Below are 288,358 nucleotides of genomic sequence, written 5' to 3' on the forward strand. Positions count from 1 at the left end.
TGTAAAACTAATCTTTATTGCGGGAACGAGTTTGCTTATGTGGCATTAGTAATCAAAACTATTCGGGTTTACAGTGTAGGAGAAACCTAGCTTGAAGATTTTTTTTGTTTGTTTTATTAACATTGTAAACATTCTATGGCTTATATTTCACCTGCCTATGGTCCGGTGTTCATCTCCTCAATGCCACTTGTCAAAGTCATGCATATTTTAGACGTGGAGTGCACCGAGGAGCTATATCAGATGAACCAGACTGACTGAAGGGGAGGTGCCGGCCCGCTGATGTTGTGGGAAGGTAGGGGCTGGGTTAAAACGCTGCTCCTCCAGCCTCCTCCTTAACAGCTGACTTGGATGGAGACCACATCTTCCCTTTTTTTTGTTACACCTGCAGAACATCTCCACAAAATTCATAGCTGGATTACAACCTTCCAATTTTATTTCTTGGACATGACGCGCCATAGTTGATTATTTGTCTAAGATTGTGCATTGGGGGTCAGTGGAAAAGCCGACCCTGCACCTCTTAAGGAGCAGCTGCGAGGTGGAGTCCAGGAAATGAAGAAGGATGAAGACTAGCTCGTTGTAGTGCGGCGTATTTCCATTCCAAGTGTCGGGGGAAACTTTTTGCAAGTTAGAGCGAGCAGACTGAGCCACAATGCCCTTTGGAGGATTGGCAAGTTTCAAGGAACAGGTGCTGAAGCCTGGGAAAGAAGAAGTGAAGAACTCTGTGGGGGATTCACTTGGGAAGATACAAAGGTGAGGGACCTTCAGATGCTTGTCCAGTTTATTTGATGTAATCCCTCTTTTATGTAATGAGCTTCTTAATTAAAAAATGTCTTGTCAGTGTGATACAGCGCGGCACCAGTGTTCTCCCAGATGCTGCTCATAAATCAATATTTGATTCTTGTGCTTTCAAGGCGATACGAGTTACACAACATGTTATTTTAAGATGTAAATGCATTTTTAATATAGGCGCAGATCTGAATTTGGGGCACTACACTTAAGAGAATGCCGGCTAAACATGCAAAGTAACACATTTCCCGAGAGAGATGTCACAATGTCAAAGCAAATTAGCAATTTTATCATTGTCAAGAGTGAAATATTTGTACTCTGGCAACAGTACACTATCAGCTGTTTGTAAAGCATCAACAAATACTTATTATGAAACATTTACAAAGCATTCCTGTGTGATTTATGTCAGCCAGACCATGAATATGCGTTTACCCTTTAAGATAAGACTTGCCCAAGCCTTTTTCCTAACCTTCACTATATTCTGACTTGTGGCATTAACCAAGCACAACGGCAGCACACAGTATAAAGGTCCTTATACATTATTAAGAAGTAATTAGGGAAGATTTTATGGATAAGGATATGAATTAAGTATTTACAAATCCTGTCAAATGCTTAATAGGGTGTATCTCTTATAGAAAGTACGCAATTCTCTGTCCATATCCTTATAAAAACACGGTAACGCTTTATAATAAGGGTACATGAATTCATGCATGAATTCATCATGACTTCATGACTTAATTCATTATGAATTCATTAGAGGTAATTATGATTCATGAAGTACTCACAAATTCACACCCTTAATTCAGGCAATGAACTCATTAATGATAATGATTAATTCATCATGATCATGATGATTTTTTTGTTTGCGAAACGAACCACGCCAAGGACCAAACTTACAACTAAAAATGATCTCATGGTTAGTTCATCATGAGTTCACTATGAATGTGCCCCTTAAAATGAAGCGTTGCAGCTTTGATAACTTAAAAGATGCAGAACCTGTTCTAGGAGAGCAATTACACACAGAAGAGCTTAAATCAACATTTTTTTATTCATTTATGATTACACAATACAAAAATATAACAATGCTTTAGTAAGTATTATGGCAGTATGTTTGCAGGGGCTCTCAGTCGCCCAGGAAGTATTCATTTAGTGTACACAGCTCAGCTCATATTTCACACTTGTTTTTGGGTCCAGGAAGTGCTCTGAACGTCCAAACTCAAAATCAATTTACAAACATCCCAAAATACATCGCAATGTTGGTCATTAAAGTAATAACCATAACCAAGCATTTCATGAGTTACAGATTCTACTCCACGTTTACATCAACAATATGAAAGAGAACAGTTAAACAGTGTGTACTGCTTGGTATCCTTAAAGGGGCAAGATGCAAGTTAGCCATTTTATACTCACTACTGCCACCTCAGGTCATACGTTTAACTGCAGCTTCGGACCCGAATTAACACCTTTTTGAGTGACAGTGCAGGATTTTAGAGGCAGTTGTGGTGAATATGTCTGGGCTCATTCTACACCTTAGGACATTGTTGAAACATGTAGGGGAAGGAAAATACTTAATTTTAAAATTTTTAAACTCTGTGTAGTCCCTTTAAAAAAACATCTCTGTGTTTACGCCCTAATCCATTGGTTCCCAATATAAAGGGCTTACAGCTTTGTCTGGTCTGAAGGTAAGGTCATGAGCAACATTATTTGAGCAAATGAAATGGTTAAAAATCATAAAATAGGACCCTAAAAGAAGTATGCAGAAAACACCAATTTCTTTTTTGGATTAGGGTGTGTGACTACAGCACAGGTGGGGCTTCAAGGTGTAGAACCACTGCTGCGCTGTCCTCACAACACGTGTCAGTGTCGCTGACTCGCTGCCAGACAGCGAACCATTAAGAAAACACCGGACACAAGGCTTGCTTTTCTTGTTTTAGTGAAGCTTTCAGTGTGTGTGATGTGGTAACTGTAACATGCAGAAAAAATGGGGCAATTACGACCAATATATTTTACATGTAACATGCTAAACACAATTAGCTAGTCAATGCACATGTAACACAGCAGCAACTCCAAAACTCTATGACAAACGTATCAAATGTAACATTACAGAGACATTGGTAACTTCTAAACAGGTGCTTTGGACTCACTAATACATGTGTAATTGCTCTCCTAAAACAGGTTCTGTATCTCTTATGTTATCAAGGCTGCAACGCTTCATTTTAAGGGGCATATTCATAGTGAACTCATGATGAACTAACCATGAGATCATTTTTAGTTGTAAGTTTATACAAAGTTTGGTCCTTGGCGTGGTTGGTTTCTTCGCAAACAAAAAAATCATCATGATTAAGATGAACTCATAATTAAGTCATGAAGTCATAAATTAAGTCATGAATTCATGTACCCTTATTATAAAGCGTGACCAAAAACACTTTTTATTCCATGATTGATACCGCTGCCCCTAATGCCCAGTAAAAAACTATTTATGTGATTGAATGTCCAATGGGTGCCTTTTTTGAATCGCAGTCTCGGAACATTTTCGGACCTGGACGGAGATATTTTATTGGTTGGACATTTTTACGAGTTTGTGCTGAAATATTTACCGTAAAGAAGTTCTATTGGACCTTGAATAATTTAAACCGTATGTCACCCCTTATTGTTTGCTGCTTCTATTCACATTGTAAGAGGAGATGGCTTCAGGGTTTTTCAAATAGCGTTGCACCATTATTCGTTTAAATGCTCGCAATTATCTGGGCAGTACAGTATCGTTATAGCAAACAACAAAATACCCTTTGCTATGGGGTCTTATAATGTATAAAGCCTCCAAATCCTGTACAAGAGTTCTAAAATGTATGAGGAATTGCAATAGTTGTCCAGGGATTTTTTTTTTACCCTAGTGTAGCCAAAGCTGTGTGGAAGTACCTCTATAATGCCACCTGATAGCACCAGTTCTTTGACCTTTTAGTCAAGTGTCACCCCACGTCCACTGCCAAAAAGATCCTGTCCATTTGTTGCATCATTCTGGCTTATTTATGTGTCTGCATGCAGGACAGCTCATGAAGAATTCAAGAGGAAGTGGAAAAAACAATAGGTTTGGGTTTACAGATGTCATAAATTGAGGTGGTGGCCTCGTGTAACACTATATGACTATAAACTATACTATCTGTTTATGATTGTTATTACGATCGGGGAGAATGGTGGACCAGGGCGGCAACATGAATTATATGAGTCATCTGATTGTAGCAACTAGAAATTAGGGCTGCCAAATTCACGTAAATGTATTAAGATTGTAATTTGAGATGGAATATTTTATGTAGCGCTATATCCTTCAAAGCAACAAGTCGGTCTCTGAAGCTGCTGTAGTTTAAACGTGCATATGACAGGTTTTAATTACTTATTTAGATGGATAACATCTGTTGTAAGTAATAATTATCATTTTATTTCAGTGAAGCAGCAATTTTGTGAAGAGAAGTAATTTTTATTTGAATTTTTAAGCTGACAGGAAGTGACATAGATAGAGGTAAAGCTCCACAGCAGTTTGACTCATTCATTTCCCAATGACCTAACATGGTCAGCACGGCAACAGTTTAAAATGGTTTGCCTCTATATATGTCACTTCCTGTCAGTGTCCAATAAGGAAGTGAAACTATAAACATCACAAAATAGGTCAAAGTAAAGAATAGTGGGGGAAAAATTGTGTCTAAGATGTCACTTTAAACCTCTACAAATATGTCCTGAAATGCATGTGATTCTAGTAATAGTTTAGCAGTTTATATTTCAGTCTTCCCTCATACGTTAAAGCCCTTAGATGTGTCAAATATGTGCACAGTGACCTTGTTTTAGAAACATAAATTGCAACTCTAATCGCAAACACACAGACCCACTAAACATCTACAGATACAGCAAATAAAAAATGAAAAAAATTTGGACTTTTCTTTTTGTCATCTCTTTTTTTATGCTTCCCAAAATGAGTGCCAATGCAGCAAGTCACCTCTGTCATTTAATCCCTTAGAAAAATTGATGGAAGCAACATAGACGAAGAGGAGGACATAGAGCTGACAGAAGATGGGCGTCCCGTGGCGTCGACCCCTCGCGAGCCCCCCCTGGTGGACTGCAGCTGCTTCGGACTCCCCAAGCGCTACATCATCGCCATGCTCAGCGGCCTGGGCTTCTGCATCTCCTTCGGGATCCGCTGCAACCTCGGCGTGGCCATCGTGGAGATGGTGAACAACAACACAGTCTACATCAACGGGACGCCGGTCATGCAGGTAGGAAAGGGTGTATTTCCTTTGCCTCCAATGATCATCTTTCAAGATGTTCCTATGAACACACTCTGCCTCCCCTCCTTTGCATCCATATAACATGATCTCAACTTTCCTCACCACATCTCTGTCGTAGCAGCAGAACAATCAGCCTCATCAGTGTTCGAGAAGGCTTGTTCTATTTAGCAGTGTTTTTTAAACTTTTCACCCCAAGTGCCGTCTCGTGATCGGAAGGTCTTGGGTTCGAATCCCAGCTTTTGCAAATGCACACTGTCGTTGTGTCTTTGGGCAAGACTCCTCACCCTACTTGCCTCCAGTGTCAGCGTACACTAGTGTATGAATGAGAGAGTGAATGGGTGACTGGTTCCTTACTGTAAAGCGCTTTGGGCCTGATAAAGGTAGAAAAGCGCTTTATAAGTTGAGTCCATTTACCATTTAACTAAATGTAAATGTCACAAAAAGCAATAAATCGTATTCCAATTGGCATCAAATGTAAATATAAAAAATTATGCCATTACTCGACTAATTATGACGATGCATGCCATTTGTCAAATACTCAAGCTATGGTCTGAAATCATTTCAGCTACAATTTTGACTAACATAGTACTCAAACTTTGCTCAAAAGTTGCCTGTATTAAATTATTAAATAGTGTAATATCAAATATTTATGGCATTTGCTCTGCCCGATCCCGTCAGATCTCAGAAGCTGAGCAGGGAAGGGCCTGGCTGGTATTTGGATGGGAGACTGTTTGGCAACACCAGGAAGCCTGGGTGAATGTAGTGAGTGAGTGAGTGAGTGAGTGAGTGAGTGAGTGGTGGTGGTCGGAGAGGCTGATGACACAGACTGGAAGCCTCGCTTCCGTCAGCACCACCGAGTATAAAGTGGATGAATAATACAACATAAAGCGTCTTTTGTGTTTGAGTGTCCAGAAAAGCACTACATAAAACCAGATGTATTATTAAATTTGCATTGAAGAAACTTTTTTCATTTACGGTAATAAAAAACATAGTATTTAGGTATAAAAAATGGCTTTAAAAGGCATTCATTTTGAATTGCTTGGTCTCTGCAGAAACCCTGAAGTTAAATAAGTGACTAAAATTTCACAGTGTTCAATTAAAAACTGTTCTTTTATGCTATCGGATTTGTAAATAATCTACAGCTGTCTCCCCTTCTACTGAACAAAAACAGCTTTACTGGTGGCTGCTGTGGCTGCCATTCTGCGCCTATAGCCCAGTAATTACACAGTAATTACACATTCACACAGGCAAGATGGATGATATGTCTCGCCCAAGGACACAAAAACAGCATACATTATTGATAAGATAAGAAAATCATGCTCTATAGACACAGTTAAAGATCCTATGAAAGAGGGTGAAGGTGAAAGAGTTTTAGCTTGATCTCCTGTGGTTAAATAGATGCTCCGGTTTAAACCAATGTATTTTTCTTGCCTTTTCAGAAAGCTCAGTTCAATTGGGATCCAGAAACTGTCGGCCTGATCCATGGCTCTTTTTTCTGGGGTTACATTGTGACTCAAATACCTGGAGGGTTCATCTCTAACAAGCTCTCCGCCAACAGGTAACTTGCACGTGATGACAAACTTTATGCACGATATCTATTGTTGTCTCGCTCTGAGGTGGGAGGCTTTTGATTCTGTAGAAACGCTGCTGTTTTCAAAATGTCTTCGTGTTGGCTGCACTGAAATGAAGGATCATGGTCAATATCAGTCACTTATTAAATGTAACATCTTAAAATATTTAACCTTCCGAGAACAACCAGGCCTAGATCAAGATCGGGTAATGACCGGGAGTTTACAATAAGACAATGATATAACAGGAGTTACACGACATTTACTACTCCTGTTAATGACATATGTACAAAGCAAAGTGGAGCTACACTCATGAAAAGTAGAAGAGGGTACGTTACATGTCTAAACACGTCACCAAAACATTCCTGATCTGATTTAGAAAGAAGAGCAGGAGCTGAAATAGTCCCTCCAGGAGCTTACATCGAAAAGTTCTGATACTATACTGGTAGGCAACGTCAGGCCCAGGGGCTAAATCCGGCCATCCAGCTTAAAACCTCTGGCCCTCAGGATGATTTTGAGAAATATTCTCACACAAATCAGAGAGTGTTTTAACATTTCTAGAGTTAAACTGCTCTATGATATTAAGCTTTTGTGCAAATTCAACCTGGAAGACCAACCTGCAGCGCTCATTCATTGCCTCATCGCCGGCAGCTCCTCACCAAACACTCAATCATAGCCTCATTTCAAGCCGCACCTTCGCGTCAGCCGATCACTGCAACTGCGCATTCCTGCTTCAGCCACCCAGGATCCCTTGCTTAAGCTTCCTCGTCCATCGCTCGGCCGTTTCCTAGCTGTGCTGCGACCCTCCTCCGCTCCTCCCCCGCCTGACCTCTCCTCGACTCTGCTCGTCGTTGTCAACTGGCCGCCCCGGGTCTCATCCTCTACCACCACCCGTGTCCAGACTCCGGGGACAAGACTCACATCAATCATTCATCATGACCGTGTACTTCATTTTGTTAATTCAGTCTGAGCCCCAATCATGATTCATGTCCAGTAAAACTGTTTCTGTGAGTCTTTTCAGGTTGAAATACAGTCTATTACTTCAAAATGTCCAAACAGAACACCCAATTAGGTCATGTATGATGTACAACACTGGCATTTGTAGAAAGTAGTGCTTTACTTTGGGCTAAAATGGGAAGGTTTGGGCTTTAGTGTTTATACAATGAAGAAAATCATCCCTCCTCCATATTGTTTAAACATGTCATTAAAAATCATTAAACGGGCATCTACATTTCTTTAAAAATAGTGCCATTGCTCGACTTTCTTTTTACACCAAAATCGGAAATGTTTGCTGAAAATGTCAGTTAATCTCTTACACCAATTTGCTGATATGATAAATGCCTCTATTGTTGCATTTGTGTCTTTAAAAAGCATTGAATTTGCTGTTCCCTATAAAGCTTGCTGTATGTCACAGTAATGTTACATCCTTGATAGCAAATACAACAATATGTTTTAAAAGAAAGGGGGGAAAAAATGACATAGATTTTGTAGATCCCTTTTGCTCCACGATTGCGAAGGGGTTAAGGCACGGTGTGCGGAGCGGTGCTGATGAAGGAGATAGCCGCGCTGTAATAAAAGCTTCACGGGAAAAGAGGACACGCCACTGACGGAGTTAATAATGAAAGATCCTGCCTCTGATTTCTGCCTGAAACACCAGCCACTGGAATATTACAAGTGTCACTTACACACGGCTGTGGAAAGAGACGACGAGCGAGGGCCGGCCCGGTGGAGAGTGGAGTTGGGAGTTTGGCAGTTTTTGGTGGAGATGAAGCAGAATGTAATGTTATCACGGTGTGTGGACTGACAGCGAGGTTAGACCGTGAGATGGAGGAAGATAAGGGCAGACAATATTGGGTTTTCCAATGTTGGTTTACACACTGCAGCCCTAACCCCCCAAAAAATGATGGCTTGTCTCAATGGAGCTTTTCTTGAAAATACATGAATAACCGTGAGAGGAAATTACTTCCTTAGAGATTTGGAAGGTACTGCCACTTTAAGGTTTGGGGGCTGCTTTAACTGGAATAAGCTGTAGCAACATTTTTGTGTGTAGGATCTTATTCCTAAGCCTGATTCATTAACCTCTTAACCCCCACATGAACCAAGCACATTTCTGTAGTTTTGCATTACCCAAATCTAAAAGCAAGTGGCAAAAGAGCGTCAAAAACATGCCGGAAAAGCAACACAATAAAAAAAAGCGACAAAAGACACATGACTAGACAGTGATGAAAAAGTGACAAAAATTAGTTGGAAAAGTAATTTAAAAAAAGCGATTAAAAAAGGCGAGAACACAATAAAAGCACTTCCAAAATGTGACAAAAAAGAGAGACAAAAACGTGCCGGAAAAGCAACAATAACACAATAAAAAACGCGACAAAAACACATGAATAGACAGTGATGAAAAAGTGACAAAAAGTGGATGGAAAAGTGATTTTAAAAAAGCGATTAAAAAAGACGAGAACATAATAAAAGCACTTCCAAAATGTGACAAAAAAGAGAGACAAAAACATGCCGGAAAAGCAACAATAACACAATAAAAAAGCGACAAAAACACGACTAAAGAGTGATGAAAAAGCAACAAAAAGTCAACGAGAAAGCCACGGAAGAGCGACAAAAAACGGACAAAAATGTGATGAAAGAGTGACCAAAACACAACAAAAAATGACAGCTTTTATATTTGGGTAGAGCCGGTGACACATGACAGTGCACAGGTGTATGAAATTCCACAAAGCAATATCGCAATCTGGCAATAAAAAAAAAAAAAACAGTCTTACCTCCTACTTTTGGAGCAGAATTTGCTGCTGAAAGGATCAAGCTCTTCTCAAAACCCATTAAATATTCAGCTTGGAAAAATGTTATGTGTCTTTGTAAATATTTAGCAGCATGACTCATACCACAGCAATTCAGCTTGCAGGAAAACATCCAGGCGGAGTAATGATAATGGATTAAGTTTTATCTCTGTGTTGTTTACATTTATTTATGAATTGCATTGATGGAACTGTATCTTTTATTCCTCAGAGTGTTTGGAGCGGCCATCTTTCTCACATCGATGCTCAACATGTTTATCCCGTCTGCAGCCAGAGTGCACTATGGATGTGTCATGTTTGTACGAATCCTGCAGGGCTTGGTGGAGGTAAGAAAGTCAAAGATGTTCAAATGTGTCAAAAGATATTACATTGTCAGCCTTATGTCATAATTGCCCTAGTCATTTTTTTAATCATTCACAATTATTATTATCATTTTATTTTTTTCCCCCATCTTTACAAAAACCTACATTATGATCGGGGTCTAACACCGTGTTTGAAAATGTTCATACTTGACCGTTGACTCCGCAGGGTGTCACCTACCCAGCATGCCATGGGTTGTGGTCCAAGTGGGCTCCGCCTCTTGAGAGGAGTCGACTTGCCACCACCTCCTTCTGTGGTGAGTGACACCCAAGTTCAAATGCACAAAATGAGATTGTGTTGATTTAGATTCAGGAATATCTCAAATCTGTACACAGAGAATGAATCTCACTGGAGTAATTATGACAACCAAAGCAAGACTGTTTTCTTTAGGCTTTATGTACATTTTGAGCATTGCACTTGAAGAAACTCTTTCTCTAAACAGGAGCCTCTCTTTACTACACAGCAGTTCTTCTCATTCAGTTGCATTTAAAACGTATTTAAATACATTCTAGTTTATAGATAAATCGTTTTTGGGATTGTAAAACTGTTCCGCTGTTGTGCCCATTCTGCAGGATCATACGCTGGAGCTGTGATTGCGATGCCTTTGGCCGGGGTGCTCGTTCAGTACGTCGGCTGGCCCTCGGTCTTCTATGTCTATGGTAAGACTTTACATTTCTTATGTGCAATAAAATAATCATACTTAAGCTCAATGAGTTGAAACCGAAACCTTCTACTTTATGGGCGAATATGTAGATATATATTAATCTCATTAGACACAAAGTCCTTGATTGGACCCTGGATCTGTTAAAATTGTGCAGTCACCAGTGTAAAAACTGGAGACTGAAACAGTAAACTTCCTCTTTTACACAATAAACACGTTTTTGTAATTTGCTTTTTTTTAAATGAAATAAGTCAAAATTGATACATTAAAGAGTTTGCTTCAGGTAGACCATCCAACACCATTCTTTTGTCCAAAAAAATATTTCATTGGACCACCTTTAGCTTTGATTTTACGGCAGACATTCACTGTGGCATTGTTTTAAAAAGCTTCTGCGATGTCAAAAGATCCAGTGTTACATACAGTCAATTTTTCCACCAACATCTTGCATTGATGATGAGAGAGTGTGACCACCACGCAAAGCCTTCTCCAGCACATCCACAATGGAGTTAAGATCTGCACTCTGTGGAAGCCAGTCCATGTGTGAAACTGATGTCTCATGCTCCCTGGTCCACTCTTCCACAACATAAGCCCATTGAATCCATTGTTATCTTGGAGTATGCCCGGGCCATCAGGGAAGAAGAAATCCATTGTCGGCTGATCTCATTCTCTTGGGCACATAGTGTAGCTGAACCTAGGCCAACTGCATCTTTTAGTTAAGGTCAAACTCTTTCTATAAAGGCATACATGCTTTAATCAGACTATTATCGACTACAGTAACACACTCTATTTTGCTATCAAGCCGTCCTCCATAAACCTCCTTCAGTTGGTGTAAAACGCAGGAGCCCACCTTTTGACAAACCCATCCAGACGTTCTCACATCACCCAGATCCTCACATCCCTCCTCTGGTGCCCTGTCCGTTTTCAAAGTAAATTTAAAATCTTGTCATTAGTTTTTAAAGCTCTTCATGGACATGCCCTCCCATATCTGTCCAAGCTTCTTCCCCCCCTCACCCATGCAGACTCTAGAGCTCTGCTGTGCTTTCCTCCTCTCAGATGGTTTTGAATATGCTAAGGTGTGGGTCCAGGCAGTGGGACGATCGTGCTTTTGCCGAGGCAGAGCTAACACTGTGGAACTCGCTCCCTGTGGAGCTGCGAGTCATCACTGATCTGCCATTATTTAAGTCTCACTTATTAAGATGGGCCTTACATAACGCCTAATGCTGTATTTTGTCTTGTTTGGCCTCTGCTTTTACATTTTACGTCATTTAATGAATATGTTTTTCTATTTTGTTTTCATGGACAGCATTTGGTCTGCCAAGTGTAGTTGTAAAGTGCGATAGACCAACTGCAGCAGCCCCAGATCCTAAGTTTGTTAAATCCAGATGGCGACATGTTTTTTTTTTGGTCAGGCATTGTATAAAGATTCCGTGATTGGATCATCTGTCACTTCACACCCCATTATTATGATTTTATATGCAATTTTTCATTAATATATACTCTGGAAAGCAAATTTCTGAGCTGTCAGTTCTCAGTAGATGTAGATGCTGTGCTCTCTGACACTCTCTGACTCTATAAATCCATGTGGCTTGTGTCTTATCTGAGCAGCTTATGTCTCTGATTAATAAAACTAAAAACCTCACTTTGCCAAATGCGTTTTAATAAAAGCCACTCTGCTTCTGCCGCGATATTATCTCGTGATTTATTGATGTAAATTACCATTTTCCTGTCTGGGCCCAGTGACTCATGTCTCATTCACTCGTGTTTAATAATGAAAAGTCTGCAGACCTGCTCTTTGAATGTTTCTGAATGTGCTTAAAGATAAAAAACGTCTTTATCTCAAACGCTGCGAATGTTGCGCTGAACAGGTGTCCTCGGGCTCTTGTGGTACATCATGTGGCTGTTGCTGGCGTATGGAAGCCCGGCCGCGCACCCCACCATCACGGACGAGGAGAGGCTATACATCGAGGCCGCCATCGGAGAGAGCATGAAACAGAGCGCAACACAGGTACACAACACTTTAGACGTTTACCGCCGTTATATAAACTACACTGACTCTTCTTACTTTATGTCTGCAGAAATTCAAAACTCCATGGCGCCGGTTCTTTACCTCTATGCCCGTCTACGCCATCATCGTGGCCAACTTCTGCCGTAGCTGGACGTTCTACCTGCTTCTAATCAGCCAGCCAGCTTATTTTGAAGAGGTCTTTGGATTTCCCATCAGTAAGGTCAGATTTTTACATGAATTCAAAAATGCATCAAAATCAGAAGAACCAAACAATTAATATAGAAACACAGTACAAAACAACCAGCAATAATAAAAGCCCTCATTCTGATTCTGAGTCCATGTGTGAATAGTTCAGGGTATCAGAGGAGTTGTACAGTCTAATAGAGCTCCTGTAAGACTGTTTTATAATTGTTCAAATCTTCTTTAGTGCATTTGGACAGGAGCACTCTGTCACTGAACGTGCTCTTCACACCGTCAGACCGGGTGAAGGGAGTTCCCCAGGATGGACCTGATCCTCCTGTCCATTACTGTTTTCAGGAAGTCCATCTCGTCCCCCTCCAGGCTCAATACGTTTACAGTCAGCTACCTTCAGCCTGCTCCTCCAGCATGTGACAGCATTCAGGAGGGCGCTGGCAACCACTGACTCATAAAACATTCAGAGCATGGTCCTGCAGATGCTAAAGGAAGACCGGCTTTGACCCTTTTTATACAGTTTGTCAGTATTTTTTGTCCAGTCCAGTTCATTGTCAATGTGCACCCCCAGATAGTTGAACAGTCCTCAACATAAAAACAATGTAAAACTGTCCAGATTCTTTCAAAAGGGTTTGACTGCAACTGATGAGCGAAAGCAGGGGTTCAACCTCCTAATATTGCCATTGGCTGTCGTTTTACAGTAGAAAGTACCATTACATTGGATTTAAGGTGTTCAACATTGACTGAAAATGCAACATTTGAACAATTGTGAAATCTTACTTCTACCCCTCAAAAAGATGATTTACTTTTACTGCAGAAATTTGGAGTAAATGGATTTAAATGACTCAATATTTGGCCCAAAATGCAGGTTTGCTAGTTATTTTACTGCAGTCATGGCCTCAGTGCAGACATGCAAAACAATCGTTACTTTTTATTGGAGCACTGGAGCACTAACATGGTTATTTAACTTAATACAAAAACATTTAGAATCGTGAAAACAATTAAATATTCATGGTTTGGCTTGATCTTGGTTATTGGAGCTCCGCTCTCCCCTTGAGCTGCAGCCTGTCCCTTCTCGATTGTTTTGCAAAGCATTTCTGCAAATGGTTTGTGCGTGATCTCATTACAGGTGGGCCTCCTGTCGGCTGTGCCTCACATGGTGATGACCATCGTTGTTCCGATTGGAGGACAACTGGCCGACTACCTCCGCACCAACAAGATTATGTCCACTACAAATGTGAGGAAACTCATGAACTGTGGAGGTATGTCTGTACATTATACACATTTTGTTTTAGCTTTTACCCATGTTATAATGTTGGTCCTTCATTTGAAACATACCTTTAGTAGTACCGTACTGTGCTTCATTCAGGAAGGTCTGAGTGATCTTTTTTACTGCGGTTGTTCCAGAAATGCTAAATTTCCTGTATTTTGTTGCATAATTGATATAATCTGGAAGTGTCCTTTGGATTTTTAAAGTCCAAAAACCATCCCCAGACCTGTCCAGAGCAGGCTTTTATCACAACTTCCTTGATTTGTTAGCTGGCCATTGTCTAAAATTGAGTGTTTATGATGGTTAATTTCAATGTAAGGCTCCTAAAGTGACACACAAGATGCTTAAAAGTGCAGTTCTTACTCAGTTCTTACACAGTTCTTTCCATACATTATTTAAACTATAAAACATGAAATATCAATGTGCAGGTGCCAAAAATTTGATTTATAAGCCTCATGCTTAATACAGTATGTTCGTATTTCGCAGGGTTCGGAATGGAGGCCACTCTGCTGCTGGTCGTGGGCTTCTCTCACACTCGGGCTGTTGCCATCTCCTTTCTGGTGCTCGCCGTGGGGTTCAGTGGATTTGCCATCTCAGGTGTGGACAGTAAACCTTTAATACAATACGGTTAACCTGATAAGTACCTCTTGCCTCTGGGGCCAGATTCCATTGAGACATAGAATAAAATTACTGCTGCACCCAACTATTTGCTAACAGGAATAATGTTTATTTTTGTGGTGTTTTTAGGTTTCAATGTCAACCACTTGGATATCGCTCCTCGCTATGCCAGCATCCTGATGGGGATTTCCAACGGCGTGGGCACACTCTCTGGGATGGTGTGTCCTCTCATTGTGGGAGCCCTGACTATACACAAGGTAAAAGTCCTGCCATTTTAGAGCATCTGTTACAAACAGTAGTATCTTAATTGGTTATTAGGCAGCAGTGATACATTCAGGTCGACCATCTGACATTACTCCTTTTTCATATTCTTTTCGCTGTTGCATTTTTGATGTGGGGCTGTGCACTGCATTAGCAATAGCTGAGTTATACTATTTCTCTCAATCTAATTTGAGTATCTTGGGTCGCTGAAGATCTAAAACAATGATTCTCAACTGGTGGTCGGGATCCAAAAGTGGGTCGAAGAACCCACATTTCAGGGAACTTTTTTTCCAATATTTTTCATAAAAAACTGCATGGAAACATTACCGGGGTCTGTTACATTTATGTTAATGGGTTGTTCTGATCATAGTTTCAGTCTTAAAGACTTGTGAACCTCTGATCTTAGATACTGTATACAATATATATTGGGCATTGGCCAAGGAAAAAATACTTAACTTGATGATGATGATGATTCATGACCCATAAATCATTACATTATATTTATGATTTTATTTTTTTCCTTTATTTTCTAGGTTTTAAATAGTTTTTCAGTCGTTTTGTTGGCCTGTGACTGCCTCACACCGAACCTGGTGTTCTAGCCTCTAGGTAAAAAAGTAAAAGAGATTTCCAAGGCCACACGTGTTACTAAACTATGCAGTACACAGGGTGACAGTGGCTCAGAAGGTAGAGTGGGCTATATTGATGGTTCAAATGCTGCTACCTGCAGGTACACACTGTTGTTGTTGTTGTTGTTGTTGTTGTTGTTGTTGTTGTTGTTGTTGTTGTTGTTGTTGTTGTTGTTGTTGTTGTTGTTGTTGTTGTTGTTGTTGTTGTGTTGTTGGACTGGACACTTCATCCACTGACATCTACTGACTTCTGTTGCATCCACAGACGCGCCTGGAGTGGCAGAACGTGTTCGTCATCGCGTCCATGGTGCATTACTCCGGAGTCATCTTCTATGCCCTCTTTGCGTCGGGAGAGCAGCAGGAATGGGCCAACCCTGAGGACACCAGCGAGGACAAGTTGGGCTTTATCGATGAAGACGAGCTGGCGGAGGAGGCGGAGCTCACCGGCGACCACACCATTGCTGCCAGTAAGAGCTACGGCACTGCAGACAACTCCTCCGGGCGCAGGCAGGGCTGGAAAAAGAAGAAGGGGGCCAACATGCAAGAGGAGGAGGAGCACTATGGCAACGGGGACTACCAGGAAGGATACCAGTGAGAACATTTGCCTCATGGGACTACAAACTGTCGACAAATGGGTTTAAAAACTGGCTCAACTTGCCATTATGGATTTATAAAAACAACAGGAGCATCCACAAGTACTGTGCATCATGAAGGCCTTTGTCATTTTGAGGAAATGTTTTAATCAGTTAGTACTAGGGATGTACAATATTGGTAATACTGGAATTATTTGGATATTGCAAGACAGAGATTGCAATATCTGACAACACTGTATTATTGTGGTCCTTGACAATGTTTAGTATACTGTAAGATCCTGGGAATATAGTGGAATGTTTTGTTCAAGCAGCTTAAAAACAACAAAAGATCTTTTCACCATTTCTGTGCAGCCACTATGAAGATGCTCTTGTAATTACAATTTATCAAACGCAGGTTCGGGGGACAAAAAGAAAAGAATTTCACATCTTCAGCTATTTTTTGGCTTATTTTTAATATGTGTTTATACAGTCTATGTAGGAATTGTACTGGGAGGCAAATTTCCCTCCGGGGATTAAAGCAGCACTAAGTAACTTGTTAACCTTAATAAATCCTAGTCCCTCTGGGGGTAGGTTAATGGGATAATTGGGTGGTCTTTCATCTTCTCCCCTGGTGTCTCTGACCAGAAAACCATGCTTGCAACTCCTCTGCCTCCGTGTTAAAGCCACCAATACACACTAATGGAATCACGAAGAAGAAGCTAGCAGGCTAACGGGCAAAGCTAACTGTGGGCTAGCGCCACTTTAGCAGTATTTACATCCAAATTTGAGCAGACAAAAAATATCTTCATTGTGTAATTGAGTTGTGGCACAATGTACAATATCCCTCTCTCTCTTTGTCTTTTCTGTCAGCGTAGTATTTACTCTCACGGACAATTAACGAGCAAGTAAAAAATGCAACATGCAGTGATGCTTATGGCCTGTAGGGGCATGAGTTACTCAGTTCTACTTCAAAGGAAAACGTACTCACAAATCTGCTTTTTTTTTGCTGATAAAATATATAAAGTGTCCAATAGTGTTGTCTACATATCCTGGTCATATTTTTTGCAATTTAGTGCAAATAAGTAAATAGATCAACTTTCTGCCTAAAAACATCAGTGTGGCGCCTCTACAGGGGAAATGTGTGTACTGCGTTTGATTTTTGAATGTGGTGCCACTGTTGGAGGAGGCGTAAAATCTGATGTCAGAGGTAAAATCTGATGTCACTTGTCCTGCAGCACAAACACTGCAATGAAACGCTCCCACACATGGCCCTGGCCTTGCCTCCTGCTGTGTGGGGGGAGCGGGGGAGGGAGGGGGCTGTTTACCTGTAAGGTGACTCAGGCCTGCCGATCACAGGTCGTTGTTGTTGTTTTTTTCTTCTTTACTTGGGTCATTATTTCGAACACTGCTTTGTACTTCTCTACATTTTTAAAGTGATTAGTCGGTTAGTCTTACTTGGACAACTATTCTGTCTTACTCTCCTCACCTCTGTCCAAAGCAGTGAGGTGAGGATATTGTTACATCCCTCGTACTAACTAAAGAGCGTGGTGGGCCCGGCAGCTCACCAGTGAAAATACAAGCTGCTGTCTGTGAAAGTGCTGTCATAAAGGAATCTATAACATATCAACCACTGAGCCTGACTCCACATGTTCATGACCGTGGACTGCGTGGCTTTCGTTGTCTTCTTTAGAGCGGTTCTGCAGACGTGTGTGGCAGCTATGCAACGTGAAAAAGGGAATGTAGCAGTCGGCGTGGACCACAGTGTTAACAAGAAGAGCCTTTATTTGGTCTATGCCTGAACTGTATTGTATATAAGTACTTGATGTTGCTGAACGGTTGCACTTTGATGCTGTTTTTTTTTTTGCCTCTAGCATTTTATGATCAGCGTTATGTATTTATTGTGCTTTGAGCTTTTGGTGACGCAAAACGAATGGGTGACATAACTCAGTGAAACAAATGTGTGCGACTTCATCTTCTGTGCTGTTTGTCTTTGCAGTTCTGTGATGTATCGTCATAAATGAGAGGCACTTTTGCTCTTGCTGTTTGTCATAGGCTACAACTTAAACACTGGAGTTTTACGGACAATTATCCTTTGCATTTATTCTATTTGGACTTCAAGTCTATACATTTTGGTTGTTATTCTGCTGTACAGAGACCGCTGAAGCTGGTTCAAGACTGTCATATATCTACGGTAAAATCATTAAACATTTGCAAACATGGAAAGCTCTTTTTCTTCTTTTTGAAGCTTTTGCAAAAGCTTTTATATATTGAGCCAATGTGATATGAAGGAATTATGATATTTTATTTTTCTCTATACCATACAAAAATGTACCGTAAGCCTCGGAATTGGCTTACATATGGGTTTAATAAGGCAATGTATTACTACACTATCAGACTGTCTGGACAAAATTGTCATTCAAAAGAAAATATGATACCTTATATGTATTTCAACTGTGAGGAATTTAATTCTATAATAATCCTATAACAGCGCATGGCCCCCCCAACTAACTTATACACTGCCAGACCAAATAAAAAAGTTGCACGCTCTGGACCATCTTTAGCCTTTAGAGACTCGAGGTGACTGATAACACTTTGTCTTTGTGCCTGTGGGCCAAGAACAATGATCTCAGTTTTGTCTGAGTTTAGTTGGAGAAAGTTGTTTTGCATCCACAAACTGATCTGTTCGATGCAGTGACAGAGAGTATCTACAGGCCCATGTTCACCAGCCGTCAGTGACACATAGATGTGAGTGTCATCTGCATAGTTGTGGTACTACACATTGTTGCCGTTTATTATCTGACCCAATGGAAGCATGTACAAGTTGAATAAGAGGGGTCCCAAGATTGACCCCTGGGGGACTCCACAGGTCATGGCAATTTTGTCCGAGACAAAGTGGCCAATTTCGACAAAGTACGTCCTGTCCTCGAGATAGGACTTGAACCAGTTTAGAGCAGTAGCAGAGATTCCCACCCAGTTTTCTAACCTGTGAAGTAAGATCTCGTGGTCCAGTGTGTTAAAGGCAGCGCTCAGGTCCAGCAGAACTAAAACTGAGACCTTACCTGTGTTAGTGTTCATGCAGATATCATTTGTCAATGTCAAAAGATTTATATCCATCCAGTGTTGCAAAACCTTTTCACCAAGATCTTGTATTGATGATGGGAGAGTGTGACCACTGTGCAAAGCCTTCTCCAGAGCATCCCAAAGATTCTCAATGCGGTTCAGATCTGGACTCTGTGGTGGCCTCACACTCCCTGAACCACTCTTTCACAATGAGAGCTGATAGATCCTGGCATTGTCAACGTGGAATACGACTGTGCCATCAGGGAAGAAGAAATCCATTAATGGAATAACCTGATCATTACGGATGTTCAGTCATTTGATCTCATTCTTTTGGCACACAGTGTTAAACCTGAACCTAGACCCGACCAACTAGTAACCTAATTAGTTAAATCCAGGCACCGACTCTTTTGTTTTTTATTTTAATCTGGCAGTGTAGGCTCTGGTGTTTGTAAGGGGTTCTTGAAACTGTAATCCCTATAACACTGTTAATTGCAGAAGAAATAGCTGCACACCTTCATGGGTGCAGTAATTTGTTCTCGGCTGACTTTTAAATCATTCATGCTAAGCCTTTACACACCATCTGCCAAGCACTTGGACATGTCAGGGCTCTCAAATGAGGCGTTTTTTTGTGTAAATCCTTGGCTCTGTTTCCCATCACTGTGCAGTAAACATCCTTTCCCTTATCATGGTCCTACTAACCCCGGCTTCTTCTTCAGGGCTGTGAAAACCTAATTACTGCCTCCTCTTTGCAGTAGCGCTCAAAACACGCACGTAACTTTTCCTCTGTCCGCTTTGATGTTAGATACCGCCGCATGCTTTTGTTGACATGTGCATTACAAAGAATGGGCAGCACAGTCGTCACATGCCGCACAACACACACAGTCCACCAGCAGCTAATGGCAAAGGTCCTGTTTATTCCAGAGAGACTTGTCTGTTGACTCAGAAGGGCCTCTGCGGATGGAGCAACACCCCATCAATGATTAAACTATTGTTTTTTGGCACTCATTTTGACACACAATCTAATTTAATTGCAGCTTTCTGACGCTGAAAGCCACGGAAAGCTTGGAGCGGAGGCAGTGCACATGGTTCGCTCATTTGCCTTGGCATCGCAGCGGTATGACAAAGCGGCCTTCAGAAAGTCCAAGGACGAATGTTGTCATTGCCAGACTGTTTACGCAAATCTGTTTAGGATGACAAAATCGATGCAGGGAGTGTGTTTTAGAAAACTTATGACCAGTTCCATTCAAATCACGATAGAAAGATAAAATGGTGGCAAGTAACAAAGTACAAGAACAAGCGAGAAAACTTTAGGTACTTTTGCAGACTTTATGAGAAGTACTTGTTGCTTCACTGTAATATAGAGAAGGCTTTTGTACTTGCTGGCTTACTACGTTCTTAAAATAGGTTAACAATTTGTCATTTTTTCAGACACAGTGGATCTAAAGCTGCAGAAAAGTTGCTCCAATCAGAAACATCATAATAATAAAGTCTGAAAACAGTAAACAAATGAGTCTCTTTTGTTTAACAAGAGCACACAATTCTTCATAGACCTTCAAATCTGTGTTAAATGTTAGTCTAATACTCTGGCTTATTTTACAATGTGAGTAATGAAATGCCTGGAAATCGCAGTAGAAAGTACCACAATTTCCACAAAAGTCTATAAAAGGTGTGTGTGGTGGTCTCATCTGTGGGTGGGTGGGAATTCTGGCCCACGGATTCATGTTCATGTTTCCCACTAATACATAGATAAGATTTTTTTTCTTTTTTTTTTGCAGGGGGTTGCATATGGACAGGAACAGACAGTTTAATTAATAACCACTGACCATCTCTCCCTGAACTCCACTCACACAGCAAAGGCAGCGGATACCAATCGAGCCGTGTCCGTGGAGACAGAAAAAAAAGGAAAAAACGTGTCTGTCAAACTTTTATCTGAGTTGGGATTCTAACAGAGGATATAAAACCAAGGCGTAAGGTAAGAACATCTGCGTTTTAAGTTACAAATTATCATTTTCGTTTTCAGCCACGACAGTGCCAGTGCTTTGTAGAAGTTGTGTAGGTTGGAATTAGAGTTAAGGATGGTGGGTTGGTCAGCGTGTCCCTTGGGAAATTACATTATAGAGTTAATTATATGGCAGTATAGTGATGTACAGGCAGTATTAGTAACTGAATACATGTGTTTAGTGTACTCGTTTTGTGTAACTGTATTCAGGTATAGTTACTCTTTCATTTGAGGGTATTTAGAACACATTTACTTTCCTAAAATGAAAGGAATAATTGCAGTAATCAATCATTAAGTTTCAGTTTCATTAATAAGAAAGAAAAAGTCAAAACAGCTGGGGGAAAGTTTCCCTCTGTTCTTCTGGGCTTTGGGCATTTGTAAAGTGTTTTTGTGTGACAAATTAGTGATAAAAAGGTTTATAACAGGCGTGTAATAAGTGAAGCCTAAACATTTTCTTAATCATCCGCTTTTATGCATCAATACTATGCGAATCAATGTGAAAGTATTTTAAGCAGTGTTGAGAGAGATGTATTACAAAAGTAACGAGTCACAAAATATATTACTTCTATCTGTAACTCAGGAATATAACAAATTACTTTAACAAAATACGGTAGTATATTAGTCATTACAATTCAAGTAACTCGAGTTACATGTGCATTTCAATGTATGAACAAAAAGCCAAATCATGTTGAATACTAGTGCACTGGTGCACTGTAGTTAAAATCGTCAAAACGAAACACAAGAGAATGGGGATCCCAAGGGAAAAGGAAACCTTTGACTGCACTTTTGCTCCGTGGCTTTATTACTAGTTTCAGTTGCCAAAAGTAAATCTAAAGTAACTCAAAGTAGTGTAACTCAGCTACATTTTTGAAACAGTAATGTGTTGTAATGTGATACAAACATATATTTAAAATTGTAATCACTTATATAGAACTAGGATCATAAAGTAACTTACCCAATGATTTTTATTATTCAGAATACAGTACTAGGTGATTAGTGATTAGGCAAAGTAACGTAAATAAATACATTTTCAGGCAAGTTGTTAGAATTCTGTTACTACAATTAAATACAATTTCAGTATTCTCCCTAACACTGTGTACAAACTCACATGCTGCTATGGCCGTACAGATAAAAGACATGTCCTCAGTAATAATTTTGCACAACGAAAATTGTAGGCCTGCATGTGCACAATGTGAGAAAAGTTTGAGAAAATTACAGAAGTTACAGTTTTCCATCTTTGGAGGAAAATTGTGAAAAATATAAAGCACCCATAAACGGATTTACTTGTCTCCCGTTAAAGCCACAATGAAGAGGAATTATTTTCAGGGAAACTGTCAGCCTTTTGTTGACTTTGTCCTTATGGTTATACAAGAGCAATGCTAAGAATATGGCTTTTTAATAAATATGAAGTTGCTTTTGACTTGATGCTCGAGGTGAGCATTATGAACCCTTGTATTTTTCACATACTTTTAAGTTTACACTGTATACTTTCCTTCAAACTTGAGTGACATTATTTGAAAAAATAAAATGCTTCACCCATTGACCCAAATATTTTTTTCACTACCTAGAAGTCTGGAATTGTAAACGTCTACATGACATGAGTGCATTCGGCTACTGTCCACATAATTAACATAAGTCTAAATATGAATGGATCTATTAACAGATGGCAATTTGACAGTTATCTGGATTTATAGAAAACAAGTGACAATGATTACTTCATGAAACATTTTTTTGAAGGATGGCAACTGCACGACTCACAAATAAGTTTTTGATGTTTGGAGCATGTGTTATACTTAAATCTTACTTTGAATCACTGTAAAAGCATGATATTTAGATGGAACTGACACTGAACTGTAAGAACACAGTAATAAGGGAGTTGTGGTCATTTTTGAATTGTCTTTTTATCTGTGAAGCGCTTTGGTCTACTTTGTGATGTTGTAAAGTGCAATACAAACAAACCTTGATTGATTATGAACATTACAAGGACAGGGCACATATTTCACGGTAGTATGAAGAATCGCAACCACTTTAAACCCAAACTGGAATTAAGACAACTGGTTTCATTAAGACACTTTATTTCACACTACCTTGATACACTATACCTAGCATAATAGTAATATCTAATCTACTTTGTGACAGTCTGTAATACTTATGTAGTACGTACAAAATGGAATAAGAAATAATAAACTAAGTAAACAAACAGCTAGCTTATGAGTTAAAGATATTTGAGCCCTACAAATGTCTTCTTCTGAAACACGCTACAGGAAACAAGGAAGGGACAAACGAGGAGGTATCCGGGCGAGACTTACAGCTAAGCCACACAAGCCTTCTAACCCTATTACAACGAATGGACGTTCACGGGAGAATAAGACAGATTATATTCGTCTGCTACGCTCTTCCAAGAAGATGGTGAAAGACTATAGTGGAGCAGAGGGAGCAATACGGAGGAAGGAGGAGATGGAGGAGCTGACCAGTGCAGGACACCACGCTCTGAAACAAGGAAAAACCCAGGAGGCTGTGCACTATTTCACTGGAGCCCTGAAGGCAGTTCTCCGATTTCCCTGACCTCCATAAACATGCCGGTCAGAGGTCAGGTTGGCCCACAATGGCTGCGCGCTCAGGACTAACCCAAAACCTGGACGCAATTTCGTTGTACAACTGCACAATGACAAATAAAACACTTACTTACTTAAGTCTTCAACCTTCAACAGCAGCCACTTTGGTCAGTCTTAAATTCATTTGTCACAGCCTTCGTTCTAGCACAGATTTATTGTCATATTGCAGATTGTTATTGATTGGCTCATTTTTCTAAAGCTCACCAGAACAGCACCACATTCTTTAAAGAGCCACACTCTTGAGATAGTGGTTGCCTACCCCTGGGTCTTTTGTTACATTATGTACCTCCAAAATGCATTTTATTCCATTCTATATGTAACCCATAGGTACAAGTTATACATAGCACATTACATGGTACTAAATTTGGCTGGTGCGATGTATCAAGGATAGCGTAAAATAAAGTGTTACCAGAAAATTCATTAAATCCATTAAATTACCAGGACACATCATTAGCGTAGTACAAAAAATTATTATTGTGCTGGAAGTATGACCAAAATGATCATCTATTGTGAAAATCGCTGTGAAGAAGTTACTTTAATTGTATTTTGTTTAGGCAAAAGAACTAAAAATAGCAGGGGAAAGGTTTGAATTTTGTTGTGCCAAATGTTTCACAAATGTTTGTCTTTCCTCCTCTGATTCCTCGTGCAAGGCGCAGAAGCGAGGTCCCACCTGTCCTTGCACTGTACTGAGGACCCCATAAGAGCATCTGAATGAATGAGTGGGTGGGCCCCGACATCAATGTGGTGGGAGCTTTCCAGATCCCGACCAACGATGACTTCTCCGTGTCCGAGAGCTCCCACCTGTTCGGTAAGTCTCAAGACACACAAGGACAGTGCATGTACAGCGACTTCAGAACATTTTCATTCCTCAGTCCTGTAGCAATCTGATAAATAACATGGATTTCTTTTCTATTGAAACATACCCCTATTACCCAGTGGCTCTCAAACTGTGGTTTTCCTTCACTGCACATTTAGACTTTATTCATTGGGATTCGAGATACAGTAGTTTCATTTATCTTTTTTTCAAGGCACTATACCAATACAAACACAAGACATTATCAGGACCAGACTTGAAATGACGAGAGAGGGAATGTTTCCTGAACTCACTGTACAAAGGATATGAACATGTTGTTATCTATACAATGTTCAATTCACATGTATCAGCAGTCTGAACTTTGCCGTATTTATTACACTGTTAGTTAGTCATCATCAACCTTTATTGCAGACTCGAGGTCCAGTTAGAAAACTAGCAACAGTTAGTGATTAGCTTTGAGTGAAGACAGAGAAATTCTACAACCTGAAACCACACAGATGTCCTAAACTGAACTGACTTTTATCTAACTTTTCAATTTATGATGTTCTCTGATGAAAAAACGTACACAGGGTTGTGTTGCATTTGTAATGTCTGCGTCATACCATATTCTGTCTCATTCTTGCCTCCCACCTGAAGATCATCAGGTTGTGCTCCATCGCTTAAAGCTGCTTTACCCATTTTCTCCCATTTTCAAGCCATGAAAATCAGAGTGCAGCTTAAATCGTAGCTTCTGCCCCCAAATCGTTTAAACGTGAATCCCCATAGGCATTTTTTTAAAAGAAAAATGCAGTTGATGTAGGATTATATCTTCACATTTTACCATATGAAAACTGATTTCTGTTATTGGTGCCATTTTGAGGACTTTCACTCAAAAACTAGAATTTTCATTATATTCCAGTATTTTAAGTCCTATCAGAGCTCTCACAGTGACAGTGTTTAGCCCTCTTGGCGTCTTAAGGCCTTTCCAACTCTACTGTATTACTGTGTTTTGAAGGTCTGACGCTAAGCACAGAACAGCAGCACATGGCTACTTAATGGGGGTCATTTACCAAGCATTTGCTTAAGCGAGTAGCATGTGCTGAAGTGGATCAGCTGCAGACACATTTATGTATGTTTTACTCACGCAGCATTGTCTTATTTACATATCAGATTTAGGAGCCTGTTACTGTAATATGGCAACATCAGATGTTAAAATAAGCCCAACATGCCCACAAAATATTTTTCATTTGATTTTGCACCTACTATTTTTGCACTTGCCTTGATAAATGACCCCCAATTATGCGTAAACATAAGGACGTACTTTAGCTCTCGATCACAGCTGTTGCTACCAGTGTTTTGACTCTACTTTAAAGCCTAAACAGAGTCTCCAGGTAACAGGAATTCTCTGATGATTATTTTTTTAGGCGGGGCAGAGCCTCCTCAGTGGGAGTATATGCTGCTCTGGATGCTAGCATTTGCCGTTAGTATTTGCGGGTGTGTCGCATTGCTGGATTGACTTTAGAAGGAAAAAAATAAATAATAATACGTTGGTTTTCCTGACACTCAAATACATTGCATTATTCATTCACTCCATACTTGGTCGGGGTAAGACACTATTGCAGACTGACGGAAGCGAGGTTGCCAGTCTGCGCCATCGGGCTGCTCCGACCACCACCAACCACTCACTCACACCACAAAACGGTCTCCCATCCAAATATTGACCAGGCCCTTCCCTATTTAGCTTCCCAGGTCTGACGGGATCGGGCAGAGCAAAGCAGTTTGGCCTTGAATTATATCAAGAGTTTAAATAAACAATAGCTGATCAGGCAAGGCAAGGCATGTTTATTTATACCGCACACTTCGTACACAAGTTGACATCAAACTATACAAACCGAAAAATTATAAAAGCATTTCACCAAATTATCAAGTACTGTAGTATTCTCCTTCTTATAAAATATCTTCTGCACGATGGTCGGTAGTTAGCACACAACTGATATCTACAGGCCTATTTTTATTCAATTATTGTGGAAAATTGGCAGTGGGCCGAACCAGACTGTTTGGTGGGCCGGATCTGGCCCCCGGGCCGTCAGTTGAATAGACCGGCTCTACACTCAATGCAGTGTCTTGTATAACCATTAGCTAATTTGCAAATGGAATAGTAGCAGTAGCCGTAATCTCATCTACAACAGACATGGGGCGGCTACTTGTAATAAAACACAAAAGTGATTGTTTGGTTAATGGTTAGCCCTGGCAACCTTTGCTCTCTCTGAGATTTCTTACACGAGCTGAGCCAAGCTGTACATTTCTTCAAACACGGAGTCTCCATATTTACAGAGATGGTACGGCTAAACTCCAGGGATTAGTACAAGAATGGAACTGTGGGGAAGTTTTTGGCAAAGGACTAGATCATAGACGACAGTGGATTTTGTCTGAGCAGAATCTGCTGAAATGGCCATGGTTCAGACCAAGTCTCCCAGAGGTCAGTATGAACAACATGAAGGTCTATCTTACAGGCTGTGTCAAGAAGTTTCCTCAGGCGTCTCCAAAACCCTGTGAGCTTCTACTTTTCAAAACAAAAATGGCACGGGGCGAGTTATGCTTGGAAGACACTTATGTAACGATGCGACTGAGTTCACCCTGAAGAGTTAGTAGTTAAGATAATTCAACAAGAATGGCCCGAGTTTTCTCTTTATGTTTTATGTGCAAAGTGTGAGCCATCAAGCGTATGTAGAAATGTAGAGGGGTCTTTGGGGAGCGTCTTGGAAAGAACTGAGGAGCAGCTGGATGGTGATTCTTACTACCTTAAATGCACTATACCTTTTTAGTCTAAAAAAAAGAAAAGTGCTCCTTTACTCTATTGCTAACCTATACATTTGCGGGAAATTATTCTATACATTTAATGAACTTGCCGGCAACTCATCCCTGTGAAGACTTGGGCTGCTACAAAGTTTGGACCACAACTAACATTTTAATTTTGTGGCTTCCTCTTTGATTGTTTGTATTTTTTTTTTTATTATCTACTATAGGGCCTTTAAGTAGAATTTCAATGTATTGTTTTCGGAAACATTCAAATTGGAGGTTGCCGGTTTACGTCAGTCAAGTTGAAGTTGAAGTTTCCAGCTTTCCAGCTTGTCTTACATACAGATAATTTAGAGATGTCCCACTCCAGAAAAGTTAGGGGTAAGGTTTTTTCTTCTTCTTTTTTTAAGGTATTTTTCACCAACAGAACCCCCTTTTGAAAATAAAGTCTGTATTTTATTGTATTTTGGGGGAAATCTTAAGATAAGATAAGATAAGATAAGATCAGATAATCCTTTATTGTGGTTGGAAATTATATAATATTTAAAACAAATATTCCAAAAATGTTAAAGCAGTACAAAGTACCTCATGCCCCTAGAGGCCATAAGTACCACTGCAGGTGTCGTAGCATGTTGCGTTTTTTTTTTACTCATTAATTGTCCGTGAGAGTAAATACTACACTGACAGAAAAACAAATTGAGAGAGGGATTTTGTACTTCCAGTTACCTGATTTTTTTTCACTCAAACTTCGCTGTAAATACTGTTTAAGTGGCGCTAGCCCGCAGTTAGCTTTGCCCGTTAGCCTGTTAGCTTCTTCTTCGTGATTCCATTAGTGTGTATTGTTCCTCCGACCCGTAGGCAGGAAAGTTGCAATTGTGTTTTTCTGGCCAGAGACACCAGGGGGAGATGAAATACCCTCCAATCTTCCCATTAACACATGTATTACCCCCTGAGGGACTACAGAAAGGATTTATTATGGTAAACAAGTTACTTAGTACTGCTTTAAGCCTTTTATTCCTTTGCACTTCAGACATCCTGGTGGACCAAGCCAGTCCTCTCCTGTCCGACTCCGACATGTTGCCGTTCAGCAGCTGTTCGAGCATGCAGTACCCCTCCATGGAGCCGCACATGTCCTCTGCACCCTCACCGTACTACTCCAGCCACAACTACTACCCTCAGTACGCCGGAGACGAGTGGTACGCGCACTCGGGCATTTACGAACTGAGGAAAGGCCCTCTGGAGGTCAGTTATGACGCGGAGATGGAGGCGGTGTCCACTGTGGTGCCCGTGGTGTGTAAGAGGACCAGGCACATGTCCCAAGTGGGCCGCATCAAGGGGGAGGAGCTGTGTGTGGTGTGTGGAGACAAGGCGTCTGGATACCACTACAACGCGCTGACCTGCGAGGGCTGCAAAGGTGAGAGGAGAGCCAGAGTAAACATGAAACATCAGCTTTATGCAGTACCATCAAAGGTTTAGAAACACTTATTGGCATTTCTTTCATTTCAGCACTATTTACATTGTGAGATTGTCATTGAAGACATTACACTATGAATGAACACGTGGGATAATAGGAAACAATAAAGGGTGAAATAACTAAAGATATGTTTTATGTTTCAAATTTTTCTAAATTGCCACCCTTTATTCTTGCCATTTTCTCAATGAGCTTCAAAAGGTTGTCATCTGAAATGGTTAGAATAAGATAAAATGGGACTTTATTGATCTCACAATGGAGAACGTCACTTGTTACATCAGCTCTTAAAGGAACAGGCCACCGTTTTTCCACACTGAGATATGTTCTTACCTGAGCTTAGATGAGTTCATGCATAACTGTCTGATCTTTGTGCGTATGCTCAGTCACACAAAAAGACCAAAGATGTTGTTAGGATTTAGCCTCTCCTCCTCTCCTCTATGAGGCCAAACGGGGGTGAAGTTAGAAGCGACCAAGCTCTTCCACGTTACACGACCCAAATATAGTTACACAAAATTATGTTGATTTGGGATTTGAGTGGATAAAAAGGGGAACTATGCTGTATGGCGTAAGTACCACCTTAGGAGCACTTTGACTAACTAACTACTCATGTATTAAAATGGGGAAAACATGGGAGAGCTTGGTCGCTAACAACATCTTTGGTCTTTTTGCGTGACTGGGCACACGCGTAAAGACCAGACAGGTACGCATCAACTCGTCTAAGCTCAGGTAAGAACATATCTCCGTATGGAACAACGGTGGTCTGTTCCTTTAAAATGGCAAACACTACTGTATGTGTATATAAAAAAGATACTTTTCAACAGTGAAGTGTGAAGTGCAAACTCTTTCAGTTGACTACACTGTGAAGCCCACTGAGGAAAATGTCAAAGTGTACAATATAGTCTAGAAAAACCAATACACAAAACAAAAGCATTTCCAAGCTTTTGACGGGTACTGTAAGACAATGTACAATTCTACTGCAAAACATATACTTGTGAGCCAAAATTTGCAATCGTAGCGTCTGCTGAGATTTATAAGGGAATAACTTTAATTCAGCACTGAATAGATTGTAAGGGGTTAAAATAGTATTACAATAATTTAAAGGCATTGTACCCAATTTCTTCCTGTTTTCAAGTCAGTCTATCACAACAGTTTTGCCTCTTCGCAGTGTGAGGTGTATTTCTAGAGATTGTAAACCTGGAGGTACAACACATGGCTGGTTTAAAAAAGAGCAAAGGATAATGGTCTGTGTTATATTCTCAGATTTTTTGCTGCAGCAGCAAAACTATACACTTCTGTCCCAGGAGCGTTCCAAATTATAATATTCTGACACTGATATTGATAGTGTCGATATTGTCATTAGTTTCCCCACTCACACACAACAAATCCATTTTATTAAATTTGGAGGGTCAGCCAAATTCAAGATCTTCGTACAGTATTGACTCTGACAGAACAGGCCAGAGCGACAGTGGCCCTGGGCATGACGTTTCACCCATATTTAGTCCACTCCAACCACAACATGTGCAGCCAGTGGAGAAGGACAAGGCTAGAGCCGCAATCTGTAATAACACCATCGACATGGAGCACATTTTTCTCTCATTGTGAAACACATCCCTTATTAATGAGGTATAATTTATAGCAACACTTGATAATTAAATATTTATAACCTCCCTGTAAATACTTTATGACCTCATACTTCATCATTTTCTAAAAGATTTACAAAGCTTCCCTAACCATTTGTTAATCATTTATAAGCGTATAGATAGTAATTACCTTTATCTAAACCATTCCTGAATTGTGCCTAATTCTATCCAGAGTGTTTACAGGGTTTCCGCGGGGAATTAAAATCAAGGCCTCAAATGTCATTAAAAAGTGTTAACAAGTGTTAAAGTGTTAAAAATTATTGGAAAATCAGGAGATCGCTCAACCATTTTTACTGTTTAAGTTTCCAAAATGATTCCTGAAATATTTTTGGCTGAAATTGACCAAATTTTTTGTTAAAGATTTGCCTGTTTTCTCCAATTATCTTTCCTCTGATTGATGAAAAGTTTGCAAATCCGAAGAAACAAAATACGCATGGATTTTCTTCTGCGTTTTGTCATCAAAATATAGTATTTAGGCATTAAAGGGGCTAGAAGCAAGGTGGCCATTTTATACTCACTACTGCCACCTCAGGTCAAAGGTGTAACTGCACCTTCTATATTAAGCTCGTGCATGGCGGCAATCCGGACCCGAAGTAACAACTTTTTGAGTGACAGTGCAGGATTTTAGAGGCAGGTGTGGTGAACAGGCTCATTCTACACACTAGGACATGGCTGGAACATGTAGGGGGAGGGGGAAAAAAGCACTGAATTTGACTTGCTTTTGTCTGTATAAACCGTGATCTCTAGCAATGGTCAGTAAAATGCGATACAGATTTTGTAGTGGATGAATTTAGTTACAATGCATTACAAGCTGCATATCACAAAACTTTATCACAAAATGCATTGAGAGAGTTTACACAATGTGGCATATCATTACGAGTCTGTTACACAATAAAGTGATAATTAAATTACACTTTTAACTGTTGAAAAGATTTGTTGAAGTGGATGAAAGACTAAAAAGGATACATGTGTAATGAGAGGGAGGAGATTCTTCAAAAATGTTGTGTGTAATTTCCTTGTGCAGCACGTTGTAAACCACACTCGTGCAATTAAGGTTTAAACAGCCAGTTAACCTTGAGAATATGACCACTGTGGTGCATTGTTATAAATGTGACTGGCCTCGCACATGGGTTTTTTTATGACGTGCATATGCTGCGATTCCCACAGAGAACACGGCGTACGCTTGTGTGTAATTCCACTCTGACTGTGCAGACAATGGCTGCAGTGCCCTGTCCTGCCGTTTGACTCAGAAAGGGTCGACGTCCGCCTGAACTCTACCTGATGCTGCTGCTGTCAGGTTTCGTCTCAGATTTCCGCCGTACACAATGCAGAGGCAACGTGAGCTCGGTTACGCTCATGCATGTCTTTGTGCCTAATTTTCTCTGTTGGAATGTCTAGAGATATAGAACGATATAAGGGTTTTGCAGGTACTGTAAACTTAGCAAACCAGGGTGTTTCCTGAGTCAGGGTCGGGATCAACCTGGGGGGGGGGTACAGGACATAGAAGTGGGGGATACAAGATGATTTTCAGAAGTTTTTCTTTTCTAGCATTTATCCAGCTTCGATACAGCATCCGTTGTTTAGCATATTGTCTTCTCCATTTTGTCCAATCAGAGCATCTTCTGCAGCCTGGATTTCTTCAGAATCTTTAATTCTGTCCTTCCACCTTCTTTGGTCATCCTCTTGGTCACTGTCGATGTGGACTACTGTATGTAGGGCAGCGAATTGAATGTGACCACGATAAATAGTATTGCAATAATGTATGTTTTGTATTTAAATATTGTATACTTTCGTGTGATTAGGGCAAATAACAAAATAAAGTATTCAAATGACCTTTGAAAAACTAGATTTTTAAATATTTGTACCAATGATTATCATAAGTGCTAGTTATATTAACCGTCCTGAGTATTTACTGCTTTACTCTGATTTACTAATTACAAATGTTTTTAATTAATTATGTCCAGACAAAGACCTCAATATGAGACCTCAAAAAGGCTCATTTTAGCCACTCGGGGGCATAAACAACACATTGTATAGCCTCGTGGTAAATGGACAGTCTGCCCCAGGACGGTTGTGGCTTCAATAACAGCTTACCACCAACGAGTGTGGAGTGAATGAATAATGACTATGTAGTACTTTGAGGAACTTGTGACACAGGCTTGTAAAGTGCAATACAAGTGTAAGCCAGTGTGATTAATGAAGCTACAGTCAAGTTGGAGCTCTGACCAAATCACAGCTTATTATTATTATTCATTTATTGGGAACATTTTCTCTATTATATGCGGCCCGCGACCCACTGTGGGAGCTTAATTTCGGCCCGTGACCCAAAATGAGTTTGACACCCCTGATGTAGACCAAACACTGTAGAATAGCAAAGGACTGCGAGGGCAAACTGAAGCTCGTTCATGCTAGCAATTTGGTGAGTTTTTGGAGCCAGCTCCTATATTTAGAATAAGGTAAATAAAATAGTGAAAGGGAAAAAAAAATAGGATGATGCAGCACATTTTAAGACCAACACATGAAGGTAAGAATGACATGCATTTGTTTTGACTTAAAGATGGGCCGAACAGTTCTAATGGAAAGTCTAATAAAGCAAGGAACTTCTGGAACCTGCCCCCATTTCCTATTAGGCTCCTGCAGCTAATGGAGATGCTCCGTCCATGTGTTTCACAGTCTATCGTTGACTTATGCATGCTGTAATAAAGGATCTTCACTGTCATTAGAATAGCTTGGACGAACTTCACAGGTTTAATCTGGGTGTTTTTATGAAATGTGTGCAGTCCTCGGGGAGCACCTGCTTTCTCTTCCCATTGCTCTATCATTGTTGTATGGGAACTCCTATCAATTACACTGGAGAGTATAAACATACAACTATGTCAAGGGTCCTGTCCTTGAATTATGTTTACAATTTAGCTGCCAAGAACTGCTGCTGGGAAATATATTGTGTTGCACTGCCTTGATCTAAACAGCATTGTTTTACAAACCGAAATAATTCAATCTGATGCTTCTTTTCAGACAATAGAACTACCGATATATTCATTTCCAAATGTTCCTACATGCATAACTTGACCTTGACCTTATATTGATATTGTCTTGTGCTGTTCCCGTAGGTTTTTTCCGGCGAAGCATAACAAAGAATGCCGTGTACAAATGCAAAAGTGGAGGCAACTGTGAGATGGACATGTACATGCGACGGAAATGCCAAGAATGTCGACTACGGAAGTGCAAAGAGATGGGCATGCTGGCTGAATGTAAGTCACAGGAATAGAAATAACAACTGAAATGGACATTTTAACGGTCACAGTCCCATCGGTTGTTGGCCAATCTTTTCGGATAATGGGAACAAGCCTCATAATGGTGGCCCTCATTTTTGACCAATACTACACCCACAACTACTACTACCACAAGATTTTTCTTTAAAACGATCCACTATATTTTCAGTATAGGAGTTCTTTTAGAGAGTATTACGATTCTGATGATGTGAGGCCAGTGTAGCTCTTTACTCTGTTACTCACTTTGAATACATTCTTCTGCCACAGTCCTGCGGTGTCATCTTCCGCCCTGTCATGCTTCATGGGGCTGTCACGGAGATCTGGGTGTGCCTTATTAAAGTTTATAAGGGCCAAGCTTTTGTTGCGAAAATAGAAACAGAACATACAACACCACATGCTGGATTTAGTAACCAATTAAGAGCACATGAATATTAACGGCGTGACGGGAACGGCGGCAACATCAGCAAAAAAAAAAAGAAGGAAGCTAATATAATTACTTGAAATTGCTGATGTGATTACTTTTGGCATTGTTTGGCTTGTTGTTACATGATATAAATGACAGGTTTCTATATTTTCTTTTTCTATATTGAGCAAAACATTATGTCATTGTTGTAAATGTGTATAGAAATATGAGAAAGCGGGCAACCTTGGCGACTGCAGTGTAAAACCTGGGGAATTATCTCCAGATTATGACCGGGTTTACTACCTACTACGTTATACTATGCTGTACTATATTGTATGAAAAAGGAAAACAGATAACATCAGCTTACAGAGTGTGTACAGGCAGTGTAGTGCCTCATTTGAAAGCTAAGACCTAGGAAACTCATCGTAACTTTTGTTGCTGTGTTGAGGCATTTTTAAGCGTTTCTATAGTTTTTCCTTTTTGTCCTCTTTAATCGTGTTTTGGTCACTTCCGTTGTCGCGTTATTGTTGCTTCTCCTTTGGCCGCGGTTTTGTCACGCTTAGGAAGTGTTTTTGTCGGTTTTTTTGGGTTTGATTATTTTTTCTTTTCATTTTTTTATCGCTTTTTTCGACACTTCTGTGTCATGTTTTTAATCCATTTTTTTTTAACTTTTCTGTTGCGTTTTTGTCAGGTTTTTGTCATCCTTTTGTTGCTTTTTCTTTGTCTTTAGTCGTGTGTTTTTGACGTTTTTTTAATAGTGTTATTGTTGCTTTTCCGGCATATTTTTGTCGCTCTTTTGTCAGTTTTTTTTGCTTTTAGATTTGGGTAAAGCCAAACTGGAGAAAATGTGCTCGGTTCATGTTCATAAGAGGTTAAAATACTTACGGTCAAGACAGTTATTCATCTGTTTGACCTTCTTGTGTGGAAATACTTAGTGAATTAGTCCTGTTTTGGATCTAGTTTGGTCCTGTTGGTCCTTGTTGTGACAAGTTTGAGAACTATGGCTTTTTCACGGCGATGTTATTACATGTAATGCCCATGAAGACCACAGCAGCAGGACTTACTGCCTCTTGTTGCTCGTGAATAATGGAGTGTACCGTAACTAATAGTCCAGGCTGGTTTTCATAGCTCTATTTGCCAGTGTCACAGTTAATGGCAGTGTATGTTGCATGGTTTATAAAAGGGTTAGGGTTAGGCGCAATCACAACTCAAACTGGCTTGGGTTGAATAAAGATGCATGAGGACACTAGGCTATATGTGGACGCGCTGTTCTCAATTTTAAAGCTACAAAACATCAATTCAATGAGCTTTTACTACTGGAGTCCTGGTTACTGGTTAGGCCTTGATTTAAGTGAATATCCCACAGCCTTTGACCACAATCACTCACTAACTTTTCCATTTCTCCTGTCAGGCCTCCTCACCGAAATCCAGTGTAAATCCAAAAGGCTACGCAAAAACACAAAGTCCTCCCCGGGCTCGGGATCGATGGGAGACGAAGCGGAGGGGGCAGAGCAAACAGACAGCAAACAGGTCACCTCCACCACCAAACTGCTCAAGGTCTGTGCCCGACATGGAGCAGGGGATTACAAAGATATCACCACTCTAAACCCAGACATGCTTCTCTTATCTAGGACAAAGTTGAGATCACCAAAGAGCAGCGGGCGCTCATACAAGCCATTTTAAAGGCCTACGAAAGACATCAAATTCCCCATGATGTCGCCAAGAAGCTGGTATTTTTTCCCTTCATTTTCTATTCAAATAATGTTTTGTTTGAAATCTGAATTGGTGAGCTTTATATTGTGCTTTAGAAAGTTGACGGGCTTCTCTGATGTTGCCACAGCTGTCCTAAGCCTGATTAACAATATCGTGCAATACTTTATACACTGAAGGCCTCTCTGACCACCTTTAATCCCTCACTGAGATGTCACGTTCACACAGACATTAGGGTCAGGTCAGCCTATGGTGGCGCCATGGCTCTGGATTTAAACTCATCCTCTTGATTTAGTCCACAACTTGTATGTATAATGAAAAATAAATAACGTTACTTACTGTACCTTGAGATGGGTTTTGCCCAAGAATCCAACAACAGCACAAAAGGCTCATTGCCTGACTTTATATAGAAGTGGAAAACAAGTTTTGCTTCTCAGTATCTTGTACATTTGTGAAAGAAATATCTTTGTGTGCTGTGAATCTAATTATAAAGCCTTTATAAATCGTGAACTATAGTAGGTTAGTTGTTGTTATTTGCATCATGACAGTATTAATCCCAGAGAGTTGTGAAATGTGCTCATAAACCCATCTCTATGAAGAATTGGGATGCTGAAATATATTACAGCTCGACATTAGTTTTGACCACAAGTAGTTATTTAAAATGTACACTCTCCCTCCTTCATTTTTTAGATTTAAAAAAAACACACAAATCGTGTGTAGGGCCTTGAACCAACCTTGGTATTTGATTAGCTATTGCTATATGTGTGTCTGTGGGCAGGACACCACAGCACCAACCTTGCCTCTATGAATGTGGCGGCTGGAGTAGAAACAAAATGGTCAAATGAAATGTGTGGATTTAAAAATGTCACTTCTTATTTCACTGATTCTAGCTTCATGACCAGTACAGTGCGGAGGAAAACTTCCTTCTGCTGACAGAGATGGCGACAAATCAGGTCCAAGTTCTGGTTGAGTTTACAAAAAACATACCAGGTATGTTCTCTTCATTGGTCAGACTTATGCTTATGTTTTTATACTTGGACCAATAACACTTTTTGATTTGGCAGGTTTTCTGTCTCTGGATCATGAGGATCAGATCGCGCTGTTGAAAGGCTCGGCGGTGGAGGCCATGTTTCTGCGCTCGGCCCAAGTCTTCAGCCGCAAGACGCCTGCGGGCCACACAGAAGTGCTGGAGGAGCGCATTCGAAAGAGCGGTATGTTGGAGACATAGGTTTCTCAGGTACTTCTGTTAAAAGTACCTAAGAACACATTAGGAACTGTATTTTGTAATTCATTGTTCCTCAATATGCTGTTAAAGGGACTATACGAAGTTTAAAAATGTTAAAATTAAGTATTTTCCTCCCCCTACATGTTACAGCAATGTCCTAATGTTTAGAATGAGCCCAGACCTGTTCGACTGCCTCTAAAATCCTGCACTGTCACTCAAAAAGTTGTTCATTCGGATCTGAATTGCCGTCATGCACGAACTTAATATAGAAGCAGCAGTTACGTGCAAGACCTGAGGCAGTAGTGAGTATAAAATGGCTAACTTCCATCTAGCCCCTTTAAGTTCACGGTATCGCAAATGAGATGACTGATACTTCTTTTGCTATACAGCCTAAAACGCAAGTTAAATAAAAGATCTTTTTTTGGGCACATTTGGTCTTCCGTACATTTTGTACATTAATATTTTATAACAATTTTCCTGCAATTATTGTGTTGCTCCCATAGACATGTGAGAACCTGCTTGAAAGGCTAAAATGGTTTCCAGTTGCCCTAGTTACACAAAACAACACTTTTCTGTCCAAAGATATGAGCAAAAGTTTGAACGTCAAATTAAACGTTGAGTAACAATAATCCAGACCCCAGGGATGGAACACACCGGGCTGTCAAACATGTTTCTTTGTAAAATATCATATTATCGCAAAATTCAAGACAGTTTTCAAACAGATCAAGCATTTCTCATACTGTGCAGTCCTATTTTCTCTTACTTATGGCTTCTTGTCACATTATATCTCATCAAAAACCTTTTGTCATAGACACTGCTGTGGTTCTCCCGGCAGCAAGTCAGAGCCTAAACAAATAATTAATGTGGGTGATTTCTGTGACGCAGTGAGGAGCTGTGTGAAGCGAGCTGCTGATCTCTGGCAAGGTTTAAGTTACCGTGTCTTCTGTTTCAACTCGCTGCTTGCCCATTTGCAAGAAAATACCCTTAGACTAAACTGTCTACACACATTTCATTACCAACGCAATGTAGATAGTGTGCATGTGGCAATTTTGGAGGTCAAAAACACCTGCATGTGCCGGTGTCTCACTTCAGGGCAAGTAAGTTCGATTTCATGTAAGCAGGACATCACCAGCTTATCTTCATGAGGTGTGGATGTTTTGCCTTGACAAGAAGTTTAAATCTTAAATATTCCCTTTGTTTTCCTCTATAAGTTGCCCGTCCAAATGTGTCCATACTTTCCGCACAGGGCATGCTGTGGGTTTGAGGTCATGTTTATGTATGTGGCTTGTCACGATGTCACTCAGGCTGGACAGTGATGGTGGAGGTGCGTGAGTGGGTGGCTGAGTTTAGCCGGTCCCTGGGCGCTGCTCTGTTTTGAATGGGGCTGGGAGAAAAAGATATTCTCACCAAAGGCCAGTCTGGGAGAATAGGAGAGCGCGGCTGTCTGAGAGGCCATTGTTTCTTATCACAACATCATGAGAGCTTTTATCCACCGCTCTCCCCCTGAGCCGCACTGGCATTTTTGAAGGCACAATGACGCGCTCCCCTGCAGACAGTTAGAAGAATGTAAACAGTTTTGCGATTATTAAGAAAAAAATGTTTTAAAGAAGGTATTAGAATGATTTTAATTCCACTCAGCATTTGCTATAGACTGATTGGAAGTTGTGGCTCAAAGTACAAGCTTATGTAAGACCTACACTATTTATGTTGGCAGAAATACCACACACTAATGGTGTCTGAGACTCTCACCTCACAGAAAGAAGGTCCTGGGTTTGATTCCTGGACCTGTTCTCCTCATGTCTGCAAAGATTCCTCCATTCTAGCTTCCCCTCAGAGTCATAGCAGCTCTACATCATTTTGTTGTACAATCTGTATATACTTTTTTTTGTCATTCTCCACTGATGCCTGAGGCCAGTCTATTCCATAACTATTGCCTTTGACACCCTTTTTGCCTTACGCTCCTTCTCTCCTTCATGAATAGAGTCAGAAATATGTCACTTTACTTGTTCCTTGCAGGTATATCAGAAGAGTTCATCAAACCAATGTTCAACTTTTACAAAAGTATAGGAGGGCTGCACATGAGTCCAGAGGAACAGGCACTCCTCACCGCAATAACTATCCTAACACCAGGTGAGTGGTTGATATTGTGCCTATTGCAAAAGCTGTTTGAAAAGTCGTCTAAATTTAACTATAGTACTCAAGCAAATTGAAATTCATACACCATTACTCCGACACTGAGGGGAGTAACTCACTGGTAGCAATTCTCAAACTAGATACAGTATTGTGCATGTTTTATTCATTACAGCTTTAAAAGGCTTCAAAACAGCTTTGCAATGGGGGCTGGTTTAAATCTGGTTTATCAAAGTTTTGTCAAGATTTAGGCCATTTTAATTCATTTCAGACCTGGTTCAGTTCAGATTTATTGTTTGGAGGCTGGTTGCATAATAGATTGTTAACGCGAGACACTGCAGATGAATAGAGATATCAATTTGAAACTTGTGCTGTAGCTTACTGGCATAAATAAGAGGAAAAACGAAATCGGAATAGTGAATCGAGCCAGGTTTAAATATACATATTACTTACAGAGACTTTTTTAGAGGGGATTTTTGATATGGTTTCAAATAAGCTGTTTATTAGTGGAAAAATCTGTAAAAAAAAAAAAAAAAAAAATATATATATATATATATATATATATATATATATATATATATTTAAACTCAATAAATCAGGCCAGGAATTAGATATTAAAAAATCAATTGTGAAAAAAGGAGTGGAAAATTCGAAGTCTGTAGGGGCTACTTGGAGATTTTGTCGCACCAATGTGAGAAAAATGCATTTTGAGAGAATGGCCCTTGAAAATACAATTTCCCATATGAATCTATCACATTGAATCAGTGCAATAATTAAACATGATATTGTGAAGATGTGAAAGTGTATATGTTATGGGCGACAGGGGCGCTGTTGGCAGCCTGCCTCCCGCAGGTGGACACTGTCATTGTGTCCTTGGGCAAGACACTTCACCCTCCTTGCCTCCGGTGTCTGCACATTGGTATATAAATGAGAGTGTGAATGGGGGACTGGTTCCTTGCTGTAAAGCGCTTTGGGCCTTATGAAGGTAGAAAAGTGCTATATAAGTTGAGACCATTTACCATGTTACAGGACCAATTGCTTGTAATGTCTCTGCCTGAATAAAGTCTCAAAGAGAACCCTGATGTGGATTGTCCCTTTGCAGACCGGCCGTACGTGAAGGACCAGTCGTCGGTGGAGAGGCTGCAGGAGCCCATGCTGGACGTGCTGAGGAAGCTGTGCACCCTGCACCACCATCACGAGCCCCAGTACTTCGCCCGCCTGCTGGGCCGCCTCACCGAGCTCCGCAGCCTCAACCACTACCACGCCGAAATCATCACCTCCTGGAGAGTGAGCGACCACAAGTTTACACCCCTGCTCTGTGAGATCTGGGACGTACAGTGACTTTTCAAAATCTATATTTATATGCTGGATGGACGATGCAGGAGCAGGTTCTGTCTATCTATGTCAAATATTACAAACCATGCAGTTGACAGAATGACATTCCAGTGAGCTAGCTCTGCTCTAATAGACTTTGTCAGACTCTGGTGTTTGCTCTGAACCTGTCTTAGCACAAAGTCAACACTATCTCCTCACTGCATGTCCACCCAACAAGTACAAAACACTGGACCTTATTTTAAGCTAAATAAAATAATTTCATAATGTGTTTTATTGTATGTTTTATCTGTTAACCTTGTCATGCACTTGCAAATTATGTTTACGGAAATATTTGTACGCTGTGTACTTGTATCTTGTAATTGGCCCCCAGTGTTTTCTAATCTAATAAATGTGAAAATGACATGTGCTCCGTGATCTAGGGCAATATGGAGAAGAAAGAAAGTTCTAAACATTACATTCAGCAAATAAATCTGTAAGATTTACTGTATACTGGGCATTAACATTGGTAGGCCTATGTCAGTGGTTCCCGACCTTTTTTGTCTTGCGTACCCCTTTGAGTCGTTCATTTCTACTCAAATTCCCCAGTATCTCAAGAGTGCCGCCAAATTATATAGAAAATGATCAACTAAACTCAGATTTATCAGTATTTAGTGGTATGTTGGGTTCAAAATAAGTTCTGAAACACTCTTAAATGCAAACCTTTCACAGGAAAATATGACTAATATTGACTTTTCATGAAATGCAATTCAGTTTCATCTTTTTGATCTGAAAGGATTCCAAGGACCCCCTGCCAAACGCTCACGTATGCCCTGGGGTTCCCGTACCCCTGGTTTGGACACACTGGCCTATGTTACTACACAAAAAACTAAACAACACGACAGTATACATATGATTAATAAAATAATGAATAGGCTTTATTAAAATATTGCATGCCAAGCTTCACCAACGGTATAAACATTATTTCTCTCGTCAACATAGTTTAAAACAAACAATTCAATATTATTTTCAAGTGTACAATATTCAACTAAAAAAAGATCTCTCTACATAGGCCTAAAGCTAGTTGTACCTGTTACACATTTCAATGTTATGTCATAGCACCATCTTGTGGACTAAAAGGGCATCAAGTGTCTCTGTACCACAGTGTCACTCACAAAACATTAAAGCTGCTAAGAGATCCTTAAACTGTGTGAACGTTCAGAGGTGAGTTCTGTCCAGTTTGTCCATAGCACTGCTGCTCTCTGCCTCGGGGTACACCAGGAAGCCTGAGAAGGTGGTATACCGCCCCTGGTTACTGTACACTGCGTAGCGCTCATCCTGCTGACTGTATAACCACACAGTGTCCCCGCGGCGCAGGGACAACAGCAGGCTCTGACTCTGCATCTCCCTCCTCTTGGACGTGTCCTCGTCAAACACCATGGCCTGGACGTCTCCCTTCCCTGTCATCAGCTTGACAGAAACTGCCTTTCTTGGGTGTTTCCCTACAGTGAAAGCAAAGTAGTATGCCCCTGGAAAGCGACAGGTGAACATGCCCGAGGACTTGTTGAAGTCCCCTCCAATATTTACATACTCCACATCAAAGGTGAGAGGGGGCTTGTGCTGCTCCAAGCGACTCTGGCCCAGGAGTGTGGAGGTACGTGCCACAGAGAAAGCAGAACGTGGCCATCCCTGCAGACTAGTGCTCCAGTGGTCAGTCTGAGGGGGGCAGTGTGGATAGGACAGCCCAGAGGAGGAAGGGGTCAGATGGTTGCTGATGTAGGTGGTCTCAGGATAGACCAGGTATCCAGAGAACGTGATGTATGGGCCTGAATTGCTGTATAATGCATATTGGGGACTCTGCTGTATTAGTAACCACACTGTGTCCATCTCCTTCAAGGAGACCATGATACTTTGGCTTTGTACTTTCCTTCCTTTTTTGCGGTAATCATCGTAGGCTATAGCTTGTACTTCCTCTCCATTCTTCACCAAGATAACAGAAAGCATTTTCTTTGGGAATTTCCCCACAGAAAATGAGAAGTAGTAAGCCCCTGGGATTCGGCAGCGGAAGAAGCCAGTGTCTGGATTAAAATCCCCACCGATATTGACCATGAGGCGGTCGAAGGTCACTGCCCTCTGCTTGCCTCCCATCACACTGCTGGTCCGGGTGGCAGAGAAAGCAGACTGCAGTCCTGTTGCCACAGGAGGGGGATTTAAAAGTAACACCGGTTCAAGGCAGGCACTCACAATGAGAAACGTAATCAGAAAGCATCCTGCACCCCACACACCTAACAAAGAAAACACAGGTGAGGAAAGTGTTAGTCATACAAGAGGCAGCATTCATACATAGGCAGTCTGCAGTGATGCTGTCAGATCAGATGAAAGGCCCTGATGTTGCTGATATTGTCTGTTCACTCTGTGCACTGAGAGAAGGCTACATTAGCAGCTGGTTCATCTGTTCCACTGTGTGTGGAACAATGGGAAATTTAGGATTGCTGATGGGATGGAGCAGGACAGAAATGTTAAATATAAGCTGCCAAGTTTAGTTAAACGGAACCTTTTATGCTGCCTACTTAGTGACTATAGGTCTTAATTAAAAAGAATGAAAACAACAATGTATGCAGAATCGTAAAACAAACAGGCTTTACCTATTCTATAATCTAAAGTGTTGCCTAAATAAATAGCAGCTCAAGTTCAAAGTGGACTTTTTGAAATAACAAAAAGCCTATTCTGGACACAGTTTGGTAACTTTTGATCCTACCTATGATATGATTCTCTGTCAATTGTGCAGACTGACAATACCTACCTACCCACACACACACACCTAACTCTTCTTACCTTTTGGTCTGAATTGGGCAAGTTGCATCGTTGACTTCTTTTTAAATTCTTCCATAAAGTTTCTTCAGATTTTCACACGCCGACCCTCTTCTATCCACATAACAGAAGCTCTGACATGCAGGGGAATGAAGATGGTGTGCACACAGACCATGGATCTATTGACACAAACCCATCTGTTGGAGGCGGAGCCCACATGGCCCTCCAGCCTGCTATGTCTGCAGCACACTTTACACTACAGTTGAGTAGATACACTGGGATAGCAAGTTTTACATCCGATTTTATTTTAGATCAATAAAGTAGGCTACAGTTTCGTCTCGTTTTCCAACTTTGGTAGCATAAACATGTGTTTAATAATTTAAGGCAATGGGGGATGTAAAAAGATCTGGGCATTTTAGACGCCTGATATATGTATGACTTTATATATGATATGATGTAGGGGGAAAAAAACAAAAACAAAACACAGCAGGCCCAGTTCCTCTTTATGATTCCAACGTGACGTGAGAGAACCCGGAAGTGCCGTTACTGCTGTCAGTCGAGATCGAGCTGCTGAGCCTGGGAGCTGAAGAGCACATTTACAACAAGATGACAGAACTGCCTCGCAGGATCACAAAGGTATAGACATTACCCAGCCTTTCATACATTTATATGTTTCTACTGCAAATAAAAGTACATACATTTGTGTTGAAGTCAGTCCAGCTGAGTGTGCCTGCCCGCCCGGTTTTCTGAAGGCTAACATTAGCAACCTGCTTTCAAACATTAGTTTGCGCCACAAACGCCCGTTTATTTTGTGCTTAGATACACCGTAGATTATGGGTCAATTCTATATATTGTATAATTAGTTTGAAAGTATTTGACAAATGTCTCTTGGTGATGTACTCGGCATTCGTTACGACTGGGCACTGAGCTTAGCCAACTACGCTAAACATGCTAAACCAGCTAGTTAGCTTGCTTTCTCTTTGAAATACTGAACGATCCTTGGGCACTCAAAAAAACTGTAGCAAATGTTAGTTTCCCACTCTCCTCAGACGAAGTATTTGTAATCATTGGGTATGTCCCTATTCCAGTAAAATATCCACTTTTCTACCACGATCTCAGTTTTCAGAAAATCAAAGGTGTGGCGTAGTTGCAATACAGGAAGTCATTTTACTATATCGATGACTAGAATGCTTCTTTTTTTTTTTTTTTTTTACGCATTTTTAAGTTTTAAGACTTGACACAAAACATTGCAGGTGAATGGGGGGAAGTTAAACATAGGAATATCAATTTGAATGAGAAATGTTAACTGTATCTTCTTGCATTATTAATGGTAATGTTGTGAAAGGTGTGCGAGTCTTGAGTGAAGTGCCTGTTCTGCTGGGAAAGGTGGAGGGCAGGCAGCTCTGTTTGGTGCATCAGGCGCTCAGAGCGTGTGACTGAAACTGGGAGTCCCCCTTCTGTCTGTGTTATTACTGCATGGTTTTGACTGGGTTATCTGAAAAATTTCAGGAATTTATCCTACATATTTAGTCACTTGTTCTTATTGGTGTTCACCTGCATATGAAATTGGCTATTTCAAAGATCTCTATGTTTTTATGGCCTACAAGCTTGCATAATAATGTTTGTTAATGTGATGCATAACTTCTTCTTGAATGAAAGAAACTTGCTTGACCGGCTGAGTCAGACTTTTACATGCGTCACAGTAGTTTTAACAAAGTAAGCTTGACAACAACCCTAAATGAATCAAGGCGATGAAAGTGGGTTAACCAAACAGAAATAGCTAATCTCTCTACACATAATTCTGTCTTCTCAAGGAAACAAGGCGCTTGGCGGAGGAGCCTGTTCCTGGCATTCAAGCAGAAGCTGATGAGAGCAATGCCCGCTACTTTCATGTGGTCATCGCTGGACCTCAGGACTCTCCTTTTGAGGGGGGAACCTTTAAACTCGAACTCTTTTTGCCAGAGGAATATCCCATGGCAGCTCCTAAAGTGCGCTTTATGACCAAAATATATCATCCTAATGTAGACAAACTGGGAAGAATATGCCTTGACATTTTAAAAGGTAAGTAATCTCAAATGTCTTACATGGCTTTGCATTTTGCTTGAGCACATAACATCTTTGTTTTTCATTTATTTAGATAAATGGTCACCTGCTCTTCAGATTCGAACAGTCCTCCTGTCAATCCAAGCATTACTAAGTGCACCAAACCCTGACGACCCTCTAGCAAATGATGTCGCAGAGCAATGGAAGGCCAATGAAGCGATTGCCATTGAGACAGGTGAGTCTGGTTTTACCAATACTTTACTTTACCATCGCATAATGCCTCATAAGTAATAAGGGGAAGTTGTGAGATTTCCATGGTATACAGTGCCTCTCGAAAGTATTCATACACCTTGGACTTTTGCACATTTTGTCATGTTTACAACCCTAAACATAAAGATTTTATTTTGATTTTTTTTACTGAACGTTCACACACAAGTAACAGACAACTGTGAAGTGAAAGCAAAATGATACATGATTCCGTTATTTTTCAAAAAATAGAAAAGTGGGGCGTGCATAAGTATTCATACAGCATTTTCTGAGTGCATTAAATTGCCTTTATAACATAATGTAACCTAATGACTCCAGAATGTTCACCATTAAATAGAGGCCACCTGTGTGTAATCTACTCTCAGTATAATTTCAGCTGTTCTTTTAGGCCCTCAGAGCTGTGGTCGGAGTGTATTGGTCACTAAACAACATCATGAAGGCCAAGGAGCTCACCAGAGAGGTCAGGGATAAAGTTCTGGAGAAGTTTAAAGCAGCATTAAGTTATACAAAGATTTCCCAAGATTCAAACAGCTCACAGAGCACTGTTCAATCCATCATTCAGAAATGGAAAGAGTATAGCACCACTGCAAACTTACCAAGACGTGGTCGTCCACCTAAACTAACAGACCGAACAAGGAGAGCACTGGTGAGAAATGCAACCAAGTGCCCCAAGATAACTCTGGAGGAACTGTGAAGTCCTGCCACTGAGCTGGGGGAATCTGTACATAGGACAACTATAAGTCGTACTCTACACAAATCTGGTCTTCATGGACGAGTGGCAAGAAGAAAGTCATTATTGAAAGGAGGCCATAAGAAATCCCATTTGACGTTTGCTAGAAGTCATATGTACTGGACACCGCTCCATGTGGAAGAAGGAGCTTTGGTCAGATGAGACAAAAATTTAACTTTTTGGCCCAAATGCAAAACGTTATATATGGAGCAAACCTAACACTGCTGATCATCCTGAGTGCACCGTCCCCAGTGTCAAATATACGGGGGGGGCATCGTGCTGTGGGGCTGATTTTCCTCAGCGGGGACTGGGGAGATTGTAAGAATAGTTGTGAAGATGGATGGAACCAAATACAGGGACATTTTGGAGGAAAACCTGCTGGAATCAGCTAGAGAACTGAGGCTGGGGCGGATATTCACCTCCAGCAGGACAATGACCCTCAACACAAAGATAAATCTACAAAAACATATTAATGTGTTAGAATGGCCCAGTCAAAGTCCTGACCTAAATCCTATTGAAAATCTGTGGAAAGATCTGAAAACTGCTGTTCACGAATGCTCTCCTTCTAATGTGACAGAGCTTGAGTTGTTTTATAAAGAGGAATGGGCTAAAATATCAGTCTCTACATGTGCAAATCTTGTAGAGTCATATCCCAAAAGACTTGCTGCTGTTATTGCAGCAAAAGGAGGTTCCACAAAATATTCATTCATGCTGTATGAATACTTATGCACGCCCCACTTTTCGGTGTTCCATTTTTAAAAAATAACTGAATCATGTATCATTTTGCTTTCACTTCACAGTTGTCTGTTCCTTGTGTGTGAACGCTCAGTAAAAAAATAAAAATAATGGCAATGGCAACTTTATTTATAATGCACTTTAAAACAACTGAGTTGACCAAAGTGCTACAAAGGTCAAACATAACATAAAATACAATACAAAACAAAAGGTGCATCGAATACAAATGAATAAAATCTGGTAAAATGTCAAAAACTCAAGCTGTGTTAAAAGCCAAAGTGAACAAGTGCGTTTTAAGAACAGCTTTAAAAACGGGCACAGAAGAAGCCTGTCTTCTGTGCAAGGGCAACTCGTTCCATAATTTTGGTGCAGCCACAGCAAAAGCCCGATCCCCTCTGAGCTTTCGTTCGGTCTTTGGGACGCTGAGGAGGAGCTGATCATCCGACCTGAGAGACCGCGAAGGCTTGTACGGGTGTAAGAGCTCAGAGAGGTACAGTGGGGCGACACCGTTAAGACATTTAAAAACAAACAGAAGCAGTTTAAAATGGATCCTAAAGTGCACCGGCAGCCAGTGAAGTGAGGATAAAATGGGGGTGATGTGGTCAAATTTTCGTGTGCCAGTTAAAAGACGCGCCACTGCATTTTGCACGAGCTGCAGTCGAGAGACACAGGACTGACTTACCCCAAAATAAAGTGAGTTACAGTAATCCAGCCGAGTGGTCACAAAGGCGTGGATTACCGTCTCAAAGTGCTGTCGTGCCAAAAGGTGCTTGACTTTAGCGAGCTGCCTCAAATGAAAGAAACTCGACCTCACAACTGAGCGGATCTGACTCTCCAGTTTAAAACATGGATCCATTTTAAAACCCAGGTTGACCATTTCCCCTTTACAATAAACATTCAGGTTTTCCAAGTCAACAGGATTAAAATTGGAACTTGGTCCAAACACCATGACTTCCGTTTTAGAGTCATTAAAGTGCAAAAAGTTCAGGGCCATCCAGGCTTTGACATCATTTAGACAGGTTTGAAGCAAACTTAAAGAGAAGCCATCTTTTTTCTTGAGCGGTACATAAATTTGGCAGTCATCTGCATAACAGTGAAAGGACATATCATCTTTACTGAGGATTGAGCCCAGGGGCAACAGGTACAATGAAAAAAGAACAGGGCCTAAAATAGACCCTTGTGGCACACCGTGATGCAGAGGGGCATGTGTTGACTCGTGATCCGCTTGACGGACACTGAAAGTTCTGTCCTTGAGGTAGGACCTGAACCAGTTTAGCGCAACACCCTTTAAGCCAACCCAGTTTTCCAGACGTGAACATAAAATGTCATGGTCCACAGAATTAAAGGTCGCCGTGAGATCAAGTAATACAAGGACCACACAGTCACCAGAATCACACGTTAAAAGAATATCATTAAAAACCCTTAGAAGCGCAGATTCTGTGCTGTGCATTGACTTGAAGCCGGATTGGAAAACCTCAAGAAGATTGTTTTCATTTAGCTATGCAGAGATCTGCCTATATACAATTTTTTCTAAGACCTTTGATAAAAAGGGTAGCTTGGAAATAGGTCTGAAATTGGAAAGAACATTTGTGTCTAGTCCAGACTTTTTAAGTAGTGGCTGCACAACTGCATGTTTCAAATTTGTAGGAACCACTCCAGATGCCAAGCTGCCATTTATGATGGACAGAACAGTTGACCCAATAGTAGAGAAAACCTCTTTAAAAAGGCGAGGAGGAATAGCATCATGGGGTGAACCTGAGGGCTTAAGCTGACCAACCAGCTCCTGTAGATGAGAGAGGGAGACAGGCTCAAACTGGTGGAAGACAGCAGAGCAGGTGGGAGGGCCTGAAGGGTTCAAGGTGGGCAGAGAAATCTGGGCCCTGGCTAGAGAGACCTTATCAATAAAAAAGTGTAAAAAACGTTCACAAACTTCAGTGGAGGCCTCAAAACAGGGAGCCTGCGGAGCATTAAGAATTGTTTCAATTGACTTGAATAACACACGGGGTTTGTGACAATTTGAGAGAATAATATCAGCAAAATGCTTACATTTGGATTCTTTAACTGTGGACTGATAAAGACTCCAACAATCTCTCAAAATTTGAAGAGACACATGCAGATTGTCCTTTTTCCATTTTCGCTCAGCCTTTCGGCACTCTCGGCGCACAGCTCGAGTGTCATCATTTAACCATGGCTCAGGCTTAAAGGGGGGGTATTATGCAAAATCGACTTTTTCAAGCTTTACATCATGTTATTAAGTCATTCCCTCATTAAAAACATGCCTGAAGTGTTGCCTTTGCACATTCACGTATTTTCGAGTAATCTGTAAAAACTCCAATGGCAGCCATTTTAGGGATAAAACGCCTGATTCCTTCAGGAAACGCCTCCGACCTCCAGGATACGCCTCCAACCTTTCGTCACCAGCCGAGTAACCAACCACTGCTCCTCAGCAGAACCCCCTCCCCGCAGTGTCTAGCCCTAAGACATAAACAGAGTCATCATGGAGGATTAGCTTCATGTGTTGTGAACCGGAGCCACAGCAGACTTTTACAAAGACACACATCAGTGTTTCTGTTACCGAAACACCCAGGATTAAAACCGGTGACAAGAACACTTATTTCAGTGTCTGGTTCTGCGCTGGGCCTTGATGATGCACAGAGCCTCCGGAGAAAGCTAATGCTAAGCTAAACCTCGAGTCATCACGTGAAAACGAGAAATATGCACACATAAAGTCAATAAAACCACCACACACATAAAGAACCGTTTAACAATGATCACACACGGAGCCTGGCTTGTTGATTTGGAAGTTTATTGCTCACATTTCATCTACAATGGGTCATAGCCGAGTGGTTTTCTTCCGGAGCTAACAAGCTAGCCGCGACAAGCTAACGGAAAAATTCACTGAATACAAGCAGCATATTATGCATTGAAAACGTCACTAAAACAGGCAACTGCTTGAAGCAGCCTTTATGATGATCACACACGGAGCCTGGCTTGTTGATTTTGTAGTTTATTGCTCACATTTCATCTACAGTGAGTCGTAGCCGAGTGGTTTTCTCCCGGAGCTAACAAGCTAGCCGCGATAAGCTAACGGGAAAATTCACTGAATACAAGCAGCATATTATGCATTGAAAACGTCACTAAAACAGGCAACTGCTTGAAGCAGCCTTTATGATGATCACACACGGAGCCTGGCTTGTTGATTTTGTAGTTTATTGCTCACATTTCATCTACAGTGAGTCGTAGCCGAGTGGTTTCTCCCGGAGCTAAGGCACTATTAGCCGCGACAAGCTAACAACCTTCACCTTCACAACATTCATTGAAAACAGGCAGCATATTATGCACAAATAACGTCAATAAAGCAGCAACTACTCGAAGCAGCCTTTACGATGATCACACAATGAGCCTGGCTTTACACATTTGTGGTTTATTGCAGACTTTTCATCAACAATGAGCTGTAGTCGATTATAACAAGCTAACGGGTAACCTCGAAAAACCACTGTCCACCTGCACAGATAATGTCCGTCTTTGAATCGTATGGGCTCCTGCAGATCCTGGTGTCGTCCATGGGGGTATAGTTAGAGATCCATAGGGCATGGCAGATGCAAAGAGATAGCCTCCAAACAGCAGTTATTTTTCAGGCAAGAGCCCCTTCCAAGCGACCGGTGTGGAAGGTTTGTCTCCAAATAATATCCTGTGTGGCCATTGTTCACAAAGTGATAAACAGTAGCTCCTTTCCAACAATAAAAATTAAAATGCACCGATCGTAGTTTCAATACAGTTGAGACAACGAGCGCAGTGTTGTTGTGATGCCACAGACAGCGTGTGGAGGGGGCGTGTCGGAAAGGGTCAGAGGTTCTTAAAGAGACAGGAGCCTATTTCAAGTCATTTGCTACCGCCATTTTGAAAGAGCAATTTTATACAAGGCAGTAATTCTAATTTACTGCATTTACAGACCAACAGAAGGTTTCGTCATCATTGTAGTGTGCTATAGACTGGTGCTATGTGGCTGAAAAAAGCATAATACCCCCTCTTTAAGTTTGGGATGCCTGGCCTTAAGTGAGGCGACAGTATCCAGTATAGTCTGGCAGGTATCATGAAAACAAGAACTAAGCACATCTGGGTTACTATCCAGGGGTGCAATGAAGGAGCAATCATGACTAAAACAGGCAGAGAACTGTATGGCAGTGGAGGGGTTAATGACCCGTGAGCGCTGGACAGGAGCGCAAGCTCTGACATTACTACAAGGCAAAACAATGTCAAAATGCACCGGCCTATGGTCAGAGAATGCAGCGTCACAAACCTTCAAATTAACAACAGACAAAGAATATGATAAAACCAAGTCAAGTGTATGTCCACGCTCCTGTGTCGGTGTAGAAACGGACTGAACTAGGCCAAACGAGTCGAGTAGGCTCAAGAATTCCTTAGTCATGGGTTTGTCCAGACAGCACACGTGAATATTAAAATCCCCAACGATGAGAATAGAGTCGTATTTAGGCAGGATATCAGCCAGAAAAGCAGCAAAGACATTTGCAAAATCCTTATTGTATTTCGGCGGTCTGTAGATCACTGTGCACAACACCGGTTGTGGGCAGACTAGCTCAAATAAAGACAACTCAAAGCTGGAGAAAGCAGTGGACAGGCACACCTGTTTACACCGATATGCGTTCCTGTAAGGCGCTAGACTCACCAGCAGAAGCCCACGTCTCCGTCACGCACAGAAAATCCAGAGCATTCGACACGAAGTAATCCTTTAGGATGAATGTCTTATTCATCACCGATCTGGCATTCACCATGCTGAACCGAACAGGGTCCGGGTTGTTAGCCGTCCGAGGAGCCCGAGCAACAGATTGGAGGTTTCGCAGATCGAGGAGAGGAGGAGAGGACGAGGAGATGCAGGTCGGCGAGGCAAGAGAGGTCCAGGGCCAATGATCTTCACCAGCTAAGGGGCAACCGTTTCCAATGAACGCCGGGAAAGCAACAAGCAATCAGTAGCTCTGGACGCGTTCCAAGAAGCTGAAAATCCAAGCGCCAGGCATGCTTTCAGTTTCACCAGCCTCCCACCGCGTTTGCTGCGGCGGCGGCAGCGGCAGCGCTTTCGCGCAGGCGGCACAGGTACGCGGAAAAGGTGAGGAGGAATCTCTGATAGCAGTGGGGGCAAAGTTTGATGTCCATCCTGCGCATTGTAGGCCAGATTGTTGGCAGGGGGCCGTAGATCCAACAATCTTTGGCGATTATACACGAGTAGAGACTTGACATTTTGACAGATTGTTGTCAGAAACAGTATAAATACAATAAAATAAATACAATAAAAATAAAATCTTTATGTTTAGGGTGGTAAACATGACAAAATGTGCAAAAGTTCAAGGTGTATGAATACTTTCGAGAGGCACTGTAACTGACAAAAAGACCACTGTAGGTTGCTCTACTGTAAAAAATATATTATAAAGCTTCAAAAAGCATTGTTGTTTTGAAATTATTAACTCAAACTTTTTGCTTTGACTTTCAGCCAAGTCTTGGACCAGGCTTTATGCTGGAAACAAAACTGATGTTTAAAGCGGCTGGAGATTGATTGAACACGACTTCTCATGTTCTGCCAAGACCTCTTCCTACTCCATTTGCATATAAAGGACTCAGTCTTAATAATAAGATATACAACTATACTATAATATAAACATAAATATATTGAAAGTGAAAAAGATCTGCAGACAGTTGATTTATATGCACACACGCAATGAAATAATTGTCTTTGTCCTCCTTCACACTGTGCAGATGCATGGGCAGAGGCTTGGAATCTCCTCACTCGACTTTTCTTTGCCCATTGACTATCAAGGCATTGCCAACAGCTGCTTCAAACAGAAATGCTAAATATAAGGGTGCGTAAAAGTGTGTTTGTGGTCTCTTTGGGTCAAATGGGGACAGCATGGTGAAAGGTGTGGTGGAAAGACCGACTAGAAATGGTCAACCTTTTATGTTTCTTTTAACGCTGTTCTTTGTGTTTGTGAGTGCTTCTAGACACTACTAGCCGTTTTGAAGTAGACAGTCTAGAGATGGATAGAAGTGTGGCTAACGGCATCCCAGCACTAAAGACAATAATCCAACAACGTCAGACAAACAATGATGTGGAAGAGCAGTGTAGAGGATAGAGTGGACCTTTCTTTAGTTTTAGCACATGTTTTTATTACTTGTCTTATCTATGTGACAAATTGTTGCTTTACTCACACTAACTATGCCTTGTTCCCACGTTTCACCTCAAGCATTGCTTAGTTTGCTTCTGATGGCGTTTCTTTCACCACATGATTGTTACTTTGAGCTGTCAGTACAATGAGGATTGTGAAGGGTTGGGGTTTTGAGTCCATTAGTCTAATCTAAAGGCTGTATTTTATGTCTTTTTTTTTTTTTCTCTCTGAATCTTGGGGGAAATCGGAATTGTTTTCTGGTTTCTGATTGCTATGAATGGTCCACTTGCATCTGTTCATGTTCTGTAAATAAAATATGTTAATTGATAAGTGAATCTGTCGTTTTTAGCGCATTGCACCTCGTCTCCACTAGAGGGACGTTATGAGCTGACCAAAAAGCGAGCAGAGCTAAGTTCTCACTTCTCAGTTGAAATGAGAGCATTTTATGGTTGAATATGGCCAGGGCTTGACATTACGACAAACTGATTTCTATTTTGACTTACCTTTCACTAGCCACATTAAAAAGTTGCGTATCATCTAGATCTGAATTTGTTATAAGAAAATAAAACATGTTAGTTACATATATTTTAGGCCTGGTTCTATAGGTGGCCCTCCATTCTTTATTTTTTGCATCATAGCTTTAACTAAACGTGTAAGTAAAACAATTATAAATGCATACTAAATGCATCATTTAGTATGCATAAATGATGCATACTAAGTTATTGTTGTATAAATTATTTAGTATGCATCATTTATATAGACAATCATAAATGATGCATACTAAAAAATAAATGTCTGACTCATTATGTATTGAATAAAAATCACTTTGTTTTATGGTGGACAACTGGCTCCTCTACTGATACTGCATTGCAAAGCCATTTAAGCCTTAGTCCCCCATACCACGTATTTTCACCTTTTTTCAACATTTGTCAAATTTAAAAAACATCAGAATGACATATCCATATTCTTTGTATAACACTAGCCAAGGCTACATTTATAATTTTCAGAATTTTGATGAGTAGGCCTATGTTTTGTCAGAGGCGGATGTAGATGCGTGGCAGCTGCCACTCCGAAGGTCTTGCCACCCAGCTGCCACCCCATTGATGTGATTTGATGTCTCACAACTGCTCTAGAAGCTACTGCTTACAGAGCTCACTCTCAGTTAGACTATATTGACTATATCTCAGACAGACTATATTGGGAGCCAGGTGCAATTCCTGTGGCTCCCAATGATGATTTTTATGTTTTATTTTTTATTTTTTTTTACAAAAGTTAAAAGTTTTACTGAGTTTGGAACCCCCTACTTATAGGCTATTATGGACAATGCTACTATTTCTGTATAGTTTTGAGAGGCACAGCAGGCATTTAGATAAAAAATTGCCTTGCAAGCAATGAATGGTATGAACATTCGACATTGTAAAATGTGTTGCCACCCCAGAAATGATCCCTGACCCGCTTGCCACCCCGTTTTTTTTTTCTAGATCCGCCCCTGTGTTTGTGTTGGTCTGTTGGTCAACGAATGCAAATTAGCCAATGGCGTGTTTACATGCATGAGTCCCTGCACTGTCCAAACATACATATAAACATACTTAAAAACAGCAAATTAAAATGGTTATGTTGTGGCTCTTATCTAATGTAGCGTTTGTTCCCTATATGACAGAAAGTCATATCATAATCGTAAACTCTGTGCGTTTGGTTAAAAAAAGTATTTGGATCAAATTCATAAACTTGCAGTCGAGTTTTGTAGAATTTCAGTGAAAGCAACAAGTTGGGAAATGTGCTCTAAAACTTGCGGAGTAGGAAAGTTAGAAATGAGTTTGGACACTACAGATTAATATAACTATGACTTCCTCTCTCATTGTAAAAAAAAATAAAAAATCAGGTATAGGGCCTTTAAGTCAGCCCCACCTTGTCCCATATCATCCACTTGTATTTGTGGCGTTGGATAGGTGTTTGTCTGACGCTCACATAACTGTATGTTGGCTTGTCTGCTGCTCATTGGTCAGCAGGAGCGCTCTGAGCACAAGTTGTCGAAGCGCGTTGACAGCAGCAGCAGCGACACTAAAACTCCGCGGGAGGAACATAACATGCGCTGCAGGATCACGCACTGGCTGCATGTCGTGTTATGGCACGGGCACGTTTGAACCAGGTGCGCCCCTGACTTTGAAGACGCGCAGTTGGGATTTATACAAGACACTCACTGCACCGAAGTCTCGTTTTCTTCTGAAGTAGTCCGCAGGTCTTTGGAGTGGAAACATATGATGAAGTTTAAACCTAACCAGACCAGGACCTACGACGGCGAAGGCTTTAAGAGACGAGCGGCGTGTCTGTGCTTTAAAAATGAGAAGGAGGAAGAGGTAAGATTTGCAGGTTGTTAATCTAGTTCTTTTGGTATTTTAAAAAGTTCAGTCGGTGTTGTTCAAACAGGTTTGGTTAAAGTACTCTACAATACCTGATAGAAGGAACTATGTTGTAGTCGAGGTGAACTTAACTGCATTTACACAGTAGGTGTCCTGCATGCAGGCAGTCACCCAGCAGCACCCAGCAGCACCCAGCAGGAGTCAGGGCAGCATTCTCTCCTCCGGTCCAGTGGGATAACCGTGGATCGCAAGACTAATCACCACTGTCATTAAATAAAGTTATGTCATCGTCTTGTTTCCCTAGTATTGGCTGATGGATGTTGTCTATTGATTGATAATCGCCCTCAGGGGGTAATTACAGTTGTAAAGTTTTCTGAGACTGACTATAGCTGAAGCAATTACAATCTGCTTAATGATTTTGCCACAAGTCAAATATAAGTTGTAGGCTTTTAATTGCACTTTAACAAATGGTTTGCATACAGATCGTATAACAGACTGGGTATGACCTTATCAAAATGTTCCACCACTACTTTCTCACTAAGTGGTGTGCCTTACTTTGTCTGGTAAGGCTGTTTAAGTCCTGTAAGTCAAGGGTGAAGGAGTGCCTACATGAGGGGGGGAGTGGGCTCAGAATTACACTAGTCAAGTGCAACACTCCAACAGCTGCAATTTATAGAAACAAGGTGCAGGCACTTGGTGTCCCCACTGACAGATTTGCTTTCCCGCTCTGTGCCTGTGCATATCAGTGTCCTCCAGCCTGGTCCTCCCCGTCCTCTTCGTAACACTGTACTGACAGAGGAGAAAAACTGTCACTGCTCTGTGGTCTCTGTGGTGCCACAGGGACCATGATCTGACTGATTATAAATACATTCCTCTCATTAAGTTGCTTCATGGTGAAAACTATCTTCACACCTACACTCTTGGTTTACACTTCCTTCTCTCATCAACAACTGATGGCTTTATCTGGACTCAAATATCTCCTGAGCTTAATATCAAAATGATCCCAGTCTAACGATACAGTATCTATTAATGCTGTACTAGTTTAAGGGATTATGATGAATAAATTAACAGCTTGATGACATGATTTGCACCTCATATACTGTAGTTGATGTGACATTGATAGAGCTGTATTAAAACAGGTCATTTCCAGGCTGCTGTTTGGCTCTCACTTGGGACAGAGGTGTGATGTAAGGTCAGTGACCTCCTCCACTAAGCTCTGTTATTTTCATGTCGAAAGGCAACTGCTGATGTGGGAGTTTTCACAAAGCTGCCCAGTACCCAGCGAGTGTGTATGAGCGCCGTGCGTCTGGGTCTGTGTACGTGACTTTGTGTTTGTGGGGAAATGTTTGCAGGTAGGTCTAGACTAATCGTAATTCTTAACTATGATAAGGTAAGATAGAATTTTATTGATGTCACAGTAGAAATTCACTCGTTACATCAGCTCTCAAGAAACACTCAGAGGGTGCAAACAGGCAGGAAAATGCACAATCAAACAGGAACAGGATAATGTGCAAACTATTCAACTAGTACAATGATGAATAATAAAAACTCACATAATATACGAAAATGCAATACTCTATAACTTTGTTTTGAATATTAAAACAACAAAAAATGTTTTTTCTCCATCAAATTGTCATAAAAAACAAATCAAGACCAAACAAGACTAAATTGGAGGTAGTCTTGTTGTGCATTTTTGTTTAAGGCTGTATTTGCCTTAAACAAAAGGGAAATGGAAACCTCAGTGATTGTGCCATACGTTGCAGCTTTTTTTTAATATTACATCAGCTTATATTGCAATAAGTTGGTGATATATTTTGCACTCTTTTCTGAGCTATATAAATACAGCAGTCTGTCTTTATTAGCTGCTGTCAGTTTCATATTTGATGCTAAATGTAATGAATCTTTATGCTTCCTTTTAGCTGTGGGTTTTACCTTACTGAACCTTTGGCTAATTACAGCCCGCACACTGCCATCAGTTTGAAGCCTCTGTCATCGCGCTGATCTGTGACGGTGACCTGCTGTGTACAGTAGTAACAAGTTGCATTTAACTTCCTCATTCACTTTTTGGACAAACTTTGGTGCCAGCGAAGAGGTAATGTCGCCACACATGAGCTACGCTATTCTATTTGACAGCTTCTCATGGGAGAATCCAGCCGATGTATGTCTGTGACAGCTTGAAGGGGTGTTTACATGTGACCTTTATGTGGGTCAGCGTGGTGCCAGATGGAGTTTAAGGTCAGGTGACTGTAACACCAGAGGGGCTCCCTTCTCAAAAAAGACCAAACTGAATTCGTTTCAGGGCACTTAAATATAGTAAAGTAGTCTTAGGCTTGTGTGTGTGCGTGTTTTCTTTTTACATTCACAACTTCTACAATCGTGAAGCCTCTCGATTTTTGAAAGACGGGGTTTTATACAGTCTACAGTTCGAGTTGCCCTTTATTTAATCAGGAATCTGTTATTTCTGGCTTCCGAGGGGAGACCCTATTGTCCATGTTTCACTGGTAAAAATCCAGAACATCTGCAGAAACCCCATGCACTGGGAGAACATGTAAACGCCACACAGTAAAGCCTGCACCACTATTTTTACATCAGGTCAGGTCAGGTCAGGTCAGTTTATCAAGTTATTATACATTAAAATCAAAGTCAGCCCTTTTCAACAACTTGGCCGCCTTAATGAGGGAAAAAGATATTGATATTTACCTGTTAGTGAACATAATTGTACCCCCTAAATAAATGCAGCCCTTGTGATGTTTTCATTGCAATAAGTCAATCATTTTATTGCACAGCCCCTTGTATTAAACCACAGTGTTACGTCTTGGCTCTATATTAAAATGACCTTGCCTGATTATTTTGGCATGGTCCACTCCACTTCCCTCTCGTATTACCATGAATAAATGTGCAGAATGAGAGGCATGACTTGTAAAAGTGCCCTTTATACGTGCTGCTAAATGACCAGCTCCGCGCCCGGCTGCTACCAGACACTTCAGCCGCGGTGCGAGTCTCTAAACAGTTATTTTGTCGCTGTGTTTTTGGCCCCCTCAGACCACAGCTTGGCCCTGGGAACTGACTGAGGCCCCCCCACTTTTCCTTTTTGGCAGGTGTTACTGGTGAGCAGCAGTCGTCACCCGGACCAGTGGATAGTTCCAGGAGGAGGCATGGAACCAGAGGAGGAGCCGTGTGGGGCAGCTGTCCGGGAGGTCTTTGAGGAGGTCAGCTTCTTGAGAACTCCTTAAACCCACTTAAAAACTTATCCAGACTCTTGTGGTTTCATACCGTGTTAGTTTGGTGGACTAATGAAGGCTATTTTGTCATAGTTTTCATCAGCGTTTTACAGTATTTGACTAAAACTGAATAAAAACAACATCAAAGTTGGTAACACTTTATTTTACAGTACCTTGATACATTGTACCCAATTAAATTTAGTACAATGTAATGTGCTATGTAGCAATCTGTATTAACTTGTAACTATGTATTACATACACAATGGAATAATGTGTATTTGTACTTTGGAGGTCCATAATGTAATAAGACAGAAGGGTTGGGGCTTAAGGTTATGGTCTTATTACATTATGTACCTGCAAAATACAAATACACATTATTCCATTGTGTATGTAACCTGTACACGTTATTACACAGTGTTACATAGCACATTACATTGTACTTAATATGGTAGTGTAAAATAAAGTGTTACCTAAAAGTCATTGCCCTTCACTCTAAACTGTCCTGTCTAATAAAGCCTTCAGACCAAACACCTTTTAAATAAAAGGGCTTAAAGTTGCTTAAAGGCACTATAGCAGATTTTTTTTTCTCCCATTTCTCGTAGTGGAACAAATTTGTTTTGTCCTCCTCAGACATTTGTGGGAAAAAACACTGTCCATCTAATTACAAAGCATCTGTATCAATTTCATGAACTCTCAGGCTAGTTTTCTTGCATTTCTGTGACAATGACCCTGAAAAGTGACCCTGCAAGTTGTGAAATGTGCCGATAAACTTGTCCCTGTGGAGAATTGGGATTATGTTAGAAAAGTGAGGAATGAGATTGAAACTAACATTTTAATTTAGTGGCTTCCTCTTTCATTCTTTGCAATCAAGAATCAGGTAAAGGGATTTTATTTATAAAGCAAAAACTAGGACAACATATCTGGAGATTTTCGTCAACTAACACAGTAAAATGAAACGAGGGGAATGCGTGAATTCAATGTATTTCAAATAACAGCTTTGATATGATGAATGAATATTAAAAAGCTTACATCTGGATTAATAGAACAAATCCTCGCAGAGTTAACTTCCTTTCTTACACATGAGGCCACGCTTTAACAACATTAGGGTCACACGCTTTAAAGAAACCTCATTAGATGTAAAGTAGATGTTGATTTATCATTGTCTATTATTTCTGCTCAGTCTCATTATCCTGTCATCGCAGTGCTATGTCTTGGCCTCGCATTGTAGCGGTGCCCTCCTCTCAGGCATGTGGTCTCCTGCTGAGCGTGCCACTGTTTTGGGATACCAGTTTGTTGTGCAATCTCTGGAGAGCTTAGATATGCAGTTCAAAATGCCACAGCTTCCTGGCAGTGAGAGAAATGTTTTTTACTAGGGTGCTTAAGAGCTTTTGCTCCATTTTTATGCAACAAACTGAGTGACTGACTAATTGTTTTACTTTTTAATGCAGGCTGGTGTCAAAGGAAAATTGGGTAGACTTCTGGGGATTTTTGAGGTAAACACTTGACTCAATGAGATGCAATGTATACAAATATTTTAATAAATGTTCTTACAGCACAATCAAGACAGAAAGCATCGGACATATGTGTATGTCCTCATTGTGACAGAGACACTGGAGGACTGGGAGGACTCAGTCAATATAGGCAAGTATATTACAGCGTTGCTTAACTGGGGGGTTGGGACTCAAATCTACAAAACTGTGTGAGAAAATACAGTTTTTACCAAGTCAAACTGCAAGATGTTGAAATCTGTACTTTTTTTTGGTCACCCTTCACCATGATATGTTGAAATTCAGTGCCACATCTAATCAGGCCTATTCATACTCCACAAGACGCAAGAACCTCTTGTTCTTGCACCCTGAGCTGCAGAACAAAATGAAGTCACTTTTGCCTTGTAGCCATGGAAACATTTTGTAGCTTACGACAGTTCAATGGCGACAAGGCAAAAGTGACTTCATTTTGTTCTGCAGCTTAGGGTGCAAGAACAAGACGTTCTTGTGTCTTGTGGAGTATGAATAGGTCATGGTGGAGTTAAAAAAGATATTGAAGGTCTACAAAAGATTGAATTTCATAATTCTGGCTATCGCTACGAGATTTATTGCAACCGAATCAAACTCGTAATTTGAATGGTTGCATAAAGCAAAACCACAAAAGCTCCATGGTCAGTGAGATCTGGAAGGGCTTACTGTGGAGTTTAGAGTACATAAAAATAAATTGGGTTTGAAAATAACTTGGCTGTACAGTTAACCATTTTATTTTGTCCACAATCATTTTTTCTGTTATAATTCAAATGTAAATGTTGTAAAGTTAAAGTCAGTAGAATGGATTGTTTTTTTTTTTAATCAATAAGAGGGCTGCACATTAGCCTAAGGGTCAAATAAGCTGCTCAGCCAAAATATAATGTCCCATTGGAATCTTATTGTGTATAAAACTTACCTCAATGCAAACATGCTCAAATGCATTTCTGTATTTCTTTTTCAGTTCATATGTCTTCTCTTACATTATTGATTGGCCATGTGTTACTACCAATAGTAATTTGGTTAAATAATACAGTGTGATCTTAAATGTCTGAGATACAAAAGGTTATTTATAAATGTGTGGGGAAAACATGTTGTTTTTTTCTGTGTCCAAAATAATGCTTGCCTGTAGAGGGGAGTTTTTGCAGTGGCCAGTTACATTCTAGTTATCCCACTCTCCACACCCCCTTCTTGTAATGCCCCATGTCTGGGGGGAAAAGACTCAGCCTGTTCCTAGTCTTACTTATGTGGCAATCCACTAAGGTGTTTACAAATCTAACAGTGGAAAAATGAGTGACCGCTGAAGGCTTCCATAAATATTGTTGCTAAAATTGCAATGAGACCTTAAGTTTATACAGTAGAGAAAGAGGAGGAAAGTGCAAATTTATGTCTTGATAAAGCCTATCAGAAATGCCTGAAACTTGTTATTTTCTCTTCATTTTTAGAGCTGAATGTTTACGCTGCTTTATTTTATTGCTCAGTACAGCGGTTTAGCAATTCTATTTCACAAGATCAACTATGATAAGTGCTCTATAAATAAAGTTTGATTTATTGATTGATTGAACTGTACATATCTTTACTTTCATTACAGCAGTCCAATTTCACAACAAGAATCTGGGTGAGTAATGTATCCCATTGGTTTCACAACATTTTTCTACTTACAGGAAGAAAACGAGAATGGTTCAAAGTTGATGAAGCTCTTAGAGTGCTGCAGCGCCACAGGCCCGACCACGCAGAATACCTCCGGACTCTCTTAAGCCACTGCAATCCCACACACAGCTCTGTCCGTGGCCCAGCAAATGGAAACAGCCCAAACTCCCAAGTGACTGACAACAGCACACCACACTACATGGCTTGTTCCACACATGGGTCACAGCTAGTCAACAGATAATACCAAGAAGAACCAGGAAGTCAAATAAGTCAGTAAATGAGATGGACGTCACTGAAGTGAGCTTTGAATTGGAAGAGGGCATAAACTAGTAATGTAATATATATAATGTTCTTTTGGAAAACTGCAATGGTCACAAAAGGAAGCATGTTTTTACGGGTGTTACCTTTGGTGTTTACCATCCAAAGTAAGACCTTGAGAGAGGGGTGGTCTTTGAGAAACTGCCTGTGTGCAATATATTACAGTTATATGTTTTATGAAGTTATTTTAGACATTGTGTGAGAATTTGTTGACAAGTATGATACCAATACGAAAGGTGTATCATATAAGCAGCTACTAGGATCCGTACATCTACTAGTATTCACCACTCACTGTAATATTGTTCGTTAGTTTAACTGTATCAGTTACATTGGTAGAGATTTTTACATTGATCTTACAATGTGTCATGTTATTATTTATAAGTGCCTTAGACAGTAATCTTGTAAAATGATTTCACTTGATATGTAAAGTGCTCCATGTGTAAAAAAAAAAAAAAAAAAAAGAAAAGAAAAAAATCTAATGCAGTTTGCATACTAATTACATTTTATTGAACCATTTAATTAGGCCTATATAAATCTATTTTTCAGCATGTCTGTGTGCTGGAAAGATAACCTGAACTGAATAAAGGACATATGTCTGTGTGATGTCTCTGACACCAGTTATTGAGATCATAATGATTTAATATGTAACTAGAGGCTGTGTTGCTCAGCCATCCTCCTCTGACCTGCCCATCTGCTGCTACTGGAGTCTGATCAGGTGCCGGACAGCGACTCAACTTTGGATCGGCCAAACCACCGGATTTAGGAAATAAACCAACACAAACGGAACAATGCTAAGACGAATACTTCAAATGGTAAGCCTCGGCGCCATAAATAGCTGCTATAACGCAACTGTTATTAAAACAATCTGGTTTCTTATGAGGAACACAGGCCTGTTTATATAGCGGCGCTCTCTGATTTACTGCACGGCTTGTCGCGGATGGGCGGTGACATGTTTTATGTTATGACAATGACCAAACGTCCCCTGTCGTTGTACACAAATCGAGTGCACCCTACGTGGGGTAGCTAGTTAGCAGTCCACAGCTAAATTAAACGTTTTTGTATTCCTGCTCGCCATTATAGTGTTTGCAGCTGCTGTGTTTTTGTCAACATTTGCCAATATAAACATGAACATGACTGCCGCAGTTAAAAGCCCAGCAAATGCATATTTCTGCTAGCTATCCATGTTAGCGGTAGCTTTATTTAATTCATCGTCCACCCTAACATGCTAATCTAATGTTGACGCTTCGCCACCATAGCTCTAGGACTAATAAATGGGCCATTCAAGGAGAAGGATAACACTATTTACATTTTTGTCACACTGTGGGCAAGGTTGTCCTCAATTGTTTAGCTAAAATGACATGTCACATGGGCAAAGTGGTGGGAGGGTGAATTGACCAGCCAAGCTAATCTAGCATTGCACACCAAATAACATGTACCCGTTTACCATAAAGCTCTGTAATTCCGTAACATTTTATTGGTGCAAGGTTAATACTACCGTCTGACTTCATCACTGAAATGGCCACTCTTGTTTTTGTGAATAACACTGTAAATCATCCATTAAGTGCGTTCTGCAATGATTGTTATGACCTTTGGAATCACTCACTGGGTGTGTTGGATAAACTGGCCAATTGATCTGTAATATAGTGTACCCATTATGAATTGGAAGCTGGATATGAATTCAAAATGTGTTCTAGTCATCATCAAACCTTTCTTTTTTCCAGACTCCTGGGAAAGGAGGCTCCCAGAATGCAGAGTCAGAGCAGCCCAGCACAGATCAGAACCATGACCAGACCTCTGAGGTATTATGTCCAATGCATGATATTACAACTTGATGTGTAACAATACAGATACTGTCCTGACACTACACAAGTTGAATAAACTCTGAATTAGATGAACAGTAAATATTATGGCGCAAATGTATAACGTTCCTAAGGACAACATATCTAATGCATTTTGCCCAGGGGTTCATCTGTCCTCAGTGCATGAAGTCCCATAACACTGCAGAGGATCTCTTTAAGCACTATGAGCTTTTCCATGACACCGGGGACCTCCCTGCGCACATGGCCCCCACTCGGTAAGATGATGTGAAAAAAACACAAAAAATCTCATTTGTTTGAACTCCATGATAATGTTATTTATAATATATTTCTTCTGCTTTTAGAGAAGACCTAACAATGTTACGGCAAGAAGTTCAAGATTTGCATGCATCACTGAAGGTATTGTTGCAAAGTGTTTATCCTTTTCCAAAACGTAAAATAAAATTCACCTTTCATTAGGAGGAGAAATGGTTCTCTGGAGAGCTCAAGAAGGAGTTAGACAAAGTCCAAGGGCATCTGAAGCAAGTAATTCATTCGGAATTGTTTTCTAACTAAAGAATGACTATTATATAAATACAGAAAAAAATGGCTAAATATAATGCTGACTCATGATCACTTTTCTCCACAGACCGATGGGCCTGAGGATTCTGGTAGAGGAGATGACATTTATATTGATTTACATATTTTAGAAGATATGCTGCATCATTGACTAATAAGTGATGTGCTTTTATAGCCCTAGAAAAGAAGCTAAATGAAGCAGAGACAGAAAAGTTCAACATCAAACAGATGAAAGACTTGTTTGAGCAGAAGGCTGCCCAGCTGGCCACAGAGATAGTGGGTAAGTTTGAAAATGAATGGTCGCCCAGGAAAATCTATGAGTTCCTTAACCTTGCATTTTGCCTGCAAATGAAAACATTTTTGCACAAATTTGCAGACCTAAAGTCCCGGTATGATGAGGAAAACAGCCTGCGACAGGCTGCTGACCAGAGGTTAACTAAGATCTCGGAACAGTTGCAGAAGGAGAAGGAGGAGAATGAGAGACTTCAAACTGAACTGGTACTTGAAACACAACACACTCATGATGAAGACAAAAGAAGAATTGCTTAGTCTTTATTGTGAAATAAATATACAGTAACCATAATTTGAAATGCAGACGTTTAAATACATCTTTCTTGCATTTGCAAAGATATTAAACTGTAATTGTACCCACCAACCACCCACAAGTCAATTTTTGACTTGAATGAACATTGACAAGAAAAGTAAATTTTCACCCATTTTGGCAAAAAAAAGTATAAACTAATACTATTTACCATATTCATAGTAGAGCCCGAGTGATATAGATGTATATAGGAAAGAACCCAGTCAGAGCTTTAAAATGAGCCCTTCCACAACTTCCTTCGAGAAACATCGCATTGACAATCAGTCACAAGTTTGTACACCTCTTCTATATATTTTATGTTTGAGACGTATCATTTCAGAACCATAAGAGATAGAGGGCCAGTTCTTGTGGTGGCGCACGGAGGGGTGCAGGCTCTTGGCGAATGATTTTCCGAGTGGTGGAGCTATTTGAGCTATTCGCCTCCGCCACTTGTGAAGGGGCGTCATTCATTTCCTCGTTTACACTGCACTGCCTTGCGTTCTTTCTTAAGCCTTAGGCTCTCACAGGTCAAACTAAAAACTTTATTTACCCCATCGTGAGCTAAACAATGTTCATATCTAGAGAGAAAGAGCTACAGCGTCCACCCACTGAAATGCACCAAGTCTGGAGTGGCAAGATCACAGTGCGCTTCTACTGAGCACAAAATGTCACACTATCGTCTGTGTTTTGAGACACAAGATCCTGCCCAGAGACTTACCATTTTTAGTTTTGGAATCTGCTGATTTTTGTCTTTCAAACAAGCTCCCTCTGAGGCACCTACTAAACCAGAATGTCCTGAATAAATCAGCCCCTTATACAGCATTCCCTGCTCTCACAGTACAACAGTGACAGATTTTACTGTTTATACACAAGATTGTAGACGAGACATTTAAAAAAAATCAGCCATATAAAAACCCATATCGGTTGACCTCTATTATATATTTCTATGACTGGAACCTTTTACTAATAAATGTTTAACTATAGGCTATTTGAGAGATAAGAAAATACTGAAAATTAAATTACTGAAAATGTAGGCCTATCTATCGGCTATCTGCCATCGGACTTCATATCAGTATCGTATCGGACCCCAAAAATCCTTATCGGTCGGGCTCTAATTCGTAGTTTGACACCAAAGGTGAGTACTTCTATGTTCTCCTGTGTTAAACATCACGGCCTCTTTTCTCCTTAAAGCTGCAGCGTCCGGGAGTGGAGGACGTGGAGGTGCTGCAGAAGGAGCTGGTGCAGGTGCAGACGTTAATGGACCATACGACACGTGAGAAAGAGGAGGAGTCAGAGCGTCTCCGAAACCACTACGAGCAGCTGCAGGCCAACCACACAACCGCCGAGGTATGTTGCGTCCTGGATCATTCTGGATTGGTTTGGAAACATTTTTAACCTACAGTCTTTAGGCCTGTCATTTGTAAAAAGACTAATGTGCAAACTGCAATCAAAAGAAGTGAATAACTGCCGTCTTTGGAAGTTACTAATTGCGATTCCGATTTGATGTTGATTGTTTAACCCTCCCATCAACTGCCTCTGTGCATTTATCTAATGCGCTGTAGGTATTATACTGCCCATGCCTATTAATTATTATATGAATTATGCAGCCACCTTCCCTTTCGCCCCAGAACCTGTGCATATATATTGGACCCATTAAGGAGCCCGCGGACATATCCATGATAAAATGCAGTTTAATACGTTATTTAGATCATTTGTATCCTTGTACTGTGATGCTTTGTGTCAGCAAACCTGCCCTCCAGTGACATCAGATCTGACTACTCTAGAATGAACCTATTGTGACTTACCTTTGTCTGTGTCTCTCTTTCCTTACCCTCCTCCCTGTGTTGTCACGTACTGTAAACTTTCCCAAGATCCGTAAATTGGAGGTAAAATATGTTCTAACCTGCTTCGATTGTGGTTGTATCAGTGTTGGGTTCATTTAAAGTAGTTCATTATTTTCTTCTGTTACTTCAGCCTTTCTTTTTGTCTCATATAGTCATTTAACAATCATGCACTACACAACACAATACAGAAATAACATAGCAAATGGCATGGAAATAACAATCCTCTCTCATCAAACAAACTTTCCATCAGTATTCACCTCCCGTTCATGAGTCTCCATTGTCACAAGTGGTACTTTCGCTTCCTGATTATGACTCATCATGATTGGGACATAGCATTCTGTTTTTATATTTAGTGACTTTACCCTGCACAAAACAAAATGTATTATGTTTCTTGGGAAGTGAGGCATGGCACAACTAAAATTTGTATTTTTCTTCTTTCCCTACGATGTTTCTATTGTGTTTCTATTCTTATTGTGAAGAACACTGAAGTTTTGAGGGAGGAGCCTGAGTAGTTAAAAGGGGCCCACCCTTTATTCCTTAGTCAGTGTGTGCCAGGGTTGGAAAAGCACACATTTTTGGGTACGTTGTGTATAATAAATCACATAACTCGGACTAAGAACCCCCGTCACTTACGGTAAAGGGATAATGAGGGATAGTGGTGCAGATTGGCAATGCATCTTGTGTGACTACAATAGTAACTTACCATTAAAATGTATGGAGTGAATGAGTAATCCAACATAAAGCGTGTTTCAGTGTAGAGAAATGTGCTATGCAAAAAGGGTGCAATATTATAATGCATTTTAAGCCATATGATAATAAATGAACACAGGTGAGTGTCCGGTTTCCATGCACTTGTCATTACACTTTTAGAGACCACTTTTTCTATCGTATTGCCATGCTAGTACTGTGCTGTAAAGTAAAGTGCTGCCCATATAAACTTTAAGTATTGTGGTAATAGATTGTACTTAAAATCACCCCTTTACTTGTCTTTGCAGATGACAATATCACAGCTAAAGGCAGAGCTGGAGAAAGGCCCCCAAGAAGCCGCTGTTTACACACAACAGATCCACGAGCTCCAAAGCAACCTGAATAATTTACAGCAACAAAACCAGGTGATTTACACTTAAACCAAGGCTTTCCGACTATCATGATTTCGTGCTATGATTACAATTTCGAATAAAAAGGCGTCATATATCCCCTCCAACAAATGACTAAGATTTATGGGTAATGTTAACAAGCCTCTCCACCTGTTAACCATCCGCTGTTGTCCGGTATTATGTCTTTTAACAATGCTATTCTGTCATCGGCCTTCTTTAGTGACTTAAACACGTGGACGAAATCCCACGCAGCTTTATTATGAAGCCAGCAGGGGGGGCCGTCACGCCGTGCCAGATAACCGCATTGTTACAATCGGAAAGGGATAGTGACAGTCGCCTAGGGTTCCTGCCAAGGTTTAAGTCATTCTTCAACAGACTTAAGAGGAGCTTTCTCATTCGGCCATGCCCTTGTTTCACCTCAGGCAGTTCAAGTTAATCCAACTTTGTAGCACTACAGAAAACTGACCTGATCCTATACTTGTCCTATGAGACCATGCTCAACAAAAGCAATGGGAGAGAGGATATAGACTAAGAACAGACAGGTGAGCGACCAATGCGGGTTTATAGTTTTGTAAACCAAGGATTACAGTAGGGTAATGTGTCCTGACTCTTCTTTAAAAGTGAGATAAATAAAAGACTTGGGACAGGGAGACTCCTAGCACTTGTTGTTGTCCAGCAGCTGTGTTGGACCAGGAGGCTGTAGTGGTTTATGGGACAAGCCCAGATGCCCTGTCATAGTCCCCAGTTAGCACGCGGCTCTGTTTTTAACAACAGTTGTACTCTACAGCACTCGTCTCTTTCACGACATGGTTTATGCCGGGACATGCACTTTACATAACACTGAGCAGCCCAGTACGGTAATCCCTCCTGTGGGAATGCCATACCACTCTCCAGTCTCCACTCTTGAGTGCTCTTTTGAAGGTGATCGTTCTTTCCATAGCTTTAATCACATGACTTCTATTATTAAGTTAAAGGTTCAGTTTAGACACGTGTTCCTGTTGTAATATATTAGTAGTATAGCACTGGTATCGAAAACATTTTAATGGTACCCAGCCCTTGTTATGTGTCATTGCTTTGAAAAATACCTCATGCATGAAAATACAGTGATTCCATATTTTTTCCAGTGCAATATGTGTGTTACAATGAAATGATGCGCTGTGTCGCTTTTTCATGTCGTATGCAATTTATTCCCTACAGCTCATGTCTGAAAAGTTGTCACGCAAAGAGAGTGAGCAGCAGGAGCTGGAGAAGCATCTCTCCGCTGAGAAAGCGGTTAAGAAAGGCCTGGAGGAGCGTCTGAGGGAGCGCGAGCTGGACCTCAATGAGCTGCAGTCTCGGGCCACAGGCACCGAGGCCACGCTGCATAAAGCCCAGGCTGAGCTTCGAGAGCGGGCAGAAGAGGTCACCAAATTAAAGAGCGAGGTCACTGAGCTGGAGGTCAAGCACGCCGAGGTGAAGGCCGAGAGGAAACAGTTGGAACATCAGAGAGAGGAGAAGGAGAGCCAGGGCGCCCAGCAGCAAACCGAAATCAGCCAGGTAATGATAATGACTTATAGGGCTGCATCACATTCACACATTCCTGGTTAATCAAATAAAACTAAGCTACTATAAACAATATGGCTCGATATGAATATTTTTGGATTGTGAGACAAATGACGTATAACACTCATTTGAATTTTCTGTTTTAGCTGCATGCCAAACTGCTGGAGACTGAAAGACAACTGGGCGAGGTGCAGGGACGTCTTAAAGAACAGAGGCAACTTTCCGGAGAAAAACTCAAAGACCGTGAACAGCAGGCAGCTGATCTGCAACTCAAGCTGTCCCGGGCTGAGGAACAGGTAATAAAGAGATAAATAGATAAAAATACAACTCATTCACAACACAAAAAGAGTTTAAGAAAAAAAAGATGAAGTCAAAGAAATACCTTTTGTTTTTTACCTTAGCTAAAGGAAAGTGGTAGCAAGAACACAGACCTGCAGCACCAGGTGGAGAAGGCCAAACAGCAGCACCAGGAGCTCCAAGGCCTTCAGCAGGCCACCAACGGCAAACTCCGAGAGGCACAGGTACTTAACTCTGCATATGACTGACTGTTCACTTGTTGCATAGTTTGTTAGTTTTAAGCAGCAATCTTAGTTTTTCACTAAGGATGGGGCAATATCATGAAGGTTTTCATTCACCTTATTCAGCCCCGAACACTTTTGTCGTTAAAGCATTTCCTCTTTGTGTCAGTACTTCCTGTGAGCGGGGATTTTTGTCAGTGGAAGAGAGTGAAGAAAATAAAATGGAAATAGACAGAAGCTCACAAAAAGCTCAAAGGAAATAACCCATCTTGATTCTAAAAATGTGACTTTTTAGGAGTCAAACCCTGCCATATGCTCATGTAAAACGCATTCTCTGTTGTTTTGACGCTCAGAACGACCTGGAGCAAGTTTTGCGTCAGATTGGGGACAAAGACCAGAAAATCCAAAACTTCGAGGCTCTGCTGCAGAAGAGCAAAGAGATCGTGAGTCAACTGGAAGCTGAGAGAGAGGACCTGTGCGCGAAGATCCAGGCCGGAGAGGGGGAGACGGCTGTGCTCAGTCAGCTCAAAGAGAAGAACCACACGCTGCAGGAACAGGTACAAGAAAAACTTCATTTGAGCTCAGATACAGTCATGTTTTATTTGAGACTCCAATATAGAGGGAATGCAGATTTATTTTGACACTTAAAGGGACTAGATGCACTACTGCAGCTGCCACCTCAGGTCTTATGCGTAACTGCACCTTCTATATGAAGCTCGGACCCGAATTAACACCTTTTTGAGTGACAGTGCAGGATTTTAGAGGCAGTTGTGATGAACAGGTCTGGGCTCATTCTACACATCATGACATGGCTGGAATATGTAGGGGGAGGAAAATGCAAAATTTTAACATTTTTAAACTCCGTATAGTCTCTTTAAGAATGCTAGTGCATTACTAGATAAACAGCATAATAGATAAAAGTAGGACTGTTCAGTTGGGGAGGGTAGCAATAAGCCACTGCTATAGCCGTAAATACAGTGTAGTGTAATGATTTGGATGAAGTTAATAGATTCAGATTCAGAAAACTTTATTGATCCCTCAAGGGCAATTAATTTGCTGCAACCTCAGACAGATATTGCACAAACACATCACAACTCTCACCGTGTGTCACTTCCAACAATACAGAAAATGGATGATAAAAAAAGGACACATTTCAAAAAGGTCAGGGTCACTTGATAGACACACTCCCTTCAGCATTCAACAGTTCAGTGACAGAGGGGACAAAAGAGTTGGATAAACGATTTGTTTTCCAATAAGGTACATGGCAAGGTGCATGATTCTGCACTCAAATAGAGTACTGTACATGTAAATCTAAGGAAGTGAAACTACAGGATTTTTTGTTTTAGTTGTTGTAGATCAATATGACATTTTCTAATCAACAAAGTGTTACATAGTGATAAAGATGTGTTAGAGACTATTACCAAGCTCTTTAATTATCATCTGTCTCTCTCAGGTAACACAGCTGACAGACAAGCTGAAGAATCAGTCCGAGAGCAACAAGCAGGCGCAGGATAACCTCCACAAACAGATGCAGGAGCAAAAGACCCAGCTGCGGACGGCACAGGACCGCGCCCAAACTTTGGAAACATCCGTGAGTGAGCTGACCACTCAGCTCACAGACAGCCGAGAGAAAGTGTCCCAGCTTGACTCCCAGGTACACTTAGGTTTAATATACTGCTCCTGTCAAGTGTCCACACATTTTTCTATTATTAAGTATATTGTTTGTATTTCCTCAGCTCAAGACAAAGACAGAGTTGCTGCTGTCCACGGAGGCGGCCAAAGCTTCACAAAAAGCCAATCTGGAAAACAGCCTGGAGACGGCTCAACATGCGCTGCAGGATAAGCAGCAGGTAATACAGAAGCGCTCAGTGTACACGCTTCAAAACTTCAAATTATACACTGCGTACACTTTATTCCCTCTGTAGGAGCTAATCAAACTCCAGAAAAAGGCTGAGGAGCAAAACCAAAAGCTCAAAGAACGAAAGGAGCAATGCGTCCAGCTGGAAGCCAGTGTGAAGGAATATAAAGACAAGCTGTTGGCCTCAGAACAAAGCGTAGAGCAACTGGAGGGGCACAAAAAGGTCAGTGGAACAACTTAGGCCAAATATCTGGAAAAAAGATCTTCGTTAAACTAATTTATTTGTTTATTATGTGACAGAAATTGGAGACCCAGGTCAGTGAGGTGGAGGCAGCTCGAGACAAAGCGCACCAAGAAGTACAAAAGCTCCAGAAGGAAGGCTCCGACGTGAAGAAGAAAGCCAAGGAGTTACAAAAGCTACTGGAGAAAGAAAAAGCAGGGTAGGACTGTGTTTTCCGATAAGTATTACAATTAATGACATAATGAAATAAATCTGTATGTGTTTGTGTTGGTAAAAAGGGCTGTGACGCTACAGGAGGAGTTGCAGAAGAAGACTGCAGCTCTAACCGAAGTGCAGGAGCTGTTTGACCGCTGTGAGAAGGAAAGGAGCGCTCTGAAGCAGAGTCTGGACAAAGTGACGCTGGAGGGGAAGAGTCAGCAGGCTCAGCAGGAGAAGAGGGCACAGGGTCTGGCTGCGGAGCTCCTGCAGACCCAGCAAGAGAGGGACGCGGCGAAGAAGGAGCTCCAGACACTGCAGGACAAGCTCGGGAAAGCGAACAAGAGTTTGAAAGAAACCCAGGGTCATTTGGAAGCAGAGAAGAAGAGCCACAAAGCTGCCGTGGATGAGAAGGCAAGTTTAAATGTTACTTGAAGGTCCAGCCTTGTATCGTTTTATCTCGAGTTCAGAGGATTGTGATTGACTGGCAGGTTAACCAATCAGAGAAGAGCACGGCCTCACTGTCTTGAATGTTTTAAAGCTAACATGGTGGTTTATGCAAGTAAAAAAAGAACTGAAAACAGTGCCATCTGCCAAATCAACAGGAACAACACTAAAGCTGTCAAAGAAAATGGCCGAAGGATGTATTCTTAGTGTTTTCCTCATATTCCTCAGATATTTACAAAAAGTCATACATATCCTGCCTTTAACAAAACAAAAAAGGCTCCAAGAATGTTTTTCATATTCCTCAGATATTTACAAAAAAATCGTACATATCCTGCCTTTAACAAAACAAAAAAGGCTCCAAGAATGTTTTTCATAAGGGAACAACAGTCAAAAAAGAGATTTCGACATGATCTGGGCCGCTTTAAGATGAAATTACGTCACCGAACAACAATAATTACAGTGTTATACCTTTCGACAGGACAAAGCCAGTGAGAAAGTCAAACAGGAACTTTCTAAAGCTAATGAGGCCCTCACCAAAACTCTAAAGGAAACAAAAGAACAACTGGAGAGGACGCAAGAGGTAATGGTTACAAATAGGCCTTAGCAGGTAGTGAACGTATCAGTGTTTGAATGTCTTTTGCTATTCTGAAACTCAGGAAGAGAAGAAGTTGAAAGAGCAGCTGAGCTCATTACAACAACAGTGCTCCAAGACGGTGGAGGGATTAAAGGAGAAGGAGAAAGAGATGCACAAACTGCAGGCACAGTTTAAGGCGGCGCAGGGGATTTTTGATGAAGAGCTCAAGAAGATGAAAGGGCAAGTGGCCAAATTGCAGGAAGTTAATGTTGAAAAGGTAAGCACAAAGTTCACTGGGCCTCTTTGTTACTGTACGATTAATTAACGCTTGTTTTTATTGGGTGAAATGTTACGCAATATAGCTTAAAAAACAAAACATTGGATCATTGTGTAAAATATAGGCATCTCAGCATAACAAACAGGCATCTACAGCAATATCCATTTCTGTAATGTTCATCTGTGACGCTTTAGGGAGAAGAAGAGAAGAAACTGAAGACGCAGATGTCAGGCCTTGAGCAGAGTTTGTCCTCAGAGAAGAGCCGGTCCCTGGAGCTGCAGAAGGCTTTAGAACAGAACCAGGAAACTCTGAAGACGCTTCAGTCGGATTTCTTTGGGAAGGAGTCTGAGGCGTCTGCTCTGCGACAAGACCTCAAGGTAAAGCACAAAGTCATGATTTTGATAGATGGTTTGATCCACACTATGAGGAAAATCATTGTGTGTGAGAATGTTGGTGTGGCCGGTAATGGGAAGGGAATTTTATTTGAAAGCATTTACAGATTTACGCTTTTACAGACCTCACAAACAACTTCCCAAGGGCCAGTGTGTGCATCCACTCAATAGTCTGTGGTGGCAAACTACACTTGTAGCTGCTCTTAGGTGGACTCGAAAACAGCACCATTAAAGGGATATTTCAGGATTTTTGACATAGGGCCTCATTTCCTAGTTATCCAGAGTGTTGCTGATTTCTGGAGATATTTTTTTTTTGTAATTCATGGATTCCTTATATTTGAAGAGTTACGTGGCGCTAGGCTTGTGCTAGGCTAGCGCATTTCTATGGTATCAGCTAGCCTGCATTAAAAACAGTCTGACACACTCCACAGTGCACCTGAGGCAAATCACTTATAACGCCAGACAAACGATATAAATGTTTGTGTCGATAGAATAATTTTGGGATTTTACTACTGGTATTGAAAAAATAAAAGCAAGTTTTTAAAAGTTTTGATGCTGTTGGTCATCAAAATTTAAAAGAAAAAAAGTGAAACGCAAGTTAAAGAAAAAAAAAATAGGGGAAAAACAGGTGAGAAAAATGGGCAAATTTGGACAAAAATTCGTTAAAAAAAAATGTAACAAAAATTGGAAGAAAATGAAAAAATTGGGACATTTTTGGGATTTTTTTTTTATATGGAAAAATTTGAGTGTTTTTTTCCACCATTATACATATGCAAAAGAAATTAAATGGAAGGAAAAGGAATAAATTAACATTAATCTGTTTTATGGTTCTATATGACATGATGCTTATGAAAAAAGTATCATTAAAGGTACCGGTATTGAAAAAAAATGAACAATACCCAGCCCTACACAACACACATCTTAATATTTTGCTGAGCTCTGATTAAGGCATTGTTTTGTTGTGCTTCTGCCATGTCACAGGATTTCTTTCCATCCAGTATTGGAAGAAATCCCCAAACAGAAATGAGCAAATTTACCAGAGTAATCGTGTGGTTAAAAGTGCCCTTGGGTGATTGAACAATGTCACACAGGCGCATACATTTACAATTTGTTTTGCTTGAAAAGGTGTCAAACGACAAGCTAAAGCTGGCACAAGAGGAACTGGCTTCAAACCGCACTCGTCAGACCAGTTTAGAGGCTCAAATTCAGGAATTGACATCGGGCAGCAAGTCTCTGGAGCAGGACCTGGCCAAACGGGACCAGAAGATCCACCAACAAGAGGAAGCGCTGAAGGAGCAACAAAAGCAAACGGTTTGTTATTAACACAGAAACAAAAAAAGTCCTTCCTTCCTTGCTTAGTATTAGTCTGATACATTCGATGAATTTTCAGACTCAGATGAAGGCAGAGCTGGAGAAAGAGAAGAGCCAAGTGGATGAACTGAGCAAAACGAAAGGCGCATTGGAAAAGAGCAACGGCAAACTCACGGCAGATTTAAAGACGCTGAAGGAGAAGATGGAGAAGGTAAGATCTGGGAGGCAGGGCAAATTCTGACAAGCAATTAAGTTTTAGTCAGATAATAAAAAAGTGTCATGTTAAGTCACTTAATCTATCACCTTTAAGAACACAAATATGTTGCAAATTTGGAGTGGGGGTCTTAAAAGCCTTGATAGAAATGTAGTGTAGTATAAAGTATCATTTTCATTTATATTTCCAATGTAGTGCATACACGTTACAAGGTCTCAACAATATACTTCTCAAGCAAAGTACAGATCATCAAAAAACATAGTACCTTTTTGTGAATGTACTTAGTTACTGACCACTTTTGTGCACAACAATGTCATTTTGGTTTTCCTCGCTTTGCTTCCAGGAGCTGGTGCAGTTGCAGGAGGCTAAACAGCTTCTGATCCAGCAGAAACTAGAGCTCCAGGGCAAAGTGGAGGCAGCTCAGGGGGCACTGCAGCAGGAGCAGAAGGAACACCAAGCCACCAAGGACGGCAAGAGCCAGAAAGAGGAGACACTGCTCGCCCAAACCAAGGCTCTGCAAGATCAACTGGTACGCTAAGAAATAAAGGAAATAGTTGTGTGCGGTGGTGGGGATTGGCGGCCTCAAAATCCTAATGTGTTGAATGTATATATACTGTTGCAGGCAGCGGAGAAACGAGGCAGAGAGGAGCAGGTGAAGCGCGTGGAGGAGGCAGAGGCCAAGATGAGCATCCAGGTGACGGCCCTGAACGAGAACGTGGCCACCCTGAAGAGAGAGTGGCAGGGCAGTCAGCGGCGCGTCACGGAGCTGGAGAAGCAGACGGACGAGCTGAGGGGGGAGATCGCCGTGCTGGAGGCCACTGTTCAGAACAACCAGGACGAAAGGAGGGCGCTGTTGGAAAGGTCAGTCACGATGTTGATACGTAGGGCTGGACAAATGATTAAACATTTTTTTCCCCTCTCACAATGATCAACCTTGATTTCTGATTTTCTTAGTTTTATTGTGAAAAAACTAAAATCTAAATCTAAATAAGTATAGCATTTCTCATTAGATAGATTACAATATCTTCATATTACGCATATATTAAATACAGGGTTTCCGCAGGGCATTAAAAGTCACTAAATGAATAGTTCCAAAGTTAAGATCTGTTAAATTGCATATGACCGGTTTTAATGCTTTTGAGAATATGACTAATTTAGTCATAATTATCTTTTTTTTATTATTAATTTTATTTTTAATCATCTGACAGAAATTGACTTTGACTTAACATGGTTGGCATGGCAACAGTTTAAAATTGTTTGCCTCTAACTATGTCACTTCCTGTCAGTGTCCATTAAGGAAGTGACACTATAAACATCACAAAAATGGTCAAACTAAAAAGCAAGCTGGGTAAATTTTTCTTAAATATTGTGTCAAATGTGTCTTACGCACTTGAAATGTCATTAAAAAGCTCAATTGGATTCAAACCGGCATTAAATCTAAACTTCTGGGAAAATAATTACTTTGACTGGACTATTTTTCCTGCATGCGTTTATAACATTTCCCCTCGTTCCTCTGATGGAATTTTACAAATCTTTGGAGGATTAAATATACACCAATTTGTTATTGTTTGTGGCATTAAAAATGTAGTATTTGGGCATTAAAAAGCATTAAATGTGGCTTCCTGTATAACCCTGATGATATATTTCTCCTCATTTACAGCTGCACTACTTAGTAGTATATGCCTTTAAAAGATAACTGTAAATTTTAGCCAATTAAGCGCTAGTGCCGTGCATCCGCTCAGAGCGGCCCATGGCTCGGATGAGGAGGAAGAGACACCTCATCCTGGAGAAAGGTCCAGTTGCGGACTGAGGGAGGGCAGCAGGGACGGCAGTGATAAACACGTAAAAAAGGCACGCAGTGTAGGCCAGTGTAGTCTACCTCAATGCGGAAGTGTAGGGATGTGACGTGTAACCCATCTCCAGCTCAGACCGCTCCCCAGGCGAGCAAAGCCCTTCCACATTTAGGCTAAAGTGAGCCTTCATCATTTTAAAAGTTGCTCATGATTGATTAGAATTTCAGCCATAATCTATCACCAAGCCCGTCTCACTTTTGTGTTTACTGCTAGAGACGCCTCTAGTGCCTGTTGGCGGCTATATTTTGGCTGGCCGTCATATTGGCCACAGGGTTCAAAGTGTGGGAAAAAAGTAGCGGCTTATAGGCCGGAAATTACGGTAATATAATTGAGTGAAGCAGCCAGTCGACGGGGAATTCCCTTGAGTCCCTATTTATACAACACGTGCCGTGTGGCTGTGTCTCAGATGTGTTAAAGGAGAGGGAGAGATCGAGAAGCTGCAGTCCAAAGTGGTGGAACTACGACGCAAAGTGGACGACACCACGGCCGCCATGCAGGAGCTGGGCCGCGAAAACCAGTCCCTCCAGGTCTGTGCAGGCTGAGAGTTTGCATTAAAAAATAAAAAACATTACACTTGAATAACGATGTTCTTTTGGGATTTCAGATCAAGCAGTCGCAGTCTTTAACCAGGAAGTGGGCGGATGACAGTGAGGTGCAGAACTGTATGGCCTGTGGGAGAGGTTTCTCTCTTTCTATCAGGAAGGTAAGGCTGAAAGATTTACACATTGTATTCAAAATATTGTAATATCAACAACTATGATATCTATTGGACAACATTACACCAGGGACGGGCTGATTTTAATTGTGACTTCTTTTCAGGTACAAACCATCAATATAACGCACAGGCTTTTGATGATTTAATGATTTCTATTCAAAATTAAGGCCTTAAATGTCATTAAAAGCATTTGGTTTGATTCTAACTGGCATATATCTATATTTCTTAAAATATTGCCATGTCTTGCAAAGTTTTGTCAAAAAATTACTAAAATTAATTTCTAAAGCACACATTTTTTGCTCAAAACGTACCTTTCAAAAAAAAAATCATAATTTCCTGTTTGATGTAATGTTTGCAGATTGCAGAAGAAAATAAATGCGTCTTTACCGTTAAGAGAAATAAAATAGCATTTAAAAGCATTTGATTTCAGTAGGAAACAAAAAACGGTAGAATAACTCAGAATATGTGTTTTATATTTAAAATTCTTCAAATTTGCCACCCTTTACTCCTGGTATTTTCTCAATGGGCTGAAATGTTTTTTAACAGTCTGTGAAGTCAATACTGTTTCTATGACTTCAATGAGAAGCTCACTGATTACCGCTTTTCACACATTTTTTCAAAGCAAAAGGTGGCTATTTTGAAGAATTTATGTCAACTGTTTCACATAAGTCCATAATGTGGTGTTCATTCCTAAATGAATGTCTTCTGTGAGAATCTATAATATAAATAGTCTTGATGAAAATCAATAGTGTTTTTTTGACCGACTGTGTGCTGTGGCTTAACCCCTAGGTCACAATGCAGCCCATGGCAGCGTTTTTGGTTAAAGATCCTTTATCATACAAGATCAGCTATTTTTTTTTAGCTTTAATCATGTTATAATTTTATATTCTCATATAAAACAGACCTGGAGTGGTGTTTTGGTCATTTATCCTAAATATTCAGTCCGTCTCCCTCTTTCTCCAGCCCAGACTCTGATATGAGTCATACGGAGCAATCTGTTATCTTGTTCTGACCCTGTCCCTGTTTAAACTCTGTTCCCTTACCAGATGTTTGCTGGTTGTAGTTGTTAATAGTATTAATCTGCCCCCTGTTGGCGCTAAGTGTAACTGCATTTGATAACATATTCAATACTATTGGTATTTTTCTGGACAAAGACATTTTGTAGTAGACATTTTGTATACTGCAGAAACATCAAGGCTAAGATACCCTTAAGCAGTTTAAAAAGCTTGAATGAAGCATAATATAACCAATGTTGACATTAATCTCAATATTGTGAGGTACCAGTTATACTAACATGTTTCTCACTAATATCCTTTTCTCCTCCAGCATCACTGCAGACACTGTGGGAACATATTTTGTGGCGAGTGCTCGGCAAAGAACGCCCTGACGCCGTCTTCGAAAAAGCCAGTTCGAGTTTGCGAGACGTGCTTCGAGGAGCTACAAGGCTAACAGTCCCTGACCCCCCCCCCCCCCAACACTACTTTGCCCTTTTTGTACTCCGGCGGGCTGAGGATAACGTGTCTTTGTAAAAGAAAAAATATGATTATTAATGTGCACTATCAAAGGTCAGACCCAGTACTGATCTCCCACGTTACTCATAAACAAAAGAAATGAACGGAGTGGGATTGTCTAACTGTTTTTGTGCCTTTGCTGCTCCTGTGGACTGCCAGAGGGTGGCGACAGTGAGACATTAACGCCATCTGCCCTTTTGCGTTTTCATTTTTGATCATCTGTGACTGCTGTACGTGGTGGGGCGTGCCGTCTACCATACATTTTGTTGGTAAAACTGCATAAAATCATTGTTAACCTACAAAGGCAAATTTAGTAACTACCAGTTCCTCTTCATTTGGATCCAGTGACATTCAGGGCTGCACAATATGACGATAAATGTTTTGGAATGTTGCGATGCAGAATTTTATTTAACCATTTCAGCACAGTTTGTTCCATTAAAGCTTAAAGCTGCATTATGGAACTTTTTATGTGAAAAAACAAACTTTTTATTTGTGCATATCTGACCTTTTTAGTGACCTTGTGGTAAGTATTGCACCTTTACTTTCCATCCCAGTGGTCTCTATGATGCTCAAGGATCAATTGTTTTTAGAGTTTCTGGAAGGTTTTTTGACCCTCTCACCCTCTCACCTACAAAACAATTGGTACTGGAACGTTGTAGAGGCCACTGTGTAAAGTAAAGGCGCCATGTTGACCGCTCATACAGCCATTCGGTCACAAAAAGGTAAATTATGGACAAATATGAAGTTTGTTTTTCACATGAAAAGTTCCATAGTTTTTTTTCTTCAAATTGAGTCAAAACAGTAATAGGATCTTAATAAAAAGCCCATGTAATTTTGTTTTTGGCTGTGTTGGCAAAAACAATTTTAAATCTCAGTCAGATGGAAGGCCGATATGCATAACGATTATTTGGAGATATATTGTGCAGCCCTAGTTTATAAGAAAAGAGACAGATTTAAGAAAGTTTGGGACACTAAATAATAATCAAATGTAAATTATTGTTATGGATTAGCAGTATTTCAAATGGGCAGTATCGCGAGAACGTTAATACCTTTAAAGTATTGTGCTGGTTACTAGATATTGCCTTTGTGCGAGAGAATTTGTCTATTTAATGACCAAAGAATGTGTGCAGCAGAAAAAACTATTATCATTTGCTTTTCATGTTTTCTGTACTATTCTACTGTTGTCTTTTAAAAATATTTTTATTCCCGATGTCCCAGGTTTTCAGAGGTGGGTTGTGTAGCCAAAACATTTACTCAAGCAAGACTAAAAGTTAACATTAAAATCATTTTAGTGGAGTAGAAGTCAAAAGCTATGGCCCAAATAAGTACTCTAATAAACGAGTACATGGTGAAAATATGACTTTAAAGCTGAAAAATCCAATTCATTTTTAAGCATTGATGTAATAGTACTAAGAAAACACACACACAATTACATGAATGAAGAAATTATTATTGATACTCCAAAAAAAATGAATTAAAGCTTAAATGAATTACACTTTTTTTTTTGTCAGTATGAAGCTTTTACTCACTTTGGAAAGAGTAACCCAAGTTGCTACTTCAAAATAATCCTCAAGTAGAAGTAAAAAGTACTGCTTTAAAACTACTCAAAGAAGTAGTTCTGCAACTCGAGTACAACCCGCCTCTGCAGATTTTATTTCAACCATTCTTTTTTGTATCATTTTTGGGCTGCGTTTTCTTCATATGGTGCTTTCTCGACATGCAGCTTCTAAAAAAAGGCCTGCACCATCTGTTTCGTCTTGATTTTATTATGTTTTTTGTTGTTGTTGCTGCTGCTCATTTCCACTCGACGCACTAAAGATTCATGTTTGCGTGCATGTGTGTGGAAGTGCTCCTCTTTGAAGCAATAACTGTGCGTGCCGTCAAGTGTGAGACATTGTGTGATGTGTTTTGCCGTGCACTGAAGGCCTGCAATGTGTGCGACTGTTGGCGTTTAGAACCTCGGGCGCGTTTTGGAGATGTCCGTGTCATGTCTCCGTGGGTGAGAACACTGTAGGAAAGCGTTCCTAATAATTTATAAAAAGCTGTTAAAAGACTTGGTGTAATTGTCCAGAAGAGAGGAGCAGGCCAGGGCACTGCAGCGCGGGCCGCTCTGGTATTTGGCAGTGGACAGCTTGTTTGAGGCTCCACAATTAGTTCTTTGTGCTTGTTGCTCATTATTGAAGAATGTCCATCTCAACTGCAGGCAAAGAACATGTGTCTGTTTTTGTTTTCTACCTCAGATTGGCACAGGAAAGCACCATTTCTAAATCCACATCTTCATATTAATACTAAGCATATAAATAGAGGAAATGATTATCCATTATTAAATTGTACAGTCCCTAAAATCAGCACCTTATTACTCCTGGGTATCTAAACCCAGTCACAGATGTCCAACCTTCTACAGGCTTCTGCATTTTCCACTCACAGTACTCACCTGCTCACAAGGCTGTTAATAATCTTTGTGTTTGTAATGACACAGTAACATTGTGTTGAACATGACTACAGTGGAAAAAGTTTTATCTTGTGTTGTGGTGCTGCAGCGGTGTGGCACTAGTCTGTTTTTGTGCATGATCGTCATGTGTTTGGTTTGAAGGTGTGCCTTAGGCCAATGTGTTCAGCATCTTTGTCAGACCATGGTGACCTCAGGGTTCACCTGAATGAATGAGTTCATGAGAAAAATAATGGTTACTGTTTCAGTGTGTGTTGCACCATGTTGATTTTCTAATTCTTCTCCATGACTAACTTAAATAAAATACACCATATGTTTGTACCTTGTGTTTTGTTTGTCAGAGAACATTGATGAAAAAAATCTAAATAGCCGCTAGGGGTACATGGAGTTAATTGAAATTAAAAAGGTGAAACTAAGAAAAGAAAGCTACCCTTCCTGATCAAGAAAAGGTCATCATCCGTCCATCCATCCATTTTCTTCAGCTTTATCCGGGGCCGGGTCGCGGAAGCAGCAGTGTAACAGAGATGCCCAGACTTCCCGATCCACTCACACTTCTTCCAGCTGTTCTGGGGGGACCCCGAGGCGACACCAGGTCAGCTGGGTCACACCTGTAGCATTGATTAGAACTGTGGCATTGTTTTAATAAGCGTCCGCAAAGTCAAAAGATCCTGTGTTGCATAACATTGTCACCAAGATCTTGATCACGGAGAGTGTGACCACAGCGCAAAGCCTTCTCCAGCACATCCCAAAGATTCTCAATGGGGTTAAGATCTGGCCAATCTATGTGTGAAACTGATGTTTCATCCTCCTTGAACTCACAATGTGAGCCCCATGAATCCTGGTGTTGTCATCTTGGAATACGCTCATGCCATCAGGGAAGAAGAAATTTCAAGATGTTCAGCTTGTCAGCTGATCTCATTCCGACTGCAGCAGCCCCAGATCATAACAGTTAATAGTTTTTTTGTTCTGGCAGTGTTTTAAAATATTAATTGGACAGGTATGAATATTTTAGCTTCATTTTAAATTTGAACACTGTCTTTAAACAAATAAATAGTGTAAGGTGACCACTTTAAAATGAAATGGCAGCATACTCATAACTGGGAGTGAATGACCCAAGGCGTGGATGAGACAAATAAGTTTGGAAACCACGGTTCTAAATAATCTGACATTTATTCCACTCTCCTGCAGTAGCTGCCCTGCAAGGCACATAACAAAATTACAAAACTCTCCTAGTGCTAATACAGTCTTTAAAGATGTCGAGAGACATTGAAGTGCACGTCATCAGTAAATGGCTTTAGTGCTTTGAGGGTCATATCTGTGAGGACTCCAGCCACAGGGAGGCGCTCTTGTGTCGCAGCTGCAGAGAGTCATGCTTCAGCAGAGCAGACACTGCATCCTCGATCTTTGTCATCCAAGCTCTCTGAAAGAAGAGGGAGGGAAATCATGATATATGAGAAAACTGGACAAACAACAACAATAACTTCACATAATCATAGAAGAGACTTACTTTGGCAGTTTCTGAAGGAGCCTGCAGAATAAAAGCCCCGATACACTGCTGGTAGCGATTCTGGTGCATAATAATAAAAGAATGAGGCAGACCCGACGCTGCAAAAGAAGCAGATTCACCTTTACAAACATCGCAATATAACACACCTCCACTCAAAGGGGCTTGACTGCATAAAAGATGCTACAATATAGACTTTATTACTTGATGCGTTTAGCTGGTCGATGTTCTTGAGCTGTAGTCGGTCCAGAGAGACGGGCTGGTCCACCACGGTGAAGGTGCAGCCCTCCTTCAGCAGCTGGTCCAGCTCCTGGTTCTGAGCGAGTCTGAGGGGATTCTGCTCTGGACCAATGGAGCGCTGCTGGGTCAAACAAAGACAACAATGAACCTGAATTCAGTTTGGAAAAGAGCTGAGTGAGTGATTTGGGAAAACATTGTCTATTTAACAAGTATTGACATTGCACAATTAAATACTTAAAATCTGAATTGTTGACATGAACAAAGACTGCAATTATTTAGGCAGTACAATTTTCTTTACAAACACAAAGTATTTCGTCTGTAGGAAGTGGTCCTAACCCGTTATCTGCCATCGCAGGGTTAGAGTCAGGGTTAGTAATTATGCATATTCACATCTCAAAGCTTATTGACAGAAAAGCTTACAGCCTACGTGCCAGTGTGAATCCTCATTTGAAAGCCAAGACCGTCTAGTTTCTAAAACTATTTGAGATCAGTGCGAGTGAAACACAATTTGCATCTCATTTGTCGTCCCCAACCCTAATCATAACCCTAACCCCCTGATCCAGGGAGGGGGGTGCCAATTAAAAGGTTAATTTGCTTAAAACCGGCAAACCCTGTAGTTTAGACCTCTACAACATGTTCTGCAATACATGGTTCTTGTATTATTTTAATTGTACATTTCTCAGTCTTCTCTCAAACGTTAATGCTCCTGGACAGGTTCAAACAGCAGATTTAATCACAACTGCACAAGAATTGTAATTAGATATATCCAGGAACTTTATATGCGTGAGGACTGGCACATACTGCTGAACTAGTACAAGAATCACACGCATTTTTAAACATATTTGAAGTATTCATAATAACACCACATAAAGACAGGATATTTAGGACATACGATTACTGTACATGGATAAGTCCAGCTTTTGCCAACTTCTAACATTGACCTTGCAGCCCAAGTTCCTTCCAGACTGAGAATACTGTACCTTTTTGTTTCTTTTGATTTTTGTGATGAGAAGAAATTCGTCAAACAGGAACAGATAAACATCGATGAGCTTGGTGTTCTCTGGAGGTAAAAAACAACGCGTTACTTCGGGCCGTGCGTCACATACGTCAAACATGACGAGCGGGAGCAAAAGGTCCTCACCCGTGAGCACAAGTTTGCCCTCGTGGAGAAGGCTGCGGTGAGAAATGAGATTCTCCAGCGTGACCGCCTTCAGCAGATGTTTCAGATTCTGGAAGACAGATACTGGCTCAACTTTGAACTTTCTCTAAGGCGGTGGTTCTCAAACTGTGGTGCGCAGGCTGCTACAAGTGTAGGCTATTATTATTGCTAATGATTATAATTATCATTGTCTATGTTATTACACTGCACTGACCTCGGGGATGAAGGCGCGCTTGTCTCTCTCCCAAACAGGCAGCCACACCAGGGCGTCCCTCAGCAGCTTCACCTTCTGATAGTTGTCCAGCCATTTGACTTTCCCTTCCAGATCACCTGAAGTCACACAGCAGGCAACAAGTTATGAAACAAATGCTATGTAAGGCAGGGTTTAGGTGCAATTATATACACGAGAATACATGTTACTAGGGCTGTGCAATTAATAGAAATTCGATTACGATTTCGATTACAACAGTAAACGATTACAAAATTAGCATAATCGCACAAAATCGATTTTAATTTTTTTTTTCAATTTTTTTTTTTTTTTCCTTTTTCAAAATGTTTTTTTCAATTTTTTTTCTAATTTTTAATTTTGGGATTTTTGTCACTTTTTTGCTTGATTTTTGTCTTTTTTTGCTGGATTTTTTTCACTTTTTTGATGGATTTTTGTCATTTTTTTGCTGGATTTTTGTCTTTTTTTGCTGGATTTTTGTCACTATTTTTGCTGGATTTTTGTCACTTTTTTGCTGGATTGTTTTTTTTTTTGATGGATTTTTGTCACTTTTTTGCTGGATTGTTGTCTTTTTTTTATGGATTTTTGTCACTTTTTTGATGGATTTTTGTCTTTTTTTTGATGGATTTTTGTCACTTTTTTGATGGATTTTTGTCTTTTTTTGACGGATTTTTGTCACTTTTTTGATGGATTTTTGTCACTTTTTTTGATGGATTTTGTCATTTTTTTGATGGATTTTTGTCACTTTTTTGATGGATTTTTGTCACTTTTTTGATGGATTTTTTTAAAGGCAACAAATAATCGTTTGAATAATCGTGATTTCAATTATGACAAAAATAATCGTGATTATTATTTTTTCAATAATCGAGCAGCCCTACATGTTACTGCACAAAATATAACTAAGGTCTCTCTCCATATTGTCATCAGGATTTTTTTGCCTGTAGATTTGACAATTCAGGATGAAAAGCGGAGATGGACAGCTGAAAAGCTAACATACAATATAGAAGGACAATGTTCCACCATACTGTATGTGTAGCAGCACAAAAACACAGCCATTACTATATCATAAGCATACGGACTGTTCTGATTAATTACACAAATAGATTTACAAATATAGATTAGGGGGGGTCCGTATCGTATCGCATATTGTTATCGCAATATCATTTTATTATATCGTTGTTATTTTTTACATTGTTGTGGACACGATATAATCCATGCTCCGCTCAGCTCCATCAGAGCAGCATAAACACTGACCGGAGAACACGGTGACAGGTGCTCAAAAAGTAAAAAGAATTGAAGGATGTAAACTGCTTGAGTAGATCATATGAATGAATAAAATATCACTTATTCATCTTCCCAATAGGCGTAAGGCTGGGATTTTGAAGTAAATGTCCATTGTCAATTATATCGTCAAATATATTGTTATCGTGATAATATATCGTGATATATATTTTAGGGCCAGGGGTGTAAAACATACACCGATTTAATCTGCCCCGTAGAGCATAAATTCCAGAGTAGGTTAAAAAAAATAAAAAGTAAGTCTCTAGCCCATTCCTGTGCAGAGTTAGGAATTTTTGAAAGAATAACCAGAATGCTCATTCTAGCCACTAGGGGGCATTAAATAAAACAAAATTGAAAGAGTTCCACACGTGTCCAGCAGAGGGCACTGACATAATAAGAGCTCAGGATATGAACAACACATTTTATAGCCATGTGGTAAATGGATTCAGTAACAGTTTACCACCACCGAGTGTGGAGTGAATGAATAATGACTACTATGTAGTGCTTTGAGGAACTTGTGACACAGGCTTGTAAAGTGCAATACAAGTGTAAGCCGGTGTTATTGATTAGGCTACAGTCAAGTTGGGGCTTTGACCAAATCACAGCTTATTATTGTTCATTCATTAGAAACATTTTCTCTATTATATACGGCCCGCGACCCGCTGTGGGAACAGAGTTTTGGCCCGTGACCCAAAATGAGTTTGACACCCCTGTTTTAGGCCATATCGCCCTGCCCTAATATAGATTGACTTAGATTTCGTCAATAATTTCCCCAAACCATTCATTCAGAGACATTTGTCAGTGTGTCTGTCATCTCCACACACCCTGTGTGGTTTTGTTATAGAGTATCGTTCCATGTAATTTCATTGGGCAGACTGACTAATAAGGAATAATTGCTCCTCAGTCATTGGTATTTGACATCGACAATGCTTGTATGTTGTTACAAATTAAGTGGTGACTAACAGAATGATCTCATGAGGGCAGTGCAGTGACGGGAGCTTCTCAAACAGGGGCGTTGACAGTATTTGAAGTTTGCACACACTGTACCAGTAAATGCTCAAAGGATGAAAGTCCCAAAGCTCTGCCCTGTGCAGCTCCACCACGCCTGTTTATGGTAAACACTGTGGCTACAGCTCAGCTTTGGTAACCTGATCGGGGCGCTTTGGTTAAGATTTATTGATAAAGTACATTGTGCGCAGCTCGTCCATCTGGTTGGAAAGAGATCTGCCACAACAGGTCTACTGCATAAACACGCTGAACAGAGACATCACTCAGGCTGCCGACCAGGCATGAGACAAGCTGCTTTCAAAGACTGGTATCGTTCTGTTTGTCTCGAAGATAACCTCCACCTCCCGCTTTTATACACCGTTTACTCACACAATATTTGTAAAGCACAGTCAAACAGTCAAACACCTTGGACACAATTTGCTGTGGACTTAAGAATTTGAATTTTACATCACAGAAATGAACGGCCAAGACCCAGTCAACCCAGTAGCTCAGTGTGTTGGGTTACACTTACAAATAGCCGTATCCACTTGCTCCGCCACAGACTGCAGGCCTCGAACCTCATCCTCATCCTCGAGCCTCTTCGCGATGTTCCTCAGCAAAAGCGGGTATCGAGTTAGCCTCTGCAACGGCGCCACCAGCAGGTCACGCAGCTGCAGCCTCCGACACTGTTCGTGCCGCTCACACCACTGAAAGAGAAAGTGGACCCAGGGTGAGCGTCGACAGGAGAAAACGGGAGGTAGGAGAGGTATAAGAGCGCGGCTTTGTGATAGTTTTAAAACGACACACAGGAGATGGGGCTAAAATCTATGGCAGCAATACAAAAACGAGCTTTAAAGCAGGGGTAGGTAAGTTTGCGTCGTGGCAGGCCGATCTTCATCAACACCAAGGGCCGAACCTCACCATTAAAGCCTGAAGTAAAGAACTCTTTTTCTGCAAATGCCAAGTGGTTCTCAAGTGGTTTTGGCTGGATTAACCTCAGATGACAAGACACGTAATTTGTCATATAGCGTATTAAACATTGTATTTTCAACCAATTTTTTATTCAACAAGCAGTAGATATGCTTTAAAGAGATCAAAACAACCCAATAATATACATTTTAACAGACTCTGGTGTGTTTTCTTGCAGTTTCAGATGGAAAATATGGAAGAACAAAAAAAGGTTTCCTAGACCCACTGAAAATGGTTCTGCAACCCACTACGTTACATTTGACCAAGTGGGATGTTCTGCCGGGACATTTTAAAAACATTGTATTTTTAGAGTACTTTAACAGGTATTTCATCTCTTATTTGCATAATAATATTTCTCAAAATCATCTTAGGGGCCAGAGGTTCTGTTCTGGAGGGCCGGATTTTGCCCCCGGGCCGGACGTTGCCTACCCCTGCTTTAAAGGCTTACGCAAACACAACAAGAAATGTTTTTTTTCCCCCCTTCATGTTCAACTTTTGGGCCAGATTGGTCTCTAAACATGAAAACTTTAACCAGGAAACAAAGAAATAATCTAATCCACACAATAATCTATTGTATTATTGTAATAAAAATAATTATTCCATTGATTTACATTGGAAATTGCAACTTCAAAAGCAGTTTTCCAAAATGCTTTCCCCCCCCTCACAAGTAGCAACTTTCACTACTTTTTTTTTTTTTTTTAACCCCAAAGGATTTGTTGACATCTTATTTCTAGCCAGAATTATTGAGTTTCTAACCCCATAAAGCAGTAAAAATATATTCCACAAATTAAAACCTGGCTCAATCCCAAAATATAATTTTGTCGCTCAAAATAATTTATGCACAAAATGCCTTTAATAAATGATAGGAAACTTTTTTAAATGCCAGTAATCTACACCAAAAGTTTCAAAGCAATATCTCCCTATTTATCGGCAGTATCTCGCCTTAAAGGGGCTAGATGCAAGTTTGCCATTTTTTACTCACTACTGCCACCTCAGGTCAGACGTGTGACTGCACCTTCCATATTAAGCTCGTGCATGACGGCACTTCGGACCCGAATTAACACCTTTTTGAGTGACAGTGCGGGATTTTAGAGGTAGTTGTGGTGAACAGGTCTGAGCTCATTCTACACATTAGGACATGGCTGGAACATGTAGGGGGATGAAAACATTTTACATTTTTAAACTCTGTATAGTCCCTTTAAAGCTGTGGAAATCCAATTATTTTCTTGAAGTAGAGTAAACTTCATTTGGCACTGTAGGCCTCCACATTGAAATTGGAAATTGGTGATAGAAAAACAGACCCTGTGCAATTTCCTCCAGCGCAAGAGCTGAGATTTTACCCAACTACCTAAGACTTTTCAGATAGTGCAGCTTTAAGAAAACGCAGCTGACAGTGAAGCCTACACAAAGGGACTCCTGGTCACATTCCCCTCGTTGTCGTGCTGCTCTGACACCGAATGCCTGCTTGCCGTTTGCTCACTGACGCCCCAGGGTGCTGTGCGCTGTCACTTGGCACTGCCCGCTCCTCTGCTTGTGTTTGTCAAAGCATACACAGCGCTTCCAGCCTTTGTACACACAGTCTGTACCTTGACGTAGGATCCAAAGTCCTCCCGGTGCTTCAGGCCGTCCAGATAAAGCAGGGCGGCGGAGTAGTTGAGACAGTACTTCTGCAGGCAGTGGCAAACGCTCTCCTTAAAGACCTGCCAAAGAAGACCCGCACCGTTAATCTGTGGACTCGGGGCAAGGGCTGTTCAATGATGTGACCAAACGTCGCGATAATGATATTCAGGGTCAAATGTAAGCCAAATTTAATACTTTTTAATGACAATCAGGCCTTGATTTTGGCTCAGTTCATTTAATGACTTAATGCTTTTTAACCTCTTAACCCCCACCTGAACCAAGTGCATTTTCACCAGTTTGGCTTTATCCAAATCTTAAAGCTTCTGGAACAAAGCATCAAAATAGTGGCAAAAAGGAGACAAAAAAGCCACAAAAAAGGAACAAAAAAACAAAACAAAAGGACAACAATAAAGTGACTAAAGCATGACCAAAAAGCAACAAAAAGCAACAAAAAGTGACGAATACATGATAAAAATGTGACAAAAACGCGATGAAAAACTGCTAAAAATGCGATAGGGAAAAATCGTCAAAAGTGACAACAACAAAGCAACAACGCAAGGAAAAAGTCCTGTGGAAATCGTGATATTTACAAACAAAATTCCAAGAAAATACAGAAAAACTAAATAATTCGAAAGAACAAGGAGCATGAGACGAAGTTTATTTAATGCCCCTCCGAAACCCTGGATATTATTTACATTTTTTACTAAACCATTTCAACAATGTACATTCCATTAAATGTAACCACAAATTGTAAAATTAGTATTTTCATAAATGCGGAAAGACCAACGGCCGCTCTGCTTTGTGAGGACAACACTAGGGGCCGCCATTCGCTGTAGCACCTCCATATAGCCGCTAGTGCCCCATTGGAATGCATTGCGCTTCAGACACGTTAAAAACAACTTTAAAGCCTGGTTTCTAATTTTCTTAAACTTTCTACAGCTAGGTACTAATGAGGGTCGGACTGTTAGCATTGGAGCTGCACGAACTACACGTCAAGCAAGGGCCGAGTCTACAGTGAAGATCCTGCCCTTATGCACTTTTTAGGCACATGTTTCGTCAGAGCTGGGGAGGGGGGAGTCTGTAAATCCGCCATGATTTCCCCCTCGAGCGTAGTCATTGTGGCAAACGGGGAGGAGTGAGGAGGAGTCGTCTATTATTTTTTACGGTCTATGGTCAAGTCTAGCCAATAAACATAAAAAAAAACATAAAATGAGAAAGGTCATGGCTGCAACGAAACCTTTGCACATGTTTAAGTTGCCATGCGGTTTTGTTTTTAGGCTGCGTTTGCAAAATATGTGACCTCAATGCTAATTTGGAGATACTATATTGTGCAGCTGCATTTGTACACTATGGGGGTCAATTACACTGGGCTTGTTGCAACTAATTTAACATGTGAAATTGCATGTATTACAGTTTTAGGACCCCAAATCTGATATGCAAATTAGAGAATTCTGTGAGCGTAAATAATGTGTTAATGAATGTTACAGGCCCACTTTTACACAAGACCAAACGCTTGGTAAATGACCCCCAAGGTGCACTGACAGGGCAAGTGTACCAGTATAATCTGGATAATTTCACACACTTACTGATTACTTAAATATGTAGCTGACAAGTATCAAGATTAAAGAGACACTCTTCAAGCCATAACGTGCCTAAAGTACACATCACTGATCAAATATTACTCCAATTACTTCAAGTTGCTCAGTTTAATTTTTATATTTACTGTAAGTACTGAAGTATTTACAGTAGAAAAACACCATGGGTTCTTATGGTCTAACCCTGTACTTTAGTCGTCTAAACATGCTCTGAAATGTAGTCTTAGTTTAGCAGTTCAATATGATCAAATATTAATGGTCTTGGACATAAAAATGTGTTCAGTAAAAATTTTAATATAGCCTATACTGCTAATCTAATCACAATCGCCATACTTGGCTAGATAAAATATTATTCCACACCATGCATGGACAGTATGTAGCAATCAGTCAGGCTTCTTTCAAAATACTCATTAGTCACCTGTGCTTCATTTTCCTGAGAAAATAAACGGGGCCCGGTTCCAGCTTTCCCTGGAACAAATAAAGGGATTGATTGTTGCCACTTGCCTTGCTCAGCAGCTCCAGCAGGGTGGGCCCGCCACCCTCGCTTATCGCCAGCGTGTCCTTGATGACACGAAAGAGGTTGTTGAGGAAACCAAAGCTCACCTGCAGAAAAGAGCAGTGTCAGGTGTCTGTGCGAGCTGTGTGGCCGACGCTCTGCCCTCACACACTGTTCATACTGTTCACATCAGGGGGAAAAAATCAAGTGTAGACTCTGCCACTGGTCCTTAAACATGTTAACTTTGAGTTTAATACAAGAGGAGTCTTTGCTTTATAATGACTTTTACTCCACCTTTGCAGCGGAAATGCAATACAATATTTTTCAAGAGGAATTTATTGCAATTTATTATGAACAGATGGTGCTAACAAATCCATAACCTCCATTTAGACATTTTTTAATCAGGTCTTAATCCAAACAGTGATGATGTCACTCTCCCATATGCTACACTCTTCCTTTTCATGCAATAACAAATATTCACAAATATTGAAACGAACCACAGTATTTGTATTAGTGCAAAGCAACAGACAAGGTCCACAATTTCTCTAGACCACAGGAAGAAATGTGTTGTCCTAGTATTCGATTTCAGTTGAATGGCAGGTGCCAATTTTGTTAAGTGTGGCATCACACACAAAAATAAGCCACATCTGGGTCCAAATTGTCGAGAGTTCCATAGACAAACAACCATAGCAAAAAACGCAGCTTCATCTGAATCTCCTGCTGAAATAACAATAAATAAAAGGTCAACAACTGTTTTACACCTAACGCGAACAATATTGCTCACCATTTCTCCAGGGAAAATTAAGATATTTATATATATAAATTAGTCTTCATTGTGTAGGGAGAAAATAATTTGATAATTGATGCCAGAAAAGCATTACTAATGGAAATTCAGAGGAAAAGTAATATTTCTTTGTGGTCAGATGTTTAAAAAGTACAGTGTAGTCGGCTCTACAGCAGGTTATAATCAGCCAATTCCCATATGGTGAACAGGGCTAATGTTCTGTTGGACCAGGAAGTGGAGCAATGACATCCTCACTTAACAAACGTAAACAACTCTATGTGAGAGAAACAGTTTTTGAAAAAATGTTCCTAAAAAATAAATGTCCAAATGTTTTCCCTGATCATTATTTAACAAACCTGCCATATTATTGTTATGACTGAAAGCCTTCTACTGACCAACATCACGCACATGTTTTTGAATACGGTCTGGACTCCTTTATGAGGAAATAATTAGACCATAGTTCCTATATGCGCTGGAAGAGAGGGCTTTGATATTTGTGACAGTTTTTCTTTCATGTGAATGGACTCATAAAGTACAAAGAAATTGGCAATAAACTAAGATGAGAAATCTGCATTTTTACAGTCACCATAGTTACTACCATGGAATTTTCAGCTGTACCATCTCAATTTTAAACTATAGGCTATTGCACATTAACCACACATTTGTCCTGACCCCACCACAATTATACAACACGTTATACAAAAGTTATGTAATGCCTCATCTAAAGAAAACACATAACATAAATATCAAATATAACACTGTACTTGTAATCCAATACATTGTCTTTTTGCTTTACCTCTTTAGTTCATTTAGATCTTAAAAAAAATGAAGCAGCAGAAATTGTGTCATTATTGTAAACAAGTTCCTTATGAATTAGCATTTAGGCATTTTAGTTCAGTGAGGCTGAACTAAGTGCATATTTTTTGAGCATCTCATCAATCTTTAAGATTTAATTTCTTAATGACCGTCCCTCCCTCTGCCGCCTGCTATTGTGTGCACACATTACGCACCATGGGTTTGAGAGTTCACAAAGCGGATTCTCCGTCATGTCTTTTAAAGAGTTGTAGAACGGATAATTAAACTGATTTGACTAGTCACACAGATTTCTCACCAGACAAAGCTCATTGAGGTTGGCAAACAGCCTCCAGGTGTCCACATCCAGCAGGCAGTTCCTCGCCCGCAGGTCCGTCAGCGTGGCCAAAAACACCTGAACGCAACAAAGAAGTCAGAGAAAAGCCCCGGTCGTGCTATCTGCAGCATTCAATTTCTAAAGCACTGGGGTAAAGAAAGGAAACCCGGGATTTCATTGAAAGCAGCAGCAGCAGGTTTTGGGTTTCAACAAGTTTGGTCCATTTATTTGCGCTGGTGTAGTTTTTCAGGGCAGTGACCGAGTTTTGTTCCATATTTTGGGGCCCTAGAGGGAAAGGTTTGCGTGTCCAGAGCCTATGTTATTATAAAGCGACAGACAAACGTGTATGTGTGTGTGTTTTTACCTCTTTTAGGACCATGAGCTGATCCAGGAAGTAAACACACTCGCTGGTGAAGAGCTCCCAGATGGCCTCTTGTCTCTTGTAGGCTTGGGGGTCGGTGTCGGGGTCGGCGCTCACCTGGAACGACTGGTCCCGCAGGAACTCCGCCACACAGTAATCCTGGACGCCCGATGGATTTTCAGGAAGAAAAAAATAAAGAGGTCATGGTATAGTATTGTCTCATGGCAGAATTACCAATGTGAACCAATGGCAATTTGAGACATATATGACAATGTGACTGACTAATGTTACCCCACTCAGAGGAGATACAATAATGGAAGTCTATTAAAATCTTGATCTGATTTTACAAATACTAAATCACCAAACTACTATAACAAATATATACATTTCACTAAATAAGCACAAACTTATGCATGAAAAGATTAAAACTTTGTATCTCCAGCTTTGTCCCCCTGGTGCCCCTTTTATGATATAAAAATGACACTGTAGAGAACAATTGTGCTTTCAGGATACTTGAGTAACTTATGGGACAACATGGACGGTCCGTAGCCATTAACCTCTTAACCAAGAACATTTTCTCCAGTTCGACTTTACCCAAATCTAAAAGCTTCTTGCAAAATAGTGACAAAAACGAGACGTAAATGAGGATGAAAACGCAGCAAAGAAAGAATCAAAAGAGCAACAAAACAGATGACGGAAAAGTGATGAAAAAGCAACAAAGCATGCGACAAAAACGTGACCAAAAAATATCTTGGATCAGTTTTATAGGTCTTAGCTTTCAAATGAGGCGTTACTTTGGCCTATAGGCTGTAATCTCCTGCTTTTAGATGATGGGGGTTAAAAGGTTAATGATATTTCAATGCACATTTCCTGTTAAAGGCACTATACCTGATTTTTTTTTAACTTTCTAGTAATGGAATGACATTTGTTTTGTCCTCCTTTAGTGTATCGTAAACTCTGACATTTGTGGAAAAAACACTGTATCTAGTTATAAAGGATTTGTATCAATTTCATGAACTTGCAGACTAGTTTTCTCACATTTCTGTGACAGTGACCCTGAAAAGTGACCCTGCAAGTTGTGAAATGTGCCTGGAAACTTGTTGGGATGCTACAAATATATTAAGAAAGTTAGGAATGAGTTTGGACAGCAACTAACGGTTTCATTTAGTGGCTCATAATTATTTAAAAAATCAGGTGTAGGGCCTTTAATACTTTAGAGTAGGGTAGGAAACCTCAGGCTCAGCGGCCGAATCCAGGCCTCCAGCATAAAGCCTCTGGCCCCTAAGATGATTTTGAGAAATATTTTACACACGTCAGAGGTCAAATACCTGTGAAAGTACTCCAAAAATGCAAAAACTACTGCCAATATTTATTCTACTTTTTTAACCTTTCCTAGCAAAATACAACGCTAGGGTTTATATGATGTACAACAGGGGTAGGCAAGTTTGTGTCATGGGGGGCCGGATTTTCCCCAAGGGGCGAAACTCACAATTTTAGCCCAAAGTAAAGCACCTTTTCTCTACAAATATAAGTTTTGCTCACAATGTATGACCTAATGGGGTGTTTTTCTGTGAAATGTGAACACATTTACAGTATTTTCCACATTTTAGAGTCCTATTCATGTATTTGGCCTCTGATTTATGAATAAATGTTTCTTCAAAATTCTCTTGGGGGCCAAAGGTTTAATGCTGGAGGGCCGAATTTGGCCCCCGGGCCTGACGTTGCCTACCCCTGATGTACAACATAGGCTATTGTCGAAAATGGTGCTACAGTCATGAGGGGACGGCCCTTGGGGTTTTGGCAATCAAAGAAACTCAGCCCTTCACAAAGCAAACTTGCCAACCACTGATTGAGAGTATAGTGAAAAAAAAACATATCTATAAATATGTACGAGTTGAGAGTAAACAGTTCAAATGGATTGTTTCGCAAAGACAATAATCACTCATCACGTTTATGCAGAAATGCAGAAATTGGAGAGCAACTTGAAACACGCTGGAGCTGCAGGTACAGACTCCTGTTTTAGAATATTATGGCAACACATGAACGCCAGAGGTGGGTAGAGCAGCCAAAAATATTTACTTGATGGGAATAACAATCAAGTAGAGACAAAAAGCAGTGACCCAAATAACTACTCATGTAAAAGTACTTGCTGAAAATACAACTTGTGTAACTGTTTGGCATCTGATTTCTGATTTAGTTGTGAGGCAAAGAGAAAACATGGGAATGCCAAGGAATGTCCCATAAAAATGAGAAGAAAGCATTAATAATAGGCTTGTAAAGTTTTAACACACTGCTTATTATACTTTTATCTGTTAATAGGCCATTAATAATATGCTTATTCATAGCCAACCCTTAACCTAACCCTAAAATGATTACTGATACTTAATGAGCACACCTTAATCTAAAGCGATACCAATAATTCATCACATAAGGTATGAGAATATAATCTATACGTTAACATGAAAGATTTTACCACTTACAGATTAACTCAAGGTGGAAAGAGTAGCCACATGTTCAACCTAATCATGAGCGCTTTACTTAAATATGACATTACTCAAGAGTACAGTGTGATAAAACTACAACAGAGAAGTGCAGTGTCTTTAAAAGTTACGCCATGCACCCTGATGAGCGCAACCTATGCAAAACCAGCTTTTACTGCAGTTCCAAACATGCTTGCATTTGTATCATCGAAGGCTCCCACCGCTCTGGCGACACGCTCCGCTGTCTGTTTTTATAAGTGTGAGCAAAACCTTGAATTTCTGGTTCCTGTTGAACACGTTTTTGTCATTGTGAGTCACTTCTTCTCAAGCGCTTCTATTTGGATAAAGAATCTGTCCGTTAGCTCGCCAAGCACAGCGTTTGTTTGACGAGAATATGCTTGGAGGCCTGAGCAAACACGAGCGTGGCGCTTTAAAGAGGGATTCACCGATTCTCACCTTGTACTTTTGGAAATCCGGGTCCCTCCAGTCCTGGATCTGTGCCGTTGACAAATACTTCTCCACATCTGCCGCAGTGCCGATCTGTAACTTCCCTTTAGTCTGCACACATAAAGGTTAATGTTTATGAATGTTTACTGTAAAGGTTGTTATTTACAGACAAAAAGTGGAAGCGGTGTTGATATTGACAACAAATTGAATTTCTTGCTGAAAAAGCGCTATATGAGATAAGACCATTTAATTTCAGTTTTAGTTAAAATGATTCTCTTTAGCTTCATTCAGTTGCAAAACTAATGACATAAACTATAATGAAATTCAGTGTTGTTTGTTAATGATAAACACTAAGGGCCAGATCTTGTGGCGGCGCACGGGGCGGCGCAGGCTCTTGGCGAAATATTTTCCGAGTGGCGGCGCTATATGTGCCATTCGCCTCCGCCACCTGTGAGGGGGCGTCACAAGAGGAGGTGACTGCACTGATGGAAACACGGCTGACATTCACTTCCTCATTTACATTGGGCTGTCTTGCGTTCTTTCTTAAGCCTTAGGCTCTCACAGGTCAAACTAAAAACTTTATTTACCCCATCGTGAGCTAAACGATGTTCACGTCTCGAGAGAAAAAGAGCTACAGCGTCCGCTGTGGAGCGGATCGGCCACGCTCGGCGTGAACGCGAAGCAAAACAAAAGCACATGTTCATCCCCCACAACCACTCTCCTGGACGCGGAGTCGATCTGGTTGGAGGAAAATGTGTGCGTCTCCACCCACGTAAATGCGCTAAGTCTGGAGTGGCAAGATCACAAAGTGCGCTCCTACTGAGCGCAAAATGTCACGCTATCGTCTCCGTTTTGATGCACAAGATCGGGCCCTAAATCGTAAGTTTAAAATACTTTGACTTTCAACAATAAAGAATATTATTGAAGACCTCTAAAAGAAAAATTAAGTAACTCATGCCCCTAAGCGCCAGTGCAGGTGTCGTAGCAAGTTGCGTTTTTTTTACTCATTAATTGTCCGTGAGAGTAAATACTACGTTGACAGAAAAGACAAACGGAGAGAGGGATATTGTACATCCAGTTACACAATGGAGATATTTTTTTTCACTCAAACTTGGCTGTAAATACTGTTTAAGTGGCGCTAGCCCGCAGTTAGCTTTGCCGGTTAGCCTGTTAGCTCCTTCTTTGTGATTCCATTAGTGTGTATTGCACCTCCGACTCTGTGCAGGGAAAGTTGCAAGTGTGGTTTTCTGGCCAGAGACACTAGGGGGAGGTGAAAGACCCCCCCAATTATCCCATTAACACTTGTATTACCGCAGAGGGACAACGGAAAGGATTTATTAAAGGTAAATAAATTACTTAGTTCTTCTTTAACACTAAAGCTTAAAAATGATAGTTAAGTTCTGTACGAAATAGATTTAACCTCTTAACCCCTGCCTTAACCGAGAACATTTTATCCAGTTCAGCTTTACCCAAATCCATAAGATCATATAGATCAGCGTAATGCCTCATTTGAAAGCTAAGACCTACAAAACTCATCTAAACTGATCTTTTTCCTCGTGTTGTCCTAACTTTTGACATTTTTTCCCCATCGCTTTTTTGTTGGGTTTTCATCACATTTTTCATGGCTTTTTTGTTGCCCTTTTGTTGCTTTTTTGACACTTTTTCATCACTTATCTGTCACTTTTCTGCTGTATTTTGGCTTTTTGTCACATTTTTGTCACTTCACTTTTGTTGCATTTTCACTCTTGTTTTCGTCTCCTTTTTATGCTATTTTGATGCTTTTTTAAGAAGCTTTTAGATTTGGGTAAAGCCAAGTTGGAGAAAATGTGCTCGGTTCAGGTGGGGGCCTTGAATAATCCCACAATGAACATGAAATACAATGAGACACAACTTCCTTTGGGTAAGAAATAAAGCATTACATTAGAAAAATGGAAGAACAATGCAAATAAATGTACTAAAGATAATCTGCCTCTGCATGCATCACGTCAAATTTTTTCCTTTAACAAATTACTGCTTTTAACAAATTCTCCAGGAAACAACCGTATATCAATGCCTTGAAAAGCAATTTAAGCATCAAAAAGTTTATATAGACTTTGGTGAAGTTGCGTAGGGGCTTTACAAATAGGCATAGGCATTTCTTTTAAGTCACAACTAAGCAGTTAAAGATGAAGGAATGATGGAAGGATGAAGGAAAACATGGCTACCTAAAAGTGTGGGGAAAAATATTTAGATTTTGCTTTTGAGGTTGAAACAACAAGGTTAAGCTCATACGTAAGTTGACTTTATACAATTGGCCTATAGGTCAATTTCCACAATAGGTAAAAAACAAGCATTGTAATTATGTTCAGCTTTTTGTGTGTGACCAGTTATGAAATCTTAACGGCCGAAGGGATAAGAGGAAGCACATTAATCTGCTTTGGGAAGTGGGTCAGAGAACAATGTCCAGACTAAATGCTCACTGTTAAATTAGGTACATTCATAAACGAGAAACAGCCATATAACAACAACCAGAAACACGGCAAATCACGCCGACGGCACACCCACCGTACTGCGCCTCGAAAAGGGCCACTTGGACTTCTTTGCATCTGTGAGAAACAAGCCAAAAAGGGTTTGTGATTAGTAAAAACGCCAAAGACTGGTAATGTAGGTTCTTATCGTCTTATAGAAATGGCACAAAGTCATCAAAACGGTTGTGTTAGTGATTGCACATTTTCAAAAGCTGGCATTGTAGGAACACTGACTTCAAAATAGGGCAGAATGTACAGAATTAAGGTGATTAAAAACAGAAATGTTGGTGCTAGAGAACAAGTTCATTTGAATTTTGTCAACATGATCTGACAGAAATGTTGGAGACGGTTTTTAATGTGTGTAGAGAGGTCTAATTAAAGTAGCGTCTTGCCCAAAAGAAGAACTCTTTGCCTAGAGCTGGGATTGAGCAACATTTAGTGGAAAAACGTTTAAAGGGATATTTCAGGATTTTTGACACAGGGCTTCATTTCCTAGTTATCCAGAGTGTTGCTAATTTCTGGAGATATTTTTTTGGTAATTCATGCAGTTCTTATATTTGAAGAGTTTTGTGGCGCTAGGCTAATGCAAGGCTAGCGCATTTCTACGATATCAGCTAGCCTGCATTAAAAACAGTCTGACCCGCTCCACAGTGCACCTGAGGCAAATCACTTATAACTCCAGACTAACCATATAAATGTCTGTGTCAATAGAATAATTTTAACCATTTTGCATTTAAAATAACTTATATTTGAGCAGCATCTGCTTCGTGGTTGTATAAGCTACAAGGCGGCGGAGTGATCTGCTAGAAAATAGTCCCTCAAAATGCGATCATTCATGTGATGCAAGGTCAGTTATATTCCAAAAATTATTCTATCGACACAGGCATTTATATCATTAGTCTGGCATAATAAGTGATTTGCCTCAGGTGCACTGCGGAGCGGGTCAGACTGTTTTTAATGCAGGCTAGCTGATACCATAGACTAGTACTAGCCTAGCGCCACGAAACTCTTCAAATACTGTATAAGAACTGCATGAATTACCAAAAAAATATCTCCAGAAATCAGCAACACTCTGGATAACTAGGAAATGAGGCCCTATGTCAAAAATCCTGAAATATCCCTTTTTTTTTGTGATTTATATTTTTATTGATTTTTTCTTTATACCAATATGACCGTGAGGTCAAAATTCAATCAAGGCATCACATAAATCGTACAAGTCACAGATTGAGGTGCAAACCATAAAAAACAAAACAAACCTCCCCCCTCCCCTCCCTCCCCTCCCACCCTATCCACCCATCCCACCCCATCCACCCCATCCACCCATCCCACCCCTCCCTCCCCCCATTCATACAATTGATGCTGCAAAGATAAAAACAGAGATAGATGAAATAAATAAGATGAAACAATACATAAAGGAAAAAAAAAAAAAAAAAAAATAAAAGAATAAGAAAAATATATTTTTTTTTTAAAACAAAAAAAAACAGAACAGTAACCTCTCGACCTCCCCCTTAGGCAGGGACACCATCCCCCCCAAAAAATAAAAAAAAATAAAAAAAAAGGGCCACAAAACGACCGCACGTGTCAAAAAGAATGTGCGACAAAAAAATAAAAAATAAAACAAAAAAATAAAAAATAAAAAAATAATAAAATAATAATAAATAATAAAAAAAATATCCCTTTAAGAGGCTACGATGAGAGTAAATATCTTGCTCCAACAGATTTCTTGAAATCTTTTGTGAATGTTGACTTAATGTAATGCAATGCTGCATCTCATGTAAACATGTAACTAACTTAATGGTTTCCTTACTACAAGCTACGAAGGGCTAACCTAAGTTAGTTTAGCAATCACATTACTTAAATTACTTAGAATATATGAATTGGGGTGGGAGTAAGTAAGTCTTCTTCCCACTCCTTTTCGAGCTTAAATGTCATTTATTTTATTTCTGTTGGCCAATTATGGGGGCAAAGGAAGTGTGTTGTATGTAATGGTAAAGATCTTGGACAGGTAAGGCATGTACCCTTGTCTCTGTATTTGTTCCTGAACACGGTTTGTATAGTTTTGTTTATGGCTCGAAATAAAATGCTCAATTCAATTCAAATGAAGGACTTATTTCAAGATTATTTTTTGCAGTGAGCTGCCCTGGCGTAGACTGACAGAAGCAAATCCGTGGCATCAAACCCTCATGTCATCACTCTCAAATGATCTCTCTCAAACACTGCATTCACACATAGGCGGGCAGGACGGTGAAGTGTCATGCCCAGCGCAAACTACAACAGCCTGCACCAGTCAGAGCTGGCAACCGAGCAGCTGAACTTTGGATCTAAGGACGAAGCCCGTTACTAAGTGAGCCACATGTTGTAATAAAACCCATGACGGCTCAAGTAAAACAAACAAACTAATGCAGTCACCTGAAAGTGTTGAACCGTTGAGTAAATTCGCCGCCCCGTTCGATACAAAAAGGTCACCGGGTGAAACGTCCAGTCCCGGTAAGCTGACCACGACGGAGCTCCGCCTTCTTTCATGAAGCCTAGAACGAGAAAGAAGGAGTTGATGTGATACAGTTTATGTTTAATTGATGAAATCTTGATAGCAAAGATCATGCACTGCTATGTAAACATCTTTAGCCATTTGTCTTTCACTTGCACACAAACCTGAAGAGCCAGCATTATTCTAAACAAGTGTGTGTAGACATACTGCAAGCCACAGGAAATGATAAGAATTCCTCTTTGTCATTTGACGTGGCTGAAATACCAGTGACAATACCATTTGCAGAGAGCTCCAGGTTGACAATAGGTTGCGTTCACGATGTTCTAGTACATAATTACAGACGGAGGGCAGGGGTCTTTCCTATTCTACTGTCCATTCACTTTTTAGAGACAGAAAATGCCCAGATAGAAAGTCCACAAACGCTGAACCTTTAACATTTTTTGTATTTTGTATTAAACTGTACGTCCTTTTTGTTGAGAGAAGAAGACATTGTGCCAGTTTTTGTTTCAATACCAGGGGTGTTCATGATGAATCAGTTAAATCGATTAATCGTCATCATCGGCTTAACGGATTAGAAGAAGTGCCAACCAATTAATCGTAGCGCTGTATACAAGACAGAAGATAGAGAACCATCTGAGAACAGAATTAATAAGGGAAAATCTACTGTTTCCTAAAATGTATACATTTATAACAAGTATTTGTTTAATCATTCCACTTTTTAAAATTATTATTCCATTATTATTTCTGGTAAAAAGCTCTTGTTTATAAAAGATGTTTTGTGAAATGAGACAAAGCCATAATTGTTCTGCAAGACGAGCAATTAATTGATTAAAGTAAATGAACAAAATGTGCCTCCCTAGTGAATACACTCAAAAATTGACACAGCTAAAGTTTGATAAACATTTCACAAACAATACAATGAAATCCAAATAGTAGTTAAGACATTACATTCCAAACCAGGCCGCCCTCCTCTATATGCACGCTATGATATTCTCGCATGTATCATACTGTATGACAGCATGGATTGGGCACAGGCCGCTCCTCAAGCTACTAAAAGTATTGGATCATTATAAAATCAAGCAATATTTCAAGCAATATTTCAATCATTGACAAAAAGCCTAATCAGTCACCAGAGGCTCCATCAGTCACAACTGTATGATTCCACACCGCAAGACTTCATTCGGTCAGTCTGCCATTTCCTACTCAGGTCCGAAGCTGTGGAACTCATTACCCACCGAACTTAAAACCATAAATGGTAAATGGCCTCAACTTATATAGCGCTTTTCTACCTTTAACAGGCCCAAAGCGCTTTACAGTAAGGATCCAGTCACCCATTCCCTCTCTCATTCATACAACAGTGTACGCAGACACTGGAGGCAAGTAGGATGAAGTGTCTTGCCCAAGGATACGACGAGTCTGAATGCAAACTCACGACCTTCCACTCACGTGACCACCCACTCTACCAACTGCACCACTGTCGGCCCTTTGAGTTTAAAATATATCTGAGTTTCAAATGTTCACTTCTCGGGTTAAGTCTTGGCTGAAAACAAACCAAACTGTGCCCATTTGTACATAGCACTGAGTCTGTGTGAAAGTATATGTGATCGTATATATGTACAGTATGTGTGTGATTGAAAAGCTTTTATACAAATGTGGTATAAATGTATTTTATTACTGTAAATTGTGTAGGAAGGCCCAACCAGGGACATGAGCTGCAAATTAGCATTCGCTTAAGGTTCTATATGTCTCGCATCAGCAGCAAACCTTTATTGTAACTATGCAGATTGCATCTTCCCTGACAAATAAATCAATCAATAAAAAAAAAAAAACATTTCTATGCAGACTGGAGACGGCTGATATTTTGAAAATCATCTCATCTGGTTGTAAAGTGGGTGGTGACAGATTCCAGTGCGCAGGTGGTGAAAATGATACAATCACCAAAGCATAATGTGTTTTTGTATTATCCCAGATGTTTGAGAATTTTTGTTATAAGGTAGGGAGTACACGATTTTGTAAATCATAAATGTGAGCTATTGATGTCTCAAGATATGAGGTGAATGTGAAATGTTGGTAATATATCAACCAACATTGATGTTAGTTTACTCACAATTACAACGCGATGGAAAAGCTGTCACCGTTTAAGATAAGATAAGATACTACTATATTGATCTCACAATGGAGAAATTCACTTGTTACATCAGCAAGTAATAACGTTTAAATGTTGTGTCTAGTGTGCAGCCTCCAGTAGTTAAAGCTCAGTGGCTGAACTTTGGAGGTTTTTGGCTTTCAAATGAGGAATGGCATGTTCACATACAGTGGGTTTCACAACAACCTTTAACAACTCGACCTGTGTAATGAGTCCCTCTTCCCTGAATATTGACAGAAACCCATTTGTAAATTGTCAGCTCGCTCTGCAAACAATCCCCCCGGTTACATTTCCCAGTCTGAAACCAAAGCAGGAGGAGCGTCGCTGGAAAAACACCGCGTTTGCCTTTTGGCCCCAAGGCATAGCTCAGACAACTGTTGCTCCTGAGCCGTTTTGACTTAGCCTACTTTCTTATGTAATCTCCCCTCACACTTAAGCATGTGCACAGTAACTTGTGAGAATATGTGAAACTCTGGACATGCCTAACATAGTTAAGACACGGTTGCTTAATAATGCGGACGCAAATGAACAGGTTTAATACAGTAGGACCCCAGAAAAGACCGGATGGAGACAAGATATGCTTTATTCTAAGGATATTGTGACCATATAAATGTATAGAAATCTTGCAGCCCTACCTCTGAGGGTCACCTGACGTTCCATACAGTAATGTGCTTATGTGGCATGCATACTTTTCAATTATCTTGAGTCTGACACAACCTTCTGAGTTTATCCATGTATAATCATGAGCATTTCTTGTGGGAAAACAACTTTAAATAGTCAAAGTACAGTCAGGAAGTGTTAATAGAAAGCAGACAGGTACCCCTCTCTGATAACTCCCTTGTTTTTACTTCTAATTACTCAGATCTCGAATGCAACACATGTTTATCTTAGTATAAAACTCAAAACATACACACAGTAGCCACTTCCACCTGGGTGTACTGACCAAGACCCTGGCTCAAGATGGAACTGGCTCCCCTACAAGGACAATGATCTCTACAAATACAAAAAATAAAAAAGCAAACCTAACACAATACCAGTTAGTGAGGCCTTGGGGCCAAACGTGACCCTGGGACCAAATTTTGGTGGCCTTCAGACTTCTAATCTTGTTGAATTGGCACGCATCACCCTGTTACACGATTAAAAATGTTTTCCAAGCCTAAATACAAGGTGTGGGGCACGGTTTAAACCTCCCTTAAATGCACCCGGGTGAATGTTTCACTGCACTGAGCACCAATCTTTGGCCCGAGACAAGCGGCCCTCGATTTGGACGCTCCTGGGCTACAGCATAGGTGTGCAAACTGAGGCCCGAGGGTGCACATGCAGCACCGTTAATCAGTCCTGAGAATAACTAGAACAGACACTAAAACTGTTAACAGGACTAGAGCTGGGTACATTTTATTTCATTTTTAGATATCTATACTATTTGTTATCTAGAACCATAAAACAGAATAATGTTAATTTATTCCATAACCATTTTCATAATTTATTTGAGCTGAAACAACCAAGTAACATTCTTTAGTGCTGTCCGTGGATCCAACAGGCTTCAACATTTGGTATAAATAAAAATATTAACCAGTGGTACCTGAACGTCTTAGTATCGCTTTATATTAAGGTGTGCTTGTTAAGTATTAATAAGGTATTAATACGCATTAGTAATCGTTTTAAGGTTAGGATTAGGGTAGGCCATGAATAAACATATAATAACAACAATAATAATGGGTTACACTTGTATTTTATTTATTTATTTATTGACCTTCATTTAACCAGGATTGTCGCACTGAGATTAAGAATCTCTTTTTCAGAGGAGTCCTGGCCCCTTAGGGGAACCTACTGTACATGTTTTTAGAGGTAGGGGAAACCGGACTACCTGGAGGAAACCTTCGCAGGCATGGGGAGAACATGCAAACTCCACACAGAGAGGCCCCGTCCTGGTGGGAATCGCACCCAGGAACTTCTAGCTGTGAAACACGAGCACTAACCGCTGTGCCACCGTGCCACCCTTGGTAATACAGGCTAAGTTTCTCAAAGCGCACACTGTATTCATTATTCAGTCTCCATAGTCGGTGGATATTATTTATGGCCTATTAATTATTAATGCTTATTCATATTTAATGAGAACACCTTAATGTAAAGCGTTACCAACATTTAAAAAAAATAATTCAACTTTTAACAGTACCAGCCTGAAACAGGCCCACGTCTACAGTTTTCACTGAGATAAATAACTGCTGCTATTTTGATGTTTTGTCCTGTAGTTTGAAACATGAGTAATTCTCTAGTAAACAACCTACTTTTCGCTGACACAAACTCGTGACTAAATGACCACTTGCCTTATCCACATTCCAAATATGCATCGCTTAATAGAACCTAATCAGGACAGATAAAAATGCACGCCAAATGCAATAAGGAAGTCCAGGCACTGGCAGCCTGCAGATCAGGGCAATAGATAAAAATCATTATGCAGTAAACAGAAGTTCAGTGGATGCAGGGGAAGCGTAACAAAGTGGAGATCATCTTTCAACTTCCTTCTACGTGACATGACAGATGCATTAGTGAAAACAGCAGCCACATTTTTTTTTTTCCAAGAACACTCGGTCAGGCGGCAAACGCAGTACAAGTGAGCACGTGGAATCTACACAGGCTCCCATAGTTTAAGTGTACAGCAGTGACATGAGTTACAGGTGACAGGTGTAACCCGGTAAGTTTTGCCTAAAGACACAAGTGAATGCAGGGCTGAGCGGCAGCTCCTGTAAAGGTAGTGTTTACCGCAGTAAAAGGAAGGATACAGGAGTCACAGCTGAGACGGTCAATGTTCACGGGTGGAATAATAGAGCGGTGCAGTTTATCGCATTACTGTTTAATCAAATTGTGATTAACGTATCTAGCGTGATCTCAATTATCAGCTCGGGGTTTTTAATCGCCACCTCATTTGGAGCAGAGTTTAGATATTCAGGCTATCTTTCCTCGCGTCAATGGATTACAATAATGATGAAACATCCACATGTGAAGTCCAGCAGTTCACAGAGGTTATTCTATTTGACACAATATGGAAACTGCTAGCTGCAAGCTTAAAGGTGATGTTTGGAGGATGCACACTCTGGTTAAAAGGGCATTACGAGTAGGGCAAAAAATCTATATCACAATATAAAAAAGAAATATCACGATAACAATATATTAGACAATGTAATTGACAATGGACAAATTATTCAAACTCATTTTCTCGCAAATACCAATTTACATCCTTCATTTCATTTGACTTTTTAAGCACCTGTCCCCGTGTTCTACAGTCAGTGTTGATGCTGCTCTGATGGAACATAAATTACATCATGTCCACAAAGATCTAAAAAATTACCACGATATCAAAAAATTATATCGCGATAACGATATGCGATACGATATGGCCCACCCCTAATTACAACTACAATTGGGTTGCCTTAACCTCTTACCACCTGCCTTAATGAGTGCATTTTCCAGTTCGGTTTCACCCAAATCTAAAAGCTTCTTGAGCTCACAGCCTATAGGCCTCATTAGAAAGCTAAGACCTAGAACTGATGTTACGGAACCTTTTCTTCTCGTTGTTCATCTCATTCTTGCCACTTTTTTGCTGCACCTTCACAGCTTTTTTTGGTCACATTTTTGTCGCTTTTTTGTCTGTCACTGTTTCTGCACTTTCACTTTTTTTTGTTGTTGCTCTTTTTGTGGTCTTATTTTGTCACTTTTTGGTGCTTGCTTTCTTCTTGTAGCCATTTTGATGCTGTTTTTCCAAACATATATTAGATTTAGGGCAATGCCAATAAATTAATAGGATAAAATGTGCTCGGTTCAGTGTTAATTTCGTCGTCTAAAATATTTAGTCTTAAAACTAAAGAATAAAGACTAAAACTAAATTAAACGTTTTTCATGAGACTAAAACTATGACTAAAATGTCCAGATATTTTAGTCGACTAAAATAAGACTAAATAAAAATGAAAGGGAGAGTCTAAAATCAGCCAAACTTCTATTGACCGTCTGAAAGAGCCTCATATTATGTAAATTCACTGCCAAAGGAACAGCTCTGAGCTTTGTTCATGTGGAGCAGCTCCATGAAGCAGAGGAACAAGATTAAATATGATTATAATTAATATTATCAATGCAAAGTCGACTAAATTTGTCCTAAATTCAGTCGACTAAATTTACTTGCAATTTTAGTCGACTAAAACTAGACTAAAATTGAAGATATTTTTTGGACTAAAACTAGACTAAAATCGAATTACATTTTCGTCAGAAGACTAAGACTAAAACTAAATTAAAATAAGTTGTCAAAATTAACACTGGCTCGGTTCAGGTGGGGGTTAAGAGGTTAAGCGGCATGTGGACAAGGGCACAACTTCTGTCTACGTGCATGCAATTTGTCATTTGAAAGCTAAGAACCAACAGAGCCTTTACTTCTGAGCATGTTTGTAACGGTCTAAACTTCAGGGTTTGCAGTTCCTCCACACGTCATGGAGGGAGGATATTTTGTTGTTCGAAAAGGATATTGTACCTTCTTTGTGATTTCTCATTGAGATCAGTCCAATTGCAATTTCAGTTCAGTTGTGATCAATTGTGCAACCCTGATCAACAGTAAACAAACAGTAAACAGGGTTAGCACCTGAAGGCAACGAGACAGTCCGTGCTCCTCTAACCAGGTCAGTGCATCCTCGCGATTCATCCCGTTGCATCTTGTACACAATGCCGCCCTGTTGCTTTGCTCCAAACGCTGGCTCTGCGTCAAACCACAACTTCTTTGCACACAAAAAAAATAAAATGTCCGCTTTGTTCCCTGCGACAGATAATGATGATCCAAAACAACACCGTCTCTATGAACCAGAGGCGTCCCCGGGCCGGGCCCACTGGAAGAGGCACATTTGGAGCGTAATTACTAAGACAATAGCCTGCCTAATTATCCAGTAAAGAGGGGAACGGGAGGAGGGGTATCCCATTAGAAATAGGTGTGGGTGGCAGAGGGAGAAAACAGCCTTAACGAGTGTTTGTCTAGCCCCTACATAACCATGGGACTCTCCAAACTTAAGCTTATGCCCCATTAACAAAGGCCTCGCACAATCAATGGACAATGAGGGCTCCATGACCTCACGAGCGGGCCAGGCACACACGATCACTAACAAATACGGATGTTGCATAATATCTACATAGCAAATTAGTGTAGCGTTGAATAGTTCATTGGAATACATAACAGCAATGCCAGAAAAATTGGAACTGGAAAAAAATTCAAGCACAAAAGAATGCGGACATCAGGAAAAGCTCTTCCTAGCTGATCAAGTATCAGTATCTCATCCAAAAGCCATCTTTTCCAATGTGTTCTGCAAATTTACTGCCCCTCTGATGATCCAAACACACTCCATTCTCTTTCTCAAACAGAAACAGCAGCACAGATGGCCTTAGACTTGAAGATGTGACACTATAATGAAGATGTGTCATTATAAATCTGGATTTTTATAATGAATTAAGCAACAATTAGCGTAATTTACACCCAAAACCCACAGTCATTCTCATTTTCAAACAGTATATTGAAAATGTTAACCAAAGCTGAAAAAGGTTATTAGCCTCAAATATAATTACGAGATATTGCATTAATATCCGTTCTTACAAAGTGACATTGATAAGAGTTTTGGATGACTACACAGTACAGGTGTCATCTATGTAAATGTACAGATGGACAGTAGAACCTCCCTTTTATTCCACATGTTATATGCAAACACGTGGACTTTTGATATTTGCGCTCACAGCCAACATGCAAAGCAGTCCAAAGTTCACCTACCTGCTATGACTGGGCTCCTTCTCCTGCAAAATGAAAAATGGAAAAATGGGTGTGAGTCAATGGTAAATATGCAAATAGTTAATAACATACAACATTAGATGAATGATGAAAACGTGGTTTGTGGATTTCTGAACTCCAGAGTTTGCAGCTTTTATGCATCATCAAACCCAAAAGAAAAAAGTATTTTTTTCTTTGAAGAGGCCATTTTGTTACCAAAGCAGCCTAAACCATTCAAATTGTATTATCAATACTATTGCAATCAGTTATGAAGCTATGGTATATACAGGTGCTCGTCATATAATTAGACATACAGACATACAAGGAAAGACCTCCGTTTTATGACTTTGGCATTGTTTGTTGTTGTTTTTATTTTAGTTCATATGGCCTTCGGTCTTTTGTTTACCCTCTGATTTGGATTTGAGGCAAAGCCACTGTAGTATACAGGTGCTCGTCATATAATTAGAATATCATAAAAAACTGCATTTACTTCTGTTATTCAACTTAAACTGTGAAACTAATACATGATAGACTCATTACATGCAAAGTGAGATATCTAGCTTTATTTGTTATCATTTTGATTATTATGGCTCAGCTTTTTTCCCCTCATTTTTGTATTGTTACAATGGCAATAACTCCAATGTGTTGCTTAAAAAAGGTATTTTTTCATGTTTTCCAAAAACAGTGGAAAAATGAGTTAGGCAACTATGCTATGTGGCTAATGATATGTCACTTTGCATGTAATGAGTCTACATGCATTAGTTTCACATTTTAAGTTGAATAACAGAAATAAATGCACTTTTTCACAATATTCTCATTATATGACGAGCACCTAAATACTACAGTGGCTTTGACTCAAATCCAAATCAAAGGAGAGCAAACAAAAGACCGATATGAACAAAAATAAAAACAACAACAAACAATGCTGAAGTCATAAAGCGGAGGTCTTTCCCCGTATGTCCACTTAATGACTTTTTAGACCACCCTGACCCTACTGATGACAGTTTGAACAAAAAGTCTTGCCCTGCTGCCTCTCATCTAGGCCTGTAATGAATGATATGTCACGGGCTTTGCCTGTTTAGAAGATGCCATTGTTAAGTTCATACTTCAACTAAAATCATGATTGTCCATAAGATGTAAAAAAAAAATGCTGTATTGCCCAGCCCTACGTTATATTTAAGAGAAATGTAATGTTTGAGAGAAATATCTACATATGCTTTGCTTAGTGCTGTTCACAATCAGAAAGCTACAAAATTTCCCAAGATATTAAACTTTAGTGAGATTTTTTTTTTATTGCTAACTTGCCAATTCGACCGAGAAAAATCACATTGTTCGCGTTATCCCCCAGCTCTAATTACACCATTTACACGCCACATTAGCCGGATCTTCCTTCCATCCAACCCAAACAAAAACAGAAATCCGCAAAAAAAAGGAGACCTCCTATGGCTAACAACAGCACTATATCACTTTCAAAGAGACAGAATTTTGAATCAAGTGTTTTAAGTGGCCGCTCGGGCTCCAAAGCCTGTGATATCTGAGCAGAATTGTCGGGACTCTATTGAGAATGTGCCTGCCTGAATGCCGTGAGCCGCTGAATAGATGTGCCCATTATCTTTGGCCATCGCTCACTGACCCCGCCATTATTGGGTGACTGCTGACTGCGGTGAATGGGGGGCCCCAAAGAAGTGCACTTCCCAGGGCTCTTGAGGCAGTGGGCTTGGTCCGAGCTGTCAGTGCATGTAACTGCTGATTCATTTGCTGTCAAAAGCTCGCATTGTGAGCGGCCGCGGCGGGAGGCAAGGCACACACGGATGGAGCGAAGGTTGGAAGAATGTGGGGCTATTTAATTTATAGGCATCAGATTAAAAAGAGAAATTACAGAGATAGGATACAGTGTGTCGGTGGGAGGGGTTTGCGTGACAATTAGGGGGAAAATTTGAGGTCTTAATTATGGCTAGGGCTGAAAGACTGGATTGTAATGTGGAGAGTTTCAGTTAGCAAAAAGTACTAGGGTGCAATTACGTTTTTGGATATATAATATTATATGTAGGGGATAAATGACCCTGTCTTCATGGTAGGGTTGCACAATATTTTTGTTAATAAAAATCCAATTGTGATTATTCTGGCATTTTTTGCATTCACGATTCGGTCTGCAATTTATGTTTTGAAATCAAAATTTAGTTCATAGTTAAAATTTTTAAAAACACTTATAGGAGCATTCATTTGAGAGAAAACTAAAATTAACAGCTAATCCATTACAAAAAAGCACATGCATGCCCGCTCGGAAGGTCTATACTACATGGCTAGCAGGTTTTGTACATAAGAACCCATGGAGACCCATGTTTTATGCAGGAGAAAACTATAACTGCAGCCTTGGCGATTTGCTTATTGATATTGAGAGTATTCAAACTGCGATTTCAATTTAATTTCATTGTACTGCTCTGCTCCATAGGGTTTCATAATGCATAAAACTTTGTAACCTTGTAGTTTAGACCTCTAAAAACCTGCTACAAATAACATGTGATCCTTCTAATTCTGATGATCAGCTCAAATGTGAGGGCTTCTAACTGTGTTCTGCACTGTTACATGTATGGCATAAATAAACAGATAAACAATAAAAATAGGAATGTACGTTTACAAGTGATTAATCTCTACACCGCAGCTTGAATTGCAGAGTAAAATCCCTTGTTAACTCACCTTTGTTTCACTCCTATCAGGGAACACAAAATCTTTCAGACTCAGGTGATTGCTGTGACACTCTTGTCTGGGGGAAGTGATACCGTTGTCAAAAGTCTTTGATCTGTGTGACTTGGTTCTCTGTCGCCCTGAAGATGAAATGTGCTGCTGAACCTGACAGTGCTCTCCATCAGGGAGTGCCAGAGGAGAGATGACTCTGGCTACAGGGGACAGGGGGCTGATGGGGGCCGGAGTGACAGCAGATGAGGGCTCTTCCTGAGTACTGCCCATCATCGCAGGGTCCCTGCACTCGCTCTGGGGTCTGCGGGTGCTCCTCATCCTCCGCAGGGTGGGCGATGTGGAGATCCGCCCGGGGGCCTGGCGGTCAAACTGAAAGTAAGGTGCAGGTAAGCCGTCACTGTCCACCAGGGTCAAGTTCCTGGGCCTAGAGTTTGTCCTTGTCAGGTCTATGTGCACGATGAGCGGATTGCTGGTCTGAGTCTCCCGGTCAGTGCGGTCAGGAGGTCCCTCAGTCTGAGTCTGTGCATGGCTAACACCTGTCGGCTCAACCTCATTCTCTGCCCATTCGATGTAGCTCCAGTCCAGCTTCTTTTCAACGTCCTCGTCCTTCTCTTGTAGAATCACAGGCGTCATTGTAGACATTTTAAATGCATTGTAGTGCAACACAACTTAGAAAACGTTGTATCTAGTGGTCTGGTTCCCTTAGCCTCTCCTAGGTTATGGTCAGATGGTAATCCTGCTGCATTCCAACTCTGTTCACACCGGTCACCTCTCAGGGTTCTGTCGAAAAAGAAAGAATGAAAAAGTGTCAATAGTGACTGGAAAAAATGAGGCAGACTGTGCACACAGCAGTCCTAATCCGCTGAAAGGGGATTTGACCAGGGCTCAAAACTGTAGTCTGAAATACAACGTGAGCTGGCGCGGTCGCGCACTGACATCTGTGTGCCTGAAGGAGGGAAAAGAAGAAAAAGAGGGAACAATGATTCTACATTACGCATGGTACAGTATGAGACAGGAACAAGCATCCATCCGTAAAGTTTTCAAAAGTCACACACAACTTGAGTTAGGCGCTACAAATATGAACGCACTGTTTTCCTGAAGCTGCAAATATTGTCTCAGCCATCGCCAAATTAGATAAATGTCATTGTTTGTTCTGCGCCACGCGAGCTCTTTAGGTCGACACATGCTACACTATCGTTACAACAACAATAAAATCTCACGTTTGACCAAAGAACAATAAAAGAACAGTTCACGGGGGTTGCTGTGGGAAAGCAGAAACCATGGCACGCGAGTTTGGAAAGAAGCTCGTTAACATTTAACCAGTCTGGTATGGTTTACTTACGCCAATCATCGGAGCGAGGGAACAGGGAGCCGAACAGTCGAAGCTGGACGCGGCCCGTCCGGTGACAAAAGACAAAGTGAGTCAAGTCTCGTCCCAGCGGCGGCGGCAGCAGCAGCAGCAGCAGCAGCAGCGCTGGTGGTGGTGGCTGGGGTGGCTGAGGAACAGGTCTGTGTGCTGCGCAGCCAATGAGGGGAGTGGAGGAGCCGTGCACTGTCCGGAGAGGAAAGGTGCATGCGTGCGCCTATGCGTGGGAACCAAACCTCTGAAGTCACACAGGTGGACAAACCTGGCCAATCGTGGAATAGGTCTGTAGTAAAAGAGGGACAAGCTGTGGTGGGACATGGTTATATATAGACTTCAGAAATATACATATATATTAAAAAATGGTACATGTTTAGAGAGACCCATGTATCTCGCCCCAAACAAACACACATGGAGATAGCATCATGACATTCCAACCCAAAACATCAGGACACCCAATATCGTAGACAAATTTAAGCAAAAAGCAAGGACACTGTATTTAAAAAAAAAAAAATGTAAATCTAACTTTTCACTTGGCAAGAGGAAATCAATCTAAAACAAACAAACAAAAACATCTAATCATGATAGAAGGGAGAAAAGTGGGTACAACAAAGAGAGGAACACATTTCCAACATTTCTCAAAATCCTAACCACTCAATGCAAGCCTTACCCCCTTCACTTTGGCGGATTTTCATGAAACATCCCCACATGGCTCACTGGGAGCGTGTTTAGCCCCATAAGTCTGGATGGATAAACATAACCTTCTACTGCGGCTGTCCAGGAGCCAAGAGTGACCCAATAAACACTGACGACATTCACGACCTTTTCTGATCTCTTTTGTTTTGAGTTGCAACACACAGCTCAGAGCAGGTGGGCTTTTGCGTTCACACAGTGGCCACTAGAGGGCAGGGCGAAACGGTCAGTTGTGATGATGGTGAAGATGGGTTGGGATCTAGCGCCCTCAGGTGTGATAATATAGGAAGTACATACAGTGTTAAAATTCTTGTCTAGATTTAGATTTAACATGTGTTTTTAGAGTTATGTATTTGCCACATGATTCTGACTGATTCCAATTTGAATTCACCAACGTTTTACTGGTCAAATAAAGGTTTTCATACTGTATATCTTGAAATTAAATATTAAATTAGATCACGTTTGACAAATTCCTCTATTGTTTTGCATGTTTGTGGGCTTTTTCTTTCACTTGACGGTGCGTAAAAATAAGCGAACACATCTTGGAGCAAACCGTGCGCCCTGACAGCAGCAGTCTCCTCCCCCTGAAGTGGATGAAGAAGAGCCCTCTGCGCGGTGTCATACAGGAAGGAGTTGAATAGTGCAAAAAACAGTGGGCTTTTTAGAAAATCGACAGCACTCTCTGCACTTTGTTTTGTCTCTATCTACTCATTTAAACACAGAGCTGGAAAAGGAACTACCATGAGGACTGTCGTTAAACTGGAGGCGCTCTAACCAAACGTGGATTACTTTGAACGGGCGAAAAGAGAGAGACTTAAGTTTAAATGGGAAACTAGCTACAACTTTCAGTAACGCTACGAGTGAATATGTCAGAGCACCGCTCCAGTTTTCTTCACATTGGAGACATCGTGTCTCTTTACGCGGAAGGCGCGGTGAATGGCTTCATCAGTACTTTGGGGTAAGTCCGGCGTTTTTTCTTTTCTCTTCTCTTCTCACCGGGGAGTTCCTTTTGATGGGCGCTCTCAAACAGCTAGTTTAGTTACACATTACTTCCACAACATCAGAACAACGTGTTTTGTAGGTTATGCCACAAGTACCATGGCAGTATCAGGGGACTGTTTGGCAGGAATTAGAAGTTGCATGGTGTCGGTCCAGTTGCACAGAGCTGTGACACCGCTCAAGGCGCTGAGGTCAGAGGGGTCCCCTCGGGGTCCAGGTGGAGGAGGTGTCAGGGGCCCCTTTGCAGTGGGATGTGGGGAGATGGCTGTGTTTATGATGGGGGTAAACACAGGGAAATAATGTCTCAGTGGGCAACAATAAAATGTAACGCTTTCATTTAAATGAGGCAATAATTGTTCATGGTGTTGTCATCATGTATCCACAACTAGTCATGATTTATCATAGGCTGCTTTACAATAGCCTCATTCTGATCCTCAACTTTGGGATAGTGCAGCAGTTCCCACTTTTAAGTATTAAAACCACCACAACCACCGCCTAATTAGTGCTTCTAGCTGTTACTATTACTGTGCTGAGTGTGCTCTCACCACTACTACAACAACATTGTATCTCTATAATTGCTTATAGTACTGCAATTAATTAATAAACACTGCAATTATTCAACACTATTCTGCTTCTTTAGCTGTTTAACCTGCTTTTCCATCTGCATTAAAACATCCACTTTTATAATTATCCTGTGTAAACAACATTTTACTTCCAAATGCACTAGTGCTCCACCACATGTTACTTTTATGTGTGTACATTGGCCATAGAGTCTGCATAGTTGTATTGTGTCATTTGGCAAGGAGTGTATGAAGTGGCTGCCGCCTTATCAGAATGACTTTAAAGCCACCAAGAGAACGTGCTTGTGTTTCTTTGCACAGTAAAGGGGTTATTTTTCACACTATTCATAACACAATCCATCATTTCAGACTGATGCGTTTGACCACAGTGTCATGCTTAGCTTTGCTCTTGAAGCATGGGTTTGTTTGCCGCCTCTCTTCCCGCTGTAGGTGCTTGCGTCACTCAAGAAGGTGAAATGCTGGGTAGGCTGGTTCCGGGTGCACTCTGGCCCGGAGGAATGACGCTGCCCCACCCACCCACCCACCCCTCTCTGCCTCTGCCCTCTCTGCTTCCTGCACCACTCTATCACATTATGCAGGCATCACAAGAAAAACACAAGGACTTCTTTTGGATAGAAGTTAGAACAGTATGAATAAAACCGCACTAATGCTTTCAAACATGCTGCCTAGTAATTCTTCTAGTGCCTTTGCTTGTGCGATTAGTGACAATCCAATAAGAACTTAACTAATGTTTGCCAGTACCAATATAAACATTTTAAAAGGCCACTCAAATTAAGTAAAGCTCAAAATTTTCCATTTTCAGAGCTAGACAAATTTCACCATTGCACCACATGCTACTACAACGCTACTTTTATTACTTAGTGCTCCAAGCAGGCTTCTCTGCTCAAGCTATTAGTAAGAGACTCACTGGCCCAGCTTACTGTAATACATTTTCCTATCCATTTGTGTAAATATATGGTTCATTATGTGGTAAAACTACTCTGAGTGCATGTGCTATGTATTTGATCCAATGACAGAAAAGGCGTTTTGCTATTTTCACCCTGGTTTGTCTTATCTGTTGTCATTACTCAGTTTGACGGGCTGGTCCAGTTTATCGGGAGCTGTGTGCTGTGTGTGTTGTGCCAGCGCTTGTCAAGGTCCATAGAGACGGAGCAGCAGTATCTAAAGCAAAGAGCTGCACTCCCCGTGAGCTCACACAACAAGGCCCAAGCCCATGTTTACTCAGGGCAACTTCAAATCTCTGTGTTATTCACAAGTCTTTAGGCTTAGCTGCGTTTAAGTCATATGAGGCCTTTATTTGTCTATAAATCTGTGCTCAAGTTTAATCCTATTTGGTTTATTTTGACGGGCATTGTATACAGTAACCTAACCCGGGCCAGGTGTAGAATTGGAATGTTCTATTATAGCTAATCGTCAGTTTTCTGAGTCATTTTACCTGTCATCCAAAAATCGTTGCAAATTCTGACTTCACATTGGTCAAATAACACTTTTAAAGGAAGGAGACGTGCCACAACCAGACGAGGGAATGTTAGTCTATCCTTTTCTGTCAAGTTGCCCATTGTTATTGCCAATGCCTTGGAAATGCCATGCCTGAAAATGTTCTGTATCAAACGAGGAAGTTTGGGCCGTCTGCAGACAGCAGGTTGTAACACGCCGTGACCCACAAGGTTGTTTTACTCATTCATGTCACTCTTTTTGCATTTGCAACAATGAAATGTCACACATCACAGCTTGCACCGCCGTGTTGCTTTCTCTCTCCACTCTTTTTTTTCTTTATAGTAAAGAGCTAAAATTAGCCTAGTGCAACCTGCCGAGTAATATCTATCATTGGTTCATGTTTAACCCGGTGTTTGAACTGTGGAAGTCACTGCTTGTGAGCTTTTCCAAATAGACTTCCTGTTGCTGCTGTTCAAGACTTAATAATGCTTCCTATGTTCTATTGTCTTTCGTGAGAAAGTGATTGAAATAAGGAGTCAGAGGAAACAATAGATAGACAACAGGCTGATAAGAGTAGCTTTATTAATAGGCAATGTCCCGGTTCAGTTATACGTGGGCTGTACTGCTTTGTGACAACTTGAATCATCTTCCTCCTCTTTCTTCAGTATCGACCTCCTCTTTCTTCAGTGTTGTAGAAAGCTGGTATCAGAAAATAGTTTGAAAAAAGGAGGCTACAAAAGTTATTTGTGAAGTGTGGCTATTGAAGTTTATTATATACAGGACTATGTTACGGATGTACAGAATAAACCTATGGTCTGGAGTTACTCAGAATCAATGTTAAACGTATCACTTGCTTAGACACTGATTTGAGCAGGTTTTGACCCAATAAAATTAACAACATTTTCATACCGTATTTCTCTTTTTTTCTTTGTTCTATTAAATTTCAATTTGTTGTTTTGTTTTTAATCCGCAGAAGTCAGGAACACTCATAGCCGCCCCAGAAAAGCACCACACACTTCATCTGTTTTGAGCCATTCTCTTCATGTATTTGTATTCTGTTGGTTTTTCCCAGTGCTGTGCCTTTGTCAACCTTTGTTTCCTCGGCCCCTTTAAACTTCTCTTTTGTCACTCCTACCAGAGCTGAGGCAGTAACTAGAAACCTACTGAATAAACAAAAATGGGATCTTCACGTCCTTCATCAAAACACCTTAATTCAGGCCCGCGAGGGGGTGGTGAGATTTGCCAAGGGTGTGGACACTAATATTAGGCTCGTATTGTTGCGTGAAGGCGTCAAATGTTCACATTCGAATGGCTCATCTCTCCTCAAACAGCTGAAACCTCTCAAGTGGGTGAGGTATTTAGTTGGTGGGAGAGGAAAGAGAAGCAAACAAGGAAGAGACAATGGCAAAGTTGAAACCACTTCATGTTGCAGTGTTTGCGTCTGGTTGCTGATTACAGATAATTCAGTTTGTCAGTTATAGCACACTTTGTTTTTTCCTACATACACATGTTATTCTCTATTTATCCCGTCCTTTCAAATGAGAAAACCAAAGTTAATCAAACCTATTATAATATTAACCTCAAGTATAAGGCACTATTAAATAAGAGAGTTGCTGATATAGGCAAGTGTCTCGTTTAGTCAGATATGTTACCTGGTCAAATTATTGGCATGTACCCGATGCCTTAAATGGACTATACAGAGTTTAAAAATGTTAAAATTATGTATTTTCCTCCCCCTACATGTTCCAGCAATGTCCTAATGTGTAGAATGAGCCCTGAGACCTATTCAGCACAACTGCCTCTGAAATCCTGCACTGTCACTCAAAAAGTTGTTATTTTGGGTCCGAAGTGGCATCATGCACGAGCTTAATATAGAAGGTGCAGTTACACGTATGACCTGAGGTGGCAGTAGTGAGTATAAAATGGCCAACTTGCATCTAGTCCCTTTAAGGACGATAAACCTATTGAATATGGTGGCCCCTCCTGGACGTTTACAAATCTGGATAATAATTAGTAGAATAATAGTCAAGTGGGAGGTATTATTTTGATATCACTTACAATTTCATTAAAGTTTCATTAAAGACCACTGTGTTGTGCTGAAACGACAGAGTTTAAAAGTTTATTTGGCCAAATGTTTACTTAAAATTATCCTATTTTCTCATCACCAAGTCCACCTTAGTCTCAAAAGAAGCTTGTACAAATGACTGTACTTAGGAATCCATCCCTGTGATTTTTCTTCACTCATCTGCTGAGCTGCACCTCTCTAAAGTGAGCCTTATAACTGCACATGCAAAACAGTGCAGTTTACATACGTAGTGTTTTGATTTGCTTGAAACCACTGTTAACCACTTGTCATGTAAATGTTCCCACCTGACGGGCTGTTCAAACTGCACAGATCAGCTCAAAAGCTCACTGCATATTCTCTTTATTTCAGGCTGGTTGATGACCGCTGTGTGGTCCAGCCTGAAGCCGGGGATCTCGCCAACCCTCCCAAAAAGTTCAGAGGTTTGTGGCATTGTTTTGGTCACTGTTATTTCAACTTGTACAGCTGTGAACAAAATAAAGGTACTCAAAAACAGCAATGAGATATTTCCACAGTTTTTACATACTGAGATGTTCTTGCCTGAGCTTCGACAAGTTGATGCGTAACTGTCTGGTCTTTGTGTGTGCGCTCAGTCACGCATATAGACCAAAGACGTTGTTAGCATTTAGCCTCTCCCAGCATATTCCTATAGCTCCAAACTGGCGTGAAGTTACCAAGCTGTTCCACGTTTTCCCTATTTTAATACAGTTGCGTGAAAAGTTACACAATCCAGGTCTGGTTACAAAAAAGTCAATTTTCTAAGCGGATAAAAAGGCTTTACTGCACGGACACTGAAGTGCTTTTAAGGTGTTATTACGCCTTATAATATAATACACCTTTTATCCGCTTAGGAAATCGACATGTTTAATTTTGTGTAACTACACTTGGATTGTGTAACTTTTCACGTAACTGTATTTAAATAGGGAAAACGTGGAACTGCTTGGTAGCTTCTAACTTCACCCCAGTTTGGAGTTATAGAGGCTAAATGCTAACAACATTAGCACACGTAAAGACCAGGCAGTTACGCATCAACTCGTCTAAGCTCAGGTAAGTACATATCTCAGTATGTAAAAACGGTGACTTAATCCTTTTAACTTTAAAATATAAATGTTTTTATCATCAACATAGAGCTCTCTACTCAATGTATTACTGACTCAATTCAATAAGTTACAGTATATCTCCGTGAAGCTCCAGCTGTTGCATTTTGTTCTTTTTTAAAGTACTGTAGAAGGGAAGCATTTGTACAGCGTATTTCACTGCAAGCACTTCACTCTGGACATTAATGCTAATAATAATGCATTAGGCTTACACAGCGCTTTTCCAGATGTTCAAAGTCGCTTTCCAATACCGCGTACTTTTCATTCACTTCATACTGCGTGGTGGTAGACTGCTTATGTAACCCCAGATGCACTTGGCCTAGAGTAGACCGACAGAAGTGGGGCTGCACACATCTGCACCAATCTCTCCAACCACCCTCTCACAACCACTCAGCCATTTCTCTGTGAATTCACAATATTGGACGTTATATGAGATCTGTGTTGACCCGTGTCTCCTCCCTCAGACTGTCTGTTCAGAGTATGTCCCATGAACAGATATTCTGCACAGAAACAGTTCTGGAAGGCCAAACAAGGCAAACAGGGGAGCAACAACACACAGGCCGACCTCTTCAAAAAGCTACAGGTACAAAGTGTTATCACAGTTTTTTTTTATATGTAACAGATGTAACATTATCCCCTCTTTGCAGATGATTAAAATGCATGTGATTTGTATTTTTTCCTATGTTCGAGCAGCCTTAACTTGCGGCGAGGCTCTCAACATGTTTTTTAGAGGGGTGTGTTATTGTAAAAATCACTATGGCACTGTACAAATAGTACCCCTGTTTCTTGTGTTTGCATTTTTTTCTGTTGCTTTATTGTATGTGATCAGATTACTCTTGTTTACAGCACGCTGCAGAGCTGGAGCAGAAGCAAAATGACTCTGAGAACAACAAACTGCTGGGGGAAATAGTCAAATACAGTAACGTCATCCAGGTACGGCCGCTCATCTATCACAATACAAGTGTCGGCTTCCTCCAGTGTGTGTGTATGTGTGTATGTGTGTGTGTGCTATATGGATGTACAGTACAACTAACCAGAGGCAGTTCACAGGGATATCAGTTGGTTTGTTTGTTCAAGTTAGGGCTGGGTAATAAATCAAATGACATTATAGACCTCTCCAATAATTAATTAAAGTCTTGGGTGTTTAGTTTTACTCTACCAACACCTCTCATTTCGGGTTATAAAGAAGCCTAGCGTTATGGGCTTTCCTTGTGTGGAAGACCTGTATCATTACATCACTTGTAGACAAAGGTTCCTGAGCCGTCATCTGTACTCTGTAGTTCAAGTATTAGATGTTTTGCCTGTTATCCAGCGGCACTAGTGATATTTGGCAGCAGGCAGACTTTTAAAGACCTTGTACTTGTGACAGCTGTGATTGCACTTAAGTGATTAGCTTAATGTGCTAATAATGGTAATTGTTTTTATTTGTTTTATATATATCTTATTAGGCAATACTATATAGGCTATTAGGGCTGGGTACCGTTAAATGATACCAGTATGGTATCAGAAAAAAAAGTTTAGGTGTGGTATCGAAAAAGTGAAAGTATTGAAAGCAGGAACAGAAAAAAAAATATCTTTAGATCTAAGTTTTGATGATGTTGGGCCATGGACATCATTAAAGAAAGTGACTTGGCGGAGTCAGTTGAAATAAATTATTTATTCCCACAATTTTTTCCCCATATTTTTTCCCCAATTTGACACATTTATTTTGCCCAATGATTTCCCAATTTTTTTGTCCCCAATTTTTTGTCCTATTTTTGCCCCAATTTTTTTCTTGTTTTCCCAGTTTTTTCCCCATCATTTTTGCTCATTTTTATTACTATTTTTATTTCCCCCAATTTTTCCCCAATTTATTCTAAAAAATGTTCCCCCTATTTTTTCCAAAATTTCTTTACACAATTTTTCCTTTTCTTGCCACAATTTTTCCCAATTTTTCCCCAAATTATTCCCCATTTTTCACACATTTCTTGACATTAGAGGTGAACCCCATATCGTAAATTTGCATATCTTCCACGCATTATTGTTGTGTTCTGTGGTTCTAGATGACAAATATTTTAGTATAGATATCGGAAAAAGTATTGTTAAAGTACTGGTATCGAAAATAATGTCACAGTGCCCACTCAGCCCTAAAGGCCATACTTTCCAGTGACCTTGTATTGCTATTTGTTATAATTAATGCCACACTCTCCCCCTATAGCTCCTCCACATAAAGAGTAAAAAGTACCTGACCGTGAACAAGCGCCTGCCTGCTCTGCTGGAGAAAAATGCTATGAGAGTCTCCTTAGACCCGGATGGAAACGAAGGCTCCTGGTTCAACATCCAACCCTTCTGGAAGCTCCGGAGCGAAGGAGATAACGTACGCCTCATTATTTACTCTCCATATAATAATAACAACACCTTTTCCATAAATAATTACATTAATACCAAAGCGTCTGTTTGTCCTGTTCGAGTAACATGTCTATTTTGTCCTTCCTTTTGGCTTTAGCATCCTATGGTTAAAGGTATTGCTTTTGATTGTGCATGGTCTTTGTGCATCATTTAGACACAGTAAAGGCTGTGCTGCATGTAAACCATTAGAAGTCAGATGAGTTTTAGCTCTCTGTTTTTTTCCAATAACAACTGCACAATACGGCCGTTCTAAATGGCAGGATTTGCTGTATGACCAGCACCACCACAACATGTTTATTACGATATTTTAAAGCTCCAATAGGTTGCGTTCATGTGACATCACTCCATATAGCAGGGGTGTCCAAACCTTTTTCATGGAGGGCCGCATATTGAAGCATGCATGGGGTGAAGGGGCACAGATCAGTGGTCAGAGCCGTGAAACCTTCGACTGGGTGTATTTACCAGAGGTTTAATCCGTGTCCCACACCTTTATTTATGCTTAAAATCATAACCTCTTAACCCCTACTGAACTGAACACAATTTCTCCAGTTTGGCTTTACCCATATCTAGAAGCGTCTTGAAAAAGGTGCCAAAGTAGCTACAAAAACAAGACAAAAACAAGGATGAATATGCAACAATAGAGTGGCAAAAGCGCAACACGTTAAATGACAAAAAGCCATGAAAATTTGAGCAAAACCCAACAAAAAGGTGTGAGAAGAAATGTCAAAAACGTGACTACAACGTGAGGAAAAAACATCCATTTAGATGAGTATTGTAGGCCTTAGCTTTCAAATGAGGCTGTGACCTTGTGGATTTGGGTAAAGCTGGTGATGTGTGCAGATTCAGCATGAAGCCTGAGGGCTACCGAAAAGTGTTCTGAGGGCCGCATTTGGCCCTTGGGCCGCACTTTGGGCACTCCTGCCATAGAGCCTATAGGTTAAAGTGGACATGTCATCCATAAGTGTGGCCTACTTTTGGAAACCTCTACATTGATATTTAAATTTGTCATATTTAAATAATGTAAGACATTTTGCTACCGAAGTCGTGTTGGTTACTGGGTTTGTATCTCGCTGCTTTGTTGGAGCGCCCTCTGCAGGCAACAGTGGAAATTGTCTGTCTCAGAGATTGTAGATAAGATAAGATAAGATGGTACTTTATTGATCTCACAGATGGAGAAATTGCATTCGATGAGAGAGCATCCGGCAGCAGCACCCATTCAGTGCGCACCACTCTTTTTTAATTAATGCAGTGTGACTGTACAACTGCTTCAGGGTGGTCACCGGGTCCTGACGAACTTCAAAAATGAGAAAAACACTTTGTTGTGTGACAATCCAAAAAATACAAATTGAAGTGATACAGTAGTAGAAGAAGAAGAGAGCAAAGTAAACACAGGGTCATTGAATTAATTGTGCAAAAATCAAGTCATTAAAAACATTCAATTGGATTCAAACTAGCATTAAATCAGAATTTCTTGGAAAATTATGACATTGCTGAACAATTTATACTGGGTAAGTTCATCGAAAATCCCAAAACTCTGGTCTAAAACATATTCAGTTAGTTTTTCTTGAAATTGACCACATTTTATTTGCTTAAAAGTTACCCGTTTTACACAATTCTCTGTCCTCTGCAAATCTTAAGACATGAAATATGCAGCGATTTTTTTTTTTTCTGAGTTTTCGACATTAAGATGCAGTATTTGAGCATTAAAATAGCATCAACGCAATAAACTAAACGTGTATGTAAAGAAGCAAAATACTACTCGTACTTTAGATAGGTTTTTGATGTGGGGACATTATAACATACTTAAAGGCTAAAAAAAAGTTGATTTTGCATGATGTGTCCTCTTTAATATTGAGGTAGATCACAAGTGTGACTGGTTTGTGTAGCCAATTCAAGAACAAAAACAAAGTCATTGATGTATTTCCTGTTGGGATTCTTTCAAAAACAGTGAATTGCTTGTAGAGTTATGTATGTCCGTCCCTCCATCTGTAACTTTGACATCAAATTGTATTATGTGAACGCAATCTATTGGATGTGGTGCCTTTTTCTGTGTGCTTTTCTTTTATCATGGCATGAATGGCATTTAAGATATACATCTGTAGATTTTTGAGACTCTATCACAAGGATGAACCACTGTGTTTTCTACACTGCTGTGTTTCATAATATTATTATTGCTTAAAGCCTCACTGCGGAACATTCCAGGTGTTATGTTGCTTGTACCACAAACATGCCTAAAAAAACCTTTGAGAACAGGTCATCAAAAATGGGTTCCTTATCCAAAGTTAAGTGGCAACATCTCCACTAGAGCTGGGTACCGATAAAAAAAAAGTTGATGCCGGTTCTTTAAAGGGGCTAGATGCAAGTTAAGTAATTTTATTCTCACTACTGCCACTCAGGTCTTATGCGTAACTGCAGCTTATATATTAAGCTTGTGTATGGCGGCACTTCTGACCGAATTAACACCTTTTTGAGTGACAGTGCAGGATTTTAGGGGCAGTTGTGGTGAACAGGTCTGAGCTCATTCTGCATATTGGACATGGCTGGAGCTTGTAGGGGGATGAAAATACTTGGTTTTAACATTTTTAAACTCCGTATAGTCCCTTTAATGATACCTGGTTTACAATACTGATGCCTGAACATACTTTTCAAGTCAAGTTTTGAATTTGAAAATAAGTACAATTTTCCGGCACTCGCTGCGAGCCGTCCCGTCACCACAACCAAGCTCCAAGACGGGGTGAAATACAGTAGTTTCTTGGCCAAAACGGAACTCTTGACAGCTATGTACCTGAACGATACTTTTTTCGATACGTATACTTAAATATTTGTCACCTAGAACCAGAAAACGGAGCAATAATGTTTCATTTATTCCAAAAAAGACAATTTCTTTTGAATTTGTGTCATTTACTTGAGCTAAGACAACCAAGTAACTTCCTTTAATTCTGACCCTGGACCCACCAGGCATCAAAACTTGGTCTAAACTTTGTTTCCGATACTGTATATCGTTTCAGAGACGAGCTGAGGCAAGCCCACTCACACTAGACACAAAGTATTTTTTCACCAATACACCATTGCAACCCCCCCTGTAATTAAAACATTTTCCATCTTTTCTAATTACTGGGGCAAATGTTGCGCAGTACGGCTTGAAAACAATAAATTGACTATGTTTTTGTTAATATAAAGAGATGGTTAATATCGCCTCTCTCCATTTGAAGGTGGTGGTTGGGGACAAGGTGGTCCTGATGCCAGTAAATGCGGGACAGCCTCTTCATGCCAGTAACATCGAGCTGCTGGACAACCCTGGCTGCAAAGAGGTATCAGCCGCTTCACTTTGCTATTTCAGTCATTTTTGTTGTGATTGTCGTAGCTATCCTGCTTTAACACGACTTTCTCTGTTTCCCTTCACAGGTCAATGCAGTCAACTGTAACACTAGCTGGAAGGTGACTTTGTTCATGAAATTCAGCGATTACAGAGAAGACATCTTGAAAGGGGTTTGTGGTTTCTTTCCAATCACTGCTTGTTTTAATGTGTCATTACAAGGGCTTGGGGAAAAGGGTGCACACTGTTAAAGGTAGGGCTGGAAATCATTCAGTTGGATTCAAACTGGCATTTAAAGCAGTACTAAGCAACATGTTTACCATAATACATTATTTTCGTAGTCCCTCTGGGGGTAATACAAGTGTAAATGGGATGATTGGGAGGGTCTTTCATCTCCCCCTGGGGTCTCTGGTAGGAAAACCGCAAGTGCAACTTCGCTGCCACCGGGTCGGAGTCACCATTACACACTAATGGAATCACGAAGAAGAAGCTAACAGGCTAACGGGCAAAGCTAAGTAGCTAGCGCCACTTAAACAGTATTTACAGCCAAGTTTGAGTGAAAAAAATTATCTCCATTGTGTAATTGGATGTACAATATCCCTCTCTGCCTTTGTCTTTTCTGTCAGCGTAGTATTTACTCTCACGGACAATTAATTAGTAAAAAAACGCAACATGCTACAATACCTGCAGTGACGCTTATGGCCTCTAGGGGCATGAATTACTTAGTGCTGCTTTAATGTAAATATCTTGGATTATAATGACATTGCTCGACTCTTTTTATTGCATGTTTATTTAGTTTCTTTATTAAATGTAGCCATCGAAAATTACATTTAAAACTAAATAATTAAACCCGACTTGCTGCTATCTGTAAAAACTTGTGAGAAAATAATATTATATTAAATAACTGTTTTGAATTGCAATAAATGAGAGGTTTTAAAGCTTTTGAAAATATGATTTCTTTAGAAGTATAACATCAGTGACACAGCAATTTTAATGAAGAAATATTAGGCAGAAATTTATTAGAATTTTTAAACCTACTATCAGGAAGTGACATAGATAAAGGTAAAGTTCATAGCAGTTTGACTCATTGACATAATATGGTCGGCACGACAACAGTTTAAAACTGTTAGCCTTAATCTATGTCACTTCCTGTCAGTGTGCAATAAGGAAGTGAAACTATAAACATCACAAAAATGGGTACAATTTTTAGAAAAATCTGAAATATAATTGTGTTAACTATGTTTTAGCAAAAATGTGTCTAATGTGTCATATGCACTTTAACATACAACCTATATATAGATGTTTTATACTTGTTTCGGATCAGGGCGACGTGGTGAGGCTGTTTCATGCGGAGCAGGAGAAGTTCCTCACGTCTGACGACTACAAGAAGCAGCAGCACGTCTTCCTTCGGACAACGCTGCGACAGTCGGCCACCTCCGCCACCAGCTCCAAGGCGCTGTGGGAGGTCGAGGTGAGGACGCATTATGTAGCTTTCCTGTGCACAGTGAATGAAGGGGGGCTTTCAGGTCCAATCAGTGAGGGAGTGAGCTGGATTGTTTGTTTTGAAAAATTCTCTCTCCTCATTTTACAATTTTATGGACTTAAACCTCTTAACCACAGGAATTGATTGAGAAATTTCTCTAATTTGGCATTACACAAATCGAAAAGCTTTGAGTAATGTGTTTGTCACATAAAGATACAATATTTGGACACTAAAATGGCATTAAAAAACATTGTATTAAACTTGTATGTATAAGCCCTTCTTGACAAAAACAAGGATGAAGACACAATAAAAGAGCGACAAATATGTGTCAAAAATGCAACAAAAAAGCCCTAAAAACACCAGGAAAAGTGACCAAAGTGGCAAAAAATGTGATCAACAAATGACAAAAATGGGTCGAAAACGCAATTTAAAATTTCCTAAAAGGAACAAAAGTGACAAAAAAGCGATGAAAAAGTAGCAAATAACCGATGGCAACAGCGCAAGGAAAAAGATCCATTTAGATAATTTTTGTAAGTGTTTCAAATGGAGCGTTAGACTGGCCTTTTAGATTTGGGTAATGCCAAACTGGAGAAGATACACTTGAACTTAAACTTCAAGAAAAGTTGAAAAAAGGTGATTATCTTTCCCACTAAAAAGATGAATAACAGAAAAGGGAAAGTTCCATATTAATGATTGAACTGGCTCTTTCTTGTGGCCCTTATGTACAGTATGGTTGCGCGGTGACAGTTCTTCTTGCCACATCCTGCGACCACTTCCAATTAGGAAGTGAAAAATGGGGGGAAAAGGCGCTATAGCTGACTTTCCATCAATGAAAGGGGGAGTGGAAGTTTATGCTTTGTTAATTGTGTCCAAAGCCATTCCCAATATTCCTCACTCATTTCCAACCCTAATACTACAATCTTTTTTTCACAAGCCAATGCCTCTTCAATGTACTGAAAGATGACAAAACTAATTTCATTTCACTACTATTAAAACTTTAATGTTAACCCACAGCATGTTGTTTTTGTTGTTAGAACCACATTTCTCTTTTTGCTACGAAGTCGGCATCCGTTAACATGACAGAATACAATAGTCCTTTGTATCTGTTGTTCCTTCATGTGAAATGAACTTCTTTTTGTCTGTCTGTTGCCAGAACATCGTCACGTTACCTTCCTCGTTTAGAGATTACATCAGTGCAACAGTTCAACTCCTGCAGTACATAGAAAAGTCATTCACTGAAATCAGTCACAGCCTTTCTGCGTTTATGTCCGATTTTATGGGAAAGAACTATTATCTCGATCAAATTGACAGACAGGTCCTTTGAATAGGTTAAGTGTTTTAGAACCGTGTCAGTGTCATCAAAATTGGTGTATTTCACAGCACTTCTTGTCTTTACAGGTTGTGCACTATGACCCCTGCAGAGGCGGGGCGGGCCAGTGGAACAGCCTATTTCGTTTCAAACACTTGGCTACTGGAAACTACCTGGCAGCTGAAGTAAGTTGTGTACAATTTTAAACCCTAAATTTGATATTAAAATGATGCCTGAATCATTAAGGGGGAAAATAACTGATTAAAGATTTTTAGGATGAATATTAGGATGGGGAGAATAAAAGAACACCAAAGGATACACTACTTAATTAAAGGGGGAGCTTTTTTCCATGTTCCGGTTTTCATCTCTCATCAAAAACAAACCTGAGTTCTAGTTGGAGCTGCTAGTGCATGTTTGAGTAATCTTTGGATCCTCACCGGTGGCTATTTTTAGCAGTGTGGCAGCAGCTCCTAAAAAGCTCCTCCTGTTCCCAAAACCTCCTCCTGAAGTACTAGTTTCCAGGAAAAGCTTTCCCCACCTCTCGATCTCTTGCTAAACTCGATTCACTCATCGCAGACTAGAGTAAAAACACTCATAGTTTCACTGTAGCCACGAGCTGAATTTCAATGTTTTGTTTCTCTTTATTGAAACAGCTGTGCAGTGAAGTGGGAGCAACATGGGGGCAAATCAGGACGTGAAACGACTGGATGTTTTGTTTCATCTGTTTTTGATCAATATACATGTTCTAACCTACAAAGTCAAAGATAGTGATAAAGATGTGTTTGACATTACTATCAAAAACCTGTAAAAAGCATAGTGACTTTAGTACAAGAATCACATTCATTTCAGAACATGTGTTAACAATAATAATTCATTCATTGAAGGCAGAGTTTATTGACCTGTGCTGCCTTGCGGTTTGCTTATTGTGACCTATTGCAGATTTGAAGGCAAGTTGCAATGTATCGGACTTCTGAGTTAGAGCTTAATAGTAAATTGGCCGACGTCGGTGGCTCAGATAGTAGAGCAGGTCGTCTTATGATCGGAAGGTTATTGGTTTGAATCCCGGCTCCAGCAAGTCCAGACTGTCGTGTCCTTGGGAAAAACACTCCGCCCACTTCGCCTTTGTGAATGTAATAATAATAATTATCATGGCTTATAATTGTAAGTGCCACACTGTAGATATTATTCATTTACCTTGGCAGAAGCGAGGCCACCAGTCTGTGCCATCGACCCTTCCAACCACCGCCAACCACTCATTCACACACTACATGCATTCTGGCCTATTGTATATGTTTTTAGAATTTAGTTGGTGGTCAGTATGGAGTGAATGAATAATGAGAATAATGATAATAAGAAACTTGTCAACTCAGGCTTGTTAAGCACAATTCAAGTGTAACCATTATTATTATATTAAATTCAGCTCTAATTCAAAAGTTAGATCAACATTGCAACTTGCTTTTCTATCCATGGGCTTCTTCGGTCACACAATACTTTAGCATTATGGAAGCCATTTTGTAGAGTTTAGGACATATTTTGTTTTGAGCTGTGGATTTCTATGTCTATGATCCTCACTTTGTTGGACTTGCATTTCCCCTGATCCAGGTTTCAATTGCCTTTCATATTATACTCTGTAGGGGGCAGTGTTTCCTCTTGAACAGCTGCTATGATGCATGATCTACAGCTGCCTTTTTTTTTTTTTTTACACCAAGCCCCAGTGTAGAGCATGATAAACTATGAGGCAGACAAAATCATCATCATGCATTCATTGTTGTTGCTTCTGTGGTCACGTTTGACTGCGCTGTTTTGCAGATAAACCCGGAATTTAAAGATGACACAGAGTCCAAAGGAGAGGTGAGTAACAAGCCACAGAAGTGTTGGCGCTATAGAAACCATGATAGACTTCAACATAGAAGGTTTTTTTGGTGTGTTATGTAACGGGTAAAGTTTCCTGATTTCAAAGTTGGGGTTAAAAAAACTTTTCTCCGAGTTTCATTTGCTTATAAAATCTTCTTCCCTAATCTCAAAGAGGCAGTTGTACACGCACGCACAGGGAGCAGAATTCTGCCAAAAGTCTGTATCTATATCCAGGCATAACTTAAAGCTCTTAGCCAGCCAGCCACCTTGCACATTTGTATTCTGCCAATGCGAGGGAACACAGTCAGCCTCGCAGCCTCACACTTCCTTATGCACATGCCGGATTTCAGACACACTGGGGGCTCCTTACATAACGTCTGGGTGTGTGGGGGTGCCCGGAGAGTGGAGTGGAGGGGAGGGGAGGAGAGGAGGGGGTACGTGCTGTCTGCTCGGATCCGCTCGCCTGTGCTTAAGCTGCTGGGGTGACTCACCGAGAAGGGGAGCGGGCGGATGGATGGGTGGGTGGATGGATGGAGAAATTGAGGCGTGTTTGCAACTCCGGGGAGCTTCCCATTGACATGCACATAACAGTGGGAGAAATTAGGCGTAGTTATTCTCTGTCTGCTACATCTGGGCATAGTTTACCACCGACTAACGCTGCTGCAGTGGCTAACAGGGCTTCCTGATTCCTCATTAGTGTAAGAGGCGCTGACAACGTACTTCCCCACAATTATAGGTTTAATCTGTACTTAAGTGTAATATACAGGCAGCTGACATTTGACTGTCAATCTTTTTGTCTGGAAACTTGTTAATGGGGCGAAATGATTGGAAGTAGCTATATATTGAGGCTGGAATTTAAGTGCTATTGTAGCTTTAAATGTTGGACCTCGCTATAGGCAGGAGATGGAAGTATGGTGTGTTTATCGTGTGCTTCCCTGATGGACAGAGTGCACATAAGTGGGCACAATAATGGATGATTCAGAGATATCTACATTGACCGGTGATGACAGGAGACTAGTTTTTAAAGTTATTGTATGTTGGATGCACTCCTATAAGGCGCTACAATTACGCTTGTACTTGGATTGCCTTGGTTTGGATTTGAGGCCACATTGAGAGCTAAGAACCTTCAGAGTTAAGTCGCTTGAACTTCCAAAGGCCTGCACTAGCAGTAATGATTGAGGAAAGGTGCTTTTACAAACATAATATTTTTTTGGGGCTTATGTAGATGGTATTCTCCTGTCAACTGGCAAAGTTCTTCACAGTCGGGGCGATCAAATGCTGATATATTTACTAAACATCCCCGATCTAGCGCAGACCATAACCACACAAAGAAAAGTGAAGCATGAACAAGTGGAGGAGTGCACTGGGTTTTACGAGAAGCTAACTCCTCTCGAAGGAGAAAGGCGCGTCACCAGCTGTGCCACGGACCATCGCTTTTTCTGGGAGAACAGCTGCCCGAGCCACACTCAGCACTAGGGCCAGGGTGGCATCTGGGAGAAGCTGGCGGTACTGTGTACAAATAAGCTGCTCTTATTAAGGGCTTAAGTGTCTTTTTCTGCTTTCTGATCAAATAATTATCTCAAGAACCAATCCAAAAAATGTAAACATAAACCCTTATTAACCTCTTATTATTAAATATTCTGAAAAATCCTACCTTTTAATACAAATTGTCATTGACCAGACTGTGTGTGTCATCTTGTTGTTCGTGTGTGACCACAGCAGCATGAAACGGGGACTGTGTACTCCAAAAGGAAGAACCATGCGGCAGAGAGAATTGCCTACACGCTTGTCTCAGTGCCTCACGGGAACGACATCTCGTCCCTGTTTGAGCTGGATGCCACCACTCTGCAGCGGGCCGACTGTCTGGTGCCCAGGTCAGTCACAAAACTCGGCAACCATCTGTAATAAAGAACATGTTGTACCCTCATTGGACACATTTGTCTACAACGTTGGATCAGCTGTCATGTTTGTATGCTTTTTGGTTTTAAATGACTTCCTCAATGGGCATTTCCAGAAACTCGTATGTGAGACTGAGGCATCTATGCACCAACACATGGGTGACGAGCACGAGCATCCCCATTGATATAGAAGAGGAGCGACCAGTTATGCTCAAGGTAAATATTTGTTGCTTATTATATACAAATAAAGCTTATTTAATTGTCCAATACTTTTGAGAAAATGGTGGGGTTGCTCCCTGGGAAGTCTAGATTTTACATAAAAATCACCCATAATCCAAGAATGGCGCTTTGTGACCATATCTGTGAAAGGCGCAAAACAAATAAAGTCCTTCCGCCTTCCTTAAATGGACTATATGGAGTTTAAAAATGTTAAAACTAAGGATTTTCATCTCCCCTACATGTTCCAGCCATGTCCTAATGTGTAGAATGAGCTCAGACCTGTTCACCACAACTGCCTCTAAAATCCTGCACTGTCACTCAAAAAGTTGTTCCTTTGGATCCGAAGTGCCGTCATCCACGAGCTTAATATAGAAGGTGCAGTTACACTTAAGACCTGAGGTGGCAGTAGTGAGTATAAAATGACCAACTTGCATCTAGTCTCTTTAAGCTTAAATAACATGATCTTTAATTAAAATGAATAAAGTCTGTGATTGTGAACTCTCTGAAGAAGCCCAAGTTCCACCAGTCGCTCCACAGTTTGAGAACCATTTTGATTTTTTTTTTTTTTTTTTAACAGAAAAGTCTTTAAACTTTGTGATTTTTGTTTTGTTTTTTTGTGGATAGGCCGAGTACTGTAGGTGCAGAGATATTTAACCCTGAAGTTGCTGTCATGTCAGTATTTGATCCAAACGTATCTTCTTGAACAGATTGGGACGTGCCCCACCAAAGAAGACAAAGAGGCTTTTGCCATCGTGTCTGTGGCCCGTTCCGAAGTCCGAAATTTAGATTTTGCCAATGACGCTAATAAAGTGTTGGAAGCCACTGTGCGGAAGCTTCGTTACGGCAACATCGCTCAGAATGAACGGAGGTATTCAAAGAGGAATTAGCTCAATTTTGTGATATTTATGACTCATTTAATGCCGTTTTTTCTTCAGGTTTGTCACTAAGCTTTTGGAGGAGCTGATTTTCTTTGTGTGTGTGGTGCCCAACAATGGTCAGGACGTCCTGTCTGTGGTTACTTCAACGCCAAACCGAGAGAGGCAGAAGCTCATGAGAGAACAGAACATCCTCGAGCAGGTCAGTGGAAATGCAAATCTTATTCATACAAGAGAGACTTGGTATGCAAGGTATTACAGTCTGCCTTGTCACTGTTTAGTAATATGTAAATATGTAGGTTTGGTATCGGTGAAATGTGTCAAAAGTCTCTTTAAAATGTGCTTTCAGATCTTTGGCATCCTCAAGGCTCCGTTTGAAGACCAGGGGGACGGGCCCATGCTGAGGCTGGAGGATCTGGGGGACCAGCGCTACGCTCACTTCAAATACATGCTGCGTCTGTGCTACAGGATTCTGCGCCACTCCCAACAGGACTACCGCAAGAATCAGGCACGCCATTTTCCATTACAATGTTGTTCTCCCATCAGAATCATACCTGGGGCAGTGTTGTTTAGTTGTAGCTCTTTAAGATCACTATGGCATTTCTTAACCAAAAAGAAAAGTGTAGGATAGTGATAAATAAGTGAGATAATACTTGCAAAAAGCATTAGACCCTGCCTTTAAGAAGACTTTTTACAAAAAATACTGGTTCAAACTAGGATATAAGTGGGGTTCTGTAGGGCATTAAAAAGCATTATGAGTCACTGCTAAAATGAAGGCCTTCAATGTCATTAAAACAGGCATTAGTAATACATTTATTTGGAAATAGTGACATTGCTTGGCATTTTTACTCCAGGGTGTCCTTTACCAAAGTCATTTGCACTTTTTTAATAATGCAGCATCATTGGTAGAGGTCGACCGATATATCGGCTATTGGCCGATCTATCGGCGTTTAAAGCTGATATCTCTGGGACCAGAAGTGATAGAGACTTACAGTTTTTGCTTTAGAAAGAGCTAAGTCGTGGCTTTAAAATGAGTCCCTCTACAAGAGAAACATCGCAATGAAAATTGGTTAGCTACAAGTTTGTCAAACACAAGTTTCACCAACGAATCCTCAGTCAGTATGGACACACTCTATGTCATTTTGAAGCTCAGAACCTGGAGAACTAAATCACTGAGTTAGATTTAACCTCCGCAATTGTATTTTTGATCACAACAGCGTGCTAAACCTAGTGGCAGCATCCTAATGCTAAATGCTCAACTAATCAAGACTGGGACAGAAACTATGATTGAATCACGTAAAGAAATTTTTTTTTTACGGCCACAGCTGGAAATTCCAAGTGTTTGTATTTTAGTTTATGAAATAACTGTTCGAACATTATACGATCACATCACTTTATGTGAGTTGTTAATATTAATGCAACCTTAAAGCTTGTCATCTAGTTAGTGTTAGTTTATTAATTGATATAACTGATAAATGGTAGCATCTCATTTGCAAGAAAAGTGAAGACTTTATTGACTGACTGAGAAAGAGGATCATTCACTTTTTCACTCAAAGAGAGGCACTTTTAAGAAAAGGTCTTGGTATTGGTTAATATTGAAAGGTAATCAAACCCCCAGGATCGATATCGGAAGTAGAAAGCCTGGATTGGTGCATCTTTAGTACCTACTAAACAGGAATGTTTTTAATAAGTCAGCCCTATGCCCTTAATAAAGCGCCCCCTGCTGTCACAGTTCAACACTTCATACACAGTATTATAGACCAGACATTTGGAAAAAATTGCCAAAAATGTGCAAATCTGCATCGGCCTTAGAAAAAGCCATATCGGTCAACCTCTAATCATTCATAACCTGCCCTTAAAAAGGTTATTTAAAATGGAAAAGTACAGTAGATGCAACATGCCCAAATAAACTTGTTAAATGATCCCCGGGAGTTTATTAGACTACAAATAGTGTGGTCCAAAATATATTCATCTGCAGGTTTTACTGAAATCTTTGCTCAAAACTTTCCCGCTGTGTCCGGTTCCACCTCGTAACTATCACATTTTTCTCGGGCGCAGGAGCACATTGCCAAGAAGTTCTCCATCATGCAGTCCCAGATCGGGTACGAGATCCTGGCTGAGGACACCATCACCGCTCTGCTCCACAACAACCGCAAACTGCTGGAGAAACACATCACGGCCAAAGAGATCGAGACCTTTGTGAACCTGCTACGACGCAACCGTGAGCCCAGGTGAGGTTCACACTTCAGAAGAGCTTCTTATGAAGTCAAAGTTATGGCATTATTATGTGACTTAATATCCATGACAAATAAAGCACCTTAATCTTAATGACAAAGTAAGGAGCTTCAGTATATTGAGGTTTTCCATCTGACATGTGTTTGCATAAGACACACTCAAACAGAAATACATAACTTATAATGTGCAAAAGTCACAATTTTCCTAATTTACTTAAGGGTTTCCACAGGACATTAACCTCTTAACCCCCACCTGAACTGACCACATTACCTCCAGTTTGGCAAAAATGAGAAGAAACTGTGAAAAAAAACGCAACAAAAACAGCAATGAAAAAGTGACAATAAAGCAACAAAGAAGTGACAAAGAAGAAACAAAAGACCAACAAAACATGACAAAAATGTGTTGAAAAATGTGATGAAAACACAACAAAAAAGTGACAAAAAAGCGAGAAAAGACCAACAAAAAAGGCACAAAAAAAGAAACAAAAGGCCAACAAAAAAGTGACAAAATGTGATAAAAATGTGATGATGAACGCAACAAAACATGACAAAAATGTGTTGACAAAAAAGTAACGAAAATGTGTTGAAAACGCAACAAAAAAGTGACAAAAAAGGCGAGAAGAGACAAACAAAAAAGTGACAAAAAAAGAAACAAAAGACCAACAAAAAAGTGACAAAAAAGAAACAAAAGACCAACAAAAAATTGACAAAAAAGCGACGAAAGACCAACAAAAAAAGTGGCAAAATGTGATGAAAACACAACACAAAAGTGAAAAAAACCGACAAAAGACCAACAAAACATGACAAAAATTGTGTTGAAAAATGTGATGAAAATGCAACAAAAAAGTAACGAAAATGTGATGAAAACGCAACAAAAAAGTGACAAAAAGGCGAGAAAAGACCAACAAAAAAGTGACAAAAAAAAGAAACAAAAGACCAACAAAAAAAATGACAAAAAAGCGACAAAAACCAACAAAAAAGTGGCAAAATGTGATAACAATGTGATGAAAACACAACACAAAAGTGACAAAAAAGCGACAAAAGACCAACAAAACATGACAAAAATTTGATGAAAAATGTGATGAAAACGCAACAAAACAGTGACAAAAATTTGGCAAAAGAGTGACGACAAATGTGAAAAGGAAAAGTAACAAAAAAGTTTAAAAAAAAGATTGATAAAAAAGTGACAGAATGAAAATGCGCTTGGTTGAGGCGGTTTAAGAGGTAAAAAAGCTTTACATTTTTTGCTATGGGACTGAATGTCATAAAATGTGTTCAACTTGGTTCAGACTAGCATTAAATCTACGTTTCATTACATTCTTCAACCATTTATACTGCAAGTTCAGCAAATATGCAAAACTTATGGTTTAAAACACTGCTGAAATTGTGAAACAAATTTGCTCAAAACTTGTCTGTTGTGTCCAATTTGAATTTGACTATTAAAATTTCCCCTCAGTTCTGTTGCAATGTTTCCAAATCTTAAACAAAATACACAGAGATTCTCATTTTTGCATTTGTTGCATTAAACATCTTATTCGTTCCTTAAAATGTAATTAAAAGCTTTACAATGGACTTGCTGCCACTTGTACTTACTTCTTGTTTTTGCACAATTTGATCATATATTAATATTTGAATTTTTTGAAATGGTTTCGTAAATTATCACTATAATATCTGTATTGCCACATTCATCAAGTGTGGGAATATCACAATAGCCCTGAACTGAAGCTCACGTTATGGTCATGTGCTTGTTGCAGATTCCTGGATTATCTTTCGGATCTGTGTGTGTCCAATAAGACAGCCATCCCAGTCACACAGGAGCTGATCTGCAAATTTATGCTGAACCCCACCAACGCAGACATCCTGATCCAGACCAAGTGAGTCACAGCCCACGCTATATTTAAGCCGCCATGTGGATCCTGTCACAACCTGATCGGTTCATTTTGAGACGTCCAAATATTCTCCACGATGTGCTGATCCCTCCAGTTTGTATTATAGATGACATGTATTTAGCATTTTAATACTAGCAACAGCTTAAGTATTTTACATTTTATTACTTTTAACATATATATAACATGCCCAACATCCTCCTCATTTTCTAATTTCCATTTCCATTTAGTATTAAGCTTTGTTGGTATTTTTTTTTATATAAAAACACATTGATACATACTTGCCAACATTGGGTTGTGAAAAATAGGGAGATTTTTTCTCATCGGTATATCGTGCCTGGTGTGTGTATAATTGTTGTCATTTTTTACTTTTTATTTACCTGATGAAGGAAACTTGTGCTGGAAATATTGTTTGTTTGATATTTCATAGTTATTATTCTGTTTACCATAGAGGACAAATGAAATAATGAGCAGTTTTAATTGTTGAAAAGAGCACCAGAATTAGGGAGACCAGTTCTATAAGAATGAAAAGTCGGAAACTTGATCTCAAAAGTGAGGACAAAGGGTCAAAAAATCTATGGAAAATGGGCTATATTTAAAACAATCTTTGATTAAATTTAAATGCTTTTTCAAAATAGGAACAGAAAATATTAGGCTATATGCATAAATAAGAATTTACATGTTATCATCTAATGATTGTACACACTACACAGGCCTATAAGCCTTTTTTTTTAATATATATAATTTTGTCAAATAGGTTGTGAGAATGTCTCCATGGTAACGGTGAGGGGAGGAGCTGACCGACCGACTCTCATTCTCTCTATTCCCTTGTGCTAATGAATACAAAAACAAACAGAGTGATGAATGCGTGATACCTGTCTCTTCCCCCCCGAGTGTGAGCGTGAGTGTGAGTGTGAGTGTGAGCGTGAGTGCTTGCGCTGTAGGCCTGTCCTGTCGGACCGCGCACGGTACAGGCACAACATGCGAAGCCAAAGGTGGATGTTTGTCTCCAACAGCGGCTGTGGCAAGTCTAAGTGAAAAACTACGCAATCAGCACTGAGTAGAGCGCTGACAGAGAGGCAAAGGAGTGATTCTTCTAAAGGATAGGGTTGCCAGATCATGCAAATGTATCCTCCACAATCTTACTTGTTTCCTTCACTGTAAAATCGGGAGATTAGCGGGAGGCTATGGCTTTTAGTAATAACACTTTTGAGATAGATGGCTGAAAATATACCTCAGCCACATGAGGCTTTAAACCTGTTGATTAAAAAGCACCATGCTGATAGTTATTTATTTCAGGACGGTGAATATAAAGGAAGTTCACTGTCAATAAGCCAGAAGGGTTATATTTGTCATCTGTCGTATACTCATGATTATACAATTTTTGATAGCTTTCAGACTTGTTGAATCAGCACACATATCCAAAAATAGTACTTTTTACTGTTTCATAATTCTGCTTGATGAAACCTCAAAAACAACTATTTTATTGTGAGACAGAGCTGACATTAACATTCTAAGTGCCTAAATGAAATTGTGGGGCACGGTTTAAACCTCTCTTAAAGGAACAGGCCACTGTTTTTCCATGCTGAGATATGTTCTTACCTGAGCTTAGAGGAGTTAATGTGTACCTGTCTGGTCTTTGTGCGTGCGCTCAGTCACGCAAAAAGACCAATGATGTTGTTAGCATTTAGCCCCTCCTCTATGGGGCCACACGAGGTGAAGTTAGAAGGTTATGTGAGTAGTTACATGATCCAAGTATAGTTACACAAAATTAAACGTGTCGATTTTTGAAGTGGATTAAAAGGGGTACTATATTGTAAGGCGTAATAACACCTTAGGAGCACTTCAACGTCCATGCAGGGAATTCTACAGGAGTGAAGATATTACTGTGTAAAGACCAGGCAGGTACATATCAACTTGTCTAAGCTCAGGTAAGAACATAATAAAAATGGTGGCCTATTCCTTTAAATGCACCCGGGTGAATGTTTCACTGCACTGACCACCAATCTTTGCCCCCCCCCCCCCAACTCTGTATATTTTTTATTTTATTTCATTTATTTATTTGATCGATAGGGGCTTCGTGGTGAACTTAAAAAACAAACAGAAGCACTTCCTGGATTAGAGAGTCCATAGAGAGTTGAAATTGACCATTTAGACTATTCAGAAAAGGGTGCTCTCATGAAATTGGATGACTTAAACATGAGGAAAGCTACACCAGATGTTTTAATATATACATGCACTTCCATCAGCGCTTTTATAACTGTGAAACCCAGACTGACTTTGTAGCTACGATATGTGAGACTCTCTGATGTGTTCTCCCCAGGCTAATCGCGAACACCGAGACCACCCTGGAGTCGTCCATGCTGCAGGAGGAGGTGGAGGAAGAGGAGGTCTGGCTCTACTGGATCGACAGCCACAAAGAGCCTCACGGAAAATCCATCCGCCACTTGGCCCAGGACGCTAAGGGCACCCACAAGATGGATGTGGACATCATCACTTACTACAGGTGACGGCTGCAGGGGTCACTCCATCAGCCTGTGAAAGAGGAAGTTCTTATTGAAGCCTGACTGATGTAGTTTCTGCTATAGGCAGTCAAGACCAAAGTAAAAGTTTAATGTCACATTTTACACAATATAATCATTTTTTTCTTAACCAATTTCACCGTGTGATTACGGTACTTAACTGGTAATGGCAACTTTTTAAATGGCATTTTTAATGTAACAACTAATATAACATGCCAGGCTCTTCTGTGGATGAGGCATAAAGGGTAAACAATGAGAGACACTTGGGAAGTGTTTGAACCAGTTTCCTTCTGATTATCACATCACAGTGGCCTCTATGATACTCCAGGATCAATAGTTTTGAGAGTTTCTGAAAACCTACAAAACATTTGATCCTGGTGCGTTGCAGAGGCCTCTGTGATGGAAAGTAAAGGCGCCATGATGACCACCCATACAGCCATTAGGTCACAAAAAGGTAAATTACACAGATGTCAAGTTTTTTATTTCAGAATAAAAAGTTGCATAATGCACCTTTTAAAGGGACGAGATGCAAGTTGGTCATTTTTATACTCACTACTGCCACCTCAGGTCTTACGCGTAACTGCAGGTTCTACATTAAGCTCGTGCATGATGGAACTTCGGACCCGAAGTAACACCTTTTTGAGTGACAGTGCAGGATTTTGTGATTTTTGTGGTGAATAGGTCTGGGCTAATTTGCATTAGGACATTGCTGGAACATGTAGGGGGAGGAAAATTTAACATTTCTAAACTCCATATAGTCCCTTTAATGTGTAACCTAATATTGCAATAACAATGATTTGACTATATGTTGTGCAGCCATTTCCAACTCATACACATAAATGTATGAAAAATCCTATAAAAAACACCTGTATCTTCTCTTTCTTGCAGGTACCAGCTGAACCTGTTTGCCCGCATGTGCCTGGACCGTCAGTACCTGGCCATAAACCAGATCTCCAGTCAGCTCCCCGTGGACCTGATCCTCCGCTGCATGTTCGACGACTGCCTGCCCTTTAACCTGCGCGCCTCGTTCTGCCGCCTCATGCTGCACATGCACGTGGACCGGGACCCTCAGGAGAGCGTGGTGCCCGTGCGCTACGCTCGCCTCTGGACTGAGATCCCCTCTGAAATCACAGTTCATGAGTAGGTCCTTCTGTCGGCACCTGTCATCCACACTTCTATTTCATATGTTTACTCATAGGCTTAACAGTATTGGGGAAAACTACATGAACTACATCAATGTTGTGATTGAAATTGAACTTGCAATATACTAACAGGCCACAGATCAGTGGTCAGTGCCGTTAAAAAATTCAACTGGATGCATTTAGCAAAGATTTTCCTGTTCCCCACACCTTTAATTAGGCTTGGAACTAAAATGGCAGCTCTTTCTCACATTTTTGTAGGTTATAATCATGGACAATTATGAAACATGCTGTAAAGAGTTCCATCTTTGGCAAAGTGTGGCAATTCATTAAGAAGACGGAATAGGGCCACACTTTGAGCAGCCTTTTAAATTTGACAATAATACAACTATTAATTGCATTTCAAGTAATCATTGAGCGCTAATGCAAATCTTTTACAGTATATTTTCATAGCTTTTCTACCCTCTCTTCACTTTTTTGAGCTGCTGTCGAAGTCTGTCCTTTAGATTGCAGTTATTGAATGAAGTTACGCTCTTTTGTTCAGTTTTGAATACGAGTCGACAGACACCACACGCGAAGAAATGAAGAGAAAGTTCTCTCCGATTATGGACTTTGTGGAAGAGTACCTCAAAGATGTGGTCAGCCAGCCATTTCCATTCGGGGACAAAGACAAGAATGAACTTACACTGGAGGTAAGAAAAGTTTCTGGCTTCTGATTTTGTTTTTTGTAAAAGTTTCCTGGATGTTTTCCTGAATCTTGTGTTTGACCTTTTCCCTGTAGGTGGTTAACTTGGCACGTAACTTGGTTTACTTTGGCTTCTACAGCTTCAGCGAACTGCTCCGTCTCACGCGCACCCTGCTGGCTATATTGGATATTGTTCAGCACCCACTCACCTTCATGAACAAGCTCAACAAAAGCCCTGAGGCCGGTGAGGAGCTGTGCAGTGTAGAATTGGAATTATCTTTAGCCATTCAAACCCCTCCACTGTGTGTAATCTCCCTTGATAAATATAGAATTATGTCTTATGTGTGATTCAGTGTATTTGACATCCAGAGGGTTCGGGAAGTATTCCTCCTTTTCGATTTAGTCCTATTATTAAAGACACTATTCCTGAATTAGATTTTCTTTTCTTTTTCTAGTAGTGGAACAAAATGAGTTTTGTCCTCCTTTGGTCCTCCTTTGGTATATTGTAAACTCAGACATTTGTGGGAGAAACACTGCATGGAACCACAAAGTCTTTGCATCAATTTCATGAAGTTACAGATGAGCATTTCTGTGAAAGTGACCCTTAAAAGTGACCCTGCAAGTTGTGCAACGGTTCTCTTAATTTGTCTCTGTGAAGAATTGGGAGGCTAAAAATGTGTTGGGGAAAAGTTAGGAATGAGTTTTTGGACCACACATTTTTTAATTTAGTGACTTCTTACCCATTGTTTGTAATCAATAAATATAAATAGGTATAGAGCAGACATGTCAAGCTATAGCTCCAAACATGGGGAGGTTAGAAGCTCTTCCACGGGCACGCACAAAGACCAGACAGGTGTGTAGCAACTTGTCTAAGCTCAGGTAAGAACATATCTCAGTATGAAAAAACGGTGGCCTGTTCCTTTTACCCGGCCCCCGACATGTAGAGCATAAATTCCTGAGTATGTCAAAAAAAAAAGTAAGTCTCTTGCCCATTCCTGTACGAAGTTATGAATTTTGAAGGAAATAACCAGAATGCTCATTCCAACCACTAGGGGGCATCTTAAATTTAAAAAAACAGGAGATAATTCCACACGTTTCCAGCAGAGGGCACTGACATAAGAGATCAGGATATAAACAACACATTATAGCCAAGTGGTAAATTGACCGTCTGCCCCAGGGCAGCTGTGGCTACAGTGTACTATGAGAAACTTTTGACACAGGCTTGTAAAGCGTGAACCATTATTATTACAGTCCCGGGCTTTTGACCAAATCAACACTATTTTAAAATCACAGCTCAGTATAATTCATTTATTGGAAAATTGTTCTCTCAATAGTTTTTTCTTGTTTACATTATAATCATGCGGGCGCATATTCATCGCATTATATGCGGCCCACGACACGCCAAGGAGGCTGGATTTTGGCCCACGGCCCTAGACCCCTGGTCTAGAGCCATTAAAGGTGCATAATGCAACTTTTTATGCAGAAAAAGATATTTGTGATCCTGGAGCGTCCTAGAGACCAATTTGATGGAAAGTAAAGGCAACATGCTGACCACTCATACAGCCGCTGGGTCAGTACCCAATGGCCGCTGGCTCTGCTTTATGCCCACGACATTAGAGGCCGCCATTGCTGTAGTACCTCCATATCGCCACTAGTGCCCAATTGAAAAGCATTGGAGTTTAGACACGTTAAAAACAACTTTGACGCCTGGTTTCTATTTTTTCAACACTAGACTAGGCTAGATATTGTTTTCGTAAGAAGAATTTTAGAAATCTCGTACACAATGAGGGTCTGACTGTTAGCATTGGAGCAGCGCGAGCTACACGTCACGCGAGGATCCCAGTCTACAGTGAAGATCCCGCCTGTATGCCCTTTTTAGGAACATGCTTCGTCAGAGCTGGGGAGAGGGAGTCTGTAAATCCGCCATGAATTCCCCCACGATCGTAGTCATTATGGTAAACGGGGAGGAGTGAGCAGAAGCTGTCCATTTATATATACAGTCTATGGTCAGTACAAATGTCAACTTTTTTCAACATAAAAAGTTGCATAGACCTTTAATGTCAAAAATGTATATTAAGGGAAAAAAAAATGCACTCCAACTCCTACAGCAATTTACTACAGGTCTTGATATTGTTGAAAAACAGCACAACTGATTGAGATGAGCTCAGCAACTGTTGTGCTGCGTCTAGGAAATGTTAGTGTTCTCTTTATTTCCTCCCCAGATTTTTAAAAATGTCTTTAATCTGTTGCTTTGCGGTTATAACCTAAGATTTTTTTGCTTTTAGTATCAGACCGTGTGATAATTACAGCATATAAAAATTGTGTAAAAATGCTTGGAAACTCTCAATTTACGGGTCCTGTGGTCATGAGTGTTGGGTCCGCAACCTGGCCTTGACTAAAGCGGAAGAAGCTTGACGGATGCATGGTCTAAATACTTCCTGCCATCTTCTTGGCTGTGGTTGGTCAAATATGGAAGCATGCCTATTTTGTGATTCTTAACAACAACTTTAAAGCGTCAAGTTTGTTGAACAGGATGTAATTTTTTTCTTCCGTAGGTAACAATGTCTTACGCACCATCCATGGAGTGGGCGAGATGATGACTCAGATGGTGATGAGCAGAGGGGTACCGCACAGCCTGCCTGACTCGCCTCCTTTGCTCAGATACGGCAAAGGGCACTTTCTCCCTGACAGTGAAGACGTCATGGTCATGGACACCAAACTCAGGATTATAGAGATCCTTCAAGTAGGTCCAAAGCTATGGAAAAATGGCAGAAATGGTAATGAGTTGCATTTAGAGCATTTTTAGAGGGTTTTCACCATACTTTTCCACTAAGCTCAATAGCTATGAAGGGAAACAACATTTAATTTCTTGGGGGGAAAAAATCTCCCGATGACGCTGGAACTCTGGTGGTTGTGGTGACGAGCAGCAGATGGAGAGGCTGCGTAGGCTTATAGTTCTGCTGCTGTGGTGGATAAAGGGGAAAGAGCGTTGTAGCTTAAAGGGGTATTTCAATATTTTTGACATAAGGCCTCATTTCCTAGTTATCCAGAGTGTTGTTGATTTATGGAGACATATATATATATATATATATATATATATATATATATATATATATATGTTTTTATTCATGCAGTCCTTATATTTGAAGAGTTTAGTGGTGCTAGGCTAGCGCTGGGCTAGTGCATGTCTATTGTAACTTATAGCCTGCATTAAAAACAGTCTGACCCAAGCACAGTGCACCTGAGGCAAATCACTTATAACACCAGACTACCCATATAAATGTCTGTTGACTGAATAATTTTTGAAATATAACAATTTTGCCTTTAAAAGAGCAGCATCTAGTATGTAGATGCTGCAGTAACTAGTATGCTACTAGTTGTAAGCTACGCAGTGGCGGAGTGATCTGCAGGGTTACCGGATCTACAGTAGTTTATTTACCTGCGGCCAGCATTAAAGGCACAAAGGAACTTTCTACAAATCAGATATGGCAACATTTGAAGGACTACCTGATGATTTTGAAGAGGTTTTTAATGCAGGCTACTGGTTACCATAGACATGCGCTAGCCTAGCACTAGCCTAGCACCACTAAACTCTTAAAAAAAAAAAAAAGGAAATATCCAGAAATCAACAACACTCTGAATAACTAGGAAATGAGGCCCTATGTCAAAAATCCTGAAATATCCCTTTAAACTGAGTTCATTTATGCAAGAGGCAAAGTTAACAGGCTGTGATTGGCTGACAGCTGACATGAACTGGGAAAAATAGTCTTGGTTTGGTTTATTCATTAAAGAGCAATGGACTTTACTCTCATGAAGATCACAAGTATAGACGTCGTTTTTGGTTGTAACTTCTATGTGTTTTGGACATGATGCATAAGATTAAAGGTTGACCAATGTATGGGCATTAAAGGGACTATACCTAATTTTCAACCTTTTTAGTCAAAATGTGACAAAATGGGTATTTTTACCTTTCACGGCCGTCCTTTGGAGTCACTAAATGACGAAAAAGGTAAACGCATCAGGCTGATTTTTTTCACAAATGACTACTTTTACAATATATTTTTATGGGGCAAAAATGTTTTTATCCTACAAAAAAAAAATTTCATAGCTCCTTTAACATCAGCTATTGACCGATATCATGCCGATATCCGGAAACGAAAGTGATAGCAACTTTTCCGTTGTTGCATTGGAAAGAGTTGACACCACTTCCTTGGCCTCAGGGGAGCTGAGAAACATTGCGGTGGAAATTGTTTGTATCGTATTCATATGTTTTATGTTGCAGACTTCTCCTTATAATTTCAGAACCATAAGAGATAGAGACTTGCCATTTTTTGTTTTGGGATCTGCTGATTTTTGTCGTTCCAACAAGCTCCTTCGGAAGTACCCACTAAAGATGAATATTCTGAAAAAAGCTGTCCTATGCTCCTAATAAAACACCTGCAGTTCAACACATTTTACTGTTTAGAAGCATCATACATATGATTATAGACCATACATTAAAAAAATAAAATAAATAAAAATAATCGCATTTATGCTTGGAGGCTGACCATTTCTTTTTTCTTGTTTTATTTTTAGTTTATCCTAAGTGTAAGATTGGACTACAGAATAACTTACCTGCTCTCCATCTACAAGAATGAGTTTGGAGAGAAGAATATAACCGACAGCTTTTTCACTCGTAAGATCTTTACATTTTTCGTAACATAGGCTTTATTTACCACATTTGTAACATCATTTTTCTGCAGCAACGGAGCCAGACATAGATGAAATTGCCACTCGCGCCGAGTGCATGTTTGCTGGAAGGTACGAGAAGAACATTGTTCAAAAAAAGGAAACAAAAGTTGTGTAATTTACATGGATTAATTGGTTGTTTGTGATTTTAGCTCGGAGGTGTGCGCGGTGGAGCTGGACGACGAAGGCGGGCGGACATTTTTGCGCGTTTTAATTCATCTGATAATGCAAGACTACCCCCCGCTGGTGTCAGGCTCTCTCCAACTCATCTTCAAACACTTCAGCCAGAGAGCCGAGGTGCTGCAGGCCTTCAAACAGGTACGCGGCCCCGCTCTTACTCACAATAACTATTTCACCTGTGTTGTAATAGAAGGAAAAGCATGAAAGCATGATACCTGAGAGTGTAGCAACGTGGAACACAGGACACACAGCTTTTCATGTCATGGTAATTTGAGTAATCTTAACCATTACACGGTATGAAGAACATATGGCTTTCTTGGTAGTAATAAGGAGAAAGCCCTGCAAAAGGCATAAACCACGGTTACCCCAAGTTACCGAGCTGTTCATGCTGTTTGTGCTGGGAAGTATAGCACAGCCTGATCCTACATGTTTCATTAAAGGTTTGACGAAGCCTAAGCTACAAAGTTGGCAGGTTTTACATTTAATAATGCCACATGCAGACTGTATTTTTAGTTCAGACAATATATTAATAAATAATTAGTGGACTACACGCTAGATTCCAACATGACATCGCTAACAGCTGTCCTAAACTTGCTCTGCACGCTTCCGACAGTGCCAGTTCTTTGCAACGTGATAAATAAAATGTCACACTTCTTCAACACACACACACATTTTAGGTGATGTGTGAAATACCAAAAGCTGTGGTGCTTTTCTCATGAAAAAAGCTATAGTTCGTCCTTCGCCGTCGTCTTTATGTTGAAATGAGATAAAGGTATAGGGGAAAAATACAGCTGGATAAATTCACCGTCACCAAGGTAATGGTTTATTTAAGTTTCCATCCTAAACTCTTTCTCGCTTTTAATTCCGCAACTATTTAAACGGTGGATGTGGGTGTTCTTCCTTTCAAGTTTTGTTGAAATAACCCTGACTTGATGGAGACTCTTCTCTCTTGGAATTAAAGAGAAATTTAATTTGTGCACAGAAGTTGCATTTACACTTGTTACAATATATTTACATCTGGTTCTTATCTGCTCCTCCCAGGTCCAGTTGTTGGTGTCAGAGCAGGACGTGGAGAACTACAAACAGATCAAGACCGACCTGGACCAGCTGCGTCTGACGGTGGAAAAGTCTGAGCTGTGGGTGGAGAAGAACGGGGAGCTGGGCGCTCGGCCGGTCAAGGAGCAGAACATCGAGGTGAGGCCAGATCAGGCACCACTTTTGTTTGGAAGTCTCTGAGTGTCTTTAAAAATAAACTAAATATCTAACCATCGATTGTAATTTTGTATTTCATTACATTTGTGATGTGATTTATGCATGTTTAAATGAAGCATTCATTCCATTTCCAGGAGGTAGTTCTGAGTCCAGTGCAGGATGGAGACCATAAACCGCAGATCGACAGCAACAAAGCGAACAACTACAACATAGTTAAAGAGGTGCAGTTTAGACACATTAGAGTATTTTTTAGCACATCAGAGTAATTTTAGTAGCATGAATCTAATGTGTGTGACATGCAGATCCTCCTGCGTCTGAGTAAGCTGTGTTATCCCAGTAAGAAGAGCCGTGTGCAGCAGCAGAGGCTGCTGAAGAACATGGGCGCCCACACAGTGGTGTTGGACCTGCTGCAAATCCCCTATGAGAAGGTGAGTGTGACTCATCTGAGGCTGGGCGAGCATGACGTCGGTCTGACTTAAGTGCTCTTTGATTTTTCTCCACAGACGGATGAGAAAATGAACGAGATCATGACGCTGGCTCACACATTTCTGCAGAACTTCTGCCGAGGAAACACCCAGAACCAAATTCTCCTACATAAGCATCTGAACCTGTTCCTCACTCCAGGGGTATGCAAGGCTTTGTTTCAAAATATCCACAGTAAATCAATGAAAAGAAGATAAAGAATAACACACACATACTCGCATTACATCCTGAATCAATCTTTATTTCCCCCCCTAGTTGCTGGAAGCGGAGACAATGCGCCACATCTTTATGAACAACTACCAGCTTTGTCATGAGATCAGTGACCGCGTCCTCCACCATTTTGTCCACTCCATTGAAACACATGGCCGGCATGTTCAGTACCTCAGCTTTTTGCAGACCGTTGTCCGAGCTGACGGCAAGTTTGTGAAGAAATGTCAGGATAAGGTCATGACTGAGGTTAGAATACTTACTCATTCAATAGCAACCTTTTATTGAGACACTTGTAGTAAAGTAGTAAAGCTTTTGATGTTCCCTAATGTCTTTTTGCGTCTCTGGAACTCACAGTTGGTGAACGGCGGTGAGGACGTGCTGGTCTTCTATAATGACCGCTCGTCCTTCCCGGTGCTGCTGCAGATGATGGGCTGTGAGAGGGAGCGGGCGGATGAGGACGGGGCGCTGGCCTATCACATCACTCTGGTGGAGCTGCTGGCCGGCTGCACTGAGGGCAAGAACGTCTACACTGAGCTCAAATGCCACTCGCTGCTCCCTCTGGATGATATCGTCAAAGTGGTGACAGAGTTTCAGTGCATTCCCGAGGTAAACGAGGCTTAATTATCAGCTTTTCTTTTCTATTGGTTGATTTCAGATTTCTCTCAGATGGAGAAAAAGACACTCATATATCAACTCATATATTAGTTGAGGTGCAGATCATAAAGTTTAAAGTCTTGTCTGGCAGCACAAACAAATTAAGATGATTTTTGTTTTTTCATAATAGCATAAAAAAAGTAGCGGATTTAAGTTTTGGTAGAGGTTGTCCGCCAATTTTTTGAAGGTTTGTCAAATTATTGTTTAGCTATTGTTACTGTAAACCAAGGGTCACGCATTAAATTTCACCAAGGTCAAGCAAATGTCCGGAACATGCAGGGTTAATTCACGGTTATACGAGGATTTTTAAGCCTTTATCTATTCCTGTGATTTGAAAATAATGCAGTTAATTGAATTCTAATATTGTTTTATTTGCACTAAAAATATTTGTTTGCTCCCAAATAGCAGAATAGCCTCTATTATGCACAATGTGCTATATGACAGTGATGTGTTTTTTCCTCTTTGCTCACTTCAACACACGGAGCCCTTCTTAGTCCAGGTTTAGTCCTGATTTAGTCCAAGTTTAGTCCTGCTCAGACCTGCTCGCTGCCGATCGGGGAAACAGTGGCACTATTTGCACATTACGATTGCACGTGTATATTTAATTAGGGCGTCCCCTGATTTTTCTTTTTAGAGAGACGTATTTCAGTCATTCCGCAGCCGTTTCTAAAAATATAAAAAGCGTTTCGAAAGCTCAGAGGTAGGACTTTCTCTTTCTGTTCATCTGGGCTATAGTTTACCACTCTGCAGTCAGAGAGGGAGAGGGAGGGAGCGAGAGCACATGCAGGCGCTCGTCTGAGGGGATTCACGGTCGGGTCTAAAATCCGGACCAAGGTCTGCCGTTTAGTGACCTCTGCTGTAAACCAAGTACCTTTTATAAAGTGCTAGTGAAAAATTGTAAACCCATTATTTACATTGGCAAAAAGTCGACTGCTTTGTCACATTAATTCAACCCAAGTGTCCTTGTAATTCAAATGAATAACATAATCCTGTGTGTAGAACGTTGTCTTCTGAAAATTTACTACAGACCTGGATTTAAATCTGACAATGTTGTGTATTTTTTATGCCAGGTGAAAACCGCATACGTGAACTTTGTCAATCACTGTTATGTGGACACCGAAGTGGAGATGAAGGAAATCTACACATCCAATCACATCTGGAAACTGTTCGACAACTTCCTGGTGGACATTTCCTCTGTAAGGCCCTGACACACTCCACGTTCACATAATAGGGTGACCTGTCAAAAAACACGAGACGGCATGGCCTGACAAAGTAAATGAAGCTCTATCTGCTGTCAAGCTGAAATAGTCCAGTGTGGAGTGCGTGAATGCCGCTACAGCGAGTGTGCAGAAGAGCCTTCATGGATATTTTTGAGCTACTGTAATATAAAGCACATTATGTATTTATGAGCTACATTAAAAAACATATCCAGTTTTCTTAAAGGGATATTTCGGGATTTTGACATAGGGCCTCATTTCCTAGTTATCCAGTGTTGCTGATTTCTGGAGATTTTTTTTTTGTAATTCATGCAGTTTCATATTTGAAGAGTTACGTGGTGCTAGGCTAGTGCAAGGCTAGCGCATTTCTATGGTATCAGCTAGCCTGCATTAAAAACAGTTTGACCCGCTCCACAGTGCACCTGAGGCAAATCACTTATAACGCCAGACTAACCATATAAATGTCTGTGTCAATAGAATAATTTTAACCATTTTGCATTTAAAATAACTTATATTTGAGCAGCATCAGCTTCGTGGTTGTATAAGCTACGCGGAGGCGGAGTGATCTGCTAGAAAATAGTCCCTCAAAATGCGATCATTCATGTGATGCAAGGTCAGTTATATTCCACAAATGATTCTATCGACACAGGCATTTATATGGTTAGTCTGGCCTTATAAGTGATTTGCCTCCGATGCACTGTGGAGTGTGTCAGACTGTTTTTAATGCAGGCTAGCTGATACCATAGAAATGCGCTAGCCTAGCACTAGCCTAGCGCCACGAAACTCTTCAAATATAAGAACTGCATGAATTACAAAAAAAATATCTCCAGAAATCAGCAACACTCTGGATAACTAGGAAATGAGGCCTTATGTCAATAATCCTGAAATATCCCTTTAACAGTAGTAAAGGCTTGGTTGAAATATTAGTTTTGAAATTGCCTGGAAAATGTTTACTTTGTCTTTTTCCGTCGTATCGCAAATGCACTTATTTTAAAATCAACACATCCACAAGCATGAACATTTGAACGATATGAACAGCTTCACTAATACTAGGTTCACACGCATCTCAGAACACGTATGAATAAATTAGAGACAAGCTGCACTGCCTGTTGTGACTTTTTGTTTCAGTCAGGCAGTGTACGTTGTTGTTTGCAGACAGCACAATTTTAGAAACGTGATTACTTCCAAAAACAATAATTCCTGCCTGCCAGTGATGCGTCAATATAAAGGACAGGTACTGAACGCTGTGACGTGCCCTGACATCTCCCCTTTGTGCCCCTCCAGGTGTGCAACAGCACCACAGACCGTAACCATGCCGATCAGGCCCTGGAGAAGTATGTGACAGAGACAGTGATGGCTATTGTCAAAGGCTTCTTCAGCTCGCCTTTCTCTGTCAACCACTCCAACCTGCAGGTATTGTTTTCTCCGGTGACAGGCAGGCGAAGTGTGCGCTCAGAGCGACACATATTCACAGGCAAGTTCACTGCGACAGTATTTGACAGTAGGAGGCTCTCGTAACTGCTCCATCACAGGGCTGGGAAAAGGTTAGAAAGTATCACTGTAGTACCCAGAAAAGTAGGTACTGGTACAAACTTGAAGCGCTTCCTGGTGCACTTCCTGAGAAAATCTGCTTTGGTGATCACACGCTGATTCTGGAGAACAGAAGCGAGACTACAAATCGTATTGCTAACATCGCAAACAACAATTCTAAACACTAGCAACACAACACAAATTACATATAAAGCACAGGAGAAGAGTGTCAGCCTGTCGCTTCACAATACCTAAAGGCCCCTATACTTGATTTTTTTTTTTGTGTATGTGTTTTGTTTACAACAATAAAAGAAGAAGCAAAAGTTAATCCGAACACCCACAGAGTTTCACAACTTTCAGGGTCACCTTCACAGTAATGTAAACGAAAAACTTTGCAATTGATTAAAAAGAAAGCAGCTTTGTAATTACATGGACTGTATTTTTTCACAAATCACTCCATAATGCTGTCACGGCACCCTGTGAGGCGATATAGACCAATGGACTGCGGATGGAAAATAGCTGCTGAGCTAAATTTGGTACAAACCATCTCCTCTTGTAAAGACTAATGGTTCTGTACATTGTCCCATTTTCTGCAGTTTGGCATGACCAAAATCTAAAAGCTTCTTGGCAAAAGTGTCATAATAGCGACCAAAACGAGAATGAAAATGCAACAAAAAACTGACACAAAGCCACAAAAGAGCAAGTGACAAAAAATATTTAAAAAAAATCTGTGTATATCAGTTTTCTTATAGGTCTTAAAGGCTGTAAACTCTTTTAGATTTCAGTAAAGCTGAACTGGAGAAAATGCAGTCAGTTAAGGCGGGGGTTAAGAGGTTAAAACGGCACTAAAGGTTTCTTGGTTGGCCCATATCAAATATATGATTATAAGCTACTGAATTTATGGAATGGAAGCTTATTTGTTCTTAGCTTTTCACAGGACACAAGTCACCCAAAGTGCTTCACTGTGTAGGGGGTTTGTACTTAATTCCCTCTACCAAAAAAATGATTGTTTAGGTATTGTTACTGTAAACCAAGTGCCCTTTTAAAGTGCAAGTACAGAAAATAGTACATAGTAAGTTCACTGTGACAATATTGAACACTCACTGCTCCTTCACCTGCACTGTCACGCATCAAAGCCGACATCTATACTTAAACCAGATATTTCAGGCAGAAGTCTTATTAAATGCTCATCAGATTTGTTGTTGAACGCTTCCCATCTGGATAGTAAGCACTCTTTGTACTTGTAAGTTTTCACTGACGGCTTCTTTCTCGCAGACAAACCAGTCCGTCTTCATCAAGCTGCTCCAGTCTGCGTTTCGCCTCTACAACTGCACCTGGATCACCTCGGCTCAGAAGACGAACATCGAGAGCTGCATCAAAACACTGGCAGATGTTGGTGAGTGGTATATACATCAAAAGTCCCATGTTATGATGATGATAAACTGAGCTTTGAACCATTTTATTTTTTTCCTCATGAAAAACATCGCTGGAGTCTAATTCAGTAGTTCCCAGTTTTCTGTTATTATAGTGGCATCTGCAACCTCAACATTGCTGTATATTTGGGGAAATTAAGGCCATTTCTATTATTTCAATGAATTATATAATTACTTTACTCTTTTCTTAGAAGCTTTGAGGAGTTCAAGCTTGTGAATCACTGGTCTAATTGTGCGTGTTAAGTCTGTCTAAAAGCTCAAAACTGAAATGGTGCTCCTCTATGTTCTGACACACCATGTTTCAGCATTTTTCCCTCAACAGAAACATACCTTCAGTCCCGTTCTGAGCAGTTCTGAGCTGAAACTGCGTTTATTGTGGCACCATTGATTTGCTATCATGCCCCTGAGATAACACTGGTGGCTTGTATTTTGTTTTTTAACATTGTTGACCTAATTCACTTTATGCTACACGGAAGAATCAAAAGCCGAGCGCATCTCAGGTTCATAAGCCACAGCTATGCGTGATATGTCCGCTTTAAAGTTCAGACAGCTTTACTGGAACTCTCTAACAAAAAAGAGGAATCCCATTACTACATATCATGTTGTAGTTAAAAAGAAATGTATTGCTTATCTTCCATTCTCTGTGTATTCCCTATCTTTAGCCAAGGCGCGGGCAATAGCCATCCCTGTGGACTTGGACAGCCAGGTCAACACCTTGTCTCTGAAGGTCCATACCAATATGGTGCACCGAGCGGCCAAGGACTGGAGGATCTCCGCCCGCAACCGACCTCGAAAGGAGCCCCTGGGCGGCCCTGACTACAGGAACATCATTGAAAAACTTCAGGTACGCTAAATTTGCACATAATAACTTTTTAAGCTTACTTTAAGCTCATTCCCTCCATAAACACATTTCACAGCAATTACACTTGCAGCTCTGCTAACCCGGCTCATCTTCTGCAGGGTGTGGTGTCCTGTCTGGAGGAGCAGTTCAGTCCGAAGGTGCAGGCGGAGTTCTCGGTGCTGGTGGATGTCCTGCACAGCCCCGAGCTGCTGTTCCCAGAGCCGGCCAGGGTTCGATGCGAGAGCGGGGCCTTCATGTCCAAGTAAGGCATGAACACACTGTTTCCAAGTTGACATTGTCTTGTATTTTGTTTTGTTGCACCTTTTTGAGCAGTAGTAGACACTAACTTTGAAATAACCTGGACTCGATGACTGTGTTTGAAGTCTGTTGCATCAAGAAACTGTACCAAGTTGTAGCAGTGGAAAAAACATAGCTACTTTTTTCCTTGTAGCAGAGTAAAACATGTTATTATTTGTTCTTTACTTTAACAGGAAAGTCCCATTGAAATTTCAAGGGCCCCATAGTGTACCGTATTGTAGATGTTTTTAATAGCTTGCAAACGTGCTGTGAGAGAGCTAGCTGCCACAGCACTGTGCCATCCATAGGAGAATATTGTTAATATGTCAAAATAATCTAAAATCAGCTTGCTGTGTGCTGTCCGCATCTCAAATAAAGCATTTTGGAATTTGTTACTGTCGCTTTGACGGCGAACCACTCCATCTGAAAATTGTTCATCTAAATCAGTGCGCATGAGGAATGAGGATGAAGCGTTTGTGAGCGTTAGAAATCCGTCGGTGACTGTTGTTCTCTCCTATGTTTTCATCAGGCTGATCAAACACACCAAGAAGCTGATGGAGAAGGAGGAGAAGCTGTGCATAAAGGTCCTGCAGACGTTGAGGGAGATGCTGGACAAAAGAACAAAAGAACTCTATCAGGAGTCTGTGAGTGAGAAATCTCCTAATGACTAATATGCAATTAAAAAACAAAACACCCATGTTCTGCTGGCAGTCATAAAGAACAATAGTTACCAGACGAAGTAGTTGTTTGTAGTGGAGGAAACTGGAGTGCTAAAACATTCAGAATGAGTCCGGTCAAAGTGCCTGGACTTTTAAGACGTGACATCATCAGGTGGAGGAGCAAATGTATTGAGCTCTTGCGAAGTAAACAGGCCGAAGCTCAAAGATGCATGAATGAAGCGAAGCACAGCTATAGATATGTCTTCCCTCAAGGAACACCATTAAACATGTATTAAAAGCTGTGCCTTAAGCCCGATATTCCAGTGGTGGCATCAGCAATGCTGTAGCCATTGTTTCCTCACAGGTCTGTCGGCCCACAGCCCAGACTGCCTCATCACTATGCTGTGGGCCTTTCGGTGTTACATAAGGCTGTGAGGCACTTGAGGACACACTCACTCAGAGAGGGAGAGAGAGAATGGGAGGAAGTGAGGGGAAGGAGCAGCGGGAGGAGGAGGAGGAGAACTGGGGGAGCGCACTGAACAAACAAATCAATACTGCAGCAAGTGGCGGGGGGGATGCACAGTCTGTCTCTCAGCGCACCCCCTCACAGCCAGCCTGGGGAGTGACTGACATGAAGGGGATAGTGGGTAGTGAGCGCGGTGACTGCAGGTGCACGGAGGCTCAGCTCATGGGGCAGAGAAGTCTTCTGGAAAGTTTTGGAGAGTCGGTCCCGCTGCGTGTCAGAGGAGGAGGCGATATGAATAGACTGCAGTTCACACACTATACGCTGTTGAACAGAGTTTTGTTGTTTGACCTAAGGCGGAAGGGAGTTTGAAAAATACGCACTGTACTCAATTTATTTTTAAAATCAAAATTCTGTTGGTTCAGTGCAGCTTAAATACAACCAGATGCATTAACAGCTGAGATAAGACTTAAATATGAACTGTTAAACTATTACATGAATCGATGTCCGAGATCGATCTTGCTGCCCTGGTTTGGCCATAAGAGACAGTTCCCTCTACAGTCTACACCTTCTCCAATACACAGTGGATTTGGCTTGTTCTTTTTAAGAGTCAGACTCTGCTGCCAAATGTTCCCCCGGTTTATGTTTGCATCACTCAGCTGCAAACGGTTCAACAGATGTGAATCAACATGAGAGGAGTGAAAAGTTGAAAAAACATGGTCTGCTTTAAAAGTGGCTCGGCAGACAGCGCGCTAACGATATGTGGTCTGTGTGTAGGTGTAGGAGCGTCTGAGCGAGCACATATGTGGCCCGTGTCATTTCCGCGCCGCCCTGAGCGTGGAGCTGCTGCCTCACCGCTCAGGCGCCAGAGCCACAGAGCACGCCGCTGATGGAGATAATGAGCGAGAAAGCGTTAGACAGACAAAAAAGCCAGTGACAGCATCGGCAGCAGAGGTTGGTGGCTCCCCAGGGGTGCAGCAAGTGGGCGGAGGGGAGGGAGTGGGAGAGGGGAGGGGGGGCCATGTGAGGAGACATGTGAGCAGCAGCAGCAGCGGGGCGAGGGATTGGAGAGGAGCGAGTCTGCTCAGTCCATGAGACAGGGCAGGGGGTGCGCTTACGTAAGAGGCTGCAGTGGCTGAGCCAGCGGCACGTGGACTATCACGTTCTCTCTCTCTCTCTCTCTCTCTCTGCCTCTCTGCCTCTCGCTCCTCTGCTCTCCTCCTATGCTTTTGTCTCGCTCTACCACACTCTGACTGCTGCCTGACTTTCTCCCTCTCCTCTGAGCCAGCATCAGGCGAGTCAGGGTTTGGCTGGGTCATACCAGGAACTCTCTACTCCTACTGTAAACTAAAAGAATGCCAACTTTGTAGGATAAAAAGTAAAGGCTTTTTTCAGGATATGCTTTTGTAGTGAAGGTGTAATTATGAACCACAGACAAAATATAAAGTTTGTTGATAAGCTGGAACTGATAGGAAAAGGTCATTAAGATTGGTATATTTAAATATTTTAGACACATACCGCAATTGTTCTTAACAACAACAGCTTAAGGTGGTGTCTTATAATATTCCTTACTTCTCTATACAAACATGGTTATGTAATATTCATCGCTGCCTTTTTTTTATTTCTCCTCGGTGTATTTCACACTCCTCTCATGCGCACCGTGTCTGTCCCTCGCTCCTGTCCCTTCCTTCTTTCTTTCTCCCTCGCCAACTTTCACACCACCTGCCTGAGGCAAAGCAGATTTACAGATTAGCACCCTCTCGATACTAAGTTCCTCACATGCGCACATGCAGACTGCCGCGTTGCTCTCACGCATGTCCCGCTGAGAGACCATCCCTAGAGTTTCCCATCGACAGACACAGTTGTACTTAGCAGGTTTATCGCCATGGTGCAGGCCACACAGGCAAAGTGTGAGCGGTCAAGTAAATACATGATACCGGATTTTCTGTGTCCTACAACTAAAAACAGGGTATCCAAGCTTTTTTCTCTTGTCGAAGTAGATTTATTTTCTTCATCCATGTTAAAAAATGTGGAAAAACAATATTCAATGTCAGCTGTACTGTTAGAGATACTGGAGTTGTTAGTTCACTCCTATTACTTGACTAAAGATATCTAAATGTACAGTGGGGAAAAAAAAGTATTTGGCCAAAATCCAATGGAATGTCTATGTGAAACTGACCAAATACTTTTTTCCCCACTGTATATTGGTTGTGTTCAATGTGTGAAGTTTATAATTATGGTGCACAAAGAGACAGTGTGATATAAAGGAAAGGAAACTCGAGTTGTTTTGCCAGAAGTAACAAAGTTTCAGTCATCAGGCTCATGCAGTAAAATTGCTAGCCTTTGGGAGGCTATACTTGGACCCTTTGAGCAACAGGTTAGAGAACACTTGATGCATAAAGAGAAATCAAGCAAAATTAAGGGAGATTCCAAAATTCTGTGCACACAAAACCCCTAGCAGAGAGACCTACTTCTTTTGAAACACTGAAGAGGCACCAAGAACCTCCCACATCAGCAGCACAGTGGAGGCGTCCCTTCTATCCCTCCTATTGTTCTGGCTAATGGACGTTCACTGGAGAATAAACCAGATTAACTGCTAAGCTCTTCCCAGAAGATGGTGAAAGGCTGTTGTAGAGCGGAAGGAGCTGTGTTGGAGGAAGAGGAAGGAGGAGGAGGAGCTGACCAGTGCAGGACACCACGCTCTGAAACCGGGACAAACCCAGGAGGTGGTGCACAGTTTTAGAGGATTACCAAAGGCAGGTCCCACTTTGTGACTTCAGCTGGTGGAGAGAGGTGTTTTTTTTGGACAGTTAAGAATGAATGCTCAAAGATAAAGATACAAAAAAGTCGCTTATCAAATTATATCCCTTGAATTTGACAGAAATCCAATAAATGTTTTATTAATTTAATTAGATACGCCTTTTATTTGACTTGAGTGGCCACTTTCATATGAAATGGGTCTCCTTTCCTCTCTGACTTTCTCTCTCCAGTCAGGTGTCCAAGCATTCGTTTCCATGACGGCGAGCTACTGGCAGATGTTTGTCTGGCCAGCCTCTGACCGACCACATGTGTTTCGTGCTTCTTAAGTTGAAAATACCAAGGACCAACACGTGAACTGGCTTTGATGATCGTATGAGTTCTGCGAAGTTATACATTTAGGTTGTATACATGTAATTTAATATGGTCACTTTCTCAAAAATAGACCTGGATTTATTTTATTTAGCAACCCTGCATAATCTACCAGCTGCCTGCTGATATCATGAGATGGTGTCCTTCTGTATATATAAAGTTTAAACAGACTCACCTGAAGCTTTATGAACATTTGTGCTCCCATATGTCCTGAACTGCTATTGATTTTTGTCCTCTTTAAAGCTCTGTCACCCACTTATGTGTAAGTGAAGTCCAGGCGTTTAACTTGGTACATAGGATTTTGTTTGGGTTCATATTATTCATCTCTGTGACGGAATTCTGGAGGTTCTGAGCTTTCAAATAAGTGTTGCAGGACAGCTCCGTGTATTGTGGTGTCATTGCTCAATACAGAGTGCTTTCTATATTCCCTTCCTTTTGAATTATATAACATGGAATACTAGTGGTAAGATCAAAAGTACTTAAACAAGCCCGATTAATTCATAATGCAGACCCTCTAAGCTATCAAAGTCAAAGTGTTGGCTGTCACACATATCCCATAAGCCGTGATGAATGAGATGAACTGTGGTGGTCAACAGACGTTAGACACAGTTCACAGCATGTTACTTGGTGTGAGTCAGATCATTCATGCTCAGTGGGCACATGACATGCAACAGGACGGATTGCATTTGGAGTGAGACCGATCGCACAGAGCTGCTCCATTCCACTGGTATCCTGGAGAGTAGTAGTAGCATGGTTACTGGCTATCATGGGTTACTATAAATGTTCAATTCAAGGATACAAAGAAACAATTTGTGTGCAAGTTATTGATTTAGACATGTGAGAGGACGTATTGCCGGAAGCTAGCAAGATGACCTGTGTGTGTCCCCTGATGTGGTTACCGTGTGCATGTGCAATACATATGGGTTTTACTGGTTTATTGGGGGGTTTTGTTAGGGCAAAGTGGCTCAGATGCCTATGTGTCATCAGAGGATAAAATGTGCATTATGACTAGTTTGAATTGAAGCATAATTTGTATAATCACATTGTTGCTGCTTGTGAAAAGTCTCCTCGCACTTAGGAACACCTTCCTGTTTTTTTTTTTTTGGTTGAACTCTCTTGGTTGAACATGCATAGGTTACTACTGTCTGGTCCCCCAGCAAGTTGCTTCATGTTACCAAGGCAACTTGACTGTAAAACTGCTTTGAAATCTCCCCTTGTGGCAGGAAATGGATAAATATGGACAAAAATATAAAATTGGTATATATAAAATAGCGTGGATATAATAGAGCAAAGAAAAGCTCCTGCTGCCTCCCAAACTTCTGAAGATCCCTGCAGAAGAAGATCATTTAGATTTTCTGATCATAATCATACGGTCATCATGTGCTGTTTTATGCTTGGCTACAGGTTTAATCACAATCAAGTCAAAGTCACAATTCAAGTGGTTGCACTAAGAAAATCACATATTCTGCCAGTCTTTTAGCAAGTGCTCTGCAGAAAACTAAATATACGCTCTCATTTTTTTCTAGTATGTATAAAACCTGTACTTTAAACCACTACAAACAATGTTCTGCTTGTGATTCTTGATGCACACCCTGATGATAATCCTTTGAAATATTCACTTGAATCCACTGACTATAAAAAAACAAATTGTAGTTGTACTTGAAATTGCAATATATAGCACAGAAAGTGAACTTATTTTTTTTCCAAAACTTGTTTATCAAAGAGTCTGTAACAAACACAGTCCTCGCTTAACAATGTTAGTGAATCACATGTAACACTTCCACTCTGAACGCCCCATAGCTAACCGTTGTCCTTTTGCTCTGGCTTGTTTACCAGTCTTGTTTCTTAGTGAAGCACTCTCAGCAATTGCTCTCACATGCAGCCATAATTTGTTTTGCTGATGTGCTTGTTTGTTGAGTTAAAGCATTTTATTTGCTTCAAAATTGCATCAAAAAGAACTTGAAAATAGCGTCATGTGAAACCTGAAATTTAGATATTTGATAACTGCTTTGAATATTTGGCTAATGACACAATTTCAACACACATTATATTACATACGCTTTTTCCGTGTATGGTGTTGGACAAGACTTAAGCTGTGTGGTGTGTTGCAAATGTTTTGCTAACTTGATAATTTCAAAAGCATTTACTTGGCTACATCGAAGTAGTGTGTGTGTGTTTCTCAAACTTTCTGAGTTAGATTGCTTTCCAGAAACTGTTTACAATCTAATTGGGGGAAATTCCTTAATCAGGTTTCCACAAAGGAGAAACCGGCTCTTTTTTCACCTCTGTTCCCTCTTGACCGTTGGTTTCAGATGGAGAGCAGGGGGCAACATAACTTTGTGGGAAATTCACTGCTTTTGAAAGAAAAATCTAAACCGAAAATTCACAAATATTGAGAGTCCATCCATCCATTTTCTTCCGCCTTATCCAGGGCCAGGTCGTGGAGGCAGCCGTTCGAGATGCCCATACTTTCCTATCTACTGACAACTGACATTGACATTGCATAACTTCAAATCATAACAACGCCGCTCAAGAAGCGACTTCCTGTTTCAATCCAGCACGCCAAAATAAAAGCACACATCTCGTCTCATTGATTAGTTCAGCAGGTACTTGCAACATTACAAGAAAATTATTAAATACACAGATTTTTAAGTGTCTTGTCTGTTAATAGTTAGGCAGAAAGAGAGTTGAACTAATGAACTGCTGAACTAATGAATAAGACGGTGCTTTTATTTTGGTGTGCTGGATCGAAACAGGAAGTAACTTCTTGGGCGGCCTTGTTATGATTTGAAGTTATGCACAGTCAATTAATAAAAGCTCTTCTGGGCGGATCACGAGTCATTCCCAGCCCACCTAGAGAGCATTTCATTTTAACAATGTTTTATATTTGTTCCAACTTCCTTTCCCAGAAACATACCTGAAGTAGTATTTTGATTATTTCTGACAGTTCTCAGTAATCCTATTCACTTTTGCCATTTCTTCTTCTTCTACTGAAGTGTATTTTCTGGATTTTCAGGAATTGTCCTCTGCATTTTTAAGGCGACAAGTTTTTAGCATGATGTTTGCAGAAATGGTGGCTTGAATGTTGTTCTTTTTATGGGTAATTGGCTGCCAAGAAATAAGACTCCAAGTTTTTACTAATCCAGTGTCTTTCTAATTTGTAGAAATTATTGTATGTATCAACGCCGAAGCAGATTATCCAAAATTATCTAATATATAAAATCTTATCACAATCGCAATTTTTTTCAGTGTTCCGTGTTTTACTAAAATCATTCTGCCCAAAAGACTCCTTGAACATATCATGTGTTTGACCATAGCCATCGACCTATTGAATTATTATAGGCTTGTGAAAGCTTCAGAGGATGGTCTGCTCTAGTGGTATTTGGTCTATGGGGGAAAGTGGCTGCGCGCTGTCAGCCAAGTCCTTTCAGGTTTACTGCGGGAGCGACAGGACAGCTAATCGACTCCCCTGACGTGAACTTACTTCGGGCAGATCTCTTCTGCCTCTGTATTCACTGACCTAACGTGACCCAATCGGTGAAAGTTCTCGTGTTACAAAGCATTTTTCATCTCAAAGCATTTCTAACTTTTACGTATGCATTTGACTTAGATTTCATGTTGTTTGGTGCGATGACGCCTGCTTTACCGAGTTAAAGTTTTACCACAGTGAAATGGCCGTTGTATGAAGGTCGATATGTTTCTTAACATTAGTGACCGAGGAAGACGGGGAGTTCCATATTCCAACAATAGAAATGGGACTCACTCATCACATTGGTACAGAATGGTTGCACAGTAACAGTTAGGAGGGGTTTACTTTTTCTTTGTCATGCTCTGTGCCCAATATCAAATAAGAAGGTGAAATAATGAACAGATCACACTCAAATAAGTCAGAGAAAACTAGGTACATTTGAACTATGTTCGTTTGTGCTCTTTGTGTAGACATAAGCACTCACTTGTACTTTCTGTACAAGTAACTAAAGTCAGGATGTGCTTATGTGTGATATAGAATGCCTTTGCACCTTTATTTCAGTTTCTAAATTATGTGTTTATTGGTTTATTTGGTAGGGACAGTGCATGTTAATGAAGAAGCCACACCGGATTGTAGCTCAAGCACAACCTCATTCATCCTGGCCTGTTGTACATGTTTTTAGTGCCCTCACTCAACCATCTTTCTGTTAGCAGCATGTCAACAAAAACAATGCACCTAATAGTTCATTTCAAGGTACTTATATCCCCCCATGGGAAACTGAAGCTACAAACATAGCTTACCACCACTGAGTATGGAGTGAATGTACAATTGTCTCATGTAAAGCGCTTTGTGACTATATGTCTGTGAAAGGCGCTATATAAATAAAGATCTTCTTCTCCTTCTTCTTCTACTTCAATCCCCACATTAGCTGGTTGGTATAGGTCGACCAATATATGATTTTGTAAGGCCGATGCCAATGCCGATTTGGGAGGATTTTGATAGGCCAATGCCAATATAATCCTGTGTATGATGTTGCTAAACTGACAGCTGGGGGCGCTTTATTAGGGCCATAGAGCCGATTTATTCAGGAAATTCATGTTTAGTAGGTACTTCAGAGGGAGCCCGTCATATGCTTATTGAGGTCTTGGGCCGAGAAAGTTGTGGGAGGGCTTTTTTTTTTTTTCAATGAAAAAGACGGGAATTCACTATCATGTTCGGAAGATGTCGGCCTTTAATCGGCACGATATTGAGATATTGTGAAACACCCATGTGACGGCCCGATATATCGACCGGCCGATATATCGGACTCTACTAGTTGGGGACACCTGACTCCAAGTACTTTGTCGGAAAGTGAAAGGCTAGCTGTTTCTCAAGAACATGTTTTTAGACATTGAGTCACTGAGGTCTTCCATTTGACTGAGATTTTTACTTTTTTTTCTCCGCTTAAAGCAAGAAGGCATTGAAATGACACGTTTTTAGCTCTTGTTTTTGACTCAATCCCAACGATTTTTCTATGATTTTGTGTTGAATTGGTTTAGCAAAATAAGCCAATGTTATTGCTCTCGCTATATTCAAGGCAGCTATATTCAATGTTGTTTTCTTGTCCATATTGTGCAGCCCTAATTGTTGAAGCCAGTGTAGTTTGACTAAAATAGATAAAAAAAAGACCTCAATAAGCATATGAATAAGCTCGGGGCAGTTTGTCATTGTCTTGCCTTTTGTTCGGTGGTGCAGACAGCAGGGATCTAAGGTGAATGGGAGACCGGCAGCTCATCCCTGCTTCTGCTTAGACCCTATCTGCAGTGTGGCGTGCCCGTGCACATTTTAAACCTCGTCTGCTTCACACGATCTATTGTTTGTTCCTCTGTGCTCCGGTCTCACCCCCTCCTCCTCCTCCTTTACGAACTACGCTTCTTCCACATCCCTTTCTCGTGGCTCTTGCATCACCTGACCGGAGTTTTTCCCGTCAATGCAGCAGCCATGGGATGACTCAGGCTGGGCACACGCTGGCCGCCCCGTCTTCTTCTCCATCCCGCGGCTGGCTGCTCAATTGGCACGAGCTGATTTTTAAAACGCAAAGTGGCATCCCCATCTCAAATCAGCTTTGCCTTTGATGTCCACTGATCTCTCTGGGGGAACTAGTGAATTGTTGGTTTTCACATCACAGAATTCTATAGATGTAAATGACTTAGTATAATGGTAAATATAGTGAGAAAAAAGCACAAGCAAGCACCTTCACTTCATTAACGTTTTATCAGAAAGAACAGACTTGCAAATACTACCCGTGACCTGATGTGTTGATTAAATGAGTCTTTCATGGTGTAATAAACAGTCAAAGGCTATTAACCAGGGATGCCCAAATTGCAGCCCAAATGTGGACTTTTGGCAGAGTTGGCACACACCACCTGAGATTGTATTTCACTGTCAGTGTAGCAATTCTAAATGATTACATTTAGTGTGAGGAAAAAGTCTGCTGTGTTTTGTTGGATGTCTCATTTCATGGGGTAAACGTATCATTAGTATGTTTTGTTTTCTCATACTGTAGTACCGAGTTTAGATGACGCCTATAGCTCTTGTATGGCTTTGATCTCTGCTCCAAATGGATGAATGTCCATAAAGTGGTAAAAGTAAAACCTCGGGAAAGTTTCTGCTCCTCGTTTCCATAAGTCCATAAGCAGTTTCAAAGATTCCTCAGCGGCGAAGTAGCAAAACAAAACAACAATTGCCCTTTTCTCCATTGTAAACTCGACGTCACGTTGAGACTATTTTTTGGGTTGGGGCGAGTCAGAAAAAAAGCTGACCGGCGTGTCACTAATGTACGGACCCTAGACCCATTCTGAGCTAGCCTGGCCTTAGCCATCCGTAAACTCTGGTCAATTATAATTTCCCTACATGTACGTCTGGGCCGGATCTCAATGGCCGCGTTACATCGATTGAATTTCAACCTACCATTCAGCGATCGGGAGAGGCGGGTGTTGTCGGTGACGTCAAGCATTTGCGCCGCATTTGCTGCTTGTAGTTTGGCAATGGCGGCGGATATGAAAGTAATGGAAGCTCTTCTGTCCGTTCTGGCTCGGCTCCCAAATATCCAGAAATTAAAACTGAAGCCTTGGAATGCGCAAGGAATGCTCCCAAGAGTTATGATTGAGCTGCTTCACTCACTCGGGCGCATCACATACGTCACAACCAAACGCTAGCGAAAATCAGATCCAATCGTTTGAAAGGAGTTCACCCCTCCCACCTGATAGCTCAATTGTGAAGGTCCAGACCCTTGTACGAAATGCAATGAGTACAACGGTATGATAAAACCAGGTTGATTCAGAGCCCTTTGCACTCTACGTTCAACACCTCGCCATTGATTCTTTAGCATGTAGCTAACATAAAATGGTGGCTTTTTTTGTTTTTACTATGGTTTGTTTTTCTCAAGTGTATTTCGATGCTGAGGTAAAGCAGGTTTACAAGCCACAATTGTGCATTATATGTCCAGTTTGATACGTGTCACAGCCGGCTGCCTGGACTCTCACCTGTGCTTAGTAGGCTTTTTGCGTTTGTGCATTCGAGTGTGTGTCCCATGTGTGTGTGGGTGTGTTTTTGTGCGCGTCTGTAGCAGCGGCTCCTGCAGACAGGGGAGGCAGACAGTGTTGGTGCTGACTGCAGATGAGATGGAGTGTTTACTGACACCGGGTGCATCAGCTGCTCATGCTACTCCTGTCTCTCCCAGCACTGCACCGCTCCATTACCGCATCATCTGCACGTGTACGAATGCTCATAAGGGGAATATAGTTTGTTTGCTTTGTTTTACTCTGTGAGGCCTTTTTACACCCCTTGACGTTTAATCTGTCTTATGCAAAACTATGATTAGATAAGAATGAAAAGTAGTAGCTTTAAAATTTGCTCTTAGATAACAGCTACGTCTGAACTAGGGCTAGGTGCCATTTAACGATACCAGTATGGAATAAGTTTAGGTACCACCGGTATTGAAAAAATCTAAATATCAAAAGTATCTTAAGAGACCAAGTTTTGATGCTGTTGAATGAACAGTATTATTCAGTTTTCTGGTTCTAAGAGAGAAATATTTCAGTATAGGTATTGAAAAAGTTATCATTCAGGTATCAGTATCGAAAACCAAGTATCGTTAAAATACTGGTTTCGAAAAAATATTATGGTACCTTGCCCTAATCTGAACATCCTTAAGCTGCAAAGGAGGACACAAGTTCTACTTTTTTTTTTTTTTCCTGAATGTGGATGTTGCCGTTCCTCATTTGAAAGCTAAGAATTTCCAGTCACTGACTTCAAACTCCTGGAGGCCTGCACTAGCTCTAATTAGGATTTGACTGGCGAGAACTGCTGGGATTAGGGGAGAATAGAGGAGTCCCTTTATGTTTATGGCAAAGTGGTTTTAGGATCAGGCTCTTTCTGTAATGTTTCTTTATTTCTAATTGTGAATAGATCAGCATTTCAGCTGCGTCTCTGAAGGTCATGTTCATGAAATATTTACGAAGCCTTTAAATTGAATTAAAAATGGGAGAAATTGGGTACAGCAAACAGTTAGCCTTGGTCACAAATTCGGAACTAATTTCTAGCTCTCACAAACCCCTCCGCATTTGCATGAATTACATGTACTGTATGTACAGGTGATGCAAAGGATATGGAGATGGAAACTCTGACAAATTCTGGTACAGCTTGTTCTTTTGAGTTTGCATTAGTTTATAATGTGTTAAATGCAGTGGTCTGTTTTTGCAATTGCTACATTTACAATATACTCTACAGGGACAAAGATATTTTACTCTGCTACGAAGAGAGATGATACAGGAGATTTGCAGCTCCATGATCCTCCCCTTACTGTATAACCAGTTTTCTGAAAATTCCCCCTATAATATGGGTTGTTTTTTCCATCGATGTTATTGTCGTGGTGTCATTATAATCATTACCAAAGAAAGGCAAGACTGAAGGCTCAGCACACTTTCAGATTTCCTTTTATTTCTAATCATCGTTGTGCACTAAACATGTTTTATTTATGGACGGATATTTTTGCCAGGTTATGTAAGTATATTTTTTTCCAGGCATTGCAACAGACACTGTTCTTTCTCTCAGACTGTGATATGGATTTAGCATAGTGATTTGTGTCTCCACAGGGAAATGAGTTAAGAAAGATCCTGCTCACACGCTACTTCGGAAATCAAAAGCTTCTCTCCAAGACCGAGCTGGGGAGTGGAAACAGCGCGTCTGGTGGCTTTGTCAAACCGTCATCCGGAGGTACTGACAACCTTAAATAAACCCGTAAGATGTGAGATGGTCTGACGCTGAAAATGCTCAGGCCTCAACATGATACTGTTCCCCTTCTAAAGAAAAGTTTGTCTGACATATAGAGCCCGAGATTGTGTCTAAATTTTATTGGATTTCTGGCACAAAACCAATGGGCTGACTCTACAGTGTGTTAGATGTATTTTTACCATCTTTGATCATGATCTTTTCTATACTTTTTTTAATTAATATTATTTTTTAGCTTATTTCAATTCACGGAGTGTTGCAGGTTCCTCCAAAAATGACAGATTTCTATTGTAATGTTTGACTTATAACCCAACTCTATACTTTTGGTTGGGTTGACATTTAACTTGATGTCATTGCCATATCCGATAGTTGGAAAGGGACAGAAACCCAAGCAGTTTTGACAATCCTGAGCTCTACTGTCTACGAACTAGGGCCAGGACCTTTTTCCATTAATTTCGATTTATTGATTACATAAGGTTTAGTGCGATTAAAAATATTAATCGAAATGAATCAAACTTTACTTAAAGCAGTACTAAGTAACGTGTTTACCTTAATAAATCCTTTTTGTAGTCCCTGTGGGGGTAGTACAAGTGTTTATGGGATGATTGGAGGGTCTTTCATCTCCCCCGGTGTCTCTGGCCAGAAAACCATGTTTGCAACTAGACTGCCACTGGACCGGAGCCACCAATACACACTAATGGAATCATGAAGAAGAAGCTAGCATGCTAACAGGTTAAGCTACCTGCGGGCTAGCGTCACTTTAAACAGTATTTACAGCCAAGTTTGAGTGAAAAAAAAAAATTCCATTGTATAATTTGATGTACAATATCCCTCTCTCCCTTCGCCTTTTCTGTCAGCGTAGTATTTACTCTCAAGACAATTAATAAGAAAATTAAAAAATCGCAACTTGTTACAACACCTGCAGTTACACTTAAGGCCTCTAGGGGCAAGAGTTACTTAGTACTGCTTTAAGCGGCACAGATACTTTTTCAGTTACAAAGAAGTATCTAAAATATATACAACCCCTTACTAAATAATGCTTAAATGCGATTAATTCATAGCAAAGCCCATAATAACTCAATTAAAACTTTTATTCGAGTCTCATCACAACTAGGAACATGACGTCGTCACAATATAAAAGTCCCACAAGCGAACCATGTTTGGATTAGGTCTTGTTAATTTGCTTACTGTGTTGCCGTTCCGTTTATACGTCTTTCCTTGTAGCTTCGCCTCTGGTGGACTCGGACCGGCCGTGCAGCAGTGTGATGGAGATCCAGTGTCTCCTGGACAACGTTGGGGCCTCAGAGCTGGTGATAGACTTGATCGTCAGCACCAAGAACGACCGCGTGTTTGAGGAGAGCATTCTGCTGGGCATCGCTCTGCTGCAGGGAGGAAACACGCAGATCCAGGTGCCTGCAATGTTCACTTTTTATATCGTTTTAACAGTAGCGCAATAATTTCAAGGATTTGATCAGATCAAGAGGAAGGATGTATATCTGTCTGTGAGTCATTTACTGTAGTATATTTGAGAATACCTGACATTTCTGCTAAGGATTCGGTCTACACACTTGATATACAAGGCTTTAAAGGCACTACACCTATTTTTTCTAATAATGGAACTAAACTAGTTTTGCCTTCCTTTAGTATATTGTAAACTCAGACATTTGTAGGGAAACCACTGTGCATCTAGCTTTAAAGCCTTTCTATCAATTTTGTACCATTTCTGTGAAAGTGACCCTGAAAAGTGACCCTGTAAGTTGTGAAATCTGCCTACAAACCTGTCCCTGAGGAGAATTGGGAGGCTACAAGGAAGTTAGGAAAGTTAGAAATGAGTTTGAACTAGAGCTGAACCGATCCAACTTTTTTTTGCTTCCGATACCGGTACTGGGGGTTTGAGTATCTGCAGATATCCGATATTAACTGATACCAAGAGACTTTCTTGAAAGCAGTTACTGTGAATGATAAAATTGGTCCTCTTTTCTCCAGTGTGAGATCAATAAAATCTCATTTTCTCTTGCAAAATGCTATCAGTTATAGGCTATCAATTAATAAACTGTAATGGAAGAACAACTTGTGAAAAATGACTTTTACAGTAAAGATATGACCGACATAGCCGCTAGCTTTAGCATACTGTTGCTAGCTGCAGCATTTTGCACGGCAATAAAATAAGCATATGCGTAGGGTAAAACTAACTCAGTTATTGAATTGTTTCATATAAATAGACTAGTAATTGTAATTGTTCAAGTTATAGATGCATTATGCATTTTTTTATGTGGAAAAAAGTGATATTTGTGAGTATATTTAAGCTTGTAGTGACCCATCGGCTGTATTAGTGGTCAGCATGGCGCCTTTACTTTCCGTCACAGCGGTCTTTGGGACTCTACAGGATCAATTGTTTGTAGGTTTTTCAGGTGAGAGGGTCAGTCAGGAGTGAAAACCTTGCAAATTGATCCTGGAGCCACCGTGATCAAAAGCAAAGGCGCCATGCTGACCACTCATACACCTGCTGGGTCACTACAATGTCAAATATGAACGAATATCAACTTTATTTTCGCATAAAAAGTTACATAATCCACCTTTAAAGACCAAATGTTCAGTTAACCTTCAGCCTACCAGTGAATACTGAGTCACCATTGGTGTTTTGTTATGAATTAGCCTTGGATACAGGTTTTGTCAACTCTAGCTGAGCTCTAGTCCAATAATATTTAGCTCTCCCATAGAATATATTGATTGCCTGTCCGCCACCTCAATGTAATGATATTCAACTATGATGAATTATGATGTTTTGTGGTTCTCGGCTTGGCAGTGCAAAATCCCAGTGGCTCAAATCTGTGCATAGGCTCTTAAGAATGCCGTGACGTCATGTGAACGCAATCGATTTACATTGGTTTCCATGTTGTGTCCCACTCAGAATTCGTTTTACAGCCAACTGTACAAGCAGAAGTCGTCCGAGCGCTTCTTCAAAGTATTCTTCGACCACATGCAGGTGGCTCAGCAGGAGATCAGAGCCACTGTGTCCGTCAACATGTTCGAGCTGGGCTGCAGGAAGAGAGACGATGACAGTGACGGAGGCGGCCGTGTCAAGAAAGGTAACAGCGAGTAATGGAGCCTTTACCTGCCTTAGATCACACACTTTGCCCTCCTTGGCCTCAACCCTGAGTGAGGCTCCAAGACCGACAACACACTCATAACATTCAGTCAAAACCGCTGTCAGAATGAAACATTGTGATTTTTAGTTTTGACTTTAGATGCCTGACTTCAGTGTCACAGATGAGTGGATAGAAGTGACAGTGGGGTCATCATAAGTCCCTCAAGCTTTTCTGAGTGAAGGACAGGCAGCTCACATGACTGGGTACAAATCCGGTTCCAAAAAAGTTGATCCCAAAGGTTGATCAATGCATAAATAGGAGGTAAAAATTATACTAAAATAATGAATCTGCTGATATCTGTGTAAACCCTGCGTGTAAACCTTTCTAGTGCACTATTTGGGTGGTCCCTCACTTCCTTTGTTCCAGGATTTTCAACAAAAAGGAGTTAAAATCCCCAATGCCCGTCACTGGGCCGCTGTTTCCAGTGTGCGCCGTCACATGTCAGAGGGCATGTGACACAGGACACCGTGAAAGGCCTATTGTGTTACAAGTGATGGCTCACACTTTTTATACTTAAAGGTTAGAGCTAGGTAAAGGAGGATAATACCCCACACTTCACAGGCTTGTTAAATATAACCACCAAGTGACTAAGGTGCAGTAAGTTGTAGTAAGACGTTATAATCACTATCTTTGATGGATTTAGATAAAGACTCCAGCCTTCACATGAGGGACGACATGCGTGGCCAGCTAAAGGAAGCCTCGTGTGCGACGTCTCAGGCCTTCTGCGCCTACAGGAAAGAACTGGACCCAGACATGGAGGGCATGGGACAGAACAATGAGGTGATCGAGGAGGTCGAAGAAATCCAAATGAGCGCCTCGATCGCCATCATGAAACCTATTCTACGGTACCTCCAGCTGCTTTGTGAAAACCATAATGCAGACCTGCAGGTATTGCCTCCATTTATCTTATTAATCAGTACACTATTCATGCATGGAATATTGCCCCACCATACTATGTTTTTATCTTTACATTCCTGTATTTAGAACTTCCTGCGGAACCAGAATAATAAGACCAACTACAACCTGGTGTGTGAGACGCTGCAGTTCCTGGACTGTATTTGTGGCAGCACCACGGGAGGCCTGGGGCTGCTGGGGCTCTACATCAATGAGAGTAATGTGGACTTGGTGCGCCAGACTCTAGAAACTGTCACAGAGTACTGCCAAGGGCCCTGCCATGAAAACCAGGTAAGTTAAATAGACTTTTGATGGCATAATAAAGTCCAAATTTCCAATATCCAAAATCTTTAACCTCCACCTGAACCAAGCACATTTTCTCCACTTTGGCATTATCAAAATCTGAAAGATTAAAGCAGTACTAAGTAATTTGTTTACCTTAATGAATCCTTTTCGTAGTCCCTCTGGGAGTAATACAAGTGTTGAAGGGATGATTGGGGGGTTTCATCTCCTCCTTGTGTCTCTGGCCCGAAAACCACACTTGCAACTTTCCCTGCTCCGACCTGGAGGCGCAATACACACTAATAGAATCGCGAAGAAGAAGCTAACAGTGGGCTAGCGCCACTTAAACAGTATTTACAGTCAAGTTTTAGTGGCAAAAAATATCTCCTTTGTGTAATTTTGCACAATGTACAATATCCCTCTCTCCCTTCGTCTTTTCTGTCAGTGTAGTATTTACTCTCATGGACAATTAATGAGTAAAATAAACACAACATGCTACGACACCTGCAGTGGCGCTTATGGCCTCTAGGGGAGTTACTTTAAAAAAAGCATCAAAATAGCGAGGATGAAAACGCAAAATAAGGGCGACAAAAAAGTTGTAGGTCATAGCTGTCAAATGAAGCATTACAGGGCTGCTCTCCAGTTGAGAAGCTTTTAGATTTGGATAAAGCTGAACTGATGAAAATGTGCTCGGTTCAGGTGGGAGTTAAAGGGACTATACAGAGTTTAAAAATGTTAAAATGTAGTATTTTCCTCCCCCTACATGTTCCAGCAATGTCCTAATGTGTAGAATGAGCCCAGACCTTTTCACCACAGCTGCCTCTGAAATCCTGCACTGTCACTCACAAAGTCGTTACTTCGGGTCAGAAGTGCCGTCATGCACAAGCTTAATATAGAACCTGCAGTTACACGTAAGACCTGAGGTGGCAGTAGTGAGCATAAAAAATACCAACTTGCATCTAGCCCCTTTAAGAGGTTAATAAAAAGGTTAATGTGTTTTTTTTGCGTGTAGAGTTTTGTGTTTTCTCCTCCCTGTAAGGTGTTTCTTGGTTTAATAAAGTTAGTAACTAAATTAAAATGTGAGATTGGCTTGTTCTTTCCACATTGTACCCTAATGAAGTAGTACTGTGTGGAAACTAGCTGCTTGATTAGGCGGTAATTACAGTTATTACTTTGACCATTGTAAAGGTTTTTGAGTGTCTCCAATGCCCAGTAGTCATATAATACAAATATAATAAGGTCTATAGTTATATAGCTACAATATTTGAATATGTATGTGCTATGTATATGAAACTATATGTCTTTGAGATTTGTTTGCCATTTAATGTTATAGACATGCCTCGCTGACCGTCATCTTCTTTCCCCACCAGTCGTGTATAGCCAGGCATGAGTCCAATGGCATAGACATCATTATAGCTCTAATTGTGAACCCCATAAACCCACTGGGGAAGAACCGGCTGGACCTGGTGCTTGAGCTTAAGGTAAGTGCCTCTTATAGAGCATTATAGACTGCCTGCTGTGACCTGCTGCAATTAGTGAAGCTATATATATTGCCACGTACAACACAGTCCGCAGTGTGCTCATCAGTGTGTTCTGGTTTTTAATAATGTTGTCTTTGCAGCTTTTTATGCCTTAAGTAGTATGTTATGTTTGATAAACGTGTAAATAAAAATAATGGTGTTTCCCTTTGTCATAGAACAATGCCTCCAAGCTCCTGTTGGCCATCATGGAAAGCCGCCATGACAGTGAAAACGCTGAGAAGATCCTTTATAAGATGAGACCCACTGAGCTGGTGAGTAGAGCTACATACAGCATTACATGCAGGGGTTGGGCGGGAACAGTCGGGAACGGTGTTCTCGCACCTTCACATGGCCAAATTTTTTTTATTAAAAAAAAAAAAATGATTGCGACTTTGTCATTTTCGCACACATACGAAGGTCTGCCAGTGAGATAAATCAATGCTATAAAAATACTAGGTCATGTGGCAGTGTGCCAATGTGCCTGCGGCTCCAGTCCCATCATCTCCTAGTACTGGCTCAAATGATGGCTCTGTAAAGCGGTCTAAGACGCTAAACTAAGAAAACAGGAGACTTATCGTTGGAAGGACTGATGGTTTTTACCAAACTGAAGCACAAGGACAGGGTGAATCGTGTTTTTGGAGTTTTGCTCAGATTATCCCATTCAGAAGCAGGACTCATCCTGGTTTAGTTCTGTGTAGTCCTAGTTTATTATTAGGTTATTTATTATTCTTAAGTCTTAATCTATTGCTGTGTTTTTGTTTTCCAAAGCCTTAAATTGCTGGAATATAATACTTTTATAACTTTAATGTTTAGGCCCAATTCTATTCTATTCCAGCAGTTGATGGTAACGAAATTCTCATTTATTTATCCCAAAAATATGAATACATTTGGAGGTGGGAGGCTCACCCCTGACCGGCCCAGTGGCCAATAACCTCTGACCAATCTCCCCCAGTAAAAAAAAGTTGAAGAGCCCTGCTGTAAGCAATGCTAACTGTGAAAGATGATTTTCTCAAATGAACATAATAAACAGCCTGCGATCAAATTTGTTAATAAGTAATGTTTCAGCACGCATGTTAATTTCTTTGTTTAGGCATCCTTTGAATAAATGGGATCATGAAAAATATGTAAAGAAATGGGTTCTTCTTAGACATAGGACTGCAGGCCACCATGCCTGCCTTGAGAGGAAATATGCACACAGTTCAGCATATCAGCCTATTTGGGAATTGTTTTGAAGAAACTTTAAAAATGTGATAGTTATAATGAATACAAGCTTAATAGATGATAGAAACACATTTATAAAAAGAAAATCACATAAACACCCAATCATTTATGATTGTTAAAACCTGCAAAAGGATATCTGAAAATAATTCAAGGCCTTAAAAATTATTATAAAATAAAATAATTACAGTATCATATACCTTGTATTGTGAAGTATATACTGTTCAGAACCAATGACTACATGTTCGTACATAAGCACATACACCTTTTAAATGTAGCGTGTATCCTACTGCTTAGGTTTAGAGTTCCACCACCTCCCAAATCCCACTTAAACCACTGATTACAGGTACATGAACAATTGGAAAATGGAATGCATGACGCCTTTCTCTGTAGTGGTTTCTTTACTTTGTTAAAGCCTGGTCATGAACCTTTACACAAATAAAGTTTACTTACTTACTTACTTACGTTGCTCAAGATATGTTGAAGGGTCTCTTGGTTCTGCAGATTGCCTCAGGGACATCAAATGAGCGGCCATTTACGGAGGGAAGATATTTTCCTTAAAGATCAGCCTTGACTTTCATATCAGAGCAGCAGTACCAGATTTTTCCAGATTGTCTATCACTTTCCATAGCCACAAGTCACCCAAGCTACTAAAGTGCTTCACAAGAGAATTTTGTCATTCTGTCCATATTTGGGATTGGGAAGCTCCTCCGACCATCACCAACCACTCACTTACAATAAAACGACACAAAAGAAACCAAAATGAAACAACTGTCTTTGCCGAAATCCAAGAAACACAGACGTTTGTTTCACCAGTGCCATTTGGTAATGTTTTTATAGTGTGTTGTGTGCCGCTGTGTCTTTTCTGGAGTGTGCCACAGTGCATATCGGACAGGGAAACACTGGTCTAATGATTCTAACTCTCTGTGTCTCAGGTGGATGTGATGAAAGAAGCCTATACTCAGGGTCTGGAGAGTGAAGAGGAAGAGGACAGTGTCGGAGACCAGATCAAACCCAGAGACGTGGGACACAACATTTACATTCTTGCTCATCAGGTGTTTATTCTTACTCTTATTCTTTTACTGTAAGACTCTTTTTGAGCTTTTATCCATGCCACGTGTGTTCTTCATCAAACACTTATCTGGTGTTGTTTCACAGTCCCACATTTGAGCAGAGTCTATCTGTCGATCTCAAAACCTTCCATGTGATTGAAGCTTCTGTGTGTTTTTGAAGTCTTCACGAGACTTGTTCTGCTCATGGCAGCACTCAAAATACCTGCTCCTTAGCTACATTAGAAAGCACAATGCCAAAATAATGTCCGGAGATATCCCCCAAATACCGATTTTACCAGGATTTAGTTTTCACCTCTAGGGTAGGATTTTTTTTTTCTGTGACTCTTTTTTCTTTTCTTAATTAAATCTTTTAAGCAGTTTGTTGACTCAAACATTGTTAAGAGACATATACATATAATACATCCACGTGTTCAAAGTAGTTTAAACCCAGAATAAACCATACTGCTGATGAAAATGATGGTATGGGAGGCTTCAAGACCAAAACGATGTACAGCATGTCCTCTGCTTTTTTTTACTGATTGTACAAGGATGTTGCGCATACATCACAAGGAAGAAGCCAAACAGTACAATAGCCCCACACCCCCATTATTCACCTATAGAAAATCATGTCACTTTAAAGCAAGACACAAACTGTATGGCGACTAATGATCGGTCACTGTTTTTTCCCTCTTACTTTGTTTTTATCCTTCAAAACAATGTTGTGAACTCGCTCCTGATTTGTTTTTTGTTTCGCTACTCCTTTTATGTGAATGATGAAGACCGATAATGGCCTGTTGTTGTTTGCAGTTGGCCAGGCATAACAAGATCCTGCAGCAAAGCCTGAGACCGGGGTCAGGGTCTGGGTCAGTGGCCGATCTGGACAGCGAGAAGGATGACGCTCTACACTACTATGCCAATCACACAGCGCAGATAGAGGTGTTTGTTATAGTGATATAACCGAACCATTTACTTTGATAATAAGCCAGAGAAAAGAGATTTTAAAATGTAAAATCGTTATTGTTCACATAAAGTCATTTTGGAGCTCCATTGTGTTAGACATATTTCCTAGTAATGACCCAGAAGCGAATGGAGAGGCTCTTTTGACTTTTTGAAGAGGTGGGTAGTTTACTCAACATTTAGTACATTTACTCAAGTACATATAACCTTTAAGTATGTGATTTATTTCTCATTGTACAATTGTGTAACGAAGTCGCATTCAGGCATTCAGGTTGTAGTCCTGAACCGTTGTGACTGAGTGTGGGCCAACCTGACCAGCATGTTTTTGAGGTAGGGGAAACTGTAGCACCCGGAGGAAACCTGGCTGACTGCCTTCAGTGCTCTTCTGAAACAGTGCACCGTCTCCTGGGTTTGTCCCTGTTTCAGAGCGTGGTGACCTGCACTGGTCAGCTCCCCCACCTCCTCCTTGCTTTTCCTCCTGTGCAGCTCCCTCCAGTCCACAACATGAATGAACATTAGCCAAAACAATAGTAGGGATAGAAAGCTTGTGGGCCCGATCTTGTGCATCATAACGGAGACGATAGCGTGACATTTTGCGCTCAGTAGGAGCGCACTTTGTGATCTTGCCACTCCAGACTTAGCGCATTTAAATGGGCGGAGACACAGATTTTCCTCCAACCAGATCGACTCCACGTCCAGGAGAGTGGTTGTGTCGGGTGAACATGACCTGTGAGAGCCTAAGGCTTAAGAAAGAACGCAAGACAGCGCAATGTAAATGAGGAAGTGAATGTCAGCCGTGTTTCCATCGGTGCAGTCACCTCCTCTTGTGACGCCCCCTCACAGGTGGCGGAGGCGAATGGCACATATAGCGCCGCCACTCGGAAAATAATTCGCCAAGAGCATGCGCCGCCCTGTGCGCCGCCACAAGATCTGGTCCTATGTGTTTTAGCTGCAAGTCTTGCCCAGATACCTCCTTGTTTGTCCCTTTTTTGTTTCCTGTTGCGCCTCTTGTGACGCCTTCTCTGTGCTGCAGGTGTGGGGGGCTCTACGTGCCTCTCAGTGTCTCAGAAGAAGAAATTTGTAGCTCTAAAATGTCTTTAGCTCATAAGATAGCTCTTTGTTTACGTTTGCAAGTAGAGAGAAATGATTTGTTTCACTACTTTTACTCTTACTTGAATTAATATGTTTGGCTACTCTACCCACCTCTGACCCCTAACATGGTGGTTTTATAGGGTATTTTTTAATATAATATATATTATTCGATCTCAAACTTCAAAGAACTTATGATTGATTTGTAAGGCCTTGCTAATGATCGCAGTAATGTCACAATATTATGCTATAAATGGATAAATAGACCTTTTAATTTTTTTAAAGCTTAATTTTTCTGAATCTCAAAATGTAGATTACTTTCACTTAAAGGTCCCACAGTATATCAACCTTTTTGAATACCAAGTTTTCCCTCGCCCGCCTGAACCCCACATTAAACATGACTTTGTGACACTCGTGAAATCTCCCATATCTTTATTTTGCAGATCGTGCGCCACGACCGGACCATGGAGCAGATCGTGTTCCCGGTGCCCAACATCTGCGAGTATCTGACCGAGGAGTCCAAAGTGCGCGTGTTCACCACCACCGAGCGGGATGACCAGGGCAGCAAGGTTAACGACTTCTTCCAGCAGTTTGAAGACCTCTACAATGAAATGAGGTGGCAGAAAAAGATCCGAAGTAAGTTTCCTCTGCCTCCCTCTTAGTGCTTGGGGAAATAATGATGCTGCTGTAGCCAGCCGGTCGCGGGATGGTAACATTGTGATAATCATCCATTGTTATTGGCTGAATAAATGGAAGGACATGTGGTGTTTTGTGCTGAGTGCTGAGTTTGTGTGCCTGGATTTACACTGCGACGTTGTGTCCTCGCAGAAAATAAGGCGCTCTTCTGGTTCTCGCGGCACATCTCTCTGTGGGGAAGCATCTCCTTCTACCTGGCCTTCCTGCTGAATGTGGTCGTGGCCGTGTTCTACCCCTTTGGTGACGATGACGATGAGGGTGAGAATTCAGTCACTGATGTAAAACCTGTTGGTGCATTGTGCCATTTTTTGTGCTTTTTTTTTTTATCTTGACCAAAAAAAAATTCTGGATTGATAAGAGAATGTGTTTGGCATCACATGGAGGTCTCCAAGATAAAGTGCTATAGAATTTAAATCCCAAAATGACTGGCAGCAGTAAGCAATAATCGCAAAGTAAATAATTGCAGTAATTATTTACTGTTGATTTCTTTTACACCTTGTCATGCAAACGACTAAAGATACTGTAGACATGGGGTCTTGTTATGCATAAAACTTTCTAACTGTGTATTTTAGTCTACTTAAAGCATGGTCTGAAACAGATTTCTTATAAAATCGTAAATAGTTATATTTCCAACTTCATTTAACGCTGATGGAAGCACAGTACATGGGGAATTGAGCGTGGAGGTATTAGACATTTATCAGCAAAAACTTTCACAGCAGAGAAATGTCAGCCAGAAGAACAAACATATAGTGGACCTCTAATTTTTGTGTTTGGTTTTTTTTTTATTGTACAACAGCTGTTGGTGTGTCTGTGTTCACCTACCAAGAGGAGGGTTGGCAGTTCAAACATCCCTTGAGTGACCTCTCGTTGCTCATTATCCTTCTCCTCAGCAGTCGCATTACATTTTGAGGCGCGTTCACTATGCAGAACATAATCGGAAATAATATATGTAAACTTATCCTATGTTAATACAAGAGCACACTCTGTATGCTTCTTAGTACAGCGTGTTCTTCAATTTAGATTAAAACTATTGTTGAGACTTTATCTTTTTGTTGTGTACTCTGCAGGTACTTTGCCGGCGCTCTGGAACATCCTTGTCTGGGTGGCGCTGGGTTTCTTTACCACATTGCTCCCCGTCCTGCCCAAACCCTGGGGCATCCTGTTTTTCCTGGTCTCACTTATACTCCGAGCGATCTACACGATGGGCCTGGGTCCAGCTCTGCTACTGTTGGGCACTGTCAATGTGAGTGACTTTTCCTCAAAGCCATTGAACTGAATACTGTGAGATATACATTTTCCAACTGTTCCACTATTTTTGATGATTAAAAACATACTTGTGCTGGTTTTGAACATTCAGTGGTAAATTCTATTCTTGTGGCTTGTGTTATTGAGGCATTCATGTTTTTGCTTTTTCTTTTCTAGCTCTTCAACAAAATAGTTTTTCTTGTAAGTTTTGTTGGAAATCAAGGAACATTCACCCGCGGATACAAGGCCGTTGTAATGGACAAATTGTTCGTGTACCATTTGGCTTATGCCATTATCTGTGTCCTGGGCCTCTTCGTGCACGAGTTCTTCTACAGCATTTTGGTGAGAAATGTTTTATTTATTTTTATATGGTGACATCGGCAGATTAAGTAATAGTAAATCTGAGTTTATTGCATACAATTTATTTGTAACTTGAGTTCTAGAGTTTGGGATGTAATCAAATCAAAGCGAGCGTAGAAACTTGTCAGGGCATAAACAAAATAGAGAGAACAACTCATTACATTATCTGTTGGGTTTCAACTGCTTAAATAAATCTTGTCATATTGTAGTGTCCATTCCTTTACGTGAACAGTACAGCATTTCACATTTTAAAATGTCTATTAGTTTATTGTCAAATGTGCACATAATCTCAGAAATATTCACAATTTTGATGACACAATCCCAAGCTTTATTGCACTGAAGGGTTGTAAACTTGTAACCCTACATTAAGATGATTGGTTGGATGAAGAAGGAATAATATTGTCCACCAATCTGTATATGTAGCGACATTCTGATTACTTCGGTATATTGTCTAACATTAAAACATTTATTAAACATACGTTTAATGATCCTCCCAGTTGTTCGACCTGGTGATTCGTGAGGAGACACTACTGAACGTGATCAAGAGTGTGACGCGGAACGGCCGTTCCATCATCCTGACGGCTATTCTGGCCATCTTCTTGGTCTACTTCTTCTCCATCATTGGCTTTCTGTTCTTCAAGCATGACTTCCGCATGCAGGTGGACCGCCTTTCACCAGGTGCTAAACCAGGCCACTCTTTTATGTTCTTTATGTCCTGCAATGTCACACCTGCTGTCACATGGAAGAGTTACTCATTAGCTTACTTATGACTAGCACTGCGTGAGTAGATCAAAACATTATTGGATGGGGATTTTAAATCGATGGGCCAAGCTTGGTTACCTTGAGAAGAAGCAGGTTTCCTTCACCATTTACTTTTCACTTGAAAGGTCTGTTGTAAATGAATAATAGCCTGTTGCTTTGAGAGGCTTGTGACGCTTGTGAATCACAGTGTAAATCTGAGCCATCATTCACAAAAAAGATGTTCCGCTTTGTTCACTTAAAATCAGCAAATGTGAACTAAGTAACTAAGTAATCCTGCCTCAAAACACCTGCACACCGCTTGATGATGTCATGAGGTGGCGGTGCCCTCAGGAACTGTCACACATCAAATAACAATTCTACTAAAATGTCTTAAAGTGTGTAAAAAGCCTGCATAAAGCCTAATAACATGTCAACCTATTTGTAATATGCATAGTATACAACAAAGTCCACAGACTGGCGGACCTTGTTTGTTTGTTGTTGTTTGTTGTTTTTATACTTTACATTATCTTTACCTTGGTCCAAACCCCGCACCAACCCGTCCATAAATCCCCTCAGTCGATCGGCCATGTGGTCTTTCTGTTTCTCTCTGCAGAATAACTACAGCCCAGATGAACAGGAAGAGAAAGTTTTGCCCCTCAGTTTCTTGACACTTTTTATTTTCTTTAAAACGGCCCATGAATGGATTGCTATTGTCCCTATGTACAACCGTAAATTTATCCCATATGTTCCGGACCTTTGCTAGACAATTCTTTTTCAAATTGGACCTCGATGAATCCTAATTCAAGACTCCTGGTATACAACCCTTTTATTGCATGAAAACATTATATTAAAAAATCCCTGAGAATTCCCTCCCATATGTTCTCCTTGATCTCTGTCATTGTTGAGGCTGAGCACACGGCACATGCACGTCTAGAGGCCGTCATGCTCCTCTAACCCGGGGCAGTGTGGCCGCACTAATGAGCTCCCTCGGTCATAGACAACCTGCCCGCACATGTGCACCTGTTGCATAACCCGATGGCCGCTTCATCCGCTGTTTTCCTGAATCGAGCACGGCAGACAGACACAGAGCGGTGGAGCCTTATGTAACCAGACGCCCTCACGCCTGCCTGTCTGTTTATGTAGGGTGAGCTTTCAGTGAACTCTGTGGAGACTGAGAGCGCTTACATAGACGGGTTGCCTTGGCCCGAGTCTTCCTTTGTGGTGTGAGGGCGACTTTCAAATGTATCTCGGTGAAGTAGACGATTCGATTTGGATGGTCCCAGGTGCAGAGACAGCACTTTTAGTGGTTTATAAAAGGTTCCGCAATCACTTAAGCTGCATGTGCGCATCTCCAGGTTTGTGGCTCCAAATCTGCAGAATTCAGTGAACTTTACCTCTTATGGCCGACACTAGCAGTAACTAGGACCTGATTGGGATTTTGTCCGAGATGCAGACACCTTTCTCTTCATTTTATTCAGACATGGGAACAAGAACAACACAAATACTCCTAGCAATAACATAAACTTCACTGTAATGTGAATTCACAATTTTTTCTTTTTCTGCTGCATGTTTTAGAAAGAAAAACAGATTTGGTTAGCAACAATGGCCCTACAAACACATGCTCGAAAGATGGATGCCCCAATTCTGGTAAGAATCTTCTTTATTTAAAGTTATTTATTCATCTTCTGTCAACGTAAAGCAAGGACTTATTTTCCAGTTGTAGAAAAAAGGTATATTTGCCATCAAACCAGGAAGGGCTCCAGTGCGTTTTTCTTGTTTGTGCATCTGCTCCAGGACTTTAATTCTGTTCAGTTCAGTACAGTTGACAATGGCCAAAATGTTAATTTTGCCACTTCAAAATTCCATTTTCAAAAGTGAAAATGCAAGCTCCTGACATAGAGCACTTTTCTGTAACGCACACTGTAAATCAGTGTTTCCCAACCGTCGGTACTTGAGCACGTGGTAGGGGGTACTTGTGATTATTGATTGATAAAAGGTGAAACTGTGTAGATTTTCCATATTACTTTCAAAGGAAAGTCAATCTTTATGATATTTAGTTGACCACTTCTGTACGTTATACAACATCCAATAGCAATGCCTTACATATTTATACATTAGCAATTTTGTAATAAATATATAATTGCACTTTTCATTTTAACAGGTGCAGAAGCTTTGACATTTGAAAGATGATTGAAATATGGACAAATAAAATAACACAAGAATCTCAATATTACAGAATAATTTCAACTAAACATGTTTTTGTAAAGAGACCAGATGCAAGTTGGTCATTTTATGCTCACTACTGCCACCTCTGGTCTGACGCGTAACTGCAGTCTCTATATTAAACCCGTGCATGACAGCACTTTTTGAGTGACAGTGCAGGATTTTGGAGGCAGTTGTGGGGAATAAGTCTGGGCTCATTCTACACAGTAGGACATTGCTGGAACATGTAGGGGGAGGAAAATACTTAGTTTTTACATTTTTTAACACTGTATAGTCCCTTTAAGTATTGGTAATTTGCTCATTTCTTCTATTCAAATACCCTTTTTATTTGATTGTGATTATTTTTTATAAATATTCACCAAAAGCCGTCAAACTATTGTGTTTTACTATTCATTGCATATGGAATAATTAAGTCTGAACTACCTCCCTAACCAAATGTGGGTGTGATCTTGTGGTCAGTAGCTGATGCGTTCCTCAGCCCCTCTTGCACGCTGCACGCACAAGTAATCATAGTGTTTCTCTCTCACACAAAGAAACCTGATGAGGCAGAGAGGTGAGTCACTGGTGTTTGTTCCGCACGGATCAGCCGCACTATAGGGCCCTGCACGTGACCGCTCCACGCACCCACCATCTCTGCTCCCCCACTCACGCTGCGCTGACATTTAATATTCACAATCTTCCAAATGTATACAACCATGCACAGGGGATGAATACAATATTCCACTGACAAAAGAGTTTGTCGCTGGAGGTTTTTCTTTATTTTATTTCTTGACGCAAATGGTATTATACAAATTATTGAATTGTATTACCATTTCTTTCGGTTTTTACTAGATTTTTGTTGTAGGTTTTGTTAGACAGGACAATTCCGTTTGAAAGGGGTTGAAGAATGAAGGGAGACATTCAGAAAACTACAATATCTGTTCACACACCAGTGGCAATTGTTGCTATCCGCATTTCAGCTCCTGTGGCCAAATTAAGTGAAGTAGAGGAATGTCCAGGACTTGTAACTTTTTTGGGAGCATTGTTGAACATTGTCAGCTTATTTTTTGTTAAGGAGATGGCACATTTTTTGCTTTGACTAATGTACAAATATGAGGTTTAAATATGGATTTAACAATGAGTAGCCATGTATTTTACAGTTTTAATGCACGGTGCGGAGTCGAGAACACCTGTTCCTACACGAAGTGCATTAAAACTGTGTAATGCACGGCTCTGAGTTGTTTTATTCGCTTATACCACAAACTGACCCATAAACTGTTCATTTGGGCCTGTTTGCTTTATTCTAAGTCCTGGGCAGGAGTTATTTCACTTTTTTACTTTTTTAACTGAAGCTAGTTCAATAGATTCCAGCTCAATAGAGTTTGGGAAAAGACTAACATTATCTAAAAAGTGGAGAAAAAAGTCACGGAACAACTCTGTTAGCTGTTGAGCTACTACTGGTAAATACATCTAATACATTGTGGAGTCCAAGTGTTTTAATGTGAACAATAACTCAGTATTACAAGTATTTTACCGTTTAAAATCTCCATGAGTTTATTATTGCTGCTACTCCCATGATGCTTGGTGGTATGACATGACGTAGACACGGTGGTGCAGCGGTTAGCGCTCGCGCCTCACAGCTCGAAGGTTCGATTCTCACCTGGACGGGGCCTTTCTGTGTGGAGTTTGCATGTTCTCCCCATGTCTGTGTAGATTAGTGCTAAAAACATGTGCAATAGGTTAATCCTCCAGCCAGGTGTTTCTGACCACCAGCCTGACTCCACATCATGGAGATGGGTCCCTGAGCGACATCGAGGTTGGGTCAAATGCAGAGAACTAATTACTCTACAGAGATGAATAAAGTATAACTTAAATTAACATCACATTCCCAAACTCTATTGTTTGTCATTACTATGGAAACAGATGCATTGGAGTGATATACAGTGGGGAAAAAAAGTATTTGGTCAGTTTCACATAGACATTGTATTGGATTTTGGCCAAATACTTTTTTTCCCCACAGTAATTTATGATTAAACTGTTGCCGGATTAAACCCTGCCCACTAAAAATCCAGCCAATCACAGCAGCCCTGCCGAACAAAGTTCTGCTCAGCTCAGGTGTCAAGAACTGCCGAACAGGAGCTGTGACGCAGCTCTGAGTGTGAGAGCAAAGTTCTCTCGTTTGCTGGAGTATGAATAGGCCTCAACTGTGTAGCTATAGTATGAATATAATGCACACCAGTTAGCACTGACTATGCTATAAATATGGTTGGTCCTCTCTTCAAAAAATATTTTGATATCCCACTGCAAAAATCGCATTGTCTTCTGGCTGATAATAATAAAGCATGTTTGATATCGCTGGCATCACTGCTTATATATATCATTTAGCAACAGTTTATTTGCTCTTGCAGTCTAGCAAAAAAGCATTGTAACCTGGAACACCAGGTGGCACCAATATGTGTTTAACTCCCTAGAATTACTAGAAACCTCCAATTGTGTTATATAATCTAATACAACCCTTTACTAAAATCTACAGCCGAGTCTAAATAAATGTCAAGCAACATTTTGGTAACTGGCTTTGAATGTGTTAATTGCCAATGTCCAGCAGCAGAAAGACTGTGTTTCTGAATAATGAACAAGTTGTGTATTTCCCTTCAGATGATGATGACGGGACAGAGCGAGTGTGTGATACTCTCCTCATGTGCATCATCACCGTGTTGAACCAGGGCCTTCGAAACGGAGGGGGAGTGGGAGACATCCTCAGGAGACCCTCCAAAGAGGTGACACATGATTCATGCTCGGCCCCATGTCCAACCCTGCCCCTGTGAGTGTCCATGTCTGAACCCCGCTGGTCTGTGCAGGAACCCCTGTTTGCGGCGCGAGTGGTGTACGACCTGCTCTTCTTCTTTGTGGTCATCATCATCGTCCTCAACCTCATCTTTGGAGTCATCATCGATACCTTTGCGGATCTGAGGAGTGAAAAGCAGCGGAAAGAGGAGATCTTGAAAACAACGTGCTTTATATGCGGTGAGTGTGATGAAATTTAGTTTGGTCTTGTTGGTTGTTGTTCTGCATTTTCGGGATTTTTTTCCTGGTATTTCCGCTATATTGTTGATGTTGATGAGTTATATACTGTATGCACGTTTTTTTTTAGGTTTGGAAAGGGACAAATTTGACAACAAGACCGTGTCATTTGAGGAGCACATCAAATATGAACACAACATGTGGCACTACCTCTACTTCCTGGTTCTGGTGAGGGTCAAGGATCCCACGGAGTACACCGGCCCCGAGAGCTACGTGGCCCAAATGATCGCGGTGAGTCAGCGTTTTATTATGAACTTTGTGATTGAACAGAACATGTTTTGCCTCTCTGTGAACCAGTTTCCGCCATTATTGGCCTGTGGTCATGTGATCTGATTGTCTGGTCACTTGAGGCTCGTTATCGTGTCATGGTAATGCCATGTTGTTGTCTTTGTGTTTGTTCTTACAAGGCTGTCATAAAGAGGATCCAGGCTGAATCTTATTTTAGTACTACTTTTGCTGCCAGTGAACGAGGGCCGTGCAATATAACACCAATGTCATTGTTGATAGTATTAGGTGACACAATATCCATACTGCAAGAAGCTCAAATCTCTTACAAAATTGCTGAGGTCCTTATATCTATCTGAGATTTACATTTTCTTTTTACTATCACAGGCTCTTAACCCCCACCTAAACCGAGCACATTTTCTCCAGTTTGGCTTTACCAAAGTCTAAAAGCTTAAGAAAAAAATGCCGGAAAAGCAACAAACCAAAAACGAGAGAGACGAAAACACGCTTAAAAAATGTGACAAAATCACAGCGGCAACGTGACTGAAAGGTTACGATCACTTTTCTAGGTCTTAGCTTTCAACACTGTTGCTCTCCAGTCGAGAAGCTTTTAGAGTTGGGTAAAGCCAAACTGGAGAAAGTGCTCGGTTCAGGCGGGGTTAAGAGGCTAAAAGGTTAAAGGCCCTATACCTGATTTTTATTACAGACAATAAAAGAAGCAGCCACAAGATTAAAATGTTAGTTTTGGTGCAAACTCATTCTAAACTTTCCTCACACATTTTTAACATCCAAATTCTTAACAGGGACAGGTTTATTGGCACGTTTCACAACTGGAAGGGTCACTTTTCGGGTTCACCGCCACAGAAATGCTTGAAAAATACCTGAAAGTTGATACAAATTTATACAAACGCTTTATAAATAGATGCGCAGTATTTTTTTATCCGCAATTATCTTAGCGTGCAATATGCTGATGGGGTCCTGATTTAGTATTATGTTTAAGTCTTTGCTCAAACGTTTTGTTTCAAATGAATGGATCGTACTGTGTTGAAATGGTTTATTGATAAATTGCAATAATATCATCATTGCGCAGTTGTTCGTTTTCATAGTTTTCTCACTTCATGCTGCGCCTCGCATTGGACAACTGAGTGCTTGCACATGCACAGACAGAAAACCAGGCCTAACATAATCCTAGTTTCTATTCCAGCGACATATGGACCAACAAATGCCCGCGTTCAAAATCCTAATTTGTGCACTGTTGGCAAGTTGCAGCCGACAGAATACAGATGATGTAGGAGACTCGGTTGCCGTCTCCGTCTCTCTTCCTCAGACTTGCACAGCGGCGAGTCTCTCCAGTACACCGTGCGATCGAGAGAAAAAAAAAAAAAAATGAGACTGAGCCTCTAGGCCTGTGCCAAGCATCCCAATTTATTCTCTCCCTCCTCCTCCTCCGCTGCTGAAGAAGAGAGGCAGCTCTTTGTCCTCTTATAGGTAGCCTCCTTTCTGCCGAGTTTCCACCTTTCTGGGACACGGTGCTTCTAAATAGTAATTAAACCCCGGTCCTGCCCTATTACCTTCAATGCACCGACTGGCTCACGGACACACAAGAAACAAGAAGTTGAGGGATGTAAGAGCAGCAAAAGGTGTAGCGGTTAGGTTAATTAATTCAAATGAAGCCTGCAAGCACAATGGAGCATTCGGTTATTAACATTCGGCCATGATGGGCATAAGAATAGACCCATTACAGTGACCGATTTGCATAAGGGACGGGGTAACAGGCATTGAATTAATATGCGTCGGCAGGTCTTCTGGCAGGTGGCCCCTTCTGATGCCAGTCCAGGTATAGGCTAATGAAGTACGGTTTTCAATATGACGGGAGGTTAGCTGATTTCTGACACACACAAAAAAAAAAGTACTTGAAATTCAAATGCAGCCGGTAATTTTTACATCAACTCGTTTCCCTTCATTAGTTTTCAACGCTGTGATTCTACAGCCGATCCCAGGTGCTTTGAGGCAGGGTGCGCCTCGAATTATCGCCCTGTAATTGCAGGACATTCATCGGAGAAACCATCAATCTTCGCACGGTGGCTGAACTCGCTCTCACCTCACAGCAGTGCAGGTTCATCGTCACCAAATATCACCTAATTAATCACAATGTTGGGTGGCACAATATCTATTTCGCAGAAGCCACAGTGTAACGCAAAAAAAGTCCTCAATTTGACTGACATTGACACATTTTTTGCTTACATGGCCAAAAACACAAAACGTATGGTCACTTTAAATGTGCTAAAGTCCAGTTTTAGCCTATTTTTCCTTGATTTTGTTCTATTTTAGCTTTAATTTGTGTTGCTTTGATATTTTTTAAGGTCTTGCTTTGACACAATTTAAGGGGAGACACTACAGACAAAGCTAAACATTTTCAAGTTTTAGTCTTTTAAAGCAGTACAAAGTCACTTGTTTACTTTAATAAACCCTTTCCGTAGTCCCTCTGGGGGTAATACAAGTGTTAATGCGATGATTGGCCAGAAAACCACACTTGCAACTTTCCCTGCACTGGGTCAGAGGCACAATACACACTAATGGAATCACAAAGGAGAAGCTAACAGACTAGCAGGCAAAGCTAGCTGTGGGCTAGCACCACTAAAACAGTATTTACAGCCAAATTTGAGTGAAAAAAGTTATCTCCATTGTGTAATTGGATGTACAATATCCCTCTGCCCCTTTGTCTTTTCTGTCAGCGTAGTATTCACTCTCACGGACAATTAACGAGGAAAAAAACGCAACATGCTACAACACCTGCAGTGGCGCTTATGGCCTCTAGGGGCACGAGTTACTTAGTAAGGCAAGGCAAGGCAAGGCAAGTTTATTTGTAGAGCACAATTCATACACAAGGCAATTCAAAGTGCTTCACAGTTGCATAAATATAAGAAAACAAATACAATCAATAAAACATCAACATAGAATTAATCAATTACAGTAAGAGGCAAGAGTGTAGATAAAATACTTTCAGTTATATGTACGTTATATGTATGTAATATAGTACTGCTTTAAAGACTTTACATTTTCCAGCCTTGGACTGAACAATATTTGGAAGTTTTTTTCTGAGGGATTTTTTAACATCTAATTCCTAGCTTGATTTATTGAGTTTTGAATGTTAAAAAACAATGCCAAATTTAAATATTTTTCCACTAATTTTAAAAATTAAACAAAATCTCCTTATATATATATATATATATATATATGTTAACAAAATAAAACCGTAAACTTAAACATGGCTTGATCCATTATTCAAAATTTTGTTGCCAAAAATATGGGACATTTTGGACATTTTTATGAATCAATGCCTTATTTTTATATAAAAACATAAAATGACAGAAAACCTGCAATACATTTTTTTCTCACATAAGCCAGGTTCAAATCAATATCTCAAAATGTAAAAACTTTCCCTTTTCACCAGCAGTGTCTCGCCTTAATAAAGAAAAAAATATTTACTTAAAATGATTTATTGAAGACGCACACAATATTGAAGACACTTCAAATATTGCTTTTTTTTCTCCGTCCTTGGGTTCAAAAGTAAAAAATACTGTGTGATAAAACTACTCAAAGTACAGTTACTTCGAAACTGTTACTCAAGTTCATGCACGTGATTGTAACCCACTTCTGACGTCAAACTTGCAAAATGCTGCAAACACGCATTTTGGTTTTGACGGTGTAGTACTCCCTGGGAACTCCTGACACCTGACGGCTTTGTCCTCTCACTCATAATGAAAGCACGTGGTTCACCGGTGCAGCCTTTTTTTTTTTTTTTTCTTTTTTTTTTTTCTCGTGCCTGACAAAGGGACAGGTGTTGGGTTGCCCGTGTTGCTCATGTGGATACGAATGTTTTGTGTTCAGAATCAGAAATGTGACAGCCAGTGCCGGGCCCAGCAGGTAGTGTGGCAGTCCCAGCGCTGTTACATAACCCATCTCAAGTGGCTGCTAATAGATCAGCCCAGTTCAGCACGTGCTCCTCTGTCCTTTCTCTCTCTCTTTCTCTGTCTCTCTCACTATAAACACACATGACACGTTGTCTGCTCGGCCCCAGCCTGAAGGCAGGGATGCCAAAGTTCACATGTGCTGCATCTAAGTGTCTCGCACATCTGATAAGAGCTCGCAGTAGTTTGGGGGATTGTGAGGCGTGTGTTGTGTCAGTGTTCATTTTGTCGACTAAAATGTTTTGCTATCATCTTTTTAGTTCGCTGATTAAATTGAAAGTTGTTTATGAGACTAAAACTATTACTAAAATGTCTAGATATTTCTGTCAACTAAAATATGACTAAATAGAAATTTAAAAAAGAGACTAAAATCATCCAAACTTCCAAAGACAATTTGGAAGAGCCTCACATCATTTAAATTCACTGTCAAAGTAACAGGGAATTATATGATTATAATAGACATTATAAATGCAAAGCTGGCCAACTTCATATTTGATTTATTCGACTAAATTTACATGCAATTTTACTAAAACTAGACTAAAATGCAAGACAATTATTTGACAAAATCTTGACAAAATCTAAATGACATTTTTGCCATAAGACTCAAAGTAGATTAAAAAAGATTTAAAAAAAATCAGCACTCTACTGTATTATAATGTTATTATGTGGTATCGTACTATCAATAATAGTAATATTTTTATCAACCTTTACAATACATTCAATTGCTACCTCCTAAAATGCCTTTTGTGTCATAAAGTACTGGGAACTAGACTTGCAAGGCTAATTGCATCAAATCAACATTACAATTGAACTGAATGAGTTGTACAGAAGGTCAGAAGTTTTTTTGGCAAATAATAGTTCTGTGACATAAGTGTTGTTTGGTGTTTCGGTAAGAGAATTAACTGCCCCAATTGGAAAGTTTCAAAAGCTTAATATAGAACCTGCAGTTACATGTATGACCTGAGGGGGCAGTAGTGAGTATAAAATAGCTAACTTGCATCTAGCCCCTTTAAGAGACCAAATTCTAGTGTGTCTCCTGAACCTCTTAATGGAGCGCATTTTTTCCAGTTCAGCTTTGCCCAAATTTAAAGGCTTCTTGACTGGTGTTTACAGCCTCTGGGTCAGAGGAAAGCCTCATTTAAAAGCTAAGACCTACAAAACTGATTGTGACTTCTCTGTTATGTTGTGTTTTTGTGTTGTTTTTTTTTGTGTAATTTTTTTTATTCCTTTCTTTATTGCCTTTTTTATTTTTTTTGGTCACATTTTAATCATGTTTTTGTGGCTCTTTTGTTGGTAATCTGTTTGGTTGTATTTTCATCCCCTTTTTTGCTGCTGTTTTGCCGCTTTGTTCAAGAAGCTTTTTGATTTGGGTAAAGCCAAACTGGACAAATGCTCGGTTCAGGTATTTGAAAAGTCTCTATAGAGAGAAAAGAGCCAAGCAAACAGTTCATTGTTGTTTCAGTTCATTAGTTTAAAAGTTCATAACGCTTCAAGACACTATTTATAATCTTCATCAAGAGCTGAATCTTGATTTTAAAACATAATCCATAAATGCAGTGAAACAAAAAAGCAATTAGATGCTTTTCCAATATTGCGCATCCCCTAATTTGGCATAAATCTTCAAACGTTTGCTACAAGTTTTGCCGTCAGCAGCCGATCACATGAGCCGCTGTTCAATGAGGTGGTGCAATTCATCACCGAGCCATCTGCAAAGAGCTCACTCATGCATTCATTCTGTACAGTGCTCTGTGTTCAGATTTAATTTCCTCCAACTCCCATGATGCCTCCGCTTACATGTGTGACCAAAGCTTGTATTTCCACCTCGTAACCCCAGCTTTTTAATGAATCCATTCTTTCTGTTCCTGGATGGAGCGAGTATCCAAATGTCCACAGCTGCCATCAAGACTAAACGTTGTGTTTTATGCACACAGATCATTATGTCGACTCTAAGAGAAGTGAAAAAAGGATGCTATTCTTTCAGATGTAATCATCACTCAGATGCTAAAGGCAAGAATTAGTTCAACAAGTAGCCATATTATGCTTTAGCAAAGGCTTCATTGAACTGGCTCAACATAAGGCCTAATCCATTTTCACTGCTCTCTCTCCCCAGCTCTGGGAAAGCCCATTAATCTGTCACTCTTGGCAAACGTGAAGAAAATATTCTATTTAAATCAAATCATCACCAATAGTTTTTGTATTGCCCAATATCAGAACAGTAGCTGCCTCATCATGGCTGCGAAAATATCACTGATTTCACAGTTTGGAAACCAGCAATGCAGACATCAAGCTGTAAAAAAGACAAACAATTGTAATGTCCAAATGAGCGTTCAGCAGTGAAGCAGCAGATGGATGTTCCCAGTCCGTCACAGGAAGGAAAAACTCGAAAATCCAATCAAAGAAAAGAGAAACCTCTAGGTGAATCATGATGGAGAGATTCATCTTCCACGCTCAGGCCATTAAAAAAAAATGTGCGTTAAAAGAGGATAAGTTTTGTCATTATGAATCAGTATAGGCCAATCCGACTTCCAAGCTTTTTCAGTATGTTTGCATTTATAATGGTTAAATCAATCTTTGTGTTTCGCTAACCACTGCTCTAAATCTAAGGCTGTTGCTCAAAAGTCAAGTCACGAGTCCTGATCTGTGAAAAGGGACAAGTCCAAGTTTCTGTCTGAATCCACAAATCAAAGGCATTGAAGCTAAGCCAGTGAAGTCATGAGTTTCCAAAATGATGCCAGCAATTTAAAACCCTAACTTTCATACTTACAAAGAAGCATGCATTCTCCACATTTCCACATTCCCCACATTTATGTCTGATTAATCAAGCTTAATGACTTATTTCACTTTGTAAACCGCAGTCGCAACACCACTCAGCCACATACATGACATGGGGCCTCGCTCCATCTGGATGCTCAATCGTCGGGGCGGTTTCCAGCTTAGAGAACGTGTGTTATTTGCTACAACACTGAAAGGAGGATCCGTGTCGTTTAACTCCACCAGCAGAGAACGACAGCAAGACAACATTATTCGCCTGAGCTGCTCATGACTAGAAACTGACACAGTACCGGTCAAAAGTTTGGAAAGTATTGGCTTTTCTTTATTGTATGATTCTCGTTGTAGACATTAAACTATGAATGAACACGTGGGATTATGTAGAAAACAAAAAAGGGTGACACAAGATAAGATTTTAAATTGTTCAAAATTGCCTCCCTTTATTCTTGCCATTTTCTCAGTGAGCTTCACCTGAAATGGTTTTTAACAGTCTTGTGAAGTGAAAACCACGTGTGCAAGGCAGTAATCAAAGCAAAAGGCGGCTATTTTGAAGAATCTATTTCAACTTTTTTTGTTTGAACCATTATTCCATAGGGGAGAGTTGGGTAAGTTGAGCCAGTGAGATGAATCCCCCTAATATTTTGAAGATAAAACATTTTTTTATGTGAGATTATGGATTTGATCTTTACATGATTTGAAATTGCTAGACAAAATATTGGAAAACTTGGCTGAAAAGTAACCTACTTTGTATGAAAAAGGTGTTTTTCACGACTCAAGGTGAATTTTTGGCCTGATCACAAAAACGATCGTCACAGAAAAAACAAATACATCTTGGTCCATTTTTTCCCATTATTTTGGTTGGTCATTTGGTTCTGTTGATGTGTCTGCGTAGGTTTCCTCCGGGTACTCCGGTTTCCCCTACCACTAAACACATGTGCAATAGGTGAATCCTCCAGCCAGGTGATTCTGGCAAGAAACAATGAATAACGAACTACAGAAAATGTTAATGTACAATTCTATAGTTTTTCTATTGTTTATTGTTGGGTGTGGGTCTAGTAGAGACAAAATGAAATATTACATGAAATTATTTTGGGGGGCGGTTAGAGCCAAAATTGCATAATCTACAGATGAAAAGAAAAATATTTATGATAATTTTTTTTTTTAATAAAGAAAAAATATGACTTCATGATGTTTAGTGTCAATTTCATCTTTAAATTTGTTAAACTTACCTCACTCCTGGAGTAAAATGAGCCACAAGACAACTTCTTTCAAAAGGGGCTAGATGCAAGTTAGCCATTTTATGCTCACTACTGCCACCTCAGGTCATATGTGTAACTGCACCTTCTATATTAAGCTCATGCATGACGGCAATTCGGACCCGAAGTAACACGTTTTTAAGTGACTGTGTAGGATTTTAGCGGCAGTTGTGGTGAACAGGTCTGAGCTCATTCTACACATTAGGACATGGCTGGATCATGTAGGGGGAGGATAATACATCTTTAAAACCAAATAATCCTGACGGCAACTAAAAAACATTCCAAAATGTATGTAAATAGTAACATTTTGGATCTATTTAATACTACTTTTACACAACAACCACCAAAGCAAAAAGTGGCTCATCTTACCCCACTCTCCCTATGTGTTCATTCAACTTGATACATTTTAGTACTGTGAAATTGCTTTTTAAATGTTTGAACAGTGTCGCCACTGTTTTCTGCTCTCATTCTTGACGTCAGGGTTCCCTCAGAGCCTCCACCGGAGCCTCGGTCAGTGGGGACTGTGTTCTCCCAAAATTTACAAAATCTTTTGGACATACCAGTTTCTCTTTTAATGGATCCCGACTGTGGAACTCGCTGCCCACTGACTTAAAACTGCAGACTGACATGAACAGCTTTGACAGAGTCTGAAACAGTGGCTGAAGTCAAATCAGAGCTTTTTTTTTTTAAAGAAACAGTCTACCGATTTTCCATACTGAGATATGTTCTTACTTGAGCTTAGACGAGTTGATGTGTAACTGTCGGGTCTTTGTACGTGCGCTCACGCAAAAAGGCCAACGGTGTTGTTAGCATTTAGCCTCTCCTCTTCTCTCCTATGGGGTCAAACAGGGGGAAGTTAGAAGCGACCAAGCTCTTCCACGTTTTCCCTATTTAAATACAGTTACGTGAGTGCTTGCACGATCCAAGTATAGTCACACAAAATTAAACATGTGGATTTTCTAAGCGGATATAAAGGGGGACTATATTGGAAGGCGTAATAACACCATAAGAGCAGTTTGACATCCGCACAGTAAAGTCAAGATGCTCCTAAGGATAGAATAGAGGAGAGGCTAAATGCTAACAACATCTTTGGTCTTTTTGCATGACTGAACGCACGCACAAAGACCAGACAGGTACTCATCAACTCATCTAAGGTAAGAATATACAGTGGGGAAAAAAAGTATTTGGCCAAAATCCAATAGAATGTCTATGTGAAACTGACCAAATACTTTTTTTCCCCACTGTATGTCAGTGTGCAAAAACAGTGGCCTATTCCTTTAAATACTGCACATGTGTTTTGTTACATGTGTCTCAAAGCCTCCTATGGACACCTTTTGCTTTAACACTAAAACAATGCATCCGGTTTGTCCAATGCTATTGTCACGTCCCTTTCAAATAGATAAATAAATGCCTTCAGTGAGAATCTACAATGTAAATAGTCTTGAAATAAAAGAAAATGCAATACAAAAGCATTTCCAAACTTTTGACCAGCCCTCTATGTCTTTGCATCTCCTCATGCATCGGGTTAAAAAGCATAATTACATAAGATCAACTCATGTTTGCCTCCTCTATCTTGGACATACATGTTCTGAATCGCACTTACCCCCCCAGCTGAACGCATACACCCACTCATGTACACACGTGCTCACGTCGGTTACATAAGGCTAAAGCTATAGCACCGATAACTTGTGCTCTCCACTGCTGCCTCTAACCAACAACAGGCAATAAAAAGATGTCCATTTTGCCTGTGCGCATACAGTGGGCTAATTACTTACTGCTCCCAGCGGTGGTGTTGATAGACGACAGTGACTCATTCTCACATTAACTGGGAGTTTGTGGAGGGGGTGTGAATTGAAATACCACTTCCTCTTCATTTAGGATGTAATTGTGATGTGCAGTATCTTGGAGACAGCGCCGGGGTTAAATGGCTTCAAACTGTCTGGAGGCCAAACAAGCAACGGAGGCGCCACGTCTGATTTCGCCGGTTACATAAAATACAGTAGACGTGTGTGTTTGCGTGGGGCTTGATAAAAATCCAATTGCGATATGATCTCAGTGGCAATCTGCTGATTTGAGGGGATTGTTGTTTTGTGATTCGGTGGTTTTCAGGTTCATTGAAACTGATGCATTTCCCCCTCTCTCGTGTGACTTGCATCATGTGAAAAGCTTTATGATAATAAGATTCCTGTTCCACTTCTCCTAATGCTCGGTTTCCATTTAAGAGAGTGACACTTGCCAACCGCTGAAGTGTGAATTTTTAAAAGTAGCAGCTTGTTGGTTAACACTTTAAGGTTACATAAGGGAACATGAAGTGCAACAAAATCTAAATCGCAATCTTGGCTCGGATAGAATAGTGACTTTTGTGCATTATCGTGTGGTTCGAGTACACTATTAACTGGAGAAATATTAATCAGCCTTTTGAACTTCTTACCATGAATATTGTTTTCAAAAATATCTAATCCCACTCAGGAGGTTCAACTCCACCTGAACTTAAACTGAAAGTGCTCCAGCTTTACTTTTTACTCGCCTGTATTTTTTCATACACAGGGGTATCATTTCTCACAAAACTCGGTTCCTTTCCAAGTTTAAACTGAATTCACTCCACAGAAGCATTTAGCCGTTTATTTCATGTTGACAATAAAGGAAATCATGATGTTATGTCTGGCGCTGTGGTTGGCAACATTAATGTATTACAGGATATATTTTCTAAAACAATATTCACAAACAGGACATTGCTTCCCTTTCACTGGAAAATATTGCCTACAATTCATGAAAAACAGTGCAGAAGGCTCCAAGTTGTAAAAAGTGAGTTGCTGGTAAAATATGTAATCTAGCATAATAATGTATAGTTAAATAAATTACTGGAAATGTAAAAATGTCCTTAGCCTTAAATAGAGGGTTACGAGATGCATTTATTATTCACAATACATGCATAAATGATACTGCTTTGAGTGCTCTTTGATCAATCTTTCTATCCTCATAACATTTGTATTATTATTCCTTTCAAGCTCCTGAACATTAACTAAAGATTTCTATTTCACTGATGTGGGACTCCTCCACAGCCTGTCATGTTCAAACTCCCCTGTCTGCACTCACATGCTCCTGCTACATTATCCTGACTGGGTTGTTTGTCTGTGTCCAGGAGAAGAATCTGGAGTGGTTCCCCCGAATGAGGGCCATGTCCCTGGTGAGCAGCGAGGGCGACAATGAGCAGAATGAGATGCGCTGTTTGCAGGAGAAGCTGGACAGCACAGTGACGCTGGTGGCTCAGCTCTCCGGTCAACTGGCCGAACTCAAGGAGCAGGTACTGCACTCTGCCCCGCAGCCGTCGACTCTAGTTTGACGCTAAAAATACTGTAGGTTTGACAGAGTACACTGAGCGTTTGGCATGACACACAGTACCAGGTTTATTAAATGGGGAGGTCTGTGGTATTTTAGAAATGCTGTTGTTTCACTACACATGACAAGCTGTGACACAGACAAAAATGCTATTAGAACTTGGTATAGCATACAATATAAAAATAGTATAGTAATAATATAGTATAATATAGTATAGTATAACTAGCTGAGACCCGGCCTTCGGCCGGGCCTCGCTAGTCTCCACATTTGATATTCTGAGATTGTGAGTGATTACAAAGAAATGTCCAACCCGTCACACAGTTCAGCTGTAGACCAGTGGTTCCCAACCCATTCCAAAAACTATGGCCACTACAAATGTGTAAAAGAATGAAGGCAAAAAACAATTTCAAACAAACTGCAATTGGAGTGTTTGATGCACCCGTGCTCCTTTCTTATAAACTACGACAATATTTTTGCTAAACTCGGGGAACAGGATTCAAGAGACAGTGGAATAATTATTGATAACTATTAGGGGTTCAGCTTTAACGTTGTGGTTCACGGTGCAGGACCCGTGGTTTGGTCCATCACGGTAGTGTACAATAAAAAAAATAATGAGTAGATTTTGAACTGAAATAGCCTAATGATCGTTATTAGACAGTATTTATAACCTTACAATAAAATAGGCAATGCGTTCAAAGCTGCTTTAGAATAAAATGTACCTCTGGGCTCACAATACGTGAAAGCAAAATAGAAAACAAATGGTACAGCAGCAAAGGAAAAAAAAAAAGGAAAAAAACTACGCAGTGCAGGCCATGCGCTCGTTAAGTTGTAGTTTCATTTTCGCTTTTACTCACACGGAGTAGAAGCGGAGCAGCGCGGAGCAGCGCGGAGCAGCGCGGAGCAGCGCGGAGCAGCGCGGAGCAGCGCGGAGCAGCGCGTTTGATTAGAGGCTCGTGTTTGAGCAGGTTTTGGGCACGCACAGGCAGACAAATACACACACGCCCACACACGCACACATCGCCCTGTTTGGATGCGCGCGCACACATACATACACACACGCACGAACACACACACGCGCGCGCACACACACATCGCCCTGTTTGGATGCGCGCACACGCACGGCAGTCAGATCTCGTGCACTCGCGTTTTTGTGACAGCGGGTTGTCCTCGGACAGCAGCACCACCAACCACGCACACACTCAGTACTGTCGCCAGGCTTCCTGGTGTTCCCAAACGGTCTCCCATCCCAGTCCTAACCAGGCCCTTCCCTGCTTAGCATCCGAGGAACGGTCTCCCATCCCAGTTCTAACCAGGCACTTCCCTGCTTAGCATCCGAGGAACGGTCTCCCATCCCAGTTCTAACCAGGCACTTCCCTGCTTAGCTTCAAAGTCGGTATGGGAAATAAACATGGCGGCGCCCAGGCGGCGGCCATTGAGATAGCGTTTTCTATAATAGATAGTATTTCTTTACATAATTAATTCAACACTCAAAAATATATGTGTGATTTTGTGATAAAAGCCCCAACCCATTGAAATTGATTTTCTGACCCGTTATTGAGTTTTAAAGCCACTGCTTGAGTTATTGTTTATGTAAGGTAATGGTTTAAAAGTCTCTCACCCCTTATTTTGACCATGTCACTGCAACAGAACATAGAGAGACCGAGAAGATTTTTGTAAAGCTCCACACTTACTTTGTTACAATGTACTCACAATGTTCATACAGATTGGCACTTTCTCATTTTATGCAGATGGGCAGATTTAAAATGTATTGCACTCACAATGAAGAAATTCGCTTGTTACATCAGCCCACAATAGTCAGGAAAATGTGCAATCAAGTAACAGTAACTAGAGGTATCTTATATACAATGAATAGAAAGACTTTAAAAGGGCAAATATGTATCTAAATAATGAAAATTAGGACAGAATAACATATCAAAATTTGACATTGGCAGTGCAGCAGTCATAGTGCAGGTGGCTGATAAAGTGGTTCTGATACAGATAAATTGCTGTAGATTTTGCTTAGAAGTTATTACTGTACAGCAGGGCTGGGACAAAATATCGGATCGCAATTCTTTGTGCTGCAATTACAAGTGTCGATACTTCATCAAGTATCGCAGTCATTTCAATAAGTGTGTTTGGAGATATTTTTATCACATGCTACTTTGTATTCGATTACACAGCCTTTTGTTGAATTTCGTGTTAAAGCAGTACTCAGTAACTCATGCCCCTAGAGGCCATAAGCGCCACTGCAGGTGTCGTAGCATGTTGCGTTTTTTTACTCATTAATTGTCCGTGAGAGTAAATACTACGCTGACAGAAAAGACAAAGGGAGAGAGGGATATTGTAAATCCAATTACACAATGGAGATCACTTTTTCACTCAAAGATGGCTGTAAATACTGTTAAGGTGGCACTAGCCCGCAGTTAGCTTTACCCAATAGCCTGTTAGCTTCTCGTATCGGATCGACCCCTTAGTATCGTTTGATCATGTCAAAAGTGGATCGTCCCAGCCCTGCTTTAAAGTGGTGATGTACAGTCTGACCGCAGAGGGGATAATACTAAATGACCATCTTCAGAATACATGTTTAAAAATGAAAAAAACAAAGCATTCAAACATACATAACACTGTAAAACAGGCACAAAAGTATGTAAAAACAACACAAAAACATGTACCTGACCTGACCTAAAGCGCCCGGGGGGATGACGCCCACGCTCTCCTTACTGCCCTGTTGTGCGGTAAACTTTAAAACATTATGTCTTTTATCTGGACATCCTAAACTCCTCAGGTGACTTGTCAGATCAGAGGATGGGGCGACCGGCTCTGGAGACTGTTCGCCTCCTCTGTGCCCCCGGCTGTTTGGATGACTCCGCAGCAGCACAGTGTGACCAGGCCGCGCTCGCATCACCTGCCTCGGCTGCATGTGATCTAGTCATAGGCTGCTCAACTGTTCCTCAACCAGATGTGTGAAAAACAACAAGGTCTTAGTAAACAAAGATTAAAAAAAGAAAGTGAGAGTCGGTCAAACTAGGTCAACCCTGTTTCCAGCCATTGTTAATAAGAGAAATAATGTCAAGATATTGGTATATGAGCTCATATTGTATTGATGTTGTTTTGCTGGGTTCGTTTCATCTAATATTCTGCCATGAAAGTCTCAAGTCACATTTATGGAGGAATCAAAATGCATAAATGTAGTGGAGTAAACTATTTTGGCCCACTTAGAGAACAAAATAAAAGCATCAGTATAGTATTATAAAGCATTCTAGTTGATCCATAAAAAAGTGGTGAGGGCTGAAATGGTTTTGAACTGAATTGAACTTCCTCCTTTTGTCATTTTTTAAGAACAGAGGTGAATAGGAAGAGGAGGGTTTTTTTTCATTTTTTTTTTACTGGAATTCCTCTCAACCCAATATTGACAGCAAAACCAATTCTTTACATCTTCTCTTGTCTTAATTCATTGGACCACTTTGTGCCTGCCTTCATTTCATAGTGGAACAGTAAACATGCACTCCTGGACACGTTTGAGGATGTTCAGAAGGTCTTAATAAAGTTAGGAACTAGTTGGGTCTAATTTTTTTCCCTCCGACTGTTTTTTCCTTGCAAAGAAGGAGAGGAACAACCAGGAATAATGACCCACCTTCACTGTCTGCTGTTGACAGACATTACATTTGTTCATCTTGGTTTGATATCTATCATTGTTTTCCAAAGCGTTCTTCTGTTTTCACATCAGCAATATTTGGCAAGCCCCGTGAGGCGACTGCTGTTTGTGGTTTGAAATGGAAAAATGCAGGTGTAGAAGCTTATATCTGTCAACATCTGATATGCATGATACACTTTTACCATTTCTGCACATTGTTCTGACTTACAAAGACGTCACCAAATGAGCGTTGCTGCGCTCAAACTCCACTTGACCCAGAGGAAGTTCTCCAGAGCTACCCCTCATTAAGACGATTGCTGACCTCAGCGATTCTCACTCTCTGACAGTGTCTCTGTGTGAGCCTGTACAGTGAGCTGCTTATGCCTCTTTTGCGCCGCTACGTATCCGGCCGGAGTCTCTGCGCTTCCTGCACGATGACTTTTTAATGTGCGTGTAATGGTTTAATAACCAAAGGCTCTAGTTAATGACGCAAGTGAAAACCAGCGCAAATACAACGGCCGTGACGAACACCTGATCAACACATGCACACTTATACAACTAGCACATAACGCTGTGAAATCTGCAGTGTGGGAAATAGAACATTACAAACTGTACAATGTTTTAGTGATATCCTTGGGTTTCAAGCAATGTCAAATTAACAATTCAAAACAATTCCAGTCATTGCTTTTCTTAAAATAATTCATTCATACCAGGACGACCTCTGAACGCTTATCTTGTGAATGTGCAAACCAACGCAGTTTATTTGGGCTAGTGATTATTAAAAAGTTATGCTGTTGTCTTTGTCCCCTGGCTCTCTCTCTATTGCACATTTCAATTATAGAAAGCTGATATCAGCGCCGCTTTAGACATCCTTGTCTGGGTATTATTTCTCATATAACTAAGCGTGTTTTCACACATGTTGGAGCATCATGTGGATCGACCCGAGACCGCCCTAGTTTTAAAGAAGAACTAAGTAACTTGTATTACCCCCAGAGGGACTACGAGAAAAATGTATAAAGGTAAACAAGTATTAATGGGATATTTGGGGGGTCTTTCATCTCACCCTGGTGTCTCTGTCCAGAAAACAAATTGCAACTTTCCTTCCTTCGGGTCGGCGCAATACACACTAATGAAATCCCGAAGAAGAGGCTAGCAGGCTAACGGGCAAAGCTAACTGCGGGCTAACGTCATTTTATCAGTATTTACAAGTGTGCGTGAAGAAAAAATATCTCTATTGTGTAATTGGATGTACAATATCCCTCTCTTCCTTTGTCTTTTCTGTCAGCATAGTATTTACTCACACGGACAATTATTGAATAAAAAAAACATGCTACAACACCTGCAGTGGCACTTATGGCCTCTAGGGGCATGAGTTACTTACCGTAGTTCTGCTTTAACTTACGTCAAAGTTAGTTCAGTCCGTGTTCACGGGCGGTCACTCCACTGTATGAAAGCGACCCTAAAATCATGCACATACCCCTCAGCTTTATGCTTTTATGCAACATAGTCAATCAACACAGCAGCAGATGGCGCACTTCTTTCTCTTGTGGGTTCAGGTGACTAGTGAAACTGTACACAAGCGAAACATATGTTCCTGCACACATACTACGTCTCTCCAGGTTTGTTTTTGACATGGGTATAACATTATGACACCATTAACCTTTTAACCTCTGCCTTAACCGAGCACATTTTCTCCAGTTTGGCTTTACTCAGATCTAAAAGCTTCTTTACTTAAATCTAAAAGCTTCTCAGCAACAGGGTAATGCCTCATTAGAAAACTACGGTCTACAAAACTGATAGTAACTTTTTTGAGTTACATATTTGAAGCGTTTTCGTGACATTTTTCTTGTGTTATTGTTGCTTTTCTGGCATGTTTTTGTTGCTATTACGTCCCCTTTTTGTTGCATTTTCATCCTTGTTATTTTGACGCTTTTAGATCTGGGCAAAGCCAAACTGGAGAAAATGTCCAGTTTGGAAAATGTTCAGGTGGGGTTAAGAGGTTAGAAGCACACAGACACAAAGGCCAGAATACATCAAAATCAAGAGTTTTATTTTTTGGTGAAAATACAACCACATGTATTGTTTGACACATAATATTTACTGTATATGATTTTAAAGTGGGTAATACAAAAGGTAATAGTGTGTGCAAAAATGTCAGCCACATAAAAAGCACCATTGCCTTCTAGCTCATTCATTGTCTTCCTCCGCAGATGACAGAGCAGAGGAAGAACAAGCAGCGACTGGGCTTCCTCGGTCCTCAGTCCACCACCAACCACCAAATGTCATCTCACTGACGACCTCCTGCAACGATCGGACCTGTCCTACGTCCGTCTGTCCGTCACAGCAAACCACTGCGAATGCTTTGAAACACCGCACCTCTCGCCAGTCAGAAATGGTGGTCACCGAGCCACTGAAAACACTGTCTTCCTGCCTTCAGACCCGTGTTGCCTGTCACTCACTTGTCAATGAGCTGTCAAGCCGCCGGATACATTGTGTAAAATCTATGCAGTGTTGTCTTATGGAAGGCATGGGTTTTATTTTATAATTATGTACCCACGTGTGCCTTTTGAAGAGGCCACGTGCCGAAATAAATAAGTATTTATGTGTAAAACTGTAGTTAATAACTGGAATATTTTTATATATAACGTAAATAATGCTGCCTTACTTACTCGTCTTTTACAAATGGTACACCTCACTTGCTAAACTTGCACTTTTTATGAAGGGTTGTGCCTTTACCTGGAAGTTTTAACAAAGCTCTATGGGTATTACTGTATTTTTTGCATTCTGTACTTTAACAATGCCGTCACTGCACCATTTCAGTCGCTTTTATACAGTCTGTTAATGTGAAGAATTTACTGTTTTTTACTTGAAACGCTTTCATGTCCGAATCTCAAAACGGTATGGTGTAAATTGAGTTCTTTTGTCTGACTCGCCTTTCAATTCCAATGTAAATGCGTCTGACCTGCCTTGATTGTAAACTGTAAAGTGTGTTTTTAAGCTTGTGCCTTATGCGTTCTGATGTGGTATTTTGGTAAAGTACAGAGAGTATTTTATCTTTTCAATTGTAATAAATTCATAACAGGGATCCCTCTCCTGCCTGTGTGATATTGTTTTTTGAGAGAGGCTTCTACTGTGCAGTTGTGGGAATGTGTACAAACTTATGACTAGTATTGTTGAATGAAATAGTAAATGGATTTTTGAGCTTTAAACAGATAGTTGTACTGCTTAAAGTGCTGAAAGACAATATTAAAACACCTTCAGACTTTTTAAATACAGTTAGACATGCAAAGTTTTTCAAGTTATATTATTTTAAATGTGCAGGGCCTAACATTAGCATTGGCCGAACAAGCCAAACATTGGTCCAATTCTGCAATATTTTGGTCAGTAACTTTTATGCTCACTCAACTCTTTGGCCTGTTGAGTTTTTTCTACATTTTGTTTTTCTAAAGAGTCTTACTTTTGCCATGTTTTTGTTTCTCAATAAGCAAAGACCTATCTAACTAAATTGTGGCTGGTAAAAACATTAACTGAAGGGGTTAAGGGGACACACTGCAGGCAAAACAACATTTTTAAATTTTCAGATTTTGGGCCATATTGCTCTCTGAACATATAAGCTTTCACCTGGAAACAAGAAATATTCCTGATCATCACAATAACGTGATTCAATGTTTCTCTGTAGATTTATTTGGGGAATTAAAGTTAAGGGCCATTTTTCTCATGCAATTTTCTCACATTCACTCCAAACTTTCCAGCCTTGGACTAAAAAATATTTTGAAGTTTTTTCAGAGTGATTTTTTTTATATGTTATTCCTAGCCTGATTTATTAAGTTTTGAATGTTAAAAAAAACAAGGCCACCTTGCAATTGTTAGATTTTTCCGCTTATAAACAGCTTCTTTTTTTTTTTTTTACTATCCAAATATCAAAAATCTCCTCTGAAAAAGTCTTATATGTGACTATGACAAATATGTCAACAAAATAAAACCATAAATTTGAATCCGGCTCAATTCAACAGTCAGATTTCATCGCCGAAAAGAAGGGAAATTTTGGGTATTTTTAGACACCTTATCTTTTATATGAAAACATACAATGACTGAAAAATTGCAATCAATTTTTTTTCAGTAATTTGCAGCAAAAGCTTCAAATTTATATCTGTAATTTAAAAAAAAATATCCCTATTCATCTGTAGTGTCTCACCTTAAAGCTTCTAACAGACCATCCAGATCCCCCTGTATTTCCTTCTAATACAATCCCTACAGTTTCAAAGTTTCAATTTTGTGCTTTTCTTTCATTTATTTATCGTCATACCAATACTATCAAAAGTGTAACGTTTGCTCTGTTGTTGCTCTTTGAGGCTTACTTTTGGTTTGCAATGGGTCAAAGTGGCTTTTTCATGTTAAAGCTGCAGACCCAGAGGTTGCACCGTGGCCAGTGAGCTAAAACGTTTATCAAACCAAGTGTTTATGTGTGGAAACCAGTGAATAATAGCGGTAGTGAAGGCAATTTGACCATTTATAGCTTCACCTCCAGACTTTGATCTCTTTAGTGAATGAGATGGACTGAACACGCTGGATCCATAAAGCACACATGTTGATAATGGCCATGCAGGTAATTTGTCCATTCACACATTGTCATCAGAGACTGTCACTCATTCTCTTCACTTCAGATAAGCTTTGTCCTAACGTCCAAAAATATTTACACTGTAATGTTTATTTGTGACTCATTTGGCTTTCTGTTTTTCAGTGCTCTTTAACTTTTCACTATCCCAAAGGACGGTGATCGACCCGTGGGGAAGCAGGAAACTTGAATAGTGGACGCCTTCTTGTTTGTAATCTACGAGGCCGCAGAGGTATAGGAAGTTGTGGTTAAGAGACTCTTTACTATCACAGAAGCATGTACTTTCTTCTTCACTGGTAAAAAGTCCAAAAAGGACAGTGTTTTCCGAAATGTCCACCTGTGGTAAACACATTTCTTAAAAAATAGAGAATACTGTATCTGTTAGAAATCTCTCTCCTGTAAAGAAAAAAATCACTCAAATTAAGAATACTTGAGTAATTTTTGCTTTCCCTAGTTAAAGGTATTTGCCAGTGGAATAAGTATTTTTTGCACTTAAAGGTGTGTTGTGCAACTTTTTATGCGGAAGATTTTTTTTTTTTACATGAAATAATTATAATGATAATTACTTTCCATCACAATAGCCTCTACAACTCTCCAGGATCTATTGTTTTGCAGGTTTCCTGGTGTGAGGGTCTGTCAGCAGTGAAAACCTACCAGAAACCCTTCTCACTTGATCCTGGAGCATCATCAAGGCCACTGTGATGGAAAGTAAGAGCGCCATGATATCCACTCATACAGCCGCTGGGTCACCAGGGTAAAATACGCACTAATAAAAAGTTCCTTGCACCTTTAATCTCTTAACCCCCACTTTAACGGAGTGCCTTATTTCCAGTTTGGCTTTACCCAAATCTAAAAGCTTCTTGGGAAACGCAGCAAAATTGGCGACAGGACCGCGTCAAAATAGCGAGATGTAAATGAGGATCAAAAGAGTGACAAAAGTGAAGAAAACGTGGCAAAACATGCAAAACAAAAAAAACAAAAAAAAACGCGGCAAAAACATGACAAAAGCAAAAAAACGAGACGTAAATGAGGATAAAAACAGCAACAAAACCAAAAAGTCGCAAAAATATGACAAAAAAGTGTTGACAACATGAGGATAAATGTTGTATCAAATTTGTAGGTCTTAACTTTCAAATGAGGCGTTACCCTGGCCTATAGGCTGTGAGCCCCAGTGGAGAAGCTTTTGAGTAAAGCCGAACTGCAGGAAATGTGCTCGGCTAAGTGGTTAAAAGAAGAACAAACATCTTATTTCAACTAAATTGAGATTTATTTGCCGATATCTAGAACTATGAGGTGTTTTTCTTCATGAAAGTGCAAAAACTACCTACTCAAATCAAGGGCAAATAGACCTATTCCAGGAAAATATTACTTATTTCTAGCCTTTTGCAGTGTTTCGTGTTTTCACTTATTATTTCCACTCATTCTAAGATAAGGTTGGGGAAGTGTGTTGCCAAAGGACTCAAAAACATCCGACATGTATAGCAGGGATGTAACAATACACTTTCTTTATTACAGTCACTTTCACTCAGTGTTGGCTTACAAGTGATTCTTATTCTGAAGGTAATTTCAGTCTTTTTGCTAATGTATGGTTGGTAGTTGCAGTGGCGTCATTTACCCTCCACAGAGAGGCCCTCCTTCTTGGCTGGAGTCCTCGGTTTGAGCTGGCAGCCGCGTGTTTGCTCCTTCTGCCTGACACGCATTAAAAATTAGCTCACACAGGGCCATAATGGTGAGCAGCTGTCACCAGACCCACAACACGGCAAAGTGCAGCGCACCCAAAACACATTCAACCAAAATAAAATGGATATTACCAGTAAGACATATGCAAAGATGGATATTCAGGGGAAATCTATGTGTGATTATGTATTTGAACTGGCTGCAAGTCTGGAATTAAAAATGTTAGAGCATCAGACGACTTGTTGGCTTGGCCTTGTCTATAGACTTTTGTAATGTGGTTCAAGTTAAGTGTATTTTATTCTTCTAAATCATTTTCTGGGGAAATATTTGGATTTTCACATTATTTCAGGTTTTGCTTCTCATTCATGTCATGGCTGAAACCAGAAATCAGATTTTTACGCACAAATAGTTGCTCTGAACTCAAGTAGCTGTTTCTCTTTTTGAGACATTTTTAAAAACTTTTGGCTACTTTCCCCACCTCTGACCTTAACCTTGTTTTCCAGTGTGTTTGCAATGAGAGACCTGGCAGTACACACAACACAGTTACATAACCCGGAATACACACACCTAGTAACGCCTATAAGCCAAAAAACTTTTGAAAACTTTTTAGTGCTAGTTATGTTATACGGTTGTTGTATTAGTGTTTTGTTCCAACGTCAAACCATGTCTGATCACACAGTTATTCACTCCAAAGCAAAAAAGTTATTATAATACACTTGTGTTAGCACCACACTGTAGCCATTATTCATTCACACCATAGTCCACATGTGTCAAACACAAGGTGATAATTTAATATGGCCCTTTGTAGAGCATGGATTTCTGAGAATGTCCCCCCAAAAAGTAAGTCTCTAGCCCATTCCTGTGGGGAGTTGTGGATTTAAAAAAAAAATAGCCACAATGCTCACTCCAGCCACTAGGGGGCAGATTAAATTTTAAAAAAGGAAAGAATTCCTCACGTGTCCAGCAGAGGGCACTGACATAATAAGAGATCAAGATATAAACAGCATATTAAAGCCATGTGGTATATTGTCAGCCTGCCCCAGGGCGACTGTGGCTACAATAGTAACTTACCACCACCAAGTGTAGAGTGAATGAATAATGACTTTATCTAGCACTTTGAGAAACATGTGACACAGGCTGATAAAGCGCACATTATATGTGGCCCGCGACCCGCCGTGGGGGCCGGCCACAACACCCCTGCCATAGTCTGTGGTGGTAAGCAACTATTGTAGCCACAGAAGGGAGGCTGCCAATCTGCGCCATCCGCCCCTCACCACCACCAACACCTACCACTCACTCACTCACTCACTCACTCACTCACTCACTCACTCACTCACTCACTCACTCACTCACTCAGGCCTATTGTACATGTTTTTAGTGGTAGACCTATGCAAACTCCACAGAAAGGCCCTGTCTGGCCAGGGATCGAAGCCAGGACATTCTAGCTGTGAAGCACAAGTGCTAACCGCTGTGCCACCTTGTGATGTCATTAGGTGATAATTAAAGAAATGTGTTTTCCCATACACTTTCACCGGACCCATTCTGTTCATTTCAGAACTGAAATTACCTTCACTAAGCTTAAAGTAGCAGTTCCTAGTTGAGATGGCAAACATGGTGCTTTGTATGCTCACAAAGTTTACTTTACTTTAGGCCTACGTAATTTGAACTTGTGTAATGTTAAAACAGTTTGAAAAACCTTTAAAAAAAAAATTATGTATTCATAAATAATAGAAATCTAAATATGTTTTGAATACAGCATTAAAAGCATCATAATCTTTTCAAAAAGCTATACATGTTTTGCAACTTTTCGCCCCTCGTGAGCCGCACACGCAGTTGTTGTTGACAGTTCAGATAAACTTGGACAGGTCCAAGTGAAGCGACAGTTATAAATAGTCCTGCCCTGGGATGACTGGCATGTGACTTCCTGTCTGGCTCCTGGCCCCGATCACATGACCTGCCCACGTCGTCATAACTCACCACAGGAGCTTATACACACATGCAGGCAAACACCTACACACAGTCACGCATATCGGGCAGGAGCCAGAAATATATCTGTCAGTACCGCGTCATAAATAATCATTTGCTTTGATGTTGATACAGAAGAGGTCGCGCTCACTGATAAACGATACTATATATGCACTCACTTCAATAAAACAGCTGAGTAACAGGATTCCAAACTGTCGTGTGTTTAACAATAATACAGATGTGTACATTAATGTGTTGTTTACTGTCTTAAAGGGGCCATATTCTTCTCAACTCTCCTGTTTATTCAATCTTTCCCTTTAAGAGCTGCCCCCCACCTGCTGATGTCATGAGGTGGTCCAGACAGCTTCTGCCTCCTCTACAAATAATGCAACTTATTTAGGTTTATCATTTACAGTATATAATGTGGAATACATATCAATCAGTAGTAGATGTAGTTGTGGTGGTGCTTGTAGCTTACGTTTTTATTTATATAGACAAATGCATTTCACAGCAGCTGAAAATCCAAAAAAGACTTGAGCTCATTACCCACTCATGTGTGGGAATAGCGCAGTAAACAAGCACACAACAGTGACTATGCCTGCAAGCATTTGTCGAGAGTATCGCAGTGACAGGCGGGTGTCTGAGGCCCCCTTCATGCCCCCCCTTGTGTCAGTGGAGCCAGTAGTTTGACTGTGACGGGCTTCCTGACTCCCACTCCGGACTGTGGTCTGACTCAAGTCTCCACCCGATACGCAACACAGGATACTGTAGAGTGGACGGACAAAAACACAGCTTTTGAAATAAACATCACATGGAGCTTTTATCATTTTAAATCTCTGCCGGATTTAGCACCTTTGGAGTCAATACACGCATTACTCGTTCACTCCCCATGAAGAGTGTTTGTGCACAAACAGCATCAAAATGACTATGCTGGAGCCATTTATCTACTTTATGTAACAATCCTATTTTCATGTAATTTTAAATTTCTCAAAGTTAAAGGTATGTAACTTACTCACAAAGGAAGTAAGTTTATCGGTGCTAAATAGTGAGTGCAAGCTGGACGATAACCCATTATTTGAAATGACATGTATGACAGTATGAGGCCCACAAATCTGTTTTGTAAATGAGAGATTGCTTTGTGAGTAAAAGATGTGGAAATGGCTCTGCTACTGCTCCACTTTTGCACATGAGAAAACACTTTTTAAAATGATCCCTTCACTGTTTCAAGAATGCACTACAAAAACAAAAACAAGCAAGGTTAAAGGAACAGGCCACTGTCTTTCCATACTGAGATATGTTCTTACCTTAGTTTAGACGAGTTGATGCATACCTGTCTGGTCTTCATGCAAAAAGAGGAGGAGCACTTCAACTTTACTGCGCGGATGTCAATGTGCTCTTAAGGTGTTATTACGCCTTAGGAGCTTAGAAAATTGACATGTTTAATTATATGTGACTATACTTGGATCATGTAAATGCTCATGTAACCGTATTTAAACAGGGAAAATGTGGAAGAGCTTTGTCGATTCTAACTTCACCCCCGTTTGGGTCCATGAGGAGAGGAGGAGATGCTAAATTCTAACAACATGTTAGGTCTTTTAGCATGACTGAGCGCACGCGTAAAGACCAGGCAGGTACACATCAACTCATCTAAGCTCAGGTAAGAAAATATCTCAGTATGGAAAAATGGTGGCCTGTTCCTTTAACCTGCTCTATTGCAAGAAAGAGAACAACACAGGACAATTTAGGCTAAACGAGCAAAAATACACATTTGGTGCTTTTAATTTTGAAGAAATCAACACAACCATTGTTACAAAATAAATATTTAACACACATATTTGGCGACACAGAAAGACCACTTTTATGGATCACAATAAAACAAATCCCACATACCCGACCTTTTAAAGTCATATCAAAGTGGCAACAACACGCACTCTCACTAATGACAGCACCTCAATTTCATAAATATAACACTTTTGTAGTTCTGAAAAATAATTTATGGAACACCCAAGCCACACCTGTACATTAAGCGTGTGTATATTGTGCTAAGGCCATTCCGATCTACTGCCACAAGTACAAAAACGACTTCAAAAATACAAACTTAAAAGCCCTTGGCACTGACTGTCCCGTCTTCTCCGTCAGACCCGCTCCCAGGAGGATATCTGCAGCCCGGCGAAGAACACCTGGTATCTGTTCTTCCACATGATGAAGACAGCGGCGGCGCACACCAGGGCCTGAGCCAGGTTCAGGATGATCTGAATGAGGAAGTACAGGGGCAGGTCGCCGGTCAGGTACGCGCAGTCGTCCACGTCCTGGTAGGTGAAGGAGCGAGCGATGGGGTCGTCCGGCTCCATGGTGCACAGGCAGTCGGGGCCCGTGCGCTCGCAGGTGAAAGAGCTGGTCTGGGAGTAGTGGTGTCCGGCGAACGCGAGGACCAGCAGAGAGATGACCAGGCCGACGGTGCACAGGATGAAGTACAGCAACTGCAAACCAAACGACAAACAGTAAGGAAGCATTAAAGCCACAATACATCCTGTAATTGTGGCTTGTAAACCTGCTTTCCCTTGTGTGAAGCGCTTTGGGTGACTTGTGTCATGTGGAAAGGGCTATACAAAAGCTAAATTCCATAAGTTGTAGATGTAGAATACACAATGCTCTCAGGCTCCAACAACATTAAATGCTGTAGCAAAGGTATATACATGCTCAATACATGCAAAGTGACATATGTCAAGCCTTTGTTTGTTATAATTTTGAATTAATTATTACATTTTCTCACTTTGCATGTAATGAGTCTGTCATATATTAGTTTCACAGTTTAAAGGGACTATAGGGAGTTTAAAAATGTTAAAATGATGTATTTTTTTCCTCCCCCTACATGTTCCAGCCATATCCTAATGTGTAGAATGAGCTCAGACCTGTTCACCACAACTGCCTCTAAAATCCTGCATTGTCACTCGAAATGCACTCGAAATGCACCAGCTTAATATAGAACCTGCAGTTACGCGTAAGACCTGAGGTGGCAGTAGTGAGTATGAAAATGACCAACTTGCATCTAGTCTCTTTAAGTTGAATGACAGAAATGACTGCACTTTTGAATGATATTCTAAGTTCCACCTGTAGACTTATGATGAGACTCATGGACTTGCACAATGATGAGTTCTTATAAGACCTGAATAGAGCAGCATCAGATACAACTCTTTGTTTGGGGAAACTGCTGCTTATATCAGGGGTCTCCAAACCTTTTTACCCAGCTACGTTTTACACTACAAAAACGACGAAGGGCTACTTATGCTTTAGAGACACTTGTGTGAAAAGCGGCTCTAGCGGAGAAATAAGAAGCTCAAATGCTATTTCAAAGAAGAGTTTTGTCCTTACTTTACTACATTGACCCAAATGTTTGCAGATCGTGTTCAGCACAAAAAGAAAATGCATCTAAAATGTGAGTCATCAAGTGACACCACTTGAAAATGTTTGACAAGCAACAAAAGTCTGGAGAGCCACTGGTTGGAGATCCCTGGCTTATATGGACTATTTCAGCACACTCTCTACTCCGTGTGTTTGTCACTTTTGCATGTTTTCTTCTCAGTCTGAAAGAGAAAAAAGACACAGATATACAAACAAGATTCCCTTCCCTTCTTGCTTTTGGACAATTCCGTATTGATATGCCACATTTTAAAACTTAAAATAATGACTGTGTATGTAGAACACACTTTAATGAGTAAGAACTACTTTCCAAGCATCTAGTTTCTTGCATGGAGTGTTCTGCCCCCATTTTGTTCTTTTTGCATCCTAATAAAGTAATGGCTCTGTACTGAATGCAGAACTGTTCAGCTCAGGTCCGGGGATGGTTTGTGGACTTAAAAATATTGAGGACACTTCAGGATTCTACTTAATGTGCAGCAAAATCCACAAAATGCAGCAGTATGACCGAAGTATAAAAGCTTCAAACCTGTGTGAATGAAGCTAAATCTACTCCAGGCATGTTTTTGATGAGGGCACATTATCATATGGCATTCTCCAGCCTCTTTTTTTTTCTGTTTTGTAGATTGGGAGACATTCATTGCACCTGCTTTTTATCCATAATGTTACATGGATGCCTCAGCGGGCAGTGTGCTCCTGTAAATGAAGTGTTTTTGTCGAGTATTTTAATCAGATAATCCACGGACTGATTAGGCCGATGTCTCATGATTAATCCAGAGACAGACATTTTGGCTCTGAGTCCAAAGCAAACACCACACAAAGGCATTATTCACAGCATGCACTGGCTCAGAGCAGATACACAACATTACAGCGCAGTTATTTGTATGAATTTTGGATAAATGTTGACAAATTTGAGGGACTTTTGCCTGAATTTTAAAATAACTGGGATTCATGTTGTTTCATGTTTCAGCAGTTTAAAAAGGTCTAAAAACAAGCTATTGCTTTGTAGTAGAGACCATTTAAACACAGGAGGGAACTGGAATGAGTCCTGTGAAGGTGTCTGGATTTTAAAACAGAGGTGCAGGTGGTGGCTAGGTTTACTGAGCACTGGAGAAGGAGGCTTATTTTGAAAGATTACTCAAACATGAACAAAAACACAACTGCAGTGGGAGGAAAAGGTCAAAAAAGCCAGTTTCTTAGAAGAATGTTGGCCTTCAAAAGCAAGTCCCGCGCAAGGACATTTGCACACAAGTCTGTGTGCACAAAGGTTTGTGTTTTGATTGTATGTTTTGAGGAGAATATGATACAATTCTTCTTTAGGTTACAATAAAAATGTATTTGAGCCTGTCATATGATTTTGTACCATCAATGAATCTGTTTTGTTACTTTAGTTTATAAAGACTCAAAAGGCTTAATTTCACAGGCCTTTGTTCTAAAATGGTATTATGCAAATGTTTAACTATTACATTAAAGCCACACCGCGTAGAATTTTACTTATAAATATAATTAAAATACTAGCATTTATTTTATGATAGATCATTTCATCATTGGAAAAAATACCTCATAAATGTACAAACAAACATGTGTTTTTGCTGAGTGGCTCAGCTCTACTGAGACATGACTGTATCTTTATCGGGAGTGGGTACGTCTCCATGGAGGTGTGACTAAAGTCAGTAGAATTTGAGATTAAAATAGGTTAGGTCCTCATCCAAATCCATTCTTTGATTATTCCCTGCAGTAATAGTATTTTTCTGTGTCGAGCTGGTCAATAGGAGCACGCTTTGCACTAATGACAACAGTATAGTCCAAAACTTACGCAGTGTCTCTTTAAATACAGCCAATAGTCCAAAATGATGCAGTTCTGAAACACACACTCTTTATTCAGCGTTTTGAATAGTATCATTTTAAGTATGAAATCTCTCTTAATCATTCTATATCCATCAATGTTTTGCTTTTTTTCCCTGTCAGATTACATGCCCTCGGACATGGATAGAGATTTGCCAGTCGGCCACTGATATGTTTAAACACACTGTCCTTGCCGGGCTGACACTTATAAATAATTTTATAGGCTATCAGCCCACAGCCACGTCTACTTAAATGAGTCGTGCATACTCAAAAAGCTCCAACCAAGGGCAAAGACATTACTGTATACTGACAAGCAGACTCTATAAAGGCGGATAGTAAAACAGGTACTCACTTTTAGCTGATTTGACAGAAAACAACAGTGCTCAAACTGATCATCCTGGATTAATACGGGTCTGGCGTTGGTCTATGCTGCTAATTAGTCATTGCCAGTAAGAGACATCAGTCACCTAAGCCAAGCGGTCAAATGGCAAGTGAAAGACAAATTGCTGAACATAAAGACCAACGATCCAAAGTATTTAAAGACGTATTGCCAGCACACTGCAAGAACGTTGCTAAAATGAATTCCCAGGAAATCCATTTGCACACACTGTTGTTGGGATTACGTCAACAACGTTATTCAACAACTGATTACAAATTACTCATTATAAAAGTAACCTTGTTAGTTCTTTGATTTCTTTATCTCAAAAGTAATCTCCTATTTACCAATTACTTTAGGATCAAGTCAGGCTGGTCTGCCCCGCTCAGTTTTTCGCAGTTGAGAGCAACAATGGACCACAATATTAATAATAATAATAATAATAATAATAATAATGCATTGGTTTTATATAATGCTTTTCTGGACACTCAAAGACACTTAACATTGCACTATTCATCCACTCTATACTTGGTACTGTGTCGTTTCCGGTTGCTTTTGTGACATTTTATGAGTAATAAGATATTTTCAGCAGTCCAAACATGACAAAAAGTAATCAATAGTTACTTGATAAAGCAATATAATGTAATGACCAGTTTTGCAACTTTTGTAATACCGTAACATTACTTAAAATGTAATCCAATTACATCAGCAGATTTACTTTAGTAATCCACGACCACTGGAAACACTGTTTGCACAACACACACTGTGTTTACCTTGACTATATACTGCAGGAAGGAGCGCTCATCTGGGTGGTAAGTGATGCAGTACAGGATCAGCCCCACAATGGAGACTAAACAAAGCTGGGGAAAAATAAAAATTGCTCAGTGTGAAGCACATCCAGTATAAATCATGCATATGAGTTCATGCACGTGAAGAATCAGGGTGTGCAGAAGGGTTTTGAGAGCACACATTGGGGGTTTTCACACAGTTTTCATTCCTCTTCCTCCCACTGTCACTGTTTGAGAATGGGAGAAATCATGTACAGCAGCTTTAGTGTCTTGAGGTCAGCATACTGAGTCATTTTTACCAATTTCTGTAAACCTTTATCCCTTTATCGGACTTGTTTTAAGATAAATGTACTTTCCCCTTATTGTATTCATTTTTTTCTTATTCACTGGCAGATTATTTGGCACTGAATGTCGTTAAAAATCTCAATAAAGTAAACGAATGAATCTAAATCTGTCAAAACCAACGTGGCTAAGTGACAAACTCCGATTCGGAATCCATTGACCTTAGTATGCACTGCAGTGGCCTTGCATGTGGCCACACTCTGCAGCTCAGGCGCCAGATGTGTGGCTGCTGTTTTGATTGTCTGTAACGTTGCATGATTCAGCAGGAAAGTGTCATCAGATTACATTACTGTGTGTCTATCCCTCTCACACGCTCGCTCGCTCGCTCCCTCTCTCGTCAGTGCACAGCGGTCTTGTGACTAACGTGCAGCTTCTTATTTGGGTGTTTTTTCTCAGGTTTGTCTGGAAGCTTCTCGATGACCTCAGTGTTTTTCGCCAGCTGATTCTCGTGAGGACAGAACTCGGGATGTGGTGTCCAAAGATGTTTTTCCCCCTTGTTTCAGCAAATGTTCACGTTGGATAGAAAACAAAATTTTGCCACAGCCTTAACAAAATCACCTCATTTTTTTTTATAAAGAATCATTTCATGGACACTTTTTTCTAAACTTTGAAGGCAATCTCTCTTGTTCACTTTTGATAACTTTTTAGGTGATATAACAATAACACTGCAGATATTACTCACTAGCAATGTCATCGAATATTTATGAACTAGCAGGTTTATGCACGTAGAAACACCATGCAAACATAAGTATGCAATTGAGTACTTATTAGGGGGTTAAACACAGCATATCAAATGTATTCTCAGTGTGCGTAAACGTTAGTAGACATTCTGAAATTTCATGCATGAGAAGTGATCTTTCTTCTTCTTTCATTGGGATACTTTTATGCACCAGGGTAAAAGATCACTGTAAGCATAAGAGGGCAAAGGGTGCTCCAAAGGCCGTCAGACGTTCAAAGGTTGTGTGAACATACTGTATAAATGTAGTCTTGTTTATCCAGTTGCATCCACTGGTCTCTGCATGTTCTCCCTGTGCCTGGTACTTTATTTGAAAATCCTTGAACTTGCCTTAAGATACAGTATTTACAGAATTTGTAGGAATTCCTTGGTCTGAATGCAGCTTGGAAAACATTTTTATGTGGAAAAAGTTGATATTTGACCTTGTAGTGACCCAACAGCTGTATTAGTGGTCAGCATGGCGCCTCTACATTCCATCACAGTCGCTGCGATGCTCAAGGTTCAATTGTTTGGAAGGTTTTTCTCTGCTGATGGACCATCTCACCAGAAAACCTACAAAGCAATTAGTCCTGGAGTGTTGCAGAGATCACCGTGATGGAAAGTAAAGGCGCCCTGCTGACCATTCATATAGCTACAAGGTCAAGTACAATGAAAAATCTACTTTTTTCCCCTGCATTTAAGTAATATTGTAAAGTCATACTCGTTCTTGAGTGCATAGCTACTGTATTTCAGCATATGAGCTGGGTGCCTCTTTTTCGGTTGGCTGCGTCCCACATATTTAGATAATGCCACACTTTTTAATTAGTGCTTGGAAATTGGGTATGAACGTTATTACACTACCTGACCACAAAAATAAAAGGGAGTCACACGCTCTTACACTGTTGGCTTTGATTACAGTACGCATTCACTGTGACATCTTTTGCGATGTCAAAAGTGTGGCATTCATTTTTCACCGAGATCTTGTATTGATGATGGAAGAGTGTGACCACTGTTTAAATCCTTCTCCAGCACATCCCAAAGATTCTCAATGGGGCTAAGATCAGTGGCCAATCCGTGTGTGAAAATGATGTTTCCCTTGAACCACTCTTTCGCAATGTGAGCCTGACGAATCCTGGCATCGTCATCATCGTGCTATCAGGGAAGAAGAAATCCACTGATGGAATAACCTGGTCATTCAAGATGTCCAGGTAGTCAGCTGATTTTCTCTATTGATCTCTATTCCGTTAGTGCTGTATGTCATGAGATGTGGTATTCAATTCTCAATGAGGACTTTCAGAGGTTTATTTGAAATGGAATGGAAACACTTCATGTCCCACCAAATCACATACACGACTGTAGCGTGTCCCATGTGCAACGTGGTCATCCTACAGTATGAGAGAGAGTGTCTTGTGTCAACCTATGCATGAGTGACCAAAGGATTAGAGAAGTGTGTCGGTCACTTGCTTACGTCACATGCAAAAGGGGCTGTGAAGAGTTAACAACACTCCGAAGTGCGCCAGGCATGCAAAACCACATCAACAAGTGGAATAGCGCCAGCTTCATGCAAGTTTGCGCGGATATAGTGAGTGCTGCGCTTACAATAATACCAGCCCAGTGTGGCGTCTCCCTGGCCACGAGTGAGGACGTGATGGACAACTTGAGGAAGGCCACAACGGCGACAGCGACCCCCAGTATCAGCTGTAGTAGCGCGAGCAGCAGGGGGAAGCGGCACGTCCTGCGACACCCTCCGCGCTCCGGCTCTGGACTCTCTTCCCTCATCTTCTCCATGCCCGACGACCCTTTGTGCCCCCGTCCCATCTCACTCAAACTTTCACTGTTTCGCCGTGCGCTCGGGCAAGTCTGCCGTCAGCCGTCTGCCCCTCCCTCTCTCCCAACCCTACAGTCTGCACTGTGGAAAAGGAGAAGGGCGCTGAACTAATATGGAAAACATTTGGATGGGATTCCGCAAGGGTGCCACATATAGAGCAAGCAACACAGAGAGGGAAGAGGAGGGAAGGGAAGGGCCGGGGGCAGGGGAAAAAAACAAGGGGTACAGCAACACACGACTGTAAAGTGATCTGTGGGAATCGGCCAGAACTGAATCAAATCCAAAGTGTCGCAGGTTTTGCTTAAATAATAATAATTAAGAAAATCCACGGACGCTGATTGGGTGGCCCCCTTTTGTCAGCGCGGTTATACAAGCGCCGCTTCGGGCCAGAACGAGTCACATGACTGACAGGAAGGGGAATGTGATCTGGAGGCATGTGAGGGCATTACGCACGCTCGGCTCGTTACGCTTTTCTACGCCTGCTCCGAGGAAAGCGCAACAGGTGTCAACCACAAGGCACGACAACTTCTGCAGGCGCGCCCAAAACGAAAAATGACACGTTAACACACATTTGCGCTGTGACTTTGTTGACATGGGCCTGGTCTTAAAAGTTGTAGCGTGCGCCGGTTTGTAGCTAGAGTCCTAAACGTTTGCGGGTTTTTTTTGTGTGTAAGCTTGCTCACTGGGACGCACGTGTTTGCGCACACACGGCAGTTACCAAGGTTACTGATAACACGAATGTCCCCCTTGCATGCCCCCAAATACCCGGGGTGACTCGAGGGCGGGAGGGGGGGTGCGCTTCAGGACATTTCACAGCCTCCTTGTTTTCATTTGGCGCAAAAGAACAGCAAACTAAACAAAGTTGAGCGTGCCAGTGTTTGCTCTGATCTAATTTGCTCGTCCCTCGTTTCACTCTGTTTTAGGCATGTTGTAGTTTCAGCTGTGCTCATATAAAAGTTACAAGGTCAGTGCTGCAATTAATTTCACGATGCTTTAAGTTCCTGCGGGTTATGCAGGGACACCGCTCCGTTTTTGCTTCCGTCCGCTTCGCATGGTCTGCATCACGTTTCTCTGCGCACCTCGGCGTTGGAGTGGCTCGACCAGGCAGCTATAGGAAAAAGCGGCGCCGGCTGCTGTAACACACTAGCTTTAATTACTGGACTTTGCGCTGGTGCAGCCTACACGTGAGTCGGAAGCTGTTTCCCTACCGGGGGAGACGCGCGTGCGCTCTGGCCACTGTGCTGAGTGCTGAGCAAAGTGGCAGCTCTGGGGGAAGAGTAGTCGAGTCAGTGCGAAGCGCAGACACGGACGGTGCAGCATCTCCCGCAAGATCTCCGCTCGAACAAGCCCGTGAAGCCTGGCACTTTTACGCGCGACGAGGACACGTACGGAACCCGACACGAAGACGCAATGGATGAGAGAATAGCACGTTTACAGGATAGACAGTTCATGGAACACGCAGACTTTCTCGGGTGAGTTCTCTATGGGGCAATCAGTCTCAACTCTCAATACGATCTTGTGTCTAACCGTAGTTTTGTGTCACTTCAGGATGGATTACCCCTCTCTGTATATTTGCAAATCGAAGAGAGGAATCAAGAGAGAGGACGGTGGCAAGGTGCGTTCTGTTCACTGAAGTTATTGCGTGCTTTTACGGCGGTGATTGAGTGTATGCTGAGCCTGTTTTCTCTCCAAACAGGACGCATACAAGTTGCCACACCGGTTGATAGAGAAAAAGAGAAGGGATCGAATCAACGAATGTATCGGTCAACTCAAGGACCTATTGCCTGAACACCTTAAGCTATCGGTAAAGCGCGGCAAAAGTGTTTAAATGTTTATTTTCACTGAGAGCTGATAAAGTAAACCAAGTGGTCACGTGTTGTTTTTTTAGACGCTGGGGCATCTGGAGAAAGCCGTTGTGCTTGAGTTAACACTGAAGCATTTAAACGCACTGACTGCGGTCACTGAGCAGCAACACCAGAAGATTATTGCTCTGGAGAATGGTAAGAACTTTACGCATATCACTGCAGAGGAGAGGAGCTGTAAATGGTCATACTTAGAGTGATTTCCCGGGTGACTCTTTGGCTTGTTTTTTACAGGAGACCGTTCCATCAAACCGTCTCTCCACGCGGACCTGGACGCGTTCCAGACCGGGTTCCAAGCGTGCGCCAAGGAGGTCCTGCAGTACCTGAGTCAGTTTGAGAACTGGACCACTCGAGAGCAGCGGTGCCTAGAGCTCATCAACCACCTTCACAAAGTTCTGGCACAGCTCCAGTCAGGCGCGCCTCCGCTTCAGCACCAGCTGCTCAGCAGTGGGGACGCGCAACAGGACAGCCAGAAAACGACTGATGGCCACGCCAACTGCGTCCCGGTGATCCAGAGGACCCAGGGTGGGGAGCTGAATGAGAACGACACGGACACGGACAGTGGGTACGGGGGCGAGGCGGAGAAGAGCGAGGGCAAGGACAAGGAATGCGACAGCACGCGCGGCACGAAAGCGCCGAAAATCAAGCAGGAGTTTGGAGAGGAGCGTGCAGCAAAGAAACCAAAGATGAGCTGGCCTGGGAACCTGTTGTGCAGCACGGACCCCACGAGGCCAGAACTCTCGTTGATGAACTCTTTGATGGGACTTACTAATATCGGGCAGCAGACGCCTATTTGCATGCCTTTCTACTTCATTAACCCCTCCGCCGCAGCGTCGTACATGCCTTTCTTCGACAAGAACAACCCGGAGAAGTACATGTACCCCGCGGCAGCGCTTGCCTCGCCTTTCCCGTGGCTTTACCCCGCACACGCGTCCGCAGCAGCCGCTGCTGCTGCCGCGTTTCCCGGTCTCTCAGCGCACCTCGCTGCTGCCTCCCAGACCAAAGACTCGTTCACCACTGACAGCGAGGGGTCACGCGAGGCTGACGCCGCTTCACCTGAAGAGCGCGCGGTGAGTCCCGCGAGTGAGAGCGCAGACAGTGACGCAGCAGAAACGTCAGCTGAGAGCAAAAGCCCACTCCACTTCTCTGCCTGTCAAACGGACTGAAGTGCCCCGTGGAAGCTTTGTGTCTGTGTCCTGGTTAAACAAGGGACAGATGTAAGTGCGTGCCTTTTGCACTGAACTTATATTCATTCTGAATGATCCTCGACAATGATTGACGCTCACGTACGGGTGCTGTGCTGACTTTTGTATCCTCTTTGATAACATATTTTCAAAGTGGCAGCAGTTGAGTGCCAAACCTTTGCAACAGTGCGCAATTACCCATCAGTGAGTCTCTTTGGATGTAGGGAGTGCACGTGACCTCTGCCAAGGTTATTGGCTCTTTTTGTACATACTCTTTTGTGCTATATTCATTAATCTGTAAATGTGCACTAAGCGGGCCTATACATGAGGTGTTCCTGCCCCATGTTACCTCATCCCATAACTCACACGGGGTAAGGACAATTAGAGAGGAATGACAGAAGACTTTACTTTAGCTAATCTGCACAATGATATTCACTCATAAAGCTCCAGTGTTTACGCGTTAGAGAGAAACAATCAGACAGCCCTGAGGCTGTGGACCAGCACATCTGCGCCTGAATGATGCAGTGCACTGCAGGAGACCTTAGGATAGCACCTTTTTCATATTGAATGTAACTGTTCCCAGCAGATAATGTTTGTATATATACTGTATGATGATCTTTACAGTGCGAGGCCAAGTGCACTTTTCTGCTTCGTCCCCTTAAGCAGTTATCATGGAAGTCCATCACTGACTCTGAGGAGCTCTTTCCTGTAAGACTTTGTAATGAACTCTTCTGATGAAGCAGCTACAGCGGTGGCACACAGTGGTGACTGGTGCTGCTCTGCCTGTTTTTTTATGCGTTTTTCTCCTTTAATGTAGAATCAGCTTGTTCAAGGCACACAGTCATCTGCACTGTATTCCCACCCAACACAGCTTTTGTATTTTTCCAGCAGATCTTTGCCTCAGTGGCATGTACGTCTGAATATATATTTTGTGAATAGACCAGAACACATACATGTCTCTGTCATTGTTGTAGACGTATATGGACTTTTTTTTTTTGGCCAACTGTTGCACATTTTGTTAATGCTTTACACATATGCTGTTATAAATTATTGCTCATAACTTGAAAAATAAATATGAAAACACCTACAGACTCTTTTGTTTCTTTTGAGCAGATGATTTCTACAGTTCAGGGGGAGTGGAGTCAGCTGACAGGTTACAGAGGAATGTACAGTAGACTTGAAACAAATGTCATGTGCTAAAAGTGGGATTACTGTCAATCTGGGTTGTCTGCAGAAAAACAAGGGGCCCAGCTCAGAACATGTCCAAGGCTTTAGGAGAAAATCCACTTTCTGATGCTGCCAATACTGTACTATTCACTTACCCTCCCACCTTTGTTCACAATGGTCTGAATCACTTGACACATCCACTAAGTTTTCTTTTCTTTTCTTACCCTTCTATCTATAACACCTTTCACTAATACACTCTTCATCAAAGCTTTTGTTATTCCTCATTCCTACAAAACCCCACTAAGTATTTAAACATAGACTCTCTAATATCAGGGTAAACACTATTAAAGAGTAAGTTTGTATATAAGCCTGGAGAGAGTCAAACAGAATCTTTAACTTTTTCACTGCTGGAGAACTGCACAAGTTTGCTGGGTCTTGGGGTCCGCGAGTCTCCCCAAAAAAGTTATCAAATGATCAAGATTATAAACAGCTTCGATCAGTGGGTCTCAAACTGTGTACCACATGTACCACTGGTGACTTGCTCATGTGATTCTCCGATTATCCGCAACTTGGGAATTATTTTCACTTATTTTCACTATAATTGAATTTACGATTGTGTAATGTATATTTAAAACAAAGATCTGCTTTACACCCAGTTTTGGCAGACACTTGTCTAGTTTAGATGTGTTTTTGACCCTATTAAAGTCGGTTTACTCCTTATTTGTTGTGTAGGCCTCGTGGTACGTGAAGGGTTAAATGTTATATGAGCTGGTGTGAAAAGTTTGAGAACCAAAACCATTGATTTGGATTCCTTTTTTTTCCCCCTAAGACACAGGTTTGTTAGGATGCCATACACCACATAAGCTTCACCAATGTATGGATTGTTTAACAAGGTAGTAATGAGTTATTACGTATGTGTGAATAACTATCACACTTATCAATGTCTTGTGAGAAACATGAACATTTTACTGCCTGACACTAATCCACTTTAATATATCTGTTACTATAACCCAAAAGAAATATTGGACACAAACTTGATACAGTTCTATATTGACAGTTAGTAAATACTGCCATCTAGCGGTGAAAAGGGGTAACAGTGAGACTCCAGGGCAATACAGCACAAGCAAATAAAACAATTTCTCTCTTTTTTTTTTTTTTTTTTGGTCTGAAACTTTATTAATTCATGCAATCCGTATCATACCAGCAGCCACATACAGCCATCCAACAATGCAGTTGATTTAAGGCAGAGGAACATAAGCACAACCGCACCTGTACAGTTCAAATTGTACATGATATTTCTCTACAGAACAGACACTTTGTAAACAACAAACACGTCTCATCCCATAGTGAAGAAAAAACATACAGGAGTGGTTTATTAAAGGGAAATCCACATATACCTTAAAGAATGCCACTGAAGATGTGTTTTTGATGCTTACATTGAAAATATAATGATCCCTGTCAAGCAAAAATGATCTGAACAAGTTTCTACAAGATACAGTACAGTTGTGAAAATGTGGTAAAAAAAAAAAAAAAAGACAATGAAAATGACAGCATGTGGCATACATTTGCATATTGTAAATACATGGAAAGTTAAAATTATTCAGTTTCACTTTAATATATTGTATTTTTCATTTCTTTGACTGTATGCTATAATTATTCAAACAGGCATTCATACTTACAGAAAATATTTCACTTTATGTTTCAAAATGCATATGACAAATGGACAAATGTGACATAAGAAGATGTAAATATTTCATAAACTGTTGGAACCGTACTGTACATGTGTTACATTAATTGTTTCAACACTCAGTCAATAAAACTATGTAAGTGCATACCCACTATACTGTCTTTGTTTCTTTTTCATAAAAATTGTACTAGTGTATGATTATTACAAACCACAGACCTGATCCCATAAAACTCAGCAACAACTAGACAAACATGAAACCTGCCAGATGCAATTTAACTACTAAAATGCATCGACTAAAAAAACAAAATAACGTTCACATTTTCAAATATTCAACAGAACAAAACGCAGACTCTGTTTTGACTATCTAGTATTGACATCTTACCTTTATACTAACAGCATATTTCAACGTGCCATTAGACATACAGTATGTGCTAAATGTGTCTCATTTAAGTACTGATATATCTAGACATGTACTGCATTTTATTTCAACATGTTTCATAAGGCACTTTAAAGATTTAGCAGCTCTACTACAGACTACAGAGAGTTCCTAAAGACTTCGCATTCTAATTTTCTAAAAGAGGTAGTCCAGGATTCTGTCAGACACTTTCCGATTGTTACTTCATACGGTTGCGAAGTGGAGTTTTTTGGAGAAGCAGACAGAATGTGATCAGTTCCCAGTCATAGATGTGTGAAAGTGGAATAGTTTACGATAAGTGAGGCCATTATCTTACACCAACCCGGATTGTTTTTCACACGGCCAGGCTGAATAAATATAAGAAAAGCATCTTCATATATGGACTGTAACATGGCGTATAATTGTTTTTCCGACCCGGATCTACTGACGTGCTATAGATGCCGTTGCAACCTTATTCTAAAATGTTGCATCACAATGTCACTTGAATAAAGAACATCACTCTTTGCACCCCTTTGAAGCAGTGCAGTGCAGCTTTCAGAAAGTCTTCTGTACTGGGTTGTTTAGAATGAGAAAAGTGTGTCTTTCATACTGGAGGTAATGTACGCAGTAGTAATTGGAACATATGGCTGATCACCACAGTAAGGGCATCCAAATCTGGTTTGTTGTGGCAAAAATCCTCCCCACAGGAAAAGATTCATTAATTCAGAATCTCAAATGAACAGAGAAAAGTGTTTTGCACTAGGGCTGAGCGATATTTATTTAAAAAAAATACTAATATTTGAATATCTCGATAACAATGATAAAGCGATATTTTTGCAAACCATCAGAAATCTGCAGAAATGTAAATTCCCCATTTTACTCCACTTTTTTCTCCCGATATATTCACCACTTTTTCCCATTATCTTTTTTTTTTTTTTTATTATTATTATTATTATTTGTTCCTTATTATCCCCCTTTTTTCATATTATTATTATTTTATTTTTTTGTGCCCCCTTTTCCCCCCATATTATTTCCACATTTCTTGACATTGACAATTATCCCATGGTGGGGTTTGAAGATGATTTCTTACATTTAATTAGATTTTTTAATTTTAATTTTAAAGGGACTAGATGCAAATTGGTCATTTTATACTCACTACTGCCACCTCAGGTCTTACGCGCAACTGCAACAACTTTTTGAGTGACCGTGCAGGATTTTAGAGGCAGTTGTGGTAAATAGTAGTCTCGCCAACCAGACTCCGCTTCTTTACAGAAGAGGGTCTGGCAACACTCCATTGCGCGCTTTCAAAGGAAGTGACGCAGCGATATGGAGCCTACCGACCAATCAGAGCAGCTCCCTGAACGGGCGTCACGTTGTTGCGCCTTTGTTTTGTAGTTTTTCAACACAAGCAACCACTTCACGTAATGCTCCGGTATGCTTGTATTCTTAAGTTTTTCTGACATAAACGACAGAACTCCGTGTGGCAGAGAGCGCTATTGTCAACGTCCGAATGACTAAAACTTTCTTGTCTCTGTTTCTGTCGTCACATCCGCTATGTTCTCATTGGCTGCTATGCACTTCGGTTGTCCCACATTAGTCCTGCCTCAAGCAGTAGCTTTTCTACGACAGGGTCGCCAGACTAGTCTCCTGTTTATTAATTAATAAACATCGGAGATTAGTCTGGATGCCAGGCTAGGTAAATAGGTCTGGGCCCATTCTACATCTTGGGCTTAGGACATGGCTGGAACATGTAGGGGGAGGAAAATATATAATTTTAACAATTATAAAGTCTGTGTAGTATCTTTAAATTGTATATTTTTCTGAAATTAAGCCAAAGTATCAAAACACAGTATCCAAACTAACATCATTAAACCAACATTCATTATAAATAGTTATCATATATTACAGTGGGGTGTTGGTGATTTTGGGAGTCGTGGCCTGAAATGTTTCTGAACCCCTGTTATAGACGATATATTGTCCAGATATACTTGAGTACATCCAATACTTAGATGAGTATTGGACGAAGGAGCAATCTAGTGTTCATCGATCAGGAAAAATCTCTGTTCAATGAACCTCAAATGAAAAAAATGGTATATTTAGCCTTCAATCTGGACTCCTGTCCTTAGTCTTGTTATTTCTATGCTCCATCTGTGGACTTTACATTGCTCTGCTCCAGTGTAACATTCTCTTCTCCTTGTAACTAATATTGACCACATAACCTCAGCTCCTCCTCCACTTATGTTAATGAGCAAATACTTCACACCTTGCTCGTGTCAATGCCACTTTCTGCTTCTCCAAATCGTCCCGACTGTATGCAAGTATCTTATTAGAAAAGATGCCATTTCACAGAATACTGGACCATCTCTTTAATCACTGACTCGCTCACAAAACCTGTAGCTAACAAGTGCACATGCTAACAAAGATAACGCTATACTGAACGTCGTAATGCACATCGAGATAACGGCTGCGTCCACGATACAATCATGCAACTTTGGCCACCGATCTTTTACAGAAAGTAACAAGCAAGAATACAATTGGAGAAAATAGACTATATCGTAACTTTCGACCATCAAAGAGGGAATAATGTGGACACTGCATTTCCGTAAACCAAAAATGCACCACCTGGTAATAAAATAGACTATACGCCAAAATAAAGCTCGGAATAAGAAAAGTTATTTACAATATGCCACTCGTTTTGACACGTACAGGTATAACATTCACCGGAACCAAGTTCATCTGTGCATAGTTTAAAAGTAATAGTAGCTACGGAATAATATGTTTATCTATATGCAAAAAAGATACCTCAAATAGCTTCATTACAGACATATGTGTATCCTTCATTCGTCATCAGGCCCAGTCCCCATGCTGTGGAAATCACTGCAGACAATATACGCTAAATATACTCAATAAATTCACATACAAAGAGTCAAAAAACAGTTTAAAAGGCAACTGCAGAGAGATAAAGATGCGAGAAATTCAAAATCATTCAGCTGGAGCCAAAGGTGTTGAAATTAAGAGAAGCTATATCGATAAGTAGATAAATGTCATAATCAAACGTGTTGTCAAAACATGTGCACTGTCCAAAATAATACTGCAGTAGAGGAATGGTACCGATCAGGCATAATAGTAACGGCAACTTGTGTGACTTCACTTCACAGCGGGAGGGTCTTGGGTTTGATTCCCGGTAGGGCTGGGCACCGTTAAACGATACCAGTCTGGTATAGGGAAAAAGGTTTGGGTATAACTAGTATTGAAAAAAAAATGAAAAGATTGTAAGTAGGTATCGAAAATAAATATAAAATCTTCATATTCAAGTTTTGATGCTTTAATTTAAAAGAAAAAAAAAAGTCAACCAACATTTTTGAAACATTTGGGGAAAGCGTGAAAAAAAAAAACAGTGATAATTTGGGGCGAAACTATGACAAAAAAATTTGGAAAAAAAGAAAAGAGTGAAAATTTCAGGGGAAAAATGGGTTGAACACGTTGAAAAATTGGGGAAAAAGTAGAAAAAAATTAAAAAATTCAGGGGGGGGGGAAAAAATGTGTTAAAAAAAGGAAAAAAATGTGGAATGTGTTTTTTCCGCCCTTTTGTCGTTAAATTAAGTTTCTTGGTTATTTAATTAAATGGAAGGAAAATGAAAAAAATAGCCATATTAATCTGTTTATGGTTCTAGATGACAAAGACTTTAGTAAAGGTATCGATAAAAGTATCGTTCAGGCATCTGTATCGAAAACCAAGTATCGTTAAAGTACCGGTATCGATAAAATGCAACGGCACCCAGCCCTAATTCCTGGACCAGATAGTTTGTCTGTGAGGAGTTTGTGTCTGAGTGTGGGTTTTCTGTCCTAATTTGGTTACTTGAGCCTTCACTTAAAGACTCTGTACCCGCTCTTTTTGTTCATAAACAATGAAAGGAGTAAAGTTGTGATTCAGGCTCATTTCTTCCCTTCCAGAGCACATTTCTAACATCCCCATTCAGGATGAGTTTCGAAGCACGTTTTACAACTTGCAGGGACTGTCACAGAAACAACAACTAGTCCTTTCCCCAAATGTCGGCTCTTGCAAGACCATTACGTCACTTGAAGAAGTCAGCAGGTGCACGGGCTTTGATCAAACGGACGGGGACTTCTGATGCTGCTCCACAAAAATCTTATCATGAAGACAATTTCTTTAACTGACTTACACATAAGCAAGGCCTCTCTGTGCTGACATTGTGCCTGCACGAACCAACCAAGCTGTAGCATCACTAACACACTCAAAAATGTGATAATAGGGGGGGAGAAACAACGCAAATCAATAGGCTATAGCCAAATCTTCAAAGGACTTGAAATCCAAAGTGTTATGCCTACGTTTACCATTGCACAATATTACTAAAACATGACTAAAACCGCCTCCAGAACACATTATGTGCTATGACAACCTTATGTAATATCCAGTATTTACTCCTCCAGCTGCTCGAGCCACAGTAGCCAGTTCTGAACTGGCCTTCACGCCCCACATACATCACTGTCGTCGGTTTACAGGTTCTTCCTCGGAGCACTTTTGGTATTTTCCCGTGCCGTCGTCCGGTGTCCAGCCAATACAATTCGGCCCTTGTCAACAACTTTGAAGACGAAATGAGAGCAACACGTAAAAAAGGCTTATAAAACATGAGGAGAACTGGCAAACTCCCCACAGAAGATCCCATTCAATTTGGTAATCAAAAAGTTTACTGCCACTGTGCCGTTTTCCTTCTCTTCACTCAAACGCTATTATGCCTGATCGGCTTTGAACAACTTTTAGTCACAAAAGTGCTTCAGTCTGACAATATTTTGATGCCTAAACACCTATAGCCTTCACACAAATCGACAAACAGTGCATAGTGGTGTATTAGTGAGGTATCCTGTACTGCAATACCCATGTACATTAGCTTTTTTGGTTGAGTTAAGACCAGACGTGCGGCGCTCCCCCTCTCCGCTCTCGCACTCACACGTAGATGCCCTCTGGGTTAAGGCCAGAGCTATGGGGGCTGTGGAGCACCCGTAGGTGGCCAGGTGAAGGCTGAGAGGCTGGTGGGCGCTTCAGGGAGCCGGTGAGAGGAATCAAATCTGAAACAACAACAACAAACGAATGTGAGAGCAGAATAACACACTGCTGGGTCTCAGTGCAGGCTTTTGTGTGCAGAGAGAGCTTGGATATTTCCCAGAAACCCTTATTTTTGTCGACAACATCTACTATTTCCATCACTATTAGATTACTGCTATTGTTATGCTCCAAATGTCTGAAATTGAGCATAATATTTTAAATTTGAGTTGCTTTGACAAGTTAGCATGAAGTTGGGCATTTGATCTAGATTATTTGACCTCTTAACCCCCGCATGAACTGAGCACATTTTCTCCAGTTTGACTTTACCCAAATCTAAATGTGTCAAAACAGTGACGAAAACAAGGATGAAAATGCAACAAAAGAGCGACAAAAAGACGATTAAAAAGTGATGAAAAAGCTAAAATAAAAGATCCACAAAGAACTGACTCTATTCAATACATTTTGTCTTTATTTGAGGTTCATTTATCTGCCAATGGGGTAAGTACTTGTCCCATTGGCAGTTTTTCTTTCTTATTTCAAGCAAGATTACCTTACAATGTCATCAAACAAGCAATTAGGATCAGGAATAAGTCTAAATGAGTGAAAACCACTAAAAAAAAGATGATAACTGACTATTGTATTAGTAGAATGATTCAGAGGCATTGGGCAAAAGTCTTGGAGAATCATTCAACTATGCAGCCGACTTTGGCATCAATATGGTGAGCTCCAGTAGCACGTGTCTGAAAGAGACCGATTGTACATGTTTCAGGTTGTTGGAGAAAACCAGAGCACATGGTGAATGCCCACACTCTAAATATCCCAACCACAATGACACCACATGACTATTTTTTGTGCCATTACTGCTATCATTGCAATTATGGCAGTTTTGACTTTAGCCTTCAATATAAATTATATGTATTTTAAATTATTATTGAACAACTAATTAATGAATGGACAACTAATTTAGGATTGAAATTGTCGACAACTATTTTAGTAATCGATTAATCGTTTTCTAATAAACACAGACTGAAATAGAGCAAAAATGACATGAAAATTGTGATTATTTCAATGAAAATCTACTTTGTTTTTAAAGTTAGGGTCTGTAGTGTTTTGTACATTGAAAATTTCATAAATATCCATCTGTGTCTCATCCAATCAGAAGCAGAATTAGCGCCAAGAGCCTTCAACAAACGTTCACTTTAAGTTTACTCCATCAACACATCCTCAAGCGATGCCACTTAAGCTTTATGTGTGTTTATATGTACACCATTCACAGCCAAGCAATTAATCGTGAAAATAATCGGTAGATTAATCGATTACCAAATAATCGATAAGTTGCACTTTTATTGTAAACCCGTATTCACATCATTGATTTTTGTGACATGCATATTTTGTATATTCAAAGCCTATCTCATTTTACTCGGCCTATATCTTGTTTATTTTTTATCATAGTTTTTATTTTATTCAATTGCATGCCCTTATCACTTTATTATTTAATTTATTACTAGTTTATATTTCATGTTACACAATTGCAAATAATAAAATAAAAATCCTAGTTTGTGAATGTACCTTCCCCGACAATGACAACCTATTTTGTTTTCCCCCCCCCACAAAGCATAACTAAATGACGTCTTTAACTCTCCGCCAGGGGGCAGTGTGGCGCTCTGCAGAAGGCGCTGTTGCAGTGAGAGCTGAGCTGTGCAGTCTCAGAAGACCCTGCAGATTTATACTCAGAGGAAGGTTACAGAGAGGACACGGACGCTCCATTTATCACCTGAGTTAAACTACCTTCATTACAGAGAGCTTTAATACATGCTCTACAGATGGTAATTGCGTGATAATGGCGCTCATGTCAGGGAGTCAAAAACCTGTGAAAAACCTCATTTTATATGTCCCGTCAAAACAAGCTTCACGCTTCAAGATCAAGGGAACTATTTAATCAATTGGGCGTCTTCTGATAGAATATTTATGCTCATATTTAGCTTGTGATGTTTATAAACTTCCATATTCATTTCAAAGCTTGTTTTCACAGCTTTCAAATCATCTTTCTGCTTCGTGGTGCGGCGAGTTAAGCCTTCTCCAACAAAACAAAACAAACTTCAAACCCTGTCCAAATGTCTCACTAGATCCATGAGCAAGACACTTCACCTACACATTATACATACCAATCTGGGTGCAGAACGGGCATAAATCCTTCACTGAATAAATGGATTGAAAGCGGTTAGCCCATGATTCAAGAAGGTGCTGGGTTTGAACCTTGGACGGGGCTCTTCTGTGCAGATTTTGCATGTTCTCCCCAGGCACTCCGGTTTCCCCTACCACTAAAAACATGTACAATAGGCCGGGATGAATGAGAGTGTGTTTGAGAGTGCCCGTGGATTCGATCTGGTGTGGCGTGTTTACATGCATGAGACCCATGTGTGCACTGCCCTGACCAAATAAAGCAATACATAAATAAACTGCTAAACACATACAGGAATGCATTTAAAGGTGCAGTATTTAACTTTTTCATGGGACTTTTTGTGTGTGTGAGTATTTGATCTTCCATCACGGTGTCCTCCAGCTCCAGGATCAATTTCAGAGTTTCTGGTGGGTTTTCACTGCTGACAGATCCTCTCACCAGGAAACCTACAAAACAATTGGTCCTGGAGTGTCATGGAGACCACTGTGATGGAAAGTAAAGTGCCATGCCAACCACTCATACAGCAAAAAGGTCAATTCCGCACTAATATCAAGTTTGTTTTTCACATAAAAAGTTCCACAATGCACCTTTAAGAACTTTGCCATGGTCTAAACTTCAGGGTTCACAGGTTTTTAGACATAATAAAACTCCATGGAGACTGGATATTTTGCTGTTTGTTGTTGCAGATCACATGACCTAATTGCAGTCTAACTGTGGCCACAACATTTGCGATTTAAATTCAATTGCAATTAACTATGCGGCCCTGAATGCTGTTATATAAACATTGGTTGATACGCTCTCTTGCTGTTCCAACAAACTCAAAAGTCATGCTCACTTTGAGGTCACGTAAACGGTGTAATGTACATTGTTTGACGGTGGTTTTAGTGGGGGGGCTGTCACTATTGTCTGGTGGCTGGGATTTACAATCACCCCTATCTGTTTACTGTTTGTGTACTCTGTGGCGGTCAGGGAGGTCTTCAGACAAAGCCCTGAGGCTGCAGAAGCGAGAGTGCGAGGGGGAGGGACTGATGTGCGGAGCCTAAATGAAAGCTGCAAGCTCGATCATTCGCAACACAGCGGATGTTATCATTAATAGGACTGAAGAAATATACAAGGCTCTCTTCGCTGACCAGCCTTCAATGCATTTTTCCTCGTTCCAAATTTACACACAGGCAGCAGGATGAGTCACCCACCCGCCCTCAGCTCTCTCGCTCTATGATATTCTGTCTGGGAAACATAAAAAGCACCAATTAACCGGCAGGCAAAATGATGTCCATGCACCGTCAGAGCAACATCCGTCTTGTGGTTGCTACTGTAACATATCCGAAATTAACCAGGATAAGCGTTACAGCACATTGACAGCAAATATAAAACAAGTAGCCAACATTCTGGTAGGAAACTTGCAGAGAATATTAAGCCCAAAATATACAGTTTAACTGAGGTTTATTGCACGATGGGTTAACACAGTAAATGTCCTCTTGAATCACTACAAAAAGAGATGATCTTGACTTAGATAAATAGGTCAAATCTTGAATTAGGAGAGTTGATCTTTATTTTGAGGAGGTTTAAGTGACTTTCTTACTTATTCTACTGGTGAACTTATTTCAAACCTACCAGAAATCAAGATAAACACTCCTAATTCAAACTATTTTAATCTATTTATCTAAATTAATGGTCACTTTGTGCAGTGTTGAGTGTCTTGGCCAGTTTCCCCCATCAGCCTGAAACATACACAGTGGTCTAATCCTCCAGCTCGAGACGAGGGAGCTGCACTGTGTGGGTGTCCCTTTGAAGAATGAGTCAAATGGGATGAAAAGCTTAGAACAGTCGTTCTCAAATATTTCACACCTCATAAAATGTTTAACCCCTTACGTACCACCAGGTAAATAAAAGGCACTAAATTAAAGGTAATATACAACTTTTTATGTGAAAAAGAAAGGAGATAATTGTGAGTATTTGACCCTGTAGTGACCCAGTGGCTGTATGTGGTCAGCATGGCGCCTTTGCTTTCGATCACGGTGGTCTCTACAACGCTCCAGGATCACTGGTTTTGGAGATTTTCTGGTAAGAGGGTCTGTCAGCAGAGAAAACCTTCCAAACAATTGATCCGGGAGCGTCCACTGTGATGGAAAGTACTAGCATCATACACAGTCACTGGGATACCACAGGGTCAAAAATGCACAACAATTTACATAAAAGTTACATAATTAAATAAAATGTATTGTTTTCTGGAAAATACAGACTCAAATCTACCAAAAATGATGTGAAAATTGAGTGTTTGATGAAAAACTCCTTTGTTTTTAAAGTTAGGGCATGTACTGTTTTGCGCGTTGTCAGTTTCATTAATGTGTGTGTCTCATCCAATCAGAAGAGCCTCCTACAAACATTCACTTCAACTTTACTCCATCGACACGTCCTCAAGCTTTAGCTCTAAGTGGTAAAAAGTTTGAAAAAATAAACTTTTCACAGACCTTTTGCAGGTGATAAATCGATTAATCGTAAAAAATAATGAGTAGATTAATTGATTACCAGAAAGACGACTAGCACACAATTGTAAAACCTGCGCATGAGACCAAGATTATGAAATTTCCCACAGCACAAATTTAGACAAATGTTTTCAATCACCCATAGTTTCTCTTCCTTATTGTGATTGTCCCACATAATCTGATGTGAGTGATTGGGTGACATTACCGATGCCCCGTTGGCCGCTGTGGTTGTCCTCGTCCGTGGGCTCGGCTGGCAGCACGGTCACTTTGGTGCCGGTCTGTCTGATGAACTGCTGCAGATTGACCTGTCGCAGCTCCTTGGTCAACTGTTCCAACTCCTGCTGCATGTCCTTCGCAAAACAAGAACACCACTCAGGTTTCTCAAAACACGGGACACATGCTTTCACAAACATTTCTCTGCGGGTTCTCAGCTGTCTTAAGAGTGTGCGGTAAGGCTGAGGTTACATCACGCCATTAATCCTCCCGTCTTAATTAGCGAGATAGGAAAGTCTGTTCTACAATGTGCAGGGAGAGAGTTGGCCTCAACCCAAGATCTTTCATCAAACTTAAGAGCTTTAGTTAGTTTTTTTATTCCTAAGCTATTTTTACAGTACTGAGTAAATTTCATAGAAACACGAATAGGCCTAATTCACTAATTTAATCATGATTCAAAGTCTTATGACAGGAGCTAATGTAATGTAATGCTGTGTGATGTAATCCCTTTGAGCGTGAGTCTCCCATTGTCTTCTGATACAAACTGTAAGCTTTTGAGGCCACATAGTAATCCAAATGAACAAATACTGCAGTTTTGTGTTGTTTATGTATTTTAATGTGGACATAAACAATGAGTGCAGTCAGTGTCAGAGCGTCTCGGACCTCCTCTATTTCCTCCACTAACAAATACCGCATGTTTTATTCTAGATCTTATTTGTTTTATAACTTGAAATATGGAATAATTCAGCGATTTAGTGATGGGATTTACGGCTCTTTTCTGGGAGCCGAGTCGTTGGCATCTGCTCATTTCAAAGAGCCGTTCGAAAGACTGGCTCTTTTTAAGTCAGCCAGATAACTCACAGTATCTAAGACCGATAAAAGGCAAACTTTCTTGGTTTAAATCATCCAAAATTACGATGGGACTGATATTTACGCTTTGTGAATCAAATCTTGCGCCGCAACTGATAAGAAGAGGCTGCAAGTGTCTGACAAATCATTTTTAGTGCATTTAGCTTTCCCTTGTGTTGGCTGCTCCATTGTTGGGCTGACTCCGGGGAGTTCTGGGGAAAATTGACTGAAAAAAGTTCCGTCTCTTTTCCCAACAGAGATCCAGTTTGAACCGTTCACCTAAAAGAGCCGGTCTGTCACTATTCAGCAGATGTTTTTTTTGGATTCGCTTGGGTATTAGCACGGATATTGTCAATGGGACGTTCAAAGATCAGTGTTTTGATGCGAATACTATTACCTGTACAAATTCTAGCTCGGACGATAATCACTGCAAAGATAATTCAAAGAGCGGCATCCATCCCCTTAGATGAAGTCGTGCCTCTGTGCAGTCGAGCGTCTCACCTGTAGCTTCTTGCTGCTTTGTCCCAGTGACCTGTCCAGGGCCCTGCAGCTGCTCTCCAGTTGGACAGCCTGCCTCTCCTGCGCTCTCAGCTCTGTTTTCACCCGCAGCAGTTGGGCCCGCGCCTCTGCCTCTGTCACCCACTGGGTCTCCTGCCGCTCCCGCTGCACGCGCTCCTCCTCCAGCCCGGCCTCCACTCCCTGCGGCGAACACCAAACGCAAAAAAACATCCAAAGAAAGTCGGTGTGTGGTGAGTGTGTTGTTTTCAGATACTAGAATGTGAAGCGGCCTGTGCTGAGATGGAGATTTCCCAGTTGGAGAAAGGCTTTGTGCAGTGGTCACTCTCTCCCATCAGCAAAACCACAATCTTGCTGAAAAATGTATGACACACTCAGATGTTTTGGACATTGCAGAGGCTTATCAAAACAATGCCACAGGGAATGCATTCTGTAATCAAAGCTGAAGGCGGGCCAACCAAATATTAGAGCGTGCCTTTTGTGTGGAGACTGTTATTTGGTCAGGGGGTGTTTCAGCACAATTAATCATCAGCTTAATCAACTGAAGAAATAATATAACTTAACCCCTGCTTTAACCAAATGCAAATCCATCAAAGGTCACAGCCTATAGGCCAGTGTAACGCCTCATTTGAAAGCTAAGACCTACAAAACTCATCTAAATGGATGTTTTTCCTCGCATTGTTTTTTTTATTTTTTGTTCTTTTGTGGCTTTTTAGACACTTTTTCGTTACATTTTTTTCCCACTTTTTTATTGCTTTTTTGGTCACTTTATGTCACTCTTTTGTTGCTTTTCCATCCTCATTTTTGTCTCATTTTTGTTGCTATTTTTATTTCAAGAAGCTTTTAGATTTAGGTAAGGCCAAACTGGAGAAAATGTGCTTGGTTCAGGTGGAGGTCAAGAGGTTAAGAAACAAGGTAAAGTATCATCTAGGATCGAACAGAATTAAGGGACGAAAATAAGTCTTAAATTTATCTTGTGTTACACTCCCAAAAAAAATGAATATCTACATCAGTTTAAATGTCTCAATTTGAACAGAATAATTTGAGTTGTTTTGACTAGTTAAGATTTAGTTGAACATTTGACTTGATTTCACATATTCTGACATGTTTCTGACTTGATTTTTTTGCCAATGGGGTAAAAAAATATTGCACTTGTTCCATTGGCAGACAAGATTAATATTCTCAATTCAAGTAATTTAAACCCATGCTTGATATTGTGTTTTTTGCAGTGAAATCATTGTACTTATTTTATTATTTATAGAAAAAGCTCTTTATATAAAATGTATCGTAAAATGAAATACATCGAGTGGTTAACAGTTAATCGGTAAAGCGACCAATTTATCGAAAGAAATTGCTTCCCTAATTTGGACATACATAAAACTTTTAATCAACATCCCACACAACTCACCAGCACCAAGGCCAGCTTCTCCTGGATCTCCTGCTCACAGCCCTGCAGACGCATGCGCAGCTCCTGCAGCCGGTCCTCCAGCTGCCGCTCGCTCTCCAGCTCGATCTGCAGCTCCGTGGCCCAGAACTCCTCCTCCTCCATCTCCACCTCGGTCTTCTGCAGGTGTTTCTCCAGCCTCATGATCTCCTCCATGAGCCCCGCTCCGTTGCACAGGTCCCCGGCGCTCCTGCCCACCAGCCCCCGCCCGTCGTCCCAGTGGTGCAGCTCGGCCTCGTACGCCTCCAGCTTTCTCTCCAGGACGTTCAGAGTCTCTCGTTGTAGACCCACTAATCTGACCAGGTCCTCCATGCGGCAGGCCCAGAGGCTCGGTGAAGCGGTCCCCATAGCTGGCGCCCCATGATGGTGGTGACCCCCTCCTCCCCCTCCGTTGCCGTTAAGATATCTCCGTTTGGCCTCTCCCTCTCCCAGAGGGACTCCGCTCAGGATGTCCCGGAGACTCCTGGGAGTTCCCGTGAATGTCAGAGACTTTCTGCGCGGCTCTCGGCGCCGCAAAGAGTGGTCGTGGTTGGGATGGCGGAGTTTGGCGAGCGGGGGCAGGCTCTGGCGGTGAAGTCCTCTCTCGGGTCCTCGTAAAGGGGGGCCCTCGGACGGGGGCCGCTCAGTCAGCGAGGGGCCCGTGCGATGTAGGATGAGCTGGACATCCCCTGCATACTGGCCCCATGTGTTCAGAGACACCACAGGGCTCTCATTAGGCGCTAGGTGGCGCTCTGTGTCCCGCCATTTCTCCACCAGTGTGTATCTGCCAGTGCGGCCTAAACAGGACACAAAACAAGAAGCTGATGGAAAAAACTAACACACCAGTATTTACAGTATTGGGGCTGACAAATTATAAAGGAACGCAACTTCTGTATCGCAAGAAGCCACAATATATCGCATAATGCATTACACATTTTTTGCTAGCACAGCCTAAATCAAAAACGTATAATTTGAAAATGTGCAAAAGTTTTAGTCATGATTTTCCTAGTTTACTTCTATGTTGTTTTAATCCTTATTAAAGGGGCTAGATACAAGTTGGACATTTTATACTCACTACTGCCACCTCAGGTCTTACACGTAACTGCAGCTTCTATATTAAGCTTGTGCATGACACCTTTTTGAGTGACAGTGCAGGATTTTAGAGGCAGTTGTGGTGAACAGGTCTGAGATCATTCTACACAACAGGACAGTGCCGGAACATGTACAGGGGAAGAAAATACATAGTTTTTTAACATTTTTAAACTCTGCATAGTCCCTTTGAGTGGAAACACTATAGACAAAATTCCTTTTTTTCTGGTTTTGGACCAAATTGGTTTCTTAACATACAAACTTTCACCTGGAAACTGAAAAAAAATTACCTCATCTTCACAATAGCATGTTTAACTAATTCAATGTTTTCTCAACAGATTTACGTGGGAAATTTTGACTTCAAGGGCCATTTCCTAAAAACGCATTTTTCCCACGTCAATGTCTTCATATAAGTAACATCTACAGAGCTTAAACATTTTTTCAGAGGGATTTTTAAATATCTATTTCTCAGCCTGATTTATTGACTTTAGAGAGTTTTGAATTTCAAAAAACATGGCAAAATATATACATATATATATATATATATTTTTTTTTTTACAGATTTTTCAACTTAAACAGCTTATTTTAAAACTAAACAAGACATCCAAAAACCCCAGCCCTATATTAGTTTCTATTTCTAGACGGAGACTCTCAAATGGGGATGGAGAGTGGGAGGACATTATCATACAGTATGTACAGAAATGTAATCTTGACTATACCCAGAAACATAGAATTGAATCATATAATAATGTATCAATAATGTATTTTATTTTTTCATTGAGCACTCTCTGTATAAATAAAGATGTTTCGTATCTTGCTCTAAAGTGCACAGTGTCTAGGTTAACGTGCATGAACTTTATGCACAGATTTTTAACCTACTTTTTGTCTGTTCAAACGGAGACGACTTCAGCAAACGGGACTGACTTAAACATGCATGAATGGAATAACTTCTCCATATTTATGTTTGAAGAGAAATCATATCAACGGGTCAAAAAAGACATATTTTTCTAACGGAGCATATGAATAAATGACAACAACAAAGGCAGCCATATTGCAGAAGCTTTTTCGAGCCTCCACTGTGACTAATGTTCTTTGGAAACATCAGATTAGGAGCCACATGGTGCTGAATCAGTGTTGATATGAGATCGCTTTACATAGCCACGGCGTCTGGTTTGAACAGAACAGGCAGAGGAGGGTCTCATAAGGAGCTGCGGAGTTTGGCAGGACGGACGGATGAGTCACACTTTCCCTCCTCCTCTTTCTCCATGTGGGGAGTGATGTCAAAGCCACAATGGAGGCTTTGCTGTACTTCAATGTCAACGAGAACTACTATCTTAAGAGTACGTAAATATTCAAAAGAACTAAATTTGCTTTTTGAGGAAGTGGTGCAGCAGTTAGCGAGCGCTTCACAGCGAGACGGTCCCGGATTCGCATGTTCTCCCTGTGTCTGTGTAGGTTTCCTCTGGGTACTCTGGGTTCCCCTACCACTAAAAACATGTACAATAGTCCAGGATGAATAAGAGTGTGTTTGAGAGTTCGAGTGTGGGACAGTGGATGTAAATTAGCCTGGTGTAGTGTGTTCATTAACATGCACTGTCCCCACCAAATAAACCAATAAATAAAATATGAGAAATTTAAAACAATGCTTGATATAAACGTCACCAACAGTAAATTACAAATCACGCATGGTACTTATACTGCTTTTTCTAACAAGTTTTGTGATTGAAATAAGAGTTGCAATTTAAAACAACAGAGTGAGGACATTTTTCACAAATAAATGATTTGCAGTAAAGCAAAACATTGTCCCCTTTTGCAGTCGTGAACAGGTGTCTGACCTTTTGGGTCCAAACAGCTAATTTGCCTCGAAAATACAAAATTCTTATCCATAAAGAGATGGAATGCATTAACACTTACTTAAAATGAAGACTAACCAGTACGAGTTGACTCCAGATTATACCAGGACCATAATATGTCTAAATCCGGACTAAACCAGGGCTTTAACATAATCAAGAGCCACAAAAGCCTCTGCCTTAAATTATTATAATTATTTGACAGAATGTCAGAATGAAATTGAATCACATCACAACATGTCAATATGAGTGATTGTGGTTGTTGTTGTTGTTTTCTCCCCAGTCGTGACGCCGTCGCGATTACTCGTTTGTACACACAGTGTCACACATTATTGTTTCTCACAATGACAAAAGTACCTTCAACTGTAAAACCAGTACCTTCTCCACATTTCCTGAAAAAGAGCACATAGGACAGAACATCCAGCCTTACCTATGGCCTGGGCGAGCGCGATGACCACTTCCTGGCATGTGGTCGCCTCAGTGACCCCACACACGACCCTCTGGACTCCGTCCACCCACACCTTGAGCTCCATGTTGGGTCAGCAGCCGGGGAGCCTTCTCCAGAGTGCCGTCCCGGACATGGTTAAATCTGCTGCTGTGGCCCCTCCGGCAGCTTGAATGAACAGGAAACACAAGAAGGGAAAAAAACAGGAAATGGTTTGTCAGGATATGCTTAAGGACAGACTGTTATGTGGTCTTAGAGAAAGACTAAACATGTAGATTGTAGTCACTGGCATTAGTCACGGCTATTAGAATTTTATACAGTCACCTGAATACGCATTCTTAAAGCCACAGTGCGAAACATTCCAGGTCATGTTGCACTGTCAGAGCCACTAAACTGTTGTAAACAGTGCTTAATTTGTAAATGAGTATTTTCAGGAACACTCTTGGTCTGATGTGATGGATTGGGGGAACAGGCCAAAACATTTGCCGGAACACTCTCATTAGACACCATTATATCAGATACATTTTTTGCCGGATCCTCCAAAATATTTCCCGGATCCTTTACCCTGAAAAAAATTGAATTGGGGGAATGCGTTCCCCAAACGGGAGATCAAGTTAAGCACTGGTTGTAAATCTCTAATCATAAACATACAAGCGATACCAAATGATCAGCTGTTGTTGTATCCTTGGTCAAGACACTTCACCCTCCTGGCCTCCAGTGTCTGTGTACACTGTGTATGAAGGAGAATGTCAATGGGTGAGCGGTTCCTTAATGTAAAGCGCTTTGGGCAAAAGCTCTAAGTTGAGACCATTTATCATTTAACATTTAGACCCGAGCCCGAACCCAAGCCAGACCCGCACGAGTCTGCCTATGCACTTATTACATTTCAGAACCAGAATCAGAATAGTATTTATTGCCATTGTTTGAGAACAGGTTCACAAACTAGGAAAACATGTAACACAGAATTTAGATCTGAACTGCTGTAAGTTAAACACTAATTGCCCTGAGAGAAAGAGAATATCCAATGATCCCATGCCGCTGGCGCTCTGGCGCTGTATCAAAGAGCACCGCTGACGGGCTCTCCACGCGGCAGAAACGTTCAGTCAACGTGATCACAACACCAGCACGTGTTTCATGCAATGCTTGGATTTAGTGGGTAAGTAACGCACTAGAATGATCAGGTTGAGTACAGTGAGAGAGTATAGACTTGCAATGATTTTTTTTTTGTTCCTTGTATGGAAAGTTGAAGACATACTAAATAACATGTCACCCAATACATCGCATAAAATACATCTATAGAGTGATCAGGATTAGGAGTATTTTGGAATGACAGGAATATTTGTTTAATAATAAGCTGTTTACAACATTTTAACACAAAGCCTGAAATGTTCCGCAGTGTGGCTTTAAAACAGAAACAAAACTGGCTAATCTGTAATTGTTTTGAAGACAGCAATATACATCATATCAAAGCAGAAACTAATAAACTAAACAATGAGGAGTCCTGATCCCCAGCCCAGTGATGAGCAGTACCTGTGTGTTGGGCTTAACAGTCAGCACAGTGGAGTAGTCTTTGTTTTGCTCCTCTCTTCTATGAATAGTTACACAACGGTTGGGGGCGCAGGGAGACGGTGCCAGCCAGCAGACATTCCCCGCTCCGGACCAGCTTTTGTTCACACAAACACACAACACACGGGAGATAAACAAACAGCCTGAAATAGAGCCCGCAATCTGGATTTAGGAATTATGAAAGCGACACCTTGTACGATCAGCTCCAAAACCTTGAAATCATTGTTTGTTATTCTCAATGTCATTTCGAGGGCACGATACAGCAGATGTAAAATCATCTCGTGAGAACTGTTATTTTGTAATATGTGATGTGAAGAGTATTTCAACTTTTCTGGATGTAGTTTAAGAACAATGCTTGATTCAACTCAATAAGCTGTTTACAAAGCTATTAGTTTACGTTTGTTATAAAGGGGAATCGGGTCAATCTAAGTGAAAAAGTTCCAAGACATGCCTTTCAAATTGCCGCTTTTCTTGATGAAACCTAAAAAGATCAGCAAAGTTAGTCTTATTTGAAGATACTGGACATGCAAAGTATTTCTTTTAGTGCAGCACAAATTCATAAAGTAACATAAATGGCTACAGCGGCAAACTCAGAAATGTGAAGGTCAGCTATCGCTACACTGGATTACTGATAATATAATCTGCAGCAGCAAACGATACACCTCAAACTCTCCTTCAAGGACACGGCACAGGGACAGAGGGAATGAATGGCAGCTTTCCAGATGCGTATCGGGTCCGCGTGGATCTAACCTTCGCTGCACCTATCCGCCGCCGAGTCAAAAGGTCCCTTTGTTCACAGCTCTCTGTCAATTACACCTCCCCCACCCCACACAAAGTCATCCAGTCTGTCCCCTACCCAATACTATCCTCAATACTTCTGCCGGAAAAGACATTGGCAGCACAAAGTCAAATCCAGACCATTGCTATGTCATAATAATTGCAAGCCTCACATTGAACGGGCTGAAATAAGAGCTAAAGTGAAGGCAAACTAGGACTAGCACCAGGACCACACAAGCTGAAGACCAGTTAACTTTTTTTCATGAATACCACTTCTAACTTCTATGCCTACTATTTCGACAGGAGTTCTATTATTTGTGTGGTAATTCTGTGCCCAAATAGCAAATCTTCCCGCCTATACAAGGTGAATCTGAAGCAAAACTTTGCAAAAAACAGGAACAAAAGTGACTTCTGTTCAAATTTTACACATTTTCTTCAATATCCTTTATTTATGATTATTTGGCTGCTCCTATGTCATCACAGTACCCCAGTTTCATGGTGATTTGGTAGATCTTTAAGCTGTATGCCCTTCCTGTAGCAACAAAGCCACATGACTGTGACTGGAGTGGGGTGTTCCCCAAGGACAAAACCAGGGTTTAACTTTTTTGCCACTGTGGCTGGTCTTTTTCAAAAGTTACCAGCCATTTAGTGCTTTTACTCTGTACATTTGAAGTAGTTATGATGCTGTTTTAATATGTTTCCACAAAAGTCTATTGCTAATAACAATATGTAGCTTCATATTAAAACAAAGTACATATATAACTAGGACTAGAACAGCTGTACCATGTTTAATTTTCTTATTGTATTTAAATCAGATCAATGTAATAGGCGCCTTGTGCATGAAACGTGCAGTATAAAAAACATGCCTTGCCTTGCCTGGCCATAAGATGTCCAAAGTGGCAGGTGAGAATACAAATTCCTTTTCAAATAAATTGAATATTAAACCAGGGTTTAAACAGGTGGCAGCAAGTCAAATTGACAACCCTTTTGCACCTTTTTATCACTCAAACTTGGCTGTAAACACTGCTAAAGTGGCGCTACCCGCAGTTAGCTTTGCCCGTTAGCCTGTTAGCTTCTTCTATTCGTGATTCTATTGGTGTGTATTGGGTCTCTGGGTCAGAGCAGGGAAAGTTGCAAGGGTGGTTTTCTGGTTAGAGACACCAGGGGGTGATGAAAGACCCCCCAATCATCCCATCAACGCTTGTAATACCCCCAGAGTGACTACGAAAAGGATTCATTAAGATAAAAAAGTTACTTAGTACTGCTTTAATGCCTAAATACTATATTTTCAATGCCACAAATGCTAAAATATCTTGGCATCTATCATTTCGTACGATTCAGGACTGCAGCTCATTTTGTTTTAGACCAGAGTTATTGTGTTTTTGACTTACGTATGCAATAAAAACGGTCGAGAAATGTCGTTGTTGTGGGCTCCGCCTCGAAGGAAAAATCATATTCTCTAAGATTCTTAATGACTTTCAAGACCTCAGATTTGGCTTAATTCACCCAATGACTTTTAATGCTTTTTAATGCCGTACGGAAACCCTGTAAATTAGTTGCCAATTGATAGAAAAAAAACAAAGAAAGAAGAAGTTGAAGAAGAAGAATGCATGCAACGACTTCACAGTTTGAGACCCATTATTTGCCCAAAGTATCGGTAAATATTTATCTCCGTCTTGATAACTGTGAAACCAAACACTCATTGATGAACGCTTTCCGAGCCAGATGCAGTTCATCTTTTATGTTGCAAAATGCTCTTAGGCTCAATACGGCACGACATAGAGTATACTTACAATACAATCTGTCGTCACAGTTCCTTCTCGCTCTGATCCCTCTATACTTGGTGTGTTTCACAGCTGGCTGGAAAAAGATTTGTCCTCCATGCAGGCTGCCCTTACATGGCGTTAGCGGCTGAGGAGGATAAAAGAAAAAAAATGGTCAGATGAAATAGCCCAAAACACTGATGCCTTTTTTTTTTTTGGTTAAGACTCTTTCTAACAAGGAAGAACATTGTGGAGACGTCTGATGCAAACCAGGCTCATATCACCGGAGGTTACAGAGGGAAGAAGAACAATGGCTTGGATTATATAACCAGTTATAAAAGAAATTACTAAACACAAAAAACTGTCCATCTTCAGTATTAAGAAGCAAAAACGGCCCATTTTCAGTATTAAGAAGACTATAACTCCTAACCCCCACCTGAACTGAATTTAGCAATACCGAAATCTAAAAGCTTATTGAAAAAAGTGACAAAAACAAGGATGAAAATGTGACAAAAAAAGAGAGACAAAAACGTGCCGGAAAAGCAACAATAACACATTTAAAGAAGCGACAGAAACATGACCAAAAAGTGATGAAAAAGCCACAAAAGAGCAAGAAAAAGTGAGAAAAAAGTGCTGAAAATTTCATGACCAAAGTGACAAAAATGTGACAAAAGTGATAAAAATGTGACAAAAAACATAAAAAGCCATAAAAGAGCGACAGAAAAGTGAACACAAAGTCAAAAAAGTGACGACACAATGCCTTTAAGATTTGGGTAAAGCTGAACCGGAGAAAATGCACTTGTTTAACCAGACACTGAGAACACAAATGAACTGCAGTTAATGATGGATAATAAGGACTTACTGGTCAAATACTGTGGCTAAAAAGGACATAGTGCAGTACCACCTCATGAAATATACCTCCCAATCACCACTTCGTAAACCCTTTAACTCCAAATACCACCAGGTCTAAATCAAGAGCAAAATCAGGACTTAATAGGCTCAAAAAAGAGTCTGAAATTGACCAAAGTGGAGGCAATGACCTCAAAACTGGGCGCAATCCATGTCGAAACAATGGCAACCAACCAATTAAATTATCTCTAGTTAAAATTATTCGTCTAAAGTTGCAGATGACCTTGAGTATCACTTGAAGAAGCCCAAGTACCACCAGAGGTACCAACAAAATCTGCTTTATGTACAGCTCTAGATAGGTATGGGTACATTTTATCGCCCATTATTCTTGCCTCATGGATTCTGGATTTGCTAATATAATATTGTACAGGCAAACTAAAGTAACTGCTGTCAACAACACAGAGTGAGAAATTATATCATCCAGGCACTGAAGTGAGAGCATGTTGTTCATATGCATACATTATTTTAAGTGGTAAAGCAAAAGAGTGGAGACATTTATACAAAAAAATGCTTCGACATCAACATATAAATGCCCGCTAACCAGCACTCAAAGCCTCTTTTCCCCTGTCCTGGGGAGATGCCCACTTTCCCGATTTGCCCGTTTAATGCCAAAGAGGCCATTCACACAAAGGCTTCAGTTCTTTCTATCTCCACTTAAGCCCGACGGCTGCAGCAGCAGCGGCGGTACAGGCATACACCGCGTCCACCATCGGGACCAGCATATGTTTGTTTTCTTATCCCTCGCTGCGCAAATAATGTTGACTCGAAAGTGCATTCTTTGCTGAGCGGTGAATTGAGTGGGGATTTCTATAGGCAAGGTAAATGGCTATATAGGGCCACACAGAGGGAGCAGTGGTTTACTAATGTACCTGCGAGCACAATATAAGAGAAGAGAGAGTGTGATCAAAATGCAGTTTAGATAAGACTGGCTCTATTAAAGGCACGAGTAAAGTAACATTGCGGCATACATTCTGAGGCGACAATGCAGTGGACGAGGCCAAATTATGAGAGAGGCAATATCCCTAGAAGCCACAATATATCACAAAATCACAGATCTTCCGTAGCTTTTCTGAGATTTTAGCGGTGGATCATTACACTTAAAGGAATATGCTGAGTTGAAATAGTTTAGTAAAATATTGCAATAACACTGAAGACATTTATTATTTTTACTCATATCATACAAGCCTAAATCTGGCTCAGGATCTTCTGCTCCTGACAGGTTGAAGGATGGGCCAAAAGCAAATTCCTAACAGCCACAAAGAATACTCTCTAACTCTTAAAACATCCAAATCCTAAGTGTACCTTCTATACGCCCATGAGCTAAAACGAAGAGGGAAAAAAGCAGAGCACTGGTTTGATTAGCCAGCACTTCATAATGCCACGGTGCCACTGAGTGAAACATCTGAACCGTGTTGCCAGTTTTGATGCGGAAAAGTGCTACACGGGACAAAAATGCCACCTTATCTTGGATAAGTGGCTTAAAATGTGCCCGAACTAAGACAATTTCTGCTGATTTTGAGCAAGTTTGGAAAGACGATGGAGGCGACAGTGGCGGAGAGCGGGTCGTCTCATGATCAGAGGGTCGGGGGTTCGAATGCTCACTGTCATTGTGTCCTTGAGAAAGACAATTCACCCACCTTGCCTCCAGTGTCTGCGTACATTGGTGTATGAATGAAAGCGTGAATGGGTCAGTGGTTCCTTGCTGTAAAGCGCTTTGGGCCTTATTAAGGTAGAAACCTGCTACATAAGATGAGACCATTTACTATTCACCAAGATTGCCAAAAGAACGGAGGGTGTGCTCCAATTACAGAGGAATCACCCTCCTTAGCCTCCCCGGTAAGGTCTACTCCAGGGTGCTGGAGAGGAGGATCAGGCCGATAGTCGAACCTTGGATCCAGGAGGAACAATGCGGTCCACATGTGTTTTGTGGATCTGGAGAAAGCGTTCGACCGTGTCCCTCGTGGTGCCCTGTGGGGGGTGCTCCGGGAGTATGGGGTCCGGGGCCCTCTGCTAAGGGCTGTCCGTTCCCTGTATGACCGCAGCAGGAGCTTGGTTCGCATTGCCGGCAGTAAGTCAGACCTGTTCCCGGTGCGTGTTGGTCTCCGCCAGGGCTGCCCTTTGTCACTGGTTCTGTTCATTACCTTTATGGACAGAATTTCTAGGTGTAGCCAGGGGCCGGAGGGTGTTCAGTTTGGGAGCCTCAGGATCTCATCTCTGCTGTTTGCAGACGATGTTGTTCTGTTGGCTTCAACAAATCAGGACCTTCAGCACGCTCTAGGGCGGTTTGCAGCCGAGTGTGTAGCGGCCGGGATGAGAATCAGCACCTCCAAATCTGAGGCCATAGTTCTCCACCGGAAAAAGGTGGTTTCCCCTCTATAGGTCGGTGGGGAGTCCTTACCTTAAGTGGAGGAGTTCAAGTATCTCGGGGTCTTGTTCACGAGTGAGGGACGGATGGAGCGTGAGAACGATAGACGGATCGGTGCGGCGTCAGCAGTGATGCGGTCGCTGTATCGGTCTGTCGTGGTGAAGAGGGAGCTGAGTCGGGGGCAAAGCTCTCGATTTACCGATCGATCTACGTTCCCGCCCTCACCTATGGTCATGAGATTTGGGTAATGACTGAAAGGACAAGATCGCGAATACAAGCGGCCAAAATGAGTTTCCTTCGCAGGGTGGCTGGGCGCACCCTTCGAGATCGAGTGAGGAGCTCAGTTACCCGGGAGGAGCTCGGAGTAGAGCCGCTGCTCCTTCACGTCGAAAGGAGCAGCTGAGGTGGCTCGGGCATCTGTTCCGGATGCCTCCTGGTCGCCTCCCGCGGGAAGTGTTCCGGGCATGTCCTAGTGGGAAGAGACCTCATGGAAGACCCAGGACACGCTGGAGGTACTATGTCTCCGAGCTGGCCTGGTCTCCTCTCCTCGGGGTCCCCCCAGAACAGCTGGAGGAGGTGTGTGTGGATTGGGAAGTCTGGGCATCTCTGCTGAGACTGCTGCCCCCGCGACCCGGCCCCGGATAAAGCGGAAGAAAATGGATGGATGGATGGATGCCAAAAGAACAAGCATTCATTCGCTTCAAAAATAATAAACTAACTTATGCACTTGAAATAAGACAAAGGTCAAAGGTAAGAACTATCATTCTTGTTTCATTAGCATTAAAGATGCATTATGCAACTTTTTATGTGAAAAATAAGATTATATTTGTGTGTATTTGACCTTGTAGTGACCCAGCGGCTGTATGATTGTCCAGCATGACGCCTTTACTTTCCATCACCGTGGTCTCAAAGACGCTCCAGGATCAATTGTTTGGAAGGTTTTCACTGCCGGAGGACCCTCTCACAAGAAAACCTAGAAACTAATTTATCCTGGAGCGTTGTAGAGGCCATAGTGATCGAAAGTAAAGGCGTCATGCTGACCACTCATACAGCCACTAGGTCACTATGCATACAAAGTTGCATTATGCACCTTTAAGGCAGCCCAACTACTCAAAATCAGCACAAATTCCGATAAATCAAGCACTTTTAAGTAATTTTGAGCTGTAATAAAGTGAGATTTTGTCCAGTGAACACATGACTTACTGACTGGTTAGAACGCAGGCTTACTACTTGTAAAACCAAACATGTTCTGCACACCGGGAGCACATGGCGGGTTTGGCAGGCAGAAGGCTTCCACAGTCCACCGGTGTCCACCACACTCCTTCCATATGTTACTATGGCTCGTCCAACAACCTACTTCAGTAACCAACACCAAAGGGAAACACTACACGCGCTGGGATTGCAGAACACACTTCTTTTGTGCGCTACGTATCAGGGCCGTGTGCTGTGCCACTTTTTCCCAACAAAGACATCATTTTGAGCCCAACAAACTGGGTATTCATTGCATTTAAAACAAAACCAATGGAACAAGCCTGCAGGGCAAGAAACAGGACTGGAAGAAAAATGATCTCAGAGTCTTTACAAAAGGCCTGAACTAATTGTGATTTGCTCAACTCATTTATATTAGCCAAATAATTGCAGTCTTTGTGTGATTTGTGCGAAAGTCCAACTTGATTGTAATTAATCTTTTAGCTCTAATAAGGGAAACCATTGTTCAAAATCGTGTTCAGTTTATAATTGTGCAGATAATGAGCAAGAGCAGCGTGTTTATCTTAGATTCCGTTATGTGGCTTGTCATTAAAGACAATGGGGCATTTCTTAACAAACTCAACCAACGCAGTGGCAGACACTTTTCTGAACGCACTGATTACTAACCAACTGCATTTTAAATTGCGCTCCCCGTGGTGCAACATGTAATTACTAGCCAGTTATACGCTGCTGTAATTGGTAACAGACTTGTTGTGAACTGGAGCTCCGCAGGCTCTCAGGCGCAGATGCATCAGTTTACAATGTGGAGCTGGAGCAGTCCAGCTCTAGGTCTGTTGCAACAGGCAACGACTGAACGGCAGACAAAACATTTTTCACTTTTATGATAAAGGCCGATGATGGAAAGTTCAAAGTCGTAGATTAGATAGAATGCGGTGCAAGTGCCAAGATCCAGGAGTAGCGCGTTTCTATTGTATTTCATTTGGCCTTTGTTTAACCAGGGAAGTCCTACAAAGATTCAGAATCTCTCCTGGACCTCAGAGCGGACCCTATTGTGTATGATTATAGTTGTAGGGGAAAGTGAAGCGCACGGATTAAACCTACGCTGATGCAGACACAATGCAGAGTTCACACTACAACAGTCGAAAGCAATAACCGCTACGGCACTGTGTTTTATCAGTGGCCTTAAACCAATCTTGCACTGGCCATTTTTTGCATTTCGAAGTAATAAAAGAATCAATAGATACTTGGAGAAGAGGCTAGTTAGGTCGCAGGACATTGCAACTGTAATGTGCTCCTCTGAACAACGTAAGAAAAAAGCTGAGCACCTTCAAGATAAATGTGTTTTACTTTTCAGTAGTTTTGAAACTACGATTTTAAGTCTTTAACATTTTGTACAAAAACACTTTACGTAAAAGATTATTGTTGATGGACAGAGTTTTTTCATTTATAGATAAGTGTGAGTCCAGGTCAGGGCATTACATTGCATCTCTCTAATATTGAAAAACAGGATATTTCTCTCCTTTTCATGACATTCTTCTATAACGGAGTTGGACGGCATGAATCATCTCTCGAGTCCTGTTGTTTTCGCACTTCATCCAGTCCATTCCTTAATATCTGTCTTCACCGTCCTTCACAGTTTCCATTTTTGGGATTGACTCTACCAATGAGCAGGATTTGATGCCAAAACTCCACACCACCACATCATTTGTTATGCGGTCTTCACTTAATTTACGGTATATGGTATTTTATTATTTCATATAAAAAACAAATGAATATAGCATTTACTAATTGTATATTAGCAAATACTAATATGTTATAATGTACCTACAAACAAAAATCCATTGCACTCTTCCAAACTCCATATCAGGTGCTTCCGTTGCCACAGGATGGGCTGTAGACAATGATGGAGATTGACCAAAGTTGAGACAGCATTTTTGATGAAATCTCGATAAATTGCAGAGCCTTAATGTAGCAGTTCCCTCACCATAATACTGTTTTAAAATTAACATAACTTTTTAATTCACCAACTTGTTCTAAGACATTTATAACTTTTGTGTTTTATACATCTTCTGTCGCCTTTATGAACAGTATTGTAGTTATCAGCATTTTAGCCTGGCTCTGTTCTCAAACCTACTCTTTACCGTAAACAACACAGTGTGGTGAAGTCGCTTCCAAAGATGGGGCCTTGATCCTGGAAGAGTGCGCTGATAAGATGCCAGGCTACATTCCAGTGCTGTGAGAAGCCACCGGGCCGTGACTAACAGATAAGCGAGCATGTTCCCCTGTATCTGTCATCCAGACGGAAACGTGACACAAAATAGCCATGCAGTGACACCTTGCATCGCTATTTTGGGTCAAGATGAAGCATATTGGGAATGTGGAACAGCATTTCTGTGCGGCGTAGTTGTCAAGTACGTACTTTGTGTTGGAGTAATGATTTACCAAGAGGATCTTGGTCACTAGTGTCACTTTAATTTTACATGTATATACATTTTTATATGGTTTGTTTTACCTATTCTCTTGTACAGCACTTTGTGATTTTATCTGTGAAAAGCACTTTATAAATAAACTTTACTTACTTTACTTACATACTTACTTACTTAATATCTGCACTATTACTCAATGAATGAAATCAAGTATGACCTCCACCCAAGGGACTCTAGTGTAGATATTGGAAAAAGCCGTGGTATTATATTGTAAAATCCAAATTTGTAGTTTTCACTGTTTTATTGAGGAATGTAATAAGCAACTAAGACAGTCGCATGGTAAAATGCAAAGGGAATTACATGCTTTGTTTTCAGTGCAGCCCAAATGAGACCATGTAATATTTGAACTTTTTGTGTTTCTTCATGAAAACAAAATGTATTTGTTTCATTCATGCACGTTCGAAAAATCCTGCAAATTCTGCTGCCCTCTTCAGCCTTCCAATTGTTTGTCTTCCTCACCTAATAATGTGAGCTCCACTTCAAAGCATTCCATGCCAATTGCTACATGATTGTTTTGCTGCAAACTGTTTCAGTTCCTGTGTTATTATGATTTTGTAAGATTTGGAAATTGTTGTCTGCTACTACACTATTAAACTTTAATTCAATCAGCCTTATTGTCACTTCTATAACACATAAAGCACATGCAGAGAATCAAAACGTAGTTTCTCTCAGTCCATTGATGCAAAAGATAATGGTAAAAGAGCAGTATAATATCAAATGCATATGTGTAGTATACATTAGAGGGCCAGCAGAGGAAGGGAAGGGGAGAATTCAGCTTCCTGACAGCCTTGTGGATGAAGCTCTCCTTCAGTCAGTTGGACCTGTCACTGATCGAAACTCTGCAGTCTTTTCCCTGAGGCAGGACTGAAGAGGCGTGAGTTGGATGTGGTATCTCTCTCTGAGATAAGCCTCTCCTTCAGCCGCAGATATGTATGTATGTATGTAGTTTATGGATGTATGGTTTATAGTAAAAGATCAAGCACAACGCCCTAAACCTTGAGTGGAGTCATGTTTCTTTTCATTTTACTGCACTCTCCTACTCTCACTCCCTCTATCTGCTCCATATTAAACTATTAGGAGCTTCTCTCCATTGAAGAGGTCAATATACTGCACATCTGGACGGCACGTTCAGCCAGCAATAATACCGCCTTTGTTCCAATGCCATATCCACATTATTTCCACTGCTCACTAGACCAGCTCTGGACTTAGGAGTAGATGCAGAGTAGAGAGGCCCACAATGGGTTAGACAGCAGACATCAAAGATTATTTTACGCAACAAATTCATTCTCACTCCAGACATGGTTTGGGGATTTAAAAAAAAAAAAGTTGGCACAAACTTAATTAACAGTGGCACAAGTTAGTTAAGCCATTTGTTTACACAGTCAGGCTACAGATTGAGTTTAGTCACACCATTGGCTTGTGTTTATCACTTCATGGCCATTTTAGAAGTGAACCACAAAAATGCATCGATAAGAAAACAATACAAACAGAATAGCTTACTTCTCATGTCCCAGCAACAAGTTAAAGCTCTGGTTACGCACACAGTTTAACCCCATTAAGATTCACTAATATAGGCTTTATGCACATCTTGGCTTTCATGCTAGCAGGCAGTCACAATAGAAGTGTACCTTTAGTCCAGCTGCGTTGCATCTTTGTTTAAAGGGGTGCTGGGCTGAGAAATGGCGATACTGGGTCGTAGAATAGCGGGCTCGCGCAACTATATTCTTCCCAAACGTTCCCGTTATCTCAGCCTGCCCAAAACTCCATGCAGTTGCGCATTAAGCAGCTATTATTAGGTTTCTCTAATGGTCTTACCTTTGTGGTAGGAATAGGATCCAACTCGGTGAACTCTGTACGGACACAAGTTTAGGATGAAACGCTGAAAATTTGCGCTTGTTCTGCAAAAAAAAAAAAAAAAGGTGTCCTGCTTCAGCACAGCAGTAAATCACTTCCAGTCACTTGCGACAAAGTGACGTTCAGACGCGAACCGAGGAGATGCGGAGGAGGCGAGACGACAAACGCACGGCCCTGTTGTTCTCGCTCGTAAAGTTTATGCGTTCTCAGAGTGCGTATCTATAGCCGGTCTCTTTGAGGCTGCAGAAAAAAACAGCAGCCGTGCCGTTTGCTCACCCTGCTGGTAAATGCATCGCATTGGAACTGGGACACAGCACCGCAAGGCATTGTGGACTGTTTAAAGGTGCAACACAGTCTGGATGGGGATGCTACCAAGAATCAACTTTTCTTGGCGAGGATATCTTGGGTGTCATGTTCTCGCAGACATCACTGATAGGCTCAACTTGGCCTAGTTTAAGCCCAAAAAGCGAAATAGGAAGACGGAACCGCTGAAAGCTTCTGTTCCTTCAAAAGAAAATCTCTGTAAGCCTGTTCAGAAGGAATTAAGCTCACCTTCTCTAAGAAACATATTAAGTAAGTAAGTAAGTCACATCACTGACCTATTAATAACATTAAAATATGTCTTAGCTTGTAGGGAGGGTGGACAACTTCTGATCACTCATGCGCAGCGTTCTGTATCACAACTAAGCAGCATGGTAGACAACTTATTTCCTTGTGAGACAGCTAATAGGCTGATAAATACTGTAAATGCAATGAAATAGTGCAGGTGTAGTATGCAGGCTATCAAATCTGCCAATCTAGGATTACGCACAATGACGCAAAAGCCTCACTTAGACACTCCAGATATGAATTTCATACAGTGGCTTTTTGGACACTTGCAAATGCCAAAACAAGAGCCACATTGCCTCCTGGTGGTTGTTTAGAGCATCACACTGTGCTGGTGTGTAGTATGCTGATTGTAACAAACAGAAATGGGACCTCATAAGAACCTAACATTATAGGCTTGAAACATCTTCAACAAGCTGGAAAGCCTTTAGCGCACAAAACATGTGTCTATTATAAATATGAGACAGCATGTCAATTTCCCAAATAAAGACCAAAAAAAATAAACAATTCATAAATGAATATAGGGGATTTTTTCAAAAATGTGTTTAATAATTGGCTGTATAGCATGGGTCTATTGCTTATAACATGTCAGTGATAAGCTTTAATTAGGCTATTTTGTGTGAGTATTATGAACAGCAGTGGATGAATCTGAGGATGTTCATCATTACACTATTAAAACGCGTTCCATTATCTCATTATCTATATCACTGCAAATTAGGCCTAACTATCTTATAATAAATAATATTATCTTACGGTGTTTAATGTAATATTATTGTTTTGCGCGTAAGGCAGCTAGAGGAAGAGGGAGGCAACGTGACACGGATTGCCAAATCAATTCCTTGCCTGGGAATGACGTCCCTCCTGCACATTCCAGTTATATTTAGAGCCTATATAAGGAGGAGTCGCCCCCTAGGCTTTGTTGACTCTGCAGCGCGCAACAGCAGCGGAGGAGCCGACCTGGATCTCACACTAGTGCTCCTCAATACTTGTATTTGTTTGTCATCAATAGAATAAGAGACACATTATTCCCCCAAAGCCTTCAGCAAAACACAGAACACAAACGTTGGATTTGTTTTTCACATTTGAGACTCTATCCACAGTTGCGCCATGCAGCTACTTGGTTACAATAATAATAAAACTATTGTTGTGTGGTTATTAATAGCGCTGTTTTCAGTCCAAACAATGGAAAGTGAGTGACAACCGATAATGTCATTTCTGATACAGCTCAAACCGGTTGAAATCCCTAGCTATGCTTTGTGGGTAAAGTGCGCCCCGGTATCCGCCCATATTCGCGTAAAAGGAGGCCAACCTGAGCTGCAGCTAGGCCCGCCGGACGCTGAGCAAATGGAAAGTTCAATCGATTAAATTACCCACTTTTTGCGCATTCCCGTTTGCTTCTGGGCCGTGTTTGGCTGTCGTGGATGTTGGGGTTTTGCTTGAACTTAGGAAATGCAGAAATCTTGTGAAACGGGAGCGCTATCGGCTTGACTTTTTGGTCGCTACTTCGGACGCGGAACTCCATTCGCTACAAGGTAAAACATATGGCGTTTACCGCACATCGCTTGCTTGACTGCACACTTTGGAGTATTGCAAATGTGTGAATGTTCATTTATAGACATAGGTCAGTAAAGTGTACTTCAAATATTACCTTCACTTGTTATTTTAAACTACGCCCAGTTGCTAACCAAGTGCCTGGCCCTGCATTGCAGACCCATTAGCTTCTGTCAGCAGCGGCTGTAACATTTCTACATCGTATTTTTGAATGAAATATTGGCCCACGGTGCTTCTAAAGTCGTGTGATTGTTACAATGTAGTATCGTCTGGCATTTCATCCTCAACACTTGTATCAGAACCCATTGTTAACTTTTATATCCTCTGTGTGCTACATGCTAAGCTAGCTAGCTGCAGAAGTGTTAAAGCCGCAGAGCACAGAGCCCGCAGGCACTCAACATGGATCCAAATTCCTCCCGTCTTTAAATGTGCTAATTCCTGCTTAAAAATTCAGGGAATTTCTACTGAACCCCTAAAACTACTATGTTTTAAATATTGACATGTTTCTATGGAACATTTGGATCAAATACGCCTCATTTGCAGAGGCACCACTTATTATCCATGGACATGATTGAAACTTTGCTACAGTTTGAACTCAAAGATATTATGTTGACACAAATTAAAATGTCCTGTTTGATTTGGCATCATGTAATCTATACAGAGAGGCACAGGAGCACACTGTGCACGAGTTACGACTGTGTTCTGTGTAGTAGAGTAGAGTATGAGTAGAGGTCAATCACAGACCAGTTTAGACTCTTTCAGTGGTTCTTCTCCAGGTGGTACACGGTGTCATCTGCAATTTTAAACTATTCGCTTTGATTTTAGACAATTTAATTCATGCTCTACTAATGCATTCAAGTTTTTCCCCCCTGATTTAATTGTCTTAAATATTTCTCATGGATACCTCTCCATTGCCCTTGAACGTGGTCAAAATATCAGAACTGTATCTTTTCCAAATGCACAGTCAACTGCTAAAATTTCGCATTCACGTTTGGTATGTCACACACAGCGTAATGTTCTGGCACATTTTGAGGCATGGTCACAGGTTAAGACAAGTGTTTCTTCAACACAATAAGACTGAGTTCGTTGACAAACCCTGTTAAACTCCTTTACCTTTCCCACATATCTTTTTCATAAAACAGGCATGTTACAAGCAGCATTAAATCATTTTGGAAACTATAGTGTGGGAAGGAAGCAGGTGTAAGGACAAGACTCTTTATATTAAGAACAAGGCATTAATACATGGTTAATCAAATCTAGCCATTATTAAACATTATAAGTTACACTCCTGTCCTGTTGTGCTGACCTGTCATAAACTCTTGACTAGAAGCCTCAAGTTTACTAAAATGCCTGGGATTTTGCCATATGATACCCCTTTGAATTTCTGAGCCTCGACTGGACAATATCAATGTGCACTGGCTGCATGCGGCTCAGAGCACAGTGAACTGTAACTTCTGAAAAGCAAGGACCACTGATGCTTCAAAGCGGACAGACTCTGCAGAATCCCTCCGGACACTTGTCAATTTTGTTTGCTTTGATCTTGTGTTATGGATTTGTGCCTGGGGTTGGTTTGTGTTGTCAGTCTGCAGCTATTGACGTCTGAGGACAAAACTATGTCAGCTTTGTTGTGTGTGTTTTAACAAGTCTCTGTGCTTCCCTTTGTTTTTCAGCTGAATCATGACAGAATATAAGCTGGTGGTGGTGGGAGCTGGTGGTGTTGGCAAGAGCGCACTTACTATTCAACTCATCCAGAACCACTTTGTGGATGAGTATGACCCAACTATTGAGGTAAACAAACTAACAATATAAACTAATATTAAATACAATGATAAAAGTTTGACATTTAAATGCAAGTACTCACATCATTTCTCTGCACTAACTTGTCTGTTGTTACTTTTGTGCTTCAGGACTCGTACAGAAAGCAGGTAGTGATTGACGGAGAGACATGTCTCCTGGATATCCTGGACACTGCAGGTCAGGAGGAGTACAGCGCCATGAGAGACCAGTACATGAGGACAGGAGAGGGCTTCCTCTGTGTCTTTGCTATCAACAACATCAAGTCATTTGAAGACATTCACCACTACAGGTGCGGAGACTGCATATAAGACAAGGAGGATCGTTAGTCTATTATCAGAACATCACAAATATTGTACATATTAATTGTACATAAGTGTATTGGTGCATATTGTACATTTTAATTGTGATTTATTGAATTTTATTGTATTTTTCTTCTCAGAAACAAGTAACATGTCTAACTGTCTACTGGTCAAACCAGTTCACATATGGCTCTAAGCGTTTTGAACTTTCGACCTTTTCACTTAATGTTATGTTCTGCTTGAACAGAGAACAGATCAAGAGGGTGAAGGACTCAGAGGACGTCCCGATGGTGCTGGTAGGGAACAAGTGTGACCTCCCGTCCCGGACAGTGGACACCAAGCAGGCTCAGGACTTAGCACGCAGCTACGGCATTCCCTTTATCGAGACCTCAGCCAAAACCAGACAGGTGAGAGTGCAGGCCAGACGGCCACTCCTTTAACTGTGTAACTGCACGAATCCACTGCTGGAATGTGGAGCAGTGACGAGCTGCTGCGGCTCTTCAGGCTGTTTCTGTGCTTTACCTTTAATCAGCTTCAGTACGAGGGGAGTGATTATGGGTGACGGAGGGTCAATGATCTGATCAAGTGTGCTGCAGTCAAATTTGATGGATTTAATGTTTTTTTGGAAATGTGTTTGGCGGTTTGATTGGTTAATAATTTTTTATTTTATGGGTGATTATCTAATCAGTGCATGTTAGATGGTTTTATCACAATCTGGAGATGCACCAGAGGCAATGAGGGGATACGAGGTGCTGGGAGTGTGCATGTGAGGACGGGCTGTCTGTGGTGTAAATTGTTGTTCCTGGTCAACTGTGATGGGACTGTTGATCCGACCCCTGGGCTGTTTCTGTGATCTGTCTCTGACCCTGGCTCCTGTCGGTGAGGGACCTCCTGCTGCTCCGATTGATTTTTCACTGCTCTGCTCACTTGTTTATACTGACATTCCACTTGAATACAGAAACAAAACATTTACATACATAGTTGTAGAGCTGCGCTCAACCAAATTAAAGCACAGTTATTAAAGTCACACCCGACTTAATGAGTGGTGTGGAGATTATCACAGGCGTCATCACATCATCATAAAACATCAGAAAATATGTCTCTAAATTATATGTTTACCCAAAATCTGCTTTGTCTATATTTTATTTTAACTAATTGAATAATGAGCAACAAACTGACAGTTGTTAACCTACGCCAATGGAGCAGCACATTGGCATTGCTGATACTTCATTCCAAGACATAACGTAGCACGTTTTGAGTTAAGTTCATGACGTCTGTCACTTTGGAATTGTGTAAAACTTGTGGTTAGTGTCTTCACGGTCCAGACTTTTCTATGTATTTGATCTTTTTCTCCTTTTGGCAAACCACAGTTGCTATGTTTAGATATTGAAGGGTTACATACACGTACAACATTTTCCAACAGATTACAAAACATACAAAACATTAAAATTTTATTTAGGGCTGCACAATATGAGAAAAAAATGCAATGAGGATGATCCTGTGCAATTTTACTAACACATTTTAACACCAGGCTTTAAAAAATATCAAATCCAGACAAAACGATGACTAAAATGTGGTTTTATAAGCAAAGATTTTGTAAGCTCAGTCACATGTAAGACTTTAGTGACTTGGCAACAATGTGTGGCTTCTCGTAATGATGATTTGTCAATATATTGTGCAGCCCTAGCTTTATTTTTAGCATTTTGGATGTAGCAGACTTTGAGGATGTCCACAGTTGTTTGCTCCCCTTTGAGAAAAGCTGTGTTTGATGCCGCAGAGGGTGGAGGATGCCTTTTACACTCTGGTACGGGAGATCAGGCAGTACCGGCTCAATAAGCTCAGCAAGGAAGAAAAGACTCCGCGCTGTGTCAAGCTTAAAAAGTGCATTGTGCAGTGAAGGGGTAAGTGAATGCAACTCTGTGTGGAGAGAACAGGAGGAGACGGGACCTGGGATCTTAAAGCTGCTGGTTTCTGCTGGGCATGCGGTGCTGCTGTAATGTATATTGGATAGTTTTGGTAATTAATTTGTGTGTGTTTTTTTATAATTAGAATTTCTCTGCATCCTCGCTGATTGTCAATTAGGGTTGTTTCACGCTGGGTTTGTTTACTTCAGAATCAGATATGCCCATTTTCGTGATTGTGCCTCTCCCGGAACCCATGTTGGTTTGCTTTCACTCTTGCACAAACGCAGCCAGAAAAACCTCAAAAGCTCTTTCAACTAGCAATATTTGTAGGACCTGAAATGTGCATATCAATATAACGTCAATATCTCAGTTTAGGTGAACATGTTGCTAAAAATGACAATGGACTTGATAATAAACTACACAAGTGCAATCCCAAACAGTAACCGAGTGACCACCTCTACTTTCATCCACAGAAATGAATGAGAAACATATTGGTTGACATTAATACTGCTCAATAGAAGTTTAAAATCAGGAGGATTCAAACTTAATGGAGCAGTTTTGTACAAAAATATGGGACAATACTGGTGGGAAAACACTGGTTTAAATTGAAGATATTTGGTTTGTATGGAATATATACTTACATCAGCGGTTCTCAAACTATGGTATGTGTACAGCAAGTTTAGGGATATTGTGGGCCATTTTTTAACTTATACCTCTTCATTTGATCTTGATCTAGGCCTGGGTGGTACGTGAAAGGCCAAACATGGTACATAGTGGGAAATGTCTGACCTACCTGTACCTTGAGCTGGGCAAGTACCTGTAATTGAAATTTAATCGAAAAAAATGCAATCTCTACCTTGGTCAATCTCGGTTCTTTCCAGGACTTTATACTCGACAGGTTTACAGCCATTTCTTTGGCAGAAACGGCACCTAGTTTTGCAGTTTGGATGAGAAAATGGATGTTCAATAAGTATTTGTTCATGTTTGAGCTGAGGTTTGCAAAAAAAAGATATGTCTAAGAAGTTCATGAATCAGCTACATGTATTTACTTTGATTTTGAAAAAAAAAAAAATCGAATTGAAAATCGATATCAATCAGCATGAGGGGGAAAACACCTTGATTTATATTTTTAGCCACATCTTCCTGCCTGTACCTGTCCTTGCGAATTTGCGAATGACCATTGAAATTGCGAGTTTGAGTAAACCTGCAATCACAATCATATCACATCTCGGTATAAAATATGCAAAGCTTAAGGGTTCAAAGTCCATACTCCAATGTTACAAGTGCACCACAAATGTGAAAGCAAACAGCCTGGGTGAATCGGGAAGGTCACGTGCTGCCTGATTGGAGGGTCTTACTGTAAATCAGTGCTGTATAATCTGCAGAATTTCCTGGTGGAAGTGACTGGTGCCAGTAACAGATATGTGCGAGAGCTCCGATGGAGAGATCTCTGTGTCGGGAGTTTCTGCTAAGTTTTCAAAATAACCTCAAATGACCTCACTCTTTTTTTTTTTTTTTTTGCCTCATCTTGCAGAGCTTTGCACTTTTGTTCACTTCTATCTGCTTTATCTCGGTGTGTGATTTGCAGACTCTAGCTGCTTCTATAATAACCTGTTTATTATTCTGTATTCCCCTTATATTTAAATGTAGATGAGCACAGAATGTAAATTTAATGCTATGTATGAGTAGTTCTCAAACACCTTTTGACAATTCAGATTTAGTTTGGGGTTGTTGTTTTTAAAGTCATTCTTTATTGGGGAGAGTCTAGATTGTAATGTAGGTGTAATCACGGTTCTTAATTATTTTGTAACTATGGTAAATACGGTTCGAGGCCTAATCCTTGAAGGTCCTTGTATGGAGGATACCATGACATTTTGTTTACTAAAGATTGTTTGACTATTTTTAACTAAAACAAAACGTCAACAACGACAGTCAAAAGAGAATTCTTTCTGTGATACTTGAATAGAAATATGAATGAGTATCATCAGTTCTACACAAATTCTAACCATAAGAAAATAATCAATAGGCTTTGAGTGTCTGACTACTTCATTAGTTTAAAGGGGCTAGATGCAAGTTAGCCATTTTATACTCACTACTGCCACCTCGGGTCATGTGTGTAACTGCACCTTCTATATTAAAGGGATATTTCAGGATTTTTGACATAGGGTCTCATTTCCCAGTTATCCAGAGTGTTGCTGATTTCTGGAGATATATTATTTTGTAGTTCATGCAGTTCTTATATTTGAAGAGTTACGTGGCGCTAAGCTATTGCAAGGCTAGCGCATTTCTACGGTATCAGCTAGCCTGCATTAAAAACCGTGTGACCCGCTCCACAGAGCACCTGAGGCAAATCACTTATAACACCAGACTAACCATATAAATGTCTGTGTCGATAGAATAATTTTTGGAATATAACTGACCTTGCATCACATGAATGATCGCATTTTGAGGGACTATTTTTTTAGCAGATCACTCCGCCGCTGCGTAGCTTATACAGCCACAAAACTGATGCTGCTCAAATATAAGGTATTTTAAATGCTAGATGGTTAAAATTACTCTATCGGCACAGACATTTATATCATTAGTCTGGTGTTATAAGTGATTTGCCTCAGGTGCACTGTGGAGCGGGTCAGACTGTTTTTAATGCAGGCTAGCTGTTACCATAGAAATGCGCTAGCCTTGCACTAGCCAAGCGCCACGAAACTCTTCAAATATAAGAACTGCTTGAATTACAAAAAAAAATATCTCCAGAAATCAGCAACACTCTGGATAACTAGGAAATGAGGCCCTATGTCAAAAATCCTGAAATATCCCTTTAAGCTCGTGCATGACGGCGCTTCGGATCCAAATTAACACCTTGTTGAGTGACAGTGCAGGATTTTAGAGGCAGTTGTGGTGAATAAGTCTGGGCTCATTCTTACACATTAGGACATGGCTGGAACATGTAGGGGGGGGGGGGGGGGGGGGGCATTCTGTATAATCCCTTTTAAAGAGGTCCGTCTTTTCCATTGCACCTCATGGGCATAAATGGAACTATTTGGCCTTAGAGTAGTTGAAGCTTCTGCCGACACCAAAAAATGGGCAGGTAATTGAGCCATACATTCTGCATCTAATGTCTGTTAAAACACTGGTTCCCAACGTGGGGCATAGTACCCCCCAGAGGCCAGAGATTGCAGGGCGTCTCCAGAACTTTGTCTGGTCTCAGGTCTGTGTCATAGGAAGTATTATTAGTGCGGATTATGCAGTAAATAAGAGAGTACCAAAACAAATACACACTCTGTTTCTGTTTGTCTGAAATGAAATGTTTGGAAATGTTTGGGAATCATATTTATGTGATGCATTTGCTGGGGCTGTGGTTCAGGACTGAGCGGGGGCTTCAAGGAAAAAAAGGTCGGGAACCGCTTAAGATAATGTTTCATTTTACATAGTGTATGCTTTCTCTTCTCTCTGGGTTGATGTTTTTACCAAATCCCATTAAATAAAATGGCTGTGGGATAAACAACAATTTAATACCTCAGGCTGAAGTGGTAGTATTTATTTATTTATTTTTTTCTTCTCCCCATTCCCACAATGACCTTTTTATTTTCAACCATTTTGTGAACCTCATTTAAATGCAAATGCAGCCCAACACGTTTCTCTTTCTGAAATAATAACAAATGCTCTACTTTCTGTCTTCTTTTCTTTCTTTTTCCTTCCAGGGAGTGGACGATGCCTTCTACACTTTAGTGCGAGAAATCCGGAAGCATAAGGAGAAGATGAGCAAGGAGGGCAAAAAGAAGAAAAAGAAGTCAAAGACAAAGTGTACGCTCATGTGAAAACCGCCTCCCCCTTTGAAACGAACCCGCGTCGAACAGTTCCGTTCATACATTTTTGTACATTACACTAAATTATTAGCCTTTTTTCTTTTTTTTTCTCTCTCGCAGTACCCACCATTTTTTGAAAACATTGAGTGTGTTTACATGCAATAGAATGTTTCACCATATTCTGAATAAGAAAACAATCCAATCCAATGTCCATGATCGGGTCACATCCCAAGCCTGAATGGAAAAACGGTATTCTGATTATACTTTGCATTATCGGGCCTAAAAACACTGTAATCCAAACGTTAATTGGGAAATAAAGCCTCGTACACCGGAATATTCCCATTGCTGATGCGCATTGAAGCACTTTATCGCTTTGGAGCTTATTCTAAATATGGAGAGGAGGGTGTTTCATGTAAACGCACCCATCGGTTTTTTTTTGCTATTCGGACACCATAAGCTTATTTTAGTGCCAGTGCCCTCCCCTTTTTTTGTTTGGTCATTTTATACAATTTTAATGCTGTAGTTAAACCCCCTTTTGTCAGTTGAATCAAATTCCCCCCCCCCCCCCCCCCCAGTAGCATGAATAGGCGTGGTGGTGGCCTTTTTTTTTGTTTTCTTTTTTGCGTTGGGGGTGCCAAAGAGCTAACTTAGAATCCCCGGTCGACGTATTTCCAAACTGGAGCAGGCGAAAACCCACTGTGTAACGTCCCCAACTCGACACGACCCGTTGGCGTGACTTGGTTCTGTCTTTTCGTAAAAAGTATGCATGCCGACTACTACTCCATCCTTGTCCCAAATACTTAAACCAACTTTAGCTATTATTAACTTTGTTGTTTTGTGTGTGTGTGTGTGGGGGGGGGGGTTCGCATGCCTATTCCCTGTGAGCAGATCGGGCTACTAATTTTTGGTTATCGAAAACCCGCCCGGCGCAAAGCCAAGTCAGAGGAATCTGAACTTTTACAATCGCCGGGTTTTAGATGGCAACCCTATTCAACCCTATTCTTTTTTTTTTTTTTTTTGTGGTACATTGAGATTTTGATGATCCTAGATGCAATACAATGATCAGGTTCAAGATAGGTGGGTTTTTCAAATTGACCAGACATTTTTTTTTCAACCCCCCCCTCGCCTCCATTGCCACATTTTCAAATTCGAAGACCAATCGTACAGCTTGGATCACCGCCTGACTTTTTAAGTATTGAATTACCGTAGAATTATTGTGGGAGGAAGGCTTTCAAATGCATTATTGAAGAAAAAAGAGAAAAAAAGAAATAGTCACTGTATCAGCATTTGAATGAGATTTTGTAGTCATTTCTGAACTCGAAACTGTTAAGTGGGCTACAGTAACTTCCAATGACTGTCTCGCTCCTACTTGAGGCTAATAAATGAGTTTTTTTTTGGTTTTTTTGCCATTAATTTTCTCTTAAAGATGAAATTGTCTAAATGTTTGTTTGAAAAAAAAAAACTAGAAAAAAAGTTGTGTTTCCAGTTTAAAGCGTCACTGTCTCACCACCAGATTTTCCTGCTCGTTTCCTGGGGACTTTTTCAAATTTGCCTTTTGTTTGCATTAGGTGCTACTTTTAGACGGTAGTGAAACAACTTGTGTGTTCCCTAAAAGGACTCCACAAGAGAAAGAAACTAGACGTATGGTAATTTTTTTCATTTTGAGATTAAACTACTTTTAATACAATTTGTTTCAACATTTTGATAACTGTTAATGCAGTCCCATACCTTTTGCTAAACTGCCCCCCCCCCCCCCCCCCCCCCCCCCCCCCAATAAAGACACCCACCACATGTAATTAAGCAAGTAGGTGAAGTAATTAAGGTGTGCTTACTACATGTGTATTCTGAATGACCAGGTTTTTCCCTTTTCTCTCTCTTTCTCGCTCTTTACTTGATGGTACAGGCTCATTTATAGGTGACAATACCAGGATTCATGCCAAAGATTCTCAATGAATTCACACCCCCCGAACCAGCTTTTTTACAATTTGAGCTCTGTGAATCCTGGCATCGTTATTTTTGGACTAGGCCTGTGCCATCAGGGAATAAATGATACGATTGAATAACCTGGTGAGTCAGTATATCCACGTCCGGCGAGTAGGGCTGCAGGATATGAGGAGAAAAATGGCAATATTTGATAACTTTGTAGAATATTGCAATGTTTTACTTATCAAGCTCTGTCTAATTGTGTCAAAGCAAGATTTAAATGGAGCTAAATTGAGACGAAGCTGCCTTGCGCTTTTGTTTTAAAAGAAGTGTCAGTCTTAGTGATTTTGCTTTAAATCGTGGCTTCTTTAACGATAATTTGGCGATTTATATTGTGCAGCCCTACGCCTGACCTTCCTTTTTGGGCACAGAAAATGCAGTAATTATCCAAAAGGAGGCTCTTCATTCGTGGTGCGTGTGTTTTGTTTTTGGGCAAGGCAGTTCCCCCTGATGTCCCCTCCCCTTTAATTGCGTGCCAACATCTGATTCTTGATTCATTTATACCTGGATCGTATTTTAACAACCTTTGTATAGTTGATACCGAGAAAAAAAAGCCGGTGCATTTTGTAAATTGTGCTTCATTTTTTTTTCTTTTATTTTTTTTTTGGTTGGTGTGTCTTAAATGAATGTTGCTTTTAAAAAGGAGTTCGCCTCCACTCTTGTGTATGTGACTAAAAGAGTGATTGGGTCCAGGTCGGAGGGGCGGGTGTATGACCACTTTGCTCCGCGCCTGCTGTGGGCTGTGTGCAGTGGTGATCTGATCTCAAAGGAGTTTATTTTTTGCCATGAATCTCACCACTCCTATTTAATGTGTAATAAAGAACAAACTAAAAAAAAAAAAGGATGTTGCTTCTGGCTGTTATTTCTGTGTCCCGGTGAAAGTAAAGGCTCTGTAACTGATTTTTCTCCCTAGTGCATGTTTTACCTCTTATCCCCTGCCTCAACTGAACACATTGTCTCCAGGTCAGCTTTACCCACATCTAAAAGCTTCTAAAAGTGTCAAGATGGTGCTGAATATGAGACAAAAAACCAGGATGAAAATGAAACAAAAATGCGAGGAAGTGAGGGAAACTCTTAGATCACTTGATAGGTCTTAGCTTTCAAATGAGACATAACTCTGGCCTGTTGGCTGTAAGCTCTCCAGTCAAGAAAATGTTTAGATTTGGGCAGTGGTGGAAGAAGTACTCGATAATTATTCATAAGTAAAAGTGCAGATACAGGATGAAAAAAAGACTAAAGTGAAAGTATCTGAGAAACTTTTTACTGAAGTGAAAGTATAAAATGCATTGTATAATGTACGTTATAAGTAAAAAGTTAAAGTATTGAGTTTTATGTGCAGGATTGTTGAAATCATTTGAATCAAACCAGGTCTAAACGAGATACTACTAAGTCAGGTCAAAAACAGGAACTAAACCAGGACTAAACTAATTCTAAACCAGATCTAAACAGGATCTAAAGGAGTAAACCACTAAACCAAGTCTAAACTGGGACTAAACCAGTTCATAGTAAAAGAGGTTACTTTCAAAATAAAATACTTTTGCTTTTAACAAAATTTTAAAATGTAGTGGACTGGAAAGTAAAAAATATTTATCATATTTAAGTAAAAGTACTTATAATTTGTACTTTTTACTTTACTTTTCCCACCACTGGATTTGGGTAATGCTGGACTGGAGAAAGGTGAGGGTTAAGAGGTTCATATTCCAATTTCTTACAGGTTGCCATACTGTCATAATGAAAATGGCCGGTCTGCTGGTTCACCATTGATGGCTGATGGCTGAATGCAAAGCGCCCAAGTTCCTATTTCCCTCACCAGTGTCTGCTTTTACAAACAAATTCTGTTCCACTCAACCTTCTCACAAATAGCCATCAAAAACCTAAAGAATATAAAATAATACTGGCGATTGTGTGGGTTGGATCAAAACTGTTCTACCGTCTATTACATTTTTTAATTCAGAATAGGCCAATAAAAAACAATCTCAGTGTGTAGAAGCTGTTTACATTTTCACATTTTTAATCACAAGCTGCTTATCTAATGAGAAAACTGAATGAGCAAGTCCCCTCACTTGGAGGTGCCAGATCCAAGGTCTAAAACCAGCTTTCACTAAACATAAAAAGCCTCTTCCAAAATACTCCCTGCTAAAATGCCAGATTTGGTTCAGGTCTCTGGAGCTTCTGAGTTATATCTAATAATAAGGCGGGGCATGACCACACTGGAACTAGAGCTCGAAAAGTGGAGCTTTTTGAGATAAACCAGGTGGAGTTGTGATTTCCTGCCTTTTTGTAACTAATAAGAGCGCAAATCCACACCACACTGCCTCCAATGCACAGTATCACCATCAAAAGACGATCACCAGCTGGGCGCATTGACGCATCTGAACATACTCTAAGCGATCAGCAGATGGCGCTGTGCCCACACTCTAGCGGCAGGTTTCCCATGCAGCTGCAGTGTGTATGGCACAGAGGAGGCACTCGGCTCAGGCACATCGGGCACTTCTGATGTTTGGATGAATTCTCACAGTGAATGACAATTCTCATTTTGAAGGGGAGATTTTATGCATGTTCATTTTCATATTTCACATTTATCCACAACTTTCGTTAAACCTCAAAAAACAGGTAGGCCATAATAAGATTTTTAGTTTTTGTTCCCAGCCACCTCTTGAAATGAAGTAATCCCAACTGTTTTCACATTGAGGACATGACAGGATGACAAGCCACAACACACATAAGAATCTTTAATCCAACCCATGAAGCAATTTTCCCCTTGAATGTGTTATACTGTATGTACTGTAAAATACTGAATACAAAGCTGAAATCGCAATCGCTCTATTGACTGTAACAGGCACAGGTCTTGTTTTCCTCCTATTTCCTAAATGTGTCCTGACCCGAAAGGCTCCAGACGCACTGAACATGATTCCGCGGCCCACTTTTCAGTCCTGACCCACCAGTGGAGAACAAACAAGAGAGGGGAATACAGAACGAATCAGACAACAAGAAATACTACCGCTCTGTGTATGTTTTAATGAGGAAACATAATAATATTTCTCACACCCCAGTCTAAATCTGGATTCATGAGTCTTCACATAGTGTACCACCTTTTTTGTTGTCTTTGCACACAGTATTTAAAGTGGAACTGCAAGTGTGTTTTTTTTTTCCCGAAAAGATTCTTCCCAGATCCATCTGTTCTTTTTTTTTTTTTTTTTTTTTTTTTTTTTACTGTAGCCTGCTCTTTCTGATGCAACTCAACTTTTTTTTTTGACACAAGCTGCTTTACATCTTCATGCTGTCACTTGCTTTATACATTCTCTTGTTCATCCTCCAGACAAGACAGATGTACGCCTATATGAGGACATTTACATTTTTGGAGCACATTGGTAGAGCAGTTGGTGGATGGAGGTTGTCGATTAAAATTCTTCTCTGTGGGTGAAGTATGCATGTTCTCTGAAAATGCCCAGGATGAATGAATGAATGGTGGCCTGTACCTTGGCCTTTTCTGTGACTGTACAATCCCTATGCCAAGGTTATATTCTGCCTGAAAACCCAAAGTTTCTTATTTCTAATTGAAATGTTATGCCCTTGTGCAGTTACTTCTCACATTTTGGTTTGTGCTTGGTTGTAAGTGCCTGGTGCTGTATAACGGTGCATTTCAATCAAAGAACTTACAAATGCTTTGCTCAGTAAAAAAGTTGATCTTTGTACATTTACTTTTTAATTTAAGTTACTAACACTTGAAACCGATTTGGAATAAATGTTATCATTTCTTTAAAGGGGTTAGATGCAAGTTAGCCATTTTATACTCACTACTGCCACCTCAGGTCATACGTGTAACTGCACCTTCTATATTAAGCTCGTGCATGACAGCACTTCGGACCCGAATTAACACCTTTTTGAGTGACAGTGCAGGATTTTAGAGGCAGTTGTGGTGAATATATCTGGGCTCATTCTACACATTAGGACATTGTTGGAACATGTATAGTCCCTTTAACTATATTTGTAAAGGCTAAAACTTAAACCTATGAAGGAGGTTCTGAGATGGTATTGTGCTAGGTTGATGACATCGAAGCTCCAACAACATTTAGCCAATTCCATGTGGATAAGGAATGGATAAAACCAGGTGTGATCACAAGAGATCAAACTTCGATCATGCCACGGACAAACAGCTCTGCAGCTTCTCACACTGGAGAATTCAGACATGTCCTCACATACTGTATAGCACCCGTATACCGGTCATCACTCCTGTGGCTCCTGAGTCCATACAGGCTCCTTATTTACCGCACAGTGACAGAACTTGTCCTCTGGCTGCACCGCTGTGCGAGGAGAAGGAGGAGGAGGGGGCGGCTCGTGTTTTTTGTCATACTCTGTGAAGGGGGTGTCATGTAGCATCAAAGATGAGATATTTTCCCTTGCAGAATCTTCAACAAGTAAATGCCAAGTTGATCACGAGCAGAGGCAGCGAACATGCCTCAAATAGACAGGCCAGCACGCGTGTGTGTCAAATCATGGGCAACACCGCTGGGGGTAACTGGCGGAGAAATCACCAAAATATCACACGCTGGTTATGTTAATATTTCAGGGCTTCAGACCAACTATTTGGATTGGGTCCATTGGTGCAGCAAAGTTAAGTACAACAGTATGTCTGTGTGTACACTCTCAGTCATCCAAGAAGAAGAAGAAGAAGAAGAAGAAGAAGTCCATTGTGGTAACTGACAGACTTGGTTTATCGCTAATATCTCTGTAATTCCCAGGCCTATCCACATGAAACATAAATGGTCAGCACATATGAACTAAGGTCCAATTACTGCTTCATAATGGTGTCCAAACGAGGTGACAATATTCAGAAATATCTGCTTGATGTTGGATAGTTGAAAGAACTTTCTGCTGCATGATGAATATAGCAGAGTTCAAAACCTCACAAATAATGATCAGGTTGAACATCTGCAGATTTTCTGTTTTCTGTTTCTTTCAAAAACATTGAGTTGTATGTAAACTTGCCCTCCAACTGAAATGATGACATCCTCTAGGCTGTCGGGAACACAACCTATACATCTTCTATAACCAGACATCAATAATTCACAGTATAACGTAACATTTGATAGTGAGTATAATAAGGTTTTTACACTGCTATAGATATATTGGTAACACTTTATTTTTCACTACCTCGATACATTGTACCCAACTAAATTTACAATGTACAATGTAATGTGCTGTGTAACAATGTGCAATAACTTGTACCTATGCAGTACATACACAATGGAACAATGCGTATTAGTACTTTTAATACTTTGGAGGTACATAATGTAATAAGGGCTTATGGTTAGAGTTTGGATCTTATGTCTTAATACATTATTACACATCGTTACACAGCACATTACATTGTACTTAAAGGAGCTCTCCTTGATTTTTTTATTTTCTGTTATTGGAATAAAATTTGTTTTGTCCTTTTGTATATGGTAAAAGCAGACATTTATCCCCAAAAAAAAACACTGGTTTTAAAGCCTTTTAAACAGTCATAAAATGTCAGGCTAGTAGGCATTTTGTACAGTGAAGTGAGTTTTCCTCTCTGGTTTAAATTCAGTCCCTGTGATGAATTTTGATGTTGTAAATGCATTAGGAAAATGAGTTTGGATCAGAAAGTAGCAATTTGAAATTTGAGTGACCCTGTTTCTTTGTACAATCAGGTATAGCTCCTTTAATGTGGCAGGTACAATGCATCAGGTAGTGTAAAATAAAGTGTTACCGATATACTGTTATTACATCTATAGAGTTATGTGTAGTTGTTGCCAAGGATCCGGATGGGTTTACTGGTGCAGCCATGGAAAATGTATAGTTATAGACTTATACAGTTACTTACTTATGTAGATAATATTTGTATTATGCTTGTTTGGCTTTACTGGGGAACGTCTTTGTAACTACTTTGCTTCTGAGTGCTAGACCTATGCACAGTATTTTTATTGTTGTTAAAGCTGGGCCCGATATAAATGCACAGGGCAAGTTTGAATGGTTTCATAATTGCATATCTTGTGATCCGTTTCCTATATCATTAATTCCTACTTGGGAGACAGACAATAGGCCCCTTTCAGAGGAAGTGAAGTTGTTTCCAAACTGTGCCTGTGAACAATAAACTATGTTAATGTATTGTGACAAGCTCCATTACTCTTTTTTTTCCTCTAACAATGGATGCCACACACAGCAAAGTAAAAAGAAAGATCCGATGAATAATGCAGCGGGCGAGATATAGTCCCCCTCTCTTACTCTATCTCTCCCTCGCAGGCTGACAGTCAGTGCAAGGAAACCGGGAGAATATTGTTACAGAAGTGCGAGCCAGTTTGGGCCGTCATAACCCTCACTCCCGCCCCTCTCTATCCCTCTTTCTCTCCACCCAAGGGACAGTCGAGGCCAGAGCATGTCAGTCAAGTGCCCCCCTCCTTTGCTTTCTAAAATGCAATCTGGGACAAGACTGAGATAAAAATAAATAAAAAAAAAAGATACCCAAGAAACCAATTGGTGGTGATACCCTTGGCTCCTGTCAAGGCTGAAGAAGACACTTCGAAATGGGTCTAAATTGCTCACACGAACACCCAAACAACTAGTTACCACTGCTGGCCATATACACAAGGACAGTGCAATATAATTAGAGGACCAAGACACTCTCTTTGTTGTGTATCTACATGCATACAGTCGATTCATCATGGGATAACTAACTTGTCAAAGCACTCATGGCCTATTTTAATGCGAAACTGACAACTTTTGGGTTTTGGGTAAAGCATCTAAAAAGCCTTATCTATGTCTTGTGGGCTCTTTCTCCATATTAAAAACGAACAAGTACCTTCATATACTCTATAGGACTATGACTCAAGATCCCATTCACAAGCTCCCACAGTCACACAGCATAGTAAATGCTCACCCTCAAGGACGGTGAAGTGTCTTACCTATTGGCACTACTGCAGGCGTGTTTTTCTCCCACGCTGTTAAACCTGATGTGCAATAACACAATTAAAGAGCAGAAACGGCTTGCACCACATGATTTGGGTTCTTGAACTTAAACCAAATGAGCTTAGGTATAGATTCAAGCCATTTAGGTTACGGTTACTCAAACAAATAAACTAGTATTGGTTTAATGAACTGACTATTTCACTCATGCTGCAACTAATACCATTTAAAATAGTTTCTTATTCTTGTCCATTTAGATTTATCTTCATTCACTGTTAAATATTTTGCATTTCAGATGGTCGCGATGGTTATGATCGTATGGTCATGTTGTTAGCATTTAGCCTCTCCTCCTCTCCTCATGGGCTCAAACGGAGGTGAAGTTAGAAGCGACCAAGCTCTTCTACGTTTTCCCTATTTTAATACAGTTACGTGAGTTGCACAAAATTAAACATGCCGATTTTCTAAGCGTAATAACACCTTAAGAAAACGTGGAAGATCTTGGTCACGTCTAACTTTACCCCCGTTTGGGTCCAGGACAGTTTGAGGACAGGAGGAGAGGCTAAATGCTCAACATGTTTGGTGTTTGTGTAGACTGACCGCACGCATAAAGACCAGACAGGTACACATCAACTTGTCTAAGCTCAGGTAAAAAGCATATCTCAGAATGGAAAAACGGTGACCTATTCCTTTAAAGGGATCACGCCTAACCAGCATAGATGAAAATCTCTTCCTGACATTTGCCCCCTTCTAGTCACATCCTTTTATGTGATTTAAGATATGTATGAGAATATAGACTATAACCACTTTGCTCAATGGTACAAAGCACAAACAATCTATTCTCAAAAAGAGCCCCATGCTGATTATGATGACATTATATTTACATTATTACATTATATTTTACATTATATTTTATATTTTACAGTGGCTCTCAAAGAATGGGCACTCCACCAGTCTTCCTTTGTTCTGTTCATCCTTATACACATTTTTATCTTGTTTGGAGTGTTTATTGATTGTTTTATATTCATTTATCTTAAGATTGTTGATCTAAATTCGTAGGAGTTTGGGAGGGTAGCACTGGGGCGGCTGGTTTGTTGCAGGTTGCAGGTTTGATTTTAAAACCCACACCCGTCCCACTAGCGCTTCAAAGTTTAGAGAACCACTGAATGATAAGACATTAACTACATTGTGTACATTAGGAAATTCAAAATGTTAGTACGCATCAGTCCCATAACATCCCATTTATATAATTTGAAATGCTTCAGAATGCAGGAGAAACCATAGGCCTAAATCTTTCAAAAAATCTCTGGTACAGTACACCCAAGTAACCCCCACCAATGGTTTACTTTGTCAGTAGGCTATATACTAATTGTTGAGTTTCGCCCTTGCTAACCGACAACCTTTGGGTGGCAAACCGCCCCAAGCTTGAAGACCCCATACCACGTTTGCCTATATGATCTCACCTGACAAGTCTTTAGCCCACTCTCCATCCGCCGCAATCATCCACTGACCTGCGTGCGCGGGAGGTGAATGCGCAATTATTGGCATGTCTGACCTCTGGCTTGTTAGTGCACCGTGTGAGTGAATTGTCCTCTTTATTTTAATGAAGCCCCCCCCCCACCACCACCACCACCACCACCCCCCCTCTCTCCCCACCGCCGCTTCGGACCAGGCGGGAGGTGTCGTAATGAGAGGGCGCACGGTTAAGGTGGCTTCAGTCCCCGCTACATCCGATATCCTCCGACAGCCTCATAACACGGACATGCTCCTCTGCTTAAACCCTGGAGGAGACTGAGGCGGCGCGCTTGAATATTCATGCGCCTGTGATGAATTGTTTTGCCCCTAGCGTCGTGTCGCCAGAAGAGCACTCGGGGGCTGCTTTCTTTCTTATCGCGGGGAGGTCCTCTTCTGCGTTGGAGCCACACACATACACACGGGGGAACATACTGGTCTGCTGCATCCAGTCTGCAATTATCATCCGAGATCATTAACGCGTTGCATGTTGACACAAACACTGCAATTTGCCGAGGCCCTTCTACCGCTCAAATGACCCCGGCTGGTGAGGGGAGCTGATTGGATTTTTCACTCTCACTCATGCATGGCAATCACTCAACAATTGCTGTTAAGACACACAATTAATGCCCAGCGCAGCTATGATGATGAAGATGCACTGGCTGGAGACGCTTGTAGTAAACAGGCAACAGATTATGAATTATTACTGTGTGCATGGGTCACGGCCTTGTAATGTAGGGTTTTTAATTCTCCAAAACGCCAATGGTTCAGCTTTATTAAAGGATTTGAGCCTTGTTGACCCAAATGTACAAAACAGGTTGATTGAACTGTAGCCTAAGCATTTGGGACATTTTACAATTTTCCCATTTTAATTAAACCGCACTGAAACATTTAGGCTTGAATACGTCATTGTACTCATATTACTTGACACTGAAGGAACTGTTTCTCCATATTGAGATTTGATCTTAGACAAATTGATGCGAACCTGTCTGGTCTTTACGCGGAACTATATTGTAAGGCGTAGTAATACCATAGGAGCACGGATGTCAAAGTGCTTCTGGTGTTGTTACTCCTTACAATATAGTACCCCTTTTTATCCGCTTAGAAAATCGACATGTTTTAATTTTGGGTGACTATACTTGGATCGTGTAACTCTTCACGTAACGGTATTTAAATGGGGAAAATGTGGAAGAGCTTGGTCGCTTCTAACTTCACTACTGTTTGGCCCCATGGAGGAGAGGAGGACAGGCTTGATTCTAATACCGTCTGTGCTCTGTTTGCGTGACTGAGCGCACGCACAAAGACCAGACAGGTACGCATCAACTCGTCTAAGCTAAGGTAAGAACATATGTCAGGAAGCAAAAACGGTGTGGTGAAGTTTTACGCTGAGAAGTGTGTAACCTTTTTTATTATTTCTTGTAATAACCCGTTCCATGTTCCCGTCAACTCGTATTTATAGCTTTAATAAAGATCGGTAAGCCTTTGTTTAACATGTCCTTTGACGATCGCTGAGCACTTATTTGAATGAGCTTAACGTTGTTTCATGTTGAAAAATAACACGGTGAGAGGCGTAGTGGTCTATTGGAGATGGGAAGGTTTAGCTGTTCAGGCGTGTGAGCGCTGCAGCCTCGTGTGGGTCTATGCTCGCACTATGAAAGAAAAAGGAGAAGCCGTGTTCGATCCTAGCGCATTCGGACAGTAAGCAAGTCGGCTAGTCCGGGAGACTTTTCAGATTACGTTAGCCTGCTCAATGTATTTTCCCAGTAGCCGTTGGCATTAGCCTCCAAACATAGCAAATTATTAACAATCCAGGGCTAATTCTAACTCAAAGAACCACGACTTGAGTCTGTTCAATGGCTGTTATCGGTTGGTTTTGATCATGATATTATCTTATTGAATTCTTATTCAACAACCATTTTTGAGGAAAAGACAACCTTGCATTATATTTTACACATCTAAGTCATATTTGGGTCACTGCTTGTCATCCCATGGTCTTGATGTCCAGTTGAAAACCACTGGTCTATTGAGGTGAGAGCCGGGCAAGACACCCCTAACCTAAAATGTGGTGAACATGTCTTACTTGCTGTTAAGTCCTGTCAAAAAACACCTCTCTCATGTTGCTGATGTGAGTGTGTTCAACCTGTAGCTAGGTCTAGTGTGCTGGCAGCTGTTTGCCGATCCAGGGATAGATGATCTGGAAATGTCCTGGAAATTTGACTGATTCCTGGGACTATTGGAGTTTGCATCTGTTTCCAGTGGCTGCGTAGGTTTCCCCCGGGTGCTCTGGTTCCTCTATCACTAAAACATATAAAATAGGTCATAAAAAAAGGAAAGAAAGTGCATTCGCGAGTGTGACTATGGAACAATGGATGCAAATTAGCCCGTGGATAAAAACCGGGGTGGCGTGTTTACATGCATGAATATGTGTGTTCACTAACATACTCTCCCGACTAATAAACAAACTAAAAAAAGTCCTGTCCTTATCTGAAGTGGGTCATCAATAACATCCAATTCAGTCCTAATTGATCGCGGCTCCTTTCAGAAAATATATTCATCTTTTGGATTAATTGGCTCTTTTGATCCAAAAGGCTGTGACTTTTTGATTGGTGGTTTTCTTATTGGCACAGAATGACAGCAGTTTCTGTCAGCCAGGGGCAGCTGTACTCGGTATAAATAATGAACTAATAATCATAAGTCCATCATATCCCATTATGTAAGAGACATTCCATTATTTAGCTATTCCATTCAGTAAAATGGAAAGCTAATAGAGAGCATTTGTAGTCTCCATCGTGAGCCAGCAGTCGAGTAGAGTGTGACATGCTTTGGCGGTACAAAGTGTCGACTGGGGGACAGAACAGACCAGCGTCCTGTGGATCGCTCCCAGACGGCTCATTCATACCGGACCCATCACCGCGCTGCAACAGGACGGGACATCCACGCCTTTATTGCCTCCATCCATCAGCATCTCCTCACCGGCCTCAACTACTCCCCAAACAGCCATCCCACCACCAGGCTACCGGACACAGATTTACACCCACACATCGGGACGGATACACCCCTCCCCCCCGTAAGGCCCAGGATGACAGGCGATCGTGCATTCTGAGAGCCACTTACACATGAAGGCGCGTCAAAGCAGCTGACCAATGTGTCTGCGGGCGCTACAGTGATGGATACACTACGCGCCGAGAGGAGAGGTAAGTATTCCCTTTGCTCCCACTTCAACAGAGATATAACCAAGGCTATTAGGCATGTCCTTTTCATCTATCTTTCCAGCAAGGTAATATACAAAATTCAAGGCTTCCACTGCAATAAGAATCACGTGACCAACAACAATGTTGTTTTAAATGACTAGTTTCTTCATTTATGGCACTGAAACAAAAAGATTATAAAAAAAAAAAAGATCATGATCTTCTCAACTTATATTTACTGCAGCAAAAATGATTGCCTTTTCACTCTCCATACACAGCGAGGCAAGGCAGATTTATTTGAATATAACCATTAAGCTCCTCAAAGGGGTTTACAACAATCAAATACAAAGACATTTAATAAAAGAACAGCTATAAAATACAACAAAGGTTAATTAAAAGCTGTATTTAAAAGATCTAAGAATTGTTCTGAAAACATAAAGTGATATCTCAAGGTGAAAACGTGGAGTTCCACAGCTCAGAAGCTTCACCGTGTTCAGTACGGATTACGAGCAGACCAGGCTCACGCTGAGTCAGAAGGCCAGATGAAAACAGACAATGGTTAAAGGTTGGCGTGGTCAGAAAAAATCAAGACAGCCGGAGGAATCAGATAACCCAACAATCAGGTCTGATGTGTTTGTATTCACTTCAGAAATTTGATGAACTATCTTCCCACTCCGTCCGACAATCAGCTCCACCCCAGCTCCAGGCAGAGGTGATTGACAAAGATTGCACCTCCATATTTGGGCGTGGAATCAAAGTGCTCCATGTGGCATCAGCCTCTTCTGCTTGGTATAGGGTGAAGCACAGGTTTAGTACTTCAAAGGTCTATGGTTCAAACCCATTCAATTACGTGTTATTACTATACATCCCGCTAGACTCTAGTATGATCCAGAACCAATTGTTTTTAGGGTTTCTGGTAGGTTCTCACTGCTGATGGAACTGCCTCAATGGTTACATATGCATACCATCCAGCAAAACCTTCTAGAAACCCCCAAAAAATGAAATAAAATTGATCCTCAAGCGTCTTAGAGGCCACCAGGATGATTCAGCAACTTTTTTTTCGCACATAAAGTTGCTGAATGCACCTTTAAGGATGTAAGGATGAAGAGCCAGTAAAGAAATTGAGTATTTGCAGCATTAACCACTCGACTATCAGCAGCACTGCTATTGGCTTTATGAATAACTTCTGTTTTTTGTTTTCATTTTTATGAAAAGTGCTTTCATTCATTGTCTTGCTTAGCACATCCATATCGGCTTATGCTGTTTACATACTGTATCCCTTCAATTAATCTGTGAACTACAAATTCAGATAATGATTAGATGTTTTCACTGACAATTCAGGAACTTACAAAATAATCAGACGACCTATGCTGGACCAGTGGTGGCAAGTGTTGGAGCAGCAAAAGGTTGGAAAGGTTTGCTAAGAAACACGGTATGCACTTCCCATTTGACTGTTCAAAATAATATAAAATGTCACTATTTTTGATTGCATTAATTCCAATAACCTAAATGTTCTGGATGATCACGGTTTCCAGTTTACATGGAGGTCTTCACTACGTGCACTTCTGCTTCTCTACTTTGCTTTTTGAGGTGCCCCTTTTGGATGAATACAATTTGAATACCATTTTCTGAAGGGTAACACAATCATTTGTTATGGAGTTGGTGATGCCGGTGTCCTGCAACTCCCTCTGCCATCACCGAGCACTGGGAAATGAAATAAATCAACTCTTGTAAGTATAGGTGCCATTTCAATGTTGTTACTGCAGATTCACAAACCGGTGTATCGATAATTGGAATCAGCAGTTTCAACAAACCATATGCATACGGCCTCCATGTCAGTACTAACCGTTAGAAGGTGTCACACTGGCCACATTCAAAGACATGCACTCTCTTCCGAAACATTAAAGCCAATTGTCATGTATTATGTATCTTCAATCAATTACTCCATTACACTATGCAGATAAGTCTCATCAAATATACATGGCCCCTTGCTACAGGATTATTATGTCCTATGATGAATGCCTTTTATTCATATGGGCTTTATGCTAATATTTCTCTCCCGCATCTGTCCTCCAGTACTTTCTTACACGACTAAATCAGTGATACTTTGGGGAGGGTGGCGTACCTGCAAAGTGGTGCAATGTTTAGGAAGTGAAGGGGACGTGAAGGGCATTGCAATCACTTTGATAGCTGCTCAGATTTGGTCTGTACTCAGTTTAATCAAAAATGTGTACAAGAAGGAGGGCGGGGAGGTAAATTTGGGTGCGCAGGGGGTAGAGAGTTCGGCTGGTGGTGGATGAAGCTGTCCCTCGTTTTGGCTGGACCTGGTCTGGAGACTTTGCAATCTCGTCTCTAATAGCAGAAGGAGGCTGATGAGAGAGAGGATGGAGGGTTTTGCAGGTGAGACGAGAGAAGTACATGTTCGCAGTGGATGGGAGAGTGGCACTAATGATCTTCTCAGCATTTGGCTCTTTCACAAATACATGACTATGAAGGCTGACTAAAACTAGGCCTAAGTAGGACTAAATGTTTACTAAACTGTGCGAATCAGATCTAATGTATCTAATGGTATGTCAAAATCACTTCATTTAAGCTTTTTATCATGTTAGTGTGTCATTCCCTCCTGAAAAACATACCTTCAGTGTTGCTCAGATTGATTCATGTATTTTGAGTAATCTGTGAATCTCCTGCCAGCAGCCATTTTCCTGCTGTGCTCGAGGGGACGAGGCCCCTCCCATGTTCTCATCCTCATTTCAGCCCTCAGCACCTGCCCCTGCAGACTTGGCTTTTAATTTATCTATTTTAAATACTTTTGTAAGAAACCTCTGACTTACGTATGTTGTTTGTACTCATTTATATATAAATTTAAAAAAAAGACAGAGACAAAATCGTTGTGTCAGGAACAGTGTTGCTATGAGGGATTTTTTTTTTAATTGTTTTTGATATTTGCTGCATTTTCCAAACAATTTTGGGTAGCATAGTTATTTGAGTATGCAATACAATGGTACTATGTGCCTGAAAAAAGACCATTATAACCCATCTCTAAGTTCAGGAAAACAGTTTGGGCATTTTTATAGTCTAAACTTATTGATTACTTATTGATTGATTGAACAGTGACGATAAGATCCCCATTCAGCTGCTTATAAATGAGTAACTAATGAAAGCTTTATAAACGTTTTCATGATGAAATACGTATTAACAAATGGTTTAATAAAGATTAAAAGATTTTTATTTGTTGATTGAAATAATCGTTCTCGTCCTTGGTTGTGGAGCGGGGGGTGAGGAGTGAGGGTTGGGAGCACAGGGAGGGCATAATAATGAATGAACAGTTCCCAAACATTATCACCTTGTGTAATAAGTTATTGAAAAATAAGAAAATTACGACATAATGCGGCACATTATTATGAAATATGGTTCACTAAAGAAGTTAACTTTTTGAACTGTTATTACAAAATGCGGCTCTACACACCCACTGCTCCTTACAGTTTATCTTTGGAGCATTGAAATATGGAATAAATGCAGATGACAAATTGTCCGTGTAAGCTCTCAGTCACACAGGAGTTTTCCTTTGAAGTCACTTTCACTTGGTAGTTTAAAGTGTTAAACATATTGCCCATGAAGCAGCACTAAATTGCATTTCTGATGAAAACAATGAAACTACCAAGTACAGATGACGGCTTAAGAACCTCAACGATGCAGGTGACAAGTTTGAGAGTATCTGGGGTACATCTTCGGAAAACACTAAGCTTCAAATTAAATGTGCCAAAATGATTCAAATACACAGACCTTGTAAATACTAAATAATTCAGCGTGTCAGTAATGTTCATTTGATTTATAACTAAAATTAAAGATATGCTGTCCCCACTGGGCTTTTCCTTTTTTATACTGACAGATTCTTCTGATTGTAGCACCCCAGGACACCTCTCCAGATCTTGAGTTGAGTCCATGGTTGGAAGTATCCAGCTGTAAATACATCCTCCTTGTGCATCGGGTTGTAAACAAGTGCTGATATTCTTTTTTTCCTTCTTGGAGTCGTCAGTCGTGAGCTGGAGAGCTTTCTTTCCACCGTCAGATGTTTACTGGCCCCGGATGGTCGAACGACGGGACTTAAACGCCGGCGAGAGACTTCAATGTAAGTGTCCATCTATGTGAGGAGGATGTTTGGGTAATGACAGTTTCCATGGTTACAAAGCGAACGGCAAATACCCTAAAGAGACAGACATTTTGTGCCTTCCACAAACACCTCCTTGAGTGCGATAGCGGGGATGTTTTGTTCTGTAGCATGTGTGTGTGCGCCGGGACTGAGACGATTAGGTTCGCGCTCGGATATAAATAGCCGGAATATGGGAGAAAGTGAATCATAATTTGTTGCATTGGCAGCCGTTCAAATGCACAGTCTGCCAGGGGTAACGCCGAGCACGCAGAAAGCGCGATCTGACTGCAAATATTTGGACTGCAATATTGAAAACTGATTTACGAGTCTACACACGGGACATCTGAGAGAATTTGTTGAAAGTATTGGCTCTTTTATGTGATTGATTTCTGCTGGTACAGGAATCTTGGCCCGTAGGCTTTATTTGACAAGACAGCGCGGGGTGAAATGGGGGTTTGGGGGGGTTGGGGGGGGTGAGAGTGTGGAGAGACGTTTAGCAAATTGTTAGGCTGAGGACAGAGCAGCGGTCACTGTGCAAAAACTTCAAAAACAGAGGGAGAGAGGCTCAATCAATCATGAAACGTCAGCTAATTTGAGTCGGAAAGATCTCGATTTTTCAGGCTTTATGAGATACTATTTCAACACAATTTAAACAGAACTCATCTGCAACTCGTTCTTTAGCCATCTGTGCCAAAATGAGACTTAAAAACTTCTAAATCAGGACCAAAACAAAGCGGAAATGGAAACAAATGACTACTTATGCACAATTTTAAGTTGCTGGAGGTCTCTTGTTAAGTGTTTGCTCAAGGGCAAAAGGATTAAGGAAGTAATTAAGTAAGCAAGCCAGCAAGCAAGTTAGCAAGTAAGCAAGCAAGTAAGCAAGTAAGTAAGTAGCTAATTAAAACAACAGAACAACATAAAATAGATAGTAAAAGTAGAAAATCCATCTGCCAAAAGTCTTCCTAAATAAATTCTTCAAAATGTTTTTAAAAGACTCCGCAGAATCATGCTCAGGAGAGGGACTGGGACAAGTCATTTCAGAGTCTGGGGGCGACACCTTGAAATGCCCGGGTTATAAAATTTGTTTTTGGGATCTTCAGGAGACCCCTGGCCCACAGACCGAAGGGTGCGCCATGAGGTGTGTAGGGACACAACAAATCAGCATGACCATGCAAAGCCCGGAGATTCAATTTTAAAGTCAATGCGAAATTTGACAGGAAGCAAATGAAAACTTGATAGAATGGGGGTGATGTGGGCTGTTCTGAGTTCACCTGTCAAAAGTCCAGCAGCAGCATTTTGTACAATCTCAAGTCTGTTCGGAGTCGTCTCATTGAAACAAGTGAAAACAGAATTACAATAATCAATATGAGACGAACGCATGGATGATCAATTCAAGATCCGATTTTGACAACATTTTCTCACTTTAGGGATATTTCTCAGGTGATAAAAAACAAAGTTGTTGGTCAGCTGACGAGAGCGACCCTCCAAAGACATAGAGTAGCCCCTGTCTTGATAAATGACTCCCCCTTGTATTGCATTTTGGGGTGTGGTAGCAAAAAAATGTTGCCCTTTAAGGTACCATTTTACACATTCATATATCTTCATCGCTCCCTTTCCCCTATAAACGAGCGACTTCTTGCCTATACCCCTCCTTTGGCACCTACAGTATATCTTCGGGTGACACCCCCCTATCTCTCTGCCTCATTCAAGTCATGTCACAGGCCAGACACTCCATTGTCAAGAGCTGCTTTCATCCCCCTGCCTGTCATCCCGTCCAATTATACACTGAGAAATAGGTATTGTTACACTTGGGAGATTGATTCAAGACAAAATAGAGAAGAAAAAAAAGCCCAGCAGGTTGTCTATGTCCGCGCTTTGCCCACATACTGATGCTGAATCACACACAAGAGTGACTCCGATAACTGAATTTTGTTGCAGTAAGGCCGGAGTCAGATTTCTGTCTTCAGACCGGAGCACCAAGCGGACCCACAGGAAGATCTTGTAATAACCGAATCCAAGCACATTAACCATTAACTAGTGGCGCTCCTTCGAAAAAAAAGAGCGAGCTGCTGTGGTGAATTTGTCGCTGCAGATTTATCCTACTCCAGTCAGCAGATGATAGGTTTAGAATCATTTAGAAGTAGGAAAAAGGTTCACTGCTTCTTGTCACGGTCTGTTTTTTTTCTTCTTCTTCTTTTTTAATGGGATGGCTGAGGAGAGTTCTTGAGCATCACTCAGAGTAGAGTTGGCAGGAACAGTCTGCTCTCGGTACCTGGCTCCCCATCGGCTCCTTGGACACCTGCGGGAGGAGAGAAGCACCACTTACCTCCGAGCACTCAAGAGGAACAGCTCCAATTTATTTAAGACCAACTTGCCTTTCCACTGAGATCGCGGTTCAGAGGAGGCCATGGCTTCAAGCGCATGGGCATTTTTGAAAATAAGAAATATCTTTTTTAATTCATGACTGTGGAGTGCAGGAAATATGTCCGTCACAAGCTGTCAGAAATACTGTACTCTGGCAACTGCGCAGAACAACGTACTCAAGAGAGACTTCGTGAGAGGTGGTGGTAGTAATGACAGCTCAGATAGTAGAGAATGTGTGTTTGTGTGAATGTAGAGTCTGAATGAGTGAGTGGTTGGTGGTGGTGAGGGAGAGGAAGCGATGACTCAGATTGGCAGCTTCTGTCTAGGGTTGACCCCAGGGCAGCTGTGACTACATTAGGAGCTAACCACTACCACCAGCGTTTGCAATGTAAAGGGTCTGTGTGTCCAATAAAGTGCTATACAAAACTGATGCATTATTATTGTTAGTAGTAGTAGCACCAGAAAAAGTCCCACTGAATTTCCAGAATCTCTTTTCCAGGGGAGTCCTGGTCCCAAAGAGGAACTTTTGTGCCTAACTATCCTACTGTACCTACATGATTATCACTGGTAGAGGAAAGCAGAGCATCCTGTAAACCTACAAACTTCTCACAGAATCGTCAAGGTCTGAGGCGTGTGCACTAGCCACTGTGCCACCATGCCACCCAATATTACGTTATGTGTAATGTTCAGAAATAAAACAGGATTGGACTCATGAGTCACAACAGCAAAGTTGCAACAGCTGAAACCGGTCTGCATTAGTAACAGACCTTTACACTTCAGAGGTGTCGGTGAGCTCTGTTGGAGCTACACTGTGAAGTAAGAATAACATTTCAACATTATTACCCCTCCCTGAACCGCCACCTTAACATGGGTGAGGGGTTTGAGCACCCGAATGATGCTGGGAGTTCTGTTGTCGGGGGCTTCGTGCCCCTGGTAGAGTCTCCCATGGCAAACAGGTCCTAGTTGACAGGTCAGCGGTTCAGAAGTCCCTTATGAGAGACACATAGGCCCAGTTAGAATCGTGAGGCCGCCCTTCCGTGGACCCACCATCTGCAGGAGAAGCCATAGGGGCTGGTGCAATGTGGTTTGGGCAGCTCGAATGGCTGCCCTTACAACCCGGCAACAGACAAGTGGAAGAAAATGGATGGATGGAGGGATTTCAACATTAAAATGACCATGGTCAGATGCTTTCCGCACGAGTTCTAACAGAGGAGTGGTTACAATTATCACAGGACTTCTTTAATTTACTGAGAAAATTGTAAATGTATCCACAACTTCTTAGATTATTAAATTGTCAAAATGAACACAGCGACCTCGGTAAACATCAAAGGACAATCATGTTTTGTAGTGTCTCCAAATATAGGCTGTGTCCTACAGTGTCTGGAATCTTTGCACAATCAAAAATCTGCGCTTGCTCTTGTGTCTGCGCGGTGCATTGTGGGAGTCGGGGATGATTAAGAGGGGAACACAAAAGTTCAGCCTTGCTTACAGCACCATTACGCTCATCCATCATTCCATTAGCTCTGTCAGGTGTATCCTTGTTTAGAAAGTGCAGTTGTGACAGCTCAAGATGGCTGCTGTCTCCTTGTGGAAAATCCCCTTATGTGCAGCGTCGGCCCTGAGTCTCAGAGCCAGCCAGTGTCCCTGTGGTGACCTAGCCATGTGGAACCACCCCGGCTCTCGTGGAGGGGGTTAGACTTCTGCTGCTCCACTGCTCATTTTTACTAGGAATTTAAATCTACTTTTGGTCTGTGTTTTGACCTGACTTAAATGGTATGAAAAAGCTCAAATGTAAAATCAACTTAGAGCTTCAGTATCAGCATTTAACCATGTTATAATAATGTTCCTCATAAAAAACATAAGTGGACTACCATTTTAGCTATTTCATGCAGCTTTGAGTTCCTCACTTTTATCGTTTCTTCTTCTACCACATATCATAATTGTGTCTTCTAAACATCCTTCTATGGCGCCTCAGCCTCAGTGAGTACACTGTTTGGAATTTCTTACATTTCTGCCTAAATTGGTCATAAAATCTTTATTTAAATCACAAAAATGAGTAAACAGTGTCTGCTTAAACTAATACCACCCAAACATTTACATGTGTCGTATTATTATTGGTACAGTTCACAAGACATCATGGAATAAGTGAGTACACCCCCCCGGCTAAGGATGCTCCAAGATCTTACTAGACAAGTTTATGCAGACATTTGAGTCTGGTGTGAGCAATGGATGAGGAAAGCCCTTCTCTTTGGTCCTCATGGTGGGGAGCTGACTTTGCTGTAATAACACCCTCTGGTGGCCAGGGGAGACTCCAAAAGACACTTTGGAAACAGGATTCTAATGTAGCTTTGAACCATCTTTAAACTACGTAAGAGCCTGGCTCCAAAGAGTTTTATTTTTTGTAAATCGCTATGACCCATGGTCTATGACTTACAGGCTCTGGAGCACTGTGGAGGCTCATAGGCGGTCCGCCCGCCCTGCAAGGGCAGGGCTTCCCACCTTTTTGCCCTTTTAACTATAAATGAGGCTGAATAGAAAATCATCTATCTCTTGTATACTATATTTATGGGTGTGAGCCAACCTTAAAGGAATAGGCCACCGTTTTTATATACTAAGATATGTTCTTACCTCACTTTAGTCGAGTTAATATATCCCCGTCTGGTCATTGTCCGCGCGCTCTGTCACGCAAACGGAGCAC

The 288,358-nt window shown here is 40.7% G+C and overlaps 12 protein-coding genes across 15 annotated transcripts; 8 read left to right on the forward strand and 4 right to left on the reverse strand.

Moving 5' to 3' along the window:
• The first annotated feature begins 354 nt into the window (after window positions 1-354).
• On the forward strand, window positions 355-16,395 carry slc17a8 (solute carrier family 17 member 8). The gene is made up of 12 exons (XM_079567105.1): window positions 355-750; window positions 4,793-5,048; window positions 6,500-6,618; window positions 9,644-9,758; window positions 9,961-10,048; window positions 10,365-10,451; window positions 12,319-12,458; window positions 12,529-12,678; window positions 13,780-13,912; window positions 14,407-14,517; window positions 14,668-14,795; window positions 15,691-16,395. The coding sequence occupies exons 1-12, from the start codon at window positions 650-652 to the stop codon at window positions 16,018-16,020; spliced, it is 1,758 nt and encodes a 585-aa protein (XP_079423231.1). The 5' UTR covers window positions 355-649; the 3' UTR covers window positions 16,021-16,395.
• Window positions 16,396-20,917: 4,522 nt separating this feature from the next.
• Window positions 20,918-40,487, forward strand: nr1h4 (nuclear receptor subfamily 1, group H, member 4). Its single transcript, XM_079567121.1, has 10 exons — window positions 20,918-21,029; window positions 24,363-24,479; window positions 28,294-28,677; window positions 33,485-33,625; window positions 35,461-35,606; window positions 35,681-35,779; window positions 36,650-36,749; window positions 36,824-36,970; window positions 39,001-39,114; window positions 40,217-40,487. The coding sequence occupies exons 2-10, from the start codon at window positions 24,383-24,385 to the stop codon at window positions 40,453-40,455; spliced, it is 1,467 nt and encodes a 488-aa protein (XP_079423247.1). The 5' UTR covers window positions 20,918-21,029; window positions 24,363-24,382; the 3' UTR covers window positions 40,456-40,487.
• Window positions 40,488-41,515: 1,028 nt separating this feature from the next.
• On the reverse strand, window positions 41,516-43,315 carry c1qtnf13 (C1q and TNF related 13; the record flags this gene model as incomplete). The annotated part of the gene is made up of 2 exons (XM_079568066.1): window positions 41,516-42,710; window positions 43,261-43,315. The coding sequence occupies 2 exons, from the start codon at window positions 43,313-43,315 to the stop codon at window positions 41,644-41,646; spliced, it is 1,122 nt and encodes a 373-aa protein (XP_079424192.1). The 3' UTR covers window positions 41,516-41,643.
• A 447-nt stretch (window positions 43,316-43,762) lies between these two features.
• Window positions 43,763-53,493, forward strand: ube2na (ubiquitin-conjugating enzyme E2Na). Its single transcript, XM_079568573.1, has 4 exons — window positions 43,763-43,872; window positions 45,051-45,297; window positions 45,374-45,514; window positions 52,518-53,493. The coding sequence occupies exons 1-4, from the start codon at window positions 43,843-43,845 to the stop codon at window positions 52,562-52,564; spliced, it is 465 nt and encodes a 154-aa protein (XP_079424699.1). The 5' UTR covers window positions 43,763-43,842; the 3' UTR covers window positions 52,565-53,493.
• Window positions 53,494-55,248: 1,755 nt separating this feature from the next.
• On the forward strand, window positions 55,249-62,624 carry nudt4a (nudix (nucleoside diphosphate linked moiety X)-type motif 4a). Its single transcript, XM_079567151.1, has 5 exons — window positions 55,249-55,544; window positions 58,646-58,756; window positions 60,217-60,261; window positions 60,322-60,413; window positions 61,951-62,624. The coding sequence occupies exons 1-5, from the start codon at window positions 55,446-55,448 to the stop codon at window positions 62,171-62,173; spliced, it is 570 nt and encodes a 189-aa protein (XP_079423277.1). The 5' UTR covers window positions 55,249-55,445; the 3' UTR covers window positions 62,174-62,624.
• A 285-nt stretch (window positions 62,625-62,909) lies between these two features.
• On the forward strand, window positions 62,910-79,840 carry eea1 (early endosome antigen 1). The gene is made up of 30 exons (XM_079567164.1): window positions 62,910-63,062; window positions 63,972-64,049; window positions 64,212-64,324; window positions 64,412-64,466; window positions 64,527-64,592; window positions 64,696-64,717; window positions 64,801-64,905; window positions 65,002-65,123; window positions 66,397-66,552; window positions 67,077-67,091; window positions 68,045-68,161; window positions 69,344-69,682; window positions 69,835-69,984; window positions 70,090-70,209; window positions 70,560-70,763; window positions 71,660-71,860; window positions 71,943-72,056; window positions 72,132-72,287; window positions 72,365-72,504; window positions 72,584-72,914; window positions 73,426-73,527; window positions 73,604-73,798; window positions 73,993-74,175; window positions 75,316-75,501; window positions 75,581-75,712; window positions 76,059-76,244; window positions 76,338-76,576; window positions 77,975-78,095; window positions 78,173-78,271; window positions 79,610-79,840. The coding sequence occupies exons 1-30, from the start codon at window positions 63,039-63,041 to the stop codon at window positions 79,730-79,732; spliced, it is 4,194 nt and encodes a 1,397-aa protein (XP_079423290.1). The 5' UTR covers window positions 62,910-63,038; the 3' UTR covers window positions 79,733-79,840.
• Window positions 79,841-83,415: 3,575 nt separating this feature from the next.
• On the reverse strand, window positions 83,416-114,680 carry plekhg7 (pleckstrin homology domain containing, family G (with RhoGef domain) member 7). 2 transcript variants are annotated; one of them, XM_079567989.1, is made up of 17 exons: window positions 114,493-114,680; window positions 113,151-113,930; window positions 110,457-110,479; window positions 102,438-102,556; window positions 100,066-100,106; window positions 97,531-97,632; window positions 94,598-94,753; window positions 94,216-94,311; window positions 92,329-92,427; window positions 90,196-90,309; window positions 88,173-88,347; window positions 85,361-85,476; window positions 85,129-85,216; window positions 84,968-85,047; window positions 83,952-84,108; window positions 83,751-83,848; window positions 83,416-83,663 (listed from the first exon to the last, which is right to left on the reverse strand). In XM_079567989.1, the coding sequence occupies exons 2-17, from the start codon at window positions 113,790-113,792 to the stop codon at window positions 83,553-83,555; spliced, it is 2,217 nt and encodes a 738-aa protein (XP_079424115.1). In that variant the 5' UTR covers window positions 113,793-113,930; window positions 114,493-114,680; the 3' UTR covers window positions 83,416-83,552. The 2 variants fall into 2 exon arrangements, with proteins under 2 accessions (XP_079424115.1, XP_079424116.1); XM_079567990.1 differs by having other exon boundaries at window positions 83,952-84,105; window positions 114,493-114,679.
• A 1,131-nt stretch (window positions 114,681-115,811) lies between these two features.
• Window positions 115,812-205,582, forward strand: itpr2 (inositol 1,4,5-trisphosphate receptor, type 2). Of its 2 annotated transcripts, none has more exons than XM_079567066.1 (56): window positions 115,812-116,164; window positions 120,658-120,728; window positions 121,868-121,986; window positions 122,250-122,336; window positions 123,601-123,759; window positions 127,004-127,102; window positions 127,197-127,280; window positions 128,432-128,578; window positions 129,989-130,084; window positions 131,709-131,750; window positions 133,473-133,627; window positions 133,768-133,867; window positions 134,578-134,738; window positions 134,806-134,947; window positions 135,095-135,253; window positions 136,804-136,976; window positions 138,734-138,853; window positions 141,189-141,371; window positions 142,276-142,527; window positions 143,071-143,218; window positions 143,308-143,455; window positions 145,767-145,954; window positions 147,787-147,886; window positions 147,954-148,011; window positions 148,092-148,257; window positions 149,161-149,313; window positions 149,466-149,552; window positions 149,634-149,759; window positions 149,835-149,957; window positions 150,070-150,270; window positions 150,379-150,630; window positions 151,749-151,874; window positions 153,180-153,308; window positions 154,701-154,821; window positions 155,521-155,702; window positions 155,819-155,961; window positions 156,526-156,640; window positions 168,852-168,972; window positions 170,212-170,396; window positions 171,899-172,076; window positions 172,780-173,024; window positions 173,121-173,321; window positions 174,683-174,793; window positions 175,009-175,104; window positions 176,986-177,105; window positions 177,910-178,038; window positions 179,592-179,784; window positions 179,977-180,102; window positions 180,912-181,087; window positions 181,267-181,431; window positions 181,947-182,127; window positions 187,048-187,169; window positions 187,251-187,416; window positions 187,544-187,704; window positions 198,837-198,998; window positions 204,878-205,582. In XM_079567066.1, the coding sequence occupies exons 1-56, from the start codon at window positions 116,073-116,075 to the stop codon at window positions 204,959-204,961; spliced, it is 7,929 nt and encodes a 2,642-aa protein (XP_079423192.1). In that variant the 5' UTR covers window positions 115,812-116,072; the 3' UTR covers window positions 204,962-205,582. The 2 variants fall into 2 exon arrangements, with proteins under 2 accessions (XP_079423192.1, XP_079423193.1); XM_079567067.1 differs by having other exon boundaries at window positions 133,476-133,627.
• A 7,301-nt stretch (window positions 205,583-212,883) lies between these two features.
• On the reverse strand, window positions 212,884-220,393 carry sspn (sarcospan (Kras oncogene-associated gene)). Of its 2 annotated transcripts, XM_079568145.1 has the most exons (3): window positions 220,007-220,393; window positions 217,336-217,422; window positions 212,884-213,404 (listed from the first exon to the last, which is right to left on the reverse strand). In XM_079568145.1, the coding sequence occupies exons 1-3, from the start codon at window positions 220,223-220,225 to the stop codon at window positions 213,060-213,062; spliced, it is 651 nt and encodes a 216-aa protein (XP_079424271.1). In that variant the 5' UTR covers window positions 220,226-220,393; the 3' UTR covers window positions 212,884-213,059. The 2 variants fall into 2 exon arrangements, with proteins under 2 accessions (XP_079424271.1, XP_079424272.1); XM_079568146.1 differs by lacking the exon at window positions 217,336-217,422.
• A 915-nt stretch (window positions 220,394-221,308) lies between these two features.
• bhlhe41 (basic helix-loop-helix family, member e41) lies at window positions 221,309-225,321 on the forward strand. The gene is made up of 5 exons (XM_079567277.1): window positions 221,309-221,707; window positions 221,784-221,850; window positions 221,932-222,039; window positions 222,124-222,235; window positions 222,332-225,321. The coding sequence occupies exons 1-5, from the start codon at window positions 221,646-221,648 to the stop codon at window positions 223,261-223,263; spliced, it is 1,281 nt and encodes a 426-aa protein (XP_079423403.1). The 5' UTR covers window positions 221,309-221,645; the 3' UTR covers window positions 223,264-225,321.
• Window positions 225,322-231,261: 5,940 nt separating this feature from the next.
• Window positions 231,262-255,941, reverse strand: rassf8a (Ras association domain family member 8a). The gene is made up of 8 exons (XM_079567124.1): window positions 255,538-255,941; window positions 246,784-246,901; window positions 244,178-244,310; window positions 242,633-242,815; window positions 239,249-240,060; window positions 237,826-238,023; window positions 236,468-236,612; window positions 231,262-231,617 (listed from the first exon to the last, which is right to left on the reverse strand). The coding sequence occupies exons 4-8, from the start codon at window positions 242,733-242,735 to the stop codon at window positions 231,496-231,498; spliced, it is 1,380 nt and encodes a 459-aa protein (XP_079423250.1). The 5' UTR covers window positions 242,736-242,815; window positions 244,178-244,310; window positions 246,784-246,901; window positions 255,538-255,941; the 3' UTR covers window positions 231,262-231,495.
• A 1,508-nt stretch (window positions 255,942-257,449) lies between these two features.
• On the forward strand, window positions 257,450-265,721 carry kras (v-Ki-ras2 Kirsten rat sarcoma viral oncogene homolog). Its single transcript, XM_079567903.1, has 5 exons — window positions 257,450-257,714; window positions 259,404-259,521; window positions 259,641-259,819; window positions 260,077-260,236; window positions 265,432-265,721. Exons 2-5 carry the CDS (start codon window positions 259,411-259,413, stop codon window positions 265,546-265,548), a joined length of 567 nt encoding a protein of 188 aa, XP_079424029.1. The 5' UTR covers window positions 257,450-257,714; window positions 259,404-259,410; the 3' UTR covers window positions 265,549-265,721.
• Window positions 265,722-288,358: the final 22,637 nt, after the last annotated feature.

Source organism: Gobius niger, assembly GCF_951799975.1.
Source record: "Gobius niger genome assembly, chromosome: 12".
Classification (NCBI taxonomy): Eukaryota; Metazoa; Chordata; class Actinopteri; order Gobiiformes; family Gobiidae; genus Gobius; species Gobius niger.

Excerpts from the sequence above, each read along its gene's own strand:
- slc17a8 (XM_079567105.1), top strand. The coding sequence starts at position 650 with ATGCCCTTTGGAGGATTGGCAAGTTTCAAGGAACAGGTGCTGAAGCCT. Across the intron at positions 5,049-6,499 it reads ACGGGACGCCGGTCATGCAG|AAAGCTCAGTTCAATTGGGA; the intron begins GTAGGAAAGGGT and ends TTGCCTTTTCAG. Across the intron at positions 10,049-10,364 it reads TGCCACCACCTCCTTCTGTG|GATCATACGCTGGAGCTGTG; the intron begins GTGAGTGACACC and ends CCCATTCTGCAG.
- nr1h4 (XM_079567121.1), top strand. The coding sequence starts at position 24,383 with ATGAATGAGTGGGTGGGCCCCGACATCAATGTGGTGGGAGCTTTCCAG. Across the intron at positions 24,480-28,293 it reads CGAGAGCTCCCACCTGTTCG|ACATCCTGGTGGACCAAGCC; the intron begins GTAAGTCTCAAG and ends TTTGCACTTCAG. Across the intron at positions 33,626-35,460 it reads GATGGGCATGCTGGCTGAAT|GCCTCCTCACCGAAATCCAG; the intron begins GTAAGTCACAGG and ends TTCTCCTGTCAG.
- ube2na (XM_079568573.1), top strand. The coding sequence starts at position 43,843 with ATGACAGAACTGCCTCGCAGGATCACAAAG. Across the intron at positions 43,873-45,050 it reads TGCCTCGCAGGATCACAAAG|GAAACAAGGCGCTTGGCGGA; the intron begins GTATAGACATTA and ends TGTCTTCTCAAG. Across the intron at positions 45,515-52,517 it reads AGCGATTGCCATTGAGACAG|CCAAGTCTTGGACCAGGCTT; the intron begins GTGAGTCTGGTT and ends TTTGACTTTCAG.
- nudt4a (XM_079567151.1), top strand. The coding sequence starts at position 55,446 with ATGATGAAGTTTAAACCTAACCAGACCAGGACCTACGACGGCGAAGGC. Across the intron at positions 55,545-58,645 it reads AAAATGAGAAGGAGGAAGAG|GTGTTACTGGTGAGCAGCAG; the intron begins GTAAGATTTGCA and ends CCTTTTTGGCAG. Across the intron at positions 60,414-61,950 it reads GACTCAGTCAATATAGGCAA|AAAACGAGAATGGTTCAAAG; the intron begins GTATATTACAGC and ends ACTTACAGGAAG.
- eea1 (XM_079567164.1), top strand. The coding sequence starts at position 63,039 with ATGCTAAGACGAATACTTCAAATG. Across the intron at positions 64,593-64,695 it reads TCCAAGGGCATCTGAAGCAA|ACCGATGGGCCTGAGGATTC; the intron begins GTAATTCATTCG and ends TTTTCTCCACAG. Across the intron at positions 76,577-77,974 it reads AGGAGGGCGCTGTTGGAAAG|ATGTGTTAAAGGAGAGGGAG; the intron begins GTCAGTCACGAT and ends GCTGTGTCTCAG.
- plekhg7 (XM_079567989.1), bottom strand. The coding sequence starts at position 113,792 with ATGTCTACAATGACGCCTGTGATTCTACAAGAGAAGGACGAGGACGTT. Across the intron at positions 100,107-102,437 it reads CAACGGTTCAACACTTTCAG|ATGCAAAGAAGTCCAAGTGG; the intron begins GTGACTGCATTA and ends TGTTTCTCACAG. Across the intron at positions 83,849-83,951 it reads CGACCAGCTAAACGCATCAA|CGTCGGGTCTGCCTCATTCT; the intron begins GTAATAAAGTCT and ends CTTCTTTTGCAG.
- itpr2 (XM_079567066.1), top strand. The coding sequence starts at position 116,073 with ATGTCAGAGCACCGCTCCAGTTTTCTTCACATTGGAGACATCGTGTCT. Across the intron at positions 120,729-121,867 it reads CCCTCCCAAAAAGTTCAGAG|ACTGTCTGTTCAGAGTATGT; the intron begins GTTTGTGGCATT and ends CTCCTCCCTCAG. Across the intron at positions 123,760-127,003 it reads TCCGGAGCGAAGGAGATAAC|GTGGTGGTTGGGGACAAGGT; the intron begins GTACGCCTCATT and ends CTCCATTTGAAG.
- sspn (XM_079568145.1), bottom strand. The coding sequence starts at position 220,225 with ATGGGACGGGGGCACAAAGGGTCGTCGGGCATGGAGAAGATGAGGGAA. Across the intron at positions 217,423-220,006 it reads CACACTGGGCTGGTATTATT|CTTTGTTTAGTCTCCATTGT; the intron begins GTAAGCGCAGCA and ends ATTTTTCCCCAG. Across the intron at positions 213,405-217,335 it reads TCCTGCAGTATATAGTCAAG|TTGCTGTACTTCATCCTGTG; the intron begins GTAAACACAGTG and ends TTTGGTTTGCAG.
- bhlhe41 (XM_079567277.1), top strand. The coding sequence starts at position 221,646 with ATGGATGAGAGAATAGCACGTTTACAGGATAGACAGTTCATGGAACAC. Across the intron at positions 222,040-222,123 it reads CTGAACACCTTAAGCTATCG|ACGCTGGGGCATCTGGAGAA; the intron begins GTAAAGCGCGGC and ends TTGTTTTTTTAG. Across the intron at positions 222,236-222,331 it reads GATTATTGCTCTGGAGAATG|GAGACCGTTCCATCAAACCG; the intron begins GTAAGAACTTTA and ends TGTTTTTTACAG.
- rassf8a (XM_079567124.1), bottom strand. The coding sequence starts at position 242,735 with ATGGAGCTCAAGGTGTGGGTGGACGGAGTCCAGAGGGTCGTGTGTGGG. Across the intron at positions 238,024-239,248 it reads AGAAGCTGGCCTTGGTGCTG|GGAGTGGAGGCCGGGCTGGA; the intron begins GTGAGTTGTGTG and ends TGTTCGCCGCAG. Across the intron at positions 231,618-236,467 it reads CAGCGGCCAACGGGGCATCG|ATTTGATTCCTCTCACCGGC; the intron begins GTAATGTCACCC and ends TTGTTGTTTCAG.
- kras (XM_079567903.1), top strand. The coding sequence starts at position 259,411 with ATGACAGAATATAAGCTGGTGGTGGTGGGAGCTGGTGGTGTTGGCAAG. Across the intron at positions 259,820-260,076 it reads GAAGACATTCACCACTACAG|AGAACAGATCAAGAGGGTGA; the intron begins GTGCGGAGACTG and ends CTGCTTGAACAG. Across the intron at positions 260,237-265,431 it reads CCTCAGCCAAAACCAGACAG|GGAGTGGACGATGCCTTCTA; the intron begins GTGAGAGTGCAG and ends TTTTCCTTCCAG.